At 41.3% G+C, this 209,758-nt stretch overlaps 15 protein-coding genes across 28 annotated transcripts; 9 read left to right on the forward strand and 6 right to left on the reverse strand.

The window, feature by feature from the left end:
* The first annotated feature begins 3,275 nt into the window (after positions 1–3,275).
* samd13 (sterile alpha motif domain containing 13) lies at positions 3,276–36,262 on the forward strand. Of its 2 annotated transcripts, none has more exons than XM_061826361.1 (5): positions 3,276–3,631; positions 31,833–31,941; positions 32,174–32,216; positions 35,204–35,315; positions 35,391–36,262. In XM_061826361.1, exons 1-5 carry the CDS (start codon positions 3,617–3,619, stop codon positions 35,532–35,534), a joined length of 423 nt encoding a protein of 140 aa, XP_061682345.1. In that variant the 5' UTR covers positions 3,276–3,616; the 3' UTR covers positions 35,535–36,262. The 2 variants fall into 2 exon arrangements, with proteins under 2 accessions (XP_061682345.1, XP_061682346.1); XM_061826362.1 differs by lacking the exon at positions 3,276–3,631 and adding an exon at positions 31,327–31,357.
* On the forward strand, positions 6,025–25,889 carry prkacba (protein kinase, cAMP-dependent, catalytic, beta a). The gene is made up of 11 exons (XM_061826354.1): positions 6,025–6,051; positions 10,828–10,980; positions 18,765–18,826; positions 19,057–19,185; positions 22,464–22,562; positions 22,639–22,721; positions 24,383–24,509; positions 24,622–24,717; positions 25,156–25,278; positions 25,388–25,552; positions 25,633–25,889. Exons 2-11 carry the CDS (start codon positions 10,848–10,850, stop codon positions 25,756–25,758), a joined length of 1,143 nt encoding a protein of 380 aa, XP_061682338.1. The 5' UTR covers positions 6,025–6,051; positions 10,828–10,847; the 3' UTR covers positions 25,759–25,889.
* Positions 35,280–51,641, forward strand: dnase2b (deoxyribonuclease II beta). 2 transcript variants are annotated; one of them, XM_061826356.1, is made up of 9 exons: positions 35,280–35,315; positions 35,391–35,489; positions 36,383–36,456; positions 45,555–45,608; positions 45,736–45,910; positions 46,162–46,240; positions 47,105–47,266; positions 49,955–50,152; positions 50,771–51,641. In XM_061826356.1, the coding sequence occupies exons 5-9, from the start codon at positions 45,752–45,754 to the stop codon at positions 51,103–51,105; spliced, it is 933 nt and encodes a 310-aa protein (XP_061682340.1). In that variant the 5' UTR covers positions 35,280–35,315; positions 35,391–35,489; positions 36,383–36,456; positions 45,555–45,608; positions 45,736–45,751; the 3' UTR covers positions 51,106–51,641. The 2 variants fall into 2 exon arrangements, with proteins under 2 accessions (XP_061682340.1, XP_061682339.1); XM_061826355.1 differs by lacking the exons at positions 35,280–35,315; positions 35,391–35,489; positions 36,383–36,456 and adding an exon at positions 43,846–43,949.
* On the reverse strand, positions 36,347–41,699 carry uox (urate oxidase). Of its 2 annotated transcripts, none has more exons than XM_061826360.1 (8): positions 41,618–41,699; positions 41,061–41,273; positions 39,364–39,480; positions 37,261–37,339; positions 37,000–37,186; positions 36,773–36,896; positions 36,525–36,608; positions 36,347–36,448 (listed from the first exon to the last, which is right to left on the reverse strand). In XM_061826360.1, the coding sequence occupies exons 1-8, from the start codon at positions 41,636–41,638 to the stop codon at positions 36,377–36,379; spliced, it is 897 nt and encodes a 298-aa protein (XP_061682344.1). In that variant the 5' UTR covers positions 41,639–41,699; the 3' UTR covers positions 36,347–36,376. The 2 variants fall into 2 exon arrangements, with proteins under 2 accessions (XP_061682344.1, XP_061682342.1); XM_061826358.1 differs by lacking the exon at positions 41,618–41,699 and adding an exon at positions 41,428–41,480.
* Positions 51,642–51,796: 155 nt separating the features above from the next.
* On the forward strand, positions 51,797–58,585 carry rpf1 (ribosome production factor 1 homolog). The gene is made up of 9 exons (XM_061826357.1): positions 51,797–52,146; positions 54,840–54,896; positions 55,321–55,401; positions 55,479–55,574; positions 55,644–55,797; positions 56,319–56,401; positions 56,584–56,765; positions 56,854–56,980; positions 58,266–58,585. Exons 1-9 carry the CDS (start codon positions 51,913–51,915, stop codon positions 58,305–58,307), a joined length of 1,056 nt encoding a protein of 351 aa, XP_061682341.1. The 5' UTR covers positions 51,797–51,912; the 3' UTR covers positions 58,308–58,585.
* A 360-nt stretch (positions 58,586–58,945) lies between these two features.
* Positions 58,946–59,862, reverse strand: LOC133504140 (guanine nucleotide-binding protein G(I)/G(S)/G(O) subunit gamma-5). Its single transcript, XM_061826363.1, has 3 exons — positions 59,637–59,862; positions 59,375–59,512; positions 58,946–59,303 (listed from the first exon to the last, which is right to left on the reverse strand). The coding sequence occupies exons 1-2, from the start codon at positions 59,715–59,717 to the stop codon at positions 59,387–59,389; spliced, it is 207 nt and encodes a 68-aa protein (XP_061682347.1). The 5' UTR covers positions 59,718–59,862; the 3' UTR covers positions 58,946–59,303; positions 59,375–59,386.
* A 1,389-nt stretch (positions 59,863–61,251) lies between these two features.
* On the forward strand, positions 61,252–70,075 carry spata1 (spermatogenesis associated 1). The gene is made up of 12 exons (XM_061825747.1): positions 61,252–61,480; positions 61,566–61,672; positions 62,715–62,832; positions 62,908–62,961; positions 63,167–63,548; positions 64,026–64,164; positions 64,251–64,311; positions 64,402–64,519; positions 64,596–64,721; positions 67,501–67,676; positions 68,926–69,024; positions 69,113–70,075. Exons 1-12 carry the CDS (start codon positions 61,400–61,402, stop codon positions 69,260–69,262), a joined length of 1,611 nt encoding a protein of 536 aa, XP_061681731.1. The 5' UTR covers positions 61,252–61,399; the 3' UTR covers positions 69,263–70,075.
* A 143-nt stretch (positions 70,076–70,218) lies between these two features.
* On the reverse strand, positions 70,219–76,565 carry ctbs (chitobiase, di-N-acetyl-). 2 transcript variants are annotated; one of them, XM_061825749.1, is made up of 7 exons: positions 76,367–76,557; positions 75,182–75,320; positions 74,687–74,895; positions 74,446–74,617; positions 74,265–74,362; positions 73,778–73,939; positions 70,219–70,922 (listed from the first exon to the last, which is right to left on the reverse strand). In XM_061825749.1, the coding sequence occupies exons 1-7, from the start codon at positions 76,484–76,486 to the stop codon at positions 70,734–70,736; spliced, it is 1,089 nt and encodes a 362-aa protein (XP_061681733.1). In that variant the 5' UTR covers positions 76,487–76,557; the 3' UTR covers positions 70,219–70,733. The 2 variants fall into 2 exon arrangements, with proteins under 2 accessions (XP_061681733.1, XP_061681732.1); XM_061825748.1 differs by lacking the exon at positions 70,219–70,922 and adding an exon at positions 71,948–73,113 and having other exon boundaries at positions 76,367–76,565.
* A 756-nt stretch (positions 76,566–77,321) lies between these two features.
* mcoln2 (mucolipin TRP cation channel 2) lies at positions 77,322–102,440 on the forward strand. The gene is made up of 14 exons (XM_061824461.1): positions 77,322–77,523; positions 77,925–78,078; positions 82,448–82,621; positions 82,795–82,951; positions 84,130–84,208; positions 84,304–84,400; positions 85,100–85,199; positions 85,466–85,578; positions 85,677–85,826; positions 91,621–91,722; positions 93,582–93,704; positions 94,836–95,042; positions 96,881–97,014; positions 102,004–102,440. Exons 1-14 carry the CDS (start codon positions 77,480–77,482, stop codon positions 102,038–102,040), a joined length of 1,671 nt encoding a protein of 556 aa, XP_061680445.1. The 5' UTR covers positions 77,322–77,479; the 3' UTR covers positions 102,041–102,440.
* Positions 102,441–102,591: 151 nt separating this feature from the next.
* On the forward strand, positions 102,592–121,931 carry lpar3 (lysophosphatidic acid receptor 3). Of its 6 annotated transcripts, XM_061824464.1 has the most exons (5): positions 102,592–102,972; positions 106,124–106,178; positions 109,138–109,310; positions 112,519–113,263; positions 120,043–121,931. In XM_061824464.1, exons 2-5 carry the CDS (start codon positions 106,145–106,147, stop codon positions 120,369–120,371), a joined length of 1,281 nt encoding a protein of 426 aa, XP_061680448.1. In that variant the 5' UTR covers positions 102,592–102,972; positions 106,124–106,144; the 3' UTR covers positions 120,372–121,931. The 6 variants fall into 6 exon arrangements, with proteins under 6 accessions (XP_061680448.1, XP_061680446.1, XP_061680449.1 ...); XM_061824462.1 differs by lacking the exon at positions 102,592–102,972 and having other exon boundaries at positions 105,137–109,053; XM_061824465.1 differs by lacking the exons at positions 102,592–102,972; positions 106,124–106,178; positions 109,138–109,310 and adding an exon at positions 110,478–111,078.
* Positions 121,932–126,083: 4,152 nt separating this feature from the next.
* LOC133503517 (atrial natriuretic peptide receptor 2-like) lies at positions 126,084–144,986 on the forward strand. Its single transcript, XM_061825223.1, has 23 exons — positions 126,084–126,149; positions 128,201–128,291; positions 129,773–129,905; positions 130,944–131,067; positions 131,276–131,380; positions 132,144–132,246; positions 132,407–132,552; positions 132,654–132,726; positions 133,387–133,531; positions 134,319–134,405; positions 134,527–134,670; positions 135,058–135,179; positions 135,251–135,395; positions 136,819–136,867; positions 136,979–137,080; positions 137,233–137,352; positions 137,494–137,587; positions 139,559–139,646; positions 139,721–139,860; positions 140,405–140,557; positions 140,691–140,789; positions 141,832–141,923; positions 144,876–144,986. Exons 1-23 carry the CDS (start codon positions 126,084–126,086, stop codon positions 144,984–144,986), a joined length of 2,532 nt encoding a protein of 843 aa, XP_061681207.1.
* A 1,536-nt stretch (positions 144,987–146,522) lies between these two features.
* On the forward strand, positions 146,523–166,153 carry LOC133503030 (afadin- and alpha-actinin-binding protein-like). 4 transcript variants are annotated; one of them, XM_061824130.1, is made up of 15 exons: positions 146,523–146,678; positions 148,326–148,415; positions 150,314–150,419; positions 152,457–152,614; positions 159,764–159,967; positions 160,156–160,266; positions 160,644–160,779; positions 160,855–160,930; positions 161,005–161,185; positions 161,637–161,784; positions 163,789–163,904; positions 164,006–164,182; positions 164,275–164,392; positions 165,304–165,439; positions 165,527–166,152. In XM_061824130.1, exons 3-15 carry the CDS (start codon positions 150,401–150,403, stop codon positions 165,654–165,656), a joined length of 1,710 nt encoding a protein of 569 aa, XP_061680114.1. In that variant the 5' UTR covers positions 146,523–146,678; positions 148,326–148,415; positions 150,314–150,400; the 3' UTR covers positions 165,657–166,152. The 4 variants fall into 4 exon arrangements, with proteins under 4 accessions (XP_061680114.1, XP_061680116.1, XP_061680117.1 ...); XM_061824132.1 differs by having other exon boundaries at positions 164,009–164,182; positions 165,527–166,151; XM_061824131.1 differs by lacking the exon at positions 146,523–146,678 and adding an exon at positions 146,959–147,058.
* Positions 166,154–166,180: 27 nt separating this feature from the next.
* Positions 166,181–176,111, reverse strand: LOC133503032 (vitellogenin-1-like). Its single transcript, XM_061824134.1, has 34 exons — positions 176,072–176,111; positions 175,785–175,802; positions 175,086–175,237; positions 174,754–175,005; positions 174,521–174,682; positions 174,289–174,437; positions 174,048–174,198; positions 173,796–173,953; positions 173,542–173,707; positions 173,342–173,467; positions 173,038–173,256; positions 172,666–172,883; positions 172,488–172,585; positions 172,294–172,418; positions 172,114–172,215; positions 171,911–172,030; positions 171,381–171,567; positions 171,204–171,297; positions 170,941–171,126; positions 170,725–170,863; positions 170,437–170,647; positions 169,902–170,359; positions 169,782–169,823; positions 169,644–169,709; positions 169,352–169,558; positions 169,124–169,266; positions 168,912–169,047; positions 168,706–168,829; positions 168,437–168,617; positions 168,265–168,359; positions 168,049–168,143; positions 167,793–167,958; positions 167,532–167,693; positions 166,181–167,449 (listed from the first exon to the last, which is right to left on the reverse strand). The coding sequence occupies exons 1-34, from the start codon at positions 176,109–176,111 to the stop codon at positions 167,352–167,354; spliced, it is 5,046 nt and encodes a 1,681-aa protein (XP_061680118.1). The 3' UTR covers positions 166,181–167,351.
* A 4,269-nt stretch (positions 176,112–180,380) lies between these two features.
* On the reverse strand, positions 180,381–189,433 carry LOC133503128 (vitellogenin-2-like). 2 transcript variants are annotated; one of them, XM_061824353.1, is made up of 33 exons: positions 189,305–189,433; positions 189,073–189,224; positions 188,724–188,975; positions 188,483–188,644; positions 188,257–188,405; positions 188,036–188,186; positions 187,816–187,973; positions 187,576–187,741; positions 187,361–187,486; positions 187,055–187,273; positions 186,744–186,961; positions 186,550–186,647; positions 186,345–186,469; positions 186,086–186,187; positions 185,873–185,992; positions 185,598–185,784; positions 185,429–185,522; positions 185,128–185,313; positions 184,896–185,043; positions 184,613–184,817; positions 184,131–184,534; positions 184,018–184,056; positions 183,869–183,937; positions 183,553–183,759; positions 183,332–183,474; positions 183,111–183,249; positions 182,901–183,030; positions 182,332–182,515; positions 182,150–182,244; positions 181,970–182,064; positions 181,731–181,896; positions 180,923–181,084; positions 180,381–180,842 (listed from the first exon to the last, which is right to left on the reverse strand). In XM_061824353.1, the coding sequence occupies exons 1-33, from the start codon at positions 189,399–189,401 to the stop codon at positions 180,730–180,732; spliced, it is 5,061 nt and encodes a 1,686-aa protein (XP_061680337.1). In that variant the 5' UTR covers positions 189,402–189,433; the 3' UTR covers positions 180,381–180,729. The 2 variants fall into 2 exon arrangements, with proteins under 2 accessions (XP_061680337.1, XP_061680336.1); XM_061824352.1 differs by having other exon boundaries at positions 184,613–185,043.
* A 4,448-nt stretch (positions 189,434–193,881) lies between these two features.
* Positions 193,882–209,482, reverse strand: clcc1 (chloride channel CLIC-like 1). Its single transcript, XM_061825849.1, has 10 exons — positions 209,177–209,482; positions 208,971–209,078; positions 205,336–205,446; positions 204,032–204,253; positions 203,629–203,769; positions 203,456–203,555; positions 202,279–202,376; positions 198,479–198,625; positions 197,799–198,347; positions 193,882–195,709 (listed from the first exon to the last, which is right to left on the reverse strand). Exons 1-10 carry the CDS (start codon positions 209,303–209,305, stop codon positions 195,608–195,610), a joined length of 1,707 nt encoding a protein of 568 aa, XP_061681833.1. The 5' UTR covers positions 209,306–209,482; the 3' UTR covers positions 193,882–195,607.
* Positions 209,483–209,758: the final 276 nt, after the last annotated feature.

Raw genomic sequence — 209,758 nt, forward strand, 5'->3', positions numbered from 1 at the left:
ACTGTTGTCTGTCTCTGTGTGCCCTGCGATTGCCAGTTCAGGGTGTACCCAGCCTCCTGCCCGTTGACAGGTCGGATAGCCTCCAGCACTCCCCGGGACCCTCGTGAGGATAAGCAGCAAAGAAAATGGATGGATGGATTATTATCACCCTCCTTTTCAGTCACCTACGGAGCCCTCAGTGGTCAGGCACCTCCATATTTGGTGGATTTGGTGTCGTTTTTAATAATTTTCCTAGCTCACTGAGGTGCCAAGTCTGCTGACTGTCTTTTACTTAATTTCTGTCAGAGGAAATTAAAAATTAAGTTGATAGAGCCTGGCAGTCCATTTCCTCCAAATTGTAGGCTACGGTTCCTGTTGGGCTAGGAACTGTAGCTTCTATTTCCACACTTACAAATCTGTTTAAAATACCTTTCTTTTGGCAAGCAGTACAGTAAAACAAGACTGTTTTCGTTTTATTTTATTAGTTGATATTTTTGTAAAATGTGATTCTGTATGTATTTTATATGCGTATAGGAATAAAATAAAATTCTCCTTGTGATTTACAACTTTGTGGTCAAAGCAATCAACTGCGTGTCTTAAACCCTACCAGCACACCAGGCTCATGCCGGATCATTCCTTTGTCCCGAGTTGCTGCTGTGTCCATTGTTTCCATATTCTATGGTGGCTTGTTGGTTGTTTTTGGGGCAGTTGGTGGTTTTCTTACAGCAAGTCAGGGGCAAGGACAGCCCTATTTAGAAATTGGAAATAATATATATTAAATTTTATTTTTCAGAAAAAAATTCTGTTGTGATAGCACATGATTTAGCATTGATTTAAAAAAAAGGTAAACCTTGTGAAAATCAGTTGAGAAATGAGCAAGTTATGACTTAATTTTAATGTCCGTGCCTTGCCTTTCCAACATGGCCATCATGTAGACACCTTGGTTCGCCGGGCTGCAATAGTGGGTTGGTACAGCTCAGCTCTATGTTGAAAAACGCAATACATTTTCAACTGTGTTAACACTAACGACCAGATAATGATTGATTTACAACCCTGTCAGAATTAAATGGCTATTGACCACACGACAATGCTTCATTGTCTCCTCCTTTATGTTATGTGTCCGCACAGACTTGCCACAGACTTCTCATACTGCGTACTGTGTAGGTACTCAGGCACGTGGAGCTATCGCTATGTGTATTTATTCAATATCTAATCAAACTTTTGATTAATTTATTGATTTTGAAAATCATAAAATAAAATATTGTGGTAAAATATACGTTTTTTATTTTCTATTGTATTAGATAATTGGTTGATCAGGTTGAAGAATTAGCTGGGATAGCCTCCAGTACGCCTGCGACCCTAGTGAGGATAGTCGTTCAGGACACTGGATGGAAGGATGGATGGATGGATGGATGTAGTTTATATATCTATAAACTACATAAATCTGCACAAACATAACTACCGGTATAATGTAAACAAGGACAATTCAAAAATTAAACATTTTATTATTAAAATAAATTATTTTACATCCATATATTAAATTGAAAAACGTTTAATGTCATTTGTGAAATGTCTCATGCTGCTGGTTAAAATTCAAAAGTGACTATTGAACTCAAATGTTTGCTTACCTGTATATGAAAACACCATAAGGGTGCTGTGACCGGCCACTATATACTTGTTATAATCCGCTACAGTATATCTGTGTTTATCTGTGTTTTGGAAAGTAACACTATATTCATGTGTACATACAAAGTCATACTATATTTATGTGTACATACATAGATACATATAGTAACCTTTTTCTGAAAAATATTGTGCACTGAAAACTAGAAAGTCTTCAGATTAAAATGAAAACATTCCACCCAAATCTTTCAGGACCTAAAACAGATTTTATACCATTATAAACAAGCATCTATTACAGTGAGTACTTTTTAACACACATTGTCTGTCCTACCTCATTTCATAACAGAATTCGATTTTGGATTACGATCTGATTTGTATTCATTTCGACATAATTTAAATGACAAATATCACAGTATGGGCAACAGAGAGTTTAGGTAGGCATGTCTGCCTCAGTACTGATGGCATTCAAATTTTGTCTTCATTTTGCTTGTATGCAGTTTGCATGTTTTCCCCATGTTTGAATGTGTATTCTGCAGGTACTCTGGCTTCCACACTCGTAAAACATAAATTTTTCGTTACACAATGACTGTATTGTACATAAAAGTGTAATTTTAGATGTGAGTGTGAATGGTCGTCTATATGTGCCTTGCCATTGACAGGTAACCAGTTCAAGTTTATATCCCACCCCTCGCCTGAGTCAGCTCATTTGTGAACCTGATGAGGACAAGTGTGATCAAAGAAATGAATGCATTTCATTCTACCTCATTTGGTATACATAATTCTATTTGATATCAAACTCTGAATTAGATAGAAATAGCATTTGGCCAAGATGGTTGAAACACATAAGGAAAATGTCTCTGATAATACAGTATATACAGTATAAAATCACACAGTAAGTCATTTAACCTGTGGTCACCAACGTGGTGCCTGTGGGCATCAGGTAGCCCCGAAAAATCCCAAGAGTGGGCTATGGCCATGTTCTAAAAAACACCTCACCAGTGATGGGACATTGTGATTTCCTATGAGTGGTTATTTGAGAAAATATTTAGAACTGTAGAGAATTGTAGAGATATACTGTTGCATCTGGATATTTATCTGTTTTCTGCCTTGTTAAATCATTGTTGATAATTATTGTGTGAAATTGCTGACATGATCGTTGTCTTTACAAAGATGTATATCAATTATGAATAATAATATGTAATTAATGATATTTAACCCTCTCTGGACCAAATAAAATTTTACGCAGAGAGAAAAATCTGATACTTTCAGAAAATGATACTCTGGACTTGAAATTTTCGATCATATTAAACCTGTTGCAAATTTGCAACCCCTGCCCAGAAAGGTAATTTATTTTAGAAGTGTTTATCAAAGCGGGAGCCCTCCGCGTTAATCTCTATCCAAGAATTAAGTCTCAGTTTCAAAAAGAGAGGTGACCAATGCATTCAACAATTTTACGTGTGCATTTGTGCAAGTAAAACTGATCAACGACAGAGTGTGCCCAAGGTAAAAACGACGAATACATGAGTGGAGATGTTATTAGTAATGGTATTGATTTGGTCATGCGCAAGTAGCGACATATCAAACGTATAGATGCGTCTGTAAAATACCTGAAACGTACGTAAGAATTTCGATAAAATCTGAAGGCACAATTTCACCGGTCAAGTAAGTTTACTCGGCTAGTCCCACAGAACTTGAACGCAGCATACGACGACAGTAAGCAGAGGTGAAAAGTCTGGATCATGTTTTTATTCCAGCGAAAGCGTATTTGAATCCGAACAGACATTTTGTCTAAGAGCCCAGAACATCTGTTGACTATGTGGGGATATTGATGTGGTGCGCCGAGGGAGTGAGCGAGGAGCTTGTTGAAATCTCTTGCGTAGCTAGCTAACGGAGGAGGAGGAGCTGCTAGCTCGCCAGCTAGCCACACCGCCACCATCACCACCGTCTCTCGGAGCCAGCTGTGCATCGCCCAGTCTCCCCGCGATGGGGAACGCAGCTACTGCCAAGAAAGGCAATGAGCAAGAAAGCGGTGAGCATCGGCCGTTTAGCACTGTCTCCAATTTTAGATATTGTTTAGGCGTTGTTCGGCGTGACTGCGCGTACAGTGCTGTCCTGTCCAGTAATGTTCTGTGTACTGAGCTGCCTTCTGCAGTTTGTTGTCCGGTGTTAGCTGATGCTGCGCTGCTCTTATCAGTCCTGCACAGTAGATGACTAAGTACAGTTTTTGGCAGTGCATTGACATGTTCGGAGTGTAGATAGCGTTGTCGGTTATCCACGCTTTACTCTTTCGAAAACAGTGAGAAATCCTCCCTATTAGCGTTTATTTTATTTTACATTCAATGAGTAGACCCCTAATGTATACGGCTACACTGTTGCCGCGATCATCTTGAGTGTTTTCCACTATAAAAATGCACCAAAGGGTAAATTACATGCGTTTTAAATCCTTTAGTGAGGCACGTAATTGTATCTTGTCACACTCAATGTCACAAAAAGTACATACAGGATAATTAATACAGGTCACCAACCTTTTTGAAATAGCTACTTCTTGTGCAGCAATTAAGTGACAACTAATTATCGAATAAATTAACATCCATGTTGATGGATAAGAACCATTTAATTTGAAATTCTTCAAATCTTCTGATTCCACATGCTCACCTGTAAATATTCTGAGTTGTTTTTTTTTTTTATGAACGCACACTGATTGTCTTTGTGTCATCAAAATAAAACATTTACAAACATTTAATGTTGCATTGGAAAAGCATGATCAGTATTTTGCCCTATTTTCTGTTATCTTACAGGCTAAACCTGTAAAGAAATAATCATCTATATGAAAAAACAATAGTCAGTTGAATATTTTATCAAAATAATCTTTATTTTTTGCTGTAATATGAAGAATCTCAATTTAACACAAAATTGTTGACAAGCAGAAACCTTTTTGGGAAGATTTCGTATTGACAGACAAGACAAAACTGCAACTTTTTAGCAAGGTGTATCAGCTCTATGTTCACTGATGCAAAATTAAAGGATCCCAAGATAATTGTCCCTGCTGTGAAACATGGAGAAGGTTTTGTTATGTTATGGGACTGCATTTCTTCATTTGGCACAGGGTGTCTTGACCCTCTGCACGGTACGATGAAGTCTCAAGACAATCAATGTATTTGAGAGAAATGTGCTGTCCAGTGTTAGAAATCGTGGTCTCAGGCAAAGGATAAGTCTTGCAAAACATAGCAAAAATCACCCAAGAATGGCTAAGAGCAAAATAATGGACTTTCGCTAGCGACCTTCTATTGGCAAGCCTTGATCTAAATGCAATTAATCATCTCTGGAAGGAGCTGAAAAATAGCATCTATTGAAAGCACCCTCAAACCTGAGACAACTGTTGGGCCAAAATACCTGGAGAGAGACGCAGAAGTCTCATTGTAAGTTACAAAAATTATTTGATTTCAATGGTTGCCTCAAAAACAAGGATATGATAATTTTTCTCCAGTGAAGTTTCATGTTTTTCATGAGACTTTATGTATCCACGTATACATACATTTTCTGCTTATCCGAGGTCAGCTCACAGTGACAGTAGCTTTAGCTGGGAACCCCAGACTTTCCTCTCCACAGCCATCTCCTCCAGTAGAAACCTGAGGTGTTCTCAGGCAACTTGAGAGACTCTCCAATGTTTCCTAGGTTGTCCCCTGAGTCTCCTCCTGATGGGACGTGCCCGTTACACCTCACCAAGGAGGCGTCCTGCATGCATCTTAAACAGATGCCAGAGCCACCTCATCTGGCTTCTCTCAATGCAGAAGAGGACCTGTCCTAAATTGAGCCCCTCCTGGATGAGCGAGCTTCTCACCCTATCATCCGGATGACTAAGCTTCTCACTCTAGACATCCCAGACATCTAGCAGGGGAAACACATTCCGGTTGCTTGTATCCAGGATCCTGTTCTTGTGGTTACAACCCACAGCTTGTGACCATAGGTGAGGGTAGGAACATAGATCGACCGGTGAATTGACCCCTCCGTAGGAATTGCGTCATCCGCGTCGCTGACCAATCAGAGGCCAGAGATCTGCATAAATGTTGGCGTCCGCCATTACCTCTGACAAAGTCGCATGGTCCAGTATAGCTTTTGTTAGCGTTTTATCACGTATTTGGGTTCCTTAACAATAGATATGGTTAAGAGGTGTAGTCACGGACTTTGTAATAGTGACGACAGGTATCCTGATAGGCTAGTTGGTGGAGTTCAATTCGTACCCTTTCCAAAACCGAAGACCGGTTACGAAAAATATCTTCGATGGATCAAACTTTGTGGAAGATGGCATGATCAACTGAATCCATCTAAAATCAACTGGAACAGAAGACCGAGTACGAAAAATGTCTTCGATGGATCAAACTTTGTGGAAGATCGCATGATCAACTGAATCCATCTAAAATCAACCAGAACAGATATGTTTGCACAAAGGTAAGCCCTATATTTGATTTTCAATACATGTCTCATATAAATGAATTAGCAGTTCTTCGCTTGCATAACATAGCTACGTGTGAATGATTGACACACTTGATCTGTGTTGAGCGATATTTTGCGATGATCTGACTGCACAAACGTGTCTCTTTGTTGCCGGCTAGTGAGCTAAGCTAAACCGGACTAGCGAGTCCTAAAAGCCTTCGACGTGCACCAAGACACCAAGACTGAAGGAAGGATGTTTGAGGACACTAAAGTAGTGATTGTCGTACTCGGTTGAGACTTACGTAGGTTCGGCACTAATTCAAGAATAATTATTGAGGGGAGCGCGTGATGTTACACAAAGAAAACGAGAGAAACAACTCGTAAATCAAGCCTCGCTTTCTTCTTTTCCTTCATACGGCGGTTCACAAACGGCAATACAGATACACATACAGATTCTGCACACAAGTGTGATATGTAACACGAAAATAGGAAACTGTCAATGACGAATTCGTCTTTGGGTTATAATATACTATATTATGTGGCTTCTCAGTCTTCCTCTGACTCCGGAAAGATCTTGCGCTAATATCGATGGTTTCTCCGTCGATATGCATGGAAATACCATTGAAAGACCCCTCGCTGAAATACTTGAAGCCCTGCTGTCTGCTCTTCAACGATATTTCACTATTCGGTAAGAATGCGAGTGAAAAATCAGCTGGTAAATCCGACAATTTCGCTCTCGGCTTTTCTTCCTGCGCCGCCATTTTTGCTAATTGTTTGTCTGAGGTTAGCAAGCGTGGGGTGACGTAAGTTCAGGAGGCGTCGTTAAGTGCCCTGTACGGAGGGGTCAATTGAGAGCTTCATCTTTCGGCTTAGCTCCTTTTTCTCCACAATGGACAGATACAAAGTCCGCATCACTGCAGACGCTGCATCGATCCGTGTGTCGATCTCCTATTTCATTCTTCCCTCACTTGTGAGCAAGACCCCAGGATATTTGAACTCCTCCACTTGGGGAAGAATCTCATCCCCAACCTTGAGAGGGTCCTCCACCTTTGTCCAACTGAGGACCATGGTCTCATCTTGAGAGGTTCTGATTCTCATCCCAACCACTTCACACTTGGCTGCAAATTGCTCCTGTGAGAGTTGGACATTATGGCCACCACCGGAACCACATCATCTGCAAATAGCAAAGATGCAATACAGAGGCCACGAAACTGGGCACCCTCACTGGGTCTGATGCGCCTAGAAATTCTGTCCACAAAAATATGCTCGGGTAATCAATTTAAAAATAAATAAATAATTTTCCAGTGAGTGAAAAGGTAATTTTGGCCTCTGGTTGCCTGCCAATTGTAGGGCACATGGGAAATTTCAGATTTTTCAATTAATCAAAGAAAAGTGTTTTTGGAAGGTGAGAGGAAGCTGCAGAAAACCTGTGTAAGCACAAGGAGAACTTGCAAACTCTAAACAGGAAGGTCGAAATTCAGATTTCAACCCCAACGTCAAAACTGTGAGGTGAATGTGGAATCCACTCTTTCACTTTGCTACCCATACCTTTTTACTTTAAAATAAAACTTGGGTACTCGTAGGAATTGAAAAGAGCTCAGTCATGCTTGACAACCCATTGTAATGATAAAATAACTTTTGGATTGGTTAAGTGAAATTGGATTATTTTCCACAGCATGCCCGATGATTAACACACAAATGTTGTCGGGAATTACTTTATCGTTATGCAGTGACACCTACACGGTTAGTAAAAATTAAGGCACATTGTTCGATGCCTGGTAAGAATTTAACCTGTTGTGTGCAATTTATTCAAGCTACCATTCAAGGCCTTATTACAGACAATAACTAAAGTCAATTGAAGATACTTAAATGTTTGTTGAGGCTGAACCTGCATTAAACAAGTGAACACAATGCATTTTGTTTTTCACTAGGACCATTACTGACATTTTGTCATTTTGTAATAGCTTCACTTTTTTAGAACAATCCTAAGTGCCTCACACCCGCATGTAATTGTTGGCAAAGGGCTAGCGACACTGTTTTGGTGTATATTTTCCAAACTAATCTATTCAACTGGACCACACACACAGAGCATACTGATCTTGACCTGTTTTCTAACTGGCAGTAATCCATGCAATAACACAGGCTTCTTATTGAAAACCCTCAGTAGTTCTTGTTTGGTGGCCGTGGCTGTTGTGTATAGTGATACAGTGAAACTGTTATGCAAATAGCACACTCTTTCAAAGTATGTTTACATTACGATTCAGGCCAACAATGCAAGAGTTAGAGTATCTGAGAGGATTTGGCTCAAGGACTGGAAGATGACGGGCTCTTTGCATGGAAGTGTGTTCCTGGGTTAAACATTTATTTTTTTTAGTTACGTTCTATTTAGGATTAAGTAGATTTTTTTTATTTCATGTGAAGTATTCATTGTATAGTCTTACAACGACATTTGGTCAAAGTCAATATAGAACAAATCCAAATTGCTGCTGTTCTGTCAAAGGATAATTTGTCTGCGTTTTAGGGCTGTCACTATCAAATCTTTTTAGAATCGATTTTCCTTTAGATATTTTCTTGACTAGCAGAGTAACCCCTCACAATTTATATATTTATTTTTACTTTTTAGACTTTACACCGATTTTTATTGGGCGGATTGGTATTGGCCAATAACTAGCAATTTATGCTGATCATCTGATCAACTTTATTACAATTAGCCGATCCGATCAATGACATAATTTATCTTTTCCGCAAAAGGCATTTTTGCCAGTCGCCATTGTGCACAGTATATCTTAATCCCAAAACTAGTTTATTTTTAGCCTTGTCGCATGTCTTTTGATGTTACCATTAGACAACCTATAACGGTTACTTAAAAAAATACTGCACTTTATTTAACACTGTGCCAACTTAATTAGAATTGGGATTGTACATGACATGGCTATAGTTCACACATTGACGTGAAAATTTCGCATGTTGGAACAATCGAAGTAACGCATACTTATAAAGTACAATAATCAAGATTAGAATTTAAGTTGTGGATAATAATGTGAAATCCCACTGGGAAGAAGTATTACACACAGTAACTGGTATTTATTCAATAGATTGTACAAAATACTTTTTTTTTTTTTTTATGACACCAACACGCATGTCTTTGGTGTGATTTTGGCCCATTTCTCCTCAAAAGAAGTCGTCAAATCTTGATGGTTCCTTGAGATTCATTTATGGACCTTGAGTTTCTTTTTTTTTTTTTTCTTCTTATAGGTTTTTGATTGGATTCCATTCAGGTGATTAGCTGTGCCATTCTCCCAACTTTGTTTTTTTTCTTTGAAACCTATTGAGAGTTTCTTGCCAGTATGTTTTGGATCATTAGCCTGGTGAAATGTCCACCCTTTGTTAATTTTTGTCATCCTTGTAGATGGCAGCAGATTTTTGTCACAAATATCTTGGTACATTTGCCCATTTATCCTTCTTTCTTCAGCAACTGAAAAGAAACCCCACACCATCATGTTCCCACCTCCGACGATCAGTTTTAGTATGGTGTTTTTAGGGTGACGTGCAGTGCCATTTCTCCTCCAAAAGTTGTGTGCATTATGGCATCCTGTTCAATGTTGCTCTCATCTGACCAGACTATATTCTCCCACTATTTAACCATCTTTTTCAAATGATATTCCACTAACTTTAAACAAGATTTAGCTTGCTTTTTTTCCCCCTCAGGAATGGGTTCTTGCGTGTTGAGCCGTAATACAGCCCCTGGCAGCAGAGTTCATTTCTCTTTTTTTTTTCTTGTGACAACAAAGCCTGCTAATTCTAGGTCTTTTTGAAGCTGTCAACAGATGGTCCTTGGCTCTTGGAGAACTCTTTTGCTTAGTCTTTGCACTCCTCTGTCAGATCGAAATGAATTTATGGTGGTATGATTGGTTTTGGCTTTGGGGTGTCCCCAACCGTGCTCACTGGAACGTTCGGAAGCTTGGATATCCTCTTGTAACCAATGCAATCATTATATTTTCCAACACCGAGTTTACGATGGTCTTGAGGTACCTCTATGCTCTTACCTATCATGAGATGTCTTGATTCACACCTTGAGAATGATACATTTGTGTAGACCTTCAATGAGAACTGAACAAGCTAATATTCATTCACAGTGACATGGGGCTGGATTGCTGTTTGATTGATTTCAGGTTTTGTCTTCACTTTCTTTGCCTTTTTGCACATCCCCTTTCTTCAATGTTCATTACATTCTCTGAGTCATTTCACATTTTTACACACAACTTAATTTCTGAGCTCATTTGTTTTATTTTCTTCATATGTATGGATTACTTGGCTTGTTCCTAACCACCATCATGTGAACAGCTCAATAACACCCTTGGAAGTACTTTAGAATTAGTGAGAGGAATAGTGACATGTTAAATACTTATTCTAGCCATTTTGTACACACACACACGCACATACAGACATTTTGAGGTTAGACATAATAATGTTTTAATTATTTACCATAAAGGCATATAGTTAATATTAGGATATCATTAGTATTTCAGTAGGTTGAAAGTTTTATTTTAAGTTTGCCTTGGACGTAAGGTGCATTGCAAATTCCGTGCAGATGTAACAGTGTAGCATACAAGAACAAGAGAACATGCAGCGGGATGGTCACTGAAACTGAACTAGTGCTTGAACAGGAAGCTTGATGTGGTTAGCCAAGTGTTGCAGAGTATTTGACGGCATACAGGAAGCTGCTATTTCTCTTACGGTCCCTTCTCTGGAAACTGTGTGTTTTGCCTTTGAGTCTCTTCTTTTCTTAAGCATAGGGAAAAAACATCTCAATGGCCCAGGGAAAGGATCAGTCGTTCGCCAGCCGCCTTTTTCACAGATGTCGTAAAAGTAGCCAAGAGCACAGACGACAAGAAATTGACGTGCCTCACATCTCCGAGTTCACCATCATGTGGAATAAGTTCAGTAAGTGTTCTGCAGCTCACTCATGTGATATGAAGGATATGAGCTGATATGAGTTGTTTCCTGGATTTTTTTTTTTAGAAGGAAAATTGGTTTAAAAAACATAAAATAATAGCACTTTATTGTATTTATTTTTCAAGGATTATTGAACATTTTTCATTGGTATTATTAGGGTTGTGCTGAGCTAGTTTGTGAAATTGGAAATCAGTTCAATATGAGCAAAAAACCAACAGTGGATTACATCAGAATGGATCTAAACATATTTTAGCGCTCTTATACATGCACTCTATTCCATGCTGTATCCCAGGACTTCACAACAGGTTGCTAAGGTGCTGACATAGTAGCGCGGAGAAAGAATGTTGCCACCTTGAAGTCGTTTAATGACACTCCAATTGATGTTCATTGTAAAACTAAATTCACTCAAGCAGTTACACTTTTTAATTGCTAATATACATCACAGACATAGTTTCCTTCATTTTTGTCCACAAAAATCAGCAACTAACTAACTATAATTTCTCGTGTATAAAGCGGTTTGTTGCTTGGTATGGATTGGTGTCGATGCTATATTTGAAAGAAAGTTTTTCAAAAACTCTAGATGGTGGAGTATGAATAGCCATTCATAATTAATTTTCCCCCATACCTGTGGTATGTATAATGCAGACTATTGACTTGACTTTTTTTTTGGTGGTGGGTGGGGGGGATTTGCGCATTATGCACAACATATTATGGTAATGGTAATCGTTTTGTTTTTTTTTTTTGCTATTGGACAAAACTCAAGGCTGCAATATCGCTATCGGATCTTAAGTGGAAAATGTTGCATCAGACATCTCTACCAAATATAGTGACCAAAAACCACACAGTTAACAGTATGATCACGATATTGCTTAAAGAAATGTAGAAAAAACTAAAGAAAAAATAAATGAACAGTATCAATTCTTGCCCATCCCCACCAAAAATTGTAATGTGTTTAAATAAGAAATATAAACTGTAGTATTCTACTTAATAAAAACAGAGTACTAGCATAATTTAGCATAAAATAACATTTAACAGTTTGTGGATCATGATTAATTCATTTTTTTGGCTTCTTTCTTCTTGCTCACTGTGAAACAGGTATTATATATGACGGATATGCTGCTCCCCCCAATCCTTTTCCTATTTTGGGGAAATTTTTTTTTCTTTTTTGGGGGGTATTTTTTTTCTTCCTTTGTCTTGAATTTTTTTGAGGGGGAACATACCCTGAAAACGCTTTTTGGTGGCTTATCCTCTCTCATTTAAGAGTTTTTCGGAGTTTGTTTATTCTGCATTTATTTTTTTAAGTAATGGCCATTATCTGCACAGTTTTTCTTACTCGTGATCCAGCCTTCTCTGTTTCTCCACGCATATAGCAGGCGTCCAATTAACACATGTTCATAAAAAAAGGTAGAAGACTTTCACAACTGTGTTGCACAGTAAGATGTTGATACATAAGCAATTCTTCGCAGAGAATAACAAATATATGCCTGTCACTGAGTTGATTTGTGTTCACTGCCACCATCTTGTGCTTGTCTCAACATTTTGTCAGTAAAATCAGTAGAGCGATGGCTCATCTCTCAAAAAAACTCAATTGTACATAACAGCACCCAAAATGAATATTCATGTATGCAAGACCTCTCAAAATGTACAGAATATACTACAGAATTTGAACCCAGTCTTCAGAACAGTGAAGCAGATGTCATAACCAATTGTCCACGAGTCTGCCATGGTAGTACTAACCAACTGAAGTTTTAACACTGTTGGGTAACTGTTTCATCAATATCACGAGAGTAATCCCTTTTTGAATAGTTTGTTCATGTCTCAAAAGTAGCAGTTGCTTACTTTGTTTTTTTTGTTGTCAGTTAGGAACGAGTTAGAGATTCTAAGACTCCCTGTCGAGCAAGATATGTTCACCTTAGCCTGTCCTGACCGATCGCATGAAGCCACCACTGGCTAATCTCATATAATATGACTGTATGAAAGTGTAAAACTTGCATAGTATTGGTCACATTCCAATTTGTACATCCAGAGTGGCATTCAATATTTGTTTTAAAGTCATCATTTTTGTTTTCTTTTTATTCATATTTGTCTTACGCGTGGGTGTGTTTGTGCCTGTATTTTTGTTTTTTACTATAAATGTGTTTTTTGTGCCTGCTGTTTTCTTTGTTTGTGATGTTTTCCCAGTGTAATCGGATCAGTGCCTGACCTAATCCTTCTTAACTATTAAACATCCTCTGTGCAGAAATACTCGCTTGTTGTAATGTGAAAACGATAAAGCAATAATTGTTCTCGTATTGCATAAAATATTTGTGTTTTTTTTTAATTAGTTTCCGCAGCGGAGTTGGAGGAAAATAGTCGTTTCGGGTCTTGTGGCAGGTGGTAGGAGATGTATAGTATATGCCGTCTTCTTTTCTATACAGTGTTTTGAAAAAGTACTAACAACTTTCTGAAATGTTTATTTTTTTGCATTTTTTTCCCCACTTTTAGTGATCCTCAAGCAAATGTAAATATCAGATGCTTGTATCATGCAAGTAGATTTAAAATGCCATTTTTTGTAATGGTAGTTTTATTTATTAAGGAAAAAACATCTAAAGTGACTTGGCCCTGCATGAAAAAGTAATGGCTCCGTGAACTTAAGAACTAGTCTGGCCACAATCAGCAGCAACAATTGAAATCTAGCATTTTCTATTAATGGCAATATGTCTTTCACATTTCCATGGACATATTTTGGCCCACCCTTCCTTGCAGAATTGTTTGAATTCATCAAATATTTTTGTATTTATGAGCATGAATGTAATTTTTAAGGTTTCAATTCTCCACTTTGGCAAGGCACATTTTAGGATAAAAAGCAAAATTCATGGTCCCATCAATCACAGCAATTTATCCAGGTCCTGAAGGGAAAAAAGCAGCTCAAGAGGGACCATGACACTACCACCACCATGTTTCACTGTTGGTATGGTGTTATTTTTTTAAACATGATAAATTTACAACAGATATAACAAGACACACACCTTCCAAAAAACTCAACTATTAATTCATCAGTTCATAGAGTATGCTCCCCAAAGTCTTGAGAATCAATGTTGTTTGTTTTTTTTTGCTTGCTTTTTGTTTCGCAACGTAAGGCAAGGGCGGCACAATAGATGAAAGGTTAGCATATCTGTCAGTTCTGAGGACCAGGGTTCAAATCAAGGCCACGTCTTTGTTGAGTTTGTACGTTTTCCCCGTGCCTGCGTGGGTTTTCTCTGCACACTCCGGTTTTCTGCCACATTCTGAAATCATGCATGCTAGGTTGATTGATAGCAACCAGTTTGGTGTGTACCCTGCCTCTCTCTTGAAGATATCAGGATAGGCTCCTGCATGTCCGGAACCTTTGTGAGGATGAAGTGGGATAGAAAATTAATGGATCAAAGTAATAGTCGCTTAGTTCTTTTTCAGCAGTGGTTTTCGCTGTTGAATTCTGCCATGGGTCCCATTTTTGCCCAGTGTTTTCGTTGTTGTTGTGTGATGTTAATACATGTGAGGCTTGGAGTTCTTGGGAGGTTACCCTGAGTTCCGTTGTGGGCTCATCGATGAGTCATTGCTGTTCTCTTAGGGTAATCTTTGCAGACCACCCACTCCTGGGATGGCTCACTGCTGTTCCACAATTTTTCTGTATTTGGATAGTTGCTCTCCCATTGGTTCCCTGGAATCTTAAATCTTTAGAAATGGCTTTTGTAGCCCTTCCTAGACTAGTAGATTACTTTATTACTGTAATCTCAACTCTTCAGGAATTTCTTTTGGATCATATTATTTTTTTTTTATATATATCTTCTGTTTCAATTGATTATGTCAGGACATATTCTGTATAGGTTATATCATAAATAAAAAGATCTGGAGTTAATCAGGCTTGGGTGCGATCAGTGAAATTTAACCAAAAATTGTGATTAGCCACAATTAATTCATGATTTAACATTTATCCATATTCTGAGCCGCTTATCCTCACAAGGGTCGGAGGAATGCTGGAGCCTGTCCCAGCTGTCACCGGGCAGGAGGTTGGCAGCCAATCACAGGGCACACAGAGACGGACAACCTTTCGCACTCCCAGTCACACCTATGGATTTGGGAGGAAACCGTACTGCCTGGCGAAAACCCACGCAGGCACGGGGGAACAAATGCAAAATCGACATAGGCGGGGCTGAGAATTGAATCCCGGTCCTCAGAAATCTGAGGCTAAAGCTCTAACCAGCTCTTCCACCGTAACACCATCATGATTTAACAAAGGGATATCATGAATTTTTCACACTGGACCAGAAAACATTGAATACCGTATTTTCATGATTACATTGCTCAGCAGTTAATAAGCCGCTCCCCCCCTCTTCCCCATACGCTGGCCCTTATGCTGCAGATACACTGTATACCATACACACTGGTACGTTGTGAAATCAGATATTCACACAGAGACTTTGTAAATGTTTATTGACGTACTTGTTTTCAAACAGTGACTAACACAGCAACAAAACAGATTAAACATAACAGAAAAGTAATTGTTTTTGTTCATCCCTCTGTTCACTGAAAACACTGAAGTATCAGATTTAAAGACACTCAAAGTTTGCTTCACACACCATTTCCCTATCTCTGGTGCTCTGTGTCATTTTCATCTCGAGTTACTGCTGAAATTGTGCTGTTCTCCTCAGTTAACAGTCCAGCCTTTTAATCCATTTGTGATAGTAGATTATTTCACGCTGCTCTACGTGTTTAAAATCCCCTGGAGCACCTCAGAAAAGGAAAAACTTTGCATGCAGCAAATTTTTGTGAAAGATTTTAAATTAGTTGAATTAAAAATATACACTTTGCGTTCGTGAGTGTCGTGCAGCCTCCTGTTTTGAGGGCACCAAAAATTAGCGCTTTCTTCTTCTACACGTTAAAGGTATATCCATCTTCTTTTTCGAGCAATTGAGGTAGAATATTCTACCCATGTACCCTTGCTGAAAGTAAAGTTTTCATCTTCTCCACATTGAAGCATTTGCGCATGCCCAAACACAAGTGCATTGTAGGGAATGGCCATGTTCGAACCATTTTGTTCAATAAGTTTTTGTTGCACAGTACTTTTAAACTCATAGCTGGAAGCAACAAAAAACAAACAAACAAATGAAAATTTTAGCATAATTGTTAAATTCAGTGTTCACAGCGCCTGGAAAAAAATAGCTGCTTGTTTGGAAAATAGAGTAATTTTTTTTGTTTTATGATCTTAAACATTAAAGTGGGGAAACTGTAAAAATGTACAAATTTTAAAAAAGGACCAATATGTTTTTCTATGGTACTGTACTGTATGCTATTCTGTTCTGTGTTACATTGAATCCACTTGAATCACAAATGTTACTGTTTCAGACACTTCATAAGTGTTTCTCCTTCTCTTTTTCTTCCTCATCACTTCCATCCATGTGGCTCAATGTTCCTGAAAACGCCTTGGCGATCTTGTAGAGACTTTTGGTATGCTTATTTTTCTCTGAGACATCTTCAGTCACAGTGTGGATGCTTGTTTAAATTTAACCCCATAGATCAGATTTAGTGTATTAGAACCTCGGTGGGACGTTTTGTTAAACATAAATAATAACAGAATACAATGATTTGCAAATCACCTTCAATTTATATTTAATTGAATACACTACAAAGACATTTAATGTTCAAACTGATTAACTTTGTTTTTATCAAATAATTGTTAACTTTAAGTTTTATGGATGCGACACTTCCCAAAAAGCAGGGACAGGGGACAGGTGTTTGGAACATCCCACAAGTGAACAGCATGATTGGGAACAGGTGAGTTATATGATTGGGTATAGAGCTCATGCACATGACATCACCATTTTCACGGCGCCATATTGCCAGTCAAAAAGAGCTGCTCGACAGTGTTGGGGACATTGAACCAGAGCAGAATATTCACACTGCAATAATTGTGCCAATACGTAGAGCACATGCATATAAAGGCGTGTTCTAGCAAGCCAGCCTCCTTTTGACGGCAGTCCCACGTTGCTCCCCCACACCCACCCCAACAATACGTCACGATTGCCGACAGACATGTTTGTTACAATGTATCGCTAGCTTGTTGCCACTAACACCGATTATGTTGAACTAAACTTTCAGCATCTTCAAAACATTGCAGGTATAGACCGTTCATGTTTCTTCCTTGACAGGCCAGTGAATTTAACGTTTCTTCAGATAAAGTTAGCCAGATCAAGAATTTTTATTGATGAAAAATTTTAAATACCGTTTTATATCATGTTCTACTAATATCAGTTGAAATTGTAAATGATCATTTCTGAGTCTGAAATTTTAGTTTTCTATTTTAGTTATATATTTGTTTATTTTATTTTTAATTTACAGTTGTTATATTTATCCAGTAAGTTATTTTAAGGTCTTGAGATTCTATCCCTAATCATACCCGCAACTTTATCTGTGAGCATGACTGACCACACCTGTACATTTTTTAAATATGAGTGACTGCATTTATCAACAACACCCAGAAATGCCGCTGGCTTCTCTGAGCTGAAACTCATTCAAGATGGGCTGTTGCACAGTGGAAAAGTCTTCTTTGGTCTGACCAGTACACATTTCAAATTGTTTTTGGAAATTGTGGAAATCATGTCCACCGGGCAAAAGTGGAAAAGAACCACCTGGACTATTATGGACGCAAAATTGAAAAGCTAGCATATGTGAGTGTTAGTGCCAATGGCATGGGTAACTTGTACACCTGAAGGCACCATTATTGTTGAAAGGTTTTGGAGAAATATATGCTGCCATCCAGGCAATGTCTTTTTCATGGACATCCCTGCTTATTTCAGCAAGACAATACCAAACCACATTTTGCACATTACAAAAGTGTGGCTTCATACTAAAGCAATGTGGGTACTTGATTGGCCTGCCTGCAGTCCAGACAGATTGAAAAATGTGTGGGATTGAAAATGTGTGGCGCATTATGAAGCGTAAAATACCACAACGGAGACCCCAGACTGTTGAACAGCTAAAGCTATACATCAGGCAAGAATGGGAAGTAATTCCACCTATAAAGCTTCAGCAATTAGTGACCTCAGCTCCCAAATGTTTATTGAATATTGTTAAAAGAAAAGGTAATATATTACAATGGTAAACATGATCCTATGCTTCCTTTTTTAGAATGCGTTGCAACTATATAATTCCAAGTTAATGATTATTTGCTAAAAACAATTTTTATCAGTGTGAACACTAAATATCTTGTCTTTGTTGTGTATTCAATTAAATAGAGAATACAATGATTTGCAAATCATGTTCAACCTATGTTTATTTCTTTAACACAACATCCCAACGTCATTGGAATTGGAGTTATATATTCATGATTGGCTCCCCTTCAGTGAGTCTGTGACTGGATTTCTCATCTGATGTGACCTTTCACATTTTTTCAAATGCCTGCACTGTGCTCCCTTGCGCTCAGCATTTTGTGTCCCAAACCCTCGCCTTCCCAAAGTTCTCTTACTAATTAACGCTCAGCTCTTTCCCAAAAAGATGAACAGCTTCACTTTAGATTTGACCCATTTTCTTAAGCCAAACAAAGTTATCTGCATCACTTAAATTTCCTGTCTAGCTGTTTTTTTTTCGTTCAGTAGTCCCCCCCACCCCGTTTTATCAAGTTGTCATTCCTCCTCAGTAACTCAAATGTGCCTGACCTTAAAATGCACTTCACCCTAAATGTTCTTTGATTTTAATTAACAGTATGGGGCTCTGCAATATACAGTATACATTTTTTTTGTGATGTCTTTTTGTAGTGAAAGAGTTCCTAGCTAAAGCCAAAGAAGATTTTTTAAGAAAATGGGAGTGCCCACCACAGGTAAGGTATTATTTGATCAGATTTACATTTCTCTTGCCACAACAGTCTTTGAAAATACCTTGCGAGATAACACACAACTACTTCCTCCTGTGCAAATTTCACCACAGACAAAAGGAAGCTGATTGCATAAATGTAACAAGATGTTTAAAAAAAAATTACCCTCAGCTCGTAGCTGACCCAAACTTAGAATTGAAGCATTTTTCAAATGTATTGACTCAATATTTTCACAGAGCACAACATGCCTGGATGACTTCGATAGGTTCAAAACTCTGGGAACCGGCTCATTTGGCCGAGTATTGCTGGTCAAGCATAAAGGAACAAACCAGTTCTACGCCATGAAGGTCTTGGACAAACAAAAAGTAAGTGAATTGATACTTCAGGACAACTTCAACAGGATCCTGATGCATTCGTTTTTATAATTTGTCATCACTGAAATCCTCAGCGACGCTAGACAGTGATCTTCGGATAGTGTTGTGGAAGTGTGTAGGGTGTGACGTTCTATTGAATATTACTGGCCAGTATGTTTTCCTTATGAAATGGATGTACATATCCTCGAATCATGGTCCTCAACAGGTGCTTGCAGATGCATTTTCACGATTTTTACACTTGACATTTTAATCAAAGATTTTACTGCACTTAGTTTAATTTAGTAACATTTACAGTGTTTCAAGCCAATTCCTTTAAAACTGATGAACTTGCTGGCTGCTGAAATAAAAAAAAAAAGTTTTAACTTAACTGTAGCTTTGTTTTAAGTACTTTAAACTACTACTTTAACCACAGATATCATACAAAAAGTAAAACATAGCAGACCTTTGCGACTCAAACACAATGTGTCCAGAAGGCTGATCTGCTTTTGAGGTGTCAGAATTTCTAACCATGTTGTAATTGAGACCATGGAAGTAGAAATTATTAATTTCAAGTCTAACCCTCCTCTTTTAAGAACATACTTGTCAGATAATAATGCAACCCTATGGGGGATTAGGTCAGGAAGAACTGCACGAAAATCCCGGAAAAATGCAGAGTTGCATCAGGAAGGGCCGTCTTGAAACTTTTCCAAAGAAATATGAGGGTTCAACTAAAGAATTCCATGCCAGGTGGGTTTTAGTCTGGGTTAACAACATCAACAACCATCAGCGTTAAACTACAGGGCACTTGTTGAAATTCAGCTCGAGTGGGTCGAAGATGAAGGAGGTGGAAAGCAGGTTCTCATTCATAAAGAGAAGAGGAAAGCACAAAGCCTTGAACGGAATGTGAGGAGGCTGAATGTTTGGACTCTGAGTTGGTTGACATGATAATTAGCAGAAACATTGATATATTGTGTGGAAAGACAGTACAATTAGAAGTTTAGGGGAAGGTTTCAAAATTTTACCATGGTGGAGATGGGATGAGAAATGCAGTAGGGGTTATTTTAAAGGTCGTGTGAGCTAAGAATGTCCTAGCGAAAAGACTATTAGATCAAGTGATGAGGGTGAAACTTGAACTTGAGGTTATTATGTATAATGTTATTAATGGCTGTGCCCCATAGGTAGGATGTGACTTAGAGGCCAAAGAAAAATTCTGGAAGGAGTTGGGCTAAGTAGTTCTGAGCATACCAAACAAAGAGAGATTTATTATTGGTTCAGATTGTAATGGACCTGTTGGTAAATGAAACAGCAGTGATGAAGAAGTAGTGTGTTGGTTTGGCATCCAGAAAAGGAACTTGGAAGGAAAGAAGGTTCTAGACTTTGCAAAAAGGATGGAAAAGGCTTTAGTGAACACTTACTTTCACTACACTTAATTACCCAACCAGGTGGCGTAAACCCTGAACTGGTTGCCAGCCAATCATGGGGCACTTATAGACAAACAACCATACAACCAAGGTGTATGAACTGTATGAAATTTATTCTAAAATCAACTGTACCGTGCTGTGACCCCTTCAGATTTTTTTTGCATATCTATCACTCACAAAGGTTTCAAATCACTTTTCATATAACTCAGGGACAACCCAATATAAAATCCAGTTTTCAAATGAAAATTCAATTTGTTCAAGCACAAAAAAAATAAATCCAAACCTTTCTAACCCTCTGAAAAAGTACCCCGCCCTTGTTAAATCAGTGTCACTGTGACTAAACACAAATTTGGTAAAGTGAGTTCAATTTCCCACTTCACACCCAAATCCAATTACCGCCATACTTGTTGATTCAATAAATCACTTAAATAGAATCTGTCAGAGAATGTGAAGTAGGCTACAAAATCTCAAGAACCAATGCATCATGCCACGACCCAAAGAAATTCAAGAAGAAATGAGGAATAAAAAGTGATTGAAATCCATCAATCTGGAAAAGGTTAGGAAGCCACTTCTAAGGCTTTCGGGATCCTACAAACCACTGTCAGAGCCATTATCCAAAATTGGAGAAAACTGGGAACAGTGGCAAACGTTCCAATGAGTGGTTGGCCAACTAATATTACTACAAGAGCGCGACGACTACTCATCCAGGCAGTCACAAAAGAACCTCAAACAACATCTAAAGACCTGCAGGCCTCGCTGGCCTCAGTTAATATCAGTGTTCATGACTCTACTGTAAGAAAAGCATTGGCCAAAAACGGCCTCCTTCGGAAACTTCTTTGGCGAAAACCTCTGCTTGCTGTCATGAATGAATACAAAGGCTCGTCTCACATTTGCCAAAAACTATCTTGATAATCCTTAAGAGTTTTTGGAGAAACATTCCGTGGACTGATGAGTCAAAAATGTAACTTTTTGGAAGGTGTTTATAAAGCAACATTATGCCAACACTGAAGCCTGGTGGTGGCAGTGTGATAGTCTCGGGCTGCTTTGTTGCCTCAGGACCCGGACAACTTGCTGTGATTAATGGAACAATGAATTCTGCTTTGTACAAGAAAATCCTGAAGGAGAACGTCCAGCCATCGGTTCGTGCCTTCAAACTCAAGCGCTCTTAGATCGTGCAGCAGGACAAGAATCCAAAAATCACCAGCAAGTCCACCTCTGAATCCCTTAAAAAAAAAGAAAAAAAATTAAGGTTTTGTCTTGGCCAAGTCCAAGTCTGGATTTAAATCCAATTGAAATGCTGAAGTGTGACTTTAAATAGACAAATCATGCTAGAAAACCCTCTAATATGGAGGTGTTGAAACTATTCTGCAAAGTACAGTGGGACTAAACTCTTCCAGAGCAGTGTGAAAGACTCATCACCAATTATCCCAAATGCTTGATTTCATTTATTGCTGCCAAGGGTGGTACGACCCGCTATTAGAGGGGTCACCAACACGGTGCCTGCAGGCATGTTCTAACAATACCACAGGTCACAAAGTATTTGTGCTTTAAATTTTGAATCTGACTTGCTTACAATAATGACATTTTTAAAATAATATCATATATAGTATTTATATATTTGTAAAGTTTAAGGAGTTTCGTTATTTTGGAAGTTTGCCACAAACGGGTCATGTGGCCCTTCGTACGATCGATGCTCATGAAGTAGCCCTAAGCCTCAAAAAAGTTGGTGACCCCCGCACCATTAGGTTCAGGGGGCAATTACTCATAAAATCATATATAATGACAATAAAGACTTGAGTGATTGAAGTGCCACACCCAAGTGGGTGATAGAGGCAATATACAGTGTGATTCTGCCTTTTTGTACGGCAGGTGGTGAAACTGAAACAGATAGAACACACACTGAATGAAAAGAGAATACTGCAGGCCGTTTCCTTCCCATTTCTCGTCAGATTGGAGTACGCTTTCAAGGTGGGAGCTGATTTCTACATGCAAGCTTTTATTTAGCCTGCACGTCTGTGCCACTTATTCCTCTCATACTCAACAGGACAACTCAAACCTCTACATGGTCATGGAATATGTCCCGGGTGGAGAGATGTTCTCACACCTCAGGCGCATTGGGAGGTTCAGGTATGTACTAAAATAACATTATAGGTGCTGCGGAATCTCTATGGTCGATGTTCGACCACTGTCTGTTCCTGCTTGTTTGGCTGTAGAAAAAATATATTTTTCAATTCAGTTTTAACAGTCTTTCACATTCTTGAGAAATTGTATATGAGGAAAAAAAACTTCTGCTAGTAAGTATTGAAAAAAATTGAAAACAGTATAATGTAGAGACTTTCTGTTAAACTTTAAGTGACAGCTGCTGTCATTAGCATGCAGAGGGAGATTACTGATTGTACTTTGGTGATTATTATCCTTTTCTTTATTGGACATGGTCTCAAATTATAAACCATATTTTTCCACTTTCTTACATTCTAAGATAAGTCCAGTTTGCTGTAATGTGGTTATCTTTAGATTTTATCGTTAAGATTCTTCTGTTACCACAAAAATATGCTTACGTGAAATTTATACACCATCACTACTGTTTGAATGTTTCAATTAGATATTTTACCACCAGTTCTGTATCCGACATTATGGTCACATAAAATTTAGTATGTTTTTAACCAAAAATAATCATCCGGAATAGTCCCATCCATTTTTTCACGGCAAGTCTGAATGTTGGCGTATATCATTTTTTTCATCGACCACCAGGGAAAGTCTTTCTCGGACTTTGTGTTGAAGAAGAAACAGGAAGTGACGTTTTTTCAGACGCCTCAGTAGCAGGGTCGCGTATTTACACCTATTGTACCTGAAAGAGATTAGCTATTTCTTCTGCGTGTTGGCCAAAATGCTGGTTCATTGTATTGCTGGGTTTTGCTTGAACACTTGGGAGGATGGACTCATTCTTCATGTTTCCAAAGATCCAGTTTGTCACAAAAAATGGATTGCACAGGTGCAAAGGATGAGAGGGTTCTAAATGACAGGTAGGCGTGTGTAGAGCTATTAAAAAAATAATAATAGTTGAGGGGGAGGGGCTAAATGTGTCTGTGCGCAGGCTAGCGTTTTCCATTGCCGGCAGACCCGGTGTTGTTCATCGCTGGCATTGTTGGTCACCGCTGGCGTTGGTCACCGCAGAGGTGGATCGGGCGGGAAGGTGGGTTGGCCGCATGGGGGAGGAGAAAGGAGCTTCACCCTCTACGAGCCACCCGGTGTCTGGGCACCCCTGAAGTAGTTACTTCGCCCGGCATGGGTCCTCTTGAGTACGCTGAATAGTGTCATACGTACTGTCTGGGAGTCTGTTATTAGTTAGAAGTGATCCACGTATCATTTAAATATGGCTCAAAACGATAGGGTTATATTGCCCCGGTCACTTCACTCAATTGTGGGATGTCTTCTTCGAAAAGAGCTTCCGTGTCAGAAGAGGCACTGGAAAAATCCGAAAATCTCTCTTGTTCCTCTTCAATAGCAGGTGCCACCACGTGTTTTCTATGGTGACTGTCCCAGTGTGACATCTGCAAATGACGTTGCAGGCAATATGGCCGCCACTGGGGTGTCGAGTGAGAATTCTGCCACCTTGCGCATTGACACGCACTCCGCTTTTTTTTTTTTGTATAACATTGAAGAGAATTATATTACATGTAGTTTTCATAACAATATCTATTTTAAAATGTATATTGGGCTGTCAGTGGCCCTTTAAGTAAACAGTTTACATGTAAACTCACCCACCTTTCTGCCATTCCTTCTTTCAGTGAACATCATGCACGATTTTATGCAGCTCAGATAGTCCTCACCTTTGAGTACCTTCATTCCTTAGACCTTATCTATAGAGACCTGAAACCTGAAAACCTGCTCATTGATCAACATGGGTACATTCAGGTAAACTAAAACAGACAATAATCTATCAGGATATACAAATATTGTCGTTCAAGAACATTTTATGTACATGCTTCATGTGAACTCCATTGTGTTTCTGTTGTTCCACCCCCAGGTCACAGACTTTGGCTTTGCCAAAAGAGTAAAAGGCAGAACCTGGACATTGTGTGGAACTCCAGAGTACTTGGCTCCTGAGATCATCCTCAGCAAGGTGAATTTTATTGAATATTTTGTTTATTAAATTGGAAAACCATCAAATTCCAAAGTTTAGAGACTCGGGGTTTCTGAGCAGAGGGTTATGGTTTCTTCCCAAGAAGTTTTTCCTTCCATCCGCTGCCGAGTGCTTCCTCATCAGTTGACCTTTTAATTAGTGATGACGGTGGATTTAGACCAACTCGATGCGTAAATTGCCCTGAGACAACTTCCATTGTGATTTGGTGCTATATGAATAAAGTTAAATGGAATTGAATAGACTGACGTTTCTTTAGCTTTAAGAGATAGCAAGAATAAAATAATTTAATTTGATGGGTATGGCTGTCGGTTTTATCACAACTTCAAGACAACCGAACCACGATTTCTAAAAATGGCCTAAATACCATAGAAGACAAACCATCTTTGTTGCACAGTGAATATTTCCTTCCTCTTACAGGGCTACAACAAAGCTGTGGACTGGTGGGCACTTGGAGTCCTTATCTATGAGATGGCTGCTGGTTACCCTCCTTTTTTTGCTGATCAGCCCATTCAGATCTATGAGAAGATTGTGTCTGGAAAGGTGCAAGAATTGAATTTCACATCACTTTCACGATGTTGTAAAAAAAAAAAAAAATGTTTTGCACCTGTTTGACTTTTATTTCAGTTTGAGTCTGTGTTTGCTCCTGTAGGTACGTTTTCCGTCACACTTCAGCTCCGACCTGAAGGATCTGCTGAGAAATCTGCTGCAGGTTGACTTGACGAAAAGATTTGGAAATCTTAAAAATGGTGTGAATGACATAAAAAATCACAAGTGGTTTTCCACAACTGATTGGATTGCCATATATGAGAGAAAGGTAACATTTTCATATACTATGAAATTCGGTTTGTATAGTACCCCTTTGCATTTGTCAGGTAACTTATACTTTTCTCTTAGGTTGAAGCCCCCTTCTTACCCAAGTGCAGAGGACCGGGAGACACAAGCAACTTTGATGACTATGAAGAGGAGGACATTCGTGTCTCACAAACAGAAAAATGTGCAAAAGAATTTGCTGATTTCTAGTCAGTGGAGTAGAGTCCCATTAGGACTCACGTGTTTCGGCTTATTTGCACTCTGCAAGGGAGTTAAGGTGGAACTGTGGCTAATACAGTATGTGTCCGAAACAAGTGCTCTGTTCTTTTGTTACACACGGCTGAATTAAGGTCCTTTATGCCATGATTTTACATGCTGTTCAGCACAGGTACATTATGCAGACACGTCCTTGTGTTTAAATACAAGAATATGAGACCACCGTCTCAGCTTTTATATCCTTTTTCTTTAAATTGGTTACTTCTCAATTTTAGTTAGAGTTGTTGTTTTTGAAAATAACGTTTGAAATTCTTCATAAGTATCACGAATTGTGATACATGGTAGCATCTGATATTGCACACATTTCTTATTCTTTTGGACTTTGCCATTCAGCGTCTTGGTGGCTTGTATTGAAAGGTTGTGGGAAATATCTTATATGTTTAATTTAAAAATGTTTTAGCTCTGAGCAAGCTTAGTTGACACTGAAAATTAAGTCAACACCATCGTTGTTCACACGCAGCTACAAGTCATTGGAGCCACTGATATGCTTATCATTCTCAAAACTACTGAATTAATTTTAAATAAATACAGATGTATATGCAAGATGCTACATAAACGTAGGCCATAAGTACACACATTGTTTCCTGGGCACAGTATTGTGTACTGTGGCACTATAAAGAGAGAGAATTATTCGGGCCCTAATGAAAGGGGTCTCTTCCAAATCCATCCATCCATTTTCTAACCGCTTATCCTCTCAAGGGTCGCGGAAGAACTGGAGCCTATCCCAGCTATCTTTGGGCAGGAGGTGGGCTACACCCTGCAGTATTTTTAATTTTAAACATTGAAGTGATAGCTTGATTTTTTTTTTTTTTTTTTTTTTTTCTCAGGGCCCCAAATCTTTTCCCTTGCCCCTTATCAGTATTAGCATGCAGGAAGTAAAGCTACACCTTAAGACAGATTCAGGTGCCTTTCTGAAGGGCACCACAACAGTACTTGCCAGGTAACTTGGCACCACTCAAGAACAAATGATCAATGTCTAAAATTTTAGTCTGTATTGGCCACCCTCCTTTCTTTCTTCCGCCAAAACATGCCAAACATGGCATTTATATAAATTGTCTTGTATTCCCGAAAAATGGTGACCAACAAGCTTGTATAAAAAATGAATAGGACCCCCTTGGATACCCTTAAACTGGCCCCACACTATCTTTTTAACTAGTGCTCACCTTGTACGTAGGTTCAGGTCTTGGCAGGCATAAGTAATATATGTATGTTGTTGCTGACTGTCAAACAAATCAAGAAGAGAAATGCAGGTTCCAAGTTACTATATATAGACGTGTAATTTTCATGCTAAAAATCAACTTAATACAATGTGCTTCCCAAATCTTTTGTGCCTTGATCTGTACCGAAAACTAAAAAAAAAAAAGAGACACAGGTGCACATTACTGACAAAAAGTTTGGGATATTCAGCATTCAGGTGAAATAAACGTTTTTCAGGTGAACTTAATTTGAATTTCGAATGCAAATCTCACTGTTCATTGTTTCAGTCATTTTTGCACAACTTAATGTTCTCTAACAAGGAGGTGAAGGTCAAAATTCAGCCTGTGTTTGATCCATGAAAATTAAATTTAGTCTACTACTTTGCCTTTCTGTGACCCTTTCAGTCTCTATATCTTTGTTGTAACCTAATGATGACTGTCAGTGACACTGTTTGTTGACCACTTCCATCTTAGAGAATCCTGTTTGAAGTCTCTCAATGATCAGTTGTTAGGTGTTGATCCATTGAAACTCCCACTGACGTCTACTACTTTGCCTTTCTATGACTCTTCCAGTCTCTGTATCGTTGTTGCAACCTAATGATGACAGTCAGTGAGACTGTTTATCGACCACTTTCATCTGAGAGAATCCTGTTTGAAGCCTCTGAACGATCAGTTGTTAGGTGTTGTCTTGATTGAACCAGGGCACGTATGGGTGGATTCATGGCTCTAAAACCTGTTGTGAATTTTGCAGCTCACCTCCTTCCTTAAGAACAGCAAGATTTGCAAATGAAGCATGGAACAGTTGGACATATGCATTCAAAATTCTTCACGGTCAAATTAAGTATACTTACAAAGGTATACTATTGATTAATATCTGGTTCTTCCTGAAATTTTACCTGAAAGTCAATTATCTGTAACCTTTTGTGAGACTCTAATGATCAATGACTTTAGCACGCCGTTTATCAACTTTGCACTTGTGCGGAGCAGGTTAAACTCTATAAATAAAGTTGTAACTCAGTTTCATCTATATGTGATCACTGTTGTGGCCAACGGAAATTCAGTTGAGTTTTTGTATGGCCAGGCAGGAGTTGCCAATTGTTCCTTGTATATTGCATGACTACCGGCAGCTGATGAGGAATCAAAATCAAGTTCATAGAGGGTTTCTGAAATTGTGTGCCCAGTTCACGTTCTGTTTATAATACATGAAGATTTCACCACAGCTATTTCATGGAACATCTGTTGATTAACCAATGATCCTATGGAGCTGTCAAGTGCAATGGAAACCTTTTGTTTGTTTTTTTATTAAACGGGATAGACTTGAACCAGTACCATAATGGTGACTGGCTCAAGATAGCACTTTTTGTAAGAACAATCCACGCAGTGAAGAGGTACGATACATTTGTTTCAGCTTTGACTATTATAAAGAAGCACATGTATGACCACGTGACAAGCTCATTTTGAGCTAAGTACTCATTTTAAACTTAATGTGTGTAGTAGGTAATAATATTGGAGCTGTTAGTATAAAATTTGTCAGAAAGTTACCTGCCCACCCCTCGCAAAAAAAGGGGCTTTACCATCTTTTTTAGGCTTTAGAAAGGTAAACTTGATTTTAGACAGTTTGACAGCTAACATCAAGGTACATGGTTATAGTTTATTATAATTAATAATTTTCGTCTCCCAACTTTGTCCTCTTCAGGCATACGTGTAATCATGAATAGGGTACAGGATGATGCCCAAAATTATGATTGAGGGCCCAAGAAGAACTTTATGAAATTTTCATTAGATGGCTTGTTTTTTTTTTTTTTTTTTTGCACTCTTCAATTTCAAAGCAAACAGATGGGCATTGAAATATTAATATGAAGAATTTTGCCACTGATGTTATTATAGTGCTTCATTTGTAGCATTGTTACACCCATATCCAGTCATTGGAGATGTTTTTGTACTGTATCTCAGACCTGATGTGATATTTGACTGAAATCGAATGGAATATTTTTATTTTTACAAAGTACCTTTCAGAGGTTGCAGGGGAAGCGAGGAAAGCAGTTGTGATTTTCCGCACATCCAGAAATGTTCTGAGTGCTTTGATGCAGAATTTTTCTGAATGCTGCTGAATGAACAGTTTTTCTTTTTGTCTTTCGAATGCTAATTGTGTTTGACCAGCATAATCACAAGAAAAAAACGTCATTGCCATATTTACTTTGGCGGTCTTTGGTATGTTATATGTAACGCTGTTTTTTTTTTTTTTATTATTCGATTGTAACATTTGTACAACAGTTTCAAGGTGTAGTGCCCTTAAACTCTTCCTATCATTTATCATATTTTGTTAGTCGTTATATTTTAGCACTGAATGTGTTTTCAATTTTATTGGTGTGGCATTTTCCTGCACAATCACATGATTGCAAATATGAACATCTAATGTAATTTTCATTCTTCTTACAACAGGAATAACAGTATTACCACCGTTGTACATGAAGGTGTACACCATGATACAGTAATTGCTTTCTAGTTTGCAAATGGTTCAAGATCCTGTCTGTGGAAAAAAAAAATAACACAACAATCATAAGCAAAGATTAGAGGCAGATTTGTGTTTCATCAATGCAGCATCAGGATTAAAATAATTGTAATAATGTCCACATTTCCTGTATATACTTGAGGAAAGTAATTTAGAGACTTACCGGAAAATAAACCCAATTTGTGCAATAACTCAATTTTTAAAATATTCTTTCAAACTTCTGCTTTTGTGTTATTTGTTTCATTTTTATTCCAAACAATGATGACAATGACATTGAAGGAATGTGAATCACAAACTGAAGCAGCAAAGTATGAAACAGAATTTGAGCCTCTTGGATGTGATGTTTTAAATGTTGAAACATTTCCATCATCAGCTGTTTATTTTAAGCTATTACAGTATGTTTCTCCCAAGATTTGTTTTTCTTTAAAGGATTCATCTGTACAAGATATCCCTCATTACTGTTGCTGAAGTGAAATTATTGCCTCTGCACATTTCCCTCCAGACGGACACAGGTTGACGTTGTAGCAACAGTACAAGAAGTGTTTCATACCAATACCTATCTGTTTAACTTTCATGCTGTGCCGTAATTCCATTAACTCTTGTAGTCAACTATGGAAGTCTTTTGAAAAGTTTGCCTTTCCCTTGCACCACAACAGAGGCCAATTTTCCTCCAGGTCAAAGACTCAGGTTTGAGAAATTTAATTTTCAATTAAGCAGTTGTCAACATCTCTCTCACATTAGTTTGCAAATACTGTACTGTATGCTTAATGACTTGATATAATATACCCTGGTAAGGGCAAAATGGAGAACGAAGTTAAACTATAAAGTACAAAACTTTAAAAGCAGGATGTGAGCCGTTGATACTATAATTTTCATAGGAAAACCTAATGTCAGTATACTCGTTTTTTTAAGATTGTTTTTTATTTGCTCAAAGCATATTATTTCAACACATTTAATCCATTTAAGTTAATTTCCCTGAAGAGTTATATTGATACTTTGCAAACTTGCACACCGATGCCTCACACCAGTGTAAAATCCGTAGCCCTTTTAGCTGGGTTTTCTTTTGAATATCCATCAATGAACTTTATGTCCAGAGTTTGGTACACAAGGGTTAGCAGAAAAGTCTTGTTGTGCACCCATGATATTTACATTAGATGGTATGCTTATTAACACCTCCATCGTCAGCATGTATCCGTCCAAAAAGCCGAGTGTCCAACCTACCATAAATTATTTTTGTGTGAACTCCATGTACAGAGTCAACCTATGTAAAATGATGTTTGTCACATATGTGATGTAAATAATGGCGCTTCCTCAAGCCTCTTCACTCCTGAATAAACAACTCAATTTGAGTTCTCTCTAATAGGTCGTGCATAGAATGGACTCAAATCATCCCGACTTGTCTTTGTATTTAGGTTGTGGAACTTTTTGCACATCATTTAAATGGCTGACAAGTTTTTCTCACTTACATTTCTTTGTGTTTGCGGGGTGAATGGGGTTCTTTGCTGTCGCAGATTTATGTAACAGAATTATATGTCTCAATAATAAATCGTTTTATATCTAAAAAAGAGGCTGATCCAATGTCCGATTACAGTGTATTTAGCTCAGTGTAGCAGATCCAAAAATACAACACGTGCTCTATTGACGTAATAAACTTCATTTCCCATGATTCTCCAGTGACGTGTGCAAAGAAAGCTATGACGATAAGGAGCTAGTTGCCTTTGATTAATTTTTGATTTTATCAAGTGAATGTCATCCGGTTTTGTTTGTTTGTTTGTTTGTTTGCTGATGAAACACCCCGGGAAGTCGGGAACTTTAGTCGTTATTCGTAAGTTCATAACGGAGAGCACGTCGTTTTAAAAAATTGACTCATTCAAAATGTTCGATTTTTGTATTAGCAAAGCCAGCTAACTGTCCATGTTAGCTTGATAAATACGAAAAGGCAGCTACAGTATGTGATATTCACTTTCAATTTATTCTGACTGGTTTACAACCTCGGCCACGTTATATTTTGCTATTAAAGTTTATTGATGTCAATGGAAATGCGGAAGGGTTTGCGTTGACGCTATTTTGCTATTTATATATATATATTTTTTTTATTTTTTTTTTAATTGAACTGTCATTGTAGAACGTGATTAGGGACATCATTTTCACGTAGCGCATCTCTAGTTGCATTATTAGTTACTGAGATAGCTTTGGTATAATGTTACTGATCTATTTCCTCGTGCACCTTGTCTCCCTGTCATTACTTTACATTTCTCCTCTTAACACTTCTTCCATCTCAATTTGTTTTCCCCCTATAGAAACGTCTATTCGTTGAACGACTACATAAAGATGGATGTTTAACCTGCCAACCATTCTTTAAGGTCGACAAGAAAAACAATCTGATGAAAATTAATTGCAGCATATACTGTAAGTAAAAACCTTTACTTTCGGGTTGATGATGCGGTCTAGAAGTTACCTTTTAGCCAGAATATTTTCATTGCTTAATAATAGCTGAGCGATTTTGCCTTCTGCTTGCACATTTAATGTTTTTGTGACAACGAAGTGTGTAGTTATTCTTTGGGGAATATTTAAATTAAAGTTTTGGCTCACGTATTGGCTGGCCGACATGTCATAATGGATCCCAATTGTTTTGTTACAGCCGCCATGGAAGACAAGGCAAATGGTTCTGTCGACACCAAAAGGTACAGTCTGAGATTAATGAGAAGAGTGTACTTCTTATCTACAGTCAGAGGGGTGTATAGACAGTCACCAATTGTACTCAAAAGAATGTGCTGTTACTTAGGAGTATGACTCAAGTAAAAGTCCAGACACACACATACACACACACATACATTTACTTTAGTATTAAGTGGGAAAAACTACTCAACTCAAGAGTTGCTTCTAATGTATTTACTTTTTAAATAGTGGTGTCAAATACACAAAAAGAAGAAGCTCATTCAAATATTGCTCAACAATATCAACAACAATATTAACAAAAAACAAACAAACCAAGGCAAATTCATCGACAAGATATGGTCTTAAATCATCTTTCCTTCTTCACACATGAACAGCTCAACGGGCTCCCCAGGAAGAGATTACTAATATCCATCCATCTATTATCTGAGCAGCTTATCCTCACAAGGGTCACAGGAGTGCTGGAGCCTATCACAGCTAACTTCAGGGAGGAGGCAAGGTACTTCGTGAACTGGTTGCTAGCCAATCACAAGGCACATAAAACTATTCGCTCAAACCACAACCATTCGCACTCATAATCACACCAAGGGGCAGTTTAGAGTCTCCAATTAATGCATGTGTTAGGGATGTGAGAGGAAACCGGAGTGCCCGGAGAAGACCCACCCAGGACGGAAAGAACTTTCAAATTCCACACAGGCGAAGCCGGGATTTGAACTCTGGTCCTCAGAACTGTTAGGCTAATGCACAACTCAGTCGTAGCACGGTGTCACCCATCACTAAATGTCACTATATGTAATTTTGTGGTATTGGACAGGTGGGTAGACCCACAAGTACCAGAGTCATGTGACAGAAGTCTTTCCGACAAACTAAAATTGATTGTGCAAGTAATAAGTGTGTCGAGTAAAATAAAGTCCCAAGTAGAATGTAGCTCAATGTAGTGGAGTAAACCAAGTGTTTGTTCTTAACAAATGCATTTAAATAAAAACTAAATATTTGTTGTAGTTTAAATTATTCTGACAATTACAATTCAGACCAGTACTTATGTTACTACACATCACTAATAAGCATCATTTAGGCAAAAAGTGAGACACACTACCAGACTGCCGATAACGGCAGCATTATGATGCATTTATTAACTGCCAAACCAAGCAACAGTTATGGTAAAGTTGTTGAAAACAGGTGTATTTGCAGAAATGAACAAGTGCCATAATGAATTTTGCTGCACCTCCCATTATCTATATTTAAGCTAATCAAGAGTCCATTACATATTTACATCATCACAAACGCTCCACTCGGTGCATATGTCCTTAAACATTTCTGCGCCCTTATTTCTTGTTAACCTGCTTGTATATGCATCCATCCATCCATTTTCTTGGCCACTTATCCTCACAAGGGAGTGCTGAAGCCTATCCCAATTGTCAACGGGCAAGAGGCAGGGTAAACCCTGAACTGGTTAACAGCCAGTCACAGGTCACATGGAGACAGAAAACAGTCACACTCACAATAACACCTAGGGGCTATTTAGAGTGTCCAAATAATGTTGCATATTTTTGGGATGGGGGAGGAAACCGGAGTGCCTGGAGAAAACCCATGCAGGCACGGGGAGAAAATGCAAACTCCACACAGGCGAGTCCGGGATTGAACCCAGGACCTCAGAACTGTGAGGCCAACGGTTTCCAGCTAATCCACCGTGCTGCCCCCTTGCTCGTATAATAGCTTCAATTGTGTTTTGAAAGTAAGCATACAATATGATTGTATGAGACGGTCTAAGAGATGTTATGAAACTCATCAGTGTAGTTATCTCTTGCTCATGAACGCATCCATCTGCCCTTTGAAGGGAACGACGAAAGTTTGCTACTTGATGTGAGCCAAGTTCTTTTTTTTTTTTCTTCAATTTCCATTGCACATACAACCTACTCTGGGCATATATTGTGTCATGTTAAAGGGTTTTTTTAGAAGCTCCTCTCCAGGGTACTGGAGTATTGCACTGCTTCCAAACAGCTCGAGTTTTATCCATCTTAGACACCATAAAGAAGTCTTATATCAACGGCCTCTTTTTATCACTGACAATAGTCCAAAAACTGTATCGACCATTACATCAGTACAATGTAACAAGACCCGTAACAGGAATATAAATAAACTGTCTTTTAGATTCAAATACACATGACGGCAGCATGGAATGTCCCAGAGTTTTAACAAGGTGGTGTTGGCTGTAATGTGTTCATTTGGAGATCAATGACGTCTTTGCATGAAATGTAATTCATGGGCTGAATCTGTATCACCGATCAGATCAATGGGAAGTCCCCTGCTTATTCTCATTAGAACCACAGGTGAGCTGGGGCCTGTCCCAGCTGACTTCGGGCACGAGGTGGGCTACACCTTGGACTGCTCATGGACCATGTGAACCTATTTTTTTGGTGAGGAACCAACTAAAGGTGTGAACATGATACTTTGCAGTCTTTTCCCCATCAATAGTGCAGCAGTGGTGAAAACCTGAGTCATGACGGATTGAAATAAATCTCAGAGAACGCTTCTGGACAATTTAGTTTTCAGTGAACCCAGGATGCATATTTTTGGTGTGTGGGAAGAAGCCCAAGTATCCTAACAAAACTCTTGAGAACATGCAAATTCTACACGGGAAGGCTAGAGCCAAGTGTCGCACCGGGAACCGGAAAACTGTGAGGCAGATCTTCAATCGTTTTAATTTATTATACTTATTGTAATCCCTTAAGTAAATATCATTTCATATCGACACACTTGTGCATATTTTTTGTTGCACGTCATAGAGACCCAGTTCACACAAATGCAGGTATACACAGGAGAGAGATCAGAGTGAAAGGGTTGCGAAAGTACTGCTGCTCCTCCTATCCAGGGTGTCAGTGCCTTGCTTAAGGATGCGTGGACAGTAGTAGAAATGTAGACTTAGCATCTTTTCATGCATTTCAGAGTATAGGAAATGTTTAATCTTTTAAAATAGAATTTACTCTCTCTGTAGCCCAGCGGAGAACGGCCAGCTTCCAGATCCAGCCAATTGGGCGGTCGCTGATGTCGTCAATTACTTTAAAGCAACAGGGTTCGAAGAGCAAGCCACAGCATTCCAGGATCAGGTTGGACCTACCTCCTATTTAACTTAAAGTCAACTAGGTTGTCAATGTCAACAAAATCCCTTCATTTCTTGACAGGAAATCGATGGCAAGTCACTGCTGCTGATGACGCGTAATGATGTGTTGACGGGTCTGTCAATAAAGCTGGGCCCGGCGCTGAAGATCTACGAGTATCATGTAAAGCCGCTGCAAACCCAACACTTAAAGAGCAATGCCTGTTAGCACTCCTTCAGGCACTCGCTCCTCCCTGCCTCAGTGACAATCGACAACTTTTGACCAGCTGTCCATTGGCAGAGACTTCTCTGGCCGCATGGCACCTTAAAACAGGATACGTTTGATTATGTTTTCAGAGGCGTGGACCCCAATCCTGGGTCGCACATTTGGGGTCTAATGAACTGTTTACCTTTTTAGCTGTTCTTATTTCTGCTGCTTCAGATTTGTATTTTATTTTTTATTCTTTGTGTTTTATTTAAGACAAGAAATGTTGTTCAGGGTGGTATTCCAGCAGTGGGATTTGTGTGTATGGATTGTGTCATGTTTGTGTGTGTGTCATGAACCAGTGATGGTTTTAAAAATGGTATTTGTACATAAGATGTTATATGATTGAAAACACCAGAACACTTTGATATTGCAGAAAGTACTGGTGGAGTACTGATGAATTTGTCCTTAAAAAAAAAAAATTAATATGGGTATACGCTAAACTGCGCAACAGTCCTTACACCGCCACTTGGGTGGAAATATGAAGTATTATATTTTTCCCAGATACAGCAAGCCAAACTCAAAAGGTCTTGCCTGGGTCTTTGGAAATATAAACGTGTGTGTAATTATGATGTCCCTTCTACCTGTGGTGCTTCAACTTGGTTGCAAAGACAACTAATCAGGTGTCTGTGTGTGTATTTGACCTTGTGCAACACTGGAGTTTCAATATTTCAATCAAAGACTTGCAATAAACGGTGCTCTTTTCTCACCAAAGAACAACACCCGTATATTGGTTGTTGTTACTGACACTAAGTCACTTTATATCATTGATCTTGGCAGTATATTCTATATTTTGGCTTATGTCTTCACAGTCTGGCTTGCTTCCGGCGCACAGTTCCTGTGATGTTTCCTGAGGGGTTGTCGAGGGGAAGAAGAACCTGTGATGGTAAGAAAAACATTTCAGTCAACAATTTTCATCACACACACCATCCGACAGACTATAACCCAACTTACTTCCCCCTTGTTCTCAATGCCCATTTTTGTCATGTCGATTGTGAAGTAGTGATTGTTGGGCATGATGATCTCTATTTCATCAACCTGTCAATCCATGCGCACACAGCAGTCCTCAATTAATAAATTGAATAAAATAAATAAATAAATTGATGCATTAATTTCTCTTTGAATTCTGAGAAATATAGTAAATGTATGCAAAGAAGAAAACTAATTTGATGAGAGCCCTTTCAACTAAAACGTGTCCTTACCTCAGGAACCCTAGTGAGAACTAGCACTTGTGTATCATAAAGGGTCTTCTGCACAGAGGGGGAGAACTCTCCATGATCAAATGGGCCTGCAAACTTCTCAATAATTGTATCTTTGACACATTTCCTATCAGGACAGAGCTGGTTTTAGATAAAATATTCTAGCATTTTTATCTAGTTCAGCATGTATGTAGACTTAGCAGATATTGATAATTGGATGATGTAATTACCATGCAGCTTCAAAGTTGACATCTTGAACCTTGTTGTAGCGCCACCTGGCATAGACAGTGGTACAGAGGCACCTGTCCATGGCCTCTTGCAACGTGGTGAACCGGTCTCTGAGGAAACCAACAAAACTAGACTGAGTGGTTTTCAGCACCTTCATGTCCTTGAGTCCACCGTGGACCTCTGGGATGCCTGAGTGCGGGACAATAGGGGGGCGAGTGACCACTACTTCATTAGGAAATACGACAGAAAATTGGTTGCAGTACCCTGAAGATGTTGTTGAACATCACAGAAGCGACAGCTTTCCGGGCTGTAAATGAAGGCATGGGCGTGTTCAACTCCATTCTGAAAGATAAAAACAAAGAAAAAAGCCATGGTTGCACATTCACAAGGCCCAAATGAAGAAGTGGAGAGTAACCCCCCCCCCACACACACACACACACACACCACACCACCACCACCACATTGGAACAACAACAAACATCAATGAGGGCTCACTGCCCATGGTGTGTGTGGGACCGAATGATGCACAGCACAAGGTCGAAATTTGTCTGAATATGCATAATATCTGGTTGTGGTAACCAGACTTCAAATTTCATTTTGCAAGCTTTTCCAGTTTATTTCACATATCCCATATCCCTTTATATTCCTGTTAATTACAATAGCAAGATTACAACTTTTAACCCCCAGCAGTAAAATCACTGTATGTGTCAAAACATTACTAAAGTAATGTCTTGAATGGACCTTTCCGACCTGTCAAAGACTCGTACAATAATAGCCAATCAGCTAGACGCATTGTCTTAACCCCTGGCTTTACACGCCCCTCTCGCCGTATTGTCCCACAAGGAATGCTGTTTGTCAGTAGCATGCGCTTGAAAAAGTTAATTTTATGAACAAAATGGTCCTCAGATGTGCTTGGGGAACATGCAATTCTGATGAAAGATGTCCGGCTAGGTTACAAGGGGCCTGGTTGAATAATTTTCCAAAGCTTGAAACACAGTTGACGAAGTCTCTACGATGGATTAAGGCTCACGGAAGAGCGCATGTACAACTAAGTGTGGACAATATCAATAAACAAGGCTGTATGTTTGAAGGTAAGTGAGGGAGAAGTAAGTTCTCTGAGTTTGAGTTAATTATTATCAGTGCTTTAATCATTGCAGGAGAACAACTTTCACTTTGTTAGTGTATCACTGACCAGCTTAATGAAGTGTTTAATGTTTTATGCCGAGAAGTCCAGAGAAATGTCTTATTTGCCCATTTGTATTACATCGGACTTTTAAGACAGAGCACTAGGTTCCATTATGAGCCAAGTCAAATGACTAGACCCACTCACTTATTAAGAATATGCGATGATATTACTCGGGATCTTTCCAAGTAAAAAGTACTCACCCTGCTTTACATGCACTGTACAATTCCACTATTTTATTCTCTTGCATTTCAATATTTTGATATATTCAATAGTTTGAGGCGTCAAACTTTTTTTGCATCGATCACCAACATTTCGTTGTAATTCTGACATTGCATCCTGCTCCGTTCACAATCTTAATTCCATGTACATATCCTTGCATGAAATAGTTGAAACCTCTCTGTAGAACTCTCTTGGACAAGTCTGATGCATTTGGCAAAAAAACATACCCCAATATTATCTGGAATATGTGATAGAGAATCGACTTCAAACGTGATGTTCAATCGCCATTTTGAAAGCTTGTGGGACATGGCTAAGGCGGCGGAGCTTAAGGTCACCATCGGAAACATCCATTATGTTCATGTTCAAAATACCTGGCCTGGATGGCCTCAAGTTGATCACTGTGTGTTTTTTGATGATACCAAACCAACACTTGTCATGATCCTGCCGCTCCAGCACAAGCTGTGCGGGTGTCAGCGCAGTTGCGCTGATTGGAAGGTGCACACCTGCGCCTCATGCAGCCTGATTATGCTGTGGATTTATATGATCTTCATGTCCCATTCGTGTGCTCCAGTATCCCTGATTGAACCTGTGTGTACTGACCTTCGTCCGTTCTCCGACCCAACCTTGTAAGCCTGACTCCTTTGATACTTCTGCCTGCCTTGATTGTTCTCCTGTGTACCGACTCCTGCCTGTCCGCTCATCTGCTCTCTTCGCCCGACGTCCCAACTACCGCTGCTGCACCGGACTGCCTGCTCGATCCCCTACCTCTTCATATAATAAACGTGTCTCTTCTTGAACTACCTTGTGTCTTCCGAGTTCCTGCATTTGGGTCCTACTCTCATTTCCGATGGGACGTGACAACACTGTCTTTTAAAAATGATCTTGGTTCTGGATCATAGGCAAAACAGAGTAACAAAACAATCCTTTGAACAAAACAAGTTAACGTCCTTAATTGTTTTACCTTCTCCAGCCTTCTCCATGGCACTTCCTCCATGTACACCTTGGCTCTCAGCACATGGTTGAAAGAGGTCAGGAAATGGTGACAAAGATCCAAAGAAAACTGCTCAATGGTTTTGATCTGAACACAAAACACAGGTATGGTAAGAGATAGTCTGCTCTGAAAAAAAAAATCAATAACTTCTTTTACTTCATAATCAGATTTCTTATAATGGGACTGTATAATTATATAATAGTTATTGCCATTATTAAATCCATAATGACTAGCACTACAACATTTCCCAATTTTGCAGTCCTTTTCATCCTATGCAAAAAGTTACAAATGCCTCTCTAGTGCATCCTAGATGGTATTTGTTTGTTTATTTCAGAATTCAGTCCTGAAGGCCGTTTTCACTTTTGAGCATGAAATTCGGTTGACATGTCTATCATAAGTAGACCCACACAAAAAACTAAGCAAAAAAACAAATCAAGAAACCCTGCCCAAATACACAAAGCAAGTTTGCCATTTTGGAGTAATTTTGTCCATTCCCAGGGGATTGTCAAAACAGATTCAGAATTTTTATAATTGCTGCTAAATTTGGATGATATGAACTACAAAAAAATGGCAGAAGAAAATAGCCTAAAATGGTTTCTCCATCTGGTGCACTTCACAACTTTAGTTGGTTCAGGTTCGCATTCATATTGGTTAGGAAATTTGCTTCACAGTTCAGAGATCATGGATTAATGTCCCAGCTCTGGCCATCCTGTCCGGAGTTTTCCATGTTCTCCCCCCGTGCATGAGTGGCTTTTTCTTGGGTACTTCGATTTCCTCCCCTATTCCAAAACCATCTATTTTAGGTTACTGTAATTGAAAACTAAATAGTTTTTTTATATGACTGTGAATGGGTGTTTGTGTGTTTGTCTATATGTGCCCTGCGATTAGCTGGAAACCAGTCTAGTCTCGGCTGTAACCACCCGCTTCTAACCAGAAGTCTGATGGGATGCACTCCAGCACACCCGTGACCCTAGTGAGAATTAACTTTATATGAAATAGATGAATGGATATTGCTACACTGTACTGTGCCATTGCAGTAACAAACGATTACATTCTTTGCCTACATAGGCTTCAGTCATTTTTATCTTCTTTTATCATCAATTTATAATTAGCAATATATCTGAATATTGTGATTTTTTTTCGGCATTCTAATGCTGTATGCTAAAAAATGATAAACCTTTAAATTGATAAAAGTGCACACCAAACAAAATATAGACCCATCCATCCATTTTCTGAGCCGCTTATCCTCATGAGGGTCACTGGAGGGCTGGAGCCAATCTGAGCTGTCATTGGGCAGGAGGCAGGTTACACCCTGAACTGGTTGCCAGCCAATTGCAGGGCACATGGAGACTTGAGAACAGTCACACTTCCAATCACTCTTGGGGGCTATTTAGAGCCTCTAATTAATGCATGATTTGGTATGTGGGAGGAAACCAGCGTGCTCGGAGAAAACCCACACAGGCACATGGAGACCATGCAAACGCCACACAGGCAGGGCTGGGATTTGATCCCGGGTCCTCATAACTGTGAGGCTAATGCTCTAAGGCTTTGCCACCAGATTAAAAAATAATTCAGGCGTCTAATGACCTACAGAATGTGATGTCTAGATTTGCATACTGTACTGAAATACAGTGTATGGACTGCAGTGGTCGTATGGTACAACCTACCCCCTTGAATTTAGCCAAAGCATGGACAGTGTTCTTGATAGTGTCAGTAGGGATAATGTCTGAGTTGTCTCCGGTGAGATAATCCTTGCGGGACTTGAGAGTGAGTTGGACGTCTGCTTTGATCTCGATGATGTCATGTTGGCCGCCCTGTCTCCTGATGCACAGAACCTTCACTGTGTTCTTGCCGTAGCCCGTCCGTACAAATTCGACATTCTGCCACGTGAACGATAGCTGTCATTCCATTGTGCAAATAATGATGATCAACATTTTACCTTCTGGCATGCATGCACACACACACACACAGATATTGAGCCATAAACATGTATACACTATTTTGGATTATTATTATGGAATAGCATCAACATACTGTAGTACTTGTAGTAAATTTGCTGTTATCCGTCATAACATCTGCTAGGTTGCATTTGTTTTCATAGTCATTGACGTCAAAAGTAAGTCAAAAGCATGCAGCAAAATGGGACTGAAGATTTTCTTGGTTTAGAATGACCCTGGACTCAAAGTTCGTAGATTTAAATAGGCTGCAATAGTCTAATTGTTACCCGAATAGAAGCACCTGCCATTCTATCTTCCTCCCAGCTGATCTTCGAGTCAAACAATGGTTTGGTTTCAGCAAAAATTGTAACGTAACAGGTAGAGGTGGTTTTGAAGAGAGGGAGGAATTCAAGTTACACTGAAGCTGTCATTCAAGGATTACACAAATACACTCAGACCCTAGGGAGAATCTTGTCAAAAACTGCATGACGTCTTCACTTAAGATACAGCAACAAGATTACTTTCACCGAATCCACCGATTTAGGAGGCCTCATTCAGGAAATCCACTTCATCCTATCTTTGCAAAGTTTGAACACTTTCAGTGGAAAGTGTTTGTAAAATCCAAAGGTCGGGACCTTAGAGGAATTTCGTTGGGAATGAACAATCAGTTCCCCAAGGAAGTCAAAATCTACTTTTCAAGCAGCCAGACTCTCACGATCTACCGACGGGGTGGGGGTGCTGCGTGTATTTTCATTGCAATGTGCCGGGGCGGGGCATCGCAGCGATTGCCGTGGAGAAAGCAAGGGGCAGATGGGAAATAGGAAGCCAGCTTGCTCAAACATGCCTTTATGTGCACATGTGCAGTGACATGTCAGAAGATTCCAGGATTTGACTTTCATGTTTTGGAATATCAATGGCATTTGATCACAGGCAAAGAGAATTAAGATGATGGATTATATTGCCAAATTTAAAACTGATTTATTCCTATTATAAGAAACGTCTGCCCTCTTCGTCAATAGTTGTCAGGCCTGATGGGCCTGACCCGCAGGAGCCGCGGTTTATGATCACTCATTAATCTATTCACTGTACATACTTTTTCACTTATCACATATCCATGTCAAACGATTCCTGAGGGGGCTGACACCGGGTTGGGAGTTGCAGGACCAGGTTCCAGCATGTCGGTACGGTTTCCTGGTCTGAACGCCTCGCCCCTCTGCTCTGCCTGCCTGCCCTTCTGGATTTTAAATGCACTACAGACATTCATCCCGTATCCTTTTTAATGCACTACATACATACATCTCTGGGGGTGGGGGGGATGGGTCATGGATGGGGCAGTTTGGCTGTTAGGCAGTAGTGCCTGGCAGCCCCGCCTTCCCCCTTCTTGGCTCACTGGCCCACCAGGTTTAAATGCACCACAACACTCTTAGAGGGCACTTATTTATGGGGTAGGGACAGTTACTGCCGGTAGGGGACCTGGCAATCATAGGAACGTGGGGGGTGTTACACTTAGTTACATGGCAGTGCTCTTGAGAACGGGAATCCCGGGCTAAATGGCTGCTTGGCTTGGGGGCTCTCCTCTCGTAGCCCATGGCTAGTCTTTGGGTTCCTATCCTCATTGTTTTCTTGTCGAGTGAGCCTGTCCGCCCCCCTTTCCAACAAGTAAGGGACATTCTCCCGTCCGGTTTGCCTTTTTTTCCCTCTCACCCCTCGAGAAATTCTGTTCAGTTCGACTGATCTACTCTGATCCTGAATAAAACTTCAATTAAAATACAATCAAATCACAGAGGAAGCTGAAAAAAATCCACTGTGACAGTAAAACTGATCCGGCATAAAAAATCAGAAGTTTGATTTTTCATTTTGCATACACAAATTTGTCAGCCTTTACAAAATCTCCATAAAGTTGAGTTAGACCAATTCATCTTTTCAGCACCTGAGCTATTTTTATAAACATCTTTTTTTTTTGCTGCTTATCCTCACAAGGGTCTAGGGAGTGCTGGAGCCTATCCCAGCTGTCAACGGGCAGCAGGTGGTGTACACCCTGAACTGTTTGCCACCCAATCGCAGGGCACCTCGAGACAAACAGCCAAACTCACAATCAGATCTCGGGACAATTTAGAGTGTCCAATTGTTGTTGCGGTGTGCGAGGAAACCGAAGTGCCCGGAGAAAACCCACGCATGCACGGCGAGAACAAGCAAACTCCACACAGGCGGGTCTGGGATTGAATCCTGGACCTCAGAACTGTGAGCCCAACGCTTAACCGGCTGATCCACCATGCCACCCTCATCATAAACATTATACTGTACAAAAATATATCTGAAGTACTGTTTGCTATGACAGTTTTCATACTTTTGAACTTTCCTTGAGAATGAATAGTAATTTTGCAGCACTTGGGTCATAGTAAGCCAGCCTTTGGTCGCCAGCCAATCGGAGGGCACATATAGAGATCATGCACCTATGTCATAAAATCACGTGATTTTTGTTTACGTTGCCATATTGACGGTCAAACAAAGCATTGTTGAATGTTAATTCCGTTAAGAAGAAATGAAAATGTCTTATAGCACGACACCCAGAGTTTTGTCCGATACCGTTAAACATTTAGAAGGTGATGATAAACGAAGGTACGTGGAAAAATTAGATACTTGGCATAGAGGATCCATTATTAATGCCGAAGTTGATGTTTTTCCCTATAAGAAAGTGAACTGTTAATTTGCTTCCGCTTGTCTTGAACAAGTGGATATACACATGTATCTGGTGAGTAAGTCGTTGAGATTTACACGGAAGAGTTTAAAAGTGTATAAAAGTCTGGATGCATGCAAATACTTTGTTGTTGGATTTGTTCTCAATCAAGAATAAATCCCACATTGTGATGGACCCACTCAGATTTTTTCAATACAAATACCAATATTTAAATAAATGACCACTGGTTTTACACAAACTCGCATTCATTAACTATGACTGGTAAAAACAATAAGGACAGGGAGTCGTCTCCTCAGTACATGGAAGCGTACTGTTAACCTTCGTAAATCTCTCTGTGACTGATGTTTTTTTTTTTTTTAAATACGGATCGTTCTCAAATGAGTCAACTTGGCATTATAAATAGTTATTGATAATTTGAGATTGAGAAGAATAATTCCTACCTGAAATGAAATGATCGCTAAACAGGTGTGTGTTTTTGATTGGGCACCATCCATCCCGTTTAATTGCTGAAATCCATTGATCTTTTCTCGTCTTTTCAGATGGTATTCAATAAAATGATCTCTTCGAAGAACTGTCTCGTTTATTGTGACAACCAACAGCACAACAGGTCTCGGGCATTGTGAAAAATCTGCTCCGGTTCAACTATTCCTGCTTTGCCTAGCATCTTTGTTTGACCGGCAATATGCCGCCGTAAAAACAGTGACATCACATGGACAATCTCTATTGACAAACAAGCATTCCCACGAACATTCACACATATGGACAATTAATGTTCTTCAGTTTATCTACTATCCAAAGCTTTTTAATCCGGGAGGTAGCCATTCCATTGCCATTTAGTAATTGAGCAAATGGCTGACCACCCATCAGTGATCTAGGTCAATGATCAAACATGCATGACACATTACATTTTTAAAATTCTCCTAGTAATGTAACCAGTACCCTTGACTTGTGTGGAACCAGCCCCCAATTAAACTTTTACCTAAAAGTAATGGTGTAACTTGTGTAAAAATACTGTTTCTATTATTTTTGGATTTATGCCTACAAAATGAGGTTCATTGCAGCCCGACAGTTGCAGCTTTAAAATATTTCACAGTTCTGCAGCTAAACCTCCCATGAACGGTTGGAAGAAAATTACCTGATATTTTCCATCCCAAAGGCTACTTATGGTACCTTTGCATAAACAACTGTATGATCTGCAATGGGATAATTTATGGCCATCTATAGGCATCTATCTCTACCTGTATTTTGGAAAAACATGTGCATATCGTATGGAGTATTGTAAACACCACCCAAAGTGTTAAACTTAGTGCAGAGTCAAACTACTATCATAGGACTGTATATCATCACTTCCTTTTTTTTGCATTGTGTTGTGGCAGTGCAGTGACAACTTTCAAAGTAGTTCACACGTCAGTCATCGGTTTAGAGCTTATTTACAATTTTGGTGGGGGGGCGTGTCGAGTCCGTTGTAGACACTAATGGGTCACAATGGTCACACAGTTAAGGATTTTTCTGCTTTTGGCCCTCAGTGTGTCTGATGCCGCTATTTCCTGTCAAAATGAAGCTGGCGAACCTGTCGACTGGTGAGCTGATTTATGTATTCAGACAACAACAATATCAGTGTGTGGTCTAATTGGTGCATTTCTTTTTTTCCCCATCCTTTACATGTTGGTGTGTTCTGGCATGAAAACACTGTCTAATCTGCTGCAGGTTCATCATCTACAAGATGCCAAAATTTAAGATTGGTGAAGTGGGTAGTGGGGTGGACTATATGTACCTGGATCCCTCCTTAGGGACCTGGCAACTCAGTAAATTCATGGTTAACACGAGTCAAGGAGCTATTGGAAACACCCTCAACCAGCTTTATCGCAAAACCATTTACAAGGTGAGTTTCTTCCTTACTCCTTCATTTCCCTTGCCTGATACGCTGAAGAACCACTTTTACCGTTTAGAGGAAGAATTCTTTTTCCAACAGGGAACTGTAGCTTCTGCAATCGAGTGCTATGTACAGCAGAACTTCCTTATGCCCTTTGCTTTCAGTATGATTGTGCTTGTTTTCACTGTGTAAAGAAATATATCAGCAAGAGTGGTACTTTTATTTTTAGACATTGTGAAAATGTGTTGTATTTTCCTTAGTCCAACAGCTCTGTTTACGGCCTCTACAATGATGCACCACCTGTCCTCAAATACATCAAAGAATATGGACACACTAAAGGTACAGTACAATAAACTATCATTTCCATATGCAAACATTGGACTGGGTGCTGTTAAATTGTTGGGGTAAAATCTAAAATCCCAAAGATGAACCAACTAATCTTCTACAACTCTTTTATTGAGGTAACTATTGTGGGAACAAGGTTCTAAAACCTAATTGTAATAAGGATTCATTTTTCTGCTCAATGGACTCTCTGCATGAAGGGGAGCACGTTTAATAAGTTCAGGGATTTTGTTCTGCAGTGATGAACATGTCTGATGACTCGTTTTATGAAATCTTTCACAATGGATAAGTCCACAGCACACTCACTGCTGTTTTAATTTGAAAGTTTTGCTACAAGAAGGATTGCTCAAATGAGAAGACTGTGGTACGAATAACTGGATAGGCTCAAGATCACCGCTGACCCTCGTGAAGACAAGGACACTGAATGATGGATGGCTTCTCAAATGCAACATTTCAACCCAAATGTCACGTTCTGACAGTGTTTTAATATTCATGTATGTCAGTGAAATATCACATAAACTATCACACATCCATCCATCCATCTATCCATTTTCAGCTTTAATAACCCTGGTCGGTCACTGGAGCCTATCCCAGCTGAGTTCAGGTGAAAGACAGACTACACCATGAACTGGTCGCCAGTCAGTCGCAAGGCACAACTACGGTCAGCCTTTGTAATGTAATGACATTGGAGAAGAGGAATTGGTCAATATGGTGTTGGTGTCAAAGTCATGAAAGGGCAAAGACCATCTCTCCGATAAATTCACACACACTTGAATGAAAGTGTTTGCAGTGAGTGTGTGCATGCGTGTTAGAGATAGAGATCTGTACCGACATTAAGAGTTGGTTTTCTCCTTCCGACAGGGGTACTACTGTTTGACCGTTCCCAAGGCTTCTGGCTGTCACACAGTATTCCCCATTTCCCCTCATTCCCAGAGTTGGGTTACCTCTACCCATCCTCTGGGAAAGTCAATGGCCAGACAGCTTTGTGTGTGAGCCTCCGTTATGACCAATTCCTTAATCTCAGTGAGTAGACCTTCCTTTTTAAGATGATGCAAAAAGCAATCTATCTATCTATCTATCTATCTATCTATCTATCTATCTATCTATCTATCTATCTATCTATCTATCTATCTATCTATCTATCTATCTATCTATCTATCTATCTATCTATCTATCTATCTATCTATCTATCTATCTATCTCTCTCTCTCTCTCTCTCTATCTGTCTGTCTGTCTGTCTGTCTGTCTGTCTGTCTGTCTGTCTGTCTGGACACACACACACATTTGTAACATTTTCTATCTTTTTATATCTCAATTGTCTGCATATACAGGGAGTCCTTGGGTTAAGACGGTCTCGACTTAAGACATTTCGACTTTACAACGCCCGTCCACCGTCCGCAATTTTGTGTGGCTAATGTTTGTGCGCTGGGAGTATCTTCACATTTTTCGCCTTCCTTTTGAGACATTATCGCCCCAAAAAAGAAAGCTGTGTCTTTAAAGGGCCACTATCATGACATGCATGATTTTTAGTATGTTATTAATGAAAAAACAGCAGCCGACATGGACCCATGCGTTTTTTTCACCACAAAACATGGTTTTGACGTATACAACTTTTTGTAACTCCTGCCATGAAAATCCTTTCGAGGGATTTGTTTTCGAGAAGAAGCAGGAAGTGACATACATGGCAGGACCACCCTCAAGTGGACTCGTTTGTTTCTATTAGTTTTACCTCCGGGAAGGTAGCTTGTTGTTCATTCGTGTTAGCCAAAATGCCGACTCGTTGCATTGCTGTATATTGCTTGAACACTTCGGAGGATGGAATTACCCTTCATAAGTTTGAAAGAGACCCTGTTTGTTGTGAAAAATGGATTGCATGGGTGCAGAGGACGAGAGCTTCATGGGTTCCAAATAAAAGGTAGGTGTGTATACAGCTACTAAAAAAAATAATACTTTGGAGTGGACCACGTAATCGGTCTCTTATAACGTAACAAAAGATCTGCGTACGTAAGACAGGCGTGCTAAATGTGTCAATGTGCGCGTCGGACGTCGGGCGAAGGCTGCGCGTCAGGCTCGCGGATGGCGGCGGTTCTGAACAACGCTGCCGACAATGCCGCACTCAGCCGTGTGCAACAACAACGCTGTAAAGCAGCCCGGCTCGGCTCCGTGATAAGCCACCTTGGTGCCGAAAATGAGCCACCCCGGCCGAGGCGCCGCGTCCATCGGTCACGGCTTCGGTGAAGACTGCGCGTCAGACTCGCGGACGGCGGCGAATCTGAAAAACACTGCCGACAATGCCTCACTCAGCCGATTAAAGCGCCCTAGCTCGGCGGTATTGTTCATCTAGGACGGCAGTGGTTATGAACAACGCCGTAAAGCGGCCCGGCTCGGCATCATCATCGGCCACCTCGGCCGGCTGTGACGAGCCGTGTTGGCTCATCTCCGTCGCGGAAGTGGATCGGATCGGGAGGCGGTTTGGCTGTGATCGCATATCATCTGAATATGGCTCGAAACAATCGGGTAATATTACTCCGGTAACTTCACTCGATTGTGTGATGTTCTCTTCTTTGAAAAGAGCTTCCGTGTCAGAAGGGGCATGTTCGTCTCCCATCGTAGGTTCCACCGTGTGTTTTCAATGGCGAACAGACAAGGGATGCAGCCAATATGGCGACCACTTGGATGTCGTCGAATGACACTTCCGCAACTCTGCGCATGGATGACGCGCTCTCCGCTCCAATTTATTTTTTTCGTATAGACATTGAGGTGAATGATGTTACATGTATTTTTCATTACAATATCTATTTTACAATTTTTATAGGCATGACACAGGACCTTTAAGCAAGCTTCTGCATCCATAAGAAAATCCATTACCATGGAAACGAAGCTCAAGATCGTAAAAAGATTGGAGAAAGGAGAGACACCAACACCACCAAAACTTCAATCGGTCGACCGTGATGACAATTATTAAAGACAAAGAGACTGTATTTTACCGCATGTGAAGGGTTTCGTTCCTATGTCAGATACAATGATCACAAAACAAGGTTCTTTGATATTTGTCGAGATGGAGAGGATTGAGGACCAGGTTCCTTCGCAATAGCTAAGCACAGCCTACCCTTCTTCTTCTCCATCCACCTCTCAGCAGTAATGCTAAGTACATCATCTTGTTTATTTCAATGTATTTGTTTTCATACAAAGTATTTTGATGTAAATTCCGACCTTTGATGGTGGAATCTGGCTTAAGTCAAAATTCGAGTTAAGTCGTTACTTTAGGAACAGATCACTCGTAGACCGAGGACTCTGTATAGGCGGGAGAGTGAGCAACTGGTTAGCACTTCTACCTCACAGTTTTGAGGACCGGGGTTCAAATCCCAGCCTCGCGTGTTTGGAGTTCGCATGTTGTCCCTGTCTCTCCCTATCTGGGTTTTCTACATGGGCTCCAGTTTCCTCCCAGATCCCAAAAACATGCATAATAGGTTTATTTAAGACTAAATTACCCGTAGGTGTGAGTGTGAGCGCAAATGGTTGGTTGTCTCTACGTGGTTAGGCATTGGCATGAAGGCATGCAACGAGTTCAGGCTGTAACTCGCCTCTCACCCAGAATCAGGAGTGATAGGCTCCAGCACACCCGAGTATAAGTGGTATAGAAAATGGATAGATCGATCGTCATATATATAACTGCTAATGCTGGTTATGTATGATTGTTCCCCAATAACAGCACAACATCTGGTGTATATTTTTCCACGGTTCTACAACTGCTCTGTGCCCTCTGCATTTGCGACCAAACTTCCTCAGCTGGCCCAGTTATGTGCTGGCTACAGACCAGAAGTGCTTTTGGATAAAAGAATGGACCAGCTCTTCTCCCTGCAGGGAGAGATGTTTCTAAACTTTGCCAAATCTGAACGATTTGTTGATGGTAAGGTATTTTTCTTTTTCCTATTATATGTACATTTTGGTCATTTATATATTTTGCACACTCAAGTCAGAGAACTACATCTTTATGTTTCAAAATAAAAAAAAGAAAACTTTTTACTGGATGTGGAAAAAGTAATTAAAAACTGATCAAAGTAGCAGCAATAGAATTTTACTGCAAATCATTGCTATTCCTAGAAAAAATTATGCCCACTTTCAGAAAGTTAGGTTGCTGTGATTTTATTGAGAATTGTTGGTTTTCTTTCATTAACACCAACAATTTTGTCTAAGTGTGTAAGAACTCTCAATCTCCTCCAGCTACAATTTAGAAATTGTGTAAAGCTCATGATCAAGTGCAGAAAGACGATCACCACAGGACAGACAGAATCAACTGCACCCCACCCTCAGTCATAAAAAAAAACAGTTGTCCTTTACTAAATACGTTGTCATTATTAACTGTTTTGTTTAGGTTGGATAATATTATAAAATAGAATTTTAAATGACTGTAATTTCTTCATTTGTTTCCAATTATTGAACTTTTTAAACAATCCCAATTTAATTTGTACAGTAGTGCCATGTGCAGTATATTATTCTAATCACCATCTGACTGGGCTCCATCCAGACATCTACACTGGCTGGGTTGCTCAGGTCCTGCATGTGGACTTGCTGGTTGAGACCTGGCAGAGACAAGGCCATGACCTGCCTTCCAACTGCTCCCTGCCCAATCACGTCATGAACATCAAGAGGATCCGGCTACCCGAATCTGTCCCATTCCATTCTAAGTACGACCACTCCAAGTGGTGCATGTCGTGGTCTCCTCACAATCAGGTGACCTGCTTGGGGGACCTGAATAGGGAGGTATCCCAAATGTGGCGGGGCGGGGGGCTACTGTGCTCCCACAACCCTTTGATCTACAAGGTTTTCAGACAGGTGGTGGACTGGTACATTGGATGCTGAACTAAAGACTGTTGTATTGTAAAGGGATTGACATTTGTCAACATTTCACTGATTGTCTATGATAATTTTGATGCAGTATCAATTAATCCATTCATCAGTTTCCTACTTTTATTCTTACTTAATTTCTCATTTTTTAGAATAATATTTTTATGAAGCACATTCTCTAAATGTTGTAAATTTATGGCAATAAGCAGAATTATGCTACAGTATCATGTTCTTTGGTCAGCAAACTGAATCAAGAGCACCTATGCTTTTTCCAGTCAAGTAATGTACTCCATTTTGGCTTTTTTTTTTTTTTTTAAACGTGATTCATCAAAAATTCACTCAATTGACAGAGAACTTAACAAGAACATTTTTAACTCATCTTTTTTATTATTATATTTTTTCATCATGCATGCTTTAGCTCTGAATCTCTAATGGGTGTATCCATACAGATTTACCTGCAGATTATGAATGTACATAACATGGAGAAAAAAACAACTTTTTCCTGGAAGCACACATGCGGATATGCTCACATGGTCCTTCAAACGGTTACATTCAGGACTACTGTACTTCCAAAAATAATAGCAGTCATTAGAATTTTATGATTTGAATATCAAATTCATTTCGTGTATTATTGAATCCGTTTCAATGCTTTGCGTCCTCCTAGCCACGAGGAGTTGCACGACATCAACAAGCGAGGAAGTTCTCTGATCCGGATATGTATGTAAACCGGAAGCGGAAGCAGCAGTTGCTTCGCATGTAAGTCTTCAGGACGGGCTCTAGCGTGGACTGGGCACTTCACCGGGAAAACGTTACTTGAGCAAGATGAACAGCGTTGACGTTCCCTTGACGCAGCATGTCAAAAGCAAGAAAAATAAAAAGGCTAATGAGATCGAGGTCGCGGAACAGCCAGACAAGATGGAAACCGGCAACGTCGAGGTGAAAGAAGAGAAGACTGAAGAGGCAATCGCCTTCCCACCGACGTTCAGTTTGGCTGAAATCAAGAATAAACAGCGAAGACACATAATGTTTATGAAATTAAAGCAGGAGAAAAGAAAGGTAAAGTCCTAAACATGGTTCCGTCGCTTCTTAGGCAGTGTAATTCAGGGGCCGGGAGTATGTGTTCATAAAAAGAGTAAATTAGGACTTAGTGGTATGTTTATGCCAAACTACTGAGCAGAAGTGAGTTGAGTAAGCCAAAATGATACACGAGTAAAGCTACTGTTACGTAACAGTAATGAGTCGATTCAGGAAAGTTAAAAAACAAACACCCGTACAAATTATTACTAGATGCAACACCCCTCCTCCCCATAAAAAAAAAAAAAACACGAGCGGTGCGTCAGCGGTAGATGACAATAATTTTATATATTATAATTTTTTTTAATCGTTCTATTTAAAAAAAAATGGGACACTTGGCAAAAAAGCACTGACAAGGTTGAGGAATGCTCATCAAACACTTTTTTAAAACATCCCACAGGTGAACAGGCTAATTGGGAACTGGTGGGTGCCATGATTGGGTATAAAGAAACTTCTTTGAAATGCTCAGTCATTCACAAGCAAAAATGGGGCAAGGTTCACTTCTATGGAAGTAGATTAGTGCCACTAGGATTTCAATTTGAAATGTAAAGTGAAATAGGATGTGAATTTGAAATGCCACTGAAGCTATGGTCCTCAGTCTGAAAAGGGTGGCGTGCCCTCTCCAGGTCGGGGATGAGACCTTCCCCAAGTGGAGGAGTTCAAATATCTTGGGGTCTTGTTCACAAGTGAGGGAAGAATGGAGCAGGAGATCGACAGACGGATCGGTCCAGCATCTGCTGTGATTCGGAGTTTGTATCGGTCCGTTGTGGTAAAGAGGGAGCTCAGTCCAAAGGCGAAGATGTCAATTTACCAGTCGATCTCCATTCCAAGCATGAGCTGTGGGTCCTGAATGAAAGAACAAGATCCCGGATACAAGCGGCCGAAATTAGTTTCGTCCGCAGGGTGTCAGGGCTCTCCCTTCGAGGTAGGGTGAGGACCTCGGTCATCCGAGAGGGGGTCAGTGTCGAGCCGCTGCTCCTCTGGATTGAGAGGACCCAGATGAGGTAGCTTGGGCATCTGATTCGGATACCTCCTGGACGCCTCCCTGGTGAGGTGTTCCGGGCATGTCCCACTGGAAAGAGACCCTGAGGATGACCCAGGACACGCTCTAGAGATTGTCTCTTGGCTGGCTTGGGAATGCCTCGGGATCCCTCCTGAAGAAGTGGCTTGGGAAAGGGAAGTCTGGGTATCCCTGCTGAAGCTACTTCGACCCAGAAAAGTGGTAGAAGATGGATGGATGCCACAGAAAACAGGATTTGAATTTGAAATGTAAAGTTATCACATTTTCAATAGTTGCTACAATTCACTGTCTAAAATTCACCATCCGTGCCACCAGGCAGAACATTCAGTTATGCTTTCTTCGTCACGTGATGTCACATGCTAAGAAAGCGTAACTGGATTGGCTGGCTGTTCGGTTCTGACCTGAAGTAACCCTGCCTGGTGGCACAGACTGAATTTTTGACAGCGAATTGTCGCCAGTTGAATTGTTAACATTGAAAGTTACACTGAAATACAACTATTGAAAATGTGATCACTTTACATTTCAAATTCAAATTCTGTTTTCTCTGGCATTTCAAATTAAAATCATATGTCACTTTACAGTTAAAATTCAAATCCTGGTGGCACTAATCTACTTCCATACACCTCTTTATGAACTAGAGCATGAGAAAATTATCAGTTTTAGGACAATGCTCCTCAAGGAATTTGGGGATTTCATAAACATGTCACCAACATGTTTTGAAAGTTGTGGATTTCATGTCCTTCAGGCCAAAGAGGAAAAGAACCATCCAGAGTAATGTAGATGCAAAGTTCAAAATCCAGCATGTGAGATGGTTTGGGCTTAAGTTATTGCCACCGGCTTGGGTAACTTGCATATCTGAAGGCACCATTATTACTGAAATGTACATACAGGTTTTGGAGAAACGCATGCTGCCATCAGTGCAACTTATTTTTCATGGACGCCTGTGCTTATTCCATCAAGACAGACTGACAAACTACATTCTGTACGTGGCTTTGTAGTGAAAGAGTGCAGGTACTCGACTGGCCTGCCTGCAATCCATACCAGTCTCCCATTGAAAATGTGTGGTGCATAATAAAGCATAAAATATGACAGAATGTTGTGCTGCTTAACGTTGTGTAAAACATAACATGCTTGGTCTTTGGCTTTTCTTGCCTTCCACACATACACACACACACACACAGAATGTGGTTGCGACTTTGACCTCCTTCGCTAAGCGTTGGCGTCAGGATGGAGATCAAAATATGTCCCGTATCTACATGTATACACTCTGCCTGTACAGATCTGTGTTGCCTCTGGTCACACAAGCCTGCTCCGTCGTGGCCTTGTGGACTTCTGTTGTTTTGTGGAAATTTACAGCATTTCTCTGTTGCAATTTTTTGGGCTCAGGGTTTGGAAAGTCAAAGCTTCCCGTGTAGGGACAGTAACAATTTAAAACCATCAAGAATTTGTCATTTGTTCCAAAAAATTTATGGGTCTGGCCAAACACATTAGTAGGTATGATTTATTATATAATTTGTGAGACTTTGACAATCCTCCAATACCACCAAACCAAAAATAACACTGTAAAGCTCTGTGCTGACATTCTATCTTACTTTTAACAACATGATTATCCTCACCTGATTATCTCTCTCAATGATGTCTTTTTGCATTTCAGAAAAAGTTGGAGCTGAAGAAAAAGAGGAAAAGGCAAGAAAAAATTCTGGGGCACAAGGTGAGTTTTTGCTTCTTTTATTGCTGTTGAAGAATTGTACTATTTTAGAATTGACTTACTCCAGGGTTTTCACTGGGGCTAATAAGTTTCAAGTATTTGAAAAGTCATAAAACTAAAGAGGTGCTGGTAGTAATAAAAGCAGTTTTAGATAATTTCACAAATTGCGTGAATGTATATGTAGTTGATTTATTATATGGGGAAAAAATATTCTTCTTTCAGTTTATAAAGGAAATAATTATTTTAATCATATTAGAAGTTTCTCAAATGTATTCAAGTCGGAAATTGTTTTTTAAATGTGGAACTACAAGAAATTAAAACAAAAATTCATTGAAATGTTTGGATACAAGTGGCAATAATAAGTTGATTGATGTTTGTAAATCTTTAATTCTCTCTCTCTTCCCCGCTCTTTTCTTTTCTTCTGAAGGCACCGCCTAAGCAGGCCCCCAAGACAATCGAAAACCAAAGAGTCTACGACGAAACGACAGTTGACCCGGAAGATGAAGAGGTGTCTTCATATTTTATATCAAGGGCAAGTCACATGATGAATTTCGGTTCATGTTGCTCATTTTGGGTCTCATTAAGGTTGCGTTTGATGAGGCAACAGATGAATTTTCTGCCTACTTTAACGGCCTAACGAACCCCAAAGTGCTCATCACAACGTCAGACAGACCCAGGGGGGTGAGTACGTTCGTGCAAATGTGTCTTCGTTTTTTCAAGCACTCGATGGTACTACAATGTGTCTTGCAGAGGACTGTGAGGTTCTGTGAGCAACTGGCCACTGTGATTCCAAACGCTCACGTCTACTACAGAAGAGGCTTGGCCCTCAAGAGGATCATTCCGCAATGCGTCGCCAGAGACTTCACATACCTTATCGTTATCAACGAGGACCGAAAAGTGCCGAGTATCCTTTACCCGAATGAGTGCTCCTAATCTTTGTGTACTTTCTATTAGAAAATTTCAAAGAGTTCAGATTGCTCAGACACAGAATGGCTTCAGTGATGATCAAAATGGATCGCACAGGAATTTCGTCATTTTTTCGTTATATTCAAGTCATTTTTAAAACAACCGGCACAGTTTGGATAGCAAACCCAGATCAGTCTTGTGGGGTGTGTTGGTGGAATAGCAAAAGCTGCCTCAGTTCCTTAAATCATGGTTGATGTATATGTGCCGTATTTTACGGACGACTTGTGGTTTTGATAACGGATAACCCATAGTCATGTGAAATCTCTTATTTTTGTTTCATTTTTTAAATTTATTTCAAATTTCCTCACTGGAAATGTAGACACGAAAACAGTTCACTGCGTATGCATAATGTGAATTCAAGAAAACACAGTTGACCACATCACCAAATAAACCTACACTGAACCATCATTAGACAAAAACACATTGGGACTTTTCAGATTTCTTAACTGCTAATTTAAGATGGTTTGGTTCTTTGTCACCTCCCTGAAGGGCCAACTGCACACTTCAAGGTCAGCAGTGTTCGATTAAGGAAGGAACTGAAGGCAAGTAGATGATTATGGAAATAATTAAGCAATTCAGGCAATAAGTACTCTTGTCTATTGCAGAGTTTTTTGTTTTTTTTTAATTCATAAAATTGTCACGGCCGTTGCCATGTTACTTGAAACTCTTGCTATTGAACTGGAGACCAGAATTTTCCCAACATTATTCTGTTTTGTGCCCACAGCGACGAGGTAAGGACCCAACTGAGCACTATCCAGAAGTGATCCTGAACAACTTCACTACACGTTTGGGCCACAGCATCGGCCGGATGTTGGCTGCTCTTTTCCCTCAAAACCCCCAGTTTGTGGGTCGCCAGGTGGCCACCTTCCACAACCAGAGAGACTTCATCTTTTTCCGGTTTCACAGGTTAACGTCTGATGGAGAAACTACATACAGTCACTTTTTTACTATGATTTGAATACAGCTCATCCTATTACTGTTGCGCACCTTTAAGATACATTTTCAAGAACGACAAGAAGGCCGGCATACAGGAGTTGGGACCTCGCTTCACTCTTAAGCTTCGCTCTTTGCAGAAAGGCACCTTCGATTCGAAGTTTGGCGAGTATGAGTGGGTCCTCAAGGTGAGATTGTACACATTTCATATTGATTAAATGCCACTGTGGCATTTCTTCCATGTTTTTACCTCTTCCTACCTTGATGCTCCCACGCCAGTCAACGAAACAAGACAATTTTGTAAGCATATTAGTCCCTCCAAATTTAAAGTTCCACAAGGTTGTCGAAAAAAATCCATTCATCAGTTTTCTGTAGCCCTTTGGGAAAGAAGCGGGGCACATCCTGAACTGGAACGTAGATGGAAAGGCTGACAAAAACTAAAGTCCATACAGTGGACTCAGCTGCATACATATATATACATATGTGTATATATGTATATAACCATCCATTTTCTTTGCCGCTTATCCTCACGAGGGTCACCGGGAGTGCTGAAGCCTATCCCAGCTTTCAACAGGCAGGCAGGAGGCAGGGTACACCGTGAACTGATTGCCAGCCAACCGCAGTGCACATATAGACTAACAACCATTCACACTCACAATCACACCTAGGGGCAATTTAGAGTGTCCAATTAATGTTGCATGTTTTTGGGATGTGGGAGGAAACCAGAGTGCCTGGAGAAAACCCATGCAGGGATGGGGAGAACATGCAAACTTCACACAGGCAGGGCCGGGGCACGCACACACACACACACACACACACACACTGGAGATACAGTAAATGCAGGCATGTAATTGCTTCCTCTGTCCTCATTAATAGTTATACAAAAAGTGTGTAACATTCTAGTCTTCTCCCTGTATGGTGTTTGATGGGTCACAATTGATCAAAACATTGATGCTAATCCCATTAGCATGTCCAAGCATGTCCCTCTGTTAGTCACTTATTAATATAATCGTTGATTGACAATATATCAAAACACCAATATTGCACAGGACCCTGCAATGTGACTATGACACATACATTGGAGTGATGATGCTCAAATGATATATTGTCCAGCCACTTAATCATTGTAAGTGTTATTGTTGTAAGCAGCATCACTTGCTATTTTCTTATTATTCCAGTTTACTTAAGTAAATCAGTCAGTTAATTCCTGGTTAACGTCTTTCTACACTTGTGACAGTTAATCAGATAAATGAGGCACAGTTTTGGTAATATTTATTACTTGTAAAAGTTAGTCTGTTTTATTGTATGATCATTAGAAATGTTTGAGGCATTTTCAATTATTTCCAATGAGACATTTTTTTCTGATGCTTAGCTAGTTGGATGTAACCCGCAAGCAAGAAAAAATATTTTACACGAGTGATTCCTTTTTGGAAAAAAGTTCCAAAGCCTAATCACTGTTTTCCTTGTTTCTAGCGCCACGAAATGGATGCCTGCAGGCGGAAATTCCAGCTGTGAAGGCGAAATCATCTCTGTTCTGATTATGGAAGGACATTAGTTTATCCCACACTTGTTTGCCGTTTCAAATGACTTGTTTTTTCTGGCCCTTGAGACTTTGTGACCAACCCATGAGAGCAGTCTTCATCACGGAGTCATTACAGAAGAACTGATTTTCTTCCGTTCAGTTGCTTGTGCTTTTAACACACTACAAAGTGTGAATCATTTACTGACTATCAGCTATTTTCAAAAATGTCTCCCTTGCAACAAAGCTGTCCCAAAATGACAAGTAACATTCATCCATTGTCCGTACCGCTTATTCCTGCTAGTACATTGTATTATAACTGTTAATTTGGGTGTGAGAGAGCACGTGGTGGTGTTCTAAACTATTACACACATGAACAATTGGAAATATTGATATTGGGCTAACTGAGTTTTTCCTGACATTAGTTTCAAAGCAAGATAACGGGGAAAATACAGTTTTAAGAGAGCAAGAATGAAATGTGTGAATATTACTTCAGCCAACTATGATACCTAAAATGAACAAGATATGTGTTGGGGGTATATATGGTTGTTTTTTGTCCACAAGGTCCTTGGTTTATGATGCTTTCTACAAAGTCTTTTGTGGCAAAGCGTTGAAAGAAAGCATTCACATGGCATTAGTAGGCATAATTAGTTTTTTATTTGATAGGTTTGTATTTATGGCCTAGAAATCTTTCACACAAATGTTTATGCTTGACATTTCAAGGATAACTAATTGGTAGTTTGCACAGCAGTGGAAAAAATTGTGATTGTGGCCTAGAAATGTTTTTCATACAAACATTTGTGGTGGAAAATGTCACTGTAAACAAAGGATTCCTTGTATGTTGGATTTTAAATCATAAATTTGTAGGGAAAAGGTACGTAAGTGCCTCTAATTTTTTTTGTGAAAATTTGCAAAGGTTAAAAAAAATACCCCCCCCCCAACACTCGAGGCGATTCCAGTCCATCTCCACGCGGTTACACACATTTGGCGACCTGTAAGACAGATTGCAAGAGTGAATTCGTTGTATTGCTTGTTGGGATTTCAGACACAGGGCAGGACTCACATCGCGTCGCCGCTATAAGAAAGAGCAAACTTTTTGCGGTCTGAACGGATTGTTGCTGGATGACATGCCGGTGAGCAGCGGGTCATGCTGGGCGTTCTGTAGACAGAACTGTTGCAGATCGGCCGCGGCCGATGACACCTGATGAAAACTAGCAGTGAGTGTACTGTGGTACCGGTACTCCATTTGTAAAAGCCCAGCGTCTCCAAACATCGCCGCTAGTCAAACAACAGTCGAGAAACGCCCTAAAGATCTTTTTTTTTACCTTTACTCTGTTTATTCCCGCTTCGAACCGTAGTTGTTGGACAATTTTCTTCATAGTTACAATGGTGGATGACCCCGACATTTGATTTTATATTTTTGTAATCGATTTTAGTTTCAACTACAAGTTTTAGTTCAAGCAACTTGATGTCGGGGGAGCGAGCGACGCATACGCTTCCGGTTTGGGGGGTAGGCGCGTCCTCTTGTGGTGCTTTCAATGTTTCGAAATTCTGTTGGATTTAGCATTGTTCTTCGAAACAACACTACAATTAAATAATTCTGAAATTTTGTGATTCTTCCTGAAATTTTCCGGAATTAAACGTGAGTAGTGCGTGATGAAAGTTTTTTTTTTTTTTGGGGGGGGGGCGTTTCCATCATCATCTAGATTGCAAAACTACCAGCGGTATTTTAATGCTGAGTGTGAGAGAGGAACGACAAGCTCCCTCTTGTGGCAATAGAATACAACTATCAGCAGACTCATTGTTCAATTGTATTAACAATCACAATTTCCAATGCATTAAATATACTGTGGAACAGAGTGAAAACAGCCATCATCAAGTGGAGAAAAAATGGCACAGCAGTGACTTTGTTAAGCAACAGACATCTCTCCAAAATCCATGAAAAGATACAAAGAAAAATAATCAGGGAGCTTGCCACTAGCCTGAGAGAATTATTGAAGGAACTGCAGTAATTTCTGGCAAATACAGACTGTTTAGTACATGTGACAACAATCTCCCATTTTTTTTTCAAACTGTAGATCTCGAGTAAGACATAGATCTACACATCTGAATTGTTTTATGGTGCCGTTCAACCAAGGTAGTGGGTTTAAATGTTGGTCTGATTTTTGCTTTTAATCACAAAATCCTGACATTTGAACAAGGTGTAGTGTACACTTTATAGCCATCCATCCAGCCATTCATTTTCTTAGCCGCTTATCCTCACAAGGTGAGTGCTGCAGCCTATCCCAGCTGTCAAGGGGCAGGAGGCAGGGTACACCCTGAACTGGTTGCGAGCAGATCACAGGGCACATCGAGACAGTCGCACTCACAATCACATCTAGGGGCAATTTAGTGTTGAGTGAATGTTGCATGTTTTTTGGGATGTGGAAACCAGAGTGCCCCGAGAAACCCCACACAGGCACGGGGAGAACATGCAAACTCCACACAGGCGGGGCCGCGATTTGAACCCAGGTCCTCATAACTGTGAGGCCAGCACTATACCTGCTGACCCACTGTGCCGCCCTCATGTATCCTTGTAGCTATATTTTCTAAGCCTTTGTCACAATGGGCCTGTTTTTCTAGAACTATGTGACAAGCTGATGTAAGACAACAGCTAAAATGTACGCAAACTAAGAGAGTTAGGTCAAATGTGACTGAAACCCCGAGACCTTGGAGTCTTATGAGGTGCATGCGACATGGAGAAACATGAGCCAGGGAACATTAACGACAATGGCGTAACACATTCAGAGAAGCAAGATATTCCCCATTATTAGAATTGTATGATGTCATCACCTCCAAGAATGATTTTCTGCAAATGTCTTGTCTTGTATCAGGCTAAAAGCCACCAGCTGCTTGGTGTTTTCTCTTCTATTTGAATGCAGAGTGTGAGTTCTTTCGCCTGGTCTGCAACCAGAGCAACCAACGCTGGTATTTCCATTCTCGCACGGCCAGCCGCTGCAGTTTCAAGTCAACTCGCGACAGTCCACGCCTCCGCCGGGCCAAAGAACACACCATAAAATCGCAGCGTGCTTCTGTTAGCGGAGCACGCATGTGCATGACTGCACTCACGAAGATGGCCTTATCATGTGAATCGACTTTTACGGTGGAGAGGAGACCCATCAGTTGCAAGGTATGTTCAAATTACACAAAAGACAAACGATCAACTCGGACATCCTGAAGAACGGTTTCAAACTTTGGTGTGTGTGTGCGCTCAGTTTGTGGAGCTGCATGTTCTCTATGTGCCAGACGAGCAGTGGAATGTGAAGCTGAACAAAGTTCCTGCTGAAGCCTCAGAGAGCTTCATATCTGCGGGCTTCATCAGGTCCTAACTCTAACCCTAACCACATGCACAAATGTTGTTCATACTTAAAAAAAAAAAAAAAAAAGAACAAATGGGGGGAAAATCTGTGTCACATTGATAATTACCATATTTATTGAATGAATTATTAAATATGAGGCAGCACAGTGGATCAGCTGGTAAAGTGTTGGCCTCATAGTTCTGTGGACCCGGGTTCGCACCTGTGTGGAGTTTTCATGTTCTACCCGTGCCTGCGTGAGTCCAGTTTCCTCCCACATCTCAAAAACATGCAGCATTAATTGGACACTCTAAATTGCCCCTAAGTGTGATTGTGAGTGTGACTGTTTGTCTCCATGTGCCCTGGGATTGGCTGGCAACCAGTTCAGGGTGTACCCTGCATCCTGCCCGTTGACAACTGGGATAGGCTCCAGCACTCCCCGCAACCCTCGTCAGAATAAGCAGCAAAAGAAAATGGATGGATGGATGGATTTTTAAATACGGCTGCTATTCTAAGTGTTGCTACTACAAGACCAAATGAGTCCATAAATGTGTCAATAAAACTGAATGTATTTCCTCTTACATAGAGCTACAGACTATCTAAAATGTTTCTAATATTCTGTTCCTCTGAGATGAAATACTTGTTGTATTTATACTGTTACAAAACATTATTACTAATGGTCTAATTATTAGTAACAATAATGTAATATTTTGGGTCATCCACCAAATGATCTTTTTCAAGGTCAAAAAAGTTTGATCAAACATCAGAAGGGCACTAAACAAAATTATGGCCCACCCAAACTACTCCACCTTGACTGGCGTCTGTTGCAGATTTTATAACAGATTTACCTCGCTATTTTATAGTGACATCCAGAATTCTCTTGTTCTCTCGACATCCCTCCATCTTTCTGTATCTCTCAATTTCTCTACGTAAAAAAAAAAAAAAATCAAAAATCACTTCAGCGTCAAAAATTTAAACTTGAGTCTTGGGTTTTCATGTAGTACCGGCCTATAAAAGAAAAGAAGACTCGTGTCCATTGTGTGTGCCATCTGTATTTTGCTTATTTAGGGTTTACCCCGAGGTCACCCTGAAAGCTCTGAGAAGTGTGCTTGGGGAGCTCCTGGGTGCAGAGAGGAGCATAGACAAATTTTCTTTCTTGAAGTGTGTGGGCCGCAGCTTGGCTCTGGTGAGTCTGCCTGACATTGCGCTACACAAGAGCAGTTGAGTGTGTGTTTGTGGCCAAAACCTTTGCTTGTGACAGGTCAAAAGTAAGCAGGAGAAGGATCTGAAAGTGAAAACCTTTGCTCCACCATATGTATGTAAAATATGATTCCTTTTCATATTTTCAGCTTTTTGAACAATCCCTGGTTTTAATTGTTACCACCGTTTCTCTGCCAACTTCACAACAGTGTAACAAAAGCTGAAGCTCTTCCACCAATATAATACATTTAAATATTGATATTTTTTCACTTTACTGCGTCCTTTTGTACCGTTTAATCCAGTGATGTTCATCTTTCAAGGCTGCCCAGCCAGAGCTTTACCTGCTGCCCACCATGGAGAATGAAAGCAGCCTTTCCTCCCATTCGGCCAGCCCAGACACCGGGAGCAGCTCCCCGGACCCCCCGACCTACTACCCCCACCAGACTTGGAGCTCACCAGCCGAGACGAAAGACCCTGTCAAGTTCCCCCACATCCCCCAGTCTTCCCATCAGCTTCTTCCCACCTCCAGCTTTGAGGACGAGGAGGAGGAGGATGTCGATGACGGCGACGGCGAGCAGGGTTACAGCTCCTCAGAGGGAGGACACTGCGTGGAGGAGGATGATCCCTCTGGCAATAAGATTGAGTGGCAGGAGAGTGTGGAGCGCGGCCAGAGAAAGTCCAACACTCAAGCGCCGAATAAAAGTGAACGTTTAATATTCACACAATGTTATTACATTTACATTGGAAACGCAATCTAACTTTTTGGTGCTTATTTGGACACTTAACCTTTATACTATCAAAATGGAAGCGAGCACTGGCTGGAGCACAGATTAGACACATACAGTATTATTGTTATTATCATTATGAGCGTTATCATCATGATATAACTCAAATATTATTTCTTCATTGTTCTCCCCAAATGAAATTAGATGGACTCTAACTTGGTATTTAATAAGACTTGCAATTATTTCCCTAATGAAAGACAAGAAACTGAAGTAACAGCTAAATAAATTATTCAATTCTTAATTTTTTTCATTATTGCTTTATTAAATATTTGCTCAACGAATGTGTTGTAAACATATAAATATAAGATCAATTGTTCAATAATTCGCTATTTCTTTTGATATTTAAAAAAATTCCCCAAAAAAGAGAGAAAATCTTTGAATACTGTGTGTAAAGGCAGCTTGGCTCAGGTGAAGGAACACCCCAAGGAGGAAGAAGCAACATGCAGAAAGACGAGGCGACCTCAGCAAGGAAACAAAGTGGCCAAAGATCCAGGACCTGTGGGGTTGGCGGAGGATGGAGATTCAGACAAGCAGTGAGCTGAGCTCCCACTTCACAGCACACCCTGTGCCTGTTCGAGAGATTTACTACCACCTGTTTTGTGTGTGTGTTTTTGCACAGGTTCGGGAAATCACGAGATGTGCACGCATTTCAGCCTTTCACGAGCAAAACAGCAAGAGGGGTAATGAATTAAATTTTTTCTCTTCTTTTAAAACCTGATGTATGAGAAGTCATTGTCTTTTTTTTCTTTTCTTTTTTTTCTGGTATAAAGGTGACAGAAAGCCCGGTTGTTTTATCTCGGCCCATTCGGTGCACTTCTCCGCCTCCTGGTCTTGACCTGACCATGACAACCCACAAACCTGTTGTTTCCACGGTCATCCCAACTAACAGTAAGCCATCAGGTCAAGAAAACGGCACATGCAAGGGCATTTAGGTCACATTTGAAATGATGTTTGGCTCTTCTAGGGGAAGAACTGATAGAAGAAATCAAGCTGGTGAAGGAGGAAAGGAAGCAGTTGGAGTGGAAAAGACAAGAACTGCTAAGGAAAGGGAAAGATTTGTTGGCTCAGAACAGACATCGCAGGAACCAAGGTTGTGGAAAACTCAAGAACCTGTTACAAACATTCACAGTTTATTCAGCTTCCTGATTGAGAGTGGTCTGAAAACAAGTTCCTGGGGTATTCCTCCAGGCCATTTGCTTTTCGTGCAGATGACCTGGATTCTATTACTGATCAGTGCCCCAATTCCCAGCCACTAGAGATCCCAAGTTTGGATTAATATGATAATAATAGAATGAATTTGTGTCTGGAAGGGTATCTGTCTTAAAACTGCTGACCAACAGCACCAACAACAAGAAAATAGCATGATTCATATTGCTTTTTAACAATAAAATAAAACTGGTGGATGAAACATTTTTAAATCAATTAAACTGTCAATCTAATGGGATAATTACAAGGGTATTTCTTTTTGAAAAAACAAACAACAAAAAAAACACAACAAATGCAGGAACCAAGAAGAGTCCAGTTGGCTCAATTTACCCAACGTGGATTACTAGGGGCTGGATCAGGAAAGAAAAAAATGCAAGCAAATTGATATGTTTGCTTTTTTTTTTTTTTAATACTCTGACAGTAAGTTGAAAATAACTTCGTCCATTATTCTATTGAGCAAATGAAATATAAATGGTCATCTACATTTAGTTATATCCCCAAATAGTGTAAAACAACAGTTTTTCATGAAATCAAATAATTATCAAATATGTTAAATAGCAATACAGGTTAATTTGCCAAACATTTTAAAATATGAATAAAAAGGAAATGTATTATATGCATTGAGGTTTTTAAAGAAATGTGATAAATGATGAACTAAAAATGTTGTAATTTGAAATTGTTTATTCAAATACTGACATGCATTTAATTATACATGTTAACAATCATAAGTTTCCAAAGTGGAGTAAGAAAAATCCTTGGATTTTATACGGTTTTGTTTGGTAAACGTTTTTGTAATATAAATCAAACATTTCAATTTGATAATCGACAAAGCAATGTAGTAGTTCTGAATTGGCCTGCCTGTCTTAAGTTTTCTTGGATGACAGCCCGGTTCATGTTCTGAGGAACGCCTTGTACAGTATACACTGGATACAGAAAGTATTCATCTCCCCTTATATTTTCACTTTTTGTTATATTTCAGCCATTTGCTAAATTCCTTTAACTTCATTTTTTTGTCCTCTATGTGCAGACAGCACCACATGTTGGCAAAACAAACTTTGGGACATTTTTGGAGATTAATTAAACACAAAATGAAATATCACATAGCCATAAATAAGTATTCCGATCCTTTGCTGTGACTCATTTAACTCAAATGCTGTAGATTTTTCCTGATCATCCTGAGGATGGTTCTACACATATATTCATTGGAGTCAAGTTGTATTTGATTATACTGATTGCACTTGATTAGGAAAGCCAGACCCCTATCTAAAAACAAAAAACTTACAGCTCACAAGACATATCAGAGTAAATGAGAATCATGAGGTCAAAGGAATAGGCTGAACAGCTCAAAGAAAGAATTATGGCAAGGCTCAGGTCTGGCCAAGGTTACAAAAACATAAATATTAAAAAAAAAAATCTGCTGCATTTAAGGTTCCCAAGACCAGAGTGGCCTCCATCATCCTTCCCTGGAAGATATTTGGGATGATGAGAACCTCAGAGCAGGCCGCCCGGCCAAACTCACCAGTTGAGGGAAAAGAGCCTTAAGGAAAGAGCCGAAGAAGAACCTAAAGATTATTGTGGCTGAGCTCCAGAGATGCTGTCAGGAAATGGGAGAAAGTTCTAGTAAGTCAACCATCACTGTATCCCTCCACCAGTCGGGGCTGCATGGCAGAGCAGCCCGACGGATGCGTGAAAAACTACATGAACTTTGCTAAAACACACATGGACTCCAAGATGGTGAGAAATATAATTATATAGTCTGATAAGACCAACATTGAACTTTTTCTTTTTTTAAACCTTAATTCCAAGCGTATGCATGGCAACAAAAAAAACAAGGCACTCGTCATCACGTGTCCAACACAGTCCCAACAGTGAAGCGTGGTGGTGGCAGCATCACGCTGCGGAGTATTTTTCAGCTACAGAGACAGAATGACTGGTGGCGATCAAAGGGAAGCTGAATGTAGCAAAGTACAGGGGTATCCAAGACCAACACCTTTTCCAGAGTTCTCTGGACCTCAGACTGGGCCAAAGGTTCATTTTCCAAAATGACAATGACCCAACGCACACAGCTACACTAACAAAGGAGTGCTTCAGAACAAGTCTGTGACTGTTCTTGAATGGCCCAGCCAGAACCCTGACTTAAACCCAACTTAGCATCTCTGGAGGGACTTGAAAATGGCTTGTCAAAGGTTCACCATACAACCTGACAGAACTAGTAAGGATCTGCAAGAAAGAATGGCAGAATATCTCCAAATCCAGGCGTGGAAAAACTTGTTGCATGATTCCCTAAAAGACTCAAATGGATTCTTCGACTAAATACTGAGCAAAGGGTCTGAATATTGTGATAGTTCAGTTTTTCCTTTTCAATCAATCTGTAAAAATTCCAACTATTCAGTGTTAATGTCAATGTGGTGTATTGTGCGTGGATTAATAAGGAATGAACTTCAGGGATTTCAACAAATGGCTGCGGTGTAACAGTGAAACATTTAAGGTGATCTGAACACTTTCCATATCCATTGTGGATATGATTTGCAAGCAACTTTGTCCAAAATAACGTCTGTCAATTTGTCAAGGGTTTGATATTAGTTTCAGATAGAAGATTATATTAAAAGGTATCTATGGAAGTGGTTTTCTTGTAACTGTTTTTTTCTGATTGATATTACAAGCCCGCGACAGCTGGAAAAAAAAATATTTTGATACCAAGAAAGCCACTGCACCTCTGGAAGATGCATTGAGGAATGTGCGGCAAGAACTGGAGACATTTTACAACAAACTCCTGCATCAGATCCACAACAGAAATTGCAGAAGCAAGCTGCAAAAGCAAGGAAGGTCCTCTGAAAAGGTTAGCTCAAATCAATTATGATTTTAAAAAATATATAATTCTTTTCCTTTTGAATAGTCCTGTTAATGGTCGCCGCAGCGAGTCATCTTTTTCCATCCAAGGCTATCCCCTGCATCTTCCTCTCTAACAACAACTAGCAGAGTCTCTTCTGTCACATAACACACCAGACAGTCTTCCGCCAGCTGTTCCATTCTGCTTGCACCCATTTCTTCGCTTCCTTACCACACTCACCATTGCTTTGAATTGTTGACCCCAAGTATTTGAAGTCATCCACCCTCGCTATCTCTTCCCTTCCCCCTCTATCCATTTCATTTATCCACACATATTCTGTTCTACATCAGCTAATTTTCATTCATTTCATTTACAGTGGATGCCTCCACCTTTCTCAATGTTCTTTTACCTGCGACCACAATGCCATCTACAAACATCCTGGTCAATGGGGATTATAACCTCATCTGTCAGCCTATTCATTACCACTGAAAACAGGAAGGGGCTCAGGGTCGATCCCTGATGCAGTGCCACCTCCACCACAGAATTCTCTGTCACACCTCGGCACACCTCACCACTGTTCTGCTGCCCTCATACATGTCCTGTGGTAGTCTAACATACTTCTGTGAAAACAAGGTGGTGATCAACATATTCTGGAAGAACAATTATTACTTTGGGTGAAAATTTGAGAAACACAATCTTGGTGGTCCTCTGCGAAATCCACGAGCTCAAAATCCGGCACAGTGAAGTCAAGGGAAAATGGCAGGTGTTTTTTGGGGGGGGATTTAGCGGCATACCTAGTAAAACGTTTTGATGCTAATTACAAATGAGTACTACATATTTCTCAATTTTTGGGACATGTTTTCAACAGTTACTTCAAATATTTCTAATGTCTTTAGAAACAAATCTGAATACCCTTTATAGTCTTTTTAATGCTCTCTGTTTTTTCCCCTTGCATTATCAGAAAGACCCCAAAATCTCACTCAATCAGGATCTTAACTGCATTTGACTTTACCTTTACATCGTCATCAGTGGATGTTTAAAAAATAACAAGAATAGCAGAACAAAGTAAGGAGTGGCATTTACAGATGTTTGTTTTCAAATGTTAGCAGTAAAAGTAAAACACCTTCTGCTTAATAAATACTCAGGTAATGTGGTAATACACAAAAAAATCTGCTTCAGTAGAGTAGTGGCGTTATTGTACTAGTTACATGTCACCCCGATATTTCTCTTGAAATAAGTGGGAAACAATTGTGTTTAGAATGAGCTCATCATTCAGATCCTGACAGAAAGTCACGACATCGACAACCTGAAGAGGAAGATTGAAGACGCCAAGATGAAGATGCTGACGGAGATAAAGGTAATAAAGGTTAATAAGTAGCTCGTGTAGCAAAACCAAAAAGAGACCTTTCCTGAAATGTTACGTCTTTCCACAAACGCTGCTTTAGCTGAGAAAACAGGCTGCCACTGAACTGAGGGCACTGAAGACAGAACTGGCCCAGAAGAAGACTCAGTCGTGTCATCGGGCGGCCGTGGCGTCTCTCAGCTTTGTGAGCGCCACGCGTGACAAAGGACAATTTCAAAACATTTCCAACTGAATCCTAAGAACATGTTTTTTTTTTTAACATAGTTTTACCTTACGACAGTCTGTATTGCTCATTGTGATGTAATTTTTTTAGAAAAGCCACAGATAGGCTGACGAACAGTGCTGGCTTCGTGGTGTTATAAACATTATGAAACAGCCATTTCAACACAAACAGTGCATCAACACGTGTAGAGAGACAATGTAACAATACATATATTATTTCTCCTTTGTGAAAAATGAAAATTGTGAAATTTTTTTTCTGTATAATTCTGACCGCAGGTGGCCAAGGTGCACACATCACAAGGACAACAACATTAAATAAAATTGAAGCATGAAATCATGATCCACAAATTATTTAATTCTTTACATCCATTTAATCAGGTCATTACTGTATATTTTAAAAAAAAATGTATCATTGAGTTTCCTTTTTTGCAGCTTCAGTGCTTTTTTTTGTTATCGTAGTTATATCACCAATGATTTGCAATATCGCTGAGTTTTGAGGGGAGTATTATTACACATAAACAGTTATTACAAAACAATAAGTGTGAGTATTGGTTTTTTTTATTGTTTACAAGTACGATTTTTTTTTTCAAATGAGGGATATCGCCAGTCTCATCTCATCTGTTATTTGCTTTAGTTCAGATTGTTTCATTGTTTTGATTACAACTTTTATCTTTGTATGATAGTTAAAAAAATGTGAAATGTTGGTGGTGTATCAGTTTGGTTTGGATTATTTGTGCTTGAAATATATGCCTTTTTACCTCTCTTCTATGTAATTATAACTTCAAAATTTAAAAAAGACCATTTCCTCTGTCACTGATAATCGTTTTATCACTTTGCACTGAGACAAAAGTAAGACTGTTGCGGTTTGGGAGAGGGAGAGCAGTTTCATGAGGCAAATAACAATTATTATACAGTATTATATAGTAACTCCCTTTCACAGCCATGTGTCAAAGATAAAAGTTTGGCATAATTAGACCTTTTATTCCTGATAATTAACATTTTACAGTAATAAAGAACAACAGAAGCTTCCTAAAAAAAAAGAGCAGAAGGTAAACAAAAATTGGTTTAAATATTAAGTATTGTAGAAATCTGACGACAAGTAAACTATGATTAATTCATGTAGGTTTTTTCTTTTTTACACGGCTGAATTTTTTTTCCTGTCAAATTCCCTTATTGCATTGATTCCGAGGGTTCTTTCATATCATAACTTTATTGGTTACTGTATGTAAAAGGGAATCTAGTACTCGGGACTCTGAGTTCACCAGCAATTGTTAATACAAAGCACAACCCAAAAAGTGAGCAACGGGCTTCAACAGCCCAGTCTGAGACCAAACTACATTTAAAAGTAGCAACATTAAAGCAACAAAGTCTGCAAGTATGTGTGAGTGAACCGCCACTGGGTCATCGCCACAGTCGATCCTGTTGACTTAGCAACAACATGGCAGCCATAAATATCTAAAGTCCATAAACTTGAGGCCGTCTTAGCATCCAAAGAGAGCATTCCACATCATTGCGCTCTGCTGCCTCGCAACCGGATCGTCACTGTAGTCCAAGATGTTGGCGTTCCACATGCCCACTCCTCTCAAACCTCTCGATTTCACAAAGTCTGTCTTGAGGCAAATACTCTCCGGGTCGTCATACCAGACCTGGTGAATCTGTCCTCCTGGGTCCTGAGAAGGCGATAATTGTGATATGCAAAAAAAAAAAAAGTGAAATGGGGGGCAAATATTTTTTTTACAGCACGGGAAAGTTCATCTGTGACATGCATCAATGATGTATGTGACTTCTGATGGGAGCAGCGAGCGAACCTTTGAAGTTAGAAATATAGAAATGAAGCGAGCTCAATGGATCTCAGCCATGTCCAACAGTTAAACAGGAAATGCACAAATTCAGATATTTCAACCATGAAATCACTATTGAATTAAAAAACAAAATCATTAAAAAGTAGAGATGGAAGGACTAAAATTGGGAAAAAATATCAATGGAATGATAGATGAATGATTGGCACATCTGTCTCACAGTGGTGCGGTCATGGGTTAGAATCTGGCCTCCGGCCGTCCTGTTTGGCCTTTTAAATGTTTTCCCCAATGTTTGAGTGAGTTTTCTCTGGGTACTCCAGTTTCTTCCCACACTCCGAAAAGAGAGATTAATTGAAGACTTTCAATTGACTTCAGCAATGAATGTTTATGGGTTGTTGTTTTTTTATCTCCTTCCGTGGCAAATTAACCTCTGCCTCCCCTGAAAAAGTCCCTGGTACAAGTACTCATCTCTCCTTTTTACATTTTCCAACAGTTTGGATACCATGCTGACTCCTACAGGTCAGTCTTGGTACAACGAAAGATTTCTAGTTTGGGGATTGTCAGTGGGGAATTTCCGAGTTATTTCCGCGCTGTGCTGTGTTAGTCACTTGGAGTCCACCCAGAGGTGTGTAGTAGAGCTACATTTACTGAAGTAACATTTTGGATAAGTTGTACTTGCCAGAATAGTTTGAATGTGCCATACTTTTTATTTTTACTCTTCGGCATTCAGACATTTAAGTGAATTAAGCAAATAATTATTCTCTCGGGCTGAATACATGTGTTGTTGGTTTCTGGGCACTTGAAATGAAATGAAATTATTATTTTTTATTCTCATTTGATTAATTCATGTTCACTGATTTTATATATATATATATATATATATATATATATATATATATATATATATATATATAAGGAGCTACATTGTGTTTTTGTGGATCAAGAGAAAGCCTATGACAGAGTACAAAGAGAGGAACTGTAGTACTGCATGCGGACGTCAGGTGTGGCGGAGAAATATGTTAGAACAGTACAGGACATGTATATGGCCAGCAGAACAGCGGTGAAGTATGGGATAGGTGTGACAGAAGAATTTAAGGTGGAGGTGGGACTGCATCAGGGATCAGCTCTGTGAGCCCCTTCCTGTTTGCAGTGGTAATGGATAGGCTGACAGATGAGGTTAGACTGGAATCCCCTTGGACCATGATGTTTGCAGATGATATCATGATAAGCAAGGAAAGCAGGGAGCAGGCAGAGGAACAATTAGAAAGATGGAGGCACACACTGGAAAGGAGAGGAATGAAGATTAGCCGAAGTAAAACAGAATATATGTGCGTGAATGAGAAAAGTGGAGGGGGAAGAGTGAGGCTACAGGGAGAAGAGACAGCGAGGGTGGAGGACTTCAAATACTTGGGGTCAACAATACAGAGCAATGGAGAGTGTGGTCAGGAAGTGAAGAAACGGGTCCAAGCAGGTTGGAACAGCTGGCGAAAGGTGTCTGTTGTGTTATGTGACAAAAGAGTCTCTGCTAGGATGAAGGGCAAACTCTATAAAACAGTGGTGAGGCCGGCCATTATGTACGGATTAGAGACGGTGGCACTGAAGAAACAACAGGAAGCAGAACTGGAGGTAGCAGAAATGAAATGCTGAGGTCCTCTCTAGGAGTGAGCAGGTTAGATAGGATTACAAATGAGCTCATGAGAGGTACAGCCAAAGTTGGATGTTTTGGAGACAAGGTTGGAGAGAGCAGACTTCGATGGTTTGGACATGTCCAGAAGCCAGACAGATTTGCCAGGCAAAAAGAGCGGGAGGAAGACCTATGAGAAGGTTGATAGATGTTGTGAGGGAAGACATGAGGGCAGTGGGTGTTAGAGAGGAAGATGCAGAAGATAGGCTTGGATAGAAAAAGATGACACGCTGTGGCAAGCCGAAAGGAAAAGAAGAATGAATGAATAAACAAACGAATAAATAAATAAATAAATAGCTGCTTATCCTCATGAGGGTTGCAGGGAGCGCTGGAACCTATCCCAGCTGTCGACAGGCAGGAGGCGGGGTACATCCTGAACTGGTTGCCAGCCAATTGCAGGGCACATGGAGACAGACAACAGCCGCACTCATCACACCTTGGGGCAATTCAGAGTGTCCAATAAATGTTGCATATTTTTCGGATGTGGGAGAAATCCGGAGTGGCCAGAGAAAATCCACGCAGGCACGGGTAGAACATGCAAACTCCACACATGCGGGTCCGGGATTGTGTGAGAGAGAGAGAGAGATATATATATATATAGATATATATATATATATAGATATATATATATATATATAATATATATATATATAGATATATATATATATATAATATATATATATATTATATATATATATATATATATATATATATAATATATATATATATATACACACACACACACACACACCAGAAGCAACTAACTTTGCAGTAGTTCTTTCACTGAGTACTTGTAAGTAGATACTTGAAGGACTACTTTTTGCTCGAGTTATATGTTTCTAAAGTAAGAGTACTCTTACTTAAGTACAATACTTGGCTTCTCTACACATCTGAGTACACAACACATTAAAAGAGCAGTAATACATGTCGTTCCCCCTTCCCGGTTCTAAAAATCAGTGTGTGTACCCTGCTTATGGGGAAATGTATTCAAGCTACTAAATATTATGAAATCAAAACACCTTAAAGCAGAGCTAATACATACCTCGTAGTTGAAGTAGGGTGCCTGCTGTCCACCGTGCCACAGGCGGCCAGACGATGAGCTGTTGACCTGTTTCATGATCCAGCTGTAGGCTTTCTGTTTTCCAGCAGCATCGCTACACGGAGCGCCACGAAACGGCACTTTGGCGATAGAGCAGATGTCATCCTGGTACATGGAAAGATCAAATCATTTGCACCCAAAAAGAGGACAGCCTGGAGCAAAAGCACGTAAATGTTACAAACCTCCTGGAGTCAAATGACTCTTAATATGTCTCTAAAATCACACAAAACTGGGAAGAAATATTTTTACAACAAATAATGTATTTTTGGTCATCTATCCATGACAGCAATCTATAGTGACAAGCAGACCAATCATAGGCACTTAAATTAGATAGTGTGAGCTACATACAGTATCTGAATTTTTGCAAATATAAAATATCTGCCTTGGTTCAATACATGTTGAGCAACACTTTTTGATATGAGTACTATACCTGTGTAAAGTTGAGACAAGGGTAGTCGTAGCCATACCACGGAACCCCCATCACTAACTTCTTTGGCGCTATCTTCAAATTCAAATACTGATCATAGGCTGGTGAGAGAGTGAGAGAGGAAGACGAGAACGGTCACGATTAATGGGTTCTTCCATCCTTGAGAAACAAGCGGATCCCGAACCATTGAGAGTTTGAGTGACGGGCGCGTTGGCCATGGCGATACAGTCTCCCAGTATCTGACTCTGCTCATCGTAGGACATCACAAAGAGCAGATCACAGCTTTCAGCGATGGTGATGTATTCGTAGCAGCGCTTGTCAATACATTCGGGCGACCAGGCAACATCAAAGGACACCTAAAAGGCCAGGACTGGGTCAGCAGCGAGGTTTTAGATCGGGTAGAAGTACTCACAGGACTTCATCACCTGAGAACCAGGGATCTCCTTGTGGAAAGCCTCAGTGGTTTCTTTGACCAGGTCTGTCAGAGCAAAGTACTCAGACGAGCCTTCTTCTACTGCTTGTTCAATGTCGATATTGATCCCGTCCATGAACTGACTTTTGGCCAAGTTGACCTTCTCCGTGATCCATTCCGTCCTGTTGTTTTGGTCAACGACATATGCCAGGTGAACGTCACCTGGTTGAAAGACAAAATATTTTGTTTAGTTGCGTGCAGGAATGATATTTGCTTAGTGATTTTGGTTGAAAATGAAAAAAAAAAGTATGTGTGTTTGTGTCTGCCGTTTGCAAAAAAAATAAATAACTGATTTGTATATAACGTTATTGAGTCAAAAAATGTCAGGTTGAATGCTTGGCGCCTCGCACATTTCAACCTTACCAAATCGGGCCGTGATAACAAAAAGTTTGGACACCCCTACTTGAGGCTAAGGATAAGTAGAAAATGAGGGAAATCAAGAAAATACCTTTGAGTACTACCCTTGCTCCATTGGAATGAGCGTGACACATAAGCTCTGCGTCAAATTTCCCAAATGTGGCCACTGTGGTCACCACACTCCAGTTGTACGACTTCCACGTCTTCCCGCCCACATCGAACACAAACACCTGCGAGCACACGCACACACAAACACACTCACATTGTATATTTCGATCAAATCAAAATGTCAATTTTACTAATACTAATTCTATTTCTACTGATTCTATTCTGCATAATAGATACACTTTCCTTTTGTCGCCAGTTTTTGCTTTTTGTATGCATAAGGTAGCTGCATGGTGGGGCAACTGGTTAGAGTGTTGGCCTCACAGTTGTGATGACCAGGGTTCAAATCTCAGCCCCCGCCTGTGTGGAGTTTGCATGTTCTCCCCGTGCCTGTGTGGTTTTTCTCCGACCACTCCAGTTTCATCCCACATCAAAAAAACATGCAGCATTAATTGGACACTCTAAATTGCCTGTAGGTGTGATCGTGAGTGCACTGTTGTCTGGCATCCATTTTCCAAGCCGCTTATCCTCACAACGGCTCAGGCAATCCTGTGTGGGGAGTGCATGTTCTCCTGTGCTTGCGGGGGTTTCCCCCCAGTTCAAAAACAAGCATGGTAGGTTCACCGAAGATGCTTTTGTTCTTTAGTGTAAATGTGAGCTGGATTTGGTTACATTATTCATGCCAAACAATGACATCTTGTGGGTTCAATGGAATAGTATTAGGTTCAAGGTTAATTGAATTTTTAGTGTTTTTTAACTCGGTCATTATTGTCAGAGAAATACTAATAAAACTTGAACATACTGGTGGTCTCAAATTTGTACCGTATGTAATTTAGAATTTGCAAAGTCTGCTACTACTTTACACAAAAGTACGAATATAATCAGAAAGTATTTTGAGAAACAGCGGCTATTTGCGGTATTCCGCGTCGTTCTTAACGTCGTCGTATGTCGAGGACTTCCTGGTTGCTTTTCATGTAAAACCGTCCAAAACAAATTACACTTGACAAAAAAGTTCATAGATCTTAACCTTTTGAAAAAATGTTTCATACACTGCTCTGTGAAGCAAAAGGCTGGATCGCTATTTTAAAAAAAAAAAACGCAGGAAACAAAAGAGGAAGGATTTAAAGTGGATTTATTTCCTTGAGTAGCTTCAAGATTTGATCAAAAGTACCTCGAAATCTCGCTCGTCGCGAATCTGTTGGCATAACTCTTCCCTCTCGCACGGACAGGGGTCGGCCCAGATATCTAGGATTAAGGAAGATAAAATCCCAAGAAGGAGGACGGGTGACATTTTAAACGAGGGTTTCCGATGGAAGTCGAGCCGCACTCGGGAAGGTTCGTGCTCTGTGGTGGCCGATGAGGGACAAATTTACGTCGAGCATACGTCAAAGTTTTCTGTTTATATTCTGTAACGTTATTCATTCGTTTGTTGGGCGTCTGGGACGTTCAAAATGTGGACAGATCTTATATCAATACGTCATTAGGACTATCAGTGGGTCTTTAATAATAATAATAATAATAATAATTACAGAACACATCACAGTTATTTTAATTATAGAAATGAAGTCAGAATCCTGTCTTCTGAAAAACATTTTCACATGAGTTTAATGAATTAATATAATCGACGAGGTTGACTTTTATACTGAACCACGAAAACAAATATTTACTGCAAAATCGAATTTGTTGAGATGCACATGTTGGTCTACTTCAGTGTACTGATGAAATCGTTCTTGCTAGGTCATGTTCCCTTTATTTCCATCCTCTATAGCAGGCTAAACGGGTTTCTGGATCTCAAGAGACACAACTTCAGGGCAAAATTAAAACAATTTTAACAACTGTGATTTTTATTTCTTTTATTTATTTTTACAAATACAAAACATATTTATTAAAAAGCAGATTCAAACATTTATATGCTATACTGTGTCGTATTCTTTTATAATTAGGTTGATCAACGCAAAGTATTTTGAAGGGGGCTTTTATTTTTTATTTTAAGTTAAGTCGTTCGGAGGAACGACTTTTACTACACTTCCAGGACATCTAAAACTGACGTTTCTCTACGTTGAGCATGGGTAGTGTCAAAATGTCATGCGTGGCAGTATAATATCGCCACAGTGCCACCCAGTGGTCGCAACGGGGGACAGTTGAGCCCGGCCCCCAAACAGCCTTGCTGATTGGCTCGCCCGCACCCGGCAGTCAGTCTCTCCCTGCGATCACTGCACAGCGGCTGGCTGCCTCTACGGTAATGGCCACGGGTGGCGACTGACTGGCCTGGGCTGCCACCAACATGGAGCTATTGGCTCGCTATCTCGACAGGAGTAATTCAGTCAGGTGAGTTTCATACATGTTGTGCTGTCTTTCTTCCTTGGAGTGACCTTCCGTATTTGAAGTTTCAATAAAAGTGTCACTGTCAGTCACCTTTCAATAGTAAAAAGCTTAGTGTATTTAAGAGGAAATATCATTTCAACCTTAAAACACCATTCCAATTAAGCTAATGACAACGACAGCACACGTTGGAATTTATTTCTAAATGGTTTGTGATATTAAAATAAACATTGACGGTCAATATTGAACTTCCTGAAGCAACTTTGGACTCGAGCTACAGCCATGAAAGCAACTAGTGTTTGTCCTTAGGCCAGCCTGCTACTTCTTGAAAAATATACTTAATCCTCAACTAAATTTGTATAAAATCTTGATTGATACCATTGTGAAAGATGATTTGTGTTCCCCAGTTCAACCACAACTCAAGACTTAATCAAGGAGGAGAACCTGAGGGATGACTTGAAGTTCTATTTTATGAGCCCATGTGAGAAGTACAGGGCCCGAAGGCACATCCCCTGGAAACTTGGGGTGCAGATCCTCAAGATAGTCATGATCACCACACAAGTATGTACTTCACAGCTCTTTTTTTTTCTAAATCTGTCACGTACTTAATTTGTAGTTGAATACACAATCACAAGTTGAACTTTTGTTGTATTTTCCAATGTTATATGTGTTTTAGTGCTGTGTGATGATATATGTACAACATATTGATCTGCACATTAAACTTTGAGCTCCTTTTGCTGACAGTGGTTGAATTATTGCAACATTAAGAGGAAATGGAGGGAACCTGTTTCTTTCAGCAGATGTGAAACCAAAAGTCTGCAGTTGTGTGTTCATTGTGTTACTTTGGAAGGAAACTACGTTCATAGAGTGAAACCTCAGATCACTTTTCTTGGTACTTAAACCGACTAGTGAACGCATCAACTTTACTGCTCCACAATGACAATTATGCAGTTGAAACCAGATATTTACATTATACACTAAAAAACAAATACAGTGGAGCCTCAGAGTTCGACCATTGTGAATTGTTCAAAGTCCGATTTATTCAACCTCCAACATTTTCTTCCAAAGGAAATAATGCAAATGTGTCTAATCCGTTCCCACCTTCCAAGTAGTAAATTCCCGTTTTAGTTTCTAGTCATGTAAAGCATACACACACTGTATTTAAACAATAAAAAAAATAGACAAACATAAAGCAATACTAGTTAACAAGAGCTGTAACCAACATGCAGCCCATTTTCATACTTAGAGATTATGTCCTTCCTTAAATCCACTGTGGTTTGCTCAGCTTTCCTTTTCCTTTGCTGCTTGTAGCACTGCTGTCTTTCTTGGACTCAAAATTAAAAAAAAAAGTTGGGGCAAAAGTCCGATTTGTATGACCCCCTGAGTCGTTTCAACTCAAAAGGACCTGCCCCACCCCCTGTCTGACATGAAAACAGATTTAACCTACTCCCATTTTAGGTCAATTAGGATTATCAAAACTACAGTATTTCTATTTGGTCAATGCCACAATAATTTCTTGGGTATTTTTTTCATTAAGTCAAATTCAGAAGTTTACATAAAGTATGATTAGTATTCTATCAAACAATTTGGGAAAAACAAAATGATCGTGTCATTTCTTTGAGAGGTTCTAAATAGGTTTGACATCTGAGTTAGACAGCCCTGTAGTGTGTTTGGCCGAGGCACACCTGAAACACACCGCTTCTTTGTTTAACATTATGTTCTATGTAAATTTATTCAAACAATTATACACAAGTTTATACACTATGGCAATGTCCACCCATCATACCGCTTGAGAAGGAAACAAAATCTGTGTCTCAGAGATGAATGTGATTAAGTCTGAAATGTACTTATCAGCAATGGTTCCTCTAAGCTGTGCAACTGTGTATTTGCGCACTTGTTACATACTCTCAGCACAGAGGAAAACAGATCCAGCGCAGTGAACTACAGCCTGACGTCTTTTTTTTTTTTTTTTTTAAACACAGCAGCACACTGCCTCTCACAAAGAGCTGCTGCTCGGCCACACACTCTACTTTCTAGTTTACCTGACACCGCCCCCCTCCATTTTAAAGGGGTACACTCAATTACAAACACCGGGGTATGTGAATAATAGAAGAAAAAATGGTGAAACTGGATGAGATTTTTTTTTTTTTTTTTTTTTTTAATTTTTGAGTAAAAAATGTCTGGTCTGAAGCCAAAGTACAAAGTGCAGGATGAGATGGTTTGTAATGTTAAAATTCCACCTTGGCACAGCCTCACTGAGATCAAAGCACAGACGATACATTACCCAAAAAGCTAATTCTGTATTTTAAATTTAGGAGGCAACATAACATTAACCCTAAAACTGTTTGGGAGCATCATTCAGCTTTCAACATGCATTGTCAAAGATATTCTGCAAGCAATAATTCAGTTTTACACCAAGAAAAACAGAAGAGGATATCATTGTGGGTTAAAAAAATAAATAAAATGGCTTGGTATGTATTTGTATTGTAATGTATTTATTCGTTTGTTGACATTTTCAGTGTAAGTTTGCAAAAACACAAAATTGTTCTTAAAAATGTTCTGATGGGAATGTAATCTGAACCTTTTCATGAGCCATGTAACTTTAATGGATGAAATTGATTGACCACAGTGCATACGTCTGATGTTGCTCACAGTGGTCAAAGGGAGTGCTCACGGCCTTAGTGTGTTTGCTCAGACACATAAAAAAATTAGAGGGAACTTTGCTCATCCGCCAACGAACAAAAGCAAAAGACCTTGTGAAGATTATCCACAGTGAAACAAGTACCGCACTAACATTGAACGAAAGACCACTCTGCGAGGAAAAAGCTATTACTTGTACAGAAACACAAAAAAGCCACATTGCTTTTTTTTTTTTTTTTTTCATTTTTTTAATGCAGGTCCTGTAGTCTGATGAAACAAAAATTGCAATGTTATAGCATAGTGAAAATCCTTCTGTTTGGAGCAGTGGTTCTTAACCTGGTTAGATCGAGCCCCAGGGGCTCGGTGAGTCAGCCTCAGGGGACCAGCAGAGGTCAACACAAACTGTGTGTATGTGTGTGCCCGCCCATTTGTATGATTTGTAACAACTCTTTGGAACAACAGCGGTCTTCGCCTTGAGGCATCACCAAATTGTAGAAAGTCTTTGAGATACTCACATTGTTTGCTATAACCTCTTTGTGAGCACTTCCCAAGGAGAAGCCGAGCATTCATGAACTAAAGTAAACCAAGAGTAAACATTACATTGATTCGACATTTTGTATTTTTGAGTTCAATACATGATTTGTTGGTTATGTTCTCTAGAGATGGTCATTTTGTGTGCAAGTGATGCAAGATTTATTTTGTGCTCCAATAAAACGTACCTATATTTTGAGTTAGAACAAAATTTCATTCTTTTACCATGGACCCATACATATAAAAACCTTGTTACTGGGCAGCTTCTGTCTTCTTCTTTGGCTGTCCTTCCAGAAGACACACGTCTTGTGTGCGGCAGATACCAAGATAAGACCCGGACGTCTGTATTGCACATTCCTTTGTAATAAATCCATTTGCTGTTAACTTTTTCTAATCATTGGTCATATCTTCCTCGACTCGTGAACACGCATAGGGTCCAAACTCGCAAATCCCTACAATATGTAAGACGAACTTTGTACGAGCACTGAATACTATTTATGATTTTCCTCAAATGGCTGTTTTGACTGTATAATCACCACCACCACTTCTTTTCCTTTCGGCTTGTCCCGTTAGGGGTTGCCACAGCGTGTCATCTTTTTCCATCTTAGCCTATCTCCTGCATCTTCCTCTCTAACCCCAACTGCCCTCATATCTTCTCTCACAACATCCATCAACCTTTACTTTGGTTTTCCTCTCGCTCTTTTGCCTGGCAGCTCTATCCTCAGCACCCTTCTACCAATATACTCACTCTCTTACCTCTGGACATGTCCAAACCATCGAAGTCTGGTCTCTCTAACCTTGTTTCCAAAACATCCAACTTTGGCTGTCCCTCTAATGAGCTCATTTCTAATCCTATCCAACCTGCTCACTCCAAGCGAGAACCTCAACACCTTCTTTTCTGCCACCTCCAGTTCTGCTTCCTGTTGTCTCTTCAGTGCCACCGTCTCTAATCCGTACATCACCACTGTTTTATAAACTTTGCCCTTCATCCTAGCAGAGACTCGTCTGTCACATAACAGACCAGACACCTTCTGCCAACTGTTCCAACCTGCTTGGACCTGTTGGGTAGGAAGCGAGATGCACCCTTAACTGGTTGCCAACCAATCACAGAGCGCATGGAGACAAACAACGGTCGCACTCACAATCACATCTAGGGGCAATTTAGAGTGTCCAGTTAATGTTGCATGTTTTTGGGATGTGGGAGGAAAGCGGAGTGCCCAGAGAAAACCCACGCTGGCACAAGGAGAACATGAAACGCCACACAAGTGGCACCTGGATTTGAATCCCGGTCCTCGAACTGTGAGGCCAATACTCTAACCAGATGCATCACCGTGCCACCATTATTTATATATATATATATATATATATATATATATATATATATATACACACATTTAAAATAATTATATTTGTTCACATTTGCTCCTGCAATTGTCATGTATTTTTAATTCATTTTAAATCAGAGGCCATAAAAAATTGTCACACTAACATTTAAGCATCAGACTGTTCAATTTATGTGAAGGGTTTTAGTGAAACTAAATGCTTGTAATATCTATAAAAAGTGAAGAAAAATAGCATTTTTTTTAAACAATGTACTCTCAGAATTAAAAAAAAAAAAAAACAGACCCATTTAGGGGATGGATGAAGTAGTAGTTTTAATTTTGTTTGTAAATTGTTTCAGTGGGCCACAAAGACTTGGATGGTCTCACCGGATGTGTGATGTGTCAGCCATAATTCGAAGCATATTTGTTCTTTTCAGCTCGTCCTTTTTGGTCTCAACAACCAGCTGGTTGTGTCCTACAAGGAGGAGAATGCCATGGCCCTGAAAAACTTGTTCCTGAAGGACTATGGCGGTGTGGACGAAGATGACTACTGTGTTGCGGTCTACTCACAACAAAGTGTCTATGACAGCTTGTTTTATTTGCTGAAGCAGGCAAGTTCAACCATCAATTATTAATAGAACAAAAATGTTGAGAATTTCATAATGACGTTTCAAGGTAGGATATTTTATATTTAAGTCCTGCCAGCAAAGGGCCCGTAAGATAATGTTTGTGTGTGATTTGTCTTGGATCAGTGGAATTATTGTGACGCTGCTGGTGTTTACAGTACAGCCAGCTGGGCCGGCTCGCTGTGAGTCCCATCACTTACGCTGAGGATGAAGATGGTGGCTTGCTTCCGCTGGTCATCTGCAAAACTCTTTATAGAAGAGGCAGTGTAGCACCTTCGGATAAGACCTATGACATCGACGCCCATTTGGAGACAGGTAAACGTTGCTCTTGCTTGTTACTGTCTTGCCCTGTTCTGCATTAATGGCTCGTTTGGCCACAATTTGGTGTTTAAGCAAACACAAAATATTATCAACAATTGTTAATGCTCCCAAGTTAAAATATGTAACCAATACCTCAAAAATCAATCAAACCATGTGTGATGTCACCCAAAGTTAATGTCAGTGAGCATAGAGTATTGACTACACATCTTTTGCTTTTTATGATACCCCCACAGATGTCCAACATTGATAGCAACGATACGACAACCATAGAACAAGATTAACTTGATGTGGCACGGGAAAGCATTTTCTAGCTCAGGACTATGAACTATATCATTAAAATCATTAAAATGTTACCAACAGTGGTCAATGTCAACAGACCTTAATTGGTGTGTACTAGTTTTTTTTTAACAATATAAAAAGATTGACAAATCTCATTTGTGATGAGTGGCCTACACTTGTGGGAGTGATTTGTAGTATTTTTGAAAATACTGATTCTGTAATGAAATTCAAGCTTTTCAGTCAAGTGTTACCAAACAGATGCTAATTTAAATATTGTACATTATATCAATATATACAGTATGTAGCATACACAATTTTCTCTCCACAACAATTCCAGCAAAATCTAAAGAATCCATTAGGTGATATTGCTTAGAAAATGCCCCCTTGTTCCCCTCACCATTACTTTTTCATGGGAGAGTAATTTCTTTTTTTTTTAACTTTTTTCTTCTTTGTACTTGATACTTGACGCATGGTTGTTGAGAATGTTAGTGTTGCTTTAGAAAAGTTTAGAATGTATGTCGTGAAAGGTGTTGAATTTTAATGTGATTTTGTCCTTTTAATGTTATATCCTCAAATTCACAAAATAAGTGATTTTTTTTTTTTTTGTTATAAAGCCTACGTTGTGATAACTTTCTCAGTGAGCTAGATTTGGTTAGCCAGAGAGTAAATCGCTCTCTCAGCATATTATTGGGTGAAATCCATTATGATCACTTGCTTGAAGAGAAACCGATAAACAACATAACCTGTTTGATGATCTAAAGATGACCTCGATGAACCCCACGAACAACAAAATGTATCGTGCCGAAGTCATTGTACACAGTGAAATAACTACTAGTTAGTTCTCTGTATTTAAGAGTGGATCTTGCATTCTTATATTTCATTCTCCCACCCAGTTTGTTTATCACTTGAGCCAAAGACTGCCCACATATGGAAAACCAATAATGCATCCTTTTATGACCTGGACTTTTACAGGTATTCTATCACAACACTATGTCGCACAATGCACACATTTACAAAGTATTGTACCCCCTGTAGCTGTATGAAACTAATGTTATGCTAATTTCTAGGTTGGTGGACATGAAAGTAATCTTCAATTTAAAAGGGATCAACTTGCAAACAGTGCGATCACGCGAGTTACCTGACTGTTATTCATTTTCTGTCACGGTATGTCTGAGACTTATTCTCTCTCATGAGAAATGTCAATTCAGTGTAAGATGAACATTGTAACCTTGGCACCATGAAAAATATATCACGAGTTACAATTACTCAAAAAAAAAAAAAAAAACTGTCAGTCGGACAGATAAAGCGATTTTGGTGAATTTAGTCAAGGTGCATCCAGACAGATATGTGAGCTTCATAGACGTGTGTGGGTCAGACGTACTTCATAGATAAATGAGCAATGTCTATTGAACCCTCTGAATCATTATATAACTCTCTTAATACATTATTATCCTAATCATTTCTGTATATTTTTAAAATCATTCCAGTTGCGGCAGGACTGTTTAGGAGTGAGAAACTCTCCTTTCATGCAAATTAAGTAATCTTCCACTGCATGCTTGTCATGTCATCAGAGTATTAAGGGTGTATAGAATTTGTGTACATGGTTTTAATCTTTCCCATCATGCCAAAATAAGATCAAATTTATAAAATGGAGGAATGGTAGTGTGCAATGATTAACTTTTTTTTTTTTTTTTTACACTTAGATGACAGTTAAGATGTTCTTGATGTTAACATTTTCCATAAAATATTATTTTCAAAGGCTTTACAAGTTAGTTTTACCCTTGAGCAGATTATTTCAGTTTCCATTATTGCATATTGAAAATAGTTGTTTTCAAATCATTAATTGTATTTTCTGATCCCCAGGTAACATTTGATAACCAGTGTCACAGTGGAAAGGTGAAACTCTTTCTAGACATCGACGCACAAAGCAGTGCGTGTCGAGGCTGGAAGATCTCTGGAACCGGTACCGATAAATGACGCTGCTAGATGTTTTATTGCTAAGATTTGGTGTACATGTACATACATTAAATGACAAAAGATTTGAAGTTTAGTTGCACATGAACATTGCAAATATTGGAGTGTTTTTGCTGCAGAAATGCCAACAAACTCATGCAGAGCTCAAAGTTGCTTGTTGTGCCTAGAGAGGCGGTTTCCTTTGTTGTTATCAGTAATAAAAGTGGCGCACTTATGTGAGAGATTGTCCTCTTGTTCCCTATCTCTGTGTTTCAGCCCAGAAAAACACACACTATCTCTTGGTGTTCGACGGCTTTGTCATTGTAGTTTGCCTCACCTCAGCTGTGCTGTGCACCCGCTCCATAGTGCTGGCTGTCAGGTTACTGCGGGTCAGCTTGTCTATTGCCATATATACAGTATAAGTTCAATGTAGTAAACATGTACAATACACGCATATATTATTCGTGTGGTCTGGTGTGCTTTTCAGAGATTCTCCAGGTTTCTCCATGAAAACTACAACCGGAAAGTGTGTGAGGACGACCAGGGAGAATTCCTAAATGGCTGGTATGTGCTGGTCATTGTCAGTGACCTCTTGACCATTGTTGGATCAATATTGAAGATGGAAATTCAAGCAAAGGTAAACCAGTTTGCTTTCAGGTAGTGCATAAGCTTTCAAATTTGAAAGTATTAAAAAATTTGATTCACGTGGCTTTGGGATCTAAAAAAACGTTGACTGTTCAATCGGTCTATTTCAATGTTTAAAGGTCTAATCCAGAGGAAACTTAATTTATTTGTCTATCATACAAATGTAGCTAAAATTTAATGAAAAATATTTTAAAAAATTCTCAACTAAACAGAAATGAAATAAACTGGTGTCAATGTCAGTCTCAAGATTTTTTTTTTCGAAACGTCACTTCGATTCGCCAAGTTCCGTAACTCCCCGGAATGTGATGTCACATCAAGACAACATTTTGCCAGAGAGTGAAAAAGCTACCAACGATAAATGAGGAAATGTGTTGCATACAGCTGTTCTGCTGCTAACGCTGACGGAGTCAGCTTACATGAATGGCCGAAACATTAACGGATAGTCAGGTTATGGACCAGGTCTGTGAAGACAAAGCGGGCGCGTTGGATTTACAAATCAAAGTGGACAGTAATATGTTCCAAGCATTTCATACAGGACTGCTTTGAAAACCCATTACAGCGTTCACTTGAGAATTAAGTACGTACATGTTCAATTGTTTAGTATAGACAAGTATCTACCTCGTTTTAAATGTAAGTACAATACCGATACAGATATATATGTCAGCTAATATCCGTATCCATATGATGTTTAGGAGGTGATGAAATTTGGACACTGTATAAAGTTAGTGTACTGTTGACGCTGAGGTCTTCCTGAAATTCGACTACGGGAGTGTGTGCTCTCAACTGTTAGGTGCATGATTTAAAATACGGGCTAAATGCATGGAAATAACGCGAAGAATGGCCTCTAAACATGTGATCTTTAAACACAGAACGATACCGAAGGTTTCGATTTTTGTTTAACGCCGACTCAGTCGCTAGTACAACAACAACAAATGACTTATTTTTGTGTGCAAGTAGCATTAGATGTTTAAACGTGTTTGAATTAGATTATTTCGTCAACAAGGTGTATGTAAATTTCTTGAGGCACCTACCAGTCTGTGTTTTGGGTTCCACGTTAACTTCGTCAGGTCTCTCCGAATTCTGTCCTTGTGTTGCATTCGTCAACTCAGGTTCGAACATATGTGGTTGAATTACACCTGCATGGGATGTTTTCCGAACACGGGAAGAATTATAAAATTCCTCCTATTCAGTTCCTATCTCTCCCACAGAGCTTTCCATAAAAACTTCATCCCTGCTGTCTATCTCCTCTAGATCCCACTCGCAGCGTGTATGATTGCAGGCATGAGGATTTTGGCAAATATGGTAACCGATCTTTCGGTTCCATTGATTTTTGTCCTGGGAAACGGTGGGAAACGATTTTTCGGTTCCCATTGATAATGCTCATGGGAACCGGTTTTTACATGTACTTCAAAATAAAGCCTTTGCAGGCATGAGCATTTTGTGTTTTACGCTTAGCAACCGACATGTTTGACTAGCGTTTGAGTGACCCAGATATGAATAACTCGACCTTGCACATGCGTAGCGCAGAAGCGGAAACCGGTGCTGTTTGTAAACCACACTGACAAAGCTGGGCGTTTTAATCATTAAAAATAAAGGGGTTCATGTAGGTTTGTTTTATAATGCAGCCCTATGGGGGCACAAACCAGTGCAATCTGTAGGCCGGTCCCAAGCCCGGATAAATGCAGAGGGTTGCGTCAGGAAGGGCATCCGGCGTAAAAACTGTGCCAAACAAATATGAGCGTTCATCTAAAGAATCCCATACCGGATCGGTCGTGGCCCGGGTTAACAACGCCCGCCCCCGGCACTGCTAACCTGCAGGGCGTCGGTGGAAATTCAGCTACTGTGGGTCAAAGACAAAGAAGAGGAGGAAACCGGATCCAGCGTCAGAAGAAAAAGAGGAATGCACAGAGCCTACAACTGAGTGTAGGGACTTTGAATGTTGGGACTATGACAGGAAAAGCACAGGAGTTGGTTGACATGATGATTAGGAGAAAGGTTGATATTCTGTGCATCCAAGAGAGCAGGTGGAAAGGTAGTAAGGCTAGAAGTTTGGGTGCAGGGTTTAAATTATTCTACCACGGAGTAGATGGGAAGAGAAATGGAGTAGGGGTTATTTTAAAGGAAGAGCTGGCTAAGAATGTCTTGGAGGTGAAAAGAGTATCAGATCGAGTGATGAGACTAAAATTTGAAATTGAGGGTGTTATGTATAATGTAGTTAGCGGCTATGCACCACAGGTAGGATGTGACCTAGAGTTGAAAGAGAAATTCTGGAAGGAACTAGATGAAGTAGTTCTGAGCATCCCAGACAGCGAGAGAGTTGTGATTGGTGCAGATTGTAATGGACATATTGGTAAAGGAAACAGGGCGATGAAGAAGTGATGGGTAAGTACGGCATCCAGGAAAGGAACTTTGAGGGCAGATGGTGGTGGACTTTGCAAAAAGGATGGAGATGGCTGTAGTAAACACTTATTTCCAGAAGAGGGAGGAACATATAGTGACCTACAAGAGTGGAGGTAGAAGCACGCAGGTAGATTATATTTTGTGCAGACGATGTAATCTGAAGGAGGTTACTGACTGTAAAGTAGTGGTAGGGGAGAGTGTAGCTCGACAGCATAGGATGGTAGTATGTAGGATAATTCTGGTGGTGGGTAGGAAGATTAAGAAGACAAAGGTAGAGCAGAGAACCATGTGGTGGAAGCTGAAAAAGGAAGAATGTTGTGCAGCCTTCCGGAAAGAGGTGAGACAGGCTCTCGATGGACAACCGAAGCTCCCGGAAGACTGGACGACGACAGCCAAGGTGATCAGAGAGACAGGCAGGAGAGTACTTGGTGTGTCATCTGGTAGGAAAGGGGAGAGGCGACTTGGTGGTGGAACCCCAAAATACAGGGAGTCATACAAGGAAAGAGATTAGCGAAGAAGAAGTGGGATACTGAGAGGACTGAGGAGAGGCGAAAGGAGTACATCGAGATGCGACGTAGGGCAAAGGTAGAGGTGGCAAAGGCTAAACAAGAGGCATATGAAGACATGTACACCAGGTTGGACACGAAAGAAGGAGAAAAGGATCTCTACACAGGTTGGCCAGACAGAGGGATAGAGATGGGAAGGATGTGCAGCAGGTCAGGGTGATTAAGGATAGAGATGGAAATGTGTTGACTGGTGCCGGTAGTGTACTAAATAGATGGAAAGAATACTTTGAGAAGTTGATGAATGAAGAAAATGAGAGAGAAGGAAGAGTTGAAGAGGCAAGAGTGAAGGACCAGGAAGTGGAAATGATTACTAAGGGGGAAGTCAGAAAGGCACTACAAAGGATGAAAACTGGAAAGGCAGTTGGTCCTGATGACATACCGGTAGAGGTATGGAAGCAATTTGGAGAGATGGCTGTGGAGTTTTTGACCAACTTATTCAACAGAATACTAGCGGGCGAAAAGATGCCTGAAGAATGGAGGAAAAGTGTTCTAGTTCCCATTTTTAAGAACAAAGGGGATGTTCAGAGCTGTGGGAACTATAGAGGAATAAAGTTGATGAGCCACACAATGAAGTTATGGGAAAGAGTAGTGGAGGCTAGACTCAGGACAGAAGTAAGTATCTGCGAGCAACAGTATGGTTTCATGCCTAGAAAGAGTACCACAGATGCATTATTTGCCTTGAGGATGCTCGTGGAAAAGTACAGAGAAGGTCAGAAGGAGCTACATTGCGTCTTTGTGGATCTAGAGAAAGCCTATGACAGAGTACCAAGAGAGGAACTGTGGTACTGCATGCGTAAGTCTGGTGTGGCAGAGAAGTATGTTAAAATAGTACAGGACATGTATGATGGCAGCAGAACAATGGTGAGGTGTGCCTTAGGTGTGACAGAGGAATTTAAGGTGGAGGTGGGACTGCATCAGGGATCAGCTCTGAGCCCCTTCCTGTTTGCAGTGGTAATGGATAGGCTGACAGATGAGGTTAGACTGGAATCCCCTTGGACCATGATGTTCGCAGATGATATTGTCATATGCAGTGAAAGCAGGGAGCATGCAGAGGAACAATTGGAAAGATGGAGACATGCACTGGAAAGGAGAGGAATGAAGATTAGCCGAAGTAAAACAGAATATATGTGCGTGAATGAGAAAAGTGGAGGGGGAAGAGTGAGGCTACAGGGAGAAGAGATAGCGAGGGTCGACGACTTCAAATACTTGGGGTCAACAATACAGAGCAATGGAGAGTGTGGTCAGGAAGTGAAGAAACGGGTCCAAGCAGGTTGGAACAGCTGGCGAAAGGTGTCTGGTGTGTTATGTGACAGAAGAGTGTCTGCTAGGATGAAGGGCAAAGTTTACAAAACAGTGGTGAGGCCGGCCATGATGTACGGATTAGAGACAATGGCACTGAAGAAACAACAGGAATCTGAACTGGAGGTGGCAGAAATGAAGATGTTGAGGTTCTCGCTCGGAGTGACCAGGTTGGATAGGATTAGAAATGAGCTCATTAGAGGGACAGCCAAAGCTGGATGTTTTGGAGACAAGATTCGAGAGAGCAGACTTCGATGGTTTGGACATGTTCAGAGGCGAGAGAGTGAGTATATTGGTAGAAGGATGCTGAGGATGGAGCTCCCAGGCAAAAGAACGAGAGGAAGACCAAAGAGAAGGTTTATGGATGTGGTGAGGGAAGACATGAGGGCAGTTGGGGTTAGAGAGGAAGATGCAGGAGATAGGCTAAGATGGCAAAAGATGACACGCTGTGGCGACCCCTAACGGGACAAGCCGAAAGGAAAAGAAGAATGTAGGTTTGTTTTATACAGATTGTTGTATTTCGTTGAACTTGTTTTACATTCCACACATGGACGAATTTTATTAAAAGTAAGCCCGGAGATCTGGGAAACAGACTTTCGGTTCCGTGTTTTCTCAGGCTGGGTAACAACACGGTAACGGAACGATCGTTTCCGTGAAATGCTCATGCCTGTGATTGTGTATGTAGGAAGCCATTGTGTTTACAGCGGTTGTCTTGGCGTTATGTCACAAGGCAGCAGCTTCAACAGAGCCTCAGTTTGAAACAGCCACTGGGGGCATTCGGATAAAAAAAAAAAAAATGTGCACTTTGGGGCTACTTTAATTTCTGTTGTGCTGAGTATTTTTAAAATATTTTTTTAATGAAAAATTACCTACGTTTGTGTGATGTATAAATAAAATATAGGTCCTCTGGATTAGACCTTTAATCAATACTGTACTGACAGTAAATACTCTTAAATCCCAATGTACACAGTTGGTCTTGCTTATTTATGAGCAATTGCATTTTTACTGTACCTAATAAAAGCTTAGTGGCATTCACTGGCTCTGGGACTCAGTTTTAACACTCACAGAAAAAGAAACATGCACTATGTACAAATATTTTATTAATTTGGGACCCAAATACCTTTTAGACTTTCTATCCATTTGAAACTAAAAGTTTTCACATTTTCTCCTACTTTCATATTCTGCAGGCGGTCATGAGGCTGAATATTTGGCCAATATTGCAAACAAATTGTCACGTTTATATTTTTCACAAATGTATATTCTTGGTCAGTCCCCATGTGGGACCTTTATTTTTACCCACTGTTGAACAAGTGTTCAAAATGGCACAGTACAATACAATACATAGTTGCTCAATAGTCATGCATGGTTTTGTTTCCTAAAAATCAGTGGATTTAGAGATATATGGAGTCTGCCTGACCGACGCCAGCAATAACAATCTTTTATTGTCCCCAATGACGTATACGCTTAGTCATTTAAAATTATTGAACTGACTTACCTCACTTCCCCTGTCTTTGCCCATAGAGTCTGACCAGCTATGATGTCTGCAGTATATTTCTGGGTACGGCAACGTTATTGGTCTGGGTCGGTGTGATCCGCTATCTGGGCTACTTCCAAAAATACAATGTGAGTCTTCAGATTTTAGTTTTTGCTCATATGGACTAACTAAGGCTACTTTGGGTTCGTAGTTGTTTTGATGTGGAGGAGCATATTGTATACCATGAGGTGTCAGAAAAGCTCCACTACAGGCGTCACAAAAGATACTGTATATTTCCAAAAGAAACTGAGGTTTCTCCCTTAATGTGGGCCCTAAGATCAACTGGCATGTCCACAAAGAGATCCTGCTCTGTTTGCTTCCTTCACTCCGCAAGAGGAGGCGAGAGCTGTGGCACAACAATTCGTCGCTGCTTCCTCATGACAACGGGCTGGCTAACAATGCCCTGAGCATCTGACAGTTCTCACCGTGCTGGAGAGACTGCTGTATTTACCCAAGCTGGCTTCCTCTTTCCTGTGCTTAAAGGCAGAGTGTCATCCCTATAAACATTCTAAAATAGATATTGTAATGAAAAATAAATATAACATTATTCACTTCAATGTCTATACGAAAAAATAAATGTGAGCGGAGAGCGTGTCATCCATGTGCAAAGTTGCAGAAGTGTCATTCCACGGCATCCAAGTGGTCGCCATCCTCTGTCCGTGATGTCACCCCGACATTCGCCAAGGAAAACACCCTAACTATGGGAGATGAACACGCACCTTCTGACATTGAAGCTCTTTTCGAAAGGAGAACACAACACAACAGAGTGAAGTTCCTGTCCGATCCACTTCCACGGCAGAGATGAGCCACCGCGGCTCATCGCAGCCGGCCGGTGTGGTTCATTTTCGGCGCGGAGGTGGCTTATCACTGAGCCGAGCCTCGCTGCTTTCGGGGGTTGTTCACAGCCGCAGCAGTACGTAATGAAAAACACCGTCGAGCCGGGTCGCTTTACTGCGTTGTCGCCGAACGTGGCTGAGTGAGGCAGAGCCGAGCCGTGCTGCTTTAGGGGGTTGTTCATAGATGCCGCAGTACGCGATGAACAAAACCGTCGAGCCTGGGCGCTTTACTGCGTTGTCGTCGCACGCATTTGAGTACTGCATTGTGGCAGCGTTCTTAAGAGCCGCCGCCATCCGGGAGCCCGTGCGCTTCGCTGACGAAGCGACGCAGCAGCCCGACGCCGTCCGACGCGCTCGACACATTTCGTATGTTACGTTATGAGAGACGGAATACGTGGTCCGCCCCAAACTATTTTATTTTCGTAGCTGTATACACACCTAGCTGTCATTTGGAACCCACGAAGCTCTCGTCCTCTGCACTCGTGCAATCCATTTTTCACGACAAACCGGGTCTCTTGCAAACTTATGAATCGTAAATCCATCCTCCCGAGTGTTCAAGCAAAAGCAATGTCCAGCAATGCAACGAGTCGGCATTTTGGCTAATACGAAGGAACAAAGAACTACCTTCCCGGAGATAAAACTAATGGAAACAAACGAGTCTACTTGAGGGCGGGTCTGTCCTTTAGGTCACTTCCTGCTTCTTCTCATCAACAAATCCCTCGAGAGGATTTTCATGGCGGGAGTTACAAAAAGCTTTATACGTCCAAAACATGTTTTGTGGTGGGGGAAAAAACGCATGGGTCCATGTCGGCTGCCGTTTTTTCATTAATAAACTAGAACTCGTCCATTTCATGACAGTGGCACTTTGAGGAGATCATTAAGGGGACTCGTTTTGAAGATGTATATGACATCACGATGGCAATGCGAAGAGTCCTGGAAGAATACTTCCAGGAGTTTATCCAGAAGGATTACAGAATCAGTAGGGGGGTTAGTTTGGATTATGAACTGTATCATGTTTGACCCAGCCCTGGAATTTTATTGACACCGCTTGTATCTCTGTGGAGCTTTGAGTTTCTTTCCTCCTTAAAGATAAGTTTTATCTCTATGTGTAGGTGCTGATTTTGACCATGAAGGCAGCCTTTCCAAAAGTGTTGCGTTTCTGCTGCTGTGCTGGCATGATCTACCTTGGTTACACATTTTGTGGGTGGATTGTGCTGGGGCCTTACCATGAGAAGGTAACTAGTTTTGACGAGCATCATGAGTGAGGGGTACAGTGCAATTTCTTGAGTTAAATGAAATTAAAACTTCAGAAGTAAACCAGCTTTACAAACTGTCAAAAATTTTGTTTTTTTTTTTTTTTGGTTTTTTTTTTTTTTTTAAATAGAATGTTGGAGTTTTGACAGTAGGTGTCAGTATTGACTTGTGTACCTTTCCTTGGTCATCAAACTCCAGACTTGAGCAGTCTCACTGACATTAAAGCATGTTTCCCCTAACAAAGTCTATGTAATTGATTAATTGAACTGCAGGTCACCATCTTCAAATGTAAGCAAATCTAGTAGTGGTCCTTTTCGTATACAAATTTCTGCTCATTTTCCAAGCTGCAGTCCATTCATCTCTACATTCTGCAGGCTGGTGAAGTCAACCACAAAATGCTGTGTTATTCTTTCCAGGAAGTATTTCCTGAAGGAATAAACAGATGATGTTGCAGGACTTGGTATCGCACACGTCCTCAAGTTAGATCTATACTGTTGTACCGAAAGGCTGTTTTAGCTGCTTTTTTTTTTTTACTTTTACAGACAGAACCATCTGAATCAATGACATAAAACAATCTGGCATTTACCTTTTACCCAGAAGCCTTTGAGGTGGGATATTCCCACAACTGTGTGGGCTTCAACACAGCGACGTCCCGTCCCGCAAGCAATGAAATGGTGTGAGGACAGAAATGCACTGGAGCCTATCTATTATCAAATATATTTGAAAATTTGGGGGAAATCAGTCAATGGGTGAATCTGCAGGTGCCAAAGCATGATTGTGTGGGGATCCAGTGTACTTCTCAGACAACAACAACCCACAAGGCAGGAGAAGTGTCAAAATTCAGACCTTGATGTCACTCATATAGAATTACTAGCAAGAAAAAGCTTTACAGGCAATGTTAAAGAAGTATTTTAAAAACCCTGTCTTGGTTTGAACCTCCCCCCCCCCCCCCTCTTTTGTACCTGGTTTATCGAGCATTTTTCTTAGTGGTGCCATGTTAAGGCATTAACACATCAATGAATGTTTACATTAGATAAGACTGAGCAATCAAAGTATTGACTGTCTTCTTGTTTTTACTTGTGATAAATGTTTGCCCCTTCCATTTCCCCCAGTTTGAAGGCCTGAGCCTTGTGGCGGAGTGTCTGTTTTCCTTGTTGAACGGCGACGACATGTTTACCACCTTTGCCCAGTTGAAGGACAAAAACACGCTGGTTTGGCTCTTCAGTCGGGCCTACCTGTACTCCTTTATTTCACTCTTCATCTACATGGTGCTCTCGCTCTTCATCGCCCTCATCACCGATGCCTACGAGACCATCAAGGTACTTTGTTCTTTTCCTTTCAGCTTGTTAGGGTTCGCCACAGCGCATTATCTTTTTCCATTTGCACCTATCTCCTGCAGCTTCCCCTCTAACCCCAACTGCCCTCCTGTCTTCTCTCACAACATCCATCAACCTTCTCTTTGGTCTTCCTCTTACTTTTTGCCTGGCAGCTCCATCCTCACCACTTTTCAACCAATATACTCACACTTTCGCCTCTGAACAGGTCCAAACCACACAATGTCCACTCTCTTGAACCTTGCCTCCAAACTATCTAAATTTGGCTGTCCCTCTAATGAACTAATTTCTAATCCCATCCAACCTGCTCACTCCTAGCGAGAACCTCAACATCTTCATTTCTGCCACCTCCAGTTCAACTTCCTGTTATCTCTTCAGTGCCACCGTCTCTAATTTGTACATCATGGCTGGCCTCACCACTGTTTTATAAACTTTGCCCTTCATCCTAGCAGAGACTCTTCTGTCACATAACATACCAGATACCTTCTGCCAACTGTTCCAACCTGCTCGGACCCATTTCTTCACTTCCTTACCAAACACCACCATTGCTCTTGATTGTTGACTTAAATATTTGAAGTCGTCCACCTGTGCTATCTCTTCTCCCTTGAGCCTCACCGTTTCCTCTCCTTTCGACTGCATACATCCATCTCTCTAATTGTTCCTCCACCTGCTCCCTGCTTTCACTGCAGATCACAATGTCGTCTGCGAACATCATGGTCCAAAGGGATTCCAGTCTAACCTCATCCATTACCTATCCATTACCCCTGCAGACAGGATCCCTGATGCAGGCCGAACTCCACCTTGAATTCTTCTCTCACACCTATGCCACACTTCACCACTGTTCTGCTGGCTTGGTACATGCCTTGTACTATTCTATTCTTCTGCATGCAGTACCACAGTTCCTCTCTTGGTACTCTGTCATAGACTTTGTCTAGATCCACAAAGATACAATGTAGCTCCTTCTGACCTTTTCTGTACTTTTCCACTAGCATCCGCAAGGCACATAAATTATGCATCTGTGGTACTCTTTGTAGGCATGAAACAATACTGTTGCTCCCAAATACTTACTTCTCTCCAGAGCCTAGCCTCCATTTCTTGTTCCCATAATGTCATTGTGTGGTTCGTTAACTTTATTCCACTGTAGTTCCCACATCTTTGCACATCGCCTCTGTTCTTAAAAAATGGAAACTAGCACACTTTTCCTCCATTCTTCAGGCATCTTCTCACCTACTAGTATTCTGTTGAACAAAAGTTTTGTTCAACAACAAAAACTTCATAGCCACCTCTCCAAATTGCTTTTATACCTCTATAGTTATGTCATCAGGACCACCTGCCTTTCAATTTTTCACCGTCTTTAATGCCTTTCCAACTTCCCCATTACTAATCATTGCCACTTCCTGGTCTATGACTCGCATTCTCTCTCATTTTCTTCATTCATCAATTTCTGAAAGTATTCTTTCCATCTATTCAGTACAGTACTGGCACTAGTCAACACATTTCCATCTCTAACCTGCTGCGCATCCTTCCCATCTCAATCCCACTGTCTGGCCAACCTGTAAAGATCTTTTTCTCCTTTATATAAAGGTACTTCCTTATGAGCTGTGTAAAAGATCTTGTGCTTGGCAATGTCAAATATCAACAGAAAAACAATAAAACTACTCTTTTTGTGGATATGCACAACACTTTGGTTGGTGTTAATTTAGTTTTCCCATATTTGGCTCTACAATGATATATCAATATTCCTAATAGGCTTTATTATAAAAGCTATGAAAATTATACTATTTAGTTTTGACTGTTGCATTATGGCCTGGTTTTACTCACAGAATTACCAGAGGAATGGATTCCCACTGACAGATCTGCAAAAGTTCCTGAGAGATCAGAAAGATTTTGTATCCTCAGAGGAGAGCAGACAGGCAGACCTGTACACCCGCTATTCATTGTTCTGCTGCTGCGAAAAGTATGTTACCTGCATCATTGCATAAGCACACATACGGCAAAATTGCCGTCAAAAATTCACTAGGCTCCCCTTACTTTTTCTTTCCTGTTCATATGTTCACTGGCAAACCGAGCGACGTCAAAGTGAGCTGTTAGTATTTATCTGAATATACATCAGATCAAAGATCAGTGTACTTTGCGACCATTCATTTTTCCTTCAAGGAAAACAGGAAAAAATGGAAATGACCCCATTTTCACTTTTTTGGTTTAATATAAGAAAACAAGCAAAAAAAAAAAGGAAATTAGTCGTCTCCAGTTTCTTTTTTGGAAACTGGAAATTGATAAAAACGAGCTTTTTATTTGAATTTGCATTGTATATTTATCATAAATAAGGTAATTAAATACAACCCTAATTTTCTTCAAGCTTGTTTTGTGTGGCTTTGCCTTGACCCAGAAGAGCTTTTTCTTTTACTGCTGGTTGCTGCAAGTCCATGTCCTACATCCAGTGATGGTGATCCGGGGACGACCCAAGCCATGCTGGAAACATGACATCTCCCAGCTGGCCTGGGAGTACCTTGGGATTACCCTGGAAGAGTTGGACAAAGTGGCATGGGATGGACATGGGCTTCCCCCCACAACCTAACTCCAGATAAGCACAAGAAAATGGATGGATGGATTAAACCCCCCAAAAAAATCACATAGAGGCTTGTTTTTCAATTTTCAAACGAAACGGTAGATGACTTGTTTTGTGTTTGTTTACATAAAAGTAAAATGGGGTCATTTGCTGTTTTTTTTTAATTTATTTATTTTTCCCTCCTGTTTTTGTTTTCCTGCATCAGAATGAAAAACAAATGGTGGAAAGTACATAGACATTCACCCCATGTATGAACAAAACTCAAACTAGAAGCACGTTTAGGTTTCATGAATGTTACCATTACTTTTCATCTGGGCGTTTTAAACAGATTGTAATAAATGTCTGGAATAAAACTTTTTGTTGTTGTGGAAACAGCCTAAAGGGGGTTTCAAATGAGTTAAGCACCAAATTTGGAACATGAACACATAAAGTGGAACCTCAAAAGTTAACTAAACTTTTTGACATCCCAATCCCTAAGATTTGTGATATTTGTATTGCTCCTTTCATACTTGGCATTCACACCTTTTCTTAGACTACAAAAGATTTCATTTCTTTTTCTATCAGGGCGTTAGAATAAGTCAAAAGCAACGCACTTGGAGTTAATCCTGTATTGTAGCTTGTCACTAACATGAAGTCCCAAATTTGCTGACCACCGATGGGTAAATTTATTATAAAGATCACAAAAGACATTTATTTAAAAAAAAAAAAAAAAAAAGACTTGTATCCCATTTTGGTACCCAATCCCACAGTTTACTGTAGATAGTATGCCTGCAGTTAAAGTGTATGGAATGCCAAATTTCTAAAGCAAATTATCTTATCTAGATGAAAATATCTGTTCAATTGTTCCTTAAAATGCATATCCTGTTCGATGTTTTTACCAAAAAATATAAGCGTTCATGAATTAAAGTCCGTGAACTTTGACCGAGCTTCGCTTACCTGCAGAACGACTCATTTCGTGGGCGGACCACTGACGTCACAAATTCTGCGATGAGCTGTTTTGGAACGACGATAAGCTGGGAGTTTTTCGTATTCACACACAAGAAAAAATTTGTTTCGAGAATTTCTCAGTGATTATAAGCTAAAACCAATCTGGAAAAATGATTTATGATTATTTGTATTTTATTTTATTATTATTATTAAAACTGTGCCAAACATTTGAGCATTCATGTGAGATGCTGTGGCGACCCCTAGCAGGGCAAGATGAAAGAAAGCGGCGTTATAAACATAACATTATTACTTATTTGTGAGAATATACCAACTTAGACTACGTTATCGGCTTCTGTGTCTTTTGATGCGATAATAAGCATTTCACACGCAAAGTAGTTGTCGCGTTTGTGTATCACTAAATACACACCGTTTGCATAATTTCAAAACAAGACCGAAAACTTCGTCTATATATTCAGAATATCAAAGTCTTTACTATTTACTAGTTTATGACTAACTAAACCAAACAAGAACTTCAGAAACGCTTACCAGTTGATATTTCCAACACGAGGCATATCCTTCTTCATCGCCAGCTATTTCGTCTGAATTTGAACGTGTGTGCTGTCTAACTGGCTCAAATTGATAACCTTAAACGCCTTCATAAAGCTCATATTCTTCGACGTCTTCGTAGGACCCTTCAGAATATTGTTCATCGCTAGAATTATCGGGGCCCATGCTGTTGTCACGACGTCCTACGTCATGCCCCTGATCGGCTTTCTCCGCCACGTTTCTGTCCTTTTCCGGCGGATAGAGCAATGTGCGATCATTGGTTGTAAATAATGGAAAAATAAAAATGTTTCCTTCATAACGGATTTAAGATTCGTATTCAGCATAAAAACTGTATAATATTAGCAAAAAGGTGCATTGTGGTCCTTCCATTCCCTTTAAAGGTCATTTAAATAATCAATCCTTTTCCTAGAGCCAATACCTATTCTTAGAGAGTGGAGCGGGATTCCCTCCACTCTGAGGTTTGGCGTGGGCTTCCCTGCTCTGACAACATTGAAATTAGCTGCTTGACACACCCACCAATGCCTGATTAAAGGGTTACACTGGGAATGTCCACCACCCCAGATTCATTGCAGTGGCTCCGAGATAAACACACTATAATCACCAGCTGGTTACAACTACAACATTTGAGCCAGAAAAAGGAAAGCTCAGAGGTTAGCTGGGCAAAGGCTTTGAATTGACATTGCAGTTTGAATGTACAGTATGTTTCTACACAGGCTGTCTTCAAATATTACTTAGACCACTCGTCATTCTTTTGTCATAGGATGGCCTTTCCTAACATGCCTGAAGCAGATGCAGTATACCATGTTTCTGAAATCTTATAAGGCAACAGAGTTGTTGAAATGTCGGCTGCGGAATGCGGCTTTGGTGGTCACTGAGGCAAAAACCCGGGTGTGGGAGGAGTTCGATGAGGCCATGGAGAACGACTTCAGGATGGCTTCGAGGAAATTCTGGTCCACGTCTCAGGAGGGAGAAGCAGTGCACCGTCAACATTGTGTATAGTGGGGGGAGCGCTGCTGAACTCAACTCGGGATGTTGTGAGTCGGTGGGTAGAATACTTCAAAGACCTTCTCAATTCCACCAATACGCCTTCCCACGAGGAAGCTGAGTTTGGGTGCTCTGAGGCGGGCTCTTATATCTCTGGGTTTGAGGTCACCGAGTTGGTTAAAAAGCTCCTTGGTGGCAGGGCCCCGGGGGTGGATGAGATTCGCCCGGAGTTCCTAAAGGCTCTGGATGTTCTGGGGCTGTCATGGTTCACACGCCTCTGCAACATCGCGTGGACATCGGGGACAGTACCTCTGGATTGGCAGACTGGGGTGGTGGTCCCCCTTTTCAAGAAGGGTGACCGGAGGGTGTGTTCCAACTATAACACACTCCTCAGTCTCCCTGGTAAGGTCTACTCAGGGGTACTGGAGAGGAGGGTCCATTGGGAAGTTGAGTCTGGGATTCATGAGGAGCAATGTGGTTTTCGCCCTGGCCGTGGAACAGTGAACCAGCTCTACACCCTCGGCAGGATCCTCGAGGGTACATGGGAGTTCGCCCAACCAGTCTACATGTGTTTTGTGGACTGGGAGACTGTGTTCCTCGGGGGAGTCCTGTGGGGGGGGTTCTTAGGGAGCATGGGGTACCGAATCCTCTGATACGAGCTGTTCGGTCTCTGTACGACCGCTGTCAGAGTTTAGTCCACATTGCCGGCAATAAGTCGGACTCGTTCCCGGTGACCGTTGGACTCCGCTAAGGCTGCCCTTTGTCACTGATTTTGTTCATAACTTTTATGGACAGAATTTCTAGATGCAGCCGAGGCGTAGAGGGTGTCCGGTTTGGTGGCCTCAGCATCGCATCCCTGCTCTTAGCAGATGTTGTGGTTCTGTTAGGTTCATCAAGCCGTGATCTCCAGCTCTCACGGGAGCGAATCGCAGCCTAGTGTGAAGCAGCTGGGATGAGAATCAGAACCTCCAAGAGACTATGGTCCTCAGTCGGAAAAGGGTGGCATGCCCTCTCCAGGTCGGGGATGAGATCCTTCCCCAAGTGGATGAGTTCAAGTATCTTGGGGTCTTGTTCACAAATGAGGGAAGAATAGAGCAGGAGATCAACAGATGGCTCGGTGCAGCGTCTGTGATGCAGACATTGTATCGGTCCGTTGTGGTGAAGAGGGAGCTAAGTCGAAAGGCGAAGCTCTCAATTTACCAGTCGATCTATGTTCCCACCCTCACCTATGGGCATGAGATGTGGGTCGTGACCGAAAGAACAAGATCCCGGATACAAGCCGCCGAAATGAGTTTCTTCCGCAGTGTGTCCGGGTGAGGAACTCGGTCATCCGGGAGGGGCTCAGTGTTGAGCCGCTACCCCGCCGCATTGAGAGGAGCCAAAAGAGGTGGCTGGGGCATCTGATTCAGATGCCTCCTGGACGCTGCCTCCCTGGTGAGGTGTTCCGGGCATGTCCCACCGGAAAAAGACCCGAGGACAACCCAGGACACGCTCAAGAGACTGTCTCTCAGCTGGCTTGGGAATGCTTTGGGATCCCTCCGGAAGAGCTGGACGAAGTGGCTGGGGAAAGCGAATCTGGGTATCCCTGCTTGAAGCTACTTCCCCCGCGACCCGACCCGGAAAAGCGGTAGATAATGGATGGATAATTCTACCATGTAAAAGACACAGTGTCAACTATCAATAAATCTTATTTTAAGACATTTTTATATACAAGAGGTGCAAAATGGCTATTCAGGTAAAAGACGATTCATTAAAACACATCAGTAAAAAGATTCAAACATGGTCCCCATGAGACTGAAAGCAGTAATACTGTAGATATCTGGATAACAAATACCAGCAGTCCATTTGAACAAAGTGACACTTGAACTTTTTTTTTTTTTTTTACTCTATTCCGAACAGACTCTCTGAAAGTGATGACATTGCACTCATCGGCTGACAAATGTTGCCGCTCCTGATTGAAGAAATCTGGGAAGAGAGCAATGAAAATGAGACTTCACACGTCAGATGCAAACTTGCAAAGATTCCACGGAGTCCCTGCTTTACCAGTGTCATTCCAGAAGGTACACATTGTGTACTGCAACAAAGACATTATGTAAATATGAGACTGAAACTAACTCATACAGTATGTCTTGAAGCAAGATGTAAATGTTTGTGTGTGCGTGTGTCTTGGTGAGCAGGGTGACAGTGTCAGCATGTGGTGGGAGTGGTGGATGGGTTCCATAAATATACAAATGTTCCCACATATGCAGGTGCTTTAATAGTATTATACAGTAAAATGTGATTGTCCATTGTTGGTGCCGACATTGAGATGTTGCAAAGTAAAGTAAAAGCTACCAGTTATGTCTCTGTGGACTTTTTGCTAATTCCACTTTTTTTGGTTAATGCATACAAAATGCATTAAAAGCCCTAATTTTACGTAGAAGTTGCACGATCAGTGAAAATATCTTAAAGGCTCCACAATCAAATGGCATAATAAATACAAAAAAAAAAAAAAATCTGATCAACAATGGCCAATATTGCTGGGGTAAGATCAAGTCTGGTTCCAGCTTGAAACCTAAATGAAAAACCATCAGATGATAGACTGAACCATCCTGTGAAATCATTTGGTCAAGTACTGCTGAATGAATGGCTTAAGCCCAAAACAACGCAATAGAAGTGCAATATTTCTTCCATGTCTGTTGCAACGACTAAAGCCAATGACAATAATGCTTCAAACAATAAATCTGTCTTTGTTCATACACAACATTTTCAGCTACGTGTACCTTGATAAACCATCGTCATTGTAGGAGTTGTATGCAGCATCGGTTGGCTATTCATGGCTGAAACGTGAGCTGCAACGATCACATGGGAACAGGTGACCAAAGAGGGGTAGGTGACCTCAAAATAAGTAGGTAATCGGTCCTCCTGAGTATGCTACATACACAAGACATGTAAAAGAGTTGTGAAATCGAACAATTATGGGCCCATCATTCATCGATTCCTCGTCCTCCTCGTCTGTCTGTCAGAGACTCTGTTGATAGAAGTGATCCGCATGTCATCTGAATAAGGCTCGAAAGGATAGTTAAATTGCCCCAGTCACTTCACTCGGTTGTGAGATGTTCTCTTCAAAATGACCTTCAATCTCAGAAGGGGCGTCAGAAAAATCTGAAAATCTCTCCCGTTCTTCTCCCCATAGCAAGTGGCACAGCATCTTCTCAATGGCGACTGTCCCAGTGTGACATCGGCAAATGATGTTGCAGGCAATATGAGACTTCCGCAACTTTGCACATTAATGACACGCTCTCTGCTCTTTTTTTTTTTCGTATGTACAATGATGTGAATAATATTGTGTAGTTTTCATAATATCTATTTTTAAATGTATATATGGCTGTCAGTTGACCTTTAATAAAGAGGGGGGGGTCGTCATTGTTCAGAAGTAAATGAAAATGCTCTTTAGGTGATATTACTCAGCCCATGAACATTTACCTCAGGGGTGGGAGCTTCAACTGGTAAATATCTAATTGATTACTTACTATGACTGTTTTTAGACTTTTAGACTAGATATTTACTCCCCAACTCCAATACTAATGAAGTAGAGGACTTGCAGAAAAAAGTTGACCACAGATGCATTATTTATATGTGTATATCTATATTGTATATATATTTGTGTGTGTATGTGTACGTGTGATATATACACGAACAGAGGGGAGTTCCGGGTGGATGCTCTTTAGGCCTCCGCTAACGGCATTTTGTTTACGTCACAAAGTGCATTCAGCAGTGACTTCATCTGGTTCATACTAACTGTTGCAATCTGTTTGGCCTCAATTAAGATAAGTAGTAAAAATGGATTGAAGTAATAACTAACTAACCAAATTGACTTTAAGGGTCTAATCTCTCGTGTGGAGTTTGCACATTCTCCGCGTTCTTCCATGGGTTTTCTCATTAAATTGTCAAGAAAGGCTTTATAATCTAAAATAGTGTTTCAGAAATGTATTTTATGATCAATGTTTTTCTTCCCCACTTTTAATGGTCATTGATTTGGCTCATTCTGTCTGAAGCAACCTTTATTGAGCCAAGACCCACATTTCATTCTCACAACACATCACCAATTAAGATAGAGGAATCACGATCTCCAAATTTACTCAGAAATTGACTTTGTCAAATCTCGGCTCGTTTTAGTAAAACAACACTGATATACTGTACTAACGGGAAGCTTTGACTTATTCAGTGTTGTAAAGTGGCAGCCAAGGGTGGCATGCGTTTATCGTACATTATGCCATCTAAAGGAAGCGTATTTAAGTCGCTGGCGTTGATGAACAAAGATATTTGTAATTAATAACACATTTCTGACAGATGGGATTATTTCCGGCAGTGCCCTGGAAGATCCCTCTCACAGCACATTTGGGTCCTACTGCAACCTAGTGGGGAATCACAGCTGCAAAGCACAAAAGAGAACACACGTACTTTACTTCCATTTAACAGGATGTGGAAGTATCATCGGCGGTCACTAAACTAGTAGTTATGTAATGCTACATTCACCTACAGAGTGCTGCACACTTACTGGGTATTGTGTATTTACTGAAGGAATAAACAGAGGATGTAGTCGCACTTGGCATCCCACATGTCCTCAGGCTCCCTGTTGTGGATCCATACAATTGCACTGTGCTAGGATGTTGTTTCTAGATGCTATCACACTATGCAGAAAAAAATGCCCCTTTTCTATGAAGCTTGTGCTGTGGCTCCACACTAGTCTCATCTTTCGTTTGGAAATTCTTTTCAGTGGGGGGTCATCATAATTGCTCATTACTGACCACTTGATTTTTTTTTGAGAAAATGAATTCCTCTCAGGATGGATCGGTCTCTTTCTCATTACTGAAATTCATGCATCGAGTGTGGTGGTTAATTGTTTTTTGTTTTTTCTTTTGTTGGTACAAAAGACGTATGAATAATTTAAGAATGTATGAAACAATTTATTATTATTATTATTCTGAAGAAATGAGTTCCATTAAATGGCTCCATTTCCACAATGACTTTGAATCTGAATTAAGGTCGACTTGGGAAAATGTAATCCGACTTGTTTGGTGAGTCAGCTACTTCGAGGCATTGTTCATTTGATTATCAATGCGCAAATGTATCTCAAAACATAGATTGCGCTTTTTAATGTGCTCACACTTTACTGCTACGGTGAAACACTATACTGTACAGTGCATTTGGATGAAATAGCCCTTTTCCGCTCATCTGATGAGCCAATTCCTATCATCAGTGAACTGCGGAGTGGAGTTCCCGCCGCTCTTGAGCTTTGGCGTGGGCTCCTCTGCTCTGACAACATTGAAATTAGTCGGCGGGAGTTTTGTGGACACACCCAGCGATGGCTGATTACAGACAATACACACTCTTAGATAAAGGTTTTATAAATGTTTTGAGATATTTTCTATTTAATTCAATTATATCTGACATGCTTGGCCAAACTGCAAATAAGATATTCTTCAGAACTGTCATGACTCCACCCAACAAATATCCCAATATAGTGTATATAGAAAATGTTGGCTTGGGAGAGGGAAGTCTGGGAGTCTACTGCCCCCTGACCTACGACATTTAAATAGATGAATTAGTGGCATTTGTTTTGCTATTAGCGCGGTCAAGTTTCACATAGAGAAGTCACTTGTAACCTCTGGCTTTGACAAATGTAATTTTGATGAAAATCCCTCCCATTGAACCCAGGAAAATGAAATTATCATGCTCGCATGATATCTTTTGGGAAGAAGATACAATTTGGCTCATTTCCTACAACTCAATTAAGTTGATGAGATAGGAGTCTTTCACAGTTAATTTCCACCATTGGAAAAACAATACAAATTACTCTAATATGTTCCAAAATGGCGGCATGGTTGAGTGAGTGGTGTCCGCCGTTTTACAGTTCTGAGGACCTTGATTTAAATTCAGCCTTCCCTGTGTGGAGTTTGCATGTTCTCCCTATACCTGTGTGGGTTCTCTCTGGCTAATTCGGTTTCCTCTCACATCCCCAAAACATGCATTGTAGGTTCAATGAAGACTAAACTGGATGGAGGATTATTGGACCCGAGAGAGGATAAGTGGTACGTAAAATGGATGGCTGGTTGTTTTCAAATGCAGGACATACATCATTGTAAAAACTGAGTGTAATGCAGCAGCACACCAAGTCACTGGATTGTTGGAAAATCATTTTAGTAACGATATTAGATATTTGAGTTAATCTGCATTTAACTAGTGCAAGGAAGTGATCATAGTCACCATTATTCTGGACTGTTGACCCCCAGTATTTGAAGTCCTCAACCCTTCCTATCTCTTCTTACCTCCACCTCATGGTTCCTCCTCCTCTGTGTTATTGCAGATAATCTCCTCATTCCTCATTCCAGATCACAATGTCATCTGTGAACATGATGGTCCAATAGGATTACAGTCTAACCTAGTCTGTCAGGCTATCCATCACCACTGCAAACAGGAAGGGGCTCAGAGCTGATCCCTGATGCAGTCCCACCTTCACTTTAAATTCTTCTGTTACACCTATTGCACACCTTACCACGTTTCTGCTGCCCTCATACATGTCCTATGCTATTGTAATATACTTCTCTGCCACACCAGACTTACACATGCAGTACCACAGTTCCACACTTGGCACTCTGTCATAGGCTTTCTCTCAATCCACAAAGACACAATGTAGCTCCTTCTGACCTTCTCTGTACTTTTCCATCCTCAAGCCAAATAATGCTTCTGTGGTACTCTTTCTAGGCATGAAACCATACGGTTGCTCGCAGATACTTACTTCTGTCCTGAGTCTAGCCTCCACTACTCTGTCCCATAACTTCATTGTGTGGCTCACCAACTTTATTCCTCTATAATTCCCACAGCTCTGAATATCACCTTTGTTCTTAAAAATGGGAACTAGTACACTTTTCCTCCATTCTTCATGCATCTTTTTGCCCGCTAGTATTCTGTTAAATAAGTTGGCCAAAAACTCCACAGCCACCTCTCCAAATTGCTTCCATACCACCACAGGTATGTCATCAGGAGCAATTGTCTTTCCATTTTTCATCCTCTTTAGTGCTTTTCTAACTTCCCCCTTACTAATCATTGCCACTTCCTGGTCCTTCACACTTGCCCCTTCTACTCTTTCTTCTCTCTCGTTTTCTTCATTCATCAACTTCTCAAAGTATTCTTTCCATCTATTTAGTACACTACCGGCACCAGTCAACACATTTCCATCTCTATCCTTAATCACCCTTACCTGCTGCACATCCTTCCCATCTCTATCCCTCTGTCTGGCCAACCTGTAGAGATCCTTTTTTCCTTCTTTCGTGTCCAACCTGGTGTACATGTCTTCATATGCCTCTTGTTTAGCCTTTGCCATCTCTACCTTTGCCCTACGTCGCATTTTAAACCCTAACTCCTTTCGCCTCTCCTCAGTCCTCTGTGTCCCACTTCTTCTCTATCCTTAACCACTTTTACTTGCTGCACATCCTTCCCATCTCTATCCCTCTTTTTGGCCAACCTGTAGAGATCCTTTTTTCCTTCTTTCATGTCTAACCTGGTGTACATGTCGTCATATGCCTCTTGTTTAACCTTCACCACCCCTACCTTTACTGTACATTGCATCTCAATGTATTCCTTTCACCTCTCCTCAGTCCTCTAAGTGTCCCACTAACCTCTTTCTTTGTATGACGTCCTGTCTTTCCCACCAGAAGACACACCGAGTACTCTCCTGCCTGTCTCTCTGATCACTTTGGCTGTAGTAGTCCAGTCTTCCGGGAGCTCCTCTTGTCCATCGAGAGCCTGTCTCACCTCTTTCCTAAAGGCCGCACAACATTCTTCCTTTCTCAGCTTCCATCACATGGTTCTCTGCTCCACCTTTGTCTTCTTAATCTTCCGACCCACTACCAGAGTGATCCTACACACCACCATCCTATGCTGTTGAGCTACACTCTCCCCTACCACGACCTTATAGTCAGTAACATGCAAATTACATTGTCTGCACAAGATGCAATGCACCTACGTGCTACTACCTCACTCTTGTAGGTCACCCAATGTTGATGCCTGATCAAAAAAAAAAAAAGTGGTCAATACATTTATTTCCCCCATTTTTGCAAAATCTACCACAAACTGACATTTCAAGTTCCCTTCCTGGATGCCGTACTTACACATCACTTCCTAATCACCTCTCTTTCCATCACCAAGATACCCATTAAAATCTGCACCAATCACTTCTCTCTCTCTCTCTCTCTCTCTCTCTCTCTCTCTCTCTCTCTCTCTCTCTCTCTCTCAAGTTTCAGCCTCAATACTTGATCTGATTGTCAACCAACTCCTGAGCTTCTCCTGTCACAGTTCCAACTTTCAGGGTCCCCACACTGAGTTCAATGCTCTGTGCTTTCCTCTTCTCTTTCTGCATGAGAAGCCGGTTTCCACCTCTCCTTCATCTTCGACCCACAGAAGCTGAATCTCCACAAGCGCCCTGTGGGTCAACGGTGCGGGGGGAGGACATTGTTACCTGGGCACGACCAATCCAGTATAGAGTGCTGGGGGAGGACTTTGTTACCTGGACACGACCAATCCAGTATAGAATTCTTTACGACAGTGATTTCCAACCTTTATGCAGCAAAGGCACGTGTTTTGCGGCATATTTTTCTCATGGCACACCAACAAAGAAAAAGTGGATGCATTAATTACTGCATGTGTTTCCTGCCATCTAATAGAAGACCATTTATGTTTTTATGTCTGTCACTTTGTCTCACTGGCAATTTTTGGTCTTGGGACTCTATTTCAAATTGTTTTGGAAATCATAAATCATAAACACGGGTGCTCTCGGCCAAAGAGGAAAAGGACCATACGGATTATTAGTGTAATGTTTGACAAGCCAGTATCTGTGAGGGTACAGGGGTGTGTTCGTGCCCATGGCATTGGTAACTTGCACCATGAAGGCACCATTGATGCTGAAAGGTACAGTACATCATACGCATACATTTTGGTTTCGGAGCAACATATGCTAGTGTCATGCAATTTTTTTTTTTTGTTTGTTTTCAGGGACATGCCTGCCTGTTTCAGTCAGACAATGTCAGGCCAGTTTCTGCACATGTTACAACAGAGTTTGCTTTGGAGTAGAAGTGCTAGTGCCAGACTGGTCTGCCAGAAATCCAGCCCTCCCATTGAAGATGTGTGCGCAAAATATAGTACAACTAAAAAACCCCCCCAGACTGGTGAGCGACTCAAGTTGTACATCAAGCAAGAATGGGAAAGCTTTCCACATAGCCCTTCAAAACTGTGCTCAGTTCCCAAACACTTATAGAGGTCTGTAAAAGATCCTGGTAGACATGCACCTGTCTCAACTTTTTGGGAGTGTGTTGCAGGCATCAAATTTAAAAATGACAGAATATTTTCAAAGGAACAAATTTGATCAGTTTGCATGTTAAATGTCTTTGTACTATCTTCATTTCACTATAGGGTGGAAAGGATTTGCAAATCATGGTGTCTTGTTTTTATTTTTTAATTGGAATTGGGATGTGTGTTAAAATACTTAAGTTTTGATCTGAAATGTCTGTCAATGATAATGATATTGACAATAATTGAGTGATTCTCCACATTATTCTTTAACATTTACCTTGTAATTTGCTGGCAGATGAACAAAAACATGACGCTTCACCACTTGGCGTGAATGACAAAAGTGCTCTTTCTGCTAGAGCCCATTTGTTTTCTTCTTGCATTCATTCATTCATTCATTCATTTTTCCGTACAGTTTATCCTCACCAGGGTCATGGGCGTGCTGGAGCCAATCCCAAATAGACACCCTGAACTGCGGTCCAGCCAATCGCAGGGCACATATAAGCAAGGAATCTTTCACGCTCAGGTGCATCTACAGGCAATTTAGAGTCTTTACCTTGACAATTTACATGTTATTTCTTTTTTTGGGGGGGGGCACCCCATAAAACGTGCATTAATTAGAGTTCTAAATTGCCTCAAGGTATGATTGTGAGTGCGACTGTTGTCTGTCTCCATGTGCTTGCGATTGGCTGGCAACCAGTTTAGGGTGTACCCCGCTTTCTGTCAATGACAGCTGAGTGGCTTCAGCACTCCCACGACTCTCGTGAGGATAAGCAGCCCAGAGAATGGATGGATAGATGAGTTGTTGAGGTTGAAGTTCACTGTAATTAAAGTTTTACTTTTTGAATGATTTATCTTTAACTCGTCTTTTTTTAATAAACTTTTTACCACCATTGTAAATGGTTTTGTTATTGACAGTGTTGATTGTGTGAATCAATTTGTAACGATATCCTGCTGTGCTTTTTCACAATTTTACAAATGCTTTTGGCTATAGGTGCCCTTCTCTCCCAGTTTTTGTTTAATTTGAGCACCAGCCACCAACACCTGCCTGTTGATCTGTCATAAATTGGCCACGTTATGAAAGTGTACCCATGTAATACATTTTCCATTGCTTGTTGCCGTGCAAGGTTTTTCCCCCTCTTGGAGGCTGGTCTGAGCAGTTTTGTTCGGCATACGTCTGTTTCGCCTTCTTGATTCCTTCCCGGCAGCTGGGAAAACGAGCAACAGCATGATCCAAACTCTAAAGGAACTGAAATGTTTTTATGGCTGTAAAAGGGAGGGGACCCATTTACAAATACTCCCCTAGACAACAGCATAGAGTAGAGTAGAGAGTGTGACACCTCAGCTGTAAGGTCTTGGACTTTCGACTGAAAGAGCATGAAAAGTTTCGCGCATGCGCGTTCTTTAGGGGAAGGTGGCACGGAGGAATTCAGTCGCGATGCGGGCCGACTGCCTTGACTCTCAAGCACACGCCCACTGCGTCACGGCGTCCAAAGCTCCAAACCTCAGCCTCTTCCTCCACTTGTCTGCGCTCGCTTGCCGCTGTGGCCTGCCTCTGTCGGCAGCTGCGTGGGCAGTAGGCTGGGGGGGTGGGGGGGGAAATGGTCGCTTGCCTACTCAGGTCCGTGACGCAGCCATTCACCTGAGGTGAGCTCACCTTGTTGTTGTTTTTTTTTTCCTCCATCTAGTTTTTTAAAATTTATTTGTGTCGAGACTCCACTCTTCTCCATTCAAAGCGACTTTAGACCCCGTTGTCAAGCAGACCCGAACAGGTTGTAAAGTTTGGTCGAACTTGTTTGGACCAAATTGTACTTAAGACGCTCATAGGTCTACGGTTTTTTTTTTTTTTTTTTAATTATTATTCGCTACCACCTTTGTTCGCTAAATCTGTGAGGTTAATTTGAACGTCATGTGTGCTGCTCTGTTCCTCTTCCATCAGCAGTCTGCCTACATTTCTTGTATTTCCATAGAAATGCTTTTGACACTTGACGTAGAGTGCTTACAAGGATTAAACGACATCGATATTTTTTGTAATGAACTTAATGAAGTGCTTCAGGTTAAGTAAGCATAACTAGCAAAATCACTCACAACACGTCTTTGCTGCACCCTTCTTTTGTCCACCGAGTTTGAGTATTTATTCTATATGAGCTTATTATACGGCCCGTGTACGAGTCTGATCTTGGTCCTCACTAAGAATTCAGGACATCAGTAGGTTATTGTATAAATGCTCACGACTTGCCATTTGAACGTTTAGTCTACATGAAATTCAATATTGTATAAAAGCTGAAACAGCTGCATTTCATTTGCACACAGACTAAAAAATGCGGGTATAAAATGTCGAAAATGCTATTATATATCGCAATGACTGGATTCTTTCTTTTATTTGCCTTTGTTTTCCTCTGCTGTCTGCAGCCTTGTCCGTATTGCAAATGATATTGTCCATGGCCTTACCTGAGTAAGTCAAGAAAAAAGGCATTTGCCTTTCTGAGTAAGGGCCAGGTGGGGTGGCACGTGTGTTGTAGGTTGGCAAGTTTACATTTGATTGTTTGGGTGTGAGCCGTGGCAAGCTTCTACGTGAGTGCGCTCAAGGTGCTTTTGTCTTTTACACTTCTTCCGGCGTTCAGTGTGAAAAGTGCCTCGACGACTCACACAAGAAAGAGCCTCACTATCACAATCAAATTATGATGCACGCTGTTTAATTATTGGTATTCGTTGCGATATTCATTCACTGGATCTTATCGTGATGGGTTTTGTTAATGTACTTTTTCATATATTGCTATTTTTCTTATTAAAAAATACATTTAAAAACTGTGAGTTATTTTTGAAAAGGCAGTAATAAATTAATGGTATTTCCATTCATTTCAATGGGGAAAGATTTGTGATTGTGAGTTACAAGCAGGGTCACAGAACTAATTCAACCTGTATTTCAGGGACTAAAAACCCAGTTAGGGATTGATTTCAAAACTAAACGACAAACTGAGATGCAGCGGGGAAACATTGTGATGGAAAACATCTTTCCACATCATTCTTCATGATTTTCAATGTCCAATTCAATACCGAATCATGATGATATTTTGTTTTCTGTAGAAAATGGCCCAGCAAAACCTCACCTGCCATTACGATGAGCCCATGAGCTTTTTCTACAACAACAGCGGCGCAGATGACAAATGGGACAAGACCCAGCTCATTCTGGTCCAAGTGGTGGGCTCGCTCTTTTGCTGCTTCATCCTGCTCTCCAACGCCATGGTCATCGCAGCGGTCGTCACCAACAAAAGGTTCCACTACCCGTTCTACTATCTCCTCTCCAACCTCGCGGCCTCTGACTTCCTGGCGGGCATAGCGTACGTGTACCTCATGTTCAACACGGGTGAAGTCTCGCGGAAACTGACAGTGAAAGGATACTTTATCCGCCAAGGTCTTCTGGACATCAGCCTCTCTGCCTCGCTGGCCAACTTGCTTGTCATCGCGCTCGAGCGTTACATGTCCATCATGAACTTTAAAGTCCACAGCAACCTGACGAAGAGGAGGGTGACCCTGCTCATCGTGCTGGTGTGGGGCATCTCCATCTTCATGGGCGCCGTGCCCAGCCTAGGCTGGAACTGCATCTGCAACCTGAGCGACTGTTCCCAGCTCGCCCCCGTTTTCAGCAGGGGCTACCTGGTCTTCTGGTCCGTGTCCAACCTGGTCGTCTTCCTAGTGATGGTGGCCATTTACATGAGGATCTACACCTACGTCAAGAAGAAGACGTCACTGCTCACTCCGCACACCAGCGGCTCCATTAATCGCAAGAGGACACCCATCAAGCTCATCAAAACGGTCATGGTGGTGCTCGGTAAGTACTGCTCTTGACCCTTTTAGTGATGATTCATACTGTAGAGTGTTCGCGCTGTATGCTCTCATCACGGTTTACTGAATAGCCTCAGTTGCAGGAAATACAGTCATCACTGAAATAACTTCCTGGTAACAAAGGCTCCTGCAAACCTGAGCAACAAAAACATTTGGCTTTTTCTTTTTTTTTTTTTTAACTACTGAATATACAGTATAGATACTGTGCATAGATTTTCTGAGGGACAGACCAAACCTTTTGGGAGAAATGTTAATTGTGCACCACATTGACTTTCAAAAATCCCACATTGACAGATGGAGAAGTTAAGTACCGTGTATCTTTTGAGGTTGGGAACGAAAACTAGGCAACACAACAAAATAGTTATAAAATGGGCTACTACAAAACTTCTTCAGTATTTTATTAGATGATTTTTTTCAATTAAAGATGAACTATTCGGATGAGTTGATCATTCTCTTTGTCAAGTGGATAATTTTCAACACAATTTCTCCCAGTGGAGTGAGAATACCCATTACCATGTCTTTTTTTTTTTTCAAATCCATTGCTTTTTTTAAATGAGTAGAGACAAGAAGTTGCCATGGGAGCTCAACAGACCCTCAGCAATCACTTTGCCAGTTCAACACTTAATACACGCTTCGTATGACAAGGTAAAGTAAGTAAAATAAAATGGCTAGGAGTTGATGATGACGACCATAAACTGAATTGAATGTCACTTAGTGGTAGCAAAGGCAAGAAAGTGAAATGTGCGTCTTGGCTATCTGTGATGCTCCATACAATATGGCCGAAGAAACTGATAAAAACTACTGGCTGCAAACTTACACAACACTGCAGACATGTTTTGAATGATACAGTACATCCCACTACATATGTACACCAGCTCTTCTCAAACATATACAGAGGTACATGTAGTGGCATTAAACTTAGCTGCACAGATGCAACACTTTCATAATAAATCAACAGAAGGGTACGCTGGGACGTTCACTCTAGACCCGCTGACTGTGTGCCGAAACGTTTGGAAACTCATGCGTGTTGTTTAGTTCGGTTAAAGCAGACCTGAAGACATGTTTCCGTGCCAATCCCCAACATGTTCATTAATCAACTAATAGAAAATGATGAGTGCTCTGGCTCTGATTACTGCAATCTCAGTGCTTGGTGAGTGTTTGACTTAATTTCTAAACGTACCCAGACAGCAGGGCAAAGCTATAATTCCTACGAGACTGCATGACAACAGGAAGTAGTGTTATGACTATAACTCCGGTGTTTTCCGTCTAAAGCTGATTGTTTGTTTGTGACTGGAAAGCCTCAGCGCTGAACTTTCAGCAACATTATTCGTTGACTCTGTATTTTCAAATAAATTGTTAAACTTTGCAGCCAGCCCGATCACTGAAGAATCACCTCGAGCAGAATAAAAGAACTCGGTGCTAGAAGTTTTGATGGTCGCCAGGATAAACCTGGGCCTTGACCTTTTTTGTTCTTTTTTTAATATATAACCCAAAAAAATTGAATTAATAATGAAAGAAAAACATACTGTTTCTTGCCTTTCCCTGAACTCTTTGCTTCTCTCATCCTATATCAAAGTCTAAGTAGTTTAAGTGGGTCACCCAGTATGTATATTAATTACCTGCGCATACAGGAAGCAGTTGAGAACATCAGTGTTACTTAAAATTTTGCACGTAACCTTGGAAACAGTTTGGCTCTGGAATGGATTCAAATACCATGTCTCATAGGGAAAATAGATTTAACGTGGCGGTGGGGGGTTGAGGTCAACAAGCATCCTGAAGAAATGGTTGGTATTCATCCTCAAATGTCGTGGTTGTTGCAAATCTTAAAGGTGGCCCATTGTTAAACCAGGAATTCAGGTGAGACTGGGACTGGAACTCTTTTGCTTTTGGGCATGTTTTTGTTGCTTCAGTACGCCCAGATTAAACAAAAAACACATCCAGAGTCTTCCTAGATATCAAATGTCATTTTTCTTTGACTACATGCTCCCTCTTTGCCCGTCCAGATTGCTCAATTATTGTATGTGTACACAATGTATTCCAGACTGCTGTATAATTATCTTATCATACAAATACTCTGCTGATCTGCATGTGCAACACGCTGTCCACTAAACACGCAACCTTCAACGAGCGTCCCCTCCTACAGCCAAGAAAAACAGGAAAACATAAGACAAACATAGCCTCTAATCGTTACCACTGGCTATCATATGCATTGCAAACCAAAGATATTAGCTTCCCATTCAAATTTCTATAAATTTATGTTATAAGAAAATTTCTGGTTTGATATTGATATGGCATTCTGGTGCAAATGTACTACTACTAGTAGAAGTGCAGACCTGGTTACATTATGTCTTCGAAAGTATACAGTCAGTGTCACAGCGATGGTTTATGTTGGGCATTTAAACTGTTAAGTCTTGGTCCCATTTTGCTGGATGGAAGTGGAAACTGGACAAACCGGTTCTGTGGCGTCTGCATGGTTTTGGGGTCCAGTTAGAACCAATGATTGCATAGGTTTTTCATATGTAACGAACTGGATACTACATACAGTAGACGTACTGCATGACTTCACAGAATTCAAAACCTTTCTAAAACTATAAAAATTGTATAAGCCGGGATGGGAAAACATGATCGTGTACAGTAGACTGTGTTTTATCTGTACACATGCTGGAGGTAAACGACGCATTGCTGGTGGCTACAAGTTGAAGCTTGTGGTCTCATTTAGTGCCAAAATTCCCTTTAGCGGCCCTGTTGTGTGCCCAGACATGTTAGGCTGGATTCACACTCCATGGTTCAAGTGGTCCATTGCTATAATATGCATAGAATATTTGATTATCTGTGCAAGTGGGTGACTTCATGTGTTCCATCAATAAAACGTAAGCGTGGCCAAATCACATATCTTTCATTTGAAATATACATAGGAACAGATTAGATATATTGTATTTGGAATTTGGACCAGCTAAAAAAATGGATGCCTTGCATTAAGAAGTGCATGTGGTGTAAATAAAACAAAGGTGGAACAGATAATGCTGGGATTCATGGTGACCCCAGATGGGACAAACTGAAAGTCACAAGAGTACACACACAGTACCCTCTCATGCACACATTGAGAATCCCAAACAAGACTGTGTGTTAATGCTAAAAGGTGCAAATACAAACTGGTCTCACTACTTGAGCAAAATCACATCATGGAGCACGCCAGGTGAAGGAAAGCTCCTCACAGCCACTGATGCTTGTCTTTAAAGTAAACAATAACTCAGCAGAGCATTGATGGAACATTCTCTTTGCTGAGCCATTGTGATTCTAGAGTACTGTGTTAAGCCGCAGCGCGTTTGATGTTTTGGTATTCTTGAGTGCTTTGGCTGATTAACAGTCAGATGCACATGTGGCAACTCGATTTGCACACTGCTCTAACGAATTGGAACGAAAGTCATATGGCAGTAAATTTTGTGCAGAGTCAAAATGTATGTATTACTATTTTTTTTTTATAGGCCCCATGCACAGCTAAAAGAAATTGGACTAGAACTAGATAAAAAGTTATTTGCTCCTGTTGTGCCTGGGCAGATACAACTCATCTTTCAAAATCTCTCATTCCTAATATTGAACTATTTAATTGAAGTTGGTTGTTTTTTTTTAACAGGCTTAGACTATATTTTGTTTTTGTAGTCAATGAATAGCAAGTTAAAGCAATACTCATTTACAGTAACTTGAATAGCAGGTAGCTAGCATTGCGTCATGACCCATCGGAACGAGAGTAGGACTCGGAAGATGCAAGGTAGTTCAAGGAGACACGTTTATTATATGCAGAGGTAGGGGATCGAGCAGGCAGTCCGGTGCAGCAGCGGTAGTTGGGACGTCGGGCGAAGAGAGCAGGTGAGCGGACAGGCAGGAGTCGGTACACAGGAGAACAATCAAAGCAGGCAGAAATAACGAAGGAGTCAGGCTTACAAGGTTGGTCGGAGAACGGACGAAGGTCGGTACACACAGGTTCAATCAGGGATACCGGGGCACACGAACGGGACATGAAGATCAACGAACTGGCGCCAGCCAGTTGTCATCGCGGTCATATAAATCCACAGCATAATCAGGCTGCATGAGGCGCAGGTGTGCGCCTTCCAATCAGCGCACCTGCGCGGACACCCGCACAGCTCGTGCTGGAGCGGCAGGATCATGACAGTACCCCCTCCTCAAAGGCAATGCCTAAACGAAAAAAAAACAGACAATAATTAACACAGGCATGGGTGGGCGGAAGGGGTGTCCGGTGTTTCCAGGGCAACGTGAACGAGAGTCGGCAGAGAGTCAGTCGAAACTGACACGTGGGCGTGTCTCGGGAGCGGGTCAGTTCCAACTGCCGCGTGAACTCCGCTCGGAACAGCCAAAACCTCGACGTGGGAATGGCGAGGAGGCGGGTCAGTTTCCACAGCTACGTGCGCTTGGCGAGGTGGCGAGTCTGTTCCCACTGCGACGTGCACTTGGCGAGGTGGCGAGTCCGTACCCGCTGCGGCGTGCACTTGGCGAGGTGGCGGGTCTGTTTCCTCGGCAATGTGAACGAGAGTAGGCAGAGAGTCAGTCGAAACTGACACGTGGGCGTGTCCCGGGAGCGGGTCAGTTCCAACTGCCACGTGAACCTGCATCAGCAGCGAGTCCGTCGCCGTTGCGACGTCAGCATAGCTCGGCTGGTTCGCCAATCCTTGCCGGACCTGGGCCGTGAGAGCCGCCAATTCTGCGGTCTGCCGCTCTATCTCCGCCCGCATTTCGCGGCGGAACGCCTCGTGATTTGGCGACTCCTCCTCCCTCTGGGCTGGAAGCTTCGCCACCAGCTGCGGGTCCGCCGGTCTCGCCATTGCCGGCGAGGAGTGGGAGGACGATGTCTTAGTTGCCGCGCAGCGGGAGGCACCGGGGAGCGTGCGGACGGGGCGTCTCCTCTGGCCGCCACGCAGAGGTCCCGGGTAGATGGCCAAGCGGGTTCCCTCATACGGATTGGTATACTTAAACCTACCGGGGGAAGACGCTCGGGTGCTGGAAACGCGGGGAGGTGAAACAAACTGACTGGGATGAAAGATCGGACGAGCAGATTCATAATCAGAATAATCGGAGTCGTACTCCGGCAGCCGGTCATACAAATCACGGTCCTCCTCATATTCCGAAAAGTCAAAGTCCAGAAGAATATGAGGAGCAGGGCGGGTCGTGTTCGGGACGTATTCATACCTCGCTGGCGGAGCGTAAGACACGGAAGCGGAGGACATCAGGGAGCCTACCCGGATCGGACAGGCTTGGTCCTCCGGCAGACTGTCTACCTTGCGTCGGTCCAGGCGACGCCGGGTCTTTCCTGCTGGGTCCTGTGATGGCCAGTTTGTTCTGTCACGACCCATCGGAACGAGAGTAGGACCCAAATGCAGGACTCGGAAGATGCAAGGTAGCTCAAGGAGACACGTTTATTATATGCAGAGGTAGGGGATCGAGCAGGCAGTCCGGTGCAGCAGCGGTAGTTGGGACGTCGGGCAAAGAGAGCAGGTGAGCGGACAGGCAGGAGTCGGTACACAGGAGAACAATCAAAGCAGGCAGAAGTAACGAAGGAGTCAGGCTTACAAGGTTGGTCGGAGAACGGACGAAGGTCGGTACACACAGGTTCAATCAGGGATACCGGAGCACACGAACGGGACATGAAGATCAACGAACTGGCGCTGGCCAGTTGTCATCGCGGTCATATAAATCCACAGCATAAACAGGCTGCATGAGGCGCAGGTGTGCACCTTCCAATCAGCACACCTGCGCAGACACCCGCACAGCTTGTGTTGGAGCGGCAGGATCATGACACAATGTGGTTATCCTGCATTGAATGTGAGAAAACAAGTCTGGTTAACCGGCATTTCATTTAATCGAAAGAGAAGGTGTTGCACTACTGGAATTTTCTTTCATTAAGGTAATCTTATCGTAACCTGGAGCATGCTTCACTTGAATGTAGAGGTGAAATTATAAACCGAATAACCCGACAAATTTGATTACAAAAGTGATCATTTTGTTCCACGTGCTACCATCTTGTGTACCACAATGTACAGAGTTAAGTTGGTGTGATGGTAGCGAGTCAGGAGGAAAGAGTGCATAAAAGACAGACCTTCTGATCATTTCGTACTTATAAAAAAACCAAAGGCAGATTTAATCTACTGCAAAGGTGAACTAATGTATCACGATAACACATCTATGATTGCCAAAGCAAGGCATTTGAAGTTAGTATGTTTTAATGTAGCCTACCATCGCTGGTTAGAATGTATTTTAACGCCGCCCACAGGTGGTCAACCAACCACCAATGCATTTTCAATTGTTGGATAGAAGAAATATTAATAAAGTAATTGCGTGATAGGTACATTCATACATAAACTGCTACACTAAACCTGAGCACGGGCTGGCTAACAGTTAGCCAGTTTGCAGGGAAATGCTCACAACTGCCAACTTTACACTGTCATTCCCTGACTCCCACATCAATCACAAGGCCAGGGCCCTGGCCCTTTTTTAAACCACACACACTCAAAGACGAGGATGTTATCATGTGGAATATGAGGGTGGTAACCTCAAGTGGCCATGATTTTGTTGTTTAGTCGTTAAAAATCAATTTTACCATTGATTGATGGAATAATGGATTCTAAAAATGATTTGATAGCTGCTGCCCGAATGTTTGAGCCTGAAACACCAGATGATATATCAGCGGTTTCCTTCATAAAGGAGGCCAATGTATCTGAGCTCAGGCAAACTTTCACCCTTTTGTCGTTGTAGGAGCCTTTGTGTTCTGCTGGACTCCCGGCCTTGTGGTTCTGCTGCTGGACGGTCTCAACTGCACCACCTGCAACGTCATGAAACTAAAGCGCTGGCTTCTGCTCCTGGCAGTGATGAACTCTGTCATGAACCCGTGCATTTACTCCTACAAGGATGAGGAAATGTGGACCACCTTTAAGAACCTCATGCAATGCATAGGCAACGGCACTCGACGACAGCGCTCGACACGGGCCAACACCCGGCCGCTAAGCTCCGGCCAGGACGGTGGCAACAGCCAGCCTCCTTCCGAGGAGATGAAAAACGGTGATGCGGATATCTTCCAGACTTGAGAGTGGGATTATTTCTGAACTCTGAAAAATGTCTGTTCACTTCAAGGTGAAAATGCTTCATGAACATAACATGTCAGCAGTTCTTTAATTTAAAAGAAAATGCTGTTTGGATAGAAGTACCAGGACAGGACTGCCTTCTCAGTCAAAAGCTGGACTTGGTTTTTGATACACTGAGAAGAGTCCTGTTGGTGTACCAATATGAATGTAACACTTGTTTTCACTTGTCATCATTTTTAAAACAATCACTCAAGGGAGACTTCATTCTTCCTCTCGTCGCTGTTATTTATGGCTGAAAAGAAATGCTAAGAAGGACACCATGGTCCAGTTTTTCTTTTACATTCCTAAAAGTACATAATATGCCAAGGGGGATGCTACTGTCTCTTTTGTTTTTAGTTGGGTAATGTGAAATAGCGGGATATCGTGAGCAGTATCTAAAATTAAGGACAGTTTTTCTTAATGATGTAGTTCTGCAAACTATTATTTTTGTATTCCAGAAGGCAACTAATTAGCAATACTGCAAACAGACTCTCTGGGCACTACATGAGGTACACTTACTGCGCTGTATGTTTGTTGATGTGCAGAGTCGCGTTGTGTTGCAATGTGGTGATGACAAACGTACCGAGTCCCATCCCATTTTCAACAGCGCTTATCCCGGTTAGGGTCACGGGGCGCTGGAGACTACCCCCGCTGACTTTGGGCAAAAGGCGGACTACAACCTGAACTGGTCACCAGTCAGTCACAGGCCACATATCGATGCCATCACTGAGTGGGAACTGAACCCACGCTGCCTGCAATTCAGGCGTGTGTAGCACTCCACCATCAGTGACTACTCATCCTGTACATTTTCTTTTATTATTACCTCTGTCAGTGTCAACCACACATTTATCTTTGTAAAGGCAAAACTCGATATTTGGATCTGGTTAGATTTTAGGAGTGCTACTAGTTAAGTGTCAGGTAAGATAATTTCCCATATGTCATTAAAGATGCTCCTGCGATGACGAGGGGGCGGAATAATTTGAAGTGTATGACAATTTGCTGCCTCACCTCATTTTTGCTTCCATTTGCAGTCTTTGCCTGCGGGCCAAAGATAATAGTCACTCATATGCTTAGTGCTGCTGACTGAGGCAAACTTGTTCTCCGTGTAGCATTTCCTTACATCCGCTGCAGCTCCTTTTAATTGCCGCTGCTGGCTTGTTGAAACAAAGGCAAGAGGCTTGTTTAAAAAAAAAAAAAAATGTCGTAACACACTGGATCCCTGCAGGAGGTTTGTCAAACAATACAGTAGTTTACCTGCAGGAAGCAGCAAGGAGGATATGACTGACGTAGACTACATCAGCCCTTCCCAGGCACTAGTGCTTTAAATAACCGAGCGGTTTGACAAATACGCCTTCAGCCTGCAAAAAGCGATTATAACAGTTCAACCTTCCACATGTAGGATGGCCTCTGCAAAGGTATTTCATGTTTTTACTTGCAAGTGTGCACTTATCTGTAGTGCATCACAGTTTTTAGTTATGTTGAAAATGTATGTTTCATAAAATACAGATGGCATAACACCCATGACTAATCCTGTTTTTTTTGTTCCCATGGATGTGTTATTACAGTCGTGTTAAGGTCATACTCTCAGGCTTGCATTACAATCTCTATATAAATACTGCAGAGAGTGAAGATAACCATTTTACAAATCCAGGTTTAATGTTGAAAAAAAATCCATCACAGGAAGCTGAACCTACAACGTGTCAGAAAGTTCCAGTACTACACTGCAAACTATGGGTTTTCCCCGTTGTGGGTCAGATGATCAACTAGCATGTCTACTAAAACTTCCTGCAGCATATGATTTGCAGACATCTTGTGGCCACTTCACAATGACCTGCGCATCCGACACTTCTTGGCAGAAAAGACCAGTCAAATCTAGTAGCATTCACCTGTCCTAGTTCAAAATTCCCAGCCACCCCTTTTTTTTCTTTCCCAAGCTCAAGGGTGTCATCAAGGGGATAAGTTTGAAATAAAATATATCTTTTGTGATGACAGTCATGGAATCTTTCTGACACATTTTGTGTACCAGCTATATAAAATTTCAAGGATGAATTCCCTGTTGCTGTTTGACGTACTTGTTGTGGTTTACAAAAAAAAAAAAAAACAACTCCGGAGACTGTGGTAATCTATCAATTGACGCATTCTACAAGGGACCCATCGTTAAATGGTGGAATTACAAGATATGCAGAACTGCAATGCATTTTAACCTTTAACGTACCAAAGCGCTCAGCATTAAAGTCATTTGTCACTTGCTATTGCACTACTAATCCACTAGACAAGACAAAATGTATTGATGAGCAGAAGGAAAATGGATTTCCTTCCATGTTCTCTTCCTAAAGCAAGACATGCAACTGTTGTACACTCGACAGCTGCCACTTGAAGATGTATTGGAGTACTGAGTTAATTGAATGTGCGACCTTTCGCTTGCACTCTGCTGTACGTGGGGAGCAAAACAAGCTGCCTCCAAATTGGAAATCTGTTTAAATAAGTGCCCCAAATCTTTAAACCTCACTAAACTTTAGTAGTGCTTCTCCGAAATAGTCAGTCATAAAATGTAAGCCACTTTGGTTTTAATCCTCTAAACTGAAGATGAAGCCTTAAGGAACAGGGGGAAAGGGCTTTTGTACTGTACAGTATACCTGTAAAAATTCAGGTTTCAGTTCAGAGTTCCCACCTCAATAAAGTTGAGTGGTTTCCAATCATAAAGTGCTGCATAAGAGTGAGGACTGTTCAGCTTCCAGCTGTCTGCTGCCACTCGCAATTTTTCAAAGCCAGAAACATGTTCACTACTTCAAAGCATGCAGTGGTAGCCCGTTTTATTGCCACTGTCCTGTAATTATGCATTCTCTAGAAGAAAAAACAAAATTCTGCCCATTCTATGGAACATCGTGTTTTCGTTTGCTCCTAATCTAACACCAAATAGAGAAATAGAGTGTATGTAAAAAAGTGAAACACCCACATTGCTATGAATTAACCGCTTGCCAGTTGGATGTGATCAAAAAAGAATAATTTTTATGATGTTAAGGAGTGTGCAAAAGCCTCTGTTTTCAGATACAGCACATCTGTGGCGAGGCGCAAATGCCGGCAGTTTCTGATTTTCATGCAAGTGGAGTGTTTGCTGTGCATTTTTTGCCAATTTGGCAGATCAGTCTGGACCAAGTTGAGCCTTGTAGCGCCGAAAGAGGATGCCCTTGGGGATGCATGGAGTAGAGGGACAAATTGCTGGCAGGAAGTTGGTCTAAACTTGGGTCTATACTTGGACCACTTCTGACTGCAGGATAAACTGCAAGACTATCGCAGTTTGGGGGAGTTTGATCGTTCCAAAGAAACTTAGATATAGTACTCAGTTCTGTGGACAGTAATATTTAAATCGCCAGCGGATTCCACCCGCTATTTAATAGGGGTAAACATTTACATTGGAATTCATTCACTCATAAATACATGGAAATATTTTTACTTTACTCTGTCCACAACTTGAGCATGTATCCAAAATCACTGTCAGATTAATGATGTGTGTACTGACTAATATTCTTCACACCACTTGTGCCCATGAACTGCAATCTACATCAACTGTGCCTCTATTTCCCTATATAAAGATGTCTGTCTGATGCATCGCACCCAATACTTGGAGCTTAACAAGATTACTTTATCTTCTTTTCAAAAAGTTGGCATTATTGGAAATCGTGTTAAATGCAAAAGGTGACATGGTAATCATGTTCATCATTTTTAATGTCCAAAGTTAAATTACTGTTGCACAAAATGTGTGTGTGTGTACATGTATATATCTATACTTCCATCAATTTTCTTCACCGCTTATCCTCACAAGGGTCACGGGGAGTGCTGGAGCCTATCCCAGCTGTCTAGGGCAAGAGGCGGGGTACACCCTGAACCTGTTGCCAGCCAATCGCAGGGCACGTGGAGACAGGTAGCCGCACTCACAATCACACCTAGGGGCAATTTAAAGTGGCTAATTAATGTTGCATGGCACGGTGGATAAGCTGGAAAGCTCCAGCACTCTCCACAACCCTTGTGACGATAACCAGCAAAGAAAATGGATAAATATTGATAGCTAGATAGATAGATAGATAGATAGATAGATAGATAGATAGATAGATAGATAGATAGATAGATAGATAGATAGATAGATAGATAGATAGATAGATAGATAGATAGATAGATAGATAGATAGATAGATAGAGTGAAGAAAATGAGTATTTGAACACCCTGCTATATTGCAAGTTCTCCCACTTAGAAATCATGGAGGGGTCTGAAATTTTCAACGTAGGTGCATGTCCATTGTGAGAAAGATAATCTAAAATGAAAAATACAGAAATCACAATCCATGATTTTTTTTAATCATTTATTTGTGTGATACAGCTGCAAATAAGTATTTGAACACCTGAGAAAACAATGTTAATATTTGGTACAGAAGCCTTTGTTTGCAATTACAAAGGTCAAATGTTTCCTGAAGTTGTTCACCAGGTTTGCATTCACTGCAGGAGAGATTTTGGCCCACTTATCCACACAGATCTTCTCTAGCTTAAACAGGTTTCTGGGGTGTTGCTAAGAAACACGGACTTTCAGCTCCCTTTCAAGATTTTCTATTGGGTGTTGGTCTGGAGACTGGCTAGGCCACACCAGAACCTTGATATGCTTCTTACGGAGCCACTCCTCGGTTTTCCTGGCTGTGAGCTTCAGGTCATTGTCATGTTGAAAGACCCAGCCACGACCCATCTTCAATGCTCTGGCTGAGGGAAAGAGGTTGTTCCCCAAAATCTCACAATCCATGGGTGTTGTCATCCTCCACTTAATACAGTGCAGTCGTCCTGCCCCATGTACAGAAAAACACCCCCAAAGCATTATGCTACCACCGCCATGCCCCATGCTTCACAGTAGGGATGGTGATCTTGGGATGGAACTCATCATTTGTCTTCCTCCAAACATGGTTAGTGGAAATATGACCATTAAAGCCCGGGTGTGATCCCTGTAAACATTCTAAAATAGATATAGTAATGAAAAATACATATAACAGTATTCACTTCAATGTCTATACGGGAAAAAAAAAAAAGTGAGCGCAGAGCACGTCATCCATGCACAAAGTTGTGCAATTGAGTGTCCCTCGACATCCAAGTGGTCCCCATATTAGTCGCGTCATCTGTCCTTGACGTCATCGTCACTTCCGCCGTTGAAAACGCACAGTGCCTGCTACTAGGAAGCCGAACAATAGAGATATAGCATCTGATTCAGGATAATACATGGAGTAGAGGTGGACATTTAAGGCGGACTAACAGTTCTTCTAGGTTCAGAATTGAAAAACCAGTTGCCCACTCTGCCGTCGCTTCTGTCTACTGTATAAGTTGATAAAATATACTGTAGATTGATGCATAACTTCTTTACAGTAAAAAAAAAAACTTCAAAATAAGCTATGCAACAATTGATTTATAATTCTGTTTACCAAGGGATAAACATCTAGTTAGTTCTGATTGAAGCTGATTATTATTGACAATTTACACGCACACAAAGATTTCATAACTCAAGATGATGACTTGGATTTTGATTGGAGAGCCACTTGTTCTGATTGGACAATTGGGGACAGCAAAGAGATGGCTGCAGGTCAAGAAGGTCACGCACACGCAGGCAAATGTGAGGTCACTCCCTCCGTCACCTATGTGATGGTCCATGAAGACCCCAGACTCGGTCATGGCTCTGTGGACGGCAGCATCCATCTTCCTGGCTTTCTTTCTGGTGAGTTCTCACACTATACATTTATTCTGTCTTTGATCATTTATTCTATCAATTATAATTGTGTTTAGTTGAAAAATGTATATGTATCAAGCATAATAAAATTGGAGATCTTTGCTGTTGGGTGAAACAAGGGTAATGTTGCAACATTATTAAATAGGCATAATACTCGTGTGTGTGTGTGTGTGTGTGTGTGTGTGTGTGTGTGTTGTGTGTGTGTGTGTGTGTGTGTGTGTGGTTTGTATATCACTGTGTTGGTGATTGGTGACTTCAGCATGACAACTTTTGGGGGAAAATAACATTGCCGTTCGTTTTTATTTTTAGTAGACATAGACAAGGTAATCGCAAAATTTCTAAATTGTTTATATTCAGCCTTTCCGATGTATCGTGTCCTTTATTTGAGTGTGTATTTTTTAAATTCAAAGCAGGACTTATAGAGAATGTGTTGTTTCTGTTGTGAAATCTTTTAGAATTGAACTAGATGGGTTGCACAAGTGTGCACATCATCTTAAAGTTTAACTTTGGATGTGGCTGTATTTGATCTCCAAATCTGAGACCGTGGTCCTCAGTCGGAAAAGGGTGGTGTGCCCTCTCCGGGTCGGGGATGAGATCCTACCCCAACTGGAGGAGTTCAAGTATCTTGGGGTCTTGTTCACGAGTGAGGGAAGAATGGAGCAGGAGATCGACAGCCGGATCGGTGCAGCATCTGGAGTGATGCGGTCCGCTTTGGTGAAGAGGGAGCTAAGTTGAAAGGGGATGGTCTCAATTTCACAGTCAATCTACGTTCACACCCTCACCTATGGGCACGAGGTGTGGGCCGTGACTGAAAGAACAAGATCCTGGATAAAAGCGGCCGAAATGAGTTTCCTCCGCATTGTGTCGGGGCTCTCCCTTAAAGATAGGGTGAGGAGCTCGGTCATCCGAGAGGGGTTCAGTGTCGAGCCGCTGCTCCTACTCATTGAGAGGAGCCAGATAAGGTGCCTGGGGCATCAGATCCGGATGCCTCCCGGACGCCTCTCTGGTGAGGTGTCCCAGGCATGTCCCACCAGAAAGAGACCCCGGGGACGACCCATGACACACTGGAGAGACTATGACTCTCGGCTGGCTTGGGAACGCCTTGAGATCCCTCCAGAAGAGCTGGAAGAAGGAGCTGGGGAAAGGGAAGTTTGGGTTTCCCTGCTGAAGCTACTTCCCCCACAAACTGACCCGGAGAAGCGGTAGAAAATGGATGGATGGATGTATTTGCGTATTGAATTAAACACATTCAAATTCATGTTAAATGGGAGTTAATTAACACTAAATAAAGTTCACATGTTCATGTAGGCTTTCCCTTTCTGATGTTTTCATTTTAATTTTTTTAATTCATTGTTTAACAGTATAAATTTACCATCATCTCAAAATAATTCAATACACAGACATGAATGTCTAAACCACAAGTAACAAAAGGGAGAACACCCCTGAGGGAGAATGTACAATTTGTGCCAAATTAGCGTTTTTTTCTTCCTTGTTGCCATGTGACTCATTAGTTTTACACAGTCTCAGGTGTGAATTGGGATCAGGTGCATTAAATTTGATGTATAGTTTTCACATTCTCATACGTGTCACTAAAACTATATAACACACATATAATATACAATTTAACCCATTTTTTATTCTTCCCTATTGACCGCTAGAGTTCACATGGTTGTGGTCACTTGACGACATAGAGGTTCGCTCGTCTTCGGTGTGGGCAGTTTCAGTAGGAATGTCATTATGAATGGTTGTCTGTCTCTATGTGCTCTGTGATTGACTGGCGGCCAGTCCTGGGTCTCCCTACCGGCCGACATATGTCACCTTGAATGGACTCCCAATTCCCATGGCCCTGAACTGGATGTGTGGTGAAGATAATTGATAGCTCATGGTTCTATTATCTTACAGTTGTTGTCCATTTTGGCTTGAGTTTCCAACTACGGTTCTGGGCCACATTAAGGGAAAACACATAAATGATAATGTCCTATTGAGTCCTGTTGGCAGACATTATACCCTTGTTGTTTTGTATAAAATTATTTGTGCAGGGTGTTCACTGTTGGCACGATCTAGACAACACAGAATACGACTGCTGGCCAAGCAGCAATCCAAATGATTTCAACATGATCAGCTGCGGCGGTATGTGTTATTCCCTGTGGCTTTTTCATGAAATGGTCTCTTTTTTAAGTATCTGCCAATTAGTTACTGCATTGAACTATTTTTTTGTTAACCCTTGTTAAAAAGATTATGTTCATTGGGGGGGGTGATTCGTTTTGAGTGCAACTGGAGGCATCACAGGTGATTGCATTTGTGTCAGTCATGTGGGCAAAGGAGTTTTGTTGGAGAAAAAATCCTCGCAATCACAATTTAAAAAAAAATTATTTCAAATGGTTTAAAATGTCTGGCTTTGATGCTTGACTCTGGTTCTGAGTGTGAAATAAAAGTGCTTAAAGGTTAAGTGTCATACCCCTAAACATTCTAAAATAAATATTATAATGAAAACTACAAGTAACATTATTCACTACAATGTCTATACGAAAAATAAATATAAGAGAGGAGAGGTCGTCATCCATGCGCAAAGTTGCGGTAGCCATATTAGCTGCATCTCCTGTCGGTGACGTCACACTGGAACATTCACCATTGAAAACACGCTATGCCACCTACTATGGGAGACATGCACCTTTTGACGCGGAAGCTCTTTTTGAAGAAGAGAACGTCTCACCACTGAGTGAAGTGACCAGGCCAATATTACCCTATTGTTTCGAGCCATATTTAGATGATTTGCAGATCATGGCCAAACCGCATGTGGCCAAACCACCTCCCTGCCTGATCCACCTCCGCGGCGGTGATAAACACCGCCGCCCACAAGCGATGATGATGCCACGGCCAAACCGCCTCCCCGTCCGAACCACCTCGTCGCGGCCCGGCGCCACGACGAGCCACCTGGTGGCACTGCGTCCGCCGATCACGGCCTCGGCTGAGGTGGCGCATCGACACATTTAGCACCCCTGATTTACGGATTACGTCCCCCACCCCCATTATTATTTTTTTCAGTAGCTGTATACACACCTACCTGTCATTTGGAACCCATGAAGCTCTTGTTCTTTGCACCTGTTCAATCCATTTTACATCATCCACCGGTCTTTTGGAAAAGTATGAAGAGCGCATCCATCCTACCAAGTGTTCAAGCAATGTCCAGCAATACAACGAGTCAGCATTTTGGCTAACACAAAGGAACAAAGAGCTACCTTCCAGCAGGTAAAACTAGTATAAACATATGAAACGGCTTGAGTGCGCTACTGCCCTGTACATCACTTCCTGCTTCTTCTCAAAAACAAATCCCTCGAGAGGATTTTCATGGCGGGAGTTACAAAGAGCCATATATGTCAAAATCATGCTTTGTGGTGAAGAACCAGATGGGTCCTTACCGGCAGCCATTTTTTCATTAATAACATACTGAAAATCATGCATTTCATGACAGTGGACCTTTAATTACAACAGCCTGAAGGAAGACAGTCAAGGAGACACGCACTAAAGGAACTAAAATGAAATGAACACGCCTCTAATTGAATGTACACAAAGTTCCTTTGTTACATGCATGTGTGTTGTGGTCGGGTCAGGTCTGGAGATGGCTTGGGTGCAGCGCCCTCCAGAGAAAGCCACCAACGGGGAGGAATTCAATGTTTCGTACGCAGTCACGGCCTCAGATGCCTTCTATGACTACGCTGTACGCAACAAGATTTTCCAGTTCAGGTGAGTTTCATCAACATATGGAATGCTGAATGTCTGCTGTAGCCAGGTTGTTCATGCGCGCACATACACACAAACACGTGTACACTCACGTGGACGCGCAGACCACACAGATCGTTTTTTTTTTTAAAGTTACGGAAATACAGTCACGTAAATTATCTTGAATGACTTACTGCACATGTGGAATGGTGGAGAATTGATTAGTACAACTGCCTCACAGTTTTGAGGACCTGTGTTCCAATCTGGCCTAGCATGTGTGGAGTTTGCATGTTCTCTCTGTGTCTGTGTGGGTTTTCCCCAGTTACTCCATTGTCCTTCCCAAAAATGAATTAACCCATTCATGGGCAGGGTGGCAATTTTTTGCCTTATTGAGATAAAAGTCTCCTAATAGGCCACAATCAAGGAAATAACACTTCTTTTTCATTCATGGTTAAGTTATATGATAACTACTAATTTATACTCTCGTCCCAAAAGTCTAACTGCTAACTTTGAGAGATGAGTTATCCTCTCCTGATACCAAATTATGGCTTCAGATTAAAACACTTAAATGTTGTGATATACTGAATTATATAATGCATGAAAATCATGATGTCCCAAAAATGGGATGCTGCCCACGAATGGGTTAATTAATTAATACATTTTCCATATTTTAAAAACATTAATTGGAGAATCTAAATTGACCTTCGGTGTGATTGTGAGGAAGGATGGTTGTTTGTTTCTATGTGCTCTGCAATTGGCTGGCAACCAGCTCAGGGTGTACCCTGGATCCTGCCTTTAGATCGCTGGGGAGGCTCCAAGCACTCCTGTGAGCCTTGTGAGGATAAGTAGCTCAGATAATGGAGGGATGAAACTGAGGGATTGGTGTAGCTCCCCAGTATGTATCAGTGTCAGTCTAGTAGATGGCAGCAGTGGCTTTGACCACAGCACTGTCAACAATATCAATACCATATCAAAAACCACCCTGGGTGTAAGATTGGATTCAGAGAAAACTTTGCCTGAATGATTGATGCCATTCATAACCAAACTGCTTTTTTCGTTTAGTGACGCTGAAGATGCGAAGAGGTTCTGTCACGAGCACGAATGTCCCTCCAACTGGAACAACGCCAATGAAATCAATTGCTGCGTGCACCACGCCAACATCCACTCGTGTCCTTTGGGCCTCATGGTCTGTCTCGCACATCACCAGTGATGTTTCGCCAAATGCAGTTTCATACAGTACCAAGTTGTTCTTTTTGTTTCAAAGACTCATTAATTCCCCATGGGAATTTCAGAGCTTTCAAAATAGTCTGTCAAGGGCAGCAGAGTTACAACACATTTATTATAAAATTGACTTGAGAACATTGAATAGTGAAGTAAGAGTCGTTCCTTTACAGAAACAAGGCGGCATCTGTGGCCCGTGGATTCCCGATGATGGCAAAATCGTGACTCATACGGTGTCCAAAGCAGGCAAGATGAGCCAGAAATACTGGACGTCAAAGGTGAGCATTCATCGGGATTGATCTTGAGCAATATTGGAATTTCAAGATGATTGGCCCCATAATCTGGCAGCATGGTGGACTAGTGGTTAAAACGTCTGCCTCGCATTCAAGAGCTTCTGTATTTGAGTCTCAGCTAGCCCTTCTATGTGGAATACTTTGCCTCCCTCTGGCATTTTCAAAACATGCACGTTCCGCTGATTGAAGACTGCCAATTTTCTGTAGTTTAAATGTGAGTGCAACCGATTGTTTCTCGATATGATTCAGTTGGCGAGCAGTCCAGGGTGTAAACCCACCTCTTGTGCAAAGTCAGCTGTGATAAACTCCAGATGATCCATAACCATAGTGTGAACAAGCACAATAGGACATGGAATCATCCTTAAATAGATCCATTCTATGAATATGGCCGTATTGATGGCTCTGAACATTTATCATTTTAAATGTAGTTTTTAACATACTTGTCCTCAGAAAAGGCCGAAAGGTACACATTCACATTCTTCAGTCATAGTGTCAGGTGACACCAAGTTGTTAAATGAAATAAAACTGAATACTGCAATACAATACAATACACGCCTTTTGCATACTTGGTATTACAGTTCATCAAGAGAACTATATATTATCGTAATGGTTAAAAAATTATGCTATGTAAATTGAGTGTCAGCTTGGTCATTGGTGAGTTTTTCAGTAGGATCCATTTTGGGCATCCACGACCATGCGTTTGTAGTTTTTGTATCAAAATGGTGATATTGACGTATGTTCCATGCAGGTGGTGCTAATCCATGTGGGCGTCACTTCAGTCATTGCTCATATCAAAGTGGGACAAATGCATGCAGCACTGGAATCTAAAGTGCTTGTGGTCAGTGCTCAAGGTCAGTCGGCATGGCACTAATGATTAGATAGAAGCATATTTACACGAAAGGATGTACCTTCATGGCTCAGCAATACTACAAGTATAACTTTTTAGGAGGACAGCACCTTGTGCATTTGTCTACAGTTTATCTCTGTAGTATTCAATTCCCAATGTTCCAGTGTGTGGGGATGATGTCTGTGAGGTGGAGGAGAACTGTCTCAACTGTCCTGCAGACTGCGGCATCTGCCCCATGTCCATGGGCATCAAAGTGTCCATCGGCCTCCCGGTCGCACTTTTCAGCGCCGGATTCATCTTGACCATGGTGGTAAGTGTGTTTGTGCATTAGCCTCCCTCTAAGACCCTCACAAAGGGTCACACGCTGATTTGCGAAGCCTAAATATTTGTTGTCATTCCTTTTCCCTCCAGTGGCTTCAGTACCAAAAACAGAAGATGTTTTGGGATGAAAGCTGGATCATAGACTATAAGAGCATAATATTTGGTAAAAGTGCCTCAGGATGAAGTGTGTGACATTAATGTTTTGTGTGTGGGTGTATACTAGCAGTTGAGCGGCTAAAATATTTTGCAGTGGACTACAACGTGAAGCGATTAGTCGATGAAATCATTGATATTTTCTTCACAGTAGTTCATTTGCGCACAAAGTTGGTTAGCAAATCTGCCTCACAATTCTGAGGACCCGGGTTCAAATCCAGCCTTCCCTGTGTGGAATTTAAAAGTTCTGCCTCTATGTGGCTGGGTTCTCTCCGGGTACTCCGGTTTCCTCACACACCCCCAAAACATGTGCGGTCACTTAACTGAAGATTCTAAATTGCCCAAAAGTGTGAACCCTAAAGAAATTGTGACCGAATGGCATTAAAACAAACAAAAAAAAAAATAGTAACTATTAGTTTAGCCAAGCTAGTAAGACTAACCGCTATTTTTGATCCACTACAACAAATTTTCACACTCGGTAAATCTCTGAAGATTGGGTCACCTTGTTGGTCTGACATTTGGCTATTTTACAGTGTTACGGTCCAGCAAATGTAAATTGCTTGAGTGGAAGACAAAACGTCAAAGTTGTGATAAGCCAACTAATCGCTTCAACCTGTATCGTGCACTCTTACAGTACATCCAACTCATATCTGACAATCTGGTGCTACAGGCAGAGTGTGCGGCACAGACTTTGGCAGCACAAACAGCGCCCAGCATGTGAAAAGCACTTCAAATGTCAGTCAGTTGACTGACATAACCATGTGCACCGGCGTCAACACCTTCTTCAAGCAGGGCTTCATCCAGCCTGGCATCTTGTAAGACAAAGAGAACAGCACCCAATACAGTTTAGACCTCCACCAAAGTTGAACTGGTGGTACAGCTGTAATTTTTTGTTTCTTTGTCTGACCACATTATGGCGAATGATACTTTATGCAATCAGGATCATGCAAGTTGACAAGAACTTGGAAATAGATGCCAGTAATTAGACTTTATTAGCCACGTACAATTGCAAAAAAGTCCAAGTTAACTCTCATCCATCCATCTATTTTGTATGCTACTTATCCTGTTGAGGATAATGTAGAGCTCAAGCACTGAAGTCAGGTGAATGTATGACAACACCATCAGTGACTAAATTGACACTCAGTGAACTCTAATTTTCATTAAGATAAATCCGATCAAACAACATACCCAACTTACTGAACACATGGGATACGTGTAAGATTTTCAGTTGGAGGGCGGAGGGCATTGGCAAACCTCCAATGTGATTTGGGCAACAAAAAAGTAATTTCTTTTTTTTTTTTCAAGTAAATACGTTAGTTTGCAAGCGACTTCACGCGATCCAAGCTAGATCACAGCCATTTGCATTTGGAAGCCAGGAGGTTAACACGCCTGCTTCAGTCGGTTCGGGTATCACCATTGACCTTCCTCTATAGAGTTCACATTTTCTCTCTGAGCTTGTGTGCCTTATGTGCTACCCTAATTAAGATAAGTGGCATAGAAAATGGATGGATTACTCGAAATAGATTATTATTGATTATTCCATGAAACCTGTGCTTATATTTAACAAGTAATCCCTTTTTTGTTTCAATATTTTCCTTTTAGTGATGGCAGAACAGTGGCAGTCAAACACATTCAGAAGAAACATTTTGCTCTCTCCAAAAGTATCAGGAAGGAGGTGAAAGAGGTCAGGTGAGAACAAACATGTGACACGTTTGAACTGATTTTTTTTTTCAATTATTTTATTACTAGCAGCAGAAAAAAAAGTAGTCCCACGGTTCATACATGAGCTAAATGGTCACATCTTTTGTAGACAACTGGACCATCCAAATCTTTGCAAGTTCATCGGGGGGTCCATTGAGGTTCCGTATGTGGGCATCATCACAGAACACTGCCCAAAAGGAAGCCTGTCTGATGTTTTACTCAATGATGAGATCCCAATCAACTGGGGGTTTAGGTAAGGAACACTCGCATAAAACTACAAATAAAAGTTAGCTGTGTTAAATGCGGTGGATGTCATGTGGCAGAGCAATTTAAGTTGCAATAAAAGACCGTGATGATACAAATCTACCTTTATAAAGATAATCATGTAAAAACAATGCTCAGTTTCAGCATGTGGTTATTATTTGCAGCAATGTGGGACCTGACTGCATCATACCAATAATACCGTTAATATGTGTTACTGAAATATAAACAATACCGTACAACAATCTACAAGCCCAACAGAAGTTACGTTGGTAAATGAATTCTCTTTAACAGTGTCAATCAACTGAGATTTATCTGTAGTCTCGCTATACGACTTCAGCTCTTGACACAAGAAATGTGATGTAATGATCGTCTCCAGACTGTCCTTTGCCACCGATGTTGCCCGTGGGATGTCCTACCTGCACCAGCACAAGATGTTCCATGGCAGACTTCACTCCAGGAACTGTGTTATTGATGACCGTTGGGTTTGCAAGATCTCAGGTAAAAATACAATCAAATAAAATATTGAGTGCTGTACAGTAATCAGTTTTGTATTTTGAATTCACATCTAGATTATGGCCTCACAGTCTACAGAAAAGAGGACTTTGATGCAGTCAGTAACGGGTTCACTTGCGGAGATGTAAACCGTGTCTACTGTGCTCCAGAAGTCCTCCTGGGGAGTAGCTCAACTATGACACCCGGAGCAGACGTATACAGGTTACTGCTTTAGTTTAAGTTTTGTTACGTTTTCCTGCATACTTTAAGTGACAGTGGAACATCTTCCATCAAATGTGTTGTCTGAAAATGTTTTAAGCAAGAATGTGCCTCCAAAGTCTCCCATAACTGTTGTCATCTCAACAGTGTACTGTAGTTTTTGTTGTTGTTGTTGAGTCACTCGAGGCGCCTGAGGATGATCCTCAGAAGCGCACGACTCTCATGTGGGAGGTTCTGTAGTTCTCCGAAGGAGAACCCCAGTTGTCGGTGATATCGGGCAGACTGGAGTGCAGGGCACCAAAGCCAGAAGTGCTCGGCTGATTCTTCATCTTCACCGCAGAGACGGCACCAGTTGTCATCGCACTTCCCCGTCAAAGGTTGCCATCTTTGGACGGAGGGGTGGAACCAGATAAGATCGACAAGTTCTTTCTTGGACTATTGGGATTCTTCCTCCGGATTAGATCGGGAGGGGACGAGGGAAAGTATACCGGGGTGGGTAGATGGATAGGGTTTGCAACTTCTGCGGATGATCGCTTAGGCGCATTTGGGCGCTGAGGGGAGTGATTGGTTGGGGAAGGGAGGACCCGAGTTTGGCCTGTTGTTGTTTTTGTACCTTCCTTTGCAACATTTAATCAAAAAGATGGAGCACGTTCGACGTGTAAAGAAAAAAAGGAACACACTCAGGAGGTTATGTGAAGTAAGTAAGGTGAGCTATATTTTGCAAGCGGGATATGGAGCATAAGAAGCATGCCTGATAGGTAGGACTTATTTTTAAGCAAAACAGCCACAGCATTTGAGTGTGGAGACAATGGCTTGATTTTACATCATCCTCATTTTACATAATTGCTGAGTTTTCTAATCTTTCTATTTTGGTGGACTGTTTTCTGTGTCAAATTTAAGACATTTATTTTAAAGTACAGAGGCTATGCATGCAAATCCAGGCTGATGTGGCCTAAGTGTGTGGCGTTTGCATGTCTTTTTGGGATTTTATTAGGGTTTTTCTGGTTCCTCCCACCTGCAAAAACATGCAGGGTAGTTTAACTGAAGGCTAAATTGTCTGTAGGTGTGAACGTGAATGGTTGGCTTCATTTTAATTTGACAGTGACATTCAATCAGCAGATAACTCTGGAAAGTAGTGAGACTTCATTCTCACTGTAAAAAAAAAAATACCAGACTAGAGTTCTCAGTTTGTATTTTTTTTTAATTTTAACGCAAACATCTATGTGATGAAACAACTTTGAATTACGTGAATTCATTTTTAAATAATTTATGTATTAATATAAACATTGATTAAACTATGACTTCAATGTTCCCTGTTAAGGTTTTATGATAGACAGGTTTGACCCGTATTTAGTCCCATCGCCATGATTTTGTATGAGAAAGATTGCAATTCATGGGTCTTTCCTTTTTCTGTCCTGCCTGTCAGCTACGCCATGATCCTGGTTGAGATAGCCACTCGCTCTGACCTCATCTCAGTAAGTGTAGTGTTTGCCTTCTCCTTCCTCTCCCCTCGGAGATTACGGCCTGTGGCTTTGCTTTCATGTTGACTTTGTAATGAGCACTTTTCTCGGCGGTAACAGGACCAGGCAGACGGAGTGATGATGGACATCATGTGGCGCCCTCCACTGCCTGAACTCAAAGCGGGAAAAACCGACGTGGACTGCCCCAGTCAAGAAGACTACTGTGAGGTGTGTTATCACTGTCGTGTATTATTTATCAAAATAACATCCTCATTTATTCACTGTTGTTTTTGTGAGAGTATCACCAAATACATGCAGTTTGTGCAAGTGTGCCTGATGCTCCAGCCTGTAAACTTATTTCCGTATGCTTAACTTTGCAGCTTATCAAGAGGTGTTGGTCTCACAACCTCACCACGAGGCCCACATTTGAGCAGGTCAAGAAGATGCTGGACAAGATGAATCCACATAAAGTCAGCCCCGTGGACATGATGATGAACCTGGTTAGTTTCACGTTGTTCTACAGTAAAGACTTTATCCAACTGCACAAAAGGTGGTCTCCTGAGTAACAGATTGTTAAGAAATGCGACATTTTCATGTTTGATCCAGCTGGACTTATAACATCAATTTTCATGAATTGTCAGATGGAGAAGTATAGCAAACATCTGGAAGCCATAGTTGCTGAGAGAACACAGGACCTTCTTCAAGAAAAACAGAAGACGGATCGCTTGTTATACAGTAAGTGCTGCATGGCTTTATTCCACACAAATAATTTGGAAGGCAAGCTGCAATACATTTTAAAAAATTGCTGCACATCTTCTTTCAGGGTCAACACAGTGGACTGGTTGTGAGCATGTGTGTCTCACAGTTCTGAGATTTGTGGTTCAAATCCTTCCTGTGTGGAGTTTGCATATTTTCCCTGTGATTTTTCTCATACCGAAGCTTCCTTCTAAATACCAAAAACATGCATGACAGGTTCATTGAAGACTAAATTGTCCATAGTTTGGAATAGCTGTTTGTGTATATGTGCCCTGTGATTGGTAAATAGTAACTGGAATGCACTGACAGGGAGGATAAATTATGCAAACACAATGTCTTGAATTTATGCACTCATTGGTCATCTAATTTTGCCTGATCTTAACCTAAATCACAAGAACGGTTAGTCTGCTTTAATTAATACCACAAAACAATGTTGTTGTTGTTTTCTCATTTAAAATAACAAGCACTGGACAGAGGAAATACTAAGTGAACCCTTGGCACTGATGACTGGTTGGCAGTTCTTTGGCGGCAATAATGTTGACCAAATGTTTCATGTAGTTGCAGGTCAGGCACGCACAACAATCAGGATGAATTTTGGACTACTCCTCTTGATAAAAGTGTTGCACGTCAACACGATTCTTGGGATGTCTAGTGTGACTCGTTCTGTTGACGTCATGGCGAAGCATTCAGTCGAGAAGTGACGGGACGAGTTGGCAGAAACAATCAAAATCAAACAGGTCCGAACTAAGGAAACAACAAGGGGTCCTCGGAAGAATGGCAGTCCTAACATGTGACTTTAGAGGTTACGAACACTGTGCGGTGTAATCCTATTTACCTACCAGACGCGTTTTGGGAGTTTCATGCGGCGTGATTATAGAGAAAGTCAATGCAGTTCGCACGGATGGATGAGAACCCGCTGTTGCGAATGACAGTTGTGATGTGGCACGGATTACGTGGGCACACGCAAATTCACCTCTTTTGCTCGAACACTCGAATTGGGACTAGCTGAACTCGTCTGGGAAGAAACGTTGTCGGCGCCTCCCGGAGTGGAAGTTTCTGTCTGTGCAAACTGCTTTGACTTTCTGCAACCCCAATTCCAATTAAGTTGGGATGTTGTGTTAAATAAAAAAGAAAATAGAAGACAATGAATTGTAAATCACGTTCAACCTATATTTAATTGTATACACTACAAGTACAAGATAGTGGTTTATTTTTTTGGTAAGTAATCATTAACTTTGAATTTTATGGCTGCAACACTTTCCAAAAAAGATGGGACAGGGTCGTGTGTACCACTTTTACATCACCTTTTCTTTTAACAAGAATCAGTAAACATTCTCGAGTTGAGGACACTAATTATTAAAGCTTGGTTGGAGGAATTCTTTCCCATTCTTGCTTGCAGCGCCCTTGTTGTATTTTACGCTGCGTAATGCATCACACATCTTCAATGGGAGTCAGGTCTGGACTGTAGTCAGGCCAGTCTAGTAAAAGCACTCTTTTACTACAAAGCCACGCTGTTGTAACACATGCAGAATGTTGGTTGGCATTATCTTGCTGAAATAAGCAGGGGCGTCCATGAAAAAGATGTTGCTTGGATGGCAGCATGTGTTTCTCCAAAACCTTAAAAACAACAAAGACTACGGCATTCAATTTTGGTACGAGTTTATTCATACAAGTTACTTTTCCTTCCTCTGTAAGCAAATGTTTTTAATCACAGTGAATATGGCTGAACTGCCATAAAAGCAAACTCCCCACTTTGCTTTGCTTTACAGCTTAGTGCAGAATACTGACCCTGTCAGTCCACTAAATCCAATGAATGAAAACACACTTGATTTTGCTCCTCTCCATTAATGTACTTTATGCCAGCAGCAACTTCCTCCTTCCAATCTTCCCAGATGACCGACAGTCTGAGATTCTCAAGTTACAACATGATTTACTGTATTTTCTCTTCAGGCATGTTACCAAAGCCGGTGGCCGATGACCTTCGCCAAGGTCGAACTGCAGAGGCTCAGAGTTTCTCCAATGCTACTGTCTACTTCAGGTTTGTCATGAAAGTTCAATTCACTAGTGTACTAAAAACATCTTACTGAATCTAGATTTGACTCCCCGTGACAGTGACATTGTGGGTTTCACACAACTGTCAGGGGCGAGCACCCCCCATCAGGTTGTGGACTTCCTCAACCAGCTCTATACCACCTTCGACGACATCATTGACAATTACGATGTGTACAAAGTGGAGACCATTGGAGACGCTTGTAAGTGATTCATCATGTCCCTGTACTTAAACCAAAAAAGAAGAAGACAAAATAGTGTACAACTGTACCTCTCGAGCATAATGCTCTTGTCATTGTGTGAAATTGATTCATACCTCGGGGTAAATTTAATTGATCACATTTGTGAGTAAATTGAGACAATATAATTATTTCAACTTTATTTAAAGTGGTAGGCTGTGAGATCATTCTTCTGAAAAATAGTGCCTTGGCTCATTAAGTATTGGGAAACATTTGACTTAGATCTCTGTATATATTTATACAGCAAGACCAATAAATCTTCAGGATCAGGAAAATGTGATCCCACAAGAATATCATTACTAACAATGAATATACACATAACATAAAACATTTTATGACTTTGAATAATCGTGCATTAACTGAGATGTTAGAAGTAGCATAGCTCATGCCGTGGTGTCGCACACATCCTCTGTGACTTGATTGTCTCAAATGTTTTACTCCTCTTCAGCCCGTTTTCAAAAAGTATTTCCTTCTTTTAACTGGCCTTGCCGATGGCTGGCTGAGACAGACATGGTGGTCTCAGGGGTCCCCCAAGAAAATGGCATAAATCACGCTGGAGAGATCGCCAGCATGGCCTTGGATCTGGTCAATGTTTGTCACGCGTTCAAGATCCCCCACAAGCCCAACACACAGTTGAAGATTCGTGCAGGAATCCACTCTGGTACTTTTTTTCCACACCACTCCCTCAACTAACTTAACTTAACACCTTAACATAACTTGTGTGTGCTAAATGTAAATCATAACCAAAAGATGAGGCAACTGTCATCTTATAGTTTGGTGGTTTGTTCCTTCAGGACCTGTTGTTGCTGGTGTGGTTGGGACCAAGATGCCTCGTTACTGCTTATTTGGAGACACGGTCAACACGGCATCACGGATGGAATCAACGAGTGAAGGTAATGGAGGATGAAAAAGATAAATATATGTTGCACGCCAACACTTTTGATTTTAACTTATTTTATGACATAATATTGCTGTATAAGGAGCGACGCATTTTTTCCCAATTTAAAACAGTTACCAGGCATTTTTATGACAGTCAAAATCGATGCAGCTCTGTTTGCCCATGATGGCGGCGCTGCATGATAATGTTTCAGACAACGTAGCCTGGCCACTACTTGAAGGTGGCTTTGGATCTTTGCCTTGCCTGGATGATCATTTCATGGGTGGAGAAAGCTGGGCTACATTTGCAGCTCGGTGTGATGGATTTAGGTTTGTTGTGAAAGACAATCTTTTTATGTAGTTGTTCACATTACGGGTGGAACGGTGGTTCAGCTGGTAAAGCGTTGGCCTCACAGTTCTGAGGACCGGGGTTCAAATCCCGGCCCCGGCTTTGTGGAGTTTCCATGTTCTCCCCGTGCCTGCTTGTGTTTCCTCCGGGCACTCCGGTTTCCTCCCACATTCCAAAAACATGCAACATTAATTGTACACTCTAAATTGCCCCTATGTGTGATTGTGAGTGCGGTTGTTTGTCACTATGTGCCCTGCAATTGGCTGGCAACCAGTTCAGGGTGTACCCTCCCTCCTGCCCGTTGACAGCTGGGATAGGCTCTAGCACTCCCAGCGACCCCCGTGAGGATAAGCAGCAAAGAAAATGGATCGATGGGTGTTCACATTACAAAAACAAATGCGCTTCTGCTGTGGTTGGAGCACATTTGTGACGTCATACACATGCGCACAAACCAAGATGCCACACTGTGCGTGCACACAACCTTCAATTCATCGTGTTGATGCAAGTAAATACGGTACGTACACTCGCACATCTCGTCATGATGCTTATGTGGCAATTTGAAGTATTTTGTGCAACCGGATCCGATATTAACTCATGTCTATCAGCATCTTCTTTTGACCACTGACCGTTTTCTGCTCCTTTGACCCCCACCCTCATTGCTTTACACATAGACTGTGAGTGCATGTTTCTTTTTTTTCATGTTTGCAAAGCACTGAAGATCCAAGTGAGTGGAGCCACGGCTGACCTGCTTCACATGTTGAGAGGATACATTCTAACCTGCAGAGGGACACTCAATGTGAAGGTAACATGGGTGCTTGAAATTCTTCAAAATGTGCTCTTTGTGCTAGAGTTTTGAAAGAATTGAATGAATGAACCAAATTTCCCTGTTTTTCAAATGTGAGAGGAAGCCAGAGTACCTGGAAAAAAAGAACCCTTGCAAATCCTACGCAAGCTTGGGGGGAACATGAAACTAAAAGAAAAGAAGAAAAGTCTGACATGAACCGGGCCCTGGTGGTAAAACTAGATTGACTTCTACTTACAAGAACGCAGCACAGAGTTGTTGTTGTCGTGATTTTCGACACTAGATGCCCACTCGTTTCTTTGTTAATGTTTGATCCTGGCAGTGGTCGGCTATTGGGGCAATAGCGGTGGATTAAACCCAGGCCGTTTGTGTGGAAGGCAGATGCATATACTGTACTGCCACAAAGGTAGTAAGGCTAGAAGTTTAGGAGCAGGGTTTAAATTATTCTACCACGGAGTAGATGGGAAGAGAAATGGAGTAGGGGTTATTTTAAAGGAAGAGCTAGCTAAGAATGTCTTGGAGGTGAAAAGAGTATCAGATCGAGTGATGAGACTAAAATTTTAAATTAAGGGTGTTAAGTATAATGTGGTTAGGGGCTATGCTCCACAGGTAGGATGTGACCTAGAGTTGAAAGAGAAATTCTGGAAGGAACTAGATGAAGTAGTTCTGAGCATCCCAGACAGCGAGAGAGTTGTGATTGGTGTAGATTGTAATGGACATATTGGTCAAGGACACAGGGGTGATGAAGAAGTGATGGGCAAGTATGGCAGGGATCAGCTCTGAGCCCCTTCCTGTTTGCAGTGGTAATGGATAGGCTGACAGATGAGGTTAGACTGGAATCCCCGTGGACCATGATGTTCGCAGATGATATTGTGATATGCAGTGAAAGCAGGGAGCATGCAGAGGAACAATTAGAAAGATGGAGACATGCACTGGAAAGGAGAGGAATGAAGATTAGCCGAAGTAAAACAGAATATATGTGCATTAATGAGAAAAGTGCAGAGGGAAAAGTGAGGCTACAGGCAGAAGAAATAGCGAGGATGGACGACTTCAAATACTTAGGGTCAACAATCCAGAGCAATGGTGAGTGTGGTAAGGAAGTTAAGAAACGAGTCCAAGTAGGTTGGAACAGCTGGCGAAAGGTCTCTGGTGTGTTATGTGACAGAAGAGTCTCTACTCGGATGAAGGACAAAGTTTACAAAACAGTGGTGAGGCCGGCCATGATGTACGGATTAGAGACAATGGCACTGAAGAAACAACACGAAGCAGAACTCAAGGTGGCAGAAATGAAGATGTTGAGGTTCTCACTCGGAGTGAGCAGGTTGAATAGGATTAGAAATGAGCTCATTAGAAGGACAGCCAAAGTTGGATGTTTTAGAGACAAGATTCGAGAGAGCAGACTTCGATGGTTTGGACATGTTCACAGGCGAGAGAGTGAGTATATTGGTGGAAGGCTGCTGAGGATGGAGCTGCCAGGCAAAAGAGCGAGAGGAAGACATGGATGTGGTGAGGGAAGACATGAGGGCAGTTGGGGTTAGAGAGGAAGATGCAGAAGATAGGCTAAGATGGAAAAGGATGACACGCTGTGGCGACCCCTAACGGGACAAGCTGAAAGGAAAAGAAGAAGAAGTTTTAAAAAATTATAAATAATATATAAAATAATATACGGTGGATCAACTGGAAAGCATTAGTCTCACAGTTCTGAGGACCCGCGTTTAATCCCGGCCCCGCCTGTATGGAGTTTGCATGTTCTCCCCGTGCCTGCGTGGGTTTCCTCTGGGTACTCCGGTTTCCTCCCACATCCCAAAAACATGCAGCATTAGTTGGACACTCTAATTTGCCCCGAGGTGTGATTGTGAGTGCAACTGTTGTCTGTCACCATGTGCCCTGCAACTGGCTGGCAACTAGTTCAGGGTGTGCCCCGCCTCCTCCCCGTTGACAACTGGGATAGGCTCCAGCACACCCCGTGACCCTTGTGAGGAAAAGCGACTAAGAAAAAGGATGGATGGATATGTTATCATTGTGTAATTATTATTATCTAATGACATAATGCATGTCATTTCATAGATGTATTTTCTGTAATTATTATAATCTAATTACATAATGTACATAATTTCATATATGTATTATATAGGCCCCTTATCTCAGTGGTTAGAGCACTGGTTTGGTAAACCAGGGGTTGTGGGTTTGTATCCCACTGGGGCCTCCACTCCCTGAGAAGGCTTGCGGCAGGAAGGGCATCCGGCGTAAAAATTGTGCCAAATATATATGTGCGTTCATCTGAGATGACACGCTGTGGCGACCCCGAAAGGGACAAGCTGAAAGAAACGCCATTATATATAATATATACTGTAGTTATAAAATATAATAAGGTCACTGATGGTGTAGTGGTACACACACCTGAATTTGATGCAGGCAGTGTGGGATCGATTCCCGCTCAGTGATGGTGTAAATTTGTGCCCTGCAACTGACTGGCGAACAGTTGAGGGCCTACCCTGCCTCTTACCCATTGACAGATGGGATAGGCTCAAGCACTCCTGCCACCCTTGTGAGGATAAGCAGCTAGGAAAATGGATGGATTCTTCAAGTGATAGCTCACATTAGTGGTGGAAAAAAAGTCACAGGGGTGGGGGTAGACTTTTTATACCCACTGTATTTGATATTGGGGGTGTGGCAGAGAGACAATAAAAGTAATTGAAACTTTCCCTCTAAGGATAATAAACGTTGGCTGTGTCCTTCCCATTGAATCATTTCCTATGCTTGTAACCTAAGAGCTGGGGTGTGGTCAGTACTGACCTTTGGGGGAGGGGTCTGCTCCATTCAAATTGATGTCTTTTAACTCAGACACAGCCTCAGCTGTTGCCCCACCCTCTTCCCCCGATTATTTAAAATTCAGAAGGACACCTGTTCGTTTCATCCTCTCAGAACTGCTCACATTTTCACTTTCAACAGGGCAAAGGTGAGATGAAAACATGGTGGCTCGAAGCCAAGCGAAACGAGTGCACGGATCCGCTGCTCAGTACGTCGGAGATCACAGGAGGTCCCGTGCCAGTTAGTGACTGAAGCGGGCCACCATGTCCAAGATGTGAAGATACAGTACAGTATAAATAAGCACGTGCAGTGACTGTGTTGCATAAATGACACCATAGTTGTAAAGGCTCACTTGTCAGTGTCCAACTTTCACTGGAGCGAGCGGCTCTGTCAAACATTCTACTTTTATTCATACAATCTTTTATTTGAGGTTCAACTACTAGTATTTTATTTTTGTCTTTCTTCTTAGTCTGTGTTTTCCCCAGCACGCAGTGGCTGATCTCAATATTATCTACCACAGTGCTGATATATAATACAAAAGTGGGATCAAAAATGATCTAAAAAAAATAGAATAATGTTCACACTGGTTAGTTAGTGTTAATAATTTAACAATATGTTTATTATTTTGGTTGTAATATTCTGCACTTCACAATTCAAGGTTTAACGATGAGAGTCAAAATATAATGATCATAGTTTGACGATGTTGCGGAACAAGGTACAGTATCTAAATCACATCGAACTGTGAAAAATATGACAATAAAGCCTGATAAATTGAATCTCTTATCTCAGTAGTATAGAATATTAGATGTATATGTGAAAAGCTCCATTTAAACTGCGGAGTTTAACATGTTTTTTGTCATTATAAATGGAACAATTGTTTGTAGTATTTTACTGCTTATATTCTTGACATGTAATTGTTTTCGCAACGGTGTATCCATTCGTCTAGAGCTCTTTAGACAATTTAGACATCATGGTGTCCTGTATTCTCTGTGCTGTGAATAAATATACTCGCGTCTCTACACGGCTCCTCAATTTACAGCAGTTATGAAGGGTCAGATGGGAGTTCTTGAGGGTCGGGGGTGGGGGGGGGGTCAATTCCCCTTTAACAGTGTTCTGGACACTGCTCTTTGTTGCTATCAAAAATAGGAATATGCGATGCTTCAACTAATTTGCAGTCAGTCCCAGAAGGGGCTCTGGAATACAATGAAAGATTGTACTGAATGCAATTTTTTAAAATGTAACTAAGGAACACAATTTAATAAATACCATGAATGAAGCAAAATTGGGACAGAACACCTATGTCAAACTGGTGACCCGGGGGCCAGATTCGACCCACCACATCATTTCATGTGGCCAACAAAAGCAAGTTATGTGTGTTGATTTCGTGTTTCTTTTGAAAATGCCAAAATTACAAAATTGTCTTCACTTGCATAACATTGAGACATTGAAAGCATTTGTTTCCAGTCCCCATTTTAAAATAGACTTAATAATAGTTGAACAAAGTTGTTTTTTTAATTGACTTCTGATTTCAAAATCGCCCAATGTTTATCATCCACGTGTACTGTAATTATGAATTTACTAGTGTGAGGCAATTAGCATCGGTTAGTGAAGAGTTTTACGGACAATGTAAAGTGCATTTCTTAACGCACATACAAAACAAATCTCTTTAAATTCAATTTGGTTGATTTTATTTGATCACACACCTTACGCCAGGGATTTATTGACACTCAAACACAAGGAGGAGGGTTATTTTAAATAATTAATCGCCGAAGGGACGCAAATCCATGAACCAATGCGAAGAGCTGTTATAGGTTGCTAAGCGCCGTAGCAGCCAATCCGCGTGTTTCTTGCTTTGCCGTGCTCGAATTTGGAGAGACTCAACTGGAGTCGCGACTGCGGACGCTGTTTCCCCGGTCAAACCCGGACCGCCGAGAACCTTCGTAGGTAAGTCGCCCGTATATTATTTATTTTCTTGTGTTGAAAACGTGAAATGTAAACGTCCGTTTGCGTTAAAATCGAACTGGGCTGTTCATAAGATTTCGGGAGTTGTGACTCGAACCCGAGGCGACACCGCGAGCTTCCCCCACGACCGCACTCAAATGTGCCCTTTTTGCGATGCTTAAAAGTTGCAATTAAACACAATTTGTGATGATTGTGCAAGGATGTGTTGTTACCTCACCCTTGTTGCCTCATTGTGTAAAGCACGTCATGACCATGACACGATTCATCCAAATGTTGCGTCGCATTTGTTAACCTTCATCGTTGTTTCACCTTTACCTGATCATTATTGTCAATTCAAAAACACCTCTCAAGAGACTTTCAAGGTAAATTCAAAAACTTTACTTCGTACGGTAGCTTGGAATGTTAAATTTTACATAGCATGTATTACTCACACTTTGCAGGGGAGGGATTAAAACAATGTAACAATACGTATAACGTTAAAAGCCTTGTGGAAATATGAATTAAAATAGGATTGCTCGTGCCCCACAAGTGAGCCTCACTGTAGAGATTAATGAGCAATTTTTATTTATTTATTTATTTATTTTTACGGGAAAGGCCACCTGACAAACACAATACTGAAATGAAATGTAGCATTCAAGAGTGGGAATTAATGTGTTGTTCAGATAAATTAACGTGCTGCCTGTCTGGGATTAGTCTGATCAGATAAGCATAAGAGCATTGAGATAAGAGGCTGCTCCCTCCCCGTGAGCTGTTAAGTAGTCCACCTGCAGGCACAGGCACAGGCACAATGTTCTCAGAAAAAGACAATAATAATATATTGGGAATGAAACATCAAATAAACATTGCAGGTGCATCTCGATAAAGTACAATACGTATTGTAGAAATGTGTATTTATTTCTGTAGCTCTGTGTAAAAAAAACAAAACAAAACAAAAAAAAACTAAGTGTATCGCACATTTTTATGATTGTAGTTCCACTTATAATTTCAATGGCAATGTTGACGGGTTCTGATGTAATATTTTAAAAAAAAAAGTTCAAGATGGTGAATTTGGGGTTACAATCATCAAATATTATCAAAACATCATGAAATATTTCAGTTATGTGTAGTAAAAGTTTAAAAGCACATCACATTTTCAGTTGAACCACTGAAATAAATTAACTGTTCAACAATATCTAACGTCAAGCGATGCTCCTGTTTGACTAGGTTAAGAAGACTTACACTACTAAGGTCTATATTATCCTATTAAACTTCCAACCTGAACTGGGTGCCAGCCAATCGCAGTGCACATAGAGACAGACAACAATCACACCTTTGGGCAATTTAGAGTCTCCAACTAATGCATGTTTTTGGAATGTGGGAGGAAACCGGAATGCCCGGAGAAAACGCACACAAGCAAGGGGAGAATATGCAAACTCCACACAGGCGGGGCTGGGATCAAACCCGGGACCTCAGAACTGTGAGGCCAACGCTTTCCAGCTGAGCCAACATGCCACCCAAAAGAAAGACATAATCAATTTAATTATGTCATTATTATAATCATTCATTTGAAAGGAAATGTATTGTTTCAAAAAATGCCTTTCCAAACATCTATCCATCCATCCGTTTTCTGTACCACTTCTCCTCACGCAGGTCACAGGCTTGCTTGACCCTATCCCAGCTATCTTCAGGCAAGAGGCGAGGTACACTCTCAACTGGTCGCCAACCAATTTCATGGCACAGGTGAACAAAACAACCATTCACACTCACATTCACACCTACGGGCAATTTAGAGTCTTCAGTTAACCTTTTGGCGCAACATCACTAGAAAATAAAGCTTGTAGACTAGTCACTAGTGCATCAAAGGGTGTTTGCTTTGAAAAGGTCTCCCGCGATCAAATAGTGACATGCGTGACATCAGACAACCACACTGCTTTCAGGATAAAAAGGTGGATGACGAGGTTGTCGGTTGTCACCTTTCAGACATCACATTGCACATCAACTGTGCTACGTGGCGACACTCGAAAAAGATGAAACATATTTTGCTTTCAAAAGCAATTTAAATTCTGCCGTTTGATGAGAAAGGGTTGTCTGGTACAGCAGAAAAACTAATGAACAAGAGTGAAAATGATGTTATGTTATGTAATGGCTTTATGTACACCAGTCTTTGGCTTCATGCCAGTAAAAAAAATAATATACAATAAAAAAAACTTGTTAGTACTTATTTTACTGTCATCTTGACACTGTCTTTGTATTTGGTCTCACTTATGGAAGTAGATTAGTGCCACCAGGATTTGAATTTGAAATGTAAAGTGAAATAGGATTTGAATTTGAAATGCCACGGACAACAGGATTTGAATTTGAAATGTAAAGTCATCACATTTTCTATAGTTGTATTCAGTCACTCACATTTGGAAAATGTATGGGTGTGGTCAGTCATGTCCGCAGATATAAAGTTACAGGTATGCTCCACCAGTCATGGCCGCAAAGTTGTGGGTGTGATTAGGGATGGAATCTCAAGACCTTAAAATAACTTACTGAGTTGTTATACCGGAATATGTAGTTGTTACCTAATACTATAATCATAATTTATTGGCACTGCACAGACTGAGACATTTTTAAAGAGGTGAAGAGACATTCAATTTCAAAACTAAATATTCATATAATCAAATAATTTTATTCCATCATGATGTATTGTTGTAATCTCGCGTAATTTACGGCGGTATCGATTGGCAATCCATTGATGAAAGCTCGCAGTAGATGATCTTTATCTTACTAAAGCATGGAGAGGGGGAAAGTTTTCAACTTCAAGATAACGCGCTACCACGGGAGAAAATGACCGTTCACATTTAGATATATGGACAGACTAGTCTAATGTTAGAACTTAGATCAAGTTAAAGTAAATCACAATCTCATACTTATTATGGTTAAATACTGAAACATTACTTGTGTTATGTCCCGAAATGTTTTCAGAATAACTGAATTTCCTTTGACATGGCTCATAATGTTGATGACTTTCGACGTAAATCCGCTCGCAGTACGTGGAACATGTACTTTTGGTATCACTTCCGAACATGCTCAGTACGGTTAACTTGCATTTCCTGTTTCCGGGTGATTACTGATTGTTTAGGATCAGGGTTCTTTTGTTACCAGCGTTAACTGGTTCTTAAATTAATGTCAAGACCAATGTTCCCTCTTAATTTTTTACGTGTCTGAGCAAACGCACTAAGCCCTTGAGCGCCCCCTTTGACCACTGTAAGTAACATCAGACGTATGCATTGTGGTCAGATCAGTGTCATCCATTGAAGCTACATGGCTCATTCATAGATTCAGATTACAGCATTTACATTCCCATCAGAATGTCAACAAACAAAAATATACATTGCTAACTAAACCAAGCCAACTCTGGTGGCACAGATGCTGAATTTTAGACAGCAAATTGTAGTCAGTCGAATTCCAGACAGCGAATTGTAGCAACTATCGAAAATGTGATAACTTGACATTTCAAATTTAAATCCCGTTTTCTGTAGCATTTCAAATTCAAATCCTCGTGGCAATAATCGACTTCCATACTCGCTGTGCACCAATTTTTGATCCAAACTACACCATGTTGGCACTGCTAATCTGAAAGTGCATTTCAGGAGCTGGCGTTGTAGGAGCATACAAGACTAAACGCGTGCAAATATACATGTAGTGGATATCAGAACACCGTAGGCTCCACTTCAACCATGCCAGAGTCCTCCTCAGGTGAGTGAAAGGCTAAAACATCGTAATAATAATATATGACTGGTGCTAGGTCGCAACATCATTGGAACGGTAGGGCAACTGGTTAGAGCATCTGCTTCACAGTTCTGAAGTCCGGCGTTCAAATCTCTGCCCCACCTGTGTGTAGTTTGCATGTTCTCCCTGTGCTTGTGTGGGTTTTCTCCAGGCACTCCGGTTTCCTCCCACCTTCCTAAACCATGCATTAACTGGACATTCTAAATTGCCTATAAGTGTGATTGTGAGTGTGGCTGTTGTCTGTCTCCATGTGCTCTGGGATTGGCTGGCAACCAGTTCAGGGTTTATCCCGCCTCCTGCCCGTTGACAGTCCCCACGACCCTAGTGAGGATAAGCGGCAAAAAAAATGGATGTAGTTTCTCTGGTTATTTCTCTTAATTGAGTGACTGATGGAAAAGTGTGGTGCACTCGCGTAGCACGACAGAATCTCCGTCCACCATAAAAGAAAACATCGGTTACATATTGATTGTCGTCGATTGACTGTACTATTGATGAAGCACCATCAGCATGATATAATTTGTCTCTTGATAAATCAGTTAAGACTTAATGTGGATGAGTCACCTAGATACTGTCAACTTCTTTCTTGCGCTCCTTTTCAACCAAGAAGTCAATTAATTTCTAAGTCTATTCTTAGCGTGTCACGTGTGTGTGTGCGTGCCAGCAGTAACCTCAATGGCTTTTACAATGGAGCTTCTGAAGTAAACACAATCCATGCTGTACTGCTGGCCAACCACTGATTTGTGAAACCATCATTTCTAAGAGTAAACGGTTGCCCTTATAAAACTTTTATTGTTTCAAGTAATAGTGTAGCCTTCTCGAATTTGACCCTGCTATAAAAGGATATTAAGGGGGAAAAAAAGGACAGCATAGTTGCTATGGAGATGACAAACAATAAAACACTCAGCCTTGATATGAATGAATGATCCAAAGGTGAATTGGTTTGCAGGTACACACCTCAAGCTTCAATTTAAAAAGTTAACAATAACAAGTAAAGTTGTAATACAGGGTTTTCCTAACTTGTGGCTTCAAAGAACATTACAGAAAGAATGTTAAAAACCATAAATAAGCATGTCTTTTGAAGGCTTGTTTAATTTAAACATTTCCGAGGCAGATTTTCCACGAGCAAATTACAAATAAGCAGGAGAGCATACATCTTTCCGAATACGTGTTTTGCAAACTCCGATGAATCGGCAAAATACACAAGATAATTATTTTTGCTGAAATGAAGTTTTGATATGCAATATGCCAGTATCTTGCATCACGTCTTGCATGATAGCTGTTCCAGCTGATTTATCTACACATTCACCGTCAATGGTCAAGTTAAGTCATGTGACCCCAGAACAGCTATTTATCCTCAGATCAAATCATGACGTTAAATGAGATCATCACTCATGACTTCGAAAAAAAAAGAATCCACATGAAGAATAGATTACGGAAATGTGTGTCACACTCCAGAATGTGCGAGTGGCATTTTCAATTTTTTAGGGTGTGAGAACCAAGCAGTGCTAAGGTCCTCTTTTTTTATTCAGTATCTCCTGGGAAGTTGGAAAGAAAAAATAGCCTACAACACTGGTTTCATTGATCAATCAAATTTGGTGGGCATGTTTGAACTTAAGATGATGCATTAAATGTCTCAAGGAGACATGCATGAAACTGGACAGGAAGTTAGACATTTCCATTTGAAGCGGCCATTTTGGGAGAATTCCAGGGTTTGTACAATGAACTGAACCAGGACTGATTTGTCCTAATGGGCTTCAATCAGAAGCCCATTAAACAGTTGAATGGAGCTAAATTGCCAAGCTTTTTGGACTTCCACTTCTAATATGGATGGAGTACGACCTTTGATGATCTTCCGGAGGATTCGTCATGAAATTGCTGCGTGCAGCCCTCTTCATCCTTGCAATTGTTCAACATTAATGATGCTATTCCCTGAAATAACAGTAATTTACTTTAAGTGCTCGCTATGTGCCCAACAGTCTTTTTTTTTTTTTTTTTTTTCTTCAGATGTCAAGGACCTTTGCAGCAGCTCTGGCAAATGCCAAACATGGCCCTTAACAGGCCACTTGGACCACTCACCGCTGCCTCTGCATACGAAGTCCTACATGCTCACTAATTTCTGCACTGAGCACAACGTGCCAGAATGTGTAACACACATCAATCAGGTATGTGACGTCAACACACAATCAAACCACTATACTGCATGGACAAAAGACAAAAGAGGGGAAACCATTAACACGGTGCCGATGCTCACTCTTCTTGGGGACTTTTATAAAACAAAACTACAAACTCCCTCAACACAAGCAGCACATTGACTGTCCCACCTGTGAAAACAACATTCTAGATCAGGGGTTGGAAACTTTTTGGCTACATTGTTGCATAGTTTCAAATTTGACATTGTGCACTTAACATGCCAATAAAATAGTATTATTTATGTGTAAATTAAATTAATTTTAAAAAATACACTTTTTACAAAGGACAATGAAAATAGTGCTCCAATAGTGAAATTGTGCATTATTTTCCATTTTTATGGTTTTGCACCGTCACTGTGCATTGTAGATTCAGTTCACCTCCAAATCCTTTTTTCCCCCACTAACCTCACTTTAGCAAGTCTTGTGACCTGCGACATGTCTGTAAATGGATGACGAGACAACCTTCCAATCATCTGCAAGCAGTCATGTGAACATGAGAAATGTTACGATTCCCTAAGTAACTTTTGAGGTAATTTAGGTGATTCTTCTCTTGTTCCTAACCGGGCAGAAATGTTGTTCAGCCTTCACTGTTGACACTTCCTATCTTTGATCAACTCCTTGTAGTTGAAGCAGAGTGGAAGCAAAGCAGCCAAAGTCAACTCAATGTATAGCTTGACCTCTCACCTGGTGAAAACAGTGCATATTACGGCACAACCTGGTGGAACTAGTTGGCATTTCAGACAAAATCAAATGAATGTAGTCATGATTTTGGTATGATTCGGGCAATTCTGTACTAATCTTTGGCGGACAGGATTGAAATGGTCAACGGGCCGGATGTCGCACGCGGGCCGTAGTTTGCCCATCCTGTTCTAGACCATTCCTATTACACACTGACGGACTTGTGCTGTGCAATTCCTCAAGTAGCCTTGTGTTCGTCTGATAACTGTTTAACTCACTTGATACCAACATATAGGCACAAACTTAAGTCTGCAACCGGTCATGAAAACAGTGAAGAAGTGGACATATGACGCAAAATCAGAACTTCATGACAGTTTAGACTGCACAGATTGGAGTGTCTTTGAAACTTGCGGGTTTGGTGAATATACAGACATTATGACATCATAAATCACCCTCCATGAATGTGCGTGTGTACCAGCAAATTACATTTTGCACTTTTAACAACAACAAGTCTTGGTTCAAACCAAACAGCCAAACTTCGCCAGGCTACAGAGGACGGATTATCAGAATGGGGACAGAGCTCTGTATAGTCAGCCCAGAAACCAATTGACAAAAGATATCAACATTACAAAGAGCTGGAAAAGCTGGAAAAACAATTTTCTGATAGCAACTCTGTGTCACTTTGGTAAGGATTACAATGGACCTTTCCAACTGGCAATCTTAAGCTCTGCTCCCTTAGCTACAGTTGCCATGTCCCACAAGCTTCCAAAATGGCGACTGAACAGAACAGGTTTGAAGTCGATTCTCTATCCCGTATTCCAGATAATATTGCGGTATGTTTTTTTCCAAATGCGTCAGACTTGTCCAAGAGAGTTCTACAGAGAGGTCTCAAGTATTTCATGCAATGATATGTACACGGAATTAAGATGTTGGACAGAGCAGGACGCAATGTCAGAGTTACAGCGAAATGTTGATGATTGCTGCAAAAACGTTTGATGCTTCACAAACTTTATATTGAAATCCAACAGGATGAAATAGTGGAATCGTACTGCACATGTAAAGCAGGGTGAGTACTTTTTACTTGGAAAGATCATGACTAATATTGTAGTCTTTATAAGTGAGTTAGGTTCGATTTTCTACAAGTGCATTTAAACAATGGTGATTGACTCAGAGAGTCCTGTAGTCACCTGAGGAAAAAGTTTGACTTGGCTCATAATCAAACACAGTGCTCTGTCTTAAAAGTCTAATGTGATACAAATAGGCAAATAGACATTTCTGTTGTATGACATTGCGCATTTACATATCACTAACTCGACTCTTCAGCATAAAACATTACACACTTCATTCAGCAGGTCAGTGATACACTGACAAAGGGAAAGTTTTTCTCCTGCAATGTATAAAACACTGATAATAATGAAATCAAACTCAGAGAAATTACTTCTCCCTCACTTACCTTCAAACATACAGCCTTGTGTTGTTGATATTTTTTATATTTAGTTGTGCTCGCGCTCTTCCGCGACCCTTAATCCAGCATAGTCACTTCGTCAACTGTGTTTTAGGCTTTGGAAAATGAACCAACCGGGCCCCTTGTAACCTAGCAGGATATCTTTCGGCAGAATTGCACATTCCCCAAGCGCGTCTGAGAACCATTTTTTTCGTAACATTAACTTTTCCAAGCGCACGCTACTGACAACCAGCATTGCTTGTGGGACAATATGGCGAGAGGGTCGTGTCAAGCCAGGGGTTAAGACAGTGCGGCTATCTGATTGCCTATTATTGTACGAGTGATGGATAGGTCGGAAAGGTCCATTGCTAACCGGCTTCAAGGGATCATGCCCCCAAGCAAAGTACAATAAAGAACTGCCTGACAACTTGAATATAGTTTGAAAAGGACATCTTACCAACCCCCACCCACCCAGCCGTACCACCGATACACCACCATCATCCCACTCCCCAGGAAACCTGGAATATCAGGACCGAATGATTACAGACCTGTCAACTGACATCTGCAGTAATCAGGTCCTTGAGCCCCTTTTGCCGGACCAACATAGCCCCCACGTATGACCCCTAGTGGACTGGACCCCCTGCACTTTTCCTATTGAGTAAACAGTGTTGATGGTGATGGAGTCACCAGGAGACTTGGCTTGTTCCTGGAACGCCTCGATGACTCAGGCTACAGGCCCTACTAGGATCTTTTTCGTGGACTTCAGCTCTGCTTTCAACACCATCATCACCAAATTCCTCTCCTCCAGGTTTCTCCAGTTCAACGCCTCACCGCCCATCTTATTGTGGATTTGCAGTTTCCTGAGCTGCCCCTGGTGCCGTTCAAATCCACATATTGGAGACTAATTCCTTGTGTGTCTTTTAACATACATGGCCCATAAAGCTGATTCTGATATTTTCACGCGACAACACTAATGAAATGACCTTTTGCAACCTCTCTATTAGTCAATATGCATTTAGATAACGGTGTTTACTTTCCCCTCTAAATAACACAACCTATGAATATTTCACACCCCAGTGAAAATGTCCAAATGGAGCCGATTCATTCTCTTTGGGCAGTGTCATGTTACTCTTTAGTGCTACAAGATATAATAAAGTACTCTCTTGAGCATCTGAATAAAAGGAGTTTCTCGATGTAAAGATGGTTTTGGCTAAAAGAAGATTACCAATAGCCTGAAATTTTACAGAACAGGTTTCATTGAGAGTGTTCCTTTCCCATGGTTGACCAAAGAAGTTAATTAAGCACCTGTGCTCAACATATTTTTTCTGTTGCGCTTCCAAGTACAGTATTAACAATGATGACACAGCTGGACTCCTTTTCATGAGCCAGGAAGGATAAGCATCATTGCTCCCTTATTTTCTTCACCACACTGACAGCAGAAAAGAAAAGAAAGATTCCATTCAAACACATTACTTGTAAACTAAATTCACACCACTTCTTCTTTTCTTTCGGCTTGTCTCGTTAGGGGTTGCCACAGCGTGTAATCTTTTGCCATCTTAGCCTATCTCCTCCATCTTCCTCTCGAACCCCAACTGCCCTCATGTCTTCCCTCACCACATCCATAGACCTTCTCTTTGGTCTTCCTCTCGCTCTTTTGCCTGGCAGCTCCATCCTCAGCAGCCTTCCACCAATATACTCACTCTCTCGCCTCTTAACATGTCCAAACCATCGAAGTCTGCTCTGTCGAACCTTGTCAGCAAAACATCCAACTTTGGCTGTCCCTCTAATTTCTAATCCTATCCAACCTGCTCACTCCGAGCGAGAACCTCAACATCTTCATTTCTGCCACCTCCAGTTCTGCTTCCTGTTGTTTCTTCAGTGCCATTGTCTCTAATCCGTACATCATGGCCGGCCTCACCACTGTTTTGTAAACTTTCCCCTTCATCCTAGCAGAGACTCTTCTGTCACATAACACACCAGACACCTTTCGCCAGCTGTTCCAACCTGCTTGGACCCGTTTCTTCACTTCCTTACCACACTCACAATTGCTCTGGATTGTTGACCCTAAATATTTGAAGTCGTCCACCCTCACTATCTCTTCTCCCTGTAGCCTGACTCTTCCCCCTCCACTTTTCTCATTCACGCACATATATTCTGTTTTACTTCGGCTAATCTTCATTCCTCTCCTTTCCAGTGCATGTCTCCATCTTTCTAATTGTTCCTCTGCATGCTCCCTGCTTTCACTGCATATCACAATATCATCTGCGAACATCGTGGTCCAAGGGGATTCCAGTCTAACCTCATCTGACAGCCTATCCATTACCACTGCAAACAGGAAGGGGCTCAGAGCTGATCCCTGATGCAGTCCCACCTCCGCCTTAAATTCCTCTGTCACACCAAAGGCACACCTCACCATTGTTCTACTGCCATCATACATGTCCTGTACTATTTTAACATACTTCTCTGCCACACCAGACTTACGCATGTTGTACCACAGTTCCTCTCTTGGTACTCTGTCATAGGCTTTCTCTAGATCCACAAAGACACAATGTAGCTCCTTCTGACCTTCTCTGTACTTTTCCACTAGCATCCTCAAGGCAAATAATGCTTCTGTGGTACTCTTTCTGGGCATGAAACCATACTGTTGCCCGCGGATACTTACTTCTGTCCTGAGTCTAGCCTCCACTACTCTTTCCCATCATTTCATTGTGTGGCTCATCAACTTTATTCCTCTATAGTTCCCACAGCTCTGAACATCCCCTTTGTTGTTAAAAACGGGAACTAGAACACTTTTCCTCCATTCTTCAGGCATCTTTTCGCCCGCTAGTATTCTGTTGAATAAGTTGGTCAAAAACTCCACAGACATCTCTCCAAATTGCTTCCATACCTCTATCGGTATGTCATCACAACCCACTGTCTTTCCATTTTTCATCCTTTGTAGTGCCTTTCTGACTTCCCCCTTAGTAATCATTGCCACTTCCTGGTCCTTCACACTTGCCTCTTCAACTCTTCCTTCTCTCTCATTTTCTTCATTCATCAACTTCTCAACGTATTCTTTCAATCTATTTAGCACACTACTGACACCAGTCAACACATTTCCATGTCTATCCTTAATCACCCTTACCTGCTGCACATCCTTCCCATCTCTATCCCTTTGTCTGGCCAACCTGTAGAGATCCTTTTCTCCTTCTTTCATGTCTAACCTAGTGTACATGTCGTCATATGCCTCTTGTTTAGCCTTTGCCACCTCTACCTTTGCCCTACGTCGCATCTCAATGTACTCCTTTTCGCCTCTCCTCAGTCCTCTCAGTGTCCCGCTTCCTCTTCGCTAATCTCTTTCCTTGTATGACTCCCTGTATTTTGGGGTTCCACCACCAAGTCTCCTTCTCCCCTTTCCTACCAAAAGACACACCAAGTACTCTCCTGCCTGTCTCTCTGATTAGCTTGGCTGTCGTTGTCCAGTCTTCCGGGAGCTTTTGCTGTCCATCGAGAGCCTGTCTTACCTCTTTCCGAAAGGCCGCACAACATTCTTCCTTTCTCAGCTTCCACCACATGGTTCTCTGCTCTACCTTTGTCTTCTTAATCTTCCTACCCACCACCAGAGTCATCCTACACACTACCATCCAATGCTGTCGAGCTACACTCTCCCCTACCACTACTTTACAGTCAGTAACCTCCTTCAGATTACATCGTCTGCACAAAATATAATCCACCTGCGTGCTTCTACCTCCATTCTTGTAGGTCACTATATGTTCCTCCCTCTTCTGGAAATAAGTGTTTACTACAGCCATCTCCATCCTTTTTGCAAAGTCCACCACCATCTGTCCCTCAAAGTTCCTTTCCTGGATGCCGTACTTACCCATCACTTCTTCATCACCCCTGTTTCCTTTACCAATATGTCCATTACAATCTGCACCAATCACAACTCTCTCGCTGTCTGGGATGCTCAGAACTACTTCATCTAGTTCCTTCCAGAATTTCTCTTTCATCTTTAGGTCACATACTACCTGTGGGGCATAGGTGCTAATCACATTATAAACACCCTAAATTTCAAATTTCAGCCTCATCACTCCATCTGATACTATTTTCACCTCCAAGACATTCTGAGCCAGCTCTTCCTTTAAAATAATCCCTACTCCATTTCTTTTACCATCTACTCCATGGTAAAATAATTTAAACCCTGCTCCTAAACTTGTAGCCTTACTACCTTTCCACCTGCTCTCTTGGATGCACAATATATCAACCTTTCTCCTAATCATCATGTCAACCAACTCCTGAGCTTTTCCTGTCATAGTCCCAACATTCAAAGTCCCTACACTCAGTTGTAGGCTCTGTGCATTCCTCTTTTTCTTCTGACGATGGATCCGGTTTCCTCCTCTTCTTTGTCTTCGACCCACAGTAGCTGAATTTCCACCGACGCCCTGCAGGTTAGCAGTGCCGGGGGCGGCCGTTGTTAACCCGGGCCACAACCGATCCGGTATGGGATTCTTTAGATGAACGCTCATGTTTGTTTGGCACAGTTTTTACGCCGGATGCCCTTCCTGACGCAACCCTCTGCATTTATCCGGGCTTGGGACCGGCCTACAGATTGCACTGGTTTGGGCCCCCATCGGGCTGCATTAAATTCACACCACTACTACGTTCATATTTTACCCGCAAACATGACCAAATCTAAATGAGTGGGTCATACACAGAAAAGATTATGCAATGCTCACAGTCATTGCATTCTGAGGGCATCTTGTGAACCGATGAAGACACGAGAGCATCCCACGCAACTAACCAACATACAGTCACTGTTACATTCTGTAGGCTACTGACTATTTCTGTTGTGTCGCAGTTACAGTACATGCTTGCCATTTTTCAAAGAGGCCACAGAATAAAGGTCCTATCATAAGTGACACCAAACAGTTTATGAAACATCAACACATGGCACATCAATCACTTTAAAGGTGTATAGGCAGTAATGGACAGAATCCTACGGCTTCCCTCTTCATTCACAGGAGGTTTTCTCACTGGGTCTCCCACCGGTTTGGACGCAGACGGATAGCACTTCGGACATGAACGTCGTCTCAGTGCTCAACTGCATGTACGAGCTGCTTCAGCTGCACCGTAGGGGCATCCAAACCTTGGAGAAAATGGAGATGGACCAGCTGAAGTGGAGCAACAATGTCGACTCCCTGCAGCTCAGCTGCACGCAACTAAAGGTAACGTCACCCCTGCAATATACTGTAAAGCCCCCACTAATGATAACATAATCTCTGCTAGACACTATAAAGCCGCTGCTTTTCGTATTGTACTGTACTGTCGGATTTTTGTATTGTATTTTATTTTATCGTGTTGGTATTCTCAGTATTGTTTTGAATTTATTCTTAATGCCATGTTGTTGTTGTAGGAGCAGCTAGAACTTTCCAAAAGAGAGAACATGGGAGTTGTTGAGCGGGAACGACAACTTCAGCTGAAAGTGAAGACCATGCAGAACTGCCTGAAAAACGAAAAGGAAGAGGTGCTATGAGGCTGTCCAGCCAATATACTGTAAACTATTACAACATATGTGGTCAGAACAAAACGCAACATCTATAAATCCCTTTCATTCTTTGTCAATAATTATGCAGCTGCAAACAGATAAGCAAGAGAATACATTAAATGCTGATTGTCGCAAATCAGTCAATCATGAAAGTTCAGCATACCGGTACCTGTCAACTCCAATGCGTACAAAAACCATAGAGCACATTATTTCTGCATATTGCCTGCATGTAATTACCATCTGATTGTTTGTGCAACATTTGTTTCCAATTCAAATTTTGTCATTGTACATACTCTATAGTACATACTCTCTAGGAGATCTTGACCATCTGTACATTCCCAAAATTTTTTGCCCAGACTCACAAGCTGCAGAACATCGTCTCTAGCCGGGCCAGCCAGTACAACCACGAGATGAAGCGGAAAGAGCGAGAGTTAAACAAACTGAAAGAAAGACTGAATCAGCTCCTGGTCGACAAAAAGGACAAGAGACTTGGTTAGATCTCTAGATTTGTACTATCTTTGTACAACTAGGCCGTTTATGCAGAAGATTAATTTTTGTTGCTTTCAGCTATTGACATATCAAATAAACTAGGAAGAGCAGACGGCAAGAGAAGCCTCTGGAAGACTGAGAAGACGGAGGCAAAGTAACATGACTTTTTAACACCAAACAAACTAAAAACACATTATCTTTTACTCAATGAATTGTGTTTCACTGCAGGCACGAGGGGGAGATGTACAAAAGTCTGCTCAGGGACTACGAGAGCAGGCAGGGGCAGCTGCTGTTGGAAAATGCTGAGTTGAGAAAAGTTTTGAAGCAGATGAAAAAAGACATGGTGGCCATTCTCAGTTCCAAGAGGTCAATTGTCAAAGGAGACAAGCAGGACCATAGTGCCATGGAAGTAGGTGGAATGCCTCCTTTCCCCCCGTTGTACTTCCCTTCTCGTAGGCAGACTCAAATAGTGAAGACTTTATCAGAAAAGAGGCTTCTATATGTTTATCCCACCCAAACTTGAGTTGAGTTTACTGCCAAACGAAACTGAAGCATATCATTACGAATTTTGTTTTTCAAACAACTATGCATGTCTATAGGTTGACGGTAACATATGGAAAACGTCATTTACATGCTAACGGTTTTAGAAACCCTTAAACAATGGGGATTTGAACGAAAACTGTCATATGTTTAAAGTGAGTGGGAGGGAGATTTTTTTAAACTAAATGTAATTGTTTTATTTATTTTAGTTTATTGCAGGTGGGTCAGGAATGTTTCCCTGCAAACTGGGCTACACTGTACAATGATCGCTGGGGTATGTATTATTAATAGCCCTGAATGTTTTTTTTGGGGGGTTACAGGTGGACTCTGATGAGGAGGAAGAAGTCATTTATTCCTGTCAGGAAAGTGCAGATCTGTTTATTGTTCACAGTCAAGAGAAGCTAACCAACAGTGTTCGACGCCAGTGGAGAAGACTAAAGAATTACGTTGAGAGACTGGACAACCAAGGTAGGTAGACTCATCTTGACTGTTGAAACGAAATTCATGGTAAGGAACTCTCAAAATGTGATCCATCCAACCATTTGCTATAGACTTTGTCCTCATTTGGGTTCCTGGTAAAATAGAGCCGAACCGAGCTGACCCCTTACTTTGATTCCATGGATTGTCACATTCACATATATGGACAATTAATTAATTCATTCCGCTTATCCTCTCTAGGGTCACATGCGTACTAACCCAGCTATCGTCAAGCAAACGTCCAGAGCTGGTCGCCAGCCAATTGCAGGCCACAAAGAAAAAAAAAACAGTCGCACTCACAATAACACCTACGGGCAATTTAGAGTCTCCACCGAAGGCCTGTTTTGGGGATGTGGTAGGAAACCAAAGTGCCCGGAGAAAACCCACGCAGGTACAGTGAGAACATGTAAACTCCACAAAAGCAGGGCCAGGATGTGCAACTCAGTTCTGAGAACTCTAAACCAGATCTGCTAACCAGTCATCCACAGTGCTGAACAATTTCAAAAGCATTTTTGAACTTTACATTCAAGATTTTCCAATGTGGCTAGCAGTCAGAGTGCCCAAATTAAACCCCTTGCAAGCACGGAAAGGATATTTAAACCCCATCAAGGAAGGCTCAAGATAAGATTTGAACCCAGGAACCTCGAATTGTGAGGCATCTCAATGGAGTTGAGGTCAGGGCTTTGCCTGGGCCACTCCAGAACATGCGTTTTCTTCTTCTGAAGCTTATTCTGTTGTTGATTTGCTTCTGTGTTTTGGATCATTGTCATGTTGCGACGCCCATCCTCTTTTGAGCTTCGACTGTTAGAGAAATGGCGTCTTCCCATTTCGGCAGATCGGCGTAAAGTAAAATTTTCAACAAACTGTTCCTTTCAAGTTGGAAACGTAACTTGGAATGAAGACTTAAAGTCCAACTGACATGCCTATAAACATTCTAAATAGATATTGTAATGAAACATACATATAACATGATTTGCTTCAATGTCTATAAGAAAAAATAAATATGAGCGGAGAGCGTGTCATCCATGCGCAAAGTTGCAGAAGCCTCACTCAACATCCAAGTAGTAGCCATATTGCCTGCAACGTCATCAGCGACGTCACACTGGGACATTCACCAGTGAAAACGCGTACTGGCACCTGCTATGGGAGAGGAACAACAGAAATTTTCAGATTTTTTTTTTTTTTTTTTTTCCAATGCCCCTTCTGACACGGACGCTCTTTTCAAAGAAGAGAACATCTCACAATCGAGTGAAGTGACCGGGGCAATATTACCCTCTCGTTTCGAGCCATATTTAGATAATATGCGGATCACTTCTAACTAACAACAGACACCCCGACAGTAAGTATGACAATATGTAGCGTACTCAGCCGTGAGCGACAACAACGCTGTAAAATGGCCCGGCCCGGCGCCGAGATGAGCCACCGCGGGTGTTGTCATCGCTCGCTGAAAGAAAGATTACATCGCCCCCCCAAACATTATTTTTTTTAATAGCTCGATACAGACCTACATGTCATTTGGAACCCACAAAACTCTCGTCCTTTGCACCTGTACAATCCATTTTTCACAACGAACTGACTCTTTTTAAAAAGTATGAAGATTGAATCCATCCTCCCGGTTATTCGAACTAAATACAGCAATACAACGAGCCGGCATTTTGGCTAACACGAAGGAACAACGAGCTACCTTCCAGCGGGTAAAACTAGTATGAACAGACAAGACTGCTTGAGTGCACGACTGCGCTGTACGTCACTTCTTGCTTCTTCTAGAAAACAAATCCGTTGAGAATTTTTCATGGCGGGAGTTACAAAAAGATGTATACGTCTAAATTATGTTTTGTGGTGAAAAAACGCATGGGTCCATGTCGGCTGCCGTTTTTTCATTAATGACATACTAAAAATCATGCATTTCATGACAGTGGCACTTTAAGATCTAGTATTTAGTGAAGGGTCGAGAAACATAATGAAAAAACATTTGCATGTCGTTGGCTTCAACAGATGACATCAAAGATGCTGATGCAGTTCCCCGAGAAACTTCAAAGGAAATGGGAAAAATGAGGCAGGAGAAAAAGCAGTGTAAAGACTCCATTGAAAAACAGCAACATCTTCTGCAGGTGAGAAGCAACGTTTCATTGTTTCTGTGTTTTGGACCTTTAGCAAATACTGCAAGTGTTCTTTCATCTCTTCTTTCTCTCCATCTTCTTTTCTCTGGTAGCAGAAGGTGAGCACTCAGTGTGACAAGGAGACGTCCGACACCACGGCGGACGACAGCCATTTGTTGCAGGAAAAAGATCGTCTGCTAGACGAGTGGAAGAGCCTCGAGGACCAGCGAAAGAGCTTTGAGAGGGAGAGGAAGAACTTCACAGAGGCGGCAATTCGACAGAGCCAAGAGGTGATGACAAGAAATAATCCGTAGAGGGCCCCAGAGATGCATTTTGATGTGCGATTCTGCTGGTTTTACGATCACACTTCTTGTACTCGCAGAGGAAGACCTTTGAGGAAGATCGTGCCATGTGGCTCAAGCACCAGTTTTTGAACTTGAGCCCTTTTGCTGACACAAAGACACCACAGAGGTCAAAGTCTCAGTGTTCCTTTCAGATGTGTGAGGGTCTTTTACTTTATTATTTATGTTTTTGCATTCATGTTCAGTGGTTGGATCATTGGTTTGGTAAACCAGGGGTTGTGAGTTTGTATCTCACTGGGGCCTCTACTTCCCAAGAGGGGTTGCGTCAGGCAGGCCATCCGGTGTAAAAGCTGTGCCAAAAAAAATATCAGCGTTCATCTGAGATTTTACGCTGTGGCGACCTCTAACGGGACAAGCCGAAAGAAACATACTTCCTTACTCTTTTAACCGGAATGTCCGACGTTGGAATACATTGAATAAATAATTGCGCACTGCAGACAGGGGAGGATCGGGCATCAAGGGTCATGCCCAATGGGCTGGCAGTCTTTTATGTGTAAAACTGTTTTTTTTTTTTTTTCTTTTTCAATTCTTTACAACACCCCTGCCCACAAAGTAGGGAGGGCAGGGCATTGGTTAATATTTAATGCAAACAGTGAGTGAAACAATCAATATAATGGGAAATCAGCCTAATAAGAACCAAACCTCTTCAGGAAATGTAGATAAGAAATGAAGGGGTCCGCTTGTTATGCTCAGACAGTGTGACGGCTGTAACTCAAGCTCCTAGTCTCACTGGGAGAAACATAGTTCTTAATTTTTGAGAAAAAAAAAAAACTAGTCATCCGTTTGAAGTGTATTCAATTGAATATACAAATATATAGTAATAATATACAAAAGGTGCTGTATGCTGTCCACTACCTGAAGACCAGAGTGCATCAGTCAATGTTTTGTTTTTTGTTTTTTGGGAGAGGTGGGTGTAAATGGGGTGTTTAATATTTGGAACCTTTTTTTTTTTTTAAAACCATTGCCACCCCAACTGTGCCCACTTTCTCAAAGGACATCAATAAGGCAAATTCCTAGTGAGGATCAGCGTTGTTTTCTGGTCTCTGCAGTAGGTGAAACGCAGCCCATTAGAGCATCGCTTCCAGAAAAGCCCATCGTCACTTCCCCCACCCCTGGATACAGACCAAGCGTATCACCCTCCACACCCGACCTGCTTCACACATTAAGCCTTATCTGTGAAAACAGGTACAAGTACTTAAACTGTATGTCTTGCGATGCTAATTGTAATGATGGTTGTAGACTTTCCCTTACTGGATGACTTGTGACTTTCAGCTCAAGCAAACCAAAGAGGAATGAAGACGCGGGAGACGCCAGCTTCTTAGCAGCACAGCAGAAATGGTGGATCAGCGGTGACAACCACAGCGGCCTGATGCTCACGCGGGAGGATTGTGGCTCAATATGAGCACTTGATCCATGAGGACCATGTGACTGTACATGCATTTGAATGATGGCAACAGTCTCTAACCATGAGTGTATGGCACATTAGGGAACTTCAGGATTTGGGAGCGGGACCCACGACCCACAACCTGAATGAGGATGAGTGCTCAAGAAAAAGCTTTCAGGAGAATTTTGTATGACCTAATGAGCTATGGCGGTTTTCATTCCATTTTTTAATCTGTAGATTCATGGAGGAATTCATTTATTTTGTACTGTGGTGTTTAGCTATCACATTGAGGTGCTCACTCCAAAGGAGGTGGACAATACTCCATCCATGACCTTGTTAAATGAGACACATTTACAGATGTCATTTAAACAAGAAGCTGTAAGACTATCAAGTGGATGCTGTTTATTATTATTTTGTTTTATGTTGCATTTAGTCCAATTAAGGATTAGGCACTATACTTGTGGATATGGATGTAAATTTTGTTTGATGGAATGTGGCTAGTTTTCAAGTTTAAAATGTGAATTTTTCAACTTCAATATAAATTTATTTTTTTTTTGTAACACTTGTGTATTCTTCACTCTTTAAGAGACAGAATCTGGTCTCTTTCTCTCTCGTATGTGTGTGTCTGCACTGTTTACATAACCTTTAATGACAATTGTCCAGAGTCTGTGCAGTAAACAGACCCTACTGACTGATTCAAACGCAGGAGGAATGTAGACTTTTTTTTTTTTTTTTTGCAGGATGGCGACATTTATATGTCATGTATTTCCTTAAATATGAATCTCTTTCATACATCTAAAAAAAATGTTGATTTTGCTTAATTCTGTTCCCTTAAATGCCATAGAAGTTGCAATCCTGTCATCACAAAGTACAAGCATAGTTTCCTTGCTTACTCCCACCTCTGTCGGCTCCAGAGGTAATGGACATGAATGAAGCGAAACGCAAAACAATCATCATGAATTTGGTTAAGTTGGTTTCCCGTGGAGCCAAACTGTCCAAGTTTCAAAGCAATGGCGCCATTGATGTCTCAAAACATTCCTGACTGATTATTATTTTATATGGAATTGGCTGACCAGGCAGATTTTGCGAGGATGGGTTCCCGCTCAGCTAGTGCATACTTGCAAAGTTAAGATAATTGATGGTTTGTGTTGTGTGACTGAGTACTGTCTGATAAATGTTTTCTTTTTCCATATTCTGGCCATATTTATTATCTTTGTTGATCAAACATTTCACACAAAGGCATGATATGTGTTTGCCATATTGTCACTGTTCGGAGTTGTCAGAGTGAGCACTCATGACATGACATTTCAGCACGTCTGTGAAGTGAAAGTCCAATCCAGCACCAATTAAACAAACCAAGCCCATCTTTTCAGGGTTTGGATTTATGCATAATGTCCAAGACAAACAAGTAAAGGACATGACATTACATTAATTATGTGTAGAAGCTTAACTCAAAAGCAGTGGATATGCATTGAGAAATGTTTGTTGAAGTTTTTGTCATGAATATTTGGAATTGTGTTTTGTATTGCTTGTCTATGCCTGGACCTCTAGTCTTAAAATCTGATTGATTGTCAAGAGAGTTAGATGTGCATGGGCGTTCAGGAAAGAATGTTTCCAATGACATGACTCCACACCATCAAGATCCTTTTTGAGATGCATTTTATTTAATGTTACATTGGAAATTTTGAGACGAAGTGATAAGAGTCGATGTCGTTATGCGCACTGAGGAGTGCAGCTGCAAGCGAGATGTGCTTGGGTTGTTTCCCTCAGATCCACGCTGTAGTTGTAAAAGTCCTGGGGAACCAAGGCGGCTTCTGCGTATATGAAGAGAAATAAAAGAAACAATATGAGAAACTTTGATGTCTCTGCTGCATGTTCTTTCCACCTACTCACCGATAGGAAGACAGTGGAAGCCGACAGTGACGGCGGTGATCTTGACAGGGAGGCAGCCAGGCAAGCAACGCAACACCGGCTCAACAGAGAAACATTTGGACTCCTGGCCTCGGACATCCATCTGTTTCTCCAACTGTACTGACTCAAGCTTCATGCGACACTCTGCAAAAAAAAATGTGGAAATGTCACTTCTTGTATTTGTGTTTGAATTAGGGCTAATTCTTTTTCCTCCAAAGCAATATTGCATGTTTTGTGCCTCACCTGTGTTGTCCTTGCAGCTTTCGGCCGGCAGAACCCAGGAGTGAGCAAAGCTGACTGCGTTCTTTATCACACGTCCGTTGGAAGTGCGGAATTCCTGTTTCATCTCCCCATCGGCCTTTCCACAGAGTCCGCAGGTCTGTCCCTTAATCCAGTCTGCAACTTTAACCTGCATGGAAACATTCAATTAAGCAGTCTATCATGTGAGACACAGATCTGGTGGTCATGAGCTAAAAATGTACTTGAAAGTTCAATTTACCTTCCAGGAAGTGCTGTCAAAGTAGACCTCAATGAGTCCAAGGCTTGGAGCATAGACGGAGATGCCGTCTCCCTTAGGTCTGACCTCAATTTTAGCTGGAAGGAAAAAAAAAAAAAACAATTGACAAATCCCTAGTTAAGGTGTTGCATCACCCAAGGAAGTGAGAGTATTTGGCATTATGGCAGTGTGATCATTTTAATGGTAATAATGAGTAACCTGTTGGGTGCTTGTATGGCAGATTGTTGGTGGGCACCTCTCTTCCATTAACCTTCACAACCACGTCCGTGCTCCTCATGAACAAGTCGACATCACTAAGGAAGTGAATGTAATTGAGTTTTTGCATCTCCTTTGCTCGTTTAGTGCGCCTCATCCATCTTTTTCAACTTACATGTCAGCAATTTTGATGTTGATATGGTTGCGTACATTATCATCCTTCCTCAACAGGACCATGAACTTCATCTCCTCACTGCAGTCCTGAGCCAGAACCTGGTAGCAAAGCTGAGGCATCTCGTTCTTGTACTTCTTGTTGTTGAATGTGGTCACTACGTCTCTGCTGAAGCTACATTCAGCTGAATAGGAGAAAAAGAGAAGACAGCTTGGTACGTGACTAAGTACTGAACACCATAAATTATTTTTTTGCACTGAGTTGGTTGGAACCTGCGGCGGCCTTGGAGATCAAGTAACGGACTTTATCCGTCAGATCATCAAAAGGTGTAAGTCCCGTCAACTCATCCAGTGGCAGAGTAAGGGGGAGGCGCAAAGCCAGCTTATAGATGCTGCGCTGTAAACAGAATCATACTATTGTTAAAAATGGTTCCTTCAAAGGACTCATCATCTATTCAGAACTGTTGGATTGTTCATACTGTTGGTGTCTTGAAAATCAAATCCAAGGTCCTTTCAGATGTTGCAGCCACTGTGAATGCCAACTGATTGACACTGTTCTCCTCCTTCCGTCGGACGACTCTGTCCAGCACGTACTCGGGAATGTAATCATATGCCCTGTGACACCAGATTTACATACTTTTTATTCAAAGAGATTTCAGTCTTTGAGTTAGCGGCAATTGAGCTTGCATACTTCTTTGCGTAGCGTTTGAAGACAACTGGCAGTTCCTTCCATGTCATTCTGAGGCGAGCTGCTGGGCTTGGACCAAGAAGACCGGTCTCAGCGACGACTGTCATGTCATACTGTCTGCATGCCTCTCCCCAAGCTATTTTCGCCTTTGAAGACACAACAAATGGCATGTAGCATTTGATAAAGGCACCCGTTTTTAAAATGCAAATGCTAAGCAAGATGTTTTCTCACTGTGACTTTGTGCTTGCTGAGCAAAACACCATCAGCACACATCCTCCAGTTGTTATCAGCAGCCAGAGCAGCCAGGATTATCTGAACTCGAGCATTAGCCTTGTCTGCGTAGCCAGTGATTTGGACTCCCTGGAGCTTGCCATCGGTCCTCACAGCTTGAAGAATGACGAGGACTGCAGGAGCATTTTCAGTGCCGAGGAATTTGTCCTATGAGAGGAAAAACAAAACAAAAACTATTGAAGCAAAAGATTTGAGCTAGGCATGAATTGCGTTCCATAAGATCAAATTTCACCTTGTTGTAGAGAGCCTCAACACTGGAGAGGCTGCTTTTGCTCTTGTGAGATGAGGTGGGTTTGGACTGCAAAAACACAAGATTTTAAAAATGAGATCTGCACCTTCACCGTTGTGTCGAAACACAATGCTCATATACCGTCTTGTGGTTCTTCAGGAAAATGCGATCGTAATTAATTCGCTGTAAAGGAGAAGCAAAACAATTGTGAGATTCGTCTGTTGTTCACTCAAATCAAAATGTGTCGTTTGGCACGGATACCATCGAGACGGGATGACTGGAACGAGAGGAACGACTGGAACCAGAGCTGGCGCTGAAGAGAGATTCCAAACTAGATGCCGAGCTGCTTTTTGCCAGCCTGCTGTGTCTGCTGCTGTGTCTGCTGCTGCGTTTGCTGCTGCGTTTGCTGCTGCTGCTGCTGCTGCTGTGTTTGCTGCTGCGTTTGCTGCTGCTCCTCCTGCTGCTGCTGCTGCTGCTGCTGCTACTGCTGCTGCTGCTGCTGCTGCTGCTGCTTCTGCTGCTACGTGATGACGAGGAGGACTTGCTTGAAGAAGAGGAGGAGGAAGAGGTGCTATTCAGAAGTTTCTTGAGCTTCATCAAGACAGGCTTTCCCTCGATGATTTCCTCTTCGGCCAATGTAATCTTCTTGATGATCTTCTCCGCAGCCTTTGGTCCAACTTGGACCAGCATCTCTATTCTTTCAATGGATTCATCTTCATCTGTAATTAGCATGAAATTAGTGAATTGTTTACTTAATCTCATTTGAACATGCCAGTTTGAGAATTCTATCACTTACTGCGCTGCATTGACACAGAAAGTGAGTGCTTTCCAGCCATTTTGTACAACAGAATGTCCTTGATAAAAGCAGCGTTGGTTGAGGCAACCCTGACACAGCCTCTCAGTCCAATGCCGTAAGATTTGAAGCAGTACTTTTTAGAGAAGGTTCTGTTTCTGACGGGTTTGAAATCTGTTGGCACATCCTCTTGAATGATCTCTGAAGATGCACGCTAATAAAAGGAAACGATGTAAATTGAAGTCAACATTTTTCTGCCCGTGTATTGCTGCTTGACATTTAAAAGCTCACCAAACTATCAGAACGAGAGGAAGTCTTTGAGGTGGGGATCTCCTTTGAAGATGGCTTCAAGGCTTGGGCAGGGATTAGGGGGGTGATTCTAGCATTAGGAAGATCGTCAATGTTTCTCACCACAGCAATGCTCACAACCCTGTTCAATAATCAAATTGTTGGTTACATTCCCCCTCTCAAACAAAATACTCTGTTGAAATGAAAGTCCATTCTTACTCAATAGCTGTAATGTTTTCAGGGACAGCAACAGGTAGAGCCGCAATCTTAAATTCACCCTCGTTGATATCAAGTCTTGCTGAAATGGAGGCTGGCAAAATGGAGGTGAGCTTGGCTCTTGAGAGCACTGCAGCCTGGAGAATTGCAGTGTTCACTCCCATCACAGCAAACATGTTCACATTGATGCTGCAAGGAGAGGATGTGGTGAAAATGTTAAGGTTTAAAGGACGGTGTTCGATTTCATTCTCAGACTTTGTATGTACCTTGGTTTGATATCAGCCACAAGCTCCATTTTGGTCTTCAGGAGATGGCGGTACTGGATGGGCTCTGAGAGAGCTGGAGTTGCAGTTGCCTTGACTACCAGAAAGTATAGTTTTAGTTTTTCGAAAAAAGGGTTTGTCAGCAGTCGTGGATAATGTGGTTTTAGAGGCAGTACGTACTTTTACCAGTTGCAACAGCCACAGCGGCGCTGTACAGAGCAAGTTCCATTGGAAATCCAGCAGCCGTCGGCATGATACGCCTCACTTCAGTAGCCAGCACTGGCTTAACAACATGGAAAACGCGTCCTGACAGCAGAGCTCTGAGGGCATCCCTCCCAAGATCCTGAACATATACTCCATTGGCCAGCTGTGTAGAAATAATGCATCGAATTGCAGTCATTGCAAAAATGTGTTTCATGAAACCCCTTTGGTTACTGTTGTCAGGTTTGACAGGCTTTCGACACAACACTACCAGCCTCGGCAATGCCTGCAGGTGTATTATCAATTTTTTTTCTGGAAAAAATACATTCCAAATACAGTAGGGGCCTCTTTTATGCCTTCGAAGGTTACATCCACAATATGAAGGTGGCATTAGCAAATAATTCAAAATAAAGATGGAAAAGCGGAACTACAATAGACTAGAAGACTCGATGGCCACTCTTCGTATGTGTAAATTAATCTGATGTGATTAACAGCATTTTGTATTATACCGTGATGGCCTGGTTAATCACTTCCCGGTTGATGTCGACAAAAGCAATTTCTTGTCCGAAGAGCCTGACGTAGATGGAGGCCAGAGGCTTGCTATTAGGCTGGGCAGTCCATTCAATCACCTGAAACAAAATCACAACCCAAATTAAACCGGGCCTGAAGCGTATGACAAGTAGTTCATTTCTTAATGGTGATGATGGCTTACGGCTTTGATGACACGCTTCATCTTGGTGATCCTGTCCGTATTATCCGTTGATGAATTGCTTTTCAGCAAAGCTTCCTGGAGTCCCTCAGTTCTAACTCCAACCTAACAAATGATCAACAATGTCAAATGGACATACAGTATACACTAGCAATTCAAAGAAAGGAGACTTTAGAATGTTACCTCCAGGACATCAGCAGCAGCTCCAGCAATGAAGGCACTGGCCTTAGCGACGACAGTTCGTGGGAAAATGGTGGCAACGTCGTTGATGTAGAAAGTACTGGCAGCAGCACCAAGCATGAAGTGATCTGGGCAAATCCATTTAGTGAACAGCAGTAAGGAATGCGGGGACATGTAAAATACTGCTTAGTGCTTACTGCTATATAGGTCCATTTGAATGGCTCTGCTGAAGCGGAGGCTCAGTCTCTTTAGCTTCGGGCTCAAGATTCTGACTGCGACATTGCAAGCAGCGGCACTGTAATGAGATTTTGCTGACATTATTTTGTGCATGACAAATATGGCAATGAACACGATGTGTTTTGAGAGGGCTTTTACATTGGAACGTGGTTTGGAGCGGTGCTTCTGGTCAAGGACTTCATGTGAGAGTAGGTGAAGCTGGCCACCTGCAAGTTCTCCTCCATCTTCACAAGGTTGGCTAGACTTGTTATTAAACCAACTGGCGGCCGTGTCTCGAAGATAACAATGCACGAGAGCATGCGCAGCTCAGGATGAAGAGACTTGTCCATATACAGCTGAAGAGCCAATTCCTGGACCTAATTCAAGGGAGACAGGTACAAGGATATTTGTAACGACTTTAATCATTGGAGAATAGGAAAGGAACTTTGAAAGGTGAAGTCAACTCGAAGCTTTGACAGGCGGCATTATCGCTTTGAGAGAGAGTATGTGTGTGAAACATGGCAAATTTACCATTCTTGGTTCCTTCTTGGCAATGTTCCTCAAAGCCATAATCGCCTCAGCATGAACTCTTGTGGGCAGCCTTGTAGCTGGTGTACCATGAATAGGAAGGACCTTTGTGATCGGCTTCAGGCTCATTGGATGGCCAGCGTTACTCAACACCTTCAAAATGGAAACTATTTGCTGTATGTCGGTCTTGCCAATGGCCTCAGCAAGAAGGGTGTGGATGGGCTGTTTGAAAGAAAGACTTTGTTGAATCACCTTGCATTCAGAAATAGTATTAAGCAGACAAAAATTAAGTTTAAGGTTATTTCACCTTGACCAGTTCAACGGGGCAGACAGTTTTGTGGGCACAATATTTTGAAATCATGGTACCATAGCCAAGTAAGACGATCTCAGACAGAACTGGGTTCCTCTTTATTTTGCTGTTGACTGACAAGCTCTGAAAAAGACAGATCGCAATATTGTTGATACATCATCAAATTATTTTAGACGTGAGGAGACCCCTGTACTCACTTCAATCAGCTGAATGACCTCGGGGTCTGCTGTCACCATATGAATGGAAGCAACCAAAGCTTGAGCAACCTCAATGGGTGTCAGTTCATCAGACTCAAATTTCTGAATGATGAATCTCAGAGCAACTGGAGTTCCGATGGAAGGAAGTGCATCCAAGATCCATTGCCTGGAAGATGAGAATGAGTATATTCCCTTTTGCATTGCTTTTTTTTTTTTTTTTTTTTTAATAACTGAAATGTTGGTGAAAATGTCACCTGTAGCCACTTTTTGTCTTGTACTGACTCCAGAGCATTTGCAAGTCTTGAAGTTTGGCCATACGAAGGAGTTGAATGAGCTCCAAAAACTTGACAGGAGCATCATCATGGACTCTCTCCACATTGTAGGTAATCAGATGGTTTAGAACTTCCACTATCTACAATGAAAGTAAAGTCAATCGTTAAATATGCTAGGAATCACAGTTCTCCTTGTAGACTTTGTTGAGCTCCTTAAGAAGTTTAATAGTGTACCTGAGTCTGGACATTGGTGATCTTCACAAGCTGAATGGGTGTTTGCAACAACTCGGTGGAGAACTCATACTGGAGCGATCCACGTTGACGATACTCAGCTCTCACGGGCATTAAAGGACTCTTCTGGATCTCGAGGAAAACCAAACGTTGCCTATGGAATAGTGAGATTAATACAGTACATGAATTCACTGCTTGCAAAATTCTGAGGTTTAACATATTACTGGATTTTCAATGTTCATACTTTGTCTCCATTTGAGCAGCTCCATTCATCTCGTTGAAAGGTGTGAACTGAATGATCTCATTGACAGATGCTTCCAGGATCATGATACTGTTGGGAACTGACTTCAGAATGTAGTTGTATGCAGTTTCTCCTCTCAAGCTCTTGGAATCCTGGAAGAGAAAAAGTAGTGTTGTCACTCCACTGTCTCTCATTGCACAAATCTATTTATCACAAAGACGGAACATGCAGTTACCCGCTGACACTTGGCACACGTCTCAGTGTAGGCCAACCCGATGTCTTTCACAATCCTTTCCTGACAGTGGTTAAGGTCCCTGGTCTTTGTCAGGAGGATGCGTTCAGCCTTCTCATCTTCAGTGATGGCATAGAAGGTCTTGCACACACCCTGAGCTCCGGCCTTGAGACAAAAGAATTTTTTAATATGTTGTGATGGATCTAGAAGCAATGTAAGGGTCTTGTTTAACTCACCTCCTGCATTTCATAGATGTTCTGTGTCTTTTTTACATTGAGCTGCAGAACATTCAGGATACCTCTGTAGATGTTCAGCACCATGACCGAGACACCTTCAGGTGCAAACATTTTTCCGACAACACCATTGGAGTACTCAAACTTGATGGGGATAATCAGCTGAGGCGCCAAGACTGAAGACAGCTTAGTGGCCGGTGTGAAAGCATCCTTGGGCCAAACACCACTGTACTCGAAGAACTCAGGTTCAGCAAGCTAGAGTTTCAGACAGGACAGTGAGTCATGGTGCTTGTCCCAAAGAGGTATCATTTGAATATCGTACCGATCTACTTCACCTTGAGCAGGAGCATGTTTGGTTCAGCAGCGCTAATCAAAACTTTGCTCCTCACTTTGAGTCCAGCTCTCGCCAATCCTTCCTCCGGTAGACCGCCCAGGAGCAGTGTCTCATATTTGTACACATAAGTCTTACCAGCAGCAAATTCAGGGGCTTGAAAAGTCAAAGTGTTTATTGGCACATGCACAGATAAAAGTACAAATGACTTGTTAAAATAGCTTTTTTTTTCTACACTGTATATAGCTTGTCTATACAATGAAAAGCATGTATAACATCCATCCATCCATCTATTTTCTAAGCCGCTTATCCTCACAAGCGTCACGGGAGTGCTGGAGCCTATCCCAGTTGTCAACGGGCAGGAGGCAGGGTACACCCTGGACTGGTTGCCAGCCAATCACAAGGCACATGGAGACAGACAAGTCACACTCACAATCACACCTTGAGGCAATTGAGAGTATCCAATTAATGTTGCATGTTTTCCAGATATGGGAGAAAACCGGAGTGCCCGAAGGAAACCCACGCAGACACGGGGAGAACATGCAAACCCCACAAAGCCGGGGCCGGGATTTGAACCCCGGTCCTCAGAAATGTGAGGCCAATGCGTTACAGCTGATACACCGTGCCACCTCCATGTATAACATAAATTGAGATTTGGAGGTGAATGTTGGAACAAGAATGATCTATTGTTGGGAAAACTCACCAAAGTTGTGTTGACAAGCTAGAAGAAGGGAACAGAAATGTACAATTAATAATACAGAGTATCAAAATTTACAGTGAATATAAACATTAACAGGTTGCATTTTTTTCTCCAGTTAGCAGTCTTTAATTTTGATTTGGAAGTTAATGTTTGGAGGGGGTAATTAAAAAACAAGAGTTGTGTCTAGTTTTTTCAGTTTTAGCAGAATTAAAGAAAAAAAAAACTGAGGTACAACACCCCTGCAAATATGGAGAAAAAAATCTTCTTCTAATAAAAGCAGTGAAACTTACCCGCAAGGGCCAGAGTCAGGGCAAGCACAACCACTCTCATGGCTGATGGGTTGTACCTGTCATCACTCACAGGCACCCTTATATAGCGGAAAAATTGCATTGGCCAAGCCCCCCCATATTTACTTGGCCAAAGTCAAGCATCATTTGTAAATATTTGCTGTTACTTGAATCTGAGCCATTCAAAAAAAAACAAAAAATGCAAATATAGATCGAGTTAAAAATGCCCTGGACAAAATGTGTAGTTGAAGAATGTAAATGTACATCCCTTTCTCAATCATGCCTATCTAGTCCCAATTTATACTTGATTATAATACCCTAAAGACGACCACGATCCTTGATCATAGGGCAACTGTATCTTTTCAGTTTGGAAAAAAATGTGCAAAATAAACACACACTTCTTGTTGTCTTTTGCCATTTTCTTGTTTTATTTATATATAAAAGATACATATTCAGCAATTAAGAGTTCACTTCAACACAATTTTTTTTCACAGTATCAATAATATGCCATCTCTGTAAATTAGTGATTTATTGAAACCAACGTCAATACAAAACCAAACTGCATCCTGAACGCAAACATTTATTACAGAGGAATTGAAAAATTGGCATATTAACATTTGGATTTGTTGGATAGTATTATGAGTGTGTTTTGCAAAATTGAATTACAGCAGAATAAATAGAAATACAATTGTGGGGTCTCATTTTTTTTATTGGACTATATAGTTACACTGTTGAGGTTTTATTCATCCATTCTAATGGTATTTCTTGCAATTATTGAATCTATGTCACGTCTGTGTCACATTGTTGCAATTGGGTTTCAAAGTTCACAGCAATAGGGCACAATGACTATGGATGTTTGCTAACTTTATTTGATGTGGTCAGTGTGACCATGAATGACATGACATTTCAGCAATTGTCAAAGTAGCCTACAAGATAGAGTATCTGATTTAAAAAAAAAAAAAAAAAACATCAAAGTGGAGCGGCAAAATTGCTCTGATCCTTTTTTTCTGGTATGGTCACGTTTGCCACAAGGCAGCAATCGTTGGGGCACAGTCATTTGTGGTCCAATCACACGGGCTTGCCACCTTGGGGAAGAGCACAGGGAGAAAAAGGATGGGGAAGATTAGTGGGGAAGTCTGTGCAGGTCATGATAATCCGCAAAGGTTGAATTGAACCCACTGAGCAAGAGGAGGCCGGTTGTCTCGAGTCAAACTTTGCAGAACACACAAAGGCGGTTACTCAAAAACAAGGCTGCACTACTACTCCCAAGATCAATCATGGGGCGAGTGCATTTGTAAAAACTAATAAAACATCAATGGTACTTCTAGAAGTGGAAAAGATACCCCCATGTCCGTTTAAATTGGACCAGAAGTTGTGTTTCCACAGCACTTGCATTTTTTATTCAAAGTGCATTGATAGTCCGTTCACACGGCACTGTCACTTGGTTCATGAGAAATTCCTCCTGTGTCTCGTAACGTACTTGCCAATAAAGCTGATTCTGATTTCTAAGCTGATGGGTTCTGTGTAAAAATCCTTATAACTATGTGAATGCAAGAAGCATTCATCACAAAATTAGATTAGATTAGATAGATAGATAGATAGATAGATAGATAGATAGATAGATAGATAGATAGATAGATAGATAGATAGATAGATAGATAGATAGATAGATAGATAGATAGATAGATAGATAGATAGATAGATAGATAGATAGATAGATAGATAGATAGATAGATAGATAGATAGATAGATAGATAGATAGATAGATAGATAGATAGATAGATAGATCATGACAAGTAGTTTTCAATAACATATTCAATGTTCTCCTGCTACTCCCACATATATTAGAAAATGCATTTTCTGCCACATATATCCTATTTCAAATCCAAATTCTAATTGATCGGTTTTCAAATTTGTTATGTACCATTGCCTAGTTGTAAATCACATCACAAAACAGTAACTCACCTCTATTTTTCGCTTTTCTTGGACAGCATTTTTGAAGAGGGGATGAAAAATCAAGTGCAATGCATTATTACATTAAGTTGTTTTATTACTTATTACTTCAGGTCTTGCAGGTTAGTTGAACTCATATGTAGCCTAAACATGAAGAAGACTCTGGATCAAGACTTTGGTCTGTGATTGAAGACAAGGCAAAGCACATTTTTTTTCCTTTTATATTACGTGTTGGATAAGATAGTAATCTAAAAACATTTTGCCCTTAAAGTAATATATCGTGGATTTTGAGCAAAGGAAAAATAATACTATATTTGAAAACAGACAAATGACAACAAAGTCATTTCATCCCTTACATACAGTATGTGACTGGTTCACTGGATCACAATTCTGAGTCTCAGTTCTGAGTTTGAATCGCATGTGTGGGTCTTTCTGTGTGGAGTTTGCACATGCTTGCACATTGCACACTCTGCCTGTGAGAATTTTCCCGGGGGCTTCCGCACACCCCCCTTGATCCGTCACCTTATCACGGTGGAGGTGTTTGTGTGTCCCAATGATCTGAGGAGCTAAGTTGTCTGGGGCTTCACGCCCCTTGTAGGGTCTTCCCATGGCAAACAGGTCAGAGGTGAGGGACCAGACAAAGCACGGTTCAGTAAATCTCTTTGACGGGTAGAAAAAAATGGATCTGGGGTACCCTTCTGAGGTCAGGCCTGGAAGTGGGGCTTGAGGGAAAGCCCGCCTGTGGCCGGGTCGGCACCCACTGGTCTCAGCCAGGCACAGCCCGAAAGGGTACCGTGGGTCCCCCTTCCCATGGGCTCACCACTGTGGGAGGGGCCATAAGGGTCGGGTGCAATGTGAACTGGGTGATGGCCAAAGGAACAGTGGGTCAGCTGTAGAGGGTTGGCTTCACGGTTCTGAGGGCTAGGGTTCAAATCCCGGTCCCGCCTGTGTATAATTTGCAAGTTCTCCCCATGCCTGTATGGGTTTTCTCCAGGAGCTCTGGTTTCCTCCCACATTCCAAAAATATGCCTTAATTGTAGGCTCTAAATTCCCCTTAGGCGTTATTGTGGGTGTGAATGGTTGCTTGTTGCAGTGTGTCCTGCGATTGGCTGGGGACCAGTTCAGTGTGTACCCTGCCTCCTGCCCATTGACAGCTGGGTTAAGCACTCCCGCGACCCTTGTGAGGATTTGCAGCTCAGATAATAGCTGGATGGATGGATGGATGGATGGATGGATGGATGGATGGATGGATGGATATACTTGGTTTTCATTTGCGCGACTGACTCAAAATTAGCCGTAATCTTGAAGTAATGGCTGCTAGTGAAAGCTATTCCTCGAGGACGTCAGGACTTGCGGTTAAAGTCACTCATGAGTACACTCACTGCGCACTATGTTGTTCGTGTTTGCGCCTTAGCAAATCACAAACTAATAATTCTTCAGTTCCGCAGTACACAAATTCAGTGTATCATCAATCACTCAGTTCACTTACAGTAGTGTTCAAAATAATATCAGTCCAATATGACTAACCAGATTAATCCATGTTTTCTGCATATTTTTTTATTACTACATGTCAAACAAGTTACCAGTAGGTGTAGTAGACTCTCAGAAAACCAACAAGACCCAGCATTCATGATCTAGTTACTCTTAAGGCCTCACAGTACTGAGGACCAGAGTTCAAATCCATGCACTGGCTGTGTGGAGTATGCTTGATCTCCTGGTGTCTTGCCATGCATGGTAAGTTTTTGAAGACTCTAAATTGTCTGTAGCTATGAATGTGAGTGCAGGTGTCAATGCGAGTGTGAGTGGTTGTTTCTTTGTGCCCTGCAATTGGCTGGCAACTAGGTGAGGATGCCCCCTGCCTCTCGCCCGAAGATAGCTGAGATAGTCTCGAGCACTCCCACGACTTGTGAGGATAAGTGGATCAGATGGTGAATGGATGGATGGATCCACTTACTGTGCATATGTATGTCATTGATAGAAACGGCTAATAGATGAACTTAAATTTTTCACTCTTCTCAGTTGTCCTTTGTACATATACAAGGCTGCGCTTTCATTCTGAAGAATTCCCACTTTTGTTTGTAAGTTGCAGTGAGCGAGTTGAGTTTTTCAAGATTTCTTAGGATGTGAAAATGCATGTGGATTTAAAATCATTTATAAACAAGTGACCGGGGATCTACACCCTTTCTAGATCGACTGTTATCAGTAAATTGCATGTGTAAATGAAAACACTGATTCATAATGTTGTTGGAATTGCAAATTTTTTTTAATGGAATTGAAGATTGCTCATACGATTTGAAACAAAAAATACTAATCAATAAATATATTTTGCCAAATGTAAATGTAATTCCATGCACTCAAAAAAAATCTAATTACCATTATTTATTGTAGAGTATATAAGCCCACAAATATAGTTGTGCGGCCAAAGTGGGGTGAATGTGGCCCGTGAACTGAAATGAGTTTGACACCCCTGCTCTAAATTGTCTATTGGTATCAATGTGAGTGTGAATTGCTCTTTGTCTACTGCATAGTTGGATTTGTGGCTTGAACAACCTCATTGACCAAATGAATTACATTTTTATTGTTCATGGACAGCACACCACATAAATTTCGTGTCAAACACCTCTGTGGTTTAAGTTTGGATTTTATTGTGTTTGGGAGTAATGGTGTGAAAGGAAATAAACACTGTTGGATGGGAAGGTTTTTAAGATTTAAGCACACTGAGCAGTGCAACGGCAGGCGAGGTGGGCTTCAGTTGTTTCCCTCAGGTCAACGCTCTTCTCAAAGATGCTGCTCATACCCTCGGAACGGTTTAGAAGGGTATCTGCAACAATACACAGGAATTCAGCAAGGAAGGTGATTAACTGTAGAGCAGCACCTTCTGAACCTTGTTTGTAGACTCACCGGCGGGCAGGCAGTGGAAACCAACTGAGAGGGTGGTGGTCCTCAGAGGCAGGCAGCCGGGCAGGCAGCGCAGCACAGGCTCCACAGAGAAGCATTTGGACTCTTGACCATGGACTATAATCTGCTTCTCCAGCTTCACCGAGTCAAGCTTCATGTGACACTCTGGAAGGCATTTTAAACACAATTGTTTATTGGCGTATAACTTATCGGAAAAATACTGCTCCCTGAATGCTCGGGGGTTGTTGGAGTTTAGTACCATTTCAGCATGAAGTTTTTAACTACAGTAATACTATACAATACTGTATTTCTAATCATGCAGTCTTTCTACAACCAATAGCAGGAGCGTTGCCCTCTTCAAATATAAATCTTCTCCATGGTTTGCAGAGAGGAGCTCCACTTCTTAAATTCAAAATTGAATCATTCATTTGCGGTATTGGAGTGCAAGGGAGCCATTAAATGCCCCTTTCAGAAACTAAATATATTACCGTACATCAAATTGTTTACTTGTTCAAAAAAAAAACAACAATGAATTATGTAAACTAGTGGAAAAAATGTCAAACAAAATAACAAGGAATTTAAAAAATGTGATTTTCATGGGTTTTTGTAGGCAAAGAGGCTAGCATTGAGGGTATTACCGATATATTTAATAAGTTGATTTTGGAAATGATCAAATCTGGCAAAAATCCCCAGCCTTGGGAAGTTTCATTGACACAGATAAAATATTCCAAAAAAAGGAAACCAAGTGGACACAAACTGGCTACCACAGAGCTGTGAAGTTTAATGGGTACGTGGAAGGCAATGGTTTTACCTGTGGCGTCCCGGCAGCTCTCGGCAGACAGAACCCAGGAATGCGCAAAGCTGACTGCGCTCTTAGTTAAACGTGTATTGGGCATCCGCAACTCCTGTCTGAACTCCCCGTCGGCCTTTCCGCAGAGTCCTGAGGTCTGTCCTCTCATCCAGTCCACAACTTTAACCTTGACGAATAAATAGTGTTAGCAGGCTTGTTGTACTGCGCGCTGTCGCAGGACCACCCTGTTAATCGACTACCTTTTGGACATCTCTGTCAAAGTACACTTCTTGAAGACCAAATTTGGGAGCGAGGAGAGCGATGCCCTCACCACTCTGTCTGATCTGAATGTCAGCTGAAACAAAAGCACCAACAAAGTGCTCATCAAGTGCTGACTGACAACACCTGAAGAAAGATTTCAAGAGGAGGAAAAAGCAAACCGGACGGATGACGATATGGCAGATCACGGACAAGGATTTCGGCATTATCAACCTTCACCGCGGCAACACTGTCCTTTTGATACATGTCAACGTCACTGATGGAATAAACAAATCAGACGAATGAATAATGTTCATTTCTTGACTTTACGTTTTCATTCTTTTGGTTTGGAACATTCCCTTACATGCCGGCAATCTTCACAGTGAGCATGTTTTGTTCATGTTGTTGGTCTCTCTTCAACAGAACAATAAATTTAGCCTCCCTGGTGCTGTCCTGAGCCAAAACCTGGAGGCAAGAGTGGGGCATCTCTGCCTTGACCTTCTTGTTGTTGAACGTGATCACCGTATCCTTGAGTACACTGCACTCAGCTGGAAGGAGGAAGCAAATACAATCATAATGTTAGCTATTTAATAACCACTTTAGGCTCAACTCCAGCTTTAGGGTTGAGGGCCATCAAACTGCACCTATCAATAATTAACAATCATCAGTCTAGGGCCACCTACAAAATTTGCATATGAGGAAGCCCATGTGTGTTTGCATTTAATTTAGACTCTTGTTCATAAGACCCTCTTTCTCCCAAAATGTTTTACTATCATTATATTCTTAGTCATCGTTTGTCACTGTGTAAATAATTTCCTTGCTTTGTAGATTGGCTGATAACGAATCACATGGTTTGTGAGGCATGTGGCACCCAATTCAACTCAAGTTAGATATTGTTAAGTAAGCCATGTAAAGGCAAAAAGTTGCTATTACCTGCATGAGCCTTGCTGACCATGTAGGAGATGGTATCGATCCAGCTGTCTTGGTATGCCTGCAGTTCTGATGCAGTCTCTCCAATGGGCAGAGAAATGGGGATGGACTGGGCTTTTTTGAAAATGGTGCTCTGTAAATGACGGGTCGTTATATGGAATCTGAGTCAGACAGATTTCATGCAATAATAAAGCCTGATCAAAAACAGGTTACCCTCGGTGTCTTGAGGACAACATTCACGCTTCGCTCTGACGCAGCAGCCACTGTCAATTTGATCTCATGGCGAACATTCTTCACCTTTGCCAGGCTCATTCCAGCCTGCACAGCCCACCTTGTAATGTACTCCGACATCCTGGACATTAAAATATAAAATCACCATGTGACTCTATGATGAATTTAAATATTTGAAATGTGCACAAGACTCTGCCTCTTACTCATGTGCATAGTACTTCATGTTGTATGGAAGATTTTCCCAAGTTAACTTCCAACGGATTGCGGGCTCTTGGCCAACAGCACCATATTCAGCAGACATCTCAGTCACATATTGTTTGCAGTCAATACCCCAGGCAATCCTGGCCTAAAATGTTAGGGTTATACAACATCAGTTGGCCCTGGCTGATGTCATGTGAGACTATATCAAAATGTCGTATGTTACCATCAACTTGTGGTCGCTCAGCCTCACACCGTCAGCACAGATTCTCCAGTTGTTGTTCTCAGCCAGGTTGGCAAAAATTATCTGCAGTCTGGAAGTCTCTTTGTCAATGTAAGCTGCAATTTGGTATCCTTGTAACTTGTGGTCAGCTCTCACGGCACGGATGAGGATGGTCACATTTGGGGCGACATTCTTAGCAAGGTATTTGGCCTTAATTAAAAAAAAAAAAAAAAAAAAAAAGACACCCACAAACCCATGTTTTAAGAAAGTTTTTTTTCCCCATCTGAATGCTTCTGGTCAGTATTGGTGTACAACTCACCTTATTGTAGATGGCCTCAAAACTGCGGCCACTGCTTTGGCTGTTGCGGGGAATTACAGAGAGTCCATGCTGCAAACAAGATAAATGTAATTGGCTGATGCAGAGCACTTAAAATGATGCATTTGTGTGTTGTGAGCAACAGGAAATACCTGGCGGGTGCTGGTGAAATTCATTTCAAGTGGTTCTTGCTGCAATAGTAAGACAAATTTTTTTCTTTTTCTTGATAGAGTTGATAAGGCGCTTTAAATAGTTTATCTCTCACCTGTGAATGAGAGCTGGACAAAGAGCGACTGCTTTTGCTGCTGGAGGATCTGCTTGAACGAAGGCTCGATTTGCTGCTGGAGGATCTGCGAGAGCTCCTCTGTAACTTGGACTTTTTCATAGTCAGGTCAAGAACGTCATCCATCCTGCTAATTTTGTGAGAGGAACTCGAAGAGCTCTTGGATGAGCTAGAAACGCTAGAGCTGATACTCCGGGAGCTCCTGGAGCTAGAGGAGGTGCGGTTCTTCTGACCAGGAGCAAGGATCTTCTTCAGTTTCATCAGGACACGCTTGTCCTCAAGGATCCCCTCATCTTGGTTTAGGTCAATGACTTTGATTATCTTTTCTGCTGCTTTCGCTCCAAGTTGAATCTCAATTTCAACCTTCTCGATAGCCGGCCCAGAAGCTAAAAGCCAAAGGCAGAAATGTACTTCTTAGCCATCAACGAACAATTTATACCAGTAACCTCATGCATTCCACTTGCCTGGTGTAACTTCAATAAAAGCTGAATGTTTTCCAATGACGGCGTACAGTGGAACGCCTCGAATGGAGGCCGCATTACGAGATTCAATCACAGTGCATGCCTTGATTCCAAAGGTTTCAAATTCTCCACATAGCCTTTTCTCAAAGGCCTTGATGAGTTTGCCCATTTTTCTTCTTTGGTCAGAGAGAAGCTCAGATGACACTGGCTGTAACGACATTACAGAAAGAACAATGTTACTTTGTGGAAAGGTGGTTAAACACAGTACGCACAGACTCAAACTCACCTTGTCATCAGTACGAGAGGATTCCATGCCAGAGTACCTGGATGAGCTCTTCTTTGAGGACTGTGGTCTAAAGTCGGCCGGAATCATCTGTGTTATCTTAGCAGCAGCAAGATCTTCAACATTTCGTGCAACAGCAAAAGTCTCAACACTGTTTAGATTAAACAAAATGAGAACATCAGGAATTCCAAACAAAATTGATGTCAGTCGAATATACTAGAAAATTGTTTCATACATTGCAGATGCAATCTTATTGACACCCTGGACGGGCAGAAGCTCAAACTTGAAATTGCCTTTGATCATGTCAAGTCTTGCCTCGATCCTTGCTGGGAGAATAGTATAAATTCTGGCTCTTGAGACCACAACAGCCTGGGCCAATGCAGTATTCACACCCATCACTGCATAGGTATACAAGGAAACACTGCAAGACACAGAAAAGTTAAAATTACTGCTGTGAGGTGGGGTTGTTTAATTTTTAGGGCATTTTTGTAGATCAATCAAAACTATTTCAGGTCATTTCAACAGTATTAGTTTACCTCGGAGAAATTGCAGCCTTCACGCTGATGTCAGATTTAAGAAGCTGTGATGGGTGGAATTTATCAGCTATAGGTGGTGACACAGTGGCTTGGACTATGGAAAAGGGACAAGGTTAAGGGTGAAATTCATTTTTCACGTCAGTGATAATGAAGCAGATGTCCACCTCACATTCAATGGCCATATTCAGCACAGAAGAAGTATAGAAACTGAGTTCCATTGGCAGACCGACAACAGTGGGCAGGATGCGACGAACTTCAGCAACTAACATTGGCTCAGCGAAATTAAATTTTGTGCCAGCCAGCACCGCATCTAAAGCTTTCCTTCCAATAGCCTGAACTGCTGGTCCAGTGACAAGCTGTTGACAAAGCAAGAGACGGCCTTTGTTTAATGACCAATAACCTATAAAGGTTCTCACAAGACCGGTATCGTTGAACGACACATACCGCCATTAACTGATCAACCACTTCTTTGTTGACAGTGGCAAAAGCAATCTCCTGACCGAAAAGTTTCACATGTGCTGAGGCTAGGGGCTGACTTGAAGGCTGGGCAATCCATTCAGAAAGCTGGGATTGAGATGAAGACAGACACGTTTCCGTGAGTACCATAACCAAAAAGAAGAAACACTATTTTTACACAACAGGATCGCATGAACTTACGGCCTTGAGAACGCTTTTCATCTTGGTGATCCTATCTGTGTTGTTAGGAAGCTCTTGGACTTTCAAAAGGGCTTCCTGGATCCCCTCAGTTCTCACTCCAACCTAAAACAGTATTATACGTTTGAGAATTCTTGATGGAAAAGCAATAATCACGTTAGTTGAAATAGCGTTATGGTCCATTTTACGCCATCCTCGCATCGATAATTTTGGAAATGCTTCAATGTCAGCATCTTATCATGAGCTATGGCTGTCATTATACCTCAATAACGTCAGCATAAGCTCCTGCCAAATAGGTGCGAGCTTTGGCCATGATGCTTCTTGGCAAAACAGTTGCAGCGTCATTCACGTAGAAGGCACTGGCAGCAGCACCCACCATCCAGGGGCCTGCAGAAACAGAGTAGGGGGTCATCAACCCACTGAGTTGGAAAAGCGCTGGCGATATTAATACTCTGCCAAGGCCTTACTGGAAAAGCCATCAACAAGGAGCGCTCTGCTGTAGCGATAGCTCAGTCTGTTAAGTTTGGGGCTGAGGATCTTCACACCAACATTGCAGGCTGCAGCACTTCAAGTAGATTAGACGAAATTTATAATAAATGAACTCTTGGCACTGACTTCTGAGAACAGTAAATAGAAATCTGACTATTTTTATGGAACTTACACAGGCACAAAATCAGGAGTAGTGGACCTTGTCATGGCCTTCATGTAAGAGTAGACCAAGCTGGCAACCTGAAGATTTGGTTCTCTCAAGACTGCGTCGGCCAGGGTGGCCACCAGACCCATGGGCAATTTGGTCTCAAACAGCACAATGGCAGCTACCATACGGAGCTCTGGGTGAAGTGCTCTATCCATGAACAGCTGAATAGCAACCTCCTGGACCTATTTCACAAAATCATAAAAAAACTACTGTTGCTTGTAACAAATAACGCCCAACTATTTTGGTTATTGAAGGGATTGAGCATAAAGTTTCACCATTTTTGGCTCTCTCTTGGCAATATTCCTCAGGGCCAGAACACCTTCGATGTGAACTCGAAGAGGCAGGGAAGCACCAGCGCTGCCAAAGATAGGCAGGACCTTCAAGATTGGTTTGAGGCTGCTGGGATGTCCTGCATTGCCCAGAACTTTGAGAGTTACAATTAATTCATTAATATCACCCTTGGAAACAGCCTGGGTAACCAGTTCGTGGACAGGCTGTAGAGGCAAATAAAAACAATATTGCTGTTCATACAACTACAACAGTTTCCATTAAGGAAAAGCAACTGTACAAAGGCATCGTACCCTGACGAGGTCCACTGGGCAAGTGGGGTTCTCTGTACAGTATTTAGAAACCAGACTGCCATAGCCTAGCGCAGCAATCTCGTTCAAAACTGGAGTTTCCATTACCTTTTTGCTCTCAGCCAGCTCCTGCATTGAGGTTAATTCATTGAAACACATTACAACTCCTGATTTTCTTATGTCATAATGACCCAAGACGGCAATTAATATTGACTTGCCCTCAGGAGCTTGATGGCCTCCAAGTCAGCAGTCACCATGTGTATAGCTACAGCAAGAGACCGGGTCGCTTCAGGAGAGGTCAGTTCACCAGCAAGGAATTTTTCCTTGATGAACCTAAGTGCAACATGAGTGCCAATGGCAGGGACAGCATTCCTGATCCATTCTCTGGAAGAGAGAAATATACAAGTCATTATTTGAGTCAAAGATTGGGTATATTTTCAAATACGAGTTGCAACTACCTATGAGTCACACGTGATTTGAACTGTGACCAGAGGGACTCAATGATCTCATATTTGGCCGAACGCATAAGCTGGATGAGTTCAATGAACTTCAGAGGTGCATCTTCATGGACTGTGGCTACATTGTTGTCCACCATGTGGTTTAGAATCTCAACAATCTGTATATCAAAACGTGAAGTGAGCAGGATTTTGGAGTCAGTTGTAAACTTTACTCAAGTACCTGAGCCTCAGCATTGGTAATCCTTAGAAGTTGGACGGGTGTCTGAAGCAGCTCGCTGCCAAACTCATATCGCACGTCTCCGCGATGGAGGTAATCAGCTTTGATGAGCTCCAACGGAACTTTCTGGATCTCCAGGAATTTCAAGGATTGCCTAAAAACCAACACTCTTTATGGAACAAACTGCCCTGTTGTCAAACCCAATTTTCATTTTAAATACATACTTGGCTTCCATTTGGGCAGCACCGTTCAAGATATTAATGGGAGAGAACTGAACAAGCTCAGTAGAGGACGCCTCCAGGATCAGAGCACCTGTGTCAGATGGTTTCATGACGTAGTGGAATGCAGCTGCTCCTTTTAGGGCGTTGCCTCTCTACATGAACAAAGAAAAATAAGATGTTATCAACATTAAATAGCGTGTGGGTGATAATTAACATAACTTGCACTTACCACTCGACACTCAGCACATCTCTCTGTGTAAGCTAAGCCAATATCCTTCATTATTTTTTCCTGGCAGTGGTTCAGGTCTTTGGTCTTGGTCAAAAGGACACGTTCAGCCTTTGCATCTTCAGTAATCACATAACGGGTCTTGCAAACGCCCTGTACGCCAGGCTATTCCACCACAATCGAAGAACACATGAGAGTTCAAGTAGGAGATTGAAGAAATTCTCATGAAACTGATTAGTCTTACCTCCTGAAGCTCATAGACATTGGCCGTCTTCTTGATGTTCATTTGGAAGATGTTGAGGACTCCCCTGGCAATATTCAGTACAGAGGCAGACACACCAGCCGGTGCAAACACTTTACCTACAACACCATTAGCATACTCAAACTTCAGCGGTGTCAAGAGTTGATTTGACAGGGCTGAAGTGAGCTTAGTGGCTGGGATGAAAGCATCTTTGGGCCAGATGCCACTATACTCAAAGAGCTGTGGCTCCAGCAGCTACAAGGGAAAGACACAGAGATTTCACATAAACCTGTGTCATTACTTGAGTGCCCATAAGAAAATGAAATTCTTCTGGCACAAGTGTTAAAGCTACCTTCATTGCAAAGGTGTCAGCAGCCAAGGCACTGATCAGAACTTTGCTCCTTATTTTGAACCCAGCCCGAGCCAGACCCTCCTCGGGAAGTCCACCCATAAGAAATGCTTCATACTTGTAAGTGTATGTGTTTCCAACAGCAAATTCTGGAGCTGCAATAAGACAATTTGATGTTTTCCAGTAAGAGTATCAATCAAAACCATTTTCTTATTTTTAGTAAGGATTGACTTACCTAATTTGACCTGGTGACCAGCTGAATAGTGAGAATAGGAATAGGAAAGAGTCATTTTGGATTCAAAAGCAATCACAAATTGTAAAATAATGTTCATATTATCTTAACACACGATAGTGACTTCAAATTCTCACTTTGAAGTCGAAATAGCAAAAGACATACCCACAAAGGCCACAGCCAAGACTAGCACGAGCACCCTCATGGCGATGGATGTGACTGATCAATGTCAAATGCCACCTTATAAAGGCCCACTTATGCTGTGTACAAGCCCCAAAACAAGTATGATTAACCAGGCATCTATCTGTCAATGGTGTTATCTTGCCCCGGCCACAAAGGTTAGACAAACTAAACAAATAAAGGATGTCAGAAATGAAACGAGTCAACTCAACCTGACTCTTGCCTTTGAACCAAATATACCACACATTCAGTAATTTCACATTTTCCTTTAAAATACTATATGTTCAACTTCAATGCTTCAATGAATAGCGAGTTCAGCACTTCACTATAAACATGTTACCTTTTTTTTTTTTTTTTTTCCAAATGAAATGTCACATCAGGATGATTTCAGAAGGTAAATTTGATCACACTGAGCACACCATTCCAATTCTCCTTACTGTACATCCTTCTTCTGTACTGCTTATCCACACTAGGGTCACGGGCATGCTGGAGCCTATTGCGGCTATCTTTGGGCGAGAGGTGGGCTACATCCCGAACTGTTCGCCAGCCAATTGGAGGGCACATAGCAACAAAGAACTATTTGCACTCACATTCACTCCTAGGGACAATTTAGAGTCTTCAATCAACCTACCACACAAGTTTTGAGAATGTGGGAAGAAACCGGAATACAGGGAGATAAAAAAGGTAGGCTGGGGAGAACATGCACACTCCACACAGGCAGGCCGGGTATTTGAATTCCAGTCCTCAAAACTGTGAGGCAAACGTGCTACTCTGTCACCACGTTACATTATGGATCCAATCCATTTTGAACCGCATATCGTGGTTAGGGTTATGGTGGTATAGCCTTTCCCGGCTGATTTTTGGAAAAGAAAGCAGACTACACTCTGATGGTTGCTAGTCAGTCGTAAGGGACATACAGAACCATATTACAACCATCTGCACTCAAGTTGACAGTGTCACGGAACTTACTAGAAACTGAACCCACAATACCCCCACCAAAGTCAGACTAGTGTACCACTACACAATCAATGACGTATTATATTAACTTTGACAGAATCCATCACCAAGGGCATTGTGGCTATCATCTGATTCTGACGCCGCATATGACTACCTAACAGAAAGTATAAGAATTTGAGAAAATTACGTTTAGAAATGCTTGCGAAGAATAAGTAAACAACTGTGACAGACGAGCTTCACGATTGGGATAAAATGTCATTACGTCCTGACCTCAAATGTTATCATAACTCCACCATGACCTGTAGGCTTTCCAGTGCCAAAAACCTTACAGTATGTGACTTTGCTGCTGATGAGGAAAACTAATAATGCTAATAATGATACAAATACGTCATTACTACTAATATATTTTCTCATCACTTGGCAAGTGTAAGGGTTTACTCTGAAACTTGGATAAGTAAGATAAGCCTCTCTCTATTTACCCTAAAATTTTTAAAGCACTTATCCTGGTAGAGCCACTGGAGAGCTGGAGACCATCCCAGTTGAATTTGGATGAGAGGCGGGATAGACTCTGGACTCCAGGCCACTGCGGGGCACATATACATTCAAACCAACATACTGTACACTTACGCCTTCACAAACTTCAACATGCGTATATTTGGAATGCGAGAAGAAGCTGCAGTAAGCAGAGAACCTTCAATTCCACATTGGAAGGTCGAAGCATTGGTTCAAACCCCAAAGTTCAGAACTGACAGAGACATGTTATGTCCACCCTTTCACTCTGATTGTGTGTGTGTGTGTGGGGGGGGGGGGGGGGTTTGTAAAGCAATTTGCACATTGTGATGGCAATTTCTAGAGGTGTACGGAGCCACCGACCACAACGGGGCACAGAAAGCGGCCCCGTCCACGGCAGGAGTTACAGACACCCTACCATAAGCCCCAAGTCAGCCGTGGATGTCACACAGCCAAGTGAGAGAGTGAAAAGGGGGGCACAGGCCTAGGATGCAGCAGCACAACGCTCAGACCCCCCACACCCGGAGACCAGGGATGGAAAGAAGATTATTTATTCTTGGTGAATATTTTTGACGATTACTGAATTTTGGTGTATTTTTTTTTTATATTTAATTCCACACAGTTTAACCAAAAGGCAGAATATCTGCAGGTAATGAATGTTTGGTTCTTCCCACACCCTATAAATATGCGTGGTAGGTTGACAGAACACTCTAAATTGACTTTAGGTGTGAATGTTTCTGCAAATAGTTGTTTATATGTGTCCTGTGATTGACTGGCAACCAATCCAAGGTGTACTCTGCCTCTCACCCAACACACCCACAACCCTTCTCAGGATAAGTGGTAGGGAAGATGAATGAATGTTCTTTAAGTATTTGTAGAAATTTATAATTTAATGGGCTTTTTTTATGATTGTAATCTGTCTACTATTATATTCATTACAGGTAATATAGTGCTATTCAGGTGGCCCGTGCCAAGTGGTTACAGCATCTGGCTCACAATTCTGAGGACCGGGGCTCAAATCCCGGTCTCACCTGTGTGGAGTTTGTATGAGCTCTGTGCCTGCGTGGGTTTTCTCCAAGCACTCCGGTTTCCTCCCATGTCCCAAAATCATGCATTAAATGGAGACTCTAAATAGCTCTGAGGCAACAGGTGTTTGCTTCTATGTGCAGTGCCTCCTGCCACAAGATAGCTATGATGGGCTCCAGCATTCCGCAACCCTTTTGAGGATAAATGGCTCAGATAATGGATGAATTATGTTATTCATGCTATTGTTATGGGAAGGGATTATGTATTTTTGAGCATGTGTCCTGGGAAAGGAGCACCTTTGATCTTTGGCCCTTTCGTTACAATATTTAGTGTAATCTTTTGTGGACATATAGTGAAGAAAAGTATTTGAACACCCTGCTATATTGCAAGTATTACCACTTGGAAATCATGGAGGGGTCTGAAATTTTCAGAGGTGCATGTCCACTGTGAGAGATAATCTTAAAATAGAAATTTAGAAATCTATGTTTTTTTTAATGATTTATTGGTTTGATAAAGCTGCAAATATGTATTGGAATACCTGAGAAAACCAATGTTAATATTTGGTACAGTAGCCTTTGTTTGCAATTACAGAGGTCAAACAATTCCTGTTGTTGTTCACCGGGTTTGCACACAATGCAGGAGGGATTTTGGCCCACTCCTCCACACAGATCTTCTCAAAATCAAACAGGTTTCTGGGCCGTCGCTGAAAAACAGAGTTTCAGCTTCCTCCAAAGATTTTCTATTGGGTTTAGGTCTGGAGACTGGTTAGGTCACGCCAGAACCTTAATATGCTTCTTACGGAGCCACTCCTTGGTTTTCCTGGCTGTGTGCTTCAGGTCATTATCGTGTTGAAAGACCCAGCCACAACCCATCTTCAATGCTCTGACTGAGGGAAAGAGGTTGTTCCCGAAAATCTCACAATACATGGCCGCAGTCATCCTCTCTTTAATACAGTGCAGTCGTCCTGTCCCATGTGCAGAAAAATGCATGATTTCAAACCATGATGTCTTAGTGTATTACCAACAGTCACCTTGGAAACGGCAGTCCCAGCTCTTTTCAGGTCATTGACCAAGTCCTTTCGCGTAATCCTGGTCTGATTCCTCACCCTTTCTAAGGATCATAGAGAACCTATGAGGTGATGTCTTGCATGGGGCTCCGCTCTGATTGAGACTGACCGTCATGTTTAACTTCTTCCATTTTCTAATGATTGCGCCAACACTGGACCTTTTTTCACCAAGCTGCTTGGCAATTTCTCCCCAACCCTTTCCAGCCATATGGAGTTGTACAATTTTGTCTCTGGTGTCTTTGGACAGCTCTTTGGTGTTGGCCATGTTACAAGTTTACCGATGGTATGGGGTGGACAGGTGTCTTTTGTGCAGCTAACGACCTCACACGGGTGTATCTTATTCAGGATAATACATGGAGTGGAGGTGGACTTTTAAAGGCGGACTAACAGGTGTTTGAAGGTCAGAATTCTAGCTGATGGACAAAATCTCTCCTGCAGTGAATGCAAACCTGGTGAACAACTACAGCAAACATTTGACCTTTGTCATTGCAAACAAAGGCTTCTGTACCAAATATTAAGATTGTTTTCTCAGGTGTTCAAATATTTATTTGCAGCTGTATCACACAAATAAAAAAAATAAAAAAAAAAAAATCACATTGTGATTTTAGATTTTTCTTTTTAGATCCTCTCTCTCACAGTGGACATGCACCTACGATGAAATTTTCAGACCACTCCATCATTTCTAAGTGGGAGAACTTGCAATATAGCAGGGTGTTCAAATACTTATTTTCTTCACTGTACATGTAGAAAGCAGAAAACTTGTACCTCAACTCATCTCTCCCACTCAACATGAATGAAAATGTGATCAATATCGCAGCCCCCTTATAAAACACCAACAAAAAAAATGTCAGATTTTTTATGAAGAAAAACAGCACTCCACAGTATTGTAGTACATGCCATAAAATCATTCAATGATTGAACAAAACAAGAAAATTAAATTGTGCATCATGGTTAATGCTCGAAGCAGCTAACATTGTGAGTGCCTCAGCCCACAGGAGGCAACCAAATTTACATATGGCTACACAATATGGAAAAGACAATCAGCATTGTCATGTTTTTTTTAACAGAGGAAATCTTTGAGTATTATATTGTCTCTCTAAATGTGTAGCTGCACCATATGTTTTTAAATAGGGGGATGACATCAATGCTATTTTTTGTTAGCCCATCTATGACATTTTGGCCTCTTTTTTTGAACAATTGTAGATAGACTATCTGCAAAACTGTTGTGTGTCATTAGGTTCGCAAAGTTCCACCTTACACATATTTGCCCACAAGTTAAAAAAAATAATTTCAAATAAGGTCACTATTATGTTCAGCTACAACTGTAAGTGTTCCCACACATTCAAAATTCTCTTTTATACCTTTTTAAGCCTTGTTTTTTAGCTGGAAATTTTAATTTTTTGCTGTTTTTGTAGTCAGGTCAAACGCGTGTCAGATATAAAAATACGGCTTTGACACAATCATGTGGCAAATTGGTGCCAAGAAAATATGCTGAGGTGTTTAGTCTATTGGAAAAGTGTTGCTAAGCTACAAACTTGTGGCATCAGTAGTCAATTACAGTTTTAAGGGGCATCAATGACTGGTAGATTTTCGCTTTTCCAAGAAAGGCTCACTGCAGTGAATCACCATTTATGGTTTGCATAATTGCAACAGGAGCCGGAGATCGAGCCCTGCATGAATATTTAAATAAAAAAAGGCAGAAATTTACACTAATAATTACGTTGAATCATCTGTTACAATAAAGACATTACCAACTATGATCCCAAAAACACTCAAATATGATTGCAAACGCTTGTGATATGAGGTTGGAAAAAAAAAATACAAAGATTTTTTTCCACTCTAGTCGGGGGGCCAGGGTGGGGGAATGGTCAGAAGTGACCGTTAACAGGGGTTTGTTAGGCCTTCTCAGAAGTACAAATTTCTTTCCTATTAGGTTCTAGCGCCTTCTCTTGGCATTTCAAGGAATTACAAATGGCATAAAAAAAATTAAAAAAAAAAAGACACTGACAAGTCCGAGTGGGGTGTGAATTTGTAAATAGGCTGAGGAATTATTGTATCAAAGAGGGGGTCGTGTCAGGAAAGCCCCTATTAAGGATCGAGGGCCCAAACGCACAGTCCCTTGCTACGATGCACTGACGAAATAAAAGTTGAACTTTTCCAAAGAGGTGCAGCCCATTGACTTTGGTGTAATCATAGTACCGCTTTTGAGCAAAAGAACACGACAATGGACTATAGTTCACTTTTGGACTCATCACCACCAGTTATCACAATTACTTGAGTTACGTTAATGCCGCCATGGGTGGGGGGAAAAAAAAACATTTAAAATTGCTGCTGGACATGATCAGTCATTGACACATCCTACTTCTTGAGGATTTAAAGTGCATGCTGTAAGTGTCAGCGTGCAGCAGTCAATGATCATATCGTCTACACTGGAGGATTGCAATCTCTTTTTAGAGACCAACTAGTAGTCCAGTGTATAGCATTTTAGGGCGACAACTGCTCAGCTGCCAACATTTTTGGCACATTCACCTCCACCGGTGAAGCCACAAGCTCCGAGCATTGCTTCATCACAAGGCCGCAGGTAAAGTGTCCTGAACAGGAGTGCCAACAGTTTCCACGTCCATCAGCAAACCCGAAGGTGTCGAGTCTCCAGCTGAGGCTTTAGCGTTCTGCATAGGGTACACATTGGGATTATTGATAGCGGAAATGTTGAATGCAATGTAAAATCGCAGTGTTATAAAAGTCATACATAAGTTTCAAGCTGAACCCAAAAAACCTGTTTGTAACCATCTTCATATGCAGTAGCATGTGAGACTTGAGCTCAATGAGCCTCTTGTTTGCAGTTTATTTGTGATGCCACCACAGGATACCAGTGATCATAGAAGTGTAATATTTACCCCTATAATTTGTCAAATATGAGCAATGTGATTAACCAAATATCAATTTAATCCACAAATGCTAATTTTAATATGTGCAATATTCCCATACCCATGAAATGTCAAAAGGTGACAGTATCACTTGGCAAATGTTTCCTGTTCCCTCACCGCAACTCATTCTTTGGTGTATTTATTTGTTACACCACTGATTTTACATTTTAGAGCTGCAATTGATTATTTTACTATGCAATTAATCTGCTGATTTTTTTTTCTTTTTCACTGATGAATCAAAAGCTTCCATTTCAAAATTGACAGTTCAGACAAATGCACAATTTGCTTATAATACAGTTCCTGGCTTTGTCCATAACGTGTCAGAAAATTGGCAGAAATGTTGATAAACGTTTTCAAATGTAATGCAAAAGACGTTTGCAAATGTCTTATTTTGATGAAACAAAGATAATCAGTCTGCTTTATTATTTTACAAATATATTTACTTATTATAATTCACATCACTATTATTTACTCTTGAGAGGCTGAAATTCTGAAGTTAAACAATTTAAGTTCAGTAAGGTAAATTGTTAGTCGATTATCAAAAATGATTAATTTGATTATCGATTAGTTGATCAATTAAATAATTGTTGCACCTCCAATGACTTAAAATGGTACTTGGCGTATCCAGCACAATTTTTATTATGGAAGGAATTAATTAATTGTGGAGTATTTCTGATCAGTTACAAAAATAGATCAGCAGCCAGCATCATTTGTTTGTAGTTTGTTTACTTTTATCGTAATATTTTGGTTTCTGGTAAAAATGTGGAGGTTAGGTAGGTTGGATTTTTTTTTTTTTTTTTTTTTTTGGCAAAGGTCCATTCCATGATATTCTGCAAATATTTTGGCACAAATACTACCAATAAATATATTTAGTGTATTGATGTTGCTCACGTTTTAGCTATAAATTATATATTTATTTCTTCACACTTTCAACTTCCCAATAATGATTTAAAATCACTGCTGTGGATACCTGGATAACATAAGTAACTTCTTTGGATACTGAACTTGAGAATGAGATGCTGGCTGGATCGACCTCGTCAGGACTTAGTTAAAAAAGTGGTGGTTTCCCAGATCACTATTTTTTATTTGTTTTTAATGGGAAGGAAAGGTCTTGACTTTTCCATGGCAGCAGCCATCATAGTGACAAATGAATCCATTTTGGGCCGTTAGGCAGTAGCATTTTTCCTCAAATGAACAATCACTACTGTAATATACAACTGTAATGTCTCAAAATCATGCGAACATTCGCATTGGATGCCACCGTGCCTTTGCCTCAGTCGCAGTGCTTTTATCTCAGACACCATGTCATCTCCAAATTCTTCCGGGGCAATTCCTTTGAATGCATCCATGAGTATTAAAGAATGGCTCACCTTTCTCAACTTATTACTCACGATGTATTCGCTGTTTAAAATCAGCGAGAAAGCAAACGGCACGCCGTCCGCCATGATAGCGTGTGGCAGACGGTGAGAAAATCACTTCCTGATTGATCAATATTTGAGACAGGACCCGGGTTATTCTTAGGAATGGTATTGACCACCCCCTCCTCAATGAGTTGTTCCAGCAGTGGATGGGCGCCGTTGTTATGGGTGGAGCGGTGACTGAATACAAGCACTACATTCAAAGCTGTCTCGCGTCATTATTGATGACACACACACACAAACAGTTACTTCCCTTGTCCAGACTTACCTCCCCTTCGTGTAAAAAAATAAATAAATAAAATGAAATTTTAAAATGCCAACTTCGGCAATTTTATTTGCTTTTGAATATTTATGGTCGGTCGGGTTACCGGAAACTTAAACATTTTTTATGGATGGCCTAAAGAGATTCTCACCTTCTCATTCTCTTTAGTTTGAGTCTGTGGGAGTCTGGTTAACATCCTCTCTCCGGCATTGTCATCTTCTGGATGAGCTGAGTCGCGACAAGTGGGTTTTGTCTTTCTTTTGGGGTCAGGCTGTGACACCAAAACACTTGAGCCTCTTCGCTGCTTCTCTGCATGGTTGTCAGAGTCAGAATCCACTCGAGTGTCAGACCCATCCCCCTGCCCTGCCTCCACATGTCTGACATGGCATTTCCCATCTAACTTGTGTTGGGTGTGGGAAGAAGCGGCGGTAGTCAAGGTCTCCACAAACATCCTGGCTAGCTCTTCTCGGGCTTCGGAGGCCCGTGTCCGGCAAGACGGATTTCTGTGCAATCGGGCCTGGTCTGCACTGCGCCGTGGACAAGATTGCGGCGTGACCTCTCCTTCCATGTAGCCACGATCCTCAATTTCTTGGAGAGCAGAGTGCTCCGGTTGCGGAAGGGGTGGATCCCTCCTACGGCGGCGCAGAGGTGCAGTAATGCCGTACTGGAAAACTGCCTGCACACTTCCATACATGAATACCTGGAAGAGAATCATACATTTGTTCAACTGGTCCTCAAGAACTGTGATTGTCCTTCACTGGATGAACTTCCCAGACTGGACAACTGAGGTTAATGCACAATTATACATGACAACACTTCAGTTGTTTTTACCACTATGGCGAGCACAATAGTGAGGAGAACGGGGATCTGCAGAGTGATGGGAAGATCTTTGAGGAGCGCTCGGAGAAACTCGCTGATTCCCAGGCCGACATGCTTCAGTGGCTCCGTGATGAAGGTTGTGATTGTAACCGAGAGTGCCTTAACAGAGGAAACACTGCATGAGGAACATTCATATAACATAACTGGGACTTATATATGCACATATATTTCTATTTTTTTCTATGAAGTACTTGTAGAATCCAGTTTAAAATTGAACTTCCTATTAGGATCTATCATCTATTTATCAATGCTATATTGCTTGCCCTCATATGGGTCACAAGTGACCTGCCAAGGTAAATTTCCACTCACAGAGCCTCTCTGAAGACCACCACAAGAGCCTTACCGATTTATCGGTGGGACGATTAATTGGGCAGATTACACATGTATTCCGTTCTTTTGTGCACAAAGACCCTGTTGTGCTGCTTCTGCGTGTCTGTGCTATGTTGCTGCACTCGCTTCACGAGTACCTGGCCCCTCCTCTTCACATACAAAAACAGGAAAGCGCAGCAAACTTCACCCCCATTCATACTTACTCACCCGAGAGAACCAACTAGAGAAAATACCTTTTTTTTTAACTCCTTTATTTTTCAATGACAATAACATTTTGGCAGAAACACACTGCGAGTGCACGTAAAGTCAAGCCTTCTAGGTTTTTTTTTCTTCTTCTGACAGAGCATAGGTATCTATCGTTGCTGAGTTCAGTATAATACCATAATTTCCGGCCTTATAAGCCATGTCTTTTTTCACACGCAACCCTGTGGTTTATGTGATGATGCAGCCAATTTGTGCAGTTTTTCTAACGGCCGCAAGGAGGCACTCGAGCGGAAAAGGTAAAAGTGAGAACGGTGGAATACATGTGCCGAGGAAGTGACTTTTATCGGTCCAGTGCTGTTAGCGCTGCGCTAGCATGTTACTGCTGTGTCTCAGTGACTTTTACCAGTATGTTTTTTTTAACCAGTGCTGTTCGCGCAGCGCTAGTGTTAGCGTTAGCACGGCGGCGCTAGCGTTAAACTCTCTGTATATTGTCTTTCTTCAGACGTGATTTGACTGAATGAAAAAAAGACTGAAAAATAGCCGGGGGACTGGGGGCTGCAACCATGATAAAGGATGATCCAAGGATGAGCACCAATTTTAATGTGCAAGTTTTATAAATTGTATTATGAATGAAATATATCTAGTACATCTATAAATTAATGCTATTCTGTTTTCAGAATGTACACAATATGATCGTTCATTATTTAGGTGCATAGCTTTACCCCAAAAAATTACAAATGGATAGGATTCCAATGACGTCATCACCACCCTTAGACCAATCGGATAAATTAACGATAGAAAAAAACTTCACGCTTCACCTATCACCTGTGTTCTCTGACCTCTATGACACACAAGATGGCGTAGTTGGAAACCTATCCATTCAAATAAAAATTCAACTAAGTAAACTACTAAATTCAGATTTGCATCATGGCACGCAAGCGTGCTTTCATAGCGTGTATATCTTATCCATTCAAAAATATTTTAATTTCTTGTTTCGGTAAATGATTGAAACGCATGAATATGACAATTATTAACATCATGTGTCATCAGTAAATAATACAGACATCTTCAAAAGTAATTGCATCTGCACTTTCACCTTGTTATTGTGGTGGTCGATAGATCTTGCGAATGAAGCTGCTTAACAGAGTGGAAACTTCCTTCTGTCCAACTGTATCGACGATTTCTCGTTCCATCCAATCCCATCAGAACTTATTTTTTACATATCTATCAATTTCTTTCACTCGAGAGGCGTCTTTCCTCTTGAGCACCACCATCGTGTTCACTTGAAAATGGCCCCATGAACTGCCTCGTATACAACAAGCATTTTCATTGGTCAGGAGGAACACATTCGACCAATCAACAGATGTGTATCTAATCTTCCACCTCGCTTGCAAAAGTCGGACCGCAAAATGAACGAGTGTGGACTCTGGTGCGGGTTACAGTCGGAATATTGCAGAAAAACATAGTATATATTTTTTTAATCAATGCAATTTAAAAAGACGGAATTCCACCTATAACCGGAAAAATCACATCTGTTTCTTTGTAAATATCTCGTGTTTCAATGCGGGTTTCAATGTGGGCACTTATGGCTTTTACACAGCTGCGGCGTATGCATGTACCAGATGGTATTTCCTTTACAAATTTATTGGGTGAGGCTTATAACCAGGTGCGCTCTGTAGGCCGGGAATTGACCCCTCCGTGGATATTGCGCAATCCGGGTCACTGACCAATCAGAGGCCAGAGATCTGCATTAACCAAAGCCTGTTTTTGCTCCCGCCATTTTCTCAGACAACATTGCATGGTCCAGTATAGGTTTAGTTAGCGTTTTATCGCGTATTTGGGTTATTTAACAAAAAATATGGTTAAGAGGTGTAGTCACGGACTTTGTAATAGTGATGACAGGTATCCTGAAAGGCTAGTTGGTGGAGTTCGATTCGTACCCTTTCCAAAACCCAAGACCCAGTACCAAAAATGCCTTCGATGGGTCAAACTTTGTGGAAAACCGCATCATCAACTAAATCCATCTAATATCAACCGGAACACATGTTTGCACGAAGGTATGCCCCATATTTGATTTTCAATACATTTCTCGTATAAATGAATTTGAAGTTCTTCGCTAGCATAACACTGCTGCGTGTGAACGATTGACACACTTATTCTTTGTTGAGCGATATTTAGCGATGATCGGACTGCACAAACGTATTGATTTCTTGCTGGCTCCCGACCGAAGCTTAACCAGACTGTGTTTGCACGAAGATATGCCCTAAATTTGATATTTAATACACGTCTCGTATAAATGAATGAGACGTTCTCCGCTAGCATAACACCGCGATGTGTGAACGATTGACACACTTATTCTTTGTTGAGCGATATTTAGTGATGATCGGACTGCACAAACGTATCGATTTCTTGCTGGCTCGCGGCCGAAGCTTAACCAGACTGTTTGCACGAAGATATGCCCTAAATTTGATTTTTAATACACGTCTCATATAAATGAATGAGACGTTCTCCGCTAGCATAACATTGCTACGTGTGAATGATTGAATGAAATCAGAAGCATGGCGTCTCTCTCAGTTAAGAATGTATTGTATTTAGAATCTATAATATATCGTTGATTTGAATGAAATCAGAAGCATGGAGTCTGTCTCAGTTCAGAATGTATTGTATTGTATTTGCCATTTTTTACGAATTGTTTGTCTTACGTCAGCGCACGTGGCGTGACGTCACTTCAGGAGGCGTGGTTAAGTGCCCTGTACGGAGGGGTCAATTACAGTAGATACTTTGGCTGCAAGTCTTCATAAAGTATTCATCAGACAGCAACAATTGCTTTCATTCCAACAGAGCACAAAAACTCACGCCGTATATTTTTCCTCTCTGTGAATACCTACTGAGTTTTGCACTTGACTAAGTACAATTCTGTCAAATCTTGGTCAACGCATGCATGAGTTTTCTCCAAGTACTTCCTACCACAGCACGAACTTGTGCGTGTTAGGTTTACTGAAGCCTCAAAGACATCCACAGGTGTGAATGGTTATTTCTCTCTGTGCGGGTTGCAAGTCACTGGCGACCAGTCTCAGGAGTACCACGCCTGTCGTTCAAAGTTTGCTGATAAACTCCAGATCACCCCAACGGCAATAAGCGATGCAAAAAATGCAGGGATGGATGTCACATTTTGATGACATTTTACTTTGTATTCAATGTTATTATCCAGTGTGTACCTTAGTGGGGGGTACAAGCAGAATGGGGTCAACAATGAGGACCTCATAGTATTTCTTGCAAGGGTCATCCTGAAGAGTCCACGTGCTTCTGTACCACTCTGCAAGGATGCAAACAAAGTGTTGAAGTGAATCATCACATCAATTATCAGTACAAATACTCTTATTCTGTTTGCTTTTTTGCCAGGCTTGAGAGATGCTGCTACAGTTGCGAAGCTGGGTTCGAAGCCACTATACTATACATCATTCTCGTATAATTAACTCTTTCTGAATGGTAACTTTAGCACCCAGTGAAAGCCCAAACACAATCTGTTCTGTGACAATGGTTGATGTTTGGCTTATTGCGTCAAAACTTTGGTTTTCCTCACCAAACGGTTCAATTCATTTATCCTGCGCTATTCTTAGACCCTAACATTTTAACTTTCTTAACAGTCATACTGCACAAATACTGAGGCAAATTAATCGATAGATATGGACATTAGGCATCAAAACTTTTATTTGATCGATGTCGCGAGTTGCAGAATGAAACTCCCAATTCCAGTTGGTTCTCAATTCTCAATCCTCAACCCTTGTCATCTTTAAAGGATATCCATAGGATTCTGCAATCATCAAAAGGTTGTTGGGACATAAATTGTCAAAAGCTTTTTAAGTCTACTTCAATCAGATTTTACTTTTAAGACCCTCTCACTTTTAGATCACAAAATAAATGCACGTCCCATCACCACTCAACAGTTCTGTACAAATGTTGCTTAAAATTACATCTATTGTGATAAAGTCCATAAATGGGCTGTGCTGTAAAACTGTACTGTATTGTTAAATCAAAGTGAAATTTGTTCAGAATTGAGGAGAGGTGTGTTCACAACTGGTGTTTGATCCAAGAAATTACAAATACATTTCCAAGGATGTAAAGCTTTCAGTGAGTCTTCCAGTCTCAGAAAATATCTTGTCAATTCAGGGATAAAACACCTTTGTGTTGTTTTTCCATGTTCTTGTTGGAAAAGCTCAACCAGTACAAAAAAGTACAAAAACACTGGATATTTGGACATGTGCATTCAAAACTTTAGAGAAGGTCAAATTAGGTTCACTTGTTAAAAGGCTGCATTTTAGATTCATCCTGGATTTTCATCCAAAAACCGAATATCCAAGTTTTTGAGTGTAGTCTGTTGTTTTTTCATCGAACCTTTCAAACTATCATGCCAGTCAATTGTCCTTATTCCAGTGCATTTGTCATTGATGCTCTCCATCTTCACAATGTTGCGTTGGTGCTCAGCGAAGGCAATCTGAAAAAGATTTTTTTTTTTAAAAAAAGGAAGGCTATCTCTCAACACATGGACAACAAGTTTTCTTAGTTACCTTGTACAGATACAACCAGTTCCAGATAATACTGACGAAGAAGCAGATGGTAAAGAACCTTTTGAACTGAACAAGCCAGGAGATGTAAGACCACAGCTGAGTGCAGATGATGACCACGAAGATCAGAACACTTACTGCCAACTGGTGAATAACAAGTGGAGATGAAATTAAAGAGAGAAAATACGTTTCAGAGTGTATCTCTGGACCAAGAGATTAAAACGTAAAAATGATCTGCTTCTCCCACAAAGCAAATACTAGCTTACCACAGTCATCATCCATGTTTGGATTTTACGTTCTACTTTGCTCACCAAGAATGCGGTGACATCATGAGACTCAAGGGTGTAATGATGACAAGAGTTAAGCTCGAGTGAGTCTATTGTATTGAGGACTTCACTCTACTTACCTTAAAAACTGTGTCCAGATCAATGCCAAAAGTGTCTTCGAAGCGCCACCTCCAGGCCTCGTAGTCGTGTGGTCGAAGGTCTACCAGTATCTGACTGATGGCGTTGTCCAAAGCACCTGTTCTACAACCATCTTCACGATCCAGAAAGGTCTGAATCTCAGCCAAAGCTTGTCTGGACACTCGGATTGTGGCATCATAGTCTACACAGTCTGTGGGTTGAGTCTGTGTGGTGGGGAAAGGGGATGGGGCGGCAAATAAATTTGTGGTCAAACCACTGTCTGGTTAAAAAAAAAAAAACAAAAACTCACAGCCCCAGAACTTTTCACAGCCTGATTAAATTTGGAGTAATAAGGTGAGACTTGAAAAAGACTGAAGAAAGTTGGTATGGGGGTTCATCATGTTCGTCAAAAGATTAACCAGCATCTCAAAACAAGAACACTGAAAACCATTTATCAATTTTCTTCACTGCTTATCCTCACGAGGGTCGCAGGAGGGCTGGAGCTTATCACAGCTGTCAACAGGCAGGTGGCGGGGTACTCCCTGAATTGGTTACCAGCCAATCGCAGGGCACATAGAGACAAACGGCTGCCCTCACAATCAAAACTAGGGGCAATTTAATGTGTCCAATTCATGTTGCATGTTTTTGGGATGTGGGAGGAAATCGGAGTGCCCGGAAAAAAACCCACGCAGACACGGGGAGAACACGCAAACTCCACACAGGCGGGTCCAAGATCGAACCGGGACCTCAGAAATGTGAGGCCAACGCTTTTCAGCTGATACACCGTGCTGCCCCACACTGAAAACCTCTCTTTATATTTCTCAAGCAATATAGTTATTTGGGTGCTTTATTAGTCCTTCCAGAAAATTGGAATATCACCAATAAATCTAGTTGTAATACTACGATCTTTTTCATTTTGTTTGACCATTCAGTAACATACAGTATTACGAACTGGAAATCTTTCACTTTTAATTAAGAACCCTTGCATTGAAACACATTGGAATTGTCAATTTATTTAGATCACTGGGTATGGATGTCACATGCACATTGATCGAGCCCATGTCTGTGTCATACTTTTGAAATTCAGGGGTGCTGGCCTTTGTGGAGTTGGCATGGTTTTCCATGTCGAAATACTCCATCTTAAATTATTTTTTGGGTCCAAACATTGACCAAAATGTTTTGAATATCTTCTAACATATCCTGTCTATCCCAACATTTCCAGACAAATGTTAAACATTAGCTGGAGTTATAAATAATTTGGGCATGGGCTGTTCTTAATCAAAATGAATATCAAATGACTACTTACCTTTTTAACTCTTTGGATGTCCTTCACCAGTCTGCTCAGGAATCTTTTGAAAACAGGATTGCATGTGGGCTGCTGTGAGATTTGCTTCATACTCTTCTTTTGGGCTTCAACCTGGGGGGAGGGGGGAGGGGCACAATGCAATGTTTGAGAGAGATTTCACGTCAGACAGCATCTTTGTGTCAATTCAGTGGCCGCTAAAATGGAAAGAAATTATTTGAGATCAATCAAATCCATGCAAGATTTTCACATTTTTATAACCCATTTCTTTGCATTTATTTAGAGGAAACTAAGGATATGGCTGTCACACTGGAGGGTGCACTGCACACATGCACAAACACAAGGTGCTGTGTTTATGGGAGTAAATATGGCTCCTCAAGTAGGTCTCCTCATGACAAATTTGTGATAATTTCAAGGATTCTGTGCAATTGGAACCAACACTTTATCGATTCTAAAGCTGCATCTTTTCCCCGGTTTTTGCGGCCTTTGCTTTTTTGGGCATTTGTTTTGTCAAACAATTGTGACATTTGTCGCCTTTTGATTGCATACAAGTCAGTAGGTCAAACAAGTATTCACATCGGATACATATGCAATTTTTATCCAAATATGAAAAAGGCCTGGATCAGTATGGAAAAAACAAATCTGAATTGTACTATTCATATTGAGTTGAGAAAAAAAAATGCAGTCCAATGGGGGAACAAACCAGTGCAGTGCAGTGCAAGCCAGGATAAATGCAGAGGGTTGCGTCACAAAGGGCATCCGGCGTAAAAACTGTGCCAAACAAATATGAGCGTTTAAAGAATCCCATACCGGATCGGTCGTGGCTCGGGTTAACAACGCCCGCCCCCGGCACTGCTAACCTGCAGGGCGTTGGTGGAAATTCAGCTACTGTGGGTCGAAGACAAAGAAGAGGAGGAAACCGGATCCATCGTCAGAAGAAAAAGAGGAATGGACAGAGCCTACCACTTGATATGATGATTAGGAGAAAAGTTGATATACTGTGCATCCAAGAGAGCAGGTGGAAAGGTAGTAAAGCTAGAAGTTTAGGAGCAGGGTTTAAATTATTCTACCACGGAGTAGATAGGAAGAGAAATGGAGTAGGGATTATTTTAAAGGAAGAGCTGGCTCAGAATGTCTTGGAGGTGAAAATAGTATCAGATGGAGTGATGAGGCTGAAATTTGAAATTTAGGGTGTTTATAATGTGATTAGCACCTATGCCCCACAGGTAGTATGTGACCTAGAGATGAAAGAGAAATTCTGGAAGGAACTAGATGAAGTAGTTCTGAGCATCCCAGACAGCGAGAGAGTTGTGATTGGTGCAGATTGTAATGGACATATTGGTAAAGGAAACAGGGGTGATGAAGAAGTGATGGGTAAGTACGGCATCCAGGAAAGGAACTTTGAGGGACAGATGGTGGTGGACTTTGCAAAAAGGATGGAGATGGCTGTAGTGAACACTTATTTCCAGCAGAGGGAGGAACATATAGTGACCTACAAGAGCAGAGGTAGAAGCATGAAGGTGGATTATATTTTGTGCAGACGATGTAATCTGAAGGAGATTACTGACTGTGAAGTAGTGGTAGGGGAGAGTGTAGCTCGACAGCATAGGATGGTGGTGTGTAGGATGACTCTCGTGGTGGGTAGGAAGATTAAGAAGACAAAAGTAGAGCAGAGAACCATGTGGTGGAAACTGAGAAAGGAAGAATGTTGTGCAGCCTTTCGGAAAGAGGTGAGACAAGCTCTCGATGGACAGCAGAAGCTCCCGGAAGCCTGGACTACGGCAGCCAAGGTAATCAGAGAGACAGGCAGGAAAGTACTTGGTGTGTCTTCTGGAAGGAAAGCGGAGAAGGAGACTTGGTGGTGGAACCTCCAAATACAGGGAGTCATACAAGGAAAGAGATTAGCGAAGAAGAAGTGGGACACAGAGGACTGAGGAGAGGCGAAAGGAGTTAGGGTTTGAAATGAGACGTAGGGCAAAGGTAGAGATGGCAAAGGCTAAACAAGAGGCATATGAAGACAAGTTGGACACGAAAGAAGGAGAAAAGGATCTCTACAGGTTGGCCAGACAGAGGGATAGAGATGGGACGGATGTGCAGCAGGTAAGGGTTATTAAGGATAGAGACGGAAATGTGTTGACTGGTGCCAATAGTGTGCTAAATAGATGGAAAGAATAATTTGAGAAGTTGATGAATGAAGAAAATGAGACAGAAGGAAGAGTTGAAGAGGCAAGTGTGAAGGCCCAGGAAGTGGCAATGATTAGTAAGGGGGAAGTCAGAAAGGCACTACAAAGGATGAAAAATGGAAAGGCAGTTGGTCCTGATGACATACCAGAGGAAAAGTGTTCTAGTTCCCATTTTTAAGAACAAAGGCAATGTTCAGAGTTGTGGGAACTATAGAGGAATAAAGTTGATGAGCCACACAATGAAGTTATGGGAAAGAGTAGTGGAGGCTAGACTCAGGACAGAAGTAAGTATCTGCGAGCAACAGTATGGTTTCATGCCTAGAAAGACTTCCACAGATCCATTATTTCCCTTGAGGATGCTCGTGGAAAAGTAGAGAGAAAGTCAGAAGGAGCTACATTGTGTCTTTGTGGATTGAGAGAAAGCCTATGACAGAGTACCAAGAGAGGAACTGTGGTACTACATGCGTAAGTCTGGTGTGGCAGAGAAGTATGTTAAAATAGTACAGGACATGTATGATGGCAGTAGAACAATGGTGAGGTGTGCCTTTGGTGTGACAGAGGAATTTAAGGCGGAGGTGGGACTGCATCAGGGATCAGCTCTGAGCCCCTTCCTGTATGCAGTGGTAATGGATAGGCTGACAGATGAGGGTAGACTGGAATCCCCTTGGACCATGATGATGAAAACACGGCAATTGTAATTTATTTTGTAGACTATCGCACGGATCGTCACTTGAAGCTGCTCCCTTTGCACAATTGTCATTGCACTGGTCTATTACGGGAACTATGAACAGGTAAAGGGACTCTGCACAAGTTTTACACAATGTGGGACATTGACAAACTTATCTCGTACCTGTTCTCAACGTAGAAGAATTAAAATCTTGCATGACTTTAATCATGAATAGTTCCTATAAATACAAATATCTCTTGTTCTTTGTTCTTGCTGCTTTGTTGTTCTTTGTTCAGTATGCCTTACCTGGGCAGCACTGTCTGTGAGAGAAAAATTCCTTGGGCGTTTTTTTTTTTTTTTTTTTTAAACACACTTGGACAAATAAAGCTGATTCTGACTTATGTAGCATTCCACTCACAACTTTCCTTAACTTTCACCACTGGAAGTGACTGAGTGAATGAACTCTGGCTCGCTACTTTTAACGCTATGATGAATTAAAAATTAAGATTCCATCGAATGTCGGATTTAAACAGTATTTTGAAAACCTGTTGTGGTCTAGCTCCAGCATCATGTAAATTTGGGCTTTTGTTCGCGAGGGAAATGGAAAAGCGTATTTTGTTTTTTTGTGGATGTTTTGTATTCAGGATTTTTTGTGCCAATGAACGAAAATCCAACAGTGTGACGACTAGTTTGGGCGCGTGTTTTGTAAAGTATATACACATAAAATGCACGAGCCGCGTACCCTCAACGTTTGAGGTTATAGACACAAGTAGTGCGAAAGCACTCACCTGCGTTTGTAAATCTGTCAGCTGTTGGGTGCAGACGCTCAACTCTGGTTGGCCACAGTCAACCAGCCCTCTTCGTGAGGTTGGGACATTCAAATCCCTAACTGGCTGCTACAAGGAACGTAATTAAAGACATTGATGTAAACAAGCACTCCATTCAGTTTCATTTTGAGTCATAACGTTAGTTATAAATAAATCAGGTGGGTAACCTCGGCGGGCTTCCTCATAGTTTTAGTGCTAGCATCGTAGTTGAGCAAGTCATACGGATCGATCCAGTCCTCGTCCAGCTGCTGACCAGAGGCTAGCGTCAAGTAGCCGAGCAGGAAGACGAGGAACATCGTGACAACGCTCCCACGTCGCTGTAAACTCAAACTACAGTTAACCCAACTACGTAGCTAGTTAGTCACGATTATTGTTTGCTAAACGCACTAAGGGAGGAGCGTCCGAGCTCACAGGTACAGAAAAGACTAGATAAACCAGTCGCTTATGCTATAAAGGAGCTACGTGACGGCCATTTTGGCAGGGGCGACGTTACAGTAAAGGCAAAAGACGGACATATACACTCAAATACGCACACATAATTGCTGACGACAATGCCCCTACTCACCTCACAGCGCAAAAGAGGCATACCGACCTACCTATGAGGATACCTATGGAGGTTTTGCAGCTACGTCATAAAACCACGTGACTTTTAGTTTGTGACGCCATATTGGTCGGCAAGCTTTGGAAGGCAGATGCTTGTTGTCTTATCACAGTGAAGAAGTTTTTAAAATGACCCGTTTTCTCAGTGA

Source organism: Syngnathoides biaculeatus, chromosome 7 (assembly GCF_019802595.1).
Source record: "Syngnathoides biaculeatus isolate LvHL_M chromosome 7, ASM1980259v1, whole genome shotgun sequence".
Lineage (NCBI taxonomy): Eukaryota > Metazoa > Chordata > Actinopteri > Syngnathiformes > Syngnathidae > Syngnathoides > Syngnathoides biaculeatus.

Bases quoted from the DNA above. Each gene is read 5' to 3' on its own strand.
- dnase2b (XM_061826355.1), top strand. From the start codon at position 43,873: ATGAAAATGTCTTATAGCACGACACCCAGAGTTTTGTCCGATACCGTT. The intron at 43,950-45,554 runs GTACGTGGAAAA...TTTGGCCCTCAG, and splicing joins GAAGGTGATGATAAACGAAG to TGTGTCTGATGCCGCTATTT. The intron at 47,267-49,954 runs GTGAGTAGACCT...CCCCAATAACAG, and splicing joins TGACCAATTCCTTAATCTCA to CACAACATCTGGTGTATATT.
- LOC133503517 (XM_061825223.1), top strand. From the start codon at position 126,084: ATGAAGACCCCAGACTCGGTCATGGCTCTGTGGACGGCAGCATCCATC. The intron at 126,150-128,200 runs GTGAGTTCTCAC...TTATTTGTGCAG, and splicing joins TCTTCCTGGCTTTCTTTCTG to GGTGTTCACTGTTGGCACGA. The intron at 141,924-144,875 runs GTAACATGGGTG...CACTTTCAACAG, and splicing joins GAGGGACACTCAATGTGAAG to GGCAAAGGTGAGATGAAAAC.
- prkacba (XM_061826354.1), top strand. From the start codon at position 10,848: ATGGCCCAGGGAAAGGATCAGTCGTTCGCCAGCCGCCTTTTTCACAGA. The intron at 22,563-22,638 runs GTGGGAGCTGAT...CATACTCAACAG, and splicing joins GATTGGAGTACGCTTTCAAG to GACAACTCAAACCTCTACAT. The intron at 25,553-25,632 runs GTAACATTTTCA...CTTTTCTCTTAG, and splicing joins TTGCCATATATGAGAGAAAG to GTTGAAGCCCCCTTCTTACC.
- spata1 (XM_061825747.1), top strand. From the start codon at position 61,400: ATGTGCATGACTGCACTCACGAAGATGGCCTTATCATGTGAATCGACT. The intron at 64,165-64,250 runs GTGAGCTGAGCT...GTTTTTGCACAG, and splicing joins GATGGAGATTCAGACAAGCA to GTTCGGGAAATCACGAGATG. The intron at 67,677-68,925 runs GTTAGCTCAAAT...AATTGTGTTTAG, and splicing joins AAGGAAGGTCCTCTGAAAAG to AATGAGCTCATCATTCAGAT.
- LOC133503030 (XM_061824130.1), top strand. The intron at 159,968-160,155 runs GTAACGTCACCC...TTGTTGTTGTAG, and splicing joins TCAGCTGCACGCAACTAAAG to GAGCAGCTAGAACTTTCCAA. The intron at 161,785-163,788 runs GTAGGTAGACTC...TGGCTTCAACAG, and splicing joins TGAGAGACTGGACAACCAAG to ATGACATCAAAGATGCTGAT.
- clcc1 (XM_061825849.1), bottom strand. From the start codon at position 209,305: ATGTTCCTCGTCTTCCTGCTCGGCTACTTGACGCTAGCCTCTGGTCAG. The intron at 202,377-203,455 runs GTTCGATGAAAA...GCATCCTTGCAG, and splicing joins CTGGCATGATAGTTTGAAAG to AGTGGTACAGAAGCACGTGG. The intron at 195,710-197,798 runs GTGAGAATCTCT...TACCCTATGCAG, and splicing joins AAACTAAAGAGAATGAGAAG to AACGCTAAAGCCTCAGCTGG.
- rpf1 (XM_061826357.1), top strand. From the start codon at position 51,913: ATGAACAGCGTTGACGTTCCCTTGACGCAGCATGTCAAAAGCAAGAAA. The intron at 54,897-55,320 runs GTGAGTTTTTGC...TTTCTTCTGAAG, and splicing joins AAAAAATTCTGGGGCACAAG to GCACCGCCTAAGCAGGCCCC. The intron at 56,402-56,583 runs GCAAGTAGATGA...TTGTGCCCACAG, and splicing joins GATTAAGGAAGGAACTGAAG to CGACGAGGTAAGGACCCAAC.
- uox (XM_061826358.1), bottom strand. From the start codon at position 41,463: ATGACGGATAACAGCAAATTTACTACAAGTACTACA. The intron at 36,897-36,999 runs GTAATTACATCA...CTGTCCTGATAG, and splicing joins GTCAACTTTGAAGCTGCATG to GAAATGTGTCAAAGATACAA. The intron at 36,609-36,772 runs GTAAGGACACGT...ATGGATTGACAG, and splicing joins TTCTCACTAGGGTTCCTGAG to GTTGATGAAATAGAGATCAT.
- lpar3 (XM_061824462.1), top strand. From the start codon at position 109,008: ATGGCATTGGTAACTTGCACCATGAAGGCACCATTGATGCTGAAAG. The intron at 109,311-112,518 runs GTGAGCGACTCA...TGTTTTCTGTAG, and splicing joins TAAAAAACCCCCCCAGACTG to AAAATGGCCCAGCAAAACCT. The intron at 113,264-120,042 runs GTAAGTACTGCT...TTGTCGTTGTAG, and splicing joins AACGGTCATGGTGGTGCTCG to GAGCCTTTGTGTTCTGCTGG.
- mcoln2 (XM_061824461.1), top strand. From the start codon at position 77,480: ATGGAGCTATTGGCTCGCTATCTCGACAGGAGTAATTCAGTCAG. The intron at 77,524-77,924 runs GTGAGTTTCATA...TGTGTTCCCCAG, and splicing joins GACAGGAGTAATTCAGTCAG to TTCAACCACAACTCAAGACT. The intron at 85,827-91,620 runs GTAAACCAGTTT...CTTTGCCCATAG, and splicing joins AGATGGAAATTCAAGCAAAG to AGTCTGACCAGCTATGATGT.
- LOC133504140 (XM_061826363.1), bottom strand. From the start codon at position 59,717: ATGTCGGGGTCATCCACCATTGTAACTATGAAGAAAATTGTCCAACAA. The intron at 59,513-59,636 runs GTAAAAAAAAAG...AGTTTTCATCAG, and splicing joins CGGGAATAAACAGAGTAAAG to GTGTCATCGGCCGCGGCCGA.
- ctbs (XM_061825748.1), bottom strand. From the start codon at position 76,486: ATGTCACCCGTCCTCCTTCTTGGGATTTTATCTTCCTTAATCCTAGAT. The intron at 74,896-75,181 runs GTATTTTCTTGA...TCTTTCAACCAG, and splicing joins AGCAAGGGTAGTACTCAAAG to GTGACGTTCACCTGGCATAT. The intron at 73,114-73,777 runs GTATGTATTAGC...GCTGGCAACCAG, and splicing joins CACCCTACTTCAACTACGAG to TTCAGGATGTACCCCGCCTC.
- LOC133503128 (XM_061824352.1), bottom strand. From the start codon at position 189,401: ATGAACATTATTTTACAATTTGTGATTGCTTTTGAATCCAAAATGACT. The intron at 189,225-189,304 runs GTAAGTCAATCC...GTCTTATTGCAG, and splicing joins TGGTCACCAGGTCAAATTAG to CTCCAGAATTTGCTGTTGGA. The intron at 187,274-187,360 runs GTACGATGCCTT...TTGCCTCTACAG, and splicing joins GCCCAGTGGACCTCGTCAGG to CCTGTCCACGAACTGGTTAC.
- LOC133503032 (XM_061824134.1), bottom strand. From the start codon at position 176,111: ATGAGAGTGGTTGTGCTTGCCCTGACTCTGGCCCTTGCGG. The intron at 172,216-172,293 runs GTAACATTCTAA...ATCATTTGTTAG, and splicing joins CTGCTGCTGATGTCCTGGAG to GTTGGAGTTAGAACTGAGGG. The intron at 169,710-169,781 runs GTATATGAGCAT...GTGTTTTTGCAG, and splicing joins TCCTGAAGAACCACAAGACG to TCCAAACCCACCTCATCTCA.
- samd13 (XM_061826361.1), top strand. The intron at 32,217-35,203 runs GTACAGTCTGAG...CTCTCTCTGTAG, and splicing joins GGTTCTGTCGACACCAAAAG to CCCAGCGGAGAACGGCCAGC. The intron at 35,316-35,390 runs GTTGGACCTACC...ATTTCTTGACAG, and splicing joins CCACAGCATTCCAGGATCAG to GAAATCGATGGCAAGTCACT.